This window comes from Hermetia illucens, chromosome 4 (assembly GCF_905115235.1).
Source record: "Hermetia illucens chromosome 4, iHerIll2.2.curated.20191125, whole genome shotgun sequence".
Lineage (NCBI taxonomy): Eukaryota > Metazoa > Arthropoda > Insecta > Diptera > Stratiomyidae > Hermetia > Hermetia illucens.
The window spans coordinates 109272492-109532548 of record NC_051852.1 but is presented as its reverse complement, the minus strand read 5'-3'; the positions used below and the strand labels follow the sequence as shown (position 1 = coordinate 109532548).

The 260057-nt window shown below is 41.6% G+C and overlaps 4 protein-coding genes across 4 annotated transcripts; 2 read left to right on the top strand and 2 right to left on the bottom strand.

Moving 5' to 3' along the window:
• Nucleotides 1-53318: 53318 nt before the first annotated feature.
• On the bottom strand, nt 53319-179538 carry LOC119654687 (cytochrome b5 reductase 4). The gene is given in 9 exon segments (XM_038060197.1): nt 53319-53795; nt 69145-69234; nt 84698-84983; nt 96425-97162; nt 112734-112740; nt 112742-112812; nt 112815-112949; nt 168550-168714; nt 179385-179538. Coding segments are annotated over 8 exon segments (1710 nt in total). The 5' UTR covers nt 168713-168714; nt 179385-179538; the 3' UTR covers nt 53319-53575.
• LOC119654688 (fatty-acid amide hydrolase 2-like) lies at nt 177589-220885 on the top strand. The gene is made up of 6 exons (XM_038060198.1): nt 177589-177829; nt 204721-205068; nt 210616-210835; nt 210951-211083; nt 211150-211246; nt 219783-220885. Exons 2-6 carry the CDS (start codon nt 204769-204771, stop codon nt 220731-220733), a joined length of 1701 nt encoding a protein of 566 aa, XP_037916126.1. The 5' UTR covers nt 177589-177829; nt 204721-204768; the 3' UTR covers nt 220734-220885.
• A 7309-nt stretch (nt 220886-228194) lies between these two features.
• LOC119654028 lies at nt 228195-228744 on the bottom strand. The gene is made up of 2 exons (XM_038059190.1): nt 228617-228744; nt 228195-228568 (listed from the first exon to the last, which is right to left on the bottom strand). The coding sequence occupies exons 1-2, from the start codon at nt 228645-228647 to the stop codon at nt 228195-228197; spliced, it is 405 nt and encodes a 134-aa protein (XP_037915118.1). The 5' UTR covers nt 228648-228744.
• A 246-nt stretch (nt 228745-228990) lies between these two features.
• Nucleotides 228991-248595, top strand: LOC119654689 (fatty-acid amide hydrolase 2-like). The gene is made up of 7 exons (XM_038060199.1): nt 228991-229329; nt 229407-229509; nt 241662-241937; nt 246819-247038; nt 247097-247229; nt 247290-247386; nt 247545-248595. Exons 3-7 carry the CDS (start codon nt 241701-241703, stop codon nt 248493-248495), a joined length of 1638 nt encoding a protein of 545 aa, XP_037916127.1. The 5' UTR covers nt 228991-229329; nt 229407-229509; nt 241662-241700; the 3' UTR covers nt 248496-248595.
• Nucleotides 248596-260057: the final 11462 nt, after the last annotated feature.

The window sequence follows — 260057 nt, the reverse complement described above, 5'->3', positions numbered from 1 at the left end:
ATTATAGTGGAGGCCACTTAAATGCAACACGCATAAACGCAAATTCTGTTTAAATGCACGAATTCTCTATGCCACATGTCTTTCGCTTCAACTTTGTTTTAGAATCTAGTTGTTACCTGCAACACGTATAAATCCAAAATGCTTATAAGTCAGAAATAAATTTTAGGAAAATTAGGGACACGTCATGGGTTTGTGGACGCTTAAATGCAAACCAGTTACTTGGTTTTGTTCAAGATTCTACGTATTTGTTAGTGAATGTCCCCATGCTGCACACACGTGCGTACATTTCTGCAATTATTTACTGAAGAGCACAGTCACTTATAAAAATCTATGCATAATTTGTTGTTGAAAGTTGTGTAATATGTACATATCGTTGCCATCCATCGACTATGTCGAGGATAACAAAGAAAAAAAACATGACCATTAGTTCTAAGTCGAGAATGGCAGGTTTCAAAGGGTCTATGGGAGGGGACGCAAGATCAAGTGGACAAACCCCTGAGTAAGTGGTTCCACCGAATGAATGCCAATAATGCTATCATTACCGCCATTTCTGGGTAGCTTCATAGATGGAAAGTCCAGGACAATGTTTCCATCCACAAAACGAGCTGTGAAATAGCTGATGCTGATCGTCTGGTAGTATTTCGTTGTTTGGCCCTTCTTAAACTTAGAATATGAAAGTAGCTGCATCTAAACTGCGGATGAATCAGCCCCTTCCTCGAGATACAATGGTATATGCGAACGACAATATCCCTGGTATAAAAATCTGGAAGTAAAAACTGTGCTAGGCCGGTAGATCTGATAAGCGTGTTTTTATAATCGGAAATTCAAAACAACCTTATTCCTTCAGAGGTAAGGCAGTTCCAATATCAATTTCCATCCCAGAAGCTACAAAACTTAAGGGGTCATCCCGTGTGAAGGCCGTTTTTTTGGCTTTTTTGGAAATTGTTTGTGAAGAACTGGAGAAAGATACAAATACGAATTTTACACCGTAGATTTATTAATATCTTGAGCGTACATGGTAATTCCCGCCCGATCATATAGTTCGTTATTGAAATACAGAGCAATTTATATACCCATCTCCAAAAAAAGTGTTTTTTCTGCTGCCACGCTAGAGGGCGCTGCGATCATCTTAAAGAAAAAAAGTAAATGGCATTTTAACGTACAGACTTGGCTACTGTCCGCAAACTAGAATTATTAAAATACATTAAAAACTAAATTTTGGGTGCCTGTGTTAAACTTTCTTTTTTGAATTTTGTTGTGTTTTACGGCTTCTTCGATGAATAAAAAAAACACTACTGAATGAATCGCTATTATCCTAGTTTGCGGACCGTAGAAATATGTTCTGAATAAGTCGTGAAAATTTCAAAGAATTTCGTTTGATAGATTTTGGGCTCTGGTGGCAGCCGATTTTCAACATGCAGATTCGAGAAAAACGCAATTAACAAGTAGAGTAGTTAAATTGATCGTAGCGACCTCTAGCGTGACAGCAGAAAAACAGCTTTGTTTGGAGATGGATGTATAAATTGCTCTGTATTTCAATAATGTACTTCGCTACCGGGCTGGAAAATTATTACGCATGCTCCAGATATTAATAAATATATGGTGAAAAATTCGTATTTGTATCTTTATCCAGTTCTTCACACAAAATTTCCAAAAAAACGGCCTTCACACGGGATGACCCCCTTAATAATCCTGTTCTTATGTTTTTTAGTCTGTAGAAGTTTAGTCCTGTCATCCGTATTTCTGTCGCTGTCAATAAACTTGCGTGAACTATTCCATTCCTCACTAACGCTACATTATATAAAATTTGGTTAATTCTCTCTTTCAACAATTCTAACTTAGTTAACTGATCCAACTTTAATTGCTTCGATATTAATTGTTTTTCAGTATCACTCATTTGTTGATAAGTCTTTAAAATGTTATTCCTATCTTCTTCTATAACGTTTTTAAGGTTAACTATTGAGTCATTTAAATGTGTGTTGATTTCTATTTGTTTATTCAGACTATTTATTTCCTGTTCCTGATTTTCGTCTATTATTTCCAAATGATTGAGAATTTCCTCCCTGTCATCATTATTCATTGTGCCAAATAAAAACTTTTGAGCTGTTCCTACTAAATTTATCAGTCCTCGTTCCTTCCTTGGATTTGGTTCCAAAATCAAAATTTTAGCCTTAATACTTTCGAGTTCCTGCTGAATAATTTCGTCTTTTTCAATTCCTAACTTTCTAATATTGTTCTCAATGCCGTCTACAGTTATCTTAATCTCCTTCGTATTAATCATGTGTAGTAATGCCTTTGTGTTAGTTATGACTTCTGCTTTTCCCATGTTAATAATTGTATACCCATTATTTGTTAATGTCGGTATTACTGTCAACGTTGTTATTACAGGTTGTATCCATAATGCTGCACAAAGTATTATCCTCAGTACCTATTGAAAAAAAATCCTTACCTTAATAACTCTGTCTGAATAATTTCTAGCATAATTTTTTGTCTGAGTTTTTTTATATTTCTTTGAATGAATGTTATTTCCCTATATGTACTAAGGTTTTCTGCAAATGTACATGCAAAAACACCGCAATCATTTCCGTTGTTTTGCTGTGGTATTCCTTCCACAATTTCTTTTCTAAATGCGCTTAAATCCAACGGTGTCTTTCGTTTGTGCTGAAGCTTCTTGTTTCAGATATTCTTCCAATGTATTTAAAATTTCCGACTCCTTTTGACCCAATGAATCATAATACTGAATCATTTCCACTACTGTTAAACTTCAGTGGTTGTCATTAACGTGTATTGGTATAATTAACATATCATATGAAAATACATCTTCCTTCCCCGTCCATCTTTTCACTGACTCAAAGCCTGACTAGTTTGAAACGAATAAAGAAAAATGTGTCCATGGCAAAAACTTTTGGAATGGATTCAGCCTTCCTTCTCTCACTTCTCTCCATTATCATCTTGAAATAAAAATTTATGACATTGTCGTTCACCAATTTTCACCCACCAATGATTTAAGATCTGCTCTTGTTATATTTATTCCAAATTTTGATACGATTACCTCTTCCTCCGAACCTCGGTTTATTATATTTTCAATACTTAGTTTCTTTTCTTGACCCAGAACTTGTCTCTCGTCATCTTCTATATGCCTATCTGGTTTTTCTTGTTTCCTTCCTTCTTCCTCAAATCTAAACTTTCTTTTTATATTTATCGGGTGAACCTGTTGAAGTTTGCTTTTCGTGTACTTCAGTAAATGCTTCAATCTAGCCGCTCTGTAATTCTTAACGAATCCGCTTGTTCTTGTTTCCTCATATTGTTCCCTATCCTTATTTATTTTAAAAAGGTGTTTCTCTTTTGTCTCTTCAATATTTTTCTTAATCTTTTCTAAATTTACCTTACGTGTTCGAACCTCTTTTGGTGTACATTTTATAGTCGAATGATATCTTTCGTTATAATTGCGAATTCATCATCATCATCAACGGCGCAACAACCGGTATCTGCTCTAGGCCTGCCTTAATAAGGAACTCCAGACATCCCGTCGCTGTCTGGCGTCCTGAACTACGCCATTGCTCCATCTTAGGCAGGGTCTGCCTCGTCTTCTTTTTCTATCATAGATAAACCGAAAAATCTTTGAAATACCTTCCATGTTGATATCTGTACAAATAAAGTTAATAATAGTATACTACTATAATTTTTAGTAATTGGCTGCAAAACCCCCCTTGAATTCATGCTAGCACCATATAGGATATAGCATAGAGCATAATCTTACTAAGTTCGGAGGAAATCGCACTATTACTAACAAAGTTATAATACGTCAAAATTGTCGCTTCTTTGCAAATTCAAGACTATGAATGTCAATATCATCCAAAAGTGGATATTCTCACATAATATAGTATATGCATATATTACGTGCTACATACTAAGAAATACACAAAACCTTTTGTACCTGAAGCGTCCAGCTTCCGGTTTCCCGAATTGTTTTATGTATCTCTTAAGAATGTCTGTTAAGTTTTTAAAATCTCGTTGTGCTATATATATTTTACTTTTACCGTGAAGAATCGTCAAAATCTGTAGTTTTGTTGTTTGTTAGGATAATTTGAGTCATAAATTTATTAACAATTTCCTCCTTTATAGGAATATAGTCCTGTAATTCTTCTGAGGCCGAATGAATGGTTGCTAACGTTGAATTTCCATCATTTTCTGTATTCAAGAGAACTCCTCAATCTGAATACCCGGGGGGGTGGTTATCTGAGCTTGTTTCCGAATTTTCTGCAATATTCTACTAAGAAAGTCAACGACTTTATTTTCTTCGCCCTTTAAATATTCAATAGTGTACTCATATTCCCCTAATTTGAGAAGCCACCTCTGATGGCGTGGGGAAAGATCTTTTCCTCTTATATTTTGCTAGGAGGTATTTCATTGGCTGATGATTTGTAAATATAGTAAACTTATTACCATACAGATATGGCCGATATGATTGCCAGAAATTCTTTATCAACAGCTGCGTAATTTTGTTCATGTTTTTTTTTAGGGTTCTCGACGCGAAGCATACAGGATGTCCGTGTTGTGACAAAACAGCACCTATAGCATAATTCGACGCATCCGTCGTTAATTGAAACTGTTTTTTAAAATCAGAAAAACGCAGAATGGGATGAGAAATTATCATTGATTTTAATTTCTCAAACGCGTCAATGAATTTTGGATCATTTGATATTTATCTTCACATTCTTTTTGAAATATTTTGTTATTGGCTGGGCTACTTTCGCGTAGTCCTTTATGAACTTGCGAAAATAGCCAGTCAATCCTAAAAGGTTTTCGGAAGGCATACATTTTTGATTGTTTCAATTTTATCTGGGTTTGTTTCCAATCCCTCTTTTGTGACAATATGCCCTAAGAATTTCTTTTCGATGCAACTAACATTAATATATTTTGTCAGTATGTGGTTAATTAGCCTTTGAAAGGTACGGGGAGCATTCTTTAATCCGAATGGCATCCTCACAAATTCGTATAAGCATTGCGGTGCTATGAAGGCTGTCTTGTGACGATCTTCCTCTTTCACCAGGATTTCATAATAGCTTTCGGCTAAATCCAAAGTAGATAAGTACTGCGCCCTTCCTAACTTGTCAAAACAAGATTCGATATTTGGCAATGGAAACTGATCGTCTTCTGTAATGGCATTCAGCGGTCTGTAATCAACCACTAACCTATTTTTTGTTTTACCGAGTTATCCCGTTTTTTTGGAATTACAATGAGGGGACTTCCATATCTCGATTTACTTCTTTGTATAATTCCTTGTTCCTCCATTTCTTTCAATTGTCGCCTTACCTCTTCTTCGTGTTTTGGGGTATATCTGTACAATCGCGAATTTACTGCTTGATCCGTTTTTGCCTTTATTTCATGTTGGATGCTAGATGTGCTGGTCACTTTGCCTCCCTCTTTGAAAAATATGTCTTCGAACTCCTTTATAACCCCGAATATTGCCTTTTTCTCCTTTTGGTGCAGATGGTCAAGTTTCAATCTATTGACATAGTTTTCGTCTGTCTTCTCTAAATAACAAATTTCATCTATCGGATACGGGTTACTAACAAATATATTCTTCTGACCATTAATAATTACTGTTCTCCCTTCCAAATCTATAAAAGCTTCCAATTTGTTCAATAAATGTATCCCTATTATGAACTGATAGTTTCTTTTGCTCAGATCCCTCACTTTCCATCTAACCCTTGCTCCTTTTCCCACTTTAAATTCTTTTGGCGCTTATGTGTCAACTTTGAAACTAAAATAATCTTTTCTAGTGATTGTTCTAAACTGTAAACGCTCAATTTTTAAGGTTTTGTGTGAAACAAAACCTTATTACAGTCTTATTAGTCTGTATGTCTGTCTGTCTGTCTGTCACACCCGATTTATTCGGAAACGGCTAAACCGATTGTCACGAAAATTGGTGAGAGTATGTATTGTATTTGGTGAAACATAGGGGAGTGAGGGCTCAAAATATGACCCCCAAAAAGTGTAACAGGTCTCGTTCTCAGAACCTATCCAACCGAAAAATCTGAAAAAAATCACAATGGTGCATCTCTACGAAATCTAGGCCTCAAAATATATCCGGTACCGATATCTACACAAATAATAGTACATTAGCATATTAGCATATTATTCAGTTAATAATAGTATATTTACACATTTTAGAAATTTACCCGGAACCCCCTCCTTATGTTCATCCCAGAAGTAAAAAATTTGGCATGCGTATAACGAAGAATATAATACACAATTTGGTTTGAAGGAAATCCAACTATTATTAACAAAGTCATAGGGGGTGAAACTTTACAATCTTTTGTGAATTTCGTGCACTCTACAACCTGCATGACGTCATCATCACATATCAATTCGTCAATACCACAACGTATTTTGTTTTAGTTTTTTAGTTATTTGTCAACCAGACATGTGTGTATGTATTATAGGTATATAATATATGCGTGTTAATGAACTTTGCGGGTGGTGCCTACTTCAAATAGATATAAGAAGTAAATCGGAAATATGGGTACGATCAATTTATATATGTGCATATATGTGTACAGTATTCGGAAATAGGCAGTTTGTTTGTTTAGGGTGCGCGTAATATCTATGGCTGTAATATGTACATATATCTCGTAGTTTGGAAAAATACGAAGGAATATGTTAGATTTGTAGCTATATACGGATAGAAAAATGTGCGTTGAAATTTCTTACATAAGATGAACACAAAACCTTTATACCCGAAGCGCGAGCTTCCGGTATTCCGACTTGTTACTTTTTCAAATTCCTTTAGTGACTCATCTATCAGACTGAAAAATGACCCGGTATCAATCAGTGCCGTATAGTTTCTTTCGTTTATCGTAATTTCTATCAAGGGAAGTTCTTCCGAGGCTAATTTAGAAAAAAACTTCACTTTCGTTTGAATTTATCTCTTCGTCAGAATTTTTATTTCTAGATTCTCCATTGTCTTGTCTACAACAATTATTATTCTCTTGTTGTTTATTTTTTTGAATATTTTCTACTTCCATTGGAATTGGAGATTTCTGCCTATATCTGTTTGAGTTTCGCCTATCTTGCCTTGATTCTCCTGTAAACTGCCTAAGATTCTGCCCTGATTGTTCGGAAGTGTGACGCACCTGATTTGAATTTGGATTGACCTGAATTTTGCCTATGATGGTTAAAATTTTGAGAATTTTGCTTTCTCTGGTTTACTCTGGGTTGGTCTGCATTTTGTTCATTCGAATTTTTGTGGAAATGATCTGGATCGGTTCGGTTTTCTGTTATCAAAATTTGTCTGTCTCGTTTCTTGTCTTTTGTCATTGTAACTTGTTTTATCATAATAATTTCTTTTAAACTCTTTTCTAATACACAGATCTTTGTACCTCCTTTTTTGCATCACTTCAATTACACTATCAATTGTCAATTATTAAATCTATGATTTTGTCAAGTAACACACCCTGGGTAATTTCTTTGACTTGATTTGCTAATACCGATTCAAAACATTTAAGATTTATATAATGCTTCTCTCCATGATACGCGATTAATTCTTCACTTTGTTCCTTAATTCTAACAATTACATTAATTAATTCACTTCATCATCAACGGCGCAACAACCAGTATCCGGTCTAGGCCTGCCTTAAGAAGGAACTCCAGACATCTCGGTTTTGCGCCGAGGTCCACCAATTCGATATCCCTAAGAGCTGTCTGGTGTCCTGACCTACGCCATCGCTCCATCTTAGGCAGGGTCTGCCTCGCCTTCTTCTTCTACCATAGATATTGCCCTTAAAGACTTTCCGGGTGGGATCATCCTCATCCATACGGATTAAGTGACATGCCCACCGTAACCTATTGAGCCGGATTTTATCCAGACGGTCATGGTATCGCTCATAGATTTCGTCATTGTGTAGGCTACGTAATCGTCCATCCTCATGTAGGGGGCCAAAAATTCTTCGGAGGATTCTTCTCTCGAACGCGGCCAATTCGCAATTTTTCTTGCTAAGAACCCAAGTTTCCGAGGAATACATGAGGACTGGCAAGATCATGGTCTTGTACAGTAAAAGCTTTGACTCTATGGTGAGACGTTTCGAGCGGAACAGTCTTTGTAAGCTGAAATAGGCTCTGTTGGCTGCCAGCAACCGTGCGCGGATTTCATCATCGTAGTTGTTATCGGTTGTGATTTTCGACCCTAGATAGGAGAAATTGTCAACGGTCTCAAAGTTGTATTCTCCTATCCTTATTCTTCTTCGTGTTTGACCAGTGCGGTTTGATGTTGTTGATTGATTCGTCTTCGGTGCTGACGTTGCCATCATATATTTTGTCTTGCCTTCATTGATGTGCAGCCCAAGATCTCGCGCCGCCTGCTCGATCTGGATGAAGGCAGTTTGTACGTCTCGGGTGGTTCTTCCTATGCTGACGATATCGAGCCAGTAGTTGGGTGGACTTGAACAGGATCGTACCTCTTGCATTTACCTCAGCATCACGGATCACTTTCTCGAGGGCTAGGTTAAAGAGGACGCATGATAGGGCATCCCCTTGTCGTAGACCGTTGTTGATGTCGAATGGTCTTGAGAGTGATCCTGCTGCTTTTATCTGGCTTCGCACATTGGTCAGGGTCAGCCTAGTCAGTCTTATTAATTTCGTCGGGATACCGAATTCTCTCATGGCCGTGTACAGTTTTACCATGGCTATGCTATCATAGGCGGCTTTAAAGTCGATGAATAGATGGCGCAACTGTTGTCCATATTCCTACAGTTTTTCCATCGCTTGCCGCACAGAGAAAATCTGATCTGTTGCTGATTTGCCTGGAGTGAAGCCTCTTTGGAATGGGCCAATGATGTTCTGGGCGTATGGGGCTATCCGGCCTAGCAAGATAGTGGAGAATATCTTATAGATGGTACTCAGCAACGTGATACCTCTATAATTGCTGCACTGTGTGATATCTCCCTTTTTATGTACGAGACAGATAACGCCTCGTTGCCAATCGTCAGGCATTGATTCGCTGTCCCATACCTTGAGCACAAGTTGATGAACCACTTGATGTAACTGGTCGCCTCCATATTTAACCAATTCGGCTGTAATTCCATCGGCTCCTGGCGACTTATGATTTTTTAGCCGATGAATTGCTCGGACTGTTTCTCCTAAGCTTGGTGGCGGCAGTATTTGTCCGTCGTCTTCAGCTGGCGGTACCTTCAACTCGCCGATGTTCTGGTTGTTCAGTAGCTCATCAAAGCACTCAACTCATAGCTCCAATATGCCCATTCGGTCGGAAATCAGATTTCCCTTTTTGTCTCGGCAGGATGAGCATCGAGGTGTATAAGGCTTCATCCTGCTGACTTGTTGGTAAAACTTGCGCCCCTGGTGCGGTTGCTCCCTGCACTTTTCCAGTTTACAGACTTGTTGGTTCTCCCAGGCTTCCTTTTTCCGTCTGTGAAATCGCTTCTCCGCTCGACGGAGTTCGTGATGAGTCTTTGCGCGTGCCCGCGTTCTTTGAGAATGCAACATTACTCGGTATGCGGCATTCTTCCGTTCCGTTGCTAGCTTACATTCATCGTCAAACCAGCCGTTCCGACTCCTTTTGCGGCTGAGGCCAAGTATGTTTGTGGCCGTATCCATGATAACGTTCTTCAGGTGGTTGTGAAGATCATTTGTTGATGCTTCATCTTCAGGTTCTCTGTTGACTGCAGTTATTGCGGCTTCCATTTCCCTCTTATAGGTGTCGCGGAGGGTTGTGTTGTGGATGGCTTCAGTGTTCACTCTCACCTGATTGTCAGAGGGGAGGAGAGGAGGTATTGTTATTCGAGCTCGGAGCACCATGCCAACGAGATAGTGAGCCGAGTTTATATTGGCCCCCCTATATGTTCTGACATTCATCAAGGCTGAGAGGTGGCGGCGTTCGATCAACACGTGGTCAATTTGGTTGAAAGTGGTCCCGTCTGGGGAGGCCCACGTATGTTTGTGGACCGCTTTCCGCGCAAACCAGGTACTTCCAACAACCATTTCGTGTGACCCTGCTAATTGAATAATCCGCAGTCCGTTATCATTTGTTTTTTCGTGTAAGCTATGGGAGCCAACGTATCGCCTGAATACGGGCTCCTTTCCTACTTGGCTGTTAAAATCTCCAAGTATTATTTTGATATCATATCTGGGACATGCTTCGAGGGTTCGTTCTACTGCCTCGTAGAAGGTATCCTTCCCCGACTCTGCAGTCTCCTCTGTAGAGGCGTGAACGTTAATGAGGCTTATATTTCTAAACTTGCCTCGCAAGCGCATAGTGCATAGCCGTTCGCTTATGTTATTCAAAGCCGATAACAGCAGGTTTCATTTTTTGGCTGACCTACTCCGAGCACATGGTTTACTGGATGACCGCTATAATATATGGTGTAGCCGCTCTTCTCCAGGAAACCGGTCCCTGTCCATCGTATCTCTTGTAACGCTGTTATATCAGCCCTATATTGGGACAGGGTATCGGCTAGCTGCTCATCAGCTTTATCTCTATACAGGGAGCGCACTTTCCATGAGAAAATGCGCAAATCGTTAGTCCGTTGTCGTTGCCGGTTTCGTCGTTGTAAAGTCCATCCTGTCCGAGGCTCCTTTCGTGGCTCCGTAACATCGGTTTTCCGTGTAGGGTTGTCAGCCCTACCCAACCCCCAACCTGGAGGACCAGTTGGTACAGTTTGTTCCGTTTTTAGGCGCGGGAGACTCGCCTTCATCTTTCTCCGTCTGCAGATTTTCGTTACGAAAGAGCTCCCAGCGGTCACCACGTGGAGGTGGAGATAGGGTTTGGTAGTAGAGCTGTTGGTGTTGGTTCAGCAGACATTTCCCAGGTTTTATGCTCCATCGTGGGTACCAATCCACGTTTCGCCCTGGGACATATACTACCCTTTGACCACCCAATTAATTCACTTACCGAATTAATTCGTATATTCACGATTTGATTGAAAATATCAATGCTCTCGATCGCTGATTTGAACTTTAGTTTTAATTTTTCCTTAATAAGCTGCCAATTCTCCACATCCTCGATATTCTGTATCGCCTGCTTCGGCACTCCCTGTATTTTTCAAAATAAATGAATCGTACTGCCGCTTTGTGGGTTGCATAATCGCCGATTCCACTGATGTAATGTTCCGTGTTTGCGATAAATTCGTTAATGGTAACTCCTTGCCCCGTGAAACTCGTCATATGCTTTAATTCTTTCAACACTTTTTCCCATGTTGTTGATGTTGGCTGCTGTTCCCCCAGCACCTGAATTGCTCTCGCCATTTGCTCCATTTGCTCCTCCCGTTCCTGTAATCGTTCCTATAATGCAGCTATTTGCTCCATCTTGTCGTCCTGCAAGTCTCGCCGTCTGTTGAACGCCTCCGATCTGCTATTTTTCATTCACTTCACTGCAATTATCTTCTTCCAGTACTCGTTCAACTGCCAATGGCAGAATCTTTCCTACTTCAGAAGATTTCATTGGCCGTCTCGATTTACGTCTCGGACGGAGGTCGAATTCTCTGAAAATTCTGATCTTAGGCCTTGCAATACCCAATTTATTATAGGATTGTATTTGGAATTAATTGTTAATTTGTTACGCGACCGAACCTTCGCGGTTATATTGTCGTAACACTTAACGAATAGTCGCACTTTCTTTGTCGAAAATTGTCGCGGCGGTTTACCGACTGCGCCAGTTAAATTTGTGTGCCGAGCGGACAGGAAAAAAAACATAATAATACTAAAATGAAACACTTGTGTATCTTAATGATGAAACTTTATTAGCTTTGCGGTTACAGAACGATTTACCTGCCGGGATGAAGTAAAACTGAGCGAGGTGCTATGGATATTCCACCATTTTTACGGTTTTGTGTAAACACAAAGCCCTATTAACATCGGTTTACTGTCTGTCTGTCTATCTTTTTTTTTTTTGAGGAGGTGGAAATCTTCAAAAGACTCCGGCCTGGGCACGCCAGAGTGTGGGATTTTTACCCACTAAAACCACCCCGACTCCCTCCTTACCCCGTGGAACCACCTTTAGGTATTACATCACGGGGCGGAGTTAGCTAACTTTAGCTAGGTCTCCTTCCGTCTACCCGCGGGGTTCGTAACCGCGTCTTCCTCACTTCTTCTGTTTTTCGCAGTTTTTCCTGGATTACAGCGATCATGGAATTGATCGCATCCCAGTCTTCCTGACAGGCTACCATTCTTCGGACAACATTTTCCGGTGATAGCACTTCACCTAGAGTTTCCTCCAGGTTCCTCCTTTCTTCTACGAACCTAGGACACTGGAAGAAAACGTGCGCCGGGTCTTCTGGGACCCCGCAGTTTGGACAATTAGGCGAGATGTCCAATTTAAACCTGTACAGGTATTGACAGTATCCTCCATGGCCGGTGAGGAACTGGGTGAGATTATAATTGATCTCCCCATGCTTTCTCTCCAGCCACTCCCCGATGGAAGGGATCAACCTGTAAGTCCAACGACCCTTTTCTGACTGGTCCCATCGCTGTTGCCACCTGCTTATGGATCTCTCCCTTTCGGCTTTTTTCACCTGAGATAAGGGAGAGATGGACCTGGTGTTATAAATGTTCATCATTTCGGTTGCCAGGATGTCAATCGGCATTATTCCCGAGATGACGAACGCTGCATCGTCTGAGACGGTCCTGAAGGCAGAACACAGCCTTAGGGATGTTCTTCTGTAGACCGCACTCAGTTTATGTGTATTGCCTAAAACCTGCAGTGCTTTTCCCCAAACTGGGACTGCATACAGCATGATAGAGCTCACCACCCTGGCTATGAGCAGCCTGCAAGTATGCCGCGGGCCTCCTACGTTCGGCATCATCCTAGCCAGAGAAATACTCGTGGTGGATGCTCGTTTACAAGTATGCTCTATGTGTTGCTTAAAATTAAGTCCTCCGTCTATCATCACTCCCAAGTATTTGAGGGCCGGCTTGGAAGTGATGATACGATTCCCGATTCTAATGCAGGCGTAATTTCTTTTGCGGTGCTTAGTGATGAGGACCGCTTCCTCCTTTTCCTCCGCGAGTGCCAGTCCAGCACTTTCTAATCAAGCCTTAATAACACTGATTGTTTCGCTTGAGTACAACTCAGCATCCTCGAGATGCTTTGCAACCACAACCAGTGCTATATCATCGGCGTAACCCACCATCGTAGCCTCCTCCGGAACCGGAAGGTTGAGCACATCATTATACATGATGTTCCACAGTAGTGGGCCCAGTACAGAGCCCTGGGGGACACCCGCGGAGACAACGTACTCTTTGGATCCGTCATCGGTATCATACCAGAGTGTCCGCTCTTTCTAGTAGCTATCGATAATAGCGGCGAGGTAGGTGGGAACACCAATCGTCGCCAGAGACTTTCCAATTGGCCGAGTTAAATGCATTCCTCACATCCAGGGTCACCACCACGCAATATTTGCTGGTACAGCCTCCGTGAATTGCATTTTCGGCCAAGCCAGTAACCATTTTGATGGCATCAATGGTTGATCTGGCTTTACGGAACCCATACTACCTATCTGAAAGGCCCCCTTGGCTCTCGACGACTGGAAGTAATCTATTATAAATGGCCCGCTCCAACATTTTCCCCATGGTGTCTAGAAGACATATGGGTCTATAAGAGGACGGTTCACCGGAGGTTTGCCAGCCTTAGGCAACAGTACCAGCTTCTGCCGCTTCCATGGTGCAGGAAAAATACCCTCCGACATGCACGTTTCAAACAGCTCCGCGAACATATCCGGTCTAGTTTTGACGGCAAGTTTGAGAGCCTTATTCGGTATGCCGTCAAGACCCGGGGCTTTACTGTCGCCTATTCGACTGCAGATCTCTAGCAGCTCGTCCCTGGTGACTGGTGGAATCGGCGTCACATTCAGGGGGCGCTGGAAGGTGTCAGCACCCCCCTCTTGCTGGGGAAATAACCCCTGGATTATTTTCAACAAGAGCATAGGGCACGTGATCTGCGGAGACGATCGGCCTCTGAATCGTCCTGTCATGATTTTATAGGCGCTACCCCACGGATTTATGTCTGCTTCCAAACAGAGCCCCTTAAAACATTCCCTCTTACTCCGCTGGATGGCGAGCTTGAGGTTCTTGCGAGCTTCCCTATAGGCATGCTCCTTTTGCCCCTGATCGATCCTACCTATTACCCTCTGAGCCGTTCGTCTGGCTCTGTGGCAAATCGATCGAAGATTGGCAAGTTCACTATTCCACCAATAATTGGGTCTTCTAGTGGGGAATGAACATCTCCTAGGCATCGACGCGTCACATGCTTTAGAGATGCTCTGTGTGACATGTGACATGCAAGTCTAGCCACACCTCCATGAATGTCTGCTCATCCATCGCTTTGGCAGACCATCCTGGTGTTCCTCTGGATTTCAGCTTCCGGGGTGCGGGTCTCCTGCCTTGTGGCTCCATCCTTAGTTCAAAGGTGATTGCCTGGTGGTCGCTGTACGTGAAGTCCTCACTAACTTGCCAGGACATGTCACGTGCTAACGCAGGGCTGATAAAAGTCAGATCTACAATTGACCCAGTTCCCCCTTTCCGATAAGTGTTTATATCGCCTTCGTTGGTCAGAATCACATCCAACTGGGCGAATGCTTCTAATAAGCACCGCCCCCTTGCGTTAGTCTCTTTGCTGCCCCACTCGATAGCCCACGCATTAAAGTCACCGGCTATCACCTTTGGACTATGTCCCTTTGCATCGTGAACAAGATCGTCTAACAGTTCTTCAAACTCGGGCAGTGTGAGGCTCGGTGGGGCGTAACAGCTATATATGAATATACCGCTTATTTTTGCCCACACAAAGCCTCTAGCCGCCTGACCCATGCTATATTGTATGGCTTGACGACCGCACGCCCATATCGCCGCTCCACCAGTCGAATCTGTGACCCATACAGCACCGTCAAGATTTCTGTATGGTTCACTAATGATAGCAATCTCCATTGCGCATTCGTAAGTGGTCTGCGCAAGCAAATCTTGTGCGACCCTGCAATGATTAAGGTTTATTTGTATTAACCTCATTTTTTCACTGCAGTTAACGCCTTCCTAAATTCTGGGCATTTCTCACTTCCGGCAATATGCCGGTTATCCCTTCCCTCCTTTTCTTCGCACAAAATGCATTTAGGGTCTCTATTGCACTTCTTGGCAATATGTCCTTTTTCCCCACATCTTCGACATCGATCGGACCGATCGATGCCGCTAGTGCATGCCTTCGCGAGGTGTCCAAACATTAGGCATTTGAAGCACCTTTTTAAGGAGATCTGTTCCCTTAGTCGGCAAACAACCCATCCAATCCGAACGTTCCCCACGGCCAATAACTTCTGCGCTGACTCCACTGGCAGTCGCATTGTGGCCGTTTGAGTACCGCCATAAGCCTTTCTTATGCTCACGATGGATTCTTCCTTGAAATCCTCCAACTTGAATTGTTCCTTCAAGGCAGTGCAGATCTCTTCTCTGGATGTTACCTCATCGAGATCCTTGCACTGAATATAGATCTCATGTTTTTGGGAACGAACCGCGACGTTCTCCCCAAGTGAGTTTAAAACTTGGTTACGAAATTCGTCAGTTTTACCCACGCTGGATTTTTTCAGCTCAAACATGGGATCACCTTTCTGGGTCCTCCGGATTTTGCTAACATTTCCGCCTAGGTTTTTTAGGTCGGGGTCAGATTTCACCTTCTTCAGTATCTCCGCATATGTTAGATGTCCTCTGCTGGAGATTACAATTGCCTCCGGGCGAATTCGCACCTTTGGTTTCTTATTTCTTTTTTTATTCACGACCTTAGTCCAACCATCGTTCTTATTTTCTTTCAGTTTCGGTTCGCTAGCCGACTTTCCTACTTTTGGTACTTTGGACCTTTCTGAACTTTTAGTTCCCTTTGTTGGACTGGTCAAGACCCCTTTTTTCCTTTTTGGGGCCTGTTGATTCCCCAAAGCTTCCCCCTCCTTGTCTCTCACTCTTTTACTTGAGCGAAGGTCGGCGACTTTGTGCTTGGGTGTCACTTGGGTCGCCTGTGACACTGTTGAGGCTGGGATGTCCGGCTTTTCCTTAGGCTTTTTTATTTCTTCCTGTAACCTATTATAAAGCACCCTGATGGCTCTCACCATGTTCTTAATGGCTTGGTGCACGTTGTGCTTGTCTTTGATGAATTCGGACAGCTCAACTATTTTAGTCCCAAGCTGCATAAAAGGTAGTTCTTCTGGGTCAGGGCTCTGTTCTCGGTGAGTCATGGCCAGACTACTCCTTTTACTGATTCCTTCACCCTTTTCAGTTGCTGAGCTCCCATGAGCTTTCTCTTTTGCCGGCTTTGATATTGGAGGAGATCGTAAAATTGATGAGCTTCTCCTGAATGGATCTATTTGCTGCTGCTGGAGTACCTCTTGATCAGATCCGATGGGTGTCGAAATCGCCTTTTTTGGCCAGCTATCTCCTTTTAGCCCATCATTCTCTGCCTTCGCAGTTGGTGTTCTTGGCAGAGTTGTGCTTCGTTTGAACTCTCCAAATCTAAACTAAACTATAATCTAAAACACTTGTAGTATTGGATGCAACGGTGGCCAAGTTGTCCACCACCGAAGCACTGCGGTCGAGGGATATCGACGGCCGGGAGCCCGCTTGCTCACACCCAAAAGCCGCCGGTACTGGGGTTCCGAGCCCCTGCACCGTAACTTTACTCCTTCTCAATTCGTCCAAGTTGGTTTTATTTTCTGGGTGTCCTTCCCATAGCCATTTTGGTCCACGCACCAGAGATGAGCAAACACTAGCCCATGCACAGTCAGAAAAGGAAAGTGCATGAACACATATTTGCACATCAATAGGTATGCCCCAATCCGCCAGCTGGGGTCACGCCTGATGGGAGATCTGGCCACTCCTCACAGGTCCGTCTGTCTGTCTGTCCGTCTGTCTGTCTGTCTGTCCGTCACACGCATTTTTCTCCGAGACGGTTATAGCGATTGACACCAAATTTGGTAGAAAGGTGGGAACTGTGAACGCTCACGCATACAGTGAATTACATCCTTTTACGTTGAATTTATTTTTAATTTTTTTTCATCAAATATAGTCATGTGGGGTATCAAATTAAAGGTCTCGATTAGTACTTTTCAAAGCCGACCTTAGCTTTTAGTGGGGAGCGCGGGGGGTTGAAAGTGATCACTTCTTTAAGGGGGCCATTCTCAGAAACTACCAAACCAAAAAATTTGAAAAAAATCAGGAAGCTGCCACTATATGGTGCCTGGGCTCCGAAATACCTTCCATGCCGATATCTGTTTAAATAAAGTTAATAATAGTATATTACTACAATTTTTTGTAATTGGTTAGAAACCCCCCTTAAGTTCATCCTAGTACCATGAAATTTTGCAGTGATATAATATAGAGCATGATCTTACCAAGTTTGGTGGAAATCGCACTATTACTAACAAAGTTATAATACCTCAAATTTGTTGTTTCTTTGAAAATTGAAGACTATGAATGTCAATATCACCCGAAAGTAGATACTCTCACATAATATATGGATATATTACGTGCTACGTACTAAGAAATACACAAAACCTTTCGTACCTGAAGCGTCCAGCTTCCGGTTTCCCGACTTGTTATTATTTGAAAATGCTGACACTATGTCTAGCATTCACTCGTGGGAATGGACTTTTCCTGCACTTCTTCCGAAGTGAGTGTAGAATTTCGTCAAAGTGACTTAACTAGTCAACGTGACTTGTTTGCATCTTTTGTATCTGTATTATTGGAATATCCATGACTAGCTTCCCATATTTTTTTAAAGCATCATTCCCTCAGTGATTCTATTAAGATCCATTACCATTAATCCGAAATGAACTTGCCTTTGGGTTCCTGGTGGGATGTGGCAAGCCATACTATAAACAGCTGTGCAATGTCTATTATTATGATAGTTACTGCCACGTGCAGCAACTCGCAGGCAGTTGCTCGTAACCACGTGGGCACACACCAATGCATTGCATTACATACACGGCACTAACACCAGCCCTTATGTGCGGAATTTGATTCGCGCAACTGCCGTCGCGATTGAATGTGTGCAAGACTTTTTCGTCTCCATATAATTTAAAAAAATGCGCTGGGAGTTGTATCTCCTGAACTCCTGAACAAAACAAATACAACCCGTTTGACCCCCTTCTGAACACTTATATCTTTCGTACGATGGTGTCCTGATTTCAATTTTACTCATTGTATGTAGAAGATTTCATTAGTTGCTCTCTTGCATGCGTCTATAATAAAGTGCCAGCTGGTAGTTGGCATTTGTTTCACTTGTAAAAAGCTTACTGAAAACTTTATGTCCTTGGGCTTCAAGCTTATACTGAATGCAACTGCAACACCGAGGGCCAATGGCCAAACAAAAAGCTATAATGGAAACGTGAAAAGAAATGGGACTGAGGAAAGATCAAATGGAAATTACACATAATAAAACGACGGGAAGATCCTCATATCACTGTCCCCCGCAGTCTTTATTTATTTATTTAATTCAAAGTGTACAATAAACAGAAAAATTCTATGTAGAATATTGTACGAGCATATATAATAGAAAGAACATTACTGAGAATAAAAAAAAAAAAACAAACGACAAAAATTAAAAAATAAAAATTATCACAGTACGGATGCTACTTTCTCCTTAAATAAATTAAATGATGAGGACAAAGGATCAAACTGAAACCGGCACAGCGGAGTAATATGCTTCTATTACAGCCCTGCGAAAGGCACTTCAAAAACGTTAGTATTGCGGATGCTCTGTGGAGAGCCTTGGAACTGAATTTCAGAAATTAAACAGTTGACCAGGATATAGTTTATAAAGGGGCACATGCATCAGCCGAAGATCTGCGTCGTTGCAGAAACATGTTATGAAATGCAAGATGATTAAGATAATACGAATAAAGAAGGTTTCTTTGAAAGCAGAGAGTGAGCAAATTTGCTCTAAACTGACTTTATAACTGTCACAATAATGGTAAGGGTACCATACTACTGAAGCATACTCTAGAATATTGTGGACGAAGGAGTTGTACAGAATGACTGAAGAATGAACATCCTTAAACAGATAAGAGAAGAGCAGAATGAAACCAGACATTCTGTAAGCTCAGCTAAGAATGCCAACATGATGACAATTAAGTCGAAGCTTGTTGTGGAATGTTACGCCAAACGAGGAAATAACTGAAAGTGGTTGGCCATCCAAGTAATAAACAGGTGTAGGGACTGGAACTTTCAAGGAAAAAACTAACGTGAAACATTTACTAACATTAAGTTCCAGCTTATTTTAGGCACACCAATGGGACAGAGTGTTGAGATTTAATTCCAGGTGATTGAGTTCTGCAGGCGAGTCAACAGTAAAAAATAGTTTCAAATCGTCGGCATGCAGGAGATAAGAACAAGTAAATAACGAAGGGAAATCATTAGTGAAAAAGCAGAAAAGAAACGTCCGCCCTGCGGGCCTCCAGATGAGTGAAAAAAAGAGTTGAGAAGCAACTGTTCAAGGAGACTCTACTCTCTCTACTAGATAAGTAGGACCTTAAACAGAAGAGCACAGATGGCGGAAAGCCATATGAACCGAGCTTCTTAAGAAGCAGGATATGATCAACGGGGTCGAATACTTTGGAAAAATCAGTATAAATTGCATGCACGTCTTTCCTTTCATTGAGGGATTTAGCAACAAAGTAGGTAAACTCCAATAAAATAATTTCGTTCGAGCGCCCCCTTTGAAAGTCATGCTCCTCCTTCGGAATGAGATGTCCAAAGCAAGACGAAAGGTAGTTTTTGACATATTTTTCTAGAATTTTGGACGCAGAGCAAAGAAGTGATACGAGTCGGGAGTTTTCAGCTAAAGTGGCATCGCCTTTTTAAGGTTTTTGTAAACATAAAATCTTATTAAAATCGGTTTATTGTCTGTCTGTCCGTCTGCCTGTCTGTCCGTCCGTCACACGCATTTTTCTCGGAGACGGTTGTAGCGATTGGCACCAAATTTAGTTGAAAGGTGGGAACTGTGATCGCTGACGCATATAGTGAGTTATATCCTTTTACGTCGAATATAAAGGGGGTCCCCATACATGCAAAAGGGGGGGTGTAAATTTTTTTTTCATCAAATATAGTGATATCGGGTATCAAATTAAAGGTCTTTGTTTTGACATTTGTTGAAAAGGTGGGGAGTGCGGGGGGTTAAAATGATCATTTTTTAACGAACCCATTCTCAGAAACTACCCAACCGACAAATCTGAAAAAAATCAGGGGGCTGCCACTATATGGTGCCTAGGCTCCGCAATACCCTCCATACCGATACCTTCTCAAATAAAGTTAATAATAGCACATTACTATAATTTTGAGTAATTGACAGGAAAACCCCCTTTAAGTTCACCCTAGAATCACACAACAATGTAGGCTACAGCATAGAGCATGATCCTGCCAAATATGGTGAAAATCGCACTATTACTAACAAAGTTATACTAGGTCAAATCTGTCACTTCAAGACTATGAATGTCAATGTCAAACATATGCATATTTTACGTGCTACATGCTAACGGGACAAATGCACACTCAAATCTCTTTTTAAAAGAAATACACAAAACCTGAAGCGTCTAGCTACCGGTTTCCTGACTTGTTTGATTAGGGGGATGATACGTGCCTGGTCTGGAAAGACACCTTCAGATAAACTTTTGTTAAAAGTTAATGAATGACGATATTTAAGCCGAGACTGGTGTTTCGCACGTAAGGCATCATGAATTTCTAATGTAAACCAAACCGAGTAACTACGGAGCTTATGACCCGAGATAGGAGCAAGGCACGGAATTAGTTTATTCAAGGTGTCATAAAACGCTGAGACAGCCTGGCTGCAATATAAATTATGATGGACAACGGTCCAATCAACCGAGCTGAGAAATTTATTTAGGGCCACGGAGTCGGCTTGTGGATGTTGAACTTTGGAATCTTATGTATTGGATCGATTAATGCGAAAGTCAACTTCGAGAGTGGGATGGTGAGCGTCAATTTTAAGATAAACGGAGCTACCGTGAGATACAAGAAATGAAAGTGTGGAATGTTGGAAAAAATTAGATCGACGAGACGGTTATTATGATTGGGATGCACGAGCCAGAAATGAAGGAGTGATATGTTTGGGAACAACGGGCAACACGTTCTTATTACGATAGTGCAAGCAGAAAGCTATTACCGCAATATAGTGGACCATATATGGTCAAGAAAGTTTTGGACCTTAATCGGTATGTCACTAAAACTGTATTTACTTGTTGAAAGTATGTCTCCTTGAAAGTATAATGGAATTTCGGCCGATGATCGGATGAATCCCTACGAAGTAGCATTCCATACTGATGATTCCACAGAGGAATAACTATTTTTTGAATATAATTGCATTAGGTGGCCGACCTGTACTGCAATGTACTTAGCATCTGTTAAGCAACTGTTTCAACAAATATGTGTATTATTTTGATAATTACTGTTGTCTTGCTCAATCTGAAATGATTGGTTTTTCATACCAGGATTCCGATAAAAAAAGAATGGATCCAAATCAACAGATATGTTCGGGACAAGAATCAGTTGATGGAACGCAACCAACGTGGTCACATTACTGTTTAAAGCGTATTAAATATTGAGATGTGAAAAGAAATACATATGAATACATTTTTTTCTCTTTTAAATTCCGCTTTTGTTGATTATACTATACAACCCAAACGCCAAGAAATATGATAGTGTCCTTTCAGACTGAAGCCATCAATTTAATTTCCTTCTCAGCTCGAAAACAGGTAAGTCGGTGATGGGGACATGAATGAATATTGAAATTACTTTCACGATTTCAACGTAATTAATTTAATCACTCAACTAATCCAGTAGCAGTTAAGATACATTGTGTTATTGCCAATTTATTTTTATTGTACAATAGATAGATAGATTAAAAATCCATGCTTTCGCAATAAACTAATTTGTTCGCATCACCGTGACTTTCTGTTCTGGGGGGTTGGATGATTAAACAGTATGAATTGCAGAATTACTAATCTTCCGGTAATTCGACACTCGATGATGCCAGTAGATCATAGGAAATCTGACCAATTCCATGAATTTCTATTGACATACCCTTGAGTTCTCCGTGTACTTCATGACGCAAGATTTCACACTTTTGCTGCTTGGACTGGACTTTAACCACGACTTATTGACGTAGCCAATTACGACTTCAAAGGAGTCCGACAAAGCATACTACTAGAGTGATATAGTATTTATAGATTAAAATAAAATAGAAATAGATATCCAACGTTCAAGTCTTATCATGACTTTTCGGAATGATGGAGTGATAATTGTGGCTTGTCACTCAATAAATTCTAATCTCATCGTCATATTATGCCAGAGCTGACTTTGAGTCATTCGTGGGTTTTAGTATATTTAACGGACCTGGCGCTGCGAAAGGGAGCTGAGTGCTTACGCGGTCTGAGCTAAGGCAGACTACAACAGCTTTTAAATTTATTATGTACACAAAACCAAGATGTGCTAAAAAGATACCCGGTAATGGAAGAAGATCTTCCAGGAATACTACTGGTTATAATTTATGTGGTATCCGCTTTGGTCTTTATCTTGTTAGCTTCTGTTACGTTATATGAGTTTTAATTATAAACCAGGCTATAGGTACGTAGAGAAAGCAGAGAAGACAGTAGTCGCGCTGGACAACTTTCCAGGAATTCGTATTATTTCCTGAGATGAGAAAAGTCATAATTTTGAAAGTGCGAATGACCTTGAATCCGTACAGGATTCTTATTACCCTGTATCTGTATGATTTGTATCTGCGCTCCTATATATGATAAATCTTTGACATCTTAATATGCGCTTTCTGGAAGGTTATTTTTGCGTCGTATAGAATACAAATTGTAAACAAAAAAGTGGTGCTTTTTGGTTGATATAGAGTCTTAAAAATTTCGAATTTTAATGACGTCTTCCGGACTAATCACCTTTCCTGTTGATATCTTATCATAGTAGCAATGCGTGCCTCTCGGCACTAGCGCCTGATGAATGAAGAGCGCGCAAAAGGGGGCGTATTTCTGGACATGCTTTGCATTCTTTCGGATAAACTACAGTTCATGTGACATATTCTGATAAGACCTGCGGCAAAGCTACTCCAAAATTGATAAAAAGTTTGTTTCACCTGAGTTCTGGTATGAGAAGATGATGCACAATCAGAAATAGCAAATGCGGAGTTTCTCACGAAACTTTTAGCCCAGAAGATATAAAAGCTGATTTGTAAGTTTTCAGATTATTTTCGTTTAGCGCCTTACTTCGATAACGTGTTTTAGGATGGGTGAGTGTGTTCTTGGTGGTCAGTGCAGAGAAATGGTTAATAGAAATAGCAATTCGTATTACAGGCTCCAGGGTATTGTTGATGTTCCTGATCTTTTGTTGTTTTGTGAGCGTATATGCAGGGCTACGTATTTTGGATAAACCTAAAGATGATCATTATCAAGATATGGAACCAGAAAAACCGAACGATTCTATGATTACAGTGGATAGTATCTGGTATCGTTTCATAGCAATGCGAGGATGAGATGGTGGAGAAGTGCTAGTGTTAAGGTGTCCTGTCGACATCAGCCATTCTTGTGGTTTTTACATTGAATTATAGACATATCATGAGCAACCATAGGAAACATTACTTATTTATCAATTGAATAATAATGAGACTGAGTGAATTATTTATATTTAGTACGAGTATATTGTTAAGACAATCCGACATGTTGATGTGATAAAATTTATACTTTTGTACCGTATTTATTATTAATTCCAAGAACTTAATTTATTAATAAATGCATGTAAATTCGAAATTAAAGGAAGTTTTAATTGATTTGGATTCGTATTCAGTGTACTCGTATTTGGTTAGAAACCTATTCAAGCGACCAGTTTGCTGTGCGAATGCATCCCCTAATCACGAATCCCGCCCCCTGCTGAACATTCGCTTTCAAAATGCGAGTGCGAGTGCTGAATAAATAAATTTTCTATACTTGAAATCATCGTGATTTTTGCGATTGCTGCTTCACGGAACTGAATTGCGAAATACTGTGCAAACATTCAGAGGTTTAGTCTGTTTGTATTCCCATAAAGAGGGAAAATTTCCATTTCGAGCTTGTTCGACTTTTCTGTAAGTAACATGACTGGTGCCGAAGTGGGGATGATACGAAAAAATGCGTTAGAGCAGTGGTGTCATGAGATAATAGATCAATTTGAGAAACCAAGTTATAGCATTGTCTACGCCAAGGTTTGGTGAGTCTATCTATTCGGCGTTTAAATATTATAGCTAAACCCAAAAGTTTGTTTTTAAAAACAGATACAATTAGTCTTCTTAAGATTGACTTACCGTCTATTTGTCAGTTCATTCGCCTGGCTGTGGTTTTGCCTGGAGGTGAACATCTGCTGGAAAAGTGACATGCAAGTCATCGCCTTGATCACTTTGATATACCGTGGTTGACAATAAAATGTTCGTACTAAAAGTGGGAAGAAAAATCTGAGTTCCAAAAATTTTTTTTCGTATTTATTATGACGGAACTTCATATGATTATGTACTAATTTCTAATTATTTAGATTATTTTCATTGAATATTAAAATGACAATAAAATTCCGCCGTACCTGGTCCCGAGTCTGCTTGTGGAAGGAGGAGGGATGGACACCTTCAGTCCGAATGCCTGTCTAGGCCAGTGAAGCGTCTAATGGAGTAGATGAGAAAATCGCAAGAATTTTATCACCTTGCAGATGATGCAATTACTGAGGTTCTTCCCCCTCAAGGTCCCTTGAAGGTCCGGTACGAATAACCTGTTGGAGTGGTTTGACGTGGTGACTGGGTCGGGCTTCTGTCTATAGAAAGTTGATTCGACTCCTTAGGCGCCACGATGATCAGGAGTATGGTTCCCCCTGCTGTAACTGTTTTGACGTAATCCATGGCTGCATTACAGCAGGTTTAACCATTTAATATAGACGTCGGGCTAGAAGGTTAATCCGAATAGAACAGTATTACTTCCGGAATTCGTAGTGAATAAATCCTAGCAAATCTTCAATAAGGACAAGAAAGCTGTTAAACATGGGCTTAAACTTCGCTGTGTAACAACCGCGCCCACTGAAGGAACAGATCGTCATTGATATTGAGGTAGGCATTTAATTTCAAAACAACGAATTGAAAGAAGCAATCCGTAATAATGTGGTTAATATCCGCTCCTCGTATAATGAATACAACGTCAAATCATAAAGGAACTAAAAGAAAGTTGAAAACGGATTACAAAGCAGCAATGCTGGAAAAACTACGAACGGGAGGATACTTTGAATTGAGAAAAGACCTTTTGCAGCATTCTATCAAACGGGTGGAAAAAAATTAGAGGAATGCCACTTCATAATCGAAAATCCATCCAAACTTAGGATGCCCAACCCCGTTCTGTCAAGAATAAAGAGTCTACCTAAGATCCACAAACCTGACAACGAATTCCGGGAAATTACAATATAATAGGCACAAACTCGCCACACCAAATATAGTCAAATGGCTGTTGAGTAGGGTTTAAGAACTAGGGCGCTACCCGCTGGAAAAACCATGAGGAATAGAGAGAACCCTTTCGGGAACTAAAGGAGGTGGAATTCACGACACCGGATGATTAATGCCATTCGACGTGAGGGCTTGTTTCCAAGCATGCTGGTGAAGGAGGCGCTTCTTCATCTGGAGGAGAAACAGGGATGGTCATGAAATTTGCAGGGATAGGCATGACAGAGAGCTACCTAACATTTAGAGGGAATTTGTACAAAGGAACCAGATGGGTGGCAATGGGGAACCCCCTTGCCCCCTCTTTGAGTGACATATTCAGTGATAAGATTGAGTGTGATTTACATTCCAATGGCCTACTCCTTAAAATCTGGACAAGACAAAGTGGAGGAAATTAAGGAAATCGTGAATAAGGTGCATCGGAACTTAAGATTTACAATGGAGATAGAAGGCAATGTAGAATTCCCATTTCATGATTTAAAAATCATTAGAGGGGAGAGAGGAGCCTGTTCTGATGTTTATAGGAAGCCTACATTCACACAGTGAACGATTATAGAAAATTCGAACCAATGATGATGCAATGATCCACAGTATTGTAAGATTTATGAAAGAAAAGAAATCATCGATAACGAAGTAAAGAATGGCTTCCAACCATCTCATGAGCAAAAAGGCGAAACTGCAAGAAATAATGGCACTGACACCGCTCGTTAACAACTTGGAAGGAAAAGAAGAATAGGGGTCACACACTCTGCGGCTCCGTTGAAGCTAAAAAAACAATGAAAGGACTGAACATCGACATTTTGCTGTCGAGTTGGTGCAACTGAATAGTAGGTTAGGGTGCCCAAGGATCACAAATTAAAGCATGAATCAAGCGGAATATGTAAGGTGATGTGTCCAGATTGCGAGAAGATCTACATAGGACAAACGAAAAGACTAGTTTCGATACCCTGGGAAGAACACAAGAGAGAGGCGGAAACAGCCAAGAAGAAGAAAAAGAAGGCAACCCTGAAATCCATACTAGCACAGTACATCATAGAGAAAGGATTGGTCCCCGGCAAGCGGATGAACGATTCCGTAGCCTACATCACGATGAATGCTATCAGCGATTCCATGACCGTCTGTTGCACCAATAATGAAGCAGTGAAAGCTGCAGAAAGCTGTGTAAAGCCCTTGTCGCCCCAAGACCATGCTTTCCCATCATATATTCGGACAAGGTTATCAGAGCCTACCTTGGAATTCAGATCTCCCATTACGATCGTAATGACCCATTTAGGAAGCCTCTCCTGAACTGCATTGAGCTACTCATAGAAAGCCTGCTTCTGTTTTGATTCGTAAATCTCCCTTGGTGTGTAACACTACACTATTGACAGGGTCTCATCCTGGACCGGAATCTGCCAGTTAGTTTTCTGTCCGATACCGATGCCAGCGCAAAAGGGTGGGTCTAGCGGGTGCAGTAAACATTAATCCGACGCCGGGTTCACGCTACTTCCGGCAGGTAAACCAGAATAAAACAGCACAATACCGCAGGAGAAAAAGGTGTTGTTCCTAGAGTCCTAGCGTCGTACCTGGCTTAACCCCAGAATGCTCAACTTGTATCTTTGAAATTCTCGCTGAGGCTGGAGCTCCGATACTGTTGCCGAAGAGCGCATTCCAAATTTCAATCATAGCTAAAAATTCAGTCCGATTTTGTATAATAAATTTCGAGATTTGCTGATTGATAGCCCATAAATCTCTATTTTTTAGCCCATTTTACAATAAGACTATCAGCACTGTGAAATAAACAGGAGCTGGGCCGATATACATTCAGAAGATGTACCTAGAACGTATAAACCAGTATTTCAAAAGGATTGTTCTTCAGTGTTCTCCTATGGATATTAATGAATAAAGGCGTGACCGTAGTTGGTTTTGCAGATGATATCTAACTGAGAGTACTACGCATTGAAAAGATTTTGGTTATTGCAAATGAGGCAATGAAAAACGCTAGAAAACGCTGGCCTACACTTGCGGAACATAAATGAAAAATGGAACCTTCATAAAAGTCAGTATAGGCGAACATCTAAGAGCCCCAACCGACTAACTAAGCTTCAGCCCATATCTTGAGAGACCAGTGACGAAACGATCTAGCAACAGTATACTACTTTTGAGAATGCTGTCAAATATAGGTGGAAAAAAACAAATATGTCGCCTCCTTATATTGAGTTCCTTTAGCTCGGTCTTACTACAGCCCCGGTCTAAATCGTGGTCCTAAATTATACTGACAGATATTGGATTCCACCCACTCTCCGATATAGGACATTGTTGTGGAGGATGTGTGTTGTTGATGTTGTTTCTGAAACCTTTAGATTTGCCTCGTAAGGACGGAGCTTCAGATTATCGCTAAGGTGTGAGTATTGTGGATCATATACTGACCGCCATAAATTTTTAGGAGAGGAGGAGTCAACCACAGCTGCCTGCCATTGTAGTTGATTGCCTGCCGATGCGCTTCAAGTTTCCCTGAGATTTTTCGAGGAATTTTCACTTTTCCTCCGCCATTCTGCGCCAGGTAGCTTAAGGGTGACTCCCTCACTGACAATTCTGAAACAATGGGCCTTATTGCATAGCATAATTCACAGAGAAGTTATTGTCCTTTCTCAATCTGACCTATTCACTGCCACTATATGCTGGTTTCGGAATTAAGGACAGAGAAATTTAAAGGGAATGCAACAAACAGCTCGATAGTCTCGCGGATTAAGCGATGGCGAAGGCTTAGTGAGTAAAAGTCTCAACTAGTCGTATAGCCGGAGTATGCATGATATTGAGGAAAACTTGCCGGACGAATCATCTATTTCTGACTAATTGACGCTATACTGGTTCATTGTATTTGGTCTATTCATTTGAGTTGCCTTTGTTTCGGTTGATAACGTTTTGAAACACTAGAAGCATTGTCATGGATATATTGCTTCCTATACTTTCATTATATTTATGAGATGATTAGTGTGGACGGCAGTTATCTACGAGAGCATTTTGTCAAATTAAGCGACCGACATTATTGCTTTTGTTTCGCAAAATTAATGGCAGTTGCGACGAGACAATAGGTTCTCCCGATTGCTCCAAAAATATTTAGGATTACGTGAGCCTCGAATGATGGATATCCAGCACGTTCCATACTTGCTGCAAAACATTTTTCCCACGACATGTTTTTGATGTTGACCTTGTCTACAGGAATTCGTCCGTACGTAAGGAAAAAGGAGGATACCAAAGTACTTTCTTCGTCAAAAAACACTAATATTGATTGGAATCTAACGTAGCGTTAAGAAGTAGCCACCGAGCTCACAGTAATCTCATTTGTTGTTTTCCTCAAAATGAATCAAGTCAGGCGTAGCAAGAGAGGATTTTGGGTGGTTTTTATTGATCCCTCTAGTGAGTGAGCTTAGCATGATTTGTAAATATTTTCTCCTGCGAATGCACAGGACTCGATTGATCAACATAATTCGCAATGATGCTTTCAAAATGAAACCTATTTTGTACGTAATTAGGTTCGGGTATTTCAATGTGAGCTTTACTGGGAGTTTCCTCAATAAATCAATATCCAATCAAAAGAATTTCCTGAAATAGATTAGATTCATTGATTCCTTGAGAGGATTATTTTCTATTCGGAATGGGAGGACTCGCATTTGTGAAACAAGTACGAATGGCTTTCAATTTGAATTTTCTCTGGCATTGATTCGTTTTTTTTCAATTTGATGAATTAGGGGAAATTTCTTTTTGTATTCCACAGAGGGAGGGTACGGTCTGGGTGAGAATTTCTATGTTAGACTTGGGGCATAGTCATTTGGTTTTCCTTTCTTCTGGGAATGCTTTGTATTCATCTGATTGCTTCTATCGTTTCCCACTTTGTGGCTCCCATGGATAATTTAAAATGTTCCTCACCTGTTATTACTTTTATTTTCTTTTGTATGAACGTTAAACACTTCCAACAGCTGCTCGACCCAAGGCATTGCTCAACGAGTGAAATTTGTTTCATCAGAGGATAATATATTGATGGACAGCTGTGGCATATTGGTATGAATTATTTTCTGGGTTGAAGAAAAGTTGAGAAAGCTTGCGATAGACATGGACAATTTAATCGCTATCATATTCAATTTGGGAGAAAAATCTCGGGTTATAAGATATTCTTTTGGGACAGATTAAGGGTAAATGGCAATAGGTGTTAAATCAGGGAAGGTAAGAATCTCTTGAATGAGATAATTTGGAGCTGAGTTGTCATCTAGATCTCAGTCACTAACAGGGACGAATGGGAGCAGTGGGAAAAATATACACATATGACAATCACGCTAGTAGCTGCACTGCAGTGTGACGTAACTTGCTTTACCAGTTGAGTGTGAATCGTTTCACTGGTCATATCAATTTCAAAGGTGGATTCCGTTGTGTAAGTTAATTTTGTCGAACATTTAGGGGAAAAATCCAATACCCATTTAATTCTTCTGTAGTTACAAAGTAAGGTGGAGTGAAGTAGAGCACCTTAAAAAGTAAAAATAAGATGTTACCACGCGGCCCTATACATGCTGTATAGGCTTCCATAATATCAGACTGTTCACTTTATTGTGGCACTGATGGGATACATATAGAATACACTCGTACCCTACGTGTGAAGCCTTCGAGGGCAGTAATTTCACACACACACAAGTTATGATCGCCTTCAAACTTTCAAATATTATGCCCTGTACGGTATACTAAACTTCGTGCTAGAATGAATTTAATTTGGGTCTTTTTGATAAACTTGTGAAACATAGTGTGATAGTATACCATTATTAACTTTATTTGAGCAGATATCGGAATGGAATTTATTTTGGAGTTTAGTTGTTATATAGATGCATTTCTGCTGTTTCAGTTAGATAAATTCTGAGAACAAAGCCTATTACACTTTATTTACCTACATTCGAGTTGATAACTCCTTTACCTGCCATTTGATATATGGTAGTTCTGAAAAGCACTAATTGAGCCTTTTCATTTGATACCTCACAAGATCATATTTTGATGTCACCCCCTTTCACAAATATGGGAAGCTGTCCGTAAATTTAATACAAAATTGTGACACTCATTGCATTTTTGTTTTATCAGTGTTCAGAACGGGGGTAAAAAGAATTGTATGTATTTTACTGTACTGTGTAGAATGCACAAAATTTGCAAAAAATGGCAAAGTTTCACTGCCTATAACTTCGTTAATAATAGTTGGATTTCCTCCAAGCTTGACCAAATTGTGTATTATATTATCTCTTCCACCTATGCTACCTATTTTGTACTTCTGGGATGAACATAAGGGGGCTGCCGGGTAAATTTCTAAAGTTTGGAAATATACTATAATTAACTTTATTTCGGAACCGAATGTATTGTGAGGTCTAGATTTCGTAGAGATGCACTATTGTGATTTTTTCAGATTTTTCGGTAGGGTAGGTCTTGAGAACGAGACCTGTTACACTTTTTAATGGTCATATTTTGAGCCTTCATTCCCCTATGTTTCAGTCGATATCAAATATGGAACCAGTTTGGAAAAGTACTAATTGAACCCATTCATTTGATACCCACATGACCACATTTTATGAAAAAAAATTTTGCATCCTCCAATCACATATATGGGGAGCCCCCCTACACAAAATGGCGCCACTTGCTGTATGTAAAGGGAACAACAGATCACACGCTCTTACCAATTTTCGTGACAATCGGTCTAGCGGTTTCCGAATAAATCGAGTGTGACAGACAGACATACAGATAGACAGACATCGACTCGATTCTAATAAGGTTTTATGTTTACACAAAACCTTAAAAATGGCTAGCTAATACTCCGTATGGAGACTTTTAGTATCGTATACAGTCTTCACTCTTCGTGGCATGGATTCGATCAAACGCTTGGCATATTTGGCTGGAATCTTTTTCCTTTATTCGATGAGACGCCCATCGAGTATTTTTTATTCGAAATGTGACTTTCACGAAGCCTAACGTGGAAATAATACTGCAAGTTCTGAATAATATTGCAGTCCAGAGATTTATGGAGGTTTCGAGTTTTTTTTTTTTTTTTTTTTTTTTGGGAGTAGGGTAGGTGAATGCGTTTACGCACAGAGTGTTGGACTCCCGCAACAGCACGCTGGCGGACTACCAACTAAACACCTCCCTGTCATCAGAGAACTAGCCTGGAACCGTTTGACACATTACTTCGGGCTAGCTGTCCCGCTTTCCCGGCTTTGGGAGCCTTCAAGTCAGGGAATTCCCTTCACCAACGGAAGGGGAGGGGAGGAAGGGAGTTGTTAGTTCAGGGAACCCCTTACCGTCCGATCCCTCTGCCGCTCGAGTTCAATCTTCTTCGTAGTAAGAAGAGCCCGAACATAATGCGCAATACGATTCCAGCTGCCAGCGCTCTTCAGCATCTCTCGCACAATGTTATCTGGAGAGAGCTCCCCTGTGTCTGCATAAAGCTGCTGGCGGAGGCCGTCCCACCTCTCGCAAGAGAAAAAGGTGTGTTCAGCGTCATCCGCCACTCTATTGCAGAACACACAATCAGGAGATCGCGCCTTCCCAACCCTGTGCAGGTAAGACTGAAAACCTCCATGCCCACTTAGAAGTTGGGTAAGGAAGTAATCAATCTCACCGTGCTTTCTGTTCAACCACGGATCTAATTTGTCGATGAACCGCGCAGTCCACCTGCCCCTTGGCTCATTTTGCCAAGAAAGTTGCCACTCGTTAAGGGTGCGTTGACGTTCTTCACGGGCAACCACTTCTCTTAAGTTTTCGCTCTTACGGTGGTAGAGGTTTCGAGGTTTCGAGTAGCATCGGCAAATTGAACCCTACCACATGCCTGCTTTTCACGCTTTATGGTGTGATTGTTTTGGCTTATCTTGAATGTTTGATGAATACCCAAATTCTCTGTTTTTTTCAAAATTTCGATGTGCATATTCGGACTCTTTTCCCCACATCGAATACCACATTATCCACGTAGTTACGATCAATAACAACTCTACAATATAACACTTTCGTCTAGATGCAGCAGATGTTTCGGTTGGATAAGTTCTGAAAACGAGACCTGTTTCACTATTTGCGACCTACATTTGAAGCCGCCCTCCCCATGTTTCACCTAATATCAAAAATAGGGCCCGTTGTGTAAAGTACCAATTGAGCCTATATTTTATGAGAAATAATGTTACACCCCTTTTTCGCAAGCGTGGAGAGCCCCCACCGCCCGAATAATGAAAGTAATAACCGTTGCGCGACAATCCAATTGGATCACTGCTTTGAAGTCTGTTAGAGCACTTCATTCAGGGCCATAACAGAATACTGTAGGAGGCAATGGGGTCACAAGGCCGCTCACCATCAACCAATCCTTAACGCCTTCTTCTCTGGGCCGAAAAACGTATACTCCCGTCTGATTTTGTGGTTTCCAGAGGCTGTCCAGGCATTTGAAACCACCAAGCAACAGCTGGTGGATGCTACACTTGTGGCATTCCAGCAAGATGCACCTCTATTCGTATTTTTGTCAGCGAAAATTGTTTTTCAATGTCAGTTCAAAACGAGACGAGGCCGAGGAGAGGAGGGACTTTTCAGGGATAGTTTTATAATTATTAATTATTAATTTAATAATAAGATAAGATATTAATAAAATTTGATATATGAAAAATAAAGTGTTTATGACACGTGTGTGGCGCTGTAGGGTTAACAACATTCGAAATTTATTTCCAATGTAGTTAATACGACTGACAGATACCACCTTATCCAGACTGAAGCCCGTTTGCGCTCCAAATCAACGTCGCGTTCGCTTCGCCGAATGATGGAGGATGCAGTTCCGGGTTTAGTCGTTGAAAACCCTAGGTTTTGTCTGGGGGCGAAGTGATGTGGCGCAGCAGGGTTAACAACATTCGAAATTTATTTCGAATCAATGAAAACGATGGCCAAATTGTGAATTGCTTCCGCATCCACTGTGTTCTCTAGATCAGGGCCTCAGCGACTTTTTCCTGTTCTCAGACCTTAAGAAAATGCTGATGAAGAGATAATCGCCGAAGCTGAAGCCTAAGGCTAAAGACAAATCGTACTATAAAAATTGTATCGAAAAATTGTTTGACCGCTATAACCGTTGTATCACCCTCAAAGGCAACTATATTGAATAATAAAATCAAATTTTATCAAAGAAATTGTTTTTTTCGATGTTAGCCTACGAACTTTTCAGCCCAACTGTTGCATATGTACATATATACAAAAGTATACAAGTTGAATTCCGCTGGTACTAACGTAGATAGAATCCATCCGAAGGGCACGCGAAAAAATATTGTGGCTGCTCGATTTCGATTGCTTGGTGGACGCGATTTCATCAGATGCTGTTTCGTGACGGCAATGCCACTTGTAGCATTTTGTCCGATTTTTGTTTAATTCAAAAGCCGACAAGGATACAAATTATTGTTTGAAAGTGCCAGGATTTCACGTAGACTGATTTCAGCTAATCAAATTGAGCCCGCAATTTTCCGAAGAGCGGAGCGAGCTGCTACGCAAATCAGTGCGCCCCGCCAGTAGATTTTAAGTGATATGAACTCACTTTGTATGATGATGAGGTCACATATGGCTTGGAGTACAATGAATTCACGTGGAATGCAGAACTTTCACCCTCTATAACTGCTGCTACTGTTAGTAATAATTGGATTGCATTCAAAATCTGTGTTATAGTATCACTTATCCTGATGCCAACTAACGTACTTCTAGAAAGAACTTAAGAGGAGTTTCAGGTAAATATCTAAGATATAATAATGTGCTATTAACTTTATTTGAGCAAATATCGTAATGGGATGTACTTTGAAGCCTAGATTTTGTATAGATGCATCACTGTGATGTGAACGAGACCTGTTTTACCTTTTGAGGAACACATTTTGAGTCCTCACTTCCCTACGTTTCATCCAATATCAGAAATGAAATCCTTTTTGAGAAAGACTAATTTAGCCCTTTCGTTTGACACCCCGCAGGACGATATTCTGTGAAAAAATTTTGCTCCGCCTTTTCGCATATATGATGCAATGTGTTGCACGTGATATTCTCACAAAATTCCGTGACGATAACTACAGCTGTTTCGAAGTTAAACTGGTGTGCCAGACGGCCAGACAGATAGGCACAAACTGAATCGATTCTAATAAGGTTTTGTTTCACACAAAGCCTTAAAAAGGGGATATCACTTCAACATCATTAACGGCGCCACAACTGTCGGTTTTGCGCCGAGGTCTATCAAGACGATATCCCTAAAAGCTCTCTGGCGTCCTGGCCTACGGTCTCCTTCTATGTGAGACAGGGTCTGCCACGTCTTCTTTTTCTACCATAAATACTGTCTTTGTAGAGTATATGTATTAAGTGAATTGTCTACGGCAAAGTTTTAGCCGCATTTGAGAGAAAATTCCTTCGAAGAATTTTTGGTCACCTTCTAGTGAATGGATGATTCTATCAAATCAAGAAATTTATGAGCCATATCATGACCGTCTGGTTGTGGATCGGACCAATTATCCATATGGGTATTCAAACTCAAGCCCTGAAGAAGGCGACAAGTAGTCGCCGAAATAAGTATGTATGTACATTTGCGGTAAATAAAATTTAGTGAAGTGAAATATTGAAAATATGTAATAAATCAAGAACAATTCTAAATGAAAAGACCTCATTATCCACACAGTCTCCCCCAAGTACTTACGAAGAATTGCTAATAATCCAAACCAGCTTCCTTTTATTCACTTGACAGGAAGCGTATCAGAATTCAGCAACAAATTGATTCGAGCGTCTTCTCGGATAACTTTGCTCTTGGTCCTGTAATTAATTTTCTTGCCGCATGCACTGAAATTAATGAGTAGATTCTTCAAGTTTTCCAATCAAAAAGTTGATGGAGGCCGATTAACGTTGCGATTTGTTCTGTTTTCTGTCGTCTGGGAAATGAAGCGAAGATTATTAAATCGTCCTTGAAAGTATCCTGAATTTTCTTGAAATGAAGGAGCGGAGCAATGCTAAAATTGTATTTATATGTGCATACCTAAGTGTGTACTTTCAGCTTAGGAAAGGTCTTAAGGAGCTCTACTGGCGACGAAGGTTTTATTATGGAAATTCACTCTGCTGTAGTGGATCATTTGCATTAATGTGTTAGTTGAGGAGGTTTGAGGGTGCAGAGAACCCGATAAAATCCCTTCAAGTAAAGTTCACCAATGGATTGAAAGGCTTGTTGTCGCTCAAAGCAAAATACTGCTTTCCGCTCTTTTATTGTCTAGCTATGCAGTTTATGGCTTCAGTCATCATTTCTAATTAGTTTGAAATGCTTGAAAGACTATCAAATTTTGCCCCATCCTACAGTTGCAATTGTTGTTGTAATTAAACATTATGTGTACATGTATAAATGTGTAGACAACAGATTAAGATGCGTAACTTTGTGTCTTGGAATCTATTTCATGTTATTTTAGCCTTTGGTCATGAATATTTCGCACAGGTTATAGAACGTCTGGAATAAATCAAGGAACAGGAATGAAGCAAGATTATCATTAATGTCTTGATTTATTTGATTTCGAAATCACGTTCTCCAGACTCTACCAATTCATCTTATCATACTTCCGGCAGTAATTATATTTTCGGATCCTATTAAAAATGTGTCTCGTTATTTGTAACCATCAGTGGCGTAAGTATACCATTGAGACCCGTGACTTCAATGTGAAGAAGCTCAACCAATATTTCAGTTTTTCTTAAGGGGGGAAACCACATTAGGAGGTTTTCAGAATCGACTTTTCTTTATTACATAAGACTGTTAGCCTAGCTATCCCAAAATACGCTACAGATTTTTCAGAGCGAAATTCGGTTGCTTCTTTAGATTCTATAGGGGTAGAAGCGAGCGATTATCGGGTACAGGGTTAGGGTCCTCCGTCCAGGAAGTAGTCTCTTTCTGTCCTTACGAAATCTGGTAGCGTTATTTAAATAGCAGATTTGTAAATACTTAGCGTAAGTCGAGTACGAGTTCATTTGTGTTTGTTGTGACTGTATTTTGTTCGTAATTAAGAGTGATAAATGTCTTCACATCCCAAAGGGGATTTTTCAAACAATTCTTTTCCAGAAATCTAGCATTATGAAATTTGGAGGTATGATTCTTTATAAAATTACTCCAGAGACCTCCATTTAGGGCCTTCACACTGCTTTATGCAGATGATGTTTTCCCAGCATCACATAGCAACTTGTTCGAAAATGGAATGATCACCTCATGCAATACGGTCTCAGATTGAATTTAAACAAAACTGAATTTTTGACGACGATCCCCATGAAACAGGCGCAATCACTGTCAGCGGCAATGATTTGCCCAGAACTGAGCGATTTAAATACCTCGGGTCAACGCTATCAACCAATGGAGAACTGCGTTATGAAATTGCTTTACGCATTAACGCAACCTGGATGAAGTAGCGTTCCACAACTTGTTTTCTTTGTGACTGACGTATTAACGATCGTCTCAAATCTAAAATTTACCTCAATGTCGTCCGTCCTGTCGCTCTCTATGGTTCTGAGTGTTGGCCGACTATAAAAGACAATGAACAGCGTCTTGTGTAAATAGAGACGAAGATGTTGCATTGGACTAGTGGCGTGACACGGTGTGATCACATCCGAAATGAGGATATCCGCGATTGTTATGGGGTTGCATCGATCGTGGAAAAATTACAAGAGAGGCCTCTTCGATGGTATGGTCATGTAATTCGTGCTAACGAGAATTCACTTGCCAAGATTGGTCTGAACATCGGAGTCGATGGTAAACTACCAAAAGGCTGGTCGAAACAACGGTGGCTTGATACGCTGGATGTGGATTTAAAAGCCTCAAGATTGCACCCAGCTCAGGCATTCGATAGAGCTAAATGGCGAAACCGATCACGACGAGCCGACCCCGCTTGTGAACGGGACAAAGGCTGAAGAAAAAGAACAAGAAGAGAATATTGTCGCCTAACTATTTTATTTTTAGCGTAAACTTTTAAAAAAAATTCTCCAGAGTTGTTCGAAGTATGGCTAATATAATGTCCAAATTTGATTGAATTTCGAATAATTCTGCCCATCAAAAAAATCCCAAAAAATTAAGTGAAAAACGGCCTTCTAATGAGGCTTCCCCCTTTATAAATTATCATGTGAAATACGTATACGTAAACAACACTATTATAATTAATGTGTGCGTTTTTGGTTGATTTCCCAAAAACCTTTAAATTACAGACCGTATTGGATTTCCACCGCAGCATCTCAGGGGTAGGTGAGGAAGGTGCAGGAACTTTGCAGGAGGAGATATCACCACGCCTAGCAGTTTGGTATTAAATGCAAATCCATGGAATGAGAAGAAGGAAAGATTTGAGGTCCGTTGCGGATAACCCGCCGGAATCGTCTGACTGTGACTGGGTTGGGCTCCCATAATTGACAGCATGCCGTCGAAACTGGTAATTGCGGGGAGGTTCGACGTCTAGGTGCCACGATGAGCAGGAGAATGACTCCGCCTGCTGCAGCTGTTTCGCCACAATCTGTGGCGACCACTTCAGTAGGTTTGCGTAGTCAGCGTATGAAGTGGACTGTGGATATGAACCTCTTTATCATCCGCTCCTCCTCCAGCGGGGGCAGGCACAACATCATATCGCCCCTTGTTGCACCAGAGATTCGTCGAACATTACTCCTAATACGCACACGTGGCTGTGCAGCGGGTCGCAGACCAGTACAGCTTTATTTCTAGCGGCGACACAACCCCGGCCATCATCAAGGAGCGTGTTCGGCTTGAGATCATCGCGGGAACTGGTGGCCAAGGGTCGATCGGGACAGAGGTCGCCACCTCAGCAACGCGACGTCGCACTGCGGGCAACAGCTTTAGGATTCGCCGAAGCACTCTTCTTTAACGCTGAGATTCGAGATGAATTTCAAAGGGGGTGTATAGAATTCTCGGGAATAGATCTTTTGCATAGATCGCATTGCTATCTCAAATCAATGATCAGATTGCATTTCGATCGTGTGTGTATATATTGTTGCTGAAACTACAATTACTTGTGTATTGTCATGTAGTTGCGGCTTTCAGATTGCACGGTCAAAAGATTAGCTTTCGCGTTATTAGTTTGAGTGACCAAAGAAATACACCATGGAAAATTTGTCTGCAGCATTGGTGGAGAATAAAATCCAGAGGGTTTATCGAGGCTATGTCATTTGCAGTGAAACACTCGTAGTTGGAATTTCTGACACACTAAAGCAGAAAATTTCTGTCGTATGCAGTCAGTTACGACGGTATAGCGGAGGTCGCTCCAAAGATGTTCAGAATGCAACGCACGCGAGGAATCGACGGAGGTTTTCAGATAACTCAACGAATCCTAGCAAAGCGTACAGATAGTGCAGTTTTCGGTGATGGAAGCGGAAGAATATTGGGGTGGAATTTGGGGGTTGCCCGCCCAACATGCTGAAGATGCTGCATGAGTGACCGCCGAACATACCTGCCATGGCACTATGGCAGTCATGTGTGTTGTAGATATCACCTTAGAGAAGCGTCGAAGAGCCGCAAGCAGCTCGAAGAACTGGAGGGGTCCTGGTTTGAATCGGATGTAGGATTTCTGGTATAAAAAGTTCACCATTATTGGCCGGTTGGCAAATGGCATAAACCAGATCATTTGTCGGCTTGAGGAATTTGAACCCTTTTTAACTGCGGGGAAAACTGCGCGTGCAACAGATACAAGACCAATTATTTGCTTACCAAACCTCTACAAGTTCTTAACGTTATCCGTTATTAGTGGAAGGATCAACGCATACTTTAAGACCAAAAACATTTTGTTCAGACAACAGAATGGCCGCCGAGTTGGATTAAGGGGTTGTAAAGAACAACTCATTATCGACTTAGTAGTTGCAGGACAGACAACTAGACGCCGAAGAAATCTCTTTAGTTGCTATATCGATTACGCCAAGGTTTTTGACAGTGTACCGCAAACCTGGCTAGTCGAAGTCCTACATCTACGGTCATGGAAGTGTGGCGTAGGATACTAGCATCTCAGAGACCATTCATATACGGTGGTGCATCTTCCAGGGAGATTCACTGAGTGCTATTTGGTCCTGTATGCGCACCCTCCTTTCATGGCTACTGAATGATGATAGAGCGCATGATTTCGCAATAAAATATGCCCTATTTGTTAAATTTGGATTAGACAGATGGTAACCTCCACATCTAAGCTATGATCACAATAGGTTTCTACAAGTACCTAGGAATTCCGTAAGGAACCCATGTTCAAGTTGGTGATCAGAAGGTTGCTCCCGAATTCCTGCGAGGTGTGAAACTGTTGCTGAAGTCGCATCTCTGGGAATAGAATGAGGTAAGCGCACTGAATATGTTCAGTATCCTTTTACTGGCTTATCTATTCGAAATATTGCTGTGGACGAAGACCGATCTGGAAAAGGTCCAGCGGCGGACACGAACGACCAAAATCCAAACTTTGCCGTGGAACGGATAAGCCCGCATCGTGACATCGGAGGCAGGGGCGTGGTTGACGTTGCGGAACAACATCACCACCAAGTTGAGGAGCAAAGATCAGGGGAATACCTTGTACGCGGCTGTTTGTAAGGCAGATTGTGGGCTAAGTGCAATAAACTTGTACGATCGATCTTTCAATCCTCTTGGTGGTGTAAAGTCTGACCAAGAGCGGGTCGATAAATGGAAATTGAAGATATTGCATACCGGAATTGCCTCTGACTGCCATTTGTCGATTTGTATTTGTCGAACTCTTTGCTGAAACGGAGGGATTCATGTATGCCATTCAGGATGGCGAGAAGCTCATAATGAAAGAGTGGGTGAAAAACAATCCATGCAGATTGTGTGGCTCGGCGTGGACCTCCTCATTTCTGGCTTCATAGTTATGGCGCCGGTGCAACACATAGGCAGGTATGATACCGTATGTAAGGTGATTCATTAAAACCTTGCATACAAGCATGGGCTGATAACTGGGATATGTTTAGTTGATCGATATGAGCTGGAAGCACTACTCCGTAGTTCTGCTTACAGCATGTATTGGGACCGGCAAGTTGCAACTGATCGCCATATACCATCCAATAAGCCTGGTGTGCTGCTAGTTAACAAGACGCGTCGGAGACGCGTGTATTATTGATGTTGCTGTTCCCCATAAGAGTAATACTGAACGGAAATATGTGGAGAAGGAGGTGAACTATGAGCCAGTGGCTCGGAAAATCAAAGAAATTAGCCGAATTGAGAGAGTGGTTGTAGTTCCCATAATAGTGTCAGCTACAGGTATTGCCACCGCAACCAGATGTTATATTTTAAGTAGGTAGAATTGTCCGAGCCTAAATGCTTGGCACTTAGTACTAATATTAGGTAAAATTGTGACATCTCGGAGAAAAAAATCCTTTTTAAGGTTTTTTTAGCAAACGTTTTTTCTGTGATGACTACCATATACAGAAATATTTAAACAGGCTTTTGCCCGGTACTGGATGTCAAAAATACAGTCAATTTCACCAACTGGAGTCGAGTTCTTGGATATTTGTTCGAGCATTACTCCTCAGGGAGAATTCTCTGATACGGGGCGGATGAAGGGCTCCCAACAGTACATCGTCACAGCGCAGGAACCACAGAGCTTCTACTTGAATCTTTGCTGCGGAATGTCTTATATCATGAAGTGTTTATGCTTCTTGTCAGTTGTTAGCTTTGCTGATGACCTGGTTATAGTTATTACCGGGTTTAAAAGAATCTGGATACCTATGCGACAGAGACAGTCATAGCAGTAAAACCTAGGCTTAAAAAGACCGGGCTAACCCTGGTGGCTGAGGAAAATGAAGCGACCTTAATAATGAACGAGAAAGAGAAGAGGACTGTCAGCTGGCAATAAAATCGCATAATAGAGTCGCATAATCTTCGGCAACGCAGATAGGACGAGCCTCTGGTCGGTGGATGTACAGGCTCATTCCTAAATTTAGGGGGTGGCTTGACGGTGGAACTAATTATCATATTATCTACATAGTTGCCGAGACGATGGTTGCTACAAACAGTATCTGCATCGCTTTGGGCTGGATAAATCGCGGAATTGTGGTAAACTGTGATATTTAATTGGGAATCTTGGTTTCTAGTAAGCGGACTCTGAATACCTTGAGTCTCTTCAGTTTTAAGTAAGACCGTTACCCTGATGAACGGGGTAGCCAGGTTAAATATTTTCACGAAGTGCAAAGCTTACCGCCTTCTAGCACAATCGATCTCGAGGTGATATCAGACAGCAAAACAAGAGGAGCAGAGTGCGCAAGGGCAGGGACGCCATGCGACCTCTGCAAACAGTGAAACAACAACGGACGGTCGATCTGTAAAAAGTGACGTGGTCAAGAGTAGTATGGTGTTGGCGGATGATAATTGCGCTAGCCGTCACTTGCATCTAGTTCCTGAAAATCCGCATAGATGAGGCCAAGCTGATTCAGTCCTTGTATTGTCAAAACCCGAGGTTCTCTATGGACCATCAAGGAGAAGGAACCCCCGGTGAGCCAACCTTTTAGTTTGGCATAATTGGAGAGAGCCTGGAGGTTTTGCAGAGGACTGAATATAAAGTGCGGTTCGGAAGTAGGAATGCAAAGAAGAAAGCGCTCCACTCTGCAGAGCCAGACGACGACGTGTATTCATTTGGACTTGAACAAATGAAACCCCTACTCGAAGTACGCTTCAGCTAATCCTTTCTCTTAGAAGAAGACATGGACTATACAAGGACCCTGGATAATAGGAGGCTGAAACATGAAATGGATTCAAAGCAGATGTTATCATTTATTCTACAGCACAAAAAACACTGCTCGGAGCAGACCATGTGCATATATGCTCGACAGGAAGAGCCTACAGAAGATCATAGGAGGATAGACGGCTGGATTCAAAGTTCTGAGTTCTGAAAAAGCATTCGAAACCGTCTTTAAAGTCTCACGCCCTGCTAAATTCAGTTACAAGGGAATGACACTTTGGTGGAATGAAGATCTCTCCAACCTCAGGAAGCTGACTAGGGAGGTCTGTGATACAAATACTGCTTGAATAGGTAAGTCCGCTATCAATTCAGTGAGATTTTCGCCAAGGAACATATGGGCCAACCCTTTCTTCAAAAGTCGCAAGACTTTTCGGCGCGATCTTCTGATGAGGTCCCGGAACTGTTAGTTGAAACCCACTTCACCGTCACCCAGGAGAACTCTGATTTAAAGCCTTGCTTGGAGGGTATGAAGCCCCAGATGTGTAAAATGATCAAATCGATAATCGCTGAGGATCAAATTGGTTAGGCCACAAACAGCTTTTCCACATATAAATCTGCTGCAGAAACAACAAGAAAGTATTGTGCTGTGGCTTGTTGAGATTTACTGGAACTGCATTTCTTTCAGATACGTTTCACTCCTTTGGGGACGCGCGCGTTGTATTCGTACCGATAGCGGGCAGGGACGGCCATGGGTCCGCGAAGGACTTTCCCCCCAATCAGCATTACGTCTTTCGTACTGGGGTCCCCAGAGCGCTTCCTAAACATCCACTTAAGGACAATTATGGAGAGGATGCGCTTCTCCAAGTCTCAGCACGCCTACTTCAAAGATAAATCAACAAAAATCGCTTTCCACGAGGTAATTAGCACGGTTCAGCTACACTGCAAGTAATATACCAAAGTTGCCTTTCTGGTTATAGAGGAAGTCTTCAACAAGGTTAGTACCAAAACCATTAAGAAAGTTCTAACCACATTGGAGGAGTGTCTCACGCACGCACGCAACCAGGATAATCCAGTCTGATTTATGAGAGGAGCCCCATGGTGGCACCGTCTCTACGGTGTTTTGGTTCACAGTGATAGAAGAAATTCTATGCATTTTGGACAGGAGCGGATAAAGGTGGTGACGTATGATTATGGGTGAAATCATGGAGGGAACGTAGGGAAAGGTTTGTCTGTGGTTTGCAAAATGGGGATCCAACTAAAAACGGAGCTGGTGCTAGCTACCATTAAGGCAAGGGCACCTGACTTCTATCTTTCGCGCTAAATAAACAAAGATGGGCGGTTTCCGCCAATGTAAAGTATCTGAGTCTGAATCTCAAATTAAATATGAAACTGAACATAGAACTGTAAGTTAAGACGTATAGTAAGATGGAGTCTTCGGCCGAAGATCTAAATAGCCACGGCTCGTCCCATCCTAACGTATGGGTTTATTGTGTTGTGGCAGGCATTGGGGAAGGAGTACAATAGAACCCAACGTAATAGGATTTAAAGAATCGCAAGTGCAGGCGTCTCTGAGGCTCTGCAGTTCTGCGCGGTATATACCATCAATATACTTCCTTGCGTTTTATAGGATTCCACCATTTTATAATAAGACCCGATCGCAAGGGCTCTTATGTCAGACTACTGCGGTCTGCACGGGATTTTGGCATTTAGGGGATTATGGCGCCAGACACGGACTACGCTACAATTTGCACTGACGAAGCTGCGGGGAGGCGCGAGAAAGCCTCAGGCACTTCCAAGTTGCGGTTTGACACTGGGTAAATCATTTAGTTCTTTAGTTGGAGGGCGGGAGAGCTGCTACTCCTCGTGAATGCTACGGGCTGCAAATCTGGAACAGCCGGATACCCCCATGTTATTACCACAGCAGTCATGTATTTAGAAGCTTGTGACATCAAAGTGGTGCATTGCAATGCAAGAAAATAAACCTGAACTAAACGCGGGAAAGGAGCGTGAGCCTAGAGAGTGTGTCTGCGGAGATGCTGAGGTAGAAGGAGAACTGGCTTAGGCGTTTCTCCGCAAATGTAAAATTACCGAATGAGCTGCTAAAAAATGATGCTGGAGGAAAGGCGAAGGGACAAGAAGCGCGATTGCCTAAGGGTAAGTCCACTCTTCGAAGTGATACCTAAATGGGGTTCCCGAGGGAGCAGGGTTGGAGAGACCGGACGTGATTTTTAGGGGGAGGATGTACATTTCTAAAATGTTGGCACCACCGTATACAAACAAGAAACCGTATCTATGAAAATTTTACATATATGTATGTACGTATGCGTACAGAGGAAACCACGGTACTCAATTCAAATCCGTATATATGCACGCATGTTCTAAGCGGCTATGTCGAATGCTTGTTTGTTAAGAATGGTAGCAAGATTGGACCTTTATATCTTGTTATTTGCAAATACACAAAGAAATATTTTAAATTTTTAGCTACCGAACCATGTATTATATTTCAAATACCTCGAATACCTAAAGCGACCAGTGTCTTGCTTCCTGACTTGTTTTCGCTTGTGCCTTTCAATTTATTGCTCTTAAAGCCACGAGGCTTACAAGCGAGAATTTTTGAATTCCGGTTCCATTAAAAGCCAAATAAATCTACCGTGTGAAAGTGCTCAATTCTTTCATTGCAAAAGTCTGATGTGAGTTCATTTCCCCTTTTTATTTTACATCGGGTGGAATGAACATTCTGCCTGTTAAATAAAAAAATATGAATCGCAAACCTTACAGGGATATGCTTGTATCTATCTGCATTATAATACACATTTATACAGGAGGACGTGTAGGTGTAAGCGAACGTGCTGATTGCGCTTTTTGAAATTTTCATCCGCTTACAGTCCACGATGAACTATGAGACTTTATTGTTCAGGGATTTCGCTCGTAGGCAATAAAACATGGGAAATCAAATAAAATGCTTCAATAACCCAAAGTGATTGAAGTAGAAAGCAAATTAGCTTAATGAGAGAGTTCCCCGATGATATAGCTTGCACTGAAGAGGCGCAGCTTACGTATACATATAATTAATTCAAACGGGGGAGGGGGTGATTTAATTAATATTAAACTGGATATCGATCCTAGGTAAGTTTCCATTAATAACATGGCGTATTATGTGTCCCTTACTCACTGCCATTAGGAAAACATGGCCGTCAAATGGCTACTTATATGTTTCGTAGATACAAAGAATACGAAGATACAAAAAATTTGAATCATTCGTTTGCAGTTGATGTAATACTTTTAGATTCTCTTTAGATGAGAAGCACTTTAAACCCTCGAAAGACAATCCAAGTGTTTTTGGAACATCGAATAAGAGGGCCCTCAAGCATAGTAGGACCCCTTTCAAAAGTCATGCATCATTTGAGAACAATTTGGTTCCCCTCCACTTGCTTTTCAGTGATTCCGAGAAAGGGAAGACAACCGGAGAAACTAATAGCTATCAGAAGAGGGCATTCTCTCACCATAATTATTTCTTTGTATTTTTGGTGGCATTCTTCACTTTGCTTGTGCTGGTGGACATAGAGGGTTCGAATGGGCAAGGAGATCTTTCATCAAACACTTCGATAGAGCCAATGACATCTGCTTGCTCTTATCCTGATTTTGGGGAAGAAGGAAAGGAAAAACCAAGGTTATCCGTTTGACGAGACATAGTTCTCTTTTTATCTGTATCAATGAACATGAAGGTTCCGTGGGTTTAACGTGAACACCTACCGTGTAGGGTGGGACACGGATTGATTTAGGCGCCGCAATCAGACCCCCGTCATCACTAGCACTGTGTCTGGTTTAAACAAAGGTCAAGTCATTCATATCATTGGATGCGAGGCCTATCTAATACCTTTGCCGCATCTATGGATTACGATCACGCTTGGGCCCTCAAGGAGTTCTGGCCAACAACAACCATCATGAAACTCCCGCAAGAAGGTCAACGTCAAATAATAGGGCGTAGAACATATCTTCCAGGAATTCTCCTGGAGCATATGCTCTGAGAAGGCCATCTCGGTTTCCATGGTAGCTCTGGTGAGGCTTTGTGATAAAATACACTTCAAATGAGTACTTTGCAGGCTCCGGTCTCTCGAGTATATGGCTACCGCACTCACTATCGGCTTGATTGGAATCAACGATGATTCCGTTGCTGGGTAGAATCTCAGAGAACCCCCTCCTTCTTCTTTTAATGGAAGACTCCAAGTTTTCATTAATTCTTGTTTCAGACGCGTTAACGAGGTGCTCTGATCTGAGGCAAAATAGAATGAAAAGCTAAATGGGCGCATATGCGTGGACAAGTTTATTAGGAAGTGAAAGTGGCAGTGGATAGGCTGGACGTCGAGAAAAGGCGACAATATCATCGCTAGTGGATCTAGTGGACTCCACTATCTTAGAATGGCCAAGGAGTGTGTGTCCTAGAATTATGCTGCGCCAAATAAAGGAAAAAATACGTTGCCTTAAGATAATTGATTGATTAATCAAGGGCAATTTTGAAGTGGACGGATTTATTTCCAATTACAATTGATTTGGTGTACAAAGTACTACTAACAGTATGTTAATTAACAAGTCGGGAAACCGGAAGCTGGACGCTTCAGGTACGAAAGGTTTTGTGTATTTCTTAGTACGTAGCACGTAATATATCCATATATTATGTGAGAGAATCCAATTTCGGATGATATTGACATTCATAGTCTTCAATTTTCAAAGAAGCAACAAATTTGAGGTATCATAACTTTGTTAGTAATAGTGCGATTTCCACCAAACTTAGTATGATCATGCTCTATACTATAGCCTATATCACTGCAAAATTTCATGGTACTAGGATGAACTTAAGGGGGGTTTCTAACCAATTACAAAAAATTGTAGTAATATACTATTATTAACTTTATTTAAACAGATATCGGCATGGAAGGTATTTCGGAGCCCAGGCACCATATAGTGGCAGCCTCCTGATTTTTTTCAGATTTTTCAGTTTGGTAGTTTCTGAGAATGGCCCCCTTAAAGAAGTGATCACTTTCAACCCCCCGCGTTCCTCACCCTTCCAACGAATGTCAAAAGTACTAAAGTACTAATCGAGACCTTTAATTTGATACCCCATATGACTATATTTGATGAAAAAAAATTTTACACCCCCCTTTTGCATGTATGGGGAACCCCCCTTAAATTCGACGTAAAAGGAGTTAATTCACTGTATGCGTGAGCGTTCACAGTTCCCACCTTTCTATCAAATTTGGTCTCAATCGCTATAACCGTCTCCGAGAAAAATGCGTGTGACGGACAGACAGACAGACAGACAGACAGACAGACAGACGGACAGACAGACAGACGGACAGACAGACAGACAGACAGATAGACAGGCAGACAGACAGTAAACCGATTTTAATAAGGTTTTACACAAAACCTTAAAAAATGGCCTAAAGGAGCCAACTAAATTATTATCGAAGAATGCTATGTGCATGACGTAGTAGATATATATAACAAGGAATGCATATTAACAACAAGTGTGAACTTTACACTAGGGGGTGTTGAAGCACATTGCCAGAAACTGTCATGCGTGGGTGGGGTAGATGATCCCGTCAGCAACCAAATATCGCCTCCTTCCCCTAGCTCCTAGCAGGACTAGAAAAGGCATTCTCAATTAGTATAAGGTAAAAGATGCCAGATAAGAAATAAGTGTGAGGCGGCGCCTTATAAATAGTATCCACTGAAACCAGCCCTTAACTTCTATACTATATTTCTGTACTGTCCGCAGAATTATCGTAAAATACTACGTCGCGCGGTGCAACTAAGCTCTAGCTACTTCTCACTCCGCCCGCCGATTGTATTCACGACAACGCTTTCCATATGCATAAAAAACCACGAGAGAAACTTTATGTAATAAGCTGAGTGTCAAGGAAGTGTAGAAGGAGAAAGTGGTGTTCATCCGATCAGCGAAGTTGACATTGCTAGAAATGGGGGTTTGAGAAGATTTTATTGCTTCTATTAGCTACTTGAGAAACAGATTAAATTTCTACGGAATAGATGATTTCAAGAAGAATCCCGAATCGTCAATATAACCGAAGAGGTCATTCGCATCAGAGAACTGGTTACGATAGTAGAGAGAAACGTCTGTTCGCCGAGGATCAGTTCGAGTTCTTGTCTACGAGCACGGTTGAAGGTTTGTGTTAAACATCGTTATAAATTCTTGGAATTGTTCGGCGATTTTACGTGGGCTCTCGAATGGTTAGCAAAGAGAATAACGCAAAAGTTCGCACTCTTTTAGAGGCTTTTGTCTAGCTAGGCATGGTTCTGCCTAACGACGATAATGTAAGTATTTTTCGGAAGGAGGATATGGCTAAGTTGTGGATCTGACCTTTGTCAACCCAGCACTGGAGGGTGGTATATCCTGGCACATTGGCGAGGACTATAACCGGACTCTACTCTTCGAACTGTAGACAGAGCCACAGGGATCCTGCCTGAGGACGAGCGATGGCATAAGCCAGGACGCCAAACAGCTTTTAAAGATATCGAATTGGTGGACCTGGGTGCAAAACCGGGCTGTCTGGAGTTCGTTATTAAGGCAAACTTAGACCGGATACGGGTTGTTGCGCCATTGATGATGATGATGAGTGAGCTGACCAGATTTCGGCTATCCTGTCATTGAGTTAGGTGAACAGCTTGGAGAGCAGTACGAAGGATCGATCAAGGGTAAAAAGAACACGTCGATAAAGAAGCCCAGCGACGGTATGGCGAAAGTGCTGGAGCTAGATTACTTCCGGTTGCTAAGAGCTGAAGAAGCCTTTCAGAACGGAAGTATGGTTTCCGTATAGCCAGATCAACCATCGATACCATCAAATTGGGTTACTACTTTGCTGAAGATGCAATGCACGGAAAGGGTAGCTCTAGCAAATATTGCGTGGTGGCGACCCTGGACGCGAGAAATGCATTCGATTCGGCCAATTACAACCCGGTACGAAAATTGTTGGCGCAGATTGGTAATCCCGCCTATTTCGTTGCTATTGCTGGTAGGTGTTTACAATAACGGGTGCTCTGGTATGACACTGAAGACCGACCACAGGAGTACGTTGTCATTGTGAGTGATCCATAAAGTTCCGTACTGGGCCCACCGCTGTGAGACATTATGTGCAATGGCGTTCTTGAACTTACGGCTCTGGATGGAGCCACGGTGGTGTATTACGCCGCTACATAGCACTGGATGTAAAGCAATCAATGGTGTTAAGGCTTGGTTATACCAACTGGATGCCACCATAATCCCAAAACTATCCAGCGAAATTTTTTGAAATTTTCACAACTTGCTCAAAATATATTTCTACGACTCCAAACCAAACCAAACATCCGGAAGAAGGGTGCAATTTTTTTTCACAGAATGTGGCGATGTGGGGTATCAAATGAAAGGGCTCAATTAGTATTTTTTGAAACTGATCCCATATTTGATAACGCGTGAAATGTAGGGGAGTTAGAGCTCAAAATATGACCATCAAAATGTGCAGCAGCTCTCGTTCTCAGAACCCATTCAACTAAAAAATCTGAAAAAAAATCACAGTGGTGCATCTCTACGCGAGCTTCCGGTATTCCGGCTTGTTTATACATTAAAGAAGCTGTGAAAAACACTAAAATTTACGAAAAAAGTTTAACAGGACCTCAAAAGCTTAGATTTCAATATTTTTTAAAAATCCTAGTTTGTGAACCGTGGTATAGTCCACACATTAAAATGCCGTTTATTTTTTTCTTTAAGATGAGCACACCGCCCTCTAGCGTGACACCCGAAAAATACCTTTTTTGGAGATATGTCTCTAAGTTGCTGTGTACATCAATAATGAACTATGATATCGGGCTGGAAAAATTATCACGCATGCTCAAGATTTTAATAAATATATGGTAAAATTTGTAGCTTTATTCAGGTCTACACGAAAGATTTCCAAAAAATACGAAAAAGCGGCCTTCACACGGAATGACCGCTTTAAAGACTTTTTCGAGCGCTTAGGTTCATATCCCCCCATGAGCACTCTCACTTTGGACACAGTTTGGAATTTACCTAGTAGGACTAAAATGCGTTAATAGCCACTTGGTTGTCGGTTAGAATAACAATGTTCTACCCGTTATAGCTCCTTTCGTGGTTGAAGGAGGCACATCTGTCTATGGCGTATATTTCCGCCTGAAATATGCTGGTACGTTTTTCTTGACCCAATGATACCGATTCCTGCTCCCTCTGCCGGAAGGAATCCGTCAGTGCACCAGGTAGTCAGTTGTTAGTTTTTTCCCAGTTTGCACTGTTGCTCCAACATATTTAAAATCTCTTAGCAAAGTGAAACCTTGTTGTCTTGTTATCTTTTGGTATCAGTAATTCATGATGCGACGCCTAGAAAGAATATCAATTTCCTTCGATTTAAGTAGCTCCCCGCCTGCATCTACATTTGCAGAAGGAGAGGACTGAATCTCAGAATCTCAGTGCCCCACTGATACACACCCAAGTCTCCCTGGTTGTTGTGCTGAGTTTACTTTTTGTCTGCGAAGATTACCGCCTTATAGGTAATCATTGGCCTTACTATTGCAGTATCCAGTATCCAGTGCAGCATTTTCGAAGTGCATCCCCATTTTTCCCTATAATGGACCAGCAAGTCATCACAGCGCTTGTGGCTTTACGATATATATTTTGAACATGTATCTTCTAGTGCAACTTTTGGTCAAGTGTGATTCGCAAATATTTGACCTTTATTACTCGATTGGCCTCCATGCCATGTAATCTAATGGCTCTCAGGTGATCAAGTTTGCACTTCCTAGTGAATGGTACTATATTGGGTTTCGCTGGATTTATGCGCAGCCCGCGCCTTCCCGAACCAGTTTCCAGTGATTTGTAGTCTGGCTTGGATTATATCACATGGGGTATCCTTAAATTTGCCCCTACAGATTAAAATAATATCTTCGGTATAGCCCTGTATATGTATTCCATTGCTTATTAGCTCTCCTAGGAGTTCATCAACTACTCGGCTCCACATTAACGGTGATAATACCCCATCTTGTGGACAATCTTGAGTAGTGTTTAATAGAATTTGCCTATTATACAGCATTCTGCCCATCCAAAAAGCCAGGATGATTTTCACTCTCTTGCGGATTAGGGATCTCGTATCTTTGTGTGAAATGTATTATCGAACGTTCCTTCGAAGTCTAAAAACGCACGCAGTGCTATTTCCTTTGTTTCTACGGCATCACGTACTACATCGATTAGCTAATATAGGGCAGTTTCGGTTGACCGTTCTGGACAGTAAGCGTGCTGACATGAATTTAGGGGACTACGCATTAGGAGATAGTTGTCTAAGACCTTCTCCTCCTTTTTAAGTAGGTTAGAGAGAATCCCGCTTTCCGAATAATGACCACTCTTACCCGTCTCCATCCCAGATAAAAGATATTGCCTTGTCTTTGGCTGTAGCTTAATTTAGCCTAGATTCTGCGGTTTGTTCCCCTTGTATCCCTTCACAGAATTCTCTGAAGCCGTTTCGTTCTATTTCTCTGTTCGTGTTGCTATACGTCGTTAGTGCTCTTTTGTACCTGTGGCAGTCCCCGGTTTGTTTTGTCCGAATGAAGAATTTTCGCACATATCATTCTGGCTGGGTTCCTATTCCACCAGGGCACGACAGCTGGCCTCATGTGCGTCAATGACGACTCTTATGAGGCCCTCCACCAATGTGTCTAGCTTTATTTCGCTCCTGATGTCACTGTTCTTTTGTAGATGAGCCATGTTGTTATTCAGGTGTCTTGTGTAGGAGTTTTAGTCTGTTCTCCTGGGATTCCTTATTATTCTATATATGATACTTTCGAGATGCCCTTTATGTCGAATTTGATTACTCTGTGATCCGACAAAGAGGGCTCATCCGACTCCCACCAATTCTTGACCAAACCGCTCATCAGAGTTACCCTTAGAGTTATATCTAGTACTTCTTGCCTAATGCTAGTCACGAATGTTGTCATGTCATGAAGAATTGAATGCCGGATTGTCTCACTGCTTCCACAGACCTCTTGGTGGTATCGCAGAATTTCTCTAATCTAACTACTAATTCCGGTGGGAGCCTGGTGTCGACCCTTGGGAACATTTAGATAGACATTGAAGTTTTCATTCATTGATTCATGCATTTCAATAAGGTTTTGGTTTATATAAAAATCGAAAAAAAAAAGTTAACGCTACAATGACCCCATTATCACACACGCTTTTCAAGGCCAGTAAAAAGCAGTAGCAGCTATTTCGTCTTGTTAGCTCAACACATCCTAGCCTGTATTGTGAAAACTGCCTGATATATAATATTTCCGCTAGCACCTCTTTATCTTTACTCACCTGATATGATTCAAATTATCGCCTAAGTCCGTAAACTTTAGAAATTAGCTGCAATCCCCTTACTCCTTATAGAGTTCAAGTCATGCTAGACAACCCTTCTCATGAGAAAGCATTTCAGATAAAAACAATAAAACTAATAGAAGTAATGAATACCGATATTTGATGAAGGGAACAAGTGGTTCCCGAAATATCGGTATTTGCAAGAATAAAATACCTACACCAACGGAAACGAAACAACAAGTTTTCATTACTTCTATTAATTAATCGTTGGAAACACCGCATAATTTCACTCTGAATAAAACTAATGCTTCGCAATTGGGGAAATGGCTAAAGTTATCCTTGATTTGATAAATAAACATCGATCTGAATAAAGATTGTAGCACTTGCAGAAATGAATCCATGTATAATAAATCAGTCGATTTAAAGCAATCTTTCTTTCAAAAAAGAGTGCTTAAAAGGAATAAACTCCGACGGTTACTTACCAGTTGGTCACCATTCGAAAAAAAAACTTTGAGAAAAGAATGAAAATCTTAAGTTGTAAATGAAAAATGATCCCCACACTGCGGAATGGGAGGTAATTCCCCTGTGCTGTTTGTGAAGCTTGCAGTGTTTATGGTACAATAAACTTGAGAGGCAGTAAAAATTGAATTTCAACTTAGTTTACTAACCTGATAAAAACATCTTTATGACGCAGGCTTGTTATTGGAAGCAACAATTTATTGAGATTTATTGAAGAGGGTCTGATGGACGACGTGATGTCCTGCAAGTATGGATTGCTGACGTAGGAAAACCACTTTTCTACAAATATAAGCGTACATTTATTTCTCTCTCTTCATACGTAAAAAATACAGTTCCAACTGGTAAAATTACACAATACGCTATACATTGCACCATATTTAAGTTTGTATATATGTACCAAGCTAAGTAAGCCTACGAATGCATGTGTGTATGTATAATAAAGTGGAGATAGGACTCTTCCTCGCGATACGCTCGGAATATTGAAGGTGATATAAGAAAAGAAAAGAAATAATAAATCTTATAAGTAGCACCCACATTTCATCCTTGGAAGAAATGTAAACGTTCCGCTGGGAATCCACTACCTTTCAGCAATTTTTCACTTAGGTCGTTAAACGGATTTGGTCCACAGATACAACAGAAGGTGACGTACGATTGTGATTTGGGGTCTGCTAATGGCGCAATAAGTTCCTGTGTAACACGGCCCACCTCTCCTTGCCAATCACCTTGTGGTTCAGATAGGATATGTCGAATTGTTAGTCTGCAATTATTAAATTAGAACGATTCAGAGGAAATTCGGATTTGTCTTGTTTATGGGAGAGAAAAAATTAAATTACATTGCATTATGCTGTTCTGTGAAAAGGAAATTCCGTATTTAATGTGAGTCTGAATGTATTCTGCAATTATTGTTTTATGTTTATTTTAACTCAAAATATTCCTAACTCACAATCTGCCTTCAAGTAACTCATATTACCAGTTCCAACATCATTAAACAATTAACTTAAGCTGGGTATGTGGTCAGCTACCATCCTCATTAATTACTAGTCTCCACACATGTTAACAAATGTGGAGAACTCTATCTCAAAGATTGTTGATTAACCTACCATTGTCTGATGAGTTCCCTAAAAATTAACTCATCAAAATGTGTGAGGTAGACCCAAATGGCAACAAAACCACAAAGAATGATTATCGAATGATATTAATTTTTAATTAGCGCCCTGGAAATATTGGAGTTCTTCCAATTATCCCTAAGTCTTTAAAACGGCTGTGATGATAAAGGACATCAAAAGAGTATATCCCTATTTATAATAAGAAGACTCTGAAACCATTTGAGTGACGAATAACGTTAGAGAAATTTAAAAAAAAATGCCAGAAATGTCTATTCTTATTTTTGCCTAACGCTGAACTAGGATAGAAATTAAATACGATTGAAACCTTGGAAATTCTGCGTTCAAAAATTTGATCAATTTATTAAAACAACCCCCATTCACCGATAGATAATAATGAAATATATGTATAAGCTTAAGTGGGAGTCGAAAAAATGGAGATGGGTTACATAAGATGGTAGAGGTATGCAAATTATAATATTAGAGGTATTAAGATTCTTCCATAAAATACCATTTTTGGGCGCGGGAATGCGTAGATCTCCTGGAACTAGGCACCTCTTAGCTTCAGTCAGCTTCGGCCAAAGCACGGCAGAATCAGCTTACTTCCCTTGGATAATATTCAGACCTTGCCAGCTAATCATGAATTTTTAACAAAGATAAGAGGACTCATATGTTCAATCGGAGGACAATTCTGGCAACAGAAGGCCTACGAAAACCAAGATAAAAATAAGCAGAGAATGCAAAATTACCTCGGAGGTTTAACCTTGGCAGCTGACATCGCCTATTTTCTTCAGAAAGTTCGTAGAAATGAGAAAAGACCGAAATAACGTTTACCGCCTTTGCGTCTAGGAAATGATCACTGGGCCCGAAATGATGCTGCACCGGCGTCTCATTTAAAAACTGTTTTTACACTCAAATCAGTGAAAAACAAAGTTAAATTCCCTCATCTGCCAAAACGAACCTCCGCTTCAGTGTTAAAAATGCCGCTCGCATCATCAGAGAACTCGATCCTAAAGAGCATGCATCTACGACAAAATTACAGGTAATGCTATCAAGCACCTGAATAAGGCCTTCAACGCGATGTCACATATTGGTTACTTCCCGAACATGTGGAGAACTTTTGTTATAATTACGGTCGCAAAACCGAGATGACATCAGACGCAAGTACTATCACACCAACCGATAAGCCTGCTTCCTACCTGATCAAAAATATTTGAAAAACTGGTAGCATTAAAGATTCTGTCGTAATATTATCTCCGCCCATCGATTCGGCTTCCGAAAATTATGGCACAACAGAACAGGTTAGCTGTATCGCTTCGCCAATAAGACAGGCTTTCAACCACAAAAAGTATTGTTCCGCCTATTTTTTTTAAGAATTGCGGGGTCCTAAGACCAAAGCTTCGGTCACGCTGCTCTCAGGGCAGAGGTGAGGCAGCATCTGACGATTTACCTCTGCCCTGGTATGAAACCGTAAAACCATCATTGTCTAACATTGTTCCGCCACTTTTTTTGATAATACTCAGACTTTCGACAGAGTGTGGCATAAAGGGTTAGACATTTTTGGGCTAGTAACCTGCAAATTTTGAAACGGTATTACTACTGAAACGTCAATAACGTCTGGAATAGAGACTGACTTCACGGCTATCGATAACGGACTTGGTAGCGAGGATCCTCAGAATGCTGGCTTTCTTCAACTTGAGCGGGAATTCGGGATATAAGCTGAACATTTTGGGTGTAAGAGAAGTAAGATGGTGGGACCCTGGAGAGTATTCCTCTCCCTCTTGCGATGATGTGCTCTTGTATTCTGGAAAGTCAAGTGATAGCAGACGCGAGACCGGTGTCGGGTAAGTATTGACGGCTACCGTGAGGCGTGCTCTCTTGACCTGGGAGCCGGTTTCAGACAAACTTCTAATTGCAAGATTCTGGTCCAGGTTAAGGAACATCACAATTATACAATGATACGTAACAACGGAGACTTTCGATACATAGAGTGGAGAAGTTTGCTTTCTATGAGCAATTAAACGCAGTTCAGGGGAGGCTTCCTAAAGGTGACATTGAGATCGTGATGGGTCATCTGAATGCTAAGGTGGGATCTGACAACACCTTGATCGGATGTGTGATGGGGACACACGGTCTTGGCAATCGCAACAGTAATAGTGGAACGTTCGTGAATTTCTGCAACTTCCACCTCCTCGTTCTTGGTGGCACATCGTTCGACCACAGAGCTCTTGCCATAAAGTCAGTTGGGTTTCAGCTGACCGAAGCCGTACGAGCACTCAAATTGACCACTTCGCAATCATCAGTAGATTTAAGAGTTGTCTCCTGGATGTGCGTGACATGAGAGGCGCTGACATCGGCATCGAAAGCACCACCATCTAATGGTCGCTTACGTGCTGGGTTCGCCAATTCTCGCAGGGTTGGAGAGCGACTGATGCTTGACTGTGAGAGAGCCAACTTGCTGACCGAGCGGCAGATATACTGAGTAAACTGCCTAAAAATATCGATTAGTATTGGGTCCGCGTCAAAAGTGCTCTCTTTCGGGTGCCCCACAAGCCATCGCCGCGTCCTTAATCACGTCATAAGATATGGCTGACTGCGAAGCGGATCGAAGAACGGACTGGGTTGAAGGCTCTACTGACCGCTGCGAGTGATGGCGGGCGTGACGCGCTCGAACTCCGATACCGAGCGAAATCCCGAGAGAGTAAATTACGCTGGTCAGGGAAGGGGAAGATGCCGCAGATTGCAATGATTTCTGGAATGTATACCGCATCATAAAAGCGCTTGCATGTGGTTGGAAATATTTCGATGGTCCTATGAAGGATCTCAACGGTCGACTTCTCATCCACGATGATGCACAACTGAAGAGGTGGAAAAAATACTTCAATCACCATAACACTGGCTAACGGACTGTCCCTCCAAGCAAATGGAGTAAATTTACTGGGCTTGACCGTATCCCAGCAGAGTTATTTATCGCTGCACCTGCAGTTACTGAAGACATGCTGCACCCACTCGTACGAAAATCTTGGGAATCTGAAACCTTTTCCAGAGAGTGGAAGAAGGGGATGATCGTCAAGATCCCAAGGAAGAGGACCCGTTTTGGGTGTGACAATTGGAGGGGTGTCTGCATGTTCCCTGACGTCGCAAAGATAATAGCCAAAATAATCCTGGAACGTGTCAAGGAACATCTTGAAAACTTGATCGACAGAGCGCAGGCAGGTTTCCGCTCGAGATCCTCCTGCATTGACCACATCATCAGCGATACATGATGGTACAAAATGTCACGTGCTGCACCGAAGTAAAATCTTGGAAGATTTTGAGGACCAACGCGGAGTCTGCCCGGGTTTCATACTGAAACCGATATTATTTCTTCTTGTTATCGGTGACAATCTCCATGCTGCCTTGTCCGGAGGATGTGGAGGAGTTCATTGGACATGACACCTTTCCTCAAACACCACGACTACGATGATAACATCTGTGTGCTTTCTCACCGGCGCATGGACCTTGGCCAAATGGCTCTGGATCTAGAAAGAGAGGCAAGTAGAGTTTGGACGAAGATAAGGAACAACAAAACAATGATTCTCAGTCTGACGAGTCATTGCGCTCCCCTATCTGCATTAACGGGCAGACTATCGAAGGCGTCGATCAATTTGTATATCTAGGAAGCGTAGTAACTCCCGACGGTGGCACCGAACATGATGTTGCCCAATGCATTAACAGCACTGGATCCGTTTATCTCAACATCAACATCAAGTTGAGGCTGTTCTGTGCTCGTGTTGCTGTATTAGAGTAGCACATGGAAAGTGAACTCTACTGTTACCCAAAAGTTCCATGCTTTCATCAATGCCGTATTATAGGAGTGCGCCGGCCTGACACTATTTCAAAAGAACAACTTGGTCGGCGCACAGACCTGCCACTCATATGCACTGTAATCGGAAGACGCAAGTGGCAGTGGGTATGTTACATTCTAAAGAAGAGTGGCAATTTCATTGCGGGCTACGCCATGCAGTGGAATCCGCTCTGTAAAGATTGCCGATGAGTGGGCATAAGGGGCACTTGGCGCAGAACAGTAGAGGATGAGTGCGAGTGTCTCGGGAAGTCATGGGGAGTGTTGAAGGGGATTTCAGGTAACCGTGAACGATGGCGCGTAGGTGTGGCTGACACACTATACCCCACCAAGGGGTGAATGGCAACCACATATACATATATATAATATTTATGCATTTAGTTTATTACACAACTCGCTTTAATGTGATTCTTATTTTCAAAGTTTGACCTATTATAATTTTGTTAGGAATAGTGCAGTTTGCACCAAATTTGGTAGTTTTATAGTCTATAGTATAACCTAAACAACTGCTGAACTTAAGGAGGGTTTCTTGTCACTCCTTCCCTCTGCAACCATCGGCCTCGCGAAGTACTAATCTAGACCTTCTATATGACTATATTCGTGAAAAAAAATGTGATTCGGATTTAGTAGAAAATCACTGGCCCTGACACTACGGAATCACAATTTTTTTCCAGATAAAAATGCTGCTTTTGGGGCGGCCATGAAAGTCCGCTTCATGGATTGTTGCCGCAGAGAATGACTTTCCGAAAAAAGATATCAAACACATCAAGGTCATAACTAACACGCCAGGGAGACAGCAAGGAATAAATTACACAATGGCTATCTTGCAACTCATTGCAATGAACTTAATGGGGATGTTTACAACGGTGTTGGCTCTGGCCAATCATGAGGGCAGAGCTATCCTAAATAACTTAAGTAGACGGAGGAATTTGAATTCACGGTCGCACTGAACCAGATGTCGCGCAACACATTAACAGACCTAGATCCACCTTCGATTTTTTGTCTAAACTCTAGAAATTCAGTTATCTCAACACTAAGATCAAGTTGATACTGTTCTGTACTAATTTTATTTCTGGGTTACTATACGGGAGTAACACATGTACATATTGCTATATCGGAGTAACTCTGTTCTTCGTCAATACTTATCTGCGATATGTCTTCAGGATACGCTAATATTATTTCGAACAACGAACTTAGCCTTGTATGTCACACATTAAAGACAATTTTATTGTTGGCTACGCCACAATGGCGCCCTCTACTCTCACTCTCCGAAAATGGCCTACAACTCCTCCCTTTCTGTACAAAATAGTGGCATGTGGTGAAAACTGGAATTTGTATGAGAGTCGTTTCATATCAACACAATGGCAAGACGTCAATGAAATTTCAAAACACAGGCCAATATCGAGCTTTCACAAGAAGAGGGTAATGGTCGCTGGTGGTCTGCAGCTGAGTGAGGACAAGGCTCGCACGGAGCTCCTGAAGTCTTTGTGGTTTCTGCGAAGTGCACGCGCGCGTCACATGATCACAGAAGTATCTCGGGAACAAATGACAACCCTCACGGGCAAAATGGCCGTGCTAACAGTGGGCGTGAAAGCTATGCATTCCACCTCATGAAATGGTTGGTCAGGTAGCCGCGTGTTGCGGTCCGCATCGAACGCCGGCGTGTGCTGGTACCACTACAGATCTACAGACAGTCATGAAATGTAAAAGTCCGTGTACGTTTAGTGCAATACAACAAAGAAACTAAGTTCGCTAGGGGATGCCCCGATGTCTAACCGAAGCGCAACAACACGATGTAGAACCCCATTAGTAGGCGCAATTTTTTACCGAACACGGACGAGGAAGTCTCGGTCCTACCCGTCACTGGGCCTAACAAATTATTTCCTCATCAGCTAAAATTAGCGGCAGCAAACTCTACTCCCATAAACACGTATGGCTACATTCATGTAGAAGTGAGTCTTGGCTTGCGTAGGACCTTCTTGTGCGGCTTCACTGTAATCGACGTCAGTATCCCCATATTAAGCGTAGACTTGCCGTGTCACTTTGAATTGTTGTTGGATATGCTGTATTGGTTCCTAATAGATCCCAAAACGTCTCTTCAGTCTTGAGAGACAATTCCAAACTGTTGAGCGATTACAGTCTTATTTCCATAACCCCTTAAGCAGGATATATATAGATCTTCCGACCGCTGCTTGTCAGCACTACTCCACTTGCCCTCCTGAATGCTCAGACGATTTCGGACCGGTACCTTATTCCACTCATCCAAAACTTTGTGCATTACTTAGCAAATTTGTCGTCTTTTCTTCAACTTGCATATCGACAAGGTACACAACCAAATTTGTAACTCAAGAAGATATACTGAAGTCATCAATTTGCATACCTTTCGGACTCTTCTAGTTCACACGGATGACCTTTGGCCTGTGCAGTTCGGTGCAAACCTTTCAAAGATTCATCCACTCTGTGCTATGAAATTTAAATTTCCGTTTCGTCTATTTGGATGACTTGACGTATCTCTAGTGCATTTTTAAATGCTTCATTGGCCATGGAAATTCCTAGGCCACTTTATCACCCCTGATGACGTACCACCCGATCCAGACAAGATGCAAGCTATCTTTAGTTTTCTTTCTCCAAAAACGGTGAACGACGTCAGCGGGTTTTTGAGTATGATAAATTACTACTATAATTTTCTGCCCAAAGTCGCTCACCAATAGTCCCTCCTTAACTCTTTCCCGTCTGGGCCTGAAACTAACGAACCGTGGAGGTTGTGTGGTCTCCAAAAGCTATCCAGGCGGTTGAGATCACCAAACGGCAGCTGTTAGACACTAAACTTTGCGCATTTCCTCAATAGGATGCAACCCCAGCCGTGTTTGCCGATACCTCAGACATCGTAGTAAGTGCTGCTCCTCATCAAATGGTGAATCAAAGCTGGCAATCGTTAAGTTTCTTCTCGAAGCTGAATCCTGCTCAACGGAACTCCAGCACCTACAATCGTGAACTATAGCCGCATATCCGAATATCAAATACTTCCGTTTTTCCCTTGAAGGCCGTTCACCATATTCACGGACTCTAAGTCTGCCTTACCGCAACAGCCCGACAAAGCGTCCCCTCGCCAACTTCAGCACCTAACCTGTATTAGCCAGTTTACTTCGGACACTTAACACGTGCCCGTTAAAAGCAACTAAGTCACTCACGTTTTGTTTCGGATCACAGAGATCAATATCCCAGCAGCAGTTGTAATCGCTGCGGCCCAAAAAGGTGCCGTCGTTTTTTAAGCCTGTAGTCAAACTCCGAATAAGATAAAAAAATCTTGTTCACTCTGGCATTCGGACAACGAACCGGCTAATTGCCAACAAATATTTGTGGCCATTCGTGAGCGAGGACGTTAATTTTTGGGCCATGGGATCGCACGGTTGAAGTGTAAAGTTACTAGGCATGTTAAAAGAAAGTATGTGTGTTCCCTATATCAACAAAGTGGTTCCACACTATACGCGTCAACATTTTTCACCAATAATGATCACAAACCAGGGAATGCAGTTCGAATCTGCTCGCTTATTGGTTTCAAACGCCATCGGACAGCTGCATATCATCCGTAGTCCAATGGGATGCTGGAACGTTGGCATCGGACGTTGAAAGTCGCTATTATGGCATGCGACCATCTGCCCTAGTTGCAGATCTTGCCTTTTGTTTTGCTTGGCCTCTGTACAGCCGACCACGAAGAGTTTGCCAGCTTAGCTGATCTGGTGTATGGGGAGAACTACCGACTATTCGATGACCTGGTCCTCTACATGAATTGTTGTACCTGTTACGGGAAGCGGTTGCCAAATTGAAACCGCCTCCGCGATTTCGTCACGTGCAGCCCGTGGTTAACATTCCTAGGGGACTCGAAGTCTGCACCCACGTCCTGGTGAGGACGGGAGGACGCTGAAATCACCGTACAAGGCCCGTATAATGTCCTTGACGGTGGAAAGTACCCGTTCAGGCTGGTCATTGAAGGCAAGCCCAAGATGGTCTTCTTAGGCAGCCTAGAGCAACACATGTTGCCGATGTTCGGAATGTTTAAATGGGAGGTGCTGCTTTTTCTGCTCTATTCGCTAGACATAATATGTTTCAATTAATGTCACATGGCCTGTCTAGAAAAACTGGTCGATTCTTGACTAGCCTCAAAAGCCGTATGGGTTGCAGGATTGAAATTGTATGTCAGAAAGCCATTAAGGTGGAAAAAAGCAGTGGGTGCGGCAAAAATACGGTGATGCTAGCTTTCCTGCAACTTTTCTTAAAATAAACAATTTATGTTCACAATAAAGTAGGGAGAATTATTTAAGGTTCTTCATGTTTGTAACCTGTCTGCATCCCTTTCTGTTCAGATATTCAAATTGTGCCAGACTTATGAAAAGTATTTTTCTCTGGATATTTTTAGAAGTTATTACGGATCAGGGTTTAATTGAATTTGATTTGAATTGAACATATTACAAAAGGAAAGTGAATTTAGTGAACAATGCCTGTTGGAGATATTTATTGATTTTATTTTCGTACCAGGATAAAAAATAATTGTTTATGCAGGCGTAAAGCTGAAGTGTAAGTTACAATCAAAGCAACAACTTTCCAAGGCACATGGCAAACATGGCTTATTGTCAGAGTTCGATTTTCATCTCTCCTGATGATCAACGTGAGAATTCAAGGGATGTACTACACAGTGCAGAATGTTTCCTATAAGAACGGGTACCACTACTGAAGCAGCCAAATCTTTATACTGCCGGGCATCTTTCGAAGGAATACATAATACTGTGTATTGTAGCTACTACAATGCCGGGGTTAGATATGTGCGTCCAAATATTATTTCTAAATAAAACTCGAGGAGGAAGCAGGATTTCATCCCTGCATGGAACTTTCCATGAACATAGTCCACCTATTTTGGACTATTGGGCAACTTTTCGAGGGAAATATGGTAATATAAATATTATCCGCAGGGGATTATTTATCCTTGCCTTTTATTGAAATGTCCAGTACATTACGTAGTGAATGTATTAAAGATTTGCATATGATTGAACTAATGTCAGAGGGTATGGCGTTGAAAAAAAAAGTATTTGCAGGTGTTGGGATCCAGATCTAACATCAGCGGGAATATCAGCAGTACAGACCGGACATACTAAGGTTAAGCAAGGGTAAGATGTTGGATTTCTGGGGAGCAGTCCTCTTCTATTTGCGGCGCTGTACAGTTATCCTCTGGAACGCTTGCCGGAAGTAAGCGTGAATCAATAATCATCAATCGTCTAATCACCGGTAACCGATCTAGGCTCGCCTTAGTAAGGAACTTTAGACATGAGGGATTTGCGTCGAGGTCCACCACTTCGGTATCCCTAAAAGTGTCTCACGTCCTGACCTACGCTATCGCTTCATCTCAGGCCAGGTCTGCCATGCTTTCTTCTTCTCTTTCTACGCCATCGCTTCATCTCAGGCCAGGTCTGCCACGCTTTCTTCTTCTCTTTCTGCCATAGATATTTTATTTTTATTTAATTCTCATAGATTTCCAGGCTGGATGATTCTCACCCATACGGATTAAGTGACCTGCCACCGCAACCTATTGAGCCCGATTTTATCCACAATCTGACGGTCATGTTATCGCTCATACATTCCGTTGTTATGTATGTATGTTCAAATATTATTTCGAAATAAAACTTGAGGAGAAAGGAGTTGCTATGTAGGCTACGGAATCGTCCATCCATGTGTAGAGGATTAAATATTCTTCGGAGGTTTTTTCTCTCGAATGCAGCCAAGAGTTTGCAATTTTTCTTGCTAGGAACCCAAGTGTCCGAGGATTACATGGGGGAAGATTGTTGCCTTGAACAATAAGAGCTTTGAACCTTTGGTGAGGCGTTTCAAGCGTAACATGACAACCGTGCGTGGATTTCGTCGGCCCTAGATAGAAGAAATTATTAACGATCTCAAAGTCGTAGTCTGACATTGCCCGGTATGCAGCGTTTTTCCGTTCCGTTACTAGCTTACATTTATCGCCGAATCAGTCGTTGCGACTTTTTATCCGACTGGGGCCAAACATGTTTGGCCACAAATGATTAATGATAACGTTTATAGGTGGTTGTGAAGACTATTTGTCGGTGCTTCACCTCCAGAACCTCTATTAACAGCGGTTATTGTGATACCCATTTCGTCCTTATAGGCGTTACAAAGTTCTTGTGCATGGCTTCAGTGTTCACTATCACCCGACTGTCAAAGAAGATTCTAGGCGGTGTCGTAATTCCAGCGGGAACCAATATGCCAATATTTTCTGACATTCATCAAGGCTGAAAGGTGTTGGGGTTCAATCAAAACGTGGTCAATTTGGCTGAATGTGGTCCCGTCTGGATAGAACCTACTCCGAGCAAAGAATTCGGTGGTATCCACCAGGCGCGCCTCCATGTCCAGGGAATCGGTATCGGACAGAATATTAACTCCGAGATTCTGATCCAGATTAAGAATAGTAAAATGCGACACACCAACGGAGACTTCCGAAGACGGATGGCTCAAGTGGTTAGAGCGCTGGGCTGTCGTAGCGGAAGGTCGCGGTTCAAATTTCGCTGGGGGCAGAGGAATTTGTTATCGTGATTGGATGTCGGACACCAGTCGACTCAGCTGTGAATGAGTACCTGAGTCAAATCAGGGTAATAATCTCGAGCGAGCGCAATGCTGACCACATTACCTCCCACAGTGTACTGTGGTGTACCGTTACGGTCTTGAATGAAGTGCTCTAACACACTTCAAGGCCCTGATCCAATATGGATTGTTGTGCCAACGATTATTATTATTATTATTAATTGAATGCAGTTCTGGAGAGGCTTCCTAAAGCCGACACGAGGATGATATGAATGCGAAGGTGACGCTGACAAGACAATGGAGTAATGTTTGCGGTTTTCTGTAGCTTTCGCTGCTGTTTCAGCACATAGTATGCCATAAGGTCAATTGGCTTTCAATTAACAGGAAACATACATCTTATTAGATCGAATGCATCACGATCATCGGTAGATTAGGAGTTGCATTCTGGATGTTTGAAAGAAGAAAGGTGCTGACATCCGTCTGGACCAAATCATTATTTAACGGTCGTTTGGGTATTGATTGATCCCCAAAGCTTAATACGGTCCACTTTTGAAACCCAGCTTTCATTGGGCAGTGGGAAAACTATCTTGGTGACCGGAAGGCAGACATCATAAACAGCTCGCAGGAGAATATAATTGGGTTTTCGAGCGCCATCAAACGGGTTTTTTTTCTGGTTCTGGCTGACTGTTAGAACTTGGAAGCGGGAGAAACTGAAAGTTCTTATTACCGTTGGGGGACGAGTGGGGGGAGAACGTGATTTGTTTTAGTTCCGGTACAGAAGGTAAGGCTTAGTGTACGCCGCGACAAAGGGAAATTCATTATGATAGTGATTTTTTACCAAATGGCTTTACATTTAGCGAAGGGGGAGGTAAAGTCGGAATGACGGCAATACCAACTAGAACATCAAAGGTGTCAATCAATGTGTTCGTCCCGGTAGCGTTATTTATGTAGTGTCGCTGAACTCGATGTTACTTGACGTATTAACAATGCCCGATTCGCCTTCGTCATTTACAATAGACAGTAAAATCAGTAAATGGAACACTAACATGAAATTGAAATTGTTCCCTCCGTGTTCTTATATGGAAGCAGCAAATGAAAAGTGATCGCTGCTGTTATACGAAAGATCTAAGTCTTTGTTAACACATGTGTCCGCCGTGTGATCGGCGTGTTCTAGCCCAGCACCAATTCGAAAGAAGCACTGAAGCATTTTAGGAAGACAACCATGCAGTGGAACCTGCTATCCCATTATGGACAACGAGTTGGTAATCTTAGAAACAAGCGGCACAGACGAATCGAGGAGGAAAACCTGTAAAGAGCTGAAGCACATTTCGGCGAACTCACGTTCTGAAAAAATATATGTATAATATATGTCATTGGTAGCAGAAGTCTGAAGTACGGTCCGACAGTCAAACAGTGTTAACAGAACTAAATGGGAGCATAATGACGAACGAGTTGATCAGGGGCTGCCACTGGGCGCTGACTGAAATCGGGTGATTGAAAGGAGCGATTGTGATAAGGCGAATAAAAAATCGAAAACCGACTATAATTGATTCCGGGAATGCATGGAAGCTCCTCAACAATGGTATCGATGGTTTCCAAAATGCTCACTTTTTCCAACTTAAGCGAGAATTTCAACGATGTAAGCTGGATATTCTTGTCTATTCCCAAGCGAAATAAGATGGTGGTCTTTGGCGAATATTTCTCCGTGGAAATGTGCTTTTATAAAGGAAAGTCGAATGGTAGCAGACGCGAATTCGGTGTCGGATTGTTTCTGACGGCTAACGCAAAGTCGGCTCTCTTGACCTTGCAGATAGTTTTTGACAAGCTTCTGATCTAAGTTAAGGAGCACCTAATTTTACAGTGCTATGCTCCAACGGAGACTTCCGATGTAATGCAGAAGGATGCTTTCTGCGAGCAATTACACGCAGTGTAGGAGAGGCTTCCTAAAGGTGACATTCTGATCTTGATTAGTGATCTGAATACCAAGGTGAACTCTGACAACACCTTGCTAGGATATGTGATAGGTAAACACGGTCTTGACGGGCGTCATGATAATAGTGGTAAGTTTTTGATTTTCGGTAGTTTCCACTGCCTCGTTATTACTGGTACATTTTTCCAGCACAGAGCTTGCCATAAATTCTGTCGGGTTTCAACTGACCGACGCTGTACGAGCAATCAGATTGACCACTTTTGCGATCAGTAATCGATTTAGGAAATGTCTTCTAGATGTGCGTGACATCCGCCTCACAAGAGATTGCGTCTTACGTCCGCCACTTTCCACAGGCTTGGAGAGTTGCTAACCTTAAGTTCAACACCGACTGCTTACATGATCCAGCTGCGAGAGTGTGAGAATTATCTTGCCGATCGGTTGGTACATTCACTGAGTAAACCGCCTGAATATCAATGATTGGGCCTCCATCAGAAATTCAATCCGTCGACAAGGTCCCCTAGGGACATCATAAGATTATTCTGATTGCGGAGCAATAGAAGGGGAGCGATAAATGAAAGGCACTGAAGGCCCTATTGACCGTTACTAGTTATGGTGCGCGTGACGCGCTCGAACTCCGATACTGTGCGATATCCCGGGAAGTTCAACGTAGTGTGCGCCGTGAGACCGAGGAATTTGTTATTGGTCAGGGAATCGGAAGATGCTACATAACGTAATGATTTCAGAAGTGTATACTGCATGAGAAAGAATCTACAAATGGTCGCAAACGCTTCCGTTAGTCCTGGAAAAGACGCCAACGGTGGACTCCTCATCCACGATGACGAGCAAAGGAAGGAAGGAATAGTGCACCATGGTTCTTAACCGTATCACATCCGGTGAAGTTCCGCCTCTGTGGATGAAATAGCTAGTCACTTCACACACAACAGAAGGGAAATCATCTCGGCCATTAATATACTCAAACAGAGTAAAGCCGCTGGGCTCGGCGGTCTCTCTGTAGAGCTATTTATCACCGCACCTACAATTTATGAAAATCTGCTGGAAATTCGAGAGCTTCCTCGGAGAGTGGAAGAAGGGTATGAATTCAAAAGCAGGGCACCCGTTTAAAGTGTGACAATTGCAGGGGTATTTGCGTGCTCCTTGTCGTCACAAACGTAATGGCCGAAAAATGTTATGCAACCCATCAAAGAGCATTTCGAAAGCTTGATCGACAGAGAGCAGGCTAGTTTCCGTTCTAGATCTGTCTGAAATCATCATATCAAGACCCTGCGGATTTTTTTTGGAGCAGTAATTGGAGTTTAGATTTTCGTTTCACCTACTTTTCATCGATTTTGAGAAGACTTTCGACAGCGTGAAAAGGGCGTGTAACTGGCGTGCTCTACGCAGAACGGGTATTCGAGAGAAAAGTCACGTCGCGCTGAGGTAAAATCTCAAAGGATTTTGAGGTCCAAAGCAAAATCCACCAGAGTTGCATCTTGTCCGTGATATTATGTTTTCATGGTGCAGTTCGTCTTTCTTGAAACATGCTGACTTCGCTGATGACATATGCTCCCACTACTATCGCATTATAAGGCTGTCACACTTACGCGATCTGATCGAAACGGAAAAGTGACGGTGGATAGGTCACATATTTAGGATGGCTACATTATTTCAGCGACCCGTTAAGAACAGATACCTTAACACGTTTTGGTCAGAAAGCGGAAGTGGCAGTTGACGTCCATTTCTAGCGACGTCATGTAGTAAAATCCACTATCACAAGAGAGCCCGAACAAAAGGAACAGGAACATTTGATGTTGAACAATGGAGGAATAGGACAAGCATATTGGGAAGTCCTAGGGAGAACTGAAACATATTTTGGCGAACTGTAAACGATGGCGCATAGGTGTGCTTTACGTCCTATGCCCCATTTAGGGGTAAATGGCAACCTATTTTGGTGTTTGTAACTATAGCGATTGAGATGCACTTGTGATGGGTTGCCTATGGGTGGATAGTGATTCATTATAGAAAACTTTAATGAATCGATGACCAGATCATCTAGTTATCAACCCAGCAGAAGTGCGTTACTTCGCTGTTATTTAATTTGGGTGTTCTGTTCATGTACATATAATAAACTAATTCTTTCGAGACATTTCTTCGAGATCATTGCCGCAAGTGTAGGGAATTCGGCAATGATAATCTCCCTTTTTTGAGGTGGTCTTAAATAAAAAACTCCCTTCCTTCCCTATAAAACCAATATTATCATTTTCCTAGCATTTGCTTTTTTGGAGTCGCTTCTCCATTATTTTTCCTATAACTCACACTGACTCGTATAGCAATTTTTCTTTGACAATTCCACGCAATTTTGCTTTGGGAAACTTGCATCCTATCTCAAAACTTCCAATCTACGCATTTTTCATTTTCCTTCAAAGCCAGAATGACAGATTTGCCATTCATAGTTAAAAACGGTTGGAGCACCAGTCGCCAAGAATGCCAACTGAATTATTCATCGAACCATCCTCATAATAAAAATTCTTGACCAAATTCTTCGACTCGCAGGGAACATTAAAACTATTCCCTTCATTTCATGTTTCGAACACCCACATGCTATCTGAAAATCGATTATTACATAATAAATGGAACTATTTACCTGGCATCCTTCTCTGCGGTTTTCTCCAGTATTTTCCGGCACCATATGTCCTGTTCTGTTTTGTTGAATAATAGTAGCTGGACCTTCTCCCTGAAACCAGAAAGTTGGAACCATTATTATATACGAATGTTGTGGGAATGTGCAACAGTTAGGCAAGGAGAGATGTCCGATACAAGTAATTCTGGTCCCATTAATTATTCATGAAGCTGTTATCATTTGCAGGGTATACCTTAAGGTGATTTGACAAGTTTGAAATGAAAGTGTATGTATATAAACAAGTATATGGGGGAGAATAATTCAAGATTCTATTGCCGCAATGTCCGGAACCTTTTGCGGAAGCAAAGCGATGTCCTTATGGATAGCGGTCGAAATGTTCTGTTGTTATTCGACTCGGTTGAATCGTTCAATGAGGGAGAGATATTTATGGTCTCTTATTTGCACGATAAATATCACGTTGGGACAAAACCCAAATATGTACATAGCTTGAGAAGGGACAAAAACTAGTGTCTGGTTATAAAATTTTACATATGTTAAACACGGTGAACGACGTTTACGAAGATCCCATATTTCCTTTACGATTTTCATATATAACTTACTTCTCGATAATACTGCGATGGAAATCATAATAATGACAATTAGCCAAGTCACAAAAGTGTGTAACAGTAGGACGAATATTTAGTTAGAATAGAATACATGATAACATATGACTTGAGTGTCGGTAAGAGAATTCCGCATCAAAGTAGTTTTCTAGCTAAGTATTAGCGTACCTTTCGGGAATATTCAGCAAGCTATAAAAGGGCCTAGGGTTTATCCCCGAAATCCAGTCGAGCAAACGTTGACGCAACTGCCAAAAAGCTTCACAATCCCTGTCGTATCATCTCCAGAGCTGCCAGAACACTCTACTAAGAGTGGTGGCCTGCTCCCAACTCTCCACCAAACGTATTCTGCGAATTGGTTCAAATCCTCGCGCCGACCTACACCAATGAACATCTTCAATTCGCTGCTATCAAATTTGTAGTGAATGCATGGAGTTAAATATTCTAACCTTTAACTCTGCGTTCCTGATATCACACGCCCAACGTGGCACTGCGCAAGGGTTGATAGAAATCTACTGCGTTTCGGAAACTTTAATCAAATATTATCTGGAAAGAAAATAATACTGGCGCTGCCATTTTAATCAGAAACTCCGCCATGCTATTAACATAGTATGCTGGTCCCAAGCCCAGGTAAAGGAGGAGGGTTTGAGGCAACGTACTCTGTACTATCCTCAGTAAAATAAAATAAAATGCTGAGATCAGCGAAAGAGATAAATAGAGTATAGTTGGAGTTATTCTACTATGCCAAATCCTACCTGATCTCTCTTGGTGACAGGCCCCGCGACAGGTCGACCAAGAAAATGCATAGAATGTCGTTACAAACATGATGATCGGATTGAGTCTCAAGCCTCGGAGAAATGCTAGGGCGTCCACCTCAGTCGACGCGGCAGGACGGGCCGCGGTCCTGTCGAGAAATGGGCAAGGGTTCTTGACGCATGGACGGCGTCAGGACGTAAGCAAGTTAGTCCGCACACAACGAACAAAACAAATACGTGTCTGCACGCTAAATGTTGGTACCCTAACGCATTGACATCTGCGCTCTGCAAGAAACCCGATGGTCTGGTGCCAAAAGCTGCGACATTGAACGCGAACGCGGTAAAAATGGCTACAAACTTCTCTATTTTGGTAACCCACACACTCAATATGGTGTTGGCATTGCCATCTCAGAGGGTTTTCCGTGATGCCATTAAAGAAGTCGAACGATTTGATGATCGGCTAATGAAGCTCACCATTATATCAGCTGATCGCACTATTCACTTCTTCACAGCGTATGCACCACAGACAGGTCGACCTGATGCCGAGAAAGATGCCTTCTGGCAACTTATCGATGAAAAGACTTGTCACGTGCCTGCTGACGATTACATAATCATTGCCGGGGACCTTAATGGTCATGTGGGTGAAAAGGCAGACGGTAACAGGTGCCATGGGGGAAAGGGGTTCGGAGCGCGCAATGAAGGTGACGAGCGTATAATCGATTTTGCGGACACCCATGACCTTGTACTTATGAATACATGGTTCATCAAACGATTGTCTCATCTTCCCACATTTTATAGTGGGAACAATAAAACGCAAATCGACTATATTCTCATAAGACGCCAACATTTTACCACTGCCACTGATTGCAAAGTCGTTCCCTATGAGACCATCGCACCTCAACATCGGCGGTTGATTGCCGTCCTGCGAATTAAGCCACCGATAAAACAGCGTGAGGAACGCACTGGCCCGCCGCGCATTAAATACTGGCGATTTGGTGAGAAGAAAGAAGAAACGGTCTCACTCATACGATTGCCAACCATTACGAATGTGGAAGAATCATGGAACCAAATGAAAGACACGATCCACAAAGCGGCCTCTGCAACCCTCGGGGTCACCAAGCCGGGTAAGCGGTACATCAACCGAGATACTTGGCTTTGGAATGATGATGTTGAAATGAAGGTCCGTGAAAAGAAACGCCTCTACCACAAATTTCTCGACGATAAAACACCTGCTAATTGGCAAATTTATAAGAATGCCAACCGGGAAGCAAAGAAAGCGATCGCTGTCACCCGAGCAAACCATTTCAAAAATCTTTACGATAAACTTGACACTTGGGATGGCGAGAGAGATCTTTATCGACTTGCTAAAAGCCGTGATGAACGCACACAGGATATCGAACATTTCTGTTGTGTTAATGACAAAAACGGTACTTTGCTTACCAACCGTCGAGCCGCAACGGATAGATAGCGAGAATACTTCGAGCAGATTTCAACTGAAGAATTTGCTCATCCTCCACTTCCACAATCATTGCCGACATTTGGAGCAGTTCCACCAGTCAGCGCAACTGAAGTCGAGGAGGCAATAAAACAAATGAAATCGGGGAAAGCAACAGGACCTGATGACATCGCATCTGAGCTCTGGAAAGCGAAGAGCTGGGACCCAACACTGTGGCTCAGTGAATTCTTTAACCGGGTTATTCAGGAAGGAAGAACACCATCTGACTGGCAAGAAAGTACCACTGTTCCAATATGGAAAAAGAAAGGTAGCCCAGCAGAATGTTCAAATTACCGTCCGATCCGGTTACTTTCCCATACCATGAAGATTTTTGAACGCATTCTTGACAACCGTATTCGCGAAATCGTTGAAATAACCGTGAATCAAGCCGGATTTGTCAAGAACTGCGGAACTACTGACGCAATACACGCTGCGCGGTTACTCATGGAGAAACACCGTGAGAAGCATCACCCTCTTTACATTGCCTTTCTGGATCTAGAGAAAGCGTTTGACCGTGTACGACACGAACTCATCTGGTATGCTTTACGACAACACTTCGTGCCAGAAGAACTCGTGCGCTGGGTTCAATTGCTCTACCACGATCCGAAAAGTAAAGTTCGAAGTATGGCGGGTGTATCAAAACCGCTTCGTGTCTCTGTTGGTGTTCATCAAGGAAGTGCCCTCTCACCACTCCTCTTTGTCCTTCTTATGAACACCGTAACACGGGATATCCAACGTCCAGCGCCCTACACACTGCTTTATGCAGATGATGTTTTCCTAGCATCTGATAGCAAAAATGATCTCGAACAACTTGTTCAAAAATGGAATGATCGCCTCATGCAACACGATGAACAGATTGAATTTAAACAAAACTGAATTTTTGACGACCGATCCCCATGAAACAGGCACAAACACTGTCAGCGGCAGTGATCTGCCCAGAACTGAGCGATTTAAATACCTCGGGTCAACGCTATCAGCCAATGGAGAACTGCGTTATGAAATTGCTTCACGCATTAACGCAACCTGGATGAAGTGGCGTTCCACAACTGGTGTCCTTTGTGATCGACGTATCAACGAACGTCTCAAATCTAAAATTTGCCGCAATGTCGTCCGTCCAGTCGCTCTCTATGGTTCTGAGTGTTGGCCGACCATAAAATGGAGACGAAGATGCTACGTTGGACTAGTGACGTCACACGTTTAGATCACATCCGAAGTGAGGATATCCGCGATCGTTATGGGATTGCACCGATCGTGGAAAAGTTTCGAGAGAGCGTCTTCGATGGTATGGTCACGCAGTTCGTGCAAACGAGAATTCACTTGCCAAGATTGGTCTGAACATCGAAGTCGATGATAAACGACCAAAAGGCGGACTTAAGCAACGGTGGCTTGACACGCTGGATGGGGATTTGAAAGCCTCGAGATTGCACCCAGATCAGGCATTCGATAGAGCCAAATGGCGAAGCCGATCCACGACGAGCCGACCCCACTTGTGAACGGGACAAAGGCTGAAGAAAAGGAAGCTGCCATTTTAATCAGAAAAGGGAGCAAGGCTTAAAGGTCTTGGGGAATTTTCAGCTAAAATACAAGTATCTCATCTCCGGTGGCGACTTCAACCTCAGGCACACCTCCTGTGCCGACGCGGTAGTAAATTAAGATGGGGAATCCCTACTCAAATGGATCCAACACCCTTACTCGCCAGTCTATGTCGACATGGCTTCACCGACAAGACCCAGTAATCAATCCATCATTGACTACTTCTGAAATTTTAAGTGATACCTTGTAACAGCAGTCATGTATCGCAGTTCAACTTAAGCTTTCCTCTCCCGTCCAAGTGATGAGCACCATAAGATCTTTCGTCCACTTCAACTGAGGCAAATTCAAAAACTCACAATTAATCGTCATTTATCAGACAAAGAAATCGATGAAATTGTTATCTTCGCTACAGATACTGTTAATACTACCACACGCACAAACATAAAGCTTACGAAAGTTGATGAGTTCCAGTATAACTCTCTCATGATATCATTCTACACGTGAAGGAAATTTGGTTTAGGAAACTCAAATGGATTTTCCACAAATACGAAAATTTCCGCTACAAAGAATTTACATGGAAGCTAGCAGTTATTAGACTCGGGCCAAATATGTTTCAACATATTAACAAACTAATGGGTAAACATAAATCTTGCAACTTCGTCCACAGCAAAAACTGGGACAGTGCGAGCCCTTGAAGACTCTTTTGAGACTAAGCTCAATCCGGCTATATCGCCAACTGCCGAGTAACCAATTTCTGAGCACTCTAATAAGCTTGTAAACTTCTCTGCAACGAACCCTTCACCCAAACCAACTCAACGGCTTAACCAAAAACCTGAACGGTAACAGATCAACTGGGCCTAACGAAATACCAAATTTTGTGGCCCCAGAGTTCCCTTGAAATTGCTTCTAGCAGTTATCAATAACTGCTTTAATAATGGCTACTTTCTATCTACGTAGAAAATAGCGAAAATTATTGCAACCCGACAAATGGTATCTTCAATGAACCAAGTAATTTTAGGCCCTTTTATCCAATTTTGGTAAACTGTTCGAGAAAGCATGAACAATAAGACTGGCGCAGCATTGCAATCTCAACAACATTATTTCAGATAATCACTTCGGGCTCCGTTTCAAATGCGTGCTGCGCTACCTCCACGACACAGTTGTCTCAAGACATAACGTCGACAACAAACTGGCTGTAGCAGGTGCTTTAGATTCAGAAAAGGCCACTGATACCGTGTGGGCAAAGGGACTTCCATATACACTTATCAACAACGATTTCCCACTTTCGATAATTATAATTGCGATAAGCCTCTTCGAAGAGAAGCACTTCTTTCTCAGAGTGGGGAATGAATTCTGCGATCTTTAACCGGTAACATCAGCAGTACCACAAGGATCCACTTCAGGGCAAACTTTTTATATTGTTATATCTTCACGGCTGACATTTCGACCCTAGATAATGGCGCACACCTGACTCAATTCGACGATGACACGTATTTTTTCGCATCCCCCACAACAGGGTCGCAAGAATGGTTGAGAAGTTGGAGAGTTAAGATAAATAGTGTAAGTCTTAGCACCAAAGCCAAACTGGTCCTATGCAAGGCTCTAATAAACCGAATCTGCTATGGAGCATAGATTTAGAACACGTGATCAAACAATTTCATGGCCAAATTCGAGATATTCGAACGCCGAAATCTAAGACATTGCACGGACCTGTCTCAGAATTGGAAAACCAAAAAGCTTAGCAAAAACACCGGAGTATCTAGGCGACCCAACTTTAAGCCACTTCGAGAATACGTTCTTAGCTGCCTAGAAAAGTTTTTCGAAAGAACGGAGGACCATTCTCATGCACTAATTCGGCAACTCACCAACAGGATAAAACAATATTATTGTCCGATTGGCTCGAGTGGTTAGAGCGTTGGGCTGGCGTCGTGGAAGGTCGCGGTGCAAATCTCACTAGTGGCAAAGGGATTTGTTATCGTGACAAGATGTCGGATACCAGTCAACTCAGCTATTAATGAATACCTGAGCCAAATCAGGGTAATAATCTCGGACGAGCGCAATGCTGACCACATTGCCTCCTACAGTGTACTGTAGTGTACCGCTACTACTATTATTGGTCACATTCCTAAGGACCTGCAAATTGTGACATTAAAACCCAAAATCCTCACCCTTTTTCACATTCTTAGCCAGGTAGGGGTATATAGGGATTAAGCACAGGCTATCATAATTGTCCGCTGAAACCACATTTGCTATATACATATATAAAAATTGATCGACGTCTTCGATGCTGTGCTAATTAATGCAGATAGAGAGAGTGCGCTGACGCGTCAGACTGAGAACCTTGGTTTTGTTGGTATTTATATGCAGTACAACTCCACTTGTTTTCCTCTCCAAATCCAAGGTCCATATCCGGTGAAATAGCAGACAGATGTCATCCGCGTAGTCGAAGTGTTTGAGGAAAGATGTCATCGTCCATTCAATTCCTCCACGTCCTCCGAACAAGTCATCACCGATAACAAGAACAATAATATCGGTAACAAGATGCAGCCCTGCATAAATCATCTGAAATTTTACCTCCGTGCAGCCCATGTCATTTTGTGGTATCATATGTAGTATAGGTCCCAGGGCGAAACGTGGATTGATACCCACAATGGAGTATAAATCTGGGAAACGCCTGCTGAACCAACACCAACAGCTCTACTACCAAACCCTATCTCCACCTCCACGTGGTGGTCGCTTTCTTTATGAGAAACTGGAGACGGAGAAGGATGAAGGCGAGTCTCCTGCGCCTAAAAACGGGACAAAATGTATCAACTGCTCCTCCAGGTTGGTGGTTGGGTAGGACTGACAACCCTACACGGAAAACTGATGTTACGAAGCCACCCAACGAGCCTCTAACAGGATGGATTTCAAAACGAAGAACCCGGCATCAACAACGGATAAACAATTTGCGCATTTTCTCATGGAACGTGGGCTTTCTGTACAGACCGAATGCTGATGAGCAGCTAGCCGGTCCCAATATAAAGCTGATGTAGCAGCGTTGCAAGAGATGCGATGGCCAGGGACCGGCTTCCTGGAGAAGAGCCGCTACACTATATATTATAGCGGCCATCTAGTAAACAATGTGCTCGGAGTAGGTTTCTTAGTCAGCCAAAAAATGAAACCTAAAGAGGGATACCTTCTACGAGGCAGTTGAGTGGACCCTCGAAGCCTGTCCCTAATATGATATCAAAATCATACTTGGAGATTTCAACAGTCAAGTACGGACGGAGTCCGTATTTAGGCGATACGCCGGCTCCCGTAGTTTACATGGGGATACTAATGATAACGGATTGCGAATTATTTAGTTAGCAGTATCGCACGAAATGTTTGTTGGAAGTACCTGGTTTGCGCCGAAAGCGGTCCACAACATACGTGGGTTTCTCCGGACAGGACCGCTTTCAACCAATTGACCACGAGCTGATTGAACGCCGCCACCTCTCAGCTTTGATGAATTTCAGAACATATAGGGGGGCCAATATAGACTCGGACCACTATCTCGTTTGCATCGTGCTCCGAGTTCGAATTACGACACCACCTACAATCCCCTCTGACAATCAGGTAATAGTGAATACTGAAGCCATTCATAACACGACCCTCCGCAACACCTATAAGGACGATGGATGCCTCAATAACCGCAGTCAACAGAGATCCTGGAGATGAAGCATCAACAAATGATCTTCACAACCACCTGAAGAATGTTATCATTGATACAACCACAAGATACTTGGTCCCAGCCGCAAAAAAGTCGGAATGGCTGGTTTGACGATGAATGTAAGCTAGCTACGGAACGCAAGAATCCGCATATCGAGTAATGTTGCATTCTCAAAGATCGGGGGGCACACGCAGAGACTTATCACGAACTCCGTCGAGCGGAGAAGCGACTTCACAGACGGAAAAAGGAAGCTTGGCAAAACCAACAGGTCTGTGAACTCGAAATTACAGGAGCAACCACACCAGGTGCGGAAGTTTTACCAACAAGTCAGCAGGATGAAGCCTTATACACCTCGATATTCATCCTGCCGAGACAAAGAGGGAAATTTGATTCCCGACAGAATGGGCATATTAGAGCGATGGGTTGAGTACTTTGATGAGCTACTGAACAACCAGAACATCGGTGAGTTGGAGGTCCCGTCGATTGAAGACGACGGACAAATACTGCCACCACCAAGTATAGGAGAAACAATCCGTGCAATCATCGGCCAAAAAATCATAAGTAGCCAGGAGCCGATGGGATTACAGCAGAATTGGTTAAATATGAAGGCAACCAATTACACCAAGTGGTTCATCAACTTGTGTTCAAAGTGTGGGACAGCGAATCAATGTGTGGCGCGGCAGGATTCGCGGCGTTCGAAATTTATTTCCAATGTTGCGAATACCAGCGGACAGATAACGTCACCGGCGCTTTCCACTCAGTTAGACCTCGCTACAGGAGTGAAGAGCAGAGTGCCATGTAGGTGACGAAAAATGTCCTATTTGAAGTAAAAAAAAGTGAAGTCTAAAGAATGTCTAGTTGGGACTGGGAGTCCTAAGGAATAATTAATTAAAAAGCTGTATTCGTTCTTAATTACAATTATATTGCAAATAAATATAGTGTTCTTAATTACAACAATAAATGTTTGACGATTGGCAAAGAGGCATTATCTGTCTCACACATAAAAAAAAGGGAGATATCACATAGTGCAGCAATTATAGAGATATCACGTTGCTAAATACCATCTATAAGATATTTTTCGCTATCTTGCTAGGCCGGGCAGCCCCATACGCCCAGAACATCATTGAGCCATACCAAAGAGGCTTCACTCCAAGCAATCACCAATGGATCAGATTTAAAATCCGGCTAAATAGTTTACGGTGGGCGGGTCACTTAATCCGTACGATGAGGATGGTCTAGCCCGGAAAGTCTATAAGGCCAATATCTATGGTAGAAAAGAAAACGAGGCACACCCTGCTGAGAGGGAGTGATGGTGACAGCTTTTAGTTATAAGTTGTAAGGGCAATATCTATGGTAGAAAAAGAAGACGATCCAGATCCTGCTTGAGATGGAGCGATGGTCTAGGTCAGGACGCCGAACAGCTGTTAGGGATATCGAACTGGTGGACCTCGGCGCAAAACCGGGATGTCTGGAGTTCCTGATTAAGGCAGGCCTAGACCGGTGGTCAAAGGGTCAAGGGTAGTATAGGTCCCGGGGCGAAACGTGGATTGGTACCCACGATGGAGCATAAACCTGGGAAATGCCTGCTGAACCAACACCAACAGCTCTACTACCAAACCCTATCTCCACCTCCACGTGGGTGACCGCTGGGAGCTCTTTCTTAACGAAAAGCTGCAGACGGAGAAGGATGAAGGCGAGTCTCCCGCGCCTAAAAACGGGACAAATTGTACCAACTGGTCCTCCAGGTTGGGGGTTGGGTAGGGCTGACAACCCTACACGGAAAACAACCTGTTACGAAGCCACAACAGGAGCCTCGGATAGGACGGATGTTAAAACGACGGACCCGGCAACGACAAAGGAACAACGATTTGCGCATTTTCTCATGGAACGTGCGCTCCCTGTACAGAGATGAAGCTGATAAGCAGCTAGCCGATACCCTGTCCCAATATAGGGCTGATGTAACAGCGTTGCAAGAGATGCGATGGATAGGGACCGGTTTCCTGGAGAAGAGCCACTACACCATATATTATAGCGGCCATCCAGTAAACCATGTGCTCGGAGTAGGTTTCTTAGTCAGCCAAAAATGAAACCTGCTGTTATCGGCTTTGAAAGTATAAGCGAACGGCTATGCACTCTGCGCTTGCGAGGCAAGTTTAGAAATATAAGCCTCATAAACGTTCACGCCCCTACAGAGGAGACTGCAGAGTCGGAGAAGGATACCTTCTACGAGGCAGTAGAAAGAGCCCTCGAAGCCTGTCCCAGATATGATATCAAAATCATAATTGGGGATTTTTAACAGCCAAGTAGGGAAGGAGCCCGTATTCAGGCGATACGTTGGCTCCCATAGCTTACACGAAAAAACAAATGATAACGGACTGCGGACTATTCAATTAGCAGGGTCACCGAAATGGTTGTTGGAAGTACCTGGTTTGCGCGGAAAGCGGTCCACAAACATACGTGGGCCTCTCCAGACAGGACCACTTTCAACCAAATTGACCACGTGTTGATCGAACGCCGCCACCTCTCAGCCTTGATGAATGTCAGAACATATAGGGGGGCCAATATAGACTCGGATCACTACCTCGTTGGCATGGTGCTCCGAGCTCGAATAACAATACCACCTAGAATCCCCTCTGACAATCAGGTGAGAGTGAACACTGAAGCCATCCACAACACAACCCTCCCGCGACACCTATAAGAGGTAAATGGGATGCCGCAATAACCGCCAGTCAACAGAGGACCTGGAGATGAAGCATCAACTAATGATCTTCACAACCACCTGAAGAACGTTATCATGGATACGGCCACAAATATACTTGGCCCCAGCCGCCAAAAGGAGTCGGAACGGCTGGTTTGACGATGAATGTAAGCTAGCAACGGAAACGGAAGAATGCCGCATACCGAGTAATGTTGCATTCTCAAAGAACGCGGGCACGCGCAGAGACTTATCACGAACTCCGTCGAGCGGAGAAGCGACCTTCACAGACGGAAAAAGGAAGCCTGGGAGAACCAACAAGTCTGTGAACTAGAAAAGTACAGGGAGCAACCGCACCAGGCGCGGAAGTTTTACCAACAAGTCAGCAGGATGAAGTCTTATACACCTCGATGCTCATCCTGCCGAGACAAAGAGGGAATCTGATTTCCGACAGAATGGGCATATTAGAGCGATGGGTTGAGTACTTTGATGAGCTACTGAACAACCAGAACATCGGCGAGTTGGAGGTCCCGCCAACTGAAGACGACGGACAAATACTGCCACCACCAAGTTTTAGGAGAAACAGTCCGTGCAATTCATCGGCTAAAAAATCATAAGTCGCAGGAGCCGATGGAATTACAGCCGAATTGGTTAAATATGGAGGCGACCAGTTACACCAAGTGGTTCATCAACTTGTGCTCAAGGTATGGGACAGCGAATCAATGCCTGACGATTGGCAGCGAGGCATAATCTGTCTCATACATAAAAGGGAGATATCACACAGTGCAGCAATTATAGAGGTATCACGTTGCTGAGTACCATCTATAAGATATTCTCCACTATCTTGCTAGGCCGGATAGCCCCATACGCCCAGAACATCATTGGCCCATACCAAAGAGGCTTCACTCCAGGCAAATCAGCAACAGATCAGATTTTCTCTCTGCGGCAGGCGATGGAAAAACTGTTGGAATATGGACAACAGTTGCACCATCTGTTCATCGACTTTTAAAGCCGCCTATGATAGCATAGCCAGGGTAAAACTGTACACGGCCATGAGAGAATTCGGTATCCCGACGAAATTAATAAGACTGACTAGGCTGACCCTGACCAATGTGCGAGGCCAGATAAAAGCAGCAGGATCACTCTCAAGACCATTCGACATCAACAACGGTCTACGACAAGGGGATGCGCTATCATGCGTCCTCTTTAACCTGGCCCTCGAGAAGGTGATCCGTGATGCTGAGGTGAATGCAAGAGGTACGATCCTCTTCAAGTCCACCCAACTACTGGCCTATGCTGACGATATCGACATCATGGGAAGAACCACCCGAGACGTTCAAACTGCCTTCATCCAGATCGAGCAGGCGGCGCGAGATCTTGGGCTGCACACATCAATGAAGGCAAGACAAAATACATGGTGGCAACGTCAGCACCAAAGACGAATCAACCAACAACAAGGATAGGGGAATACAACTTTGAGACCGTTGACAATTTTCTCCTATCTAGGGTCGAAAATCACAACCGATAACAACTACGATGATGAAATCCGCGCACGGTTGTTGTCAGCCAACAGAGCCTACTTCAGCTTACAAAGACTGTTCCGCTCGAAACGTCTCACCATAGGGTCAAAGCTCTTACTGTACAAGACTATGATCTTGCCAGTCCTCATGTATTCCTCGGAAACTTGGGTTCTTAGCAAGAAAAATTGCGAACTCTTGGCCGCGTTCGAGAGAAGAATCCTCCGAAGAATTTTTGGCCCCCTACATGAGGATGGACGATTCCGTAGCCTACACAATGACGAAATCTATGAGCGATACCATGACCCGTCCGGTTGTGGATAAAATCCGGCTCAATAGGTTACGGTGGGCGGGTCACTTAATCCGTATGGATGAAGATGATCCCACCGGAAAGTCTATAAGGGCAATATCTATGGTAGGAAAAGAAGACGAGGCAGACCCTGCCTAAGATGGAGCGATGGCGTGGGCCAGGACGCCAGACAGCTTTTAGGGATATCGAATTGGTGGACCTCGGCGCAAAACCGGGATGTCTGGAGTTCCTTATTAAGGCAGGCCTAGACCGGATACCGGTTGTTGCGCCGTTGATGATGATGATGATGATGATGATGATAATAGCTATTTGTATCTCCGGAAAACCCTTCCTGCGCAGAGTGCGCCGATTGCGCTCCCAGTTCACATTATCGAAAGTTTTGTTGAAACCGATGAAGGGAAGATCTAAACTCCGAGCACTGTTCAAAAGTTATTCATAGGGTGTTGATCTAGTCAATGCAAGAGGACTCGGAACGGAACGGTCAAACTTTCGAGATGTGCTTTGATGCGTTCCAGGATTATTTTTAACTATTATTATTATATATATTATTTGCGCGACGGCAGGGAGTATCCTCTAATTGTCACACGGTCTCGGTCTCGGGTTCCCAAGATTTCTGTACAAGTGAAAGTGAAGCAGATCTGCAGTAACTATAACTCTGCGGGGAGACCGTAAAAGCGAGCGGCTTTAATTTGTTGGAGACCGTTGGCTGAAATGATTTTCTTTTATTTGTAAGAAAAATCAGATAGTACAGTGATTAGTCATTTTATCCAGAAGAAGAGGAACCCCACCGGGTGTTTTACGGTTAAGAACCATGGTAAAGTGTTCTTTCCATCTTTTTCGTTGTTCGTCATCGTGGATCAGAAGTCGACCGTTAACGTCCTTCATAGGGCTACTTCTTTAGATTTCCAACTCTTTTACTGTCGATTTTAATAGAGTTTTGTTTTACACAATACTTTCAAAATCTTACACTTAGTTTAGGTAGACAATGCTAGCAAAGAAGGCTTATCCCACAATTACTTTACTTTGACATCTTCGATTTTAAGACTGTTTTGCAGTGACAATATTAATTAAGGGGTTATATCTGTTTGGAGCTTCCATAGCTCAATATTTTTAATTAAATTACGTTGGAATCGTCGCCAAAACCAGTCTCATCCTGGCCTACCAACGATGTTGTAATAGTCCATTGATTGGCACTCACAAACTGTCGCCCAACTCAATACGCTTTTTCAATGCCTGATTTACGATGCGCATAATTCGATTTCAGTTAAGGTATTGCACTTAATAGCCGACGTTAAGAGTTAAGGGGGTCATCCCGTGTGAAGGCCGTTTTTTTTCGCTTTTTTTGTAACTTTTTTGTAAAGAACTGGAATAAGGTAAAAATACGATTTTTTTACCAAATATTTATTGATATCTTGATCATACGTTGTGATTTTTACAGCTCGATAACAAAATTCGTTATTGAAATACAGAGCAACTTATACAACCATCTAGAAGAAAGATGTTTTTCTGCTGCCACGCTAGAGGGCGCTGTGCGAATCTTAAAGAAAAAATGTAAACGGCATTCTAACGTACAGACTTAACCACAGTCCGCAAACTAGCATTATTAAAAAATATTGAAAGGTAAATTTTTGGTGCTTTTATAAACTTATTTTTTTGTAAATTTTGCTATTTTGGCTTCTTTAATGAATAAAAAAAACTAACGAATGAATCGCAATTATCCTAGTTTGCGGACCGTAGAAATATGTTCTGAATAAGCTGTGAAAATCTTAAAGAATTGCGTTGGATAGATTTTGGGCTATGGTGGCAGCAGATTTTCAACATGCACATTTTACATGTTTAAGACTGTAATTTCCGAACGACTCCGAACTCCAAATATCCGTAAAGGATAATTGAAACGGAATATTTCTATTCCCGTACCGTTTCATCATCCTCTTTGCCGGGTCTCCATAAACACAGACAAGTTTAGTAGATAGGCAATTTCGATGTCATTTCCCATCTCTATTTTAACTACCTTTCATGAATTATGATTTGAATCAAAGAATCACTGTCACTTTATGTTCTTACGCCAATCGCAAATGGTATACTTAAAATAGTATGTGACATTGTCTTACGCTAAGTGTCTTCCGGTAAGTGGCACTTTATTATGCGTATCGTAAATGTGGCATAAGAAGGCCCTCTTCTTAGTGAAATTTTGACAACATAATTACCTCTTTAAACATTTGATGCATAGACACCAAGCTCTGCATACTGTGCTAGATCGGATATGTGAAAATCCGAGCCAAACATACTCACTGTTAATTAAAAGCGCGAGCTTCTACAATAAGACAACGTCTAAGCAAATAGGAAAAAGTCCAGTAACTCATCACATTGAGCTGACAGCCTTACTCTGGTCCATCTGATTACTACTTTTCCCTATCAATCGCGCTTATTTGCGTACACATCATTCCAACAATTTAAACTATCATATAATAGCTTGAAACATCGACACATTTTATATTTAGCTCTATAACAAAAGTCGGTAATAATAAATTTTATTATTGAAATAGATTATTTTTCTCTGGTCTCATTTTCCTTCAAGCAGTTCAGGATCGATAAAATTAAAAAAATAATTAATGAGTCAGCGCACTTACTCGCTTTAACGAATTCCACACTCATACCAGGATATCGCCACTCAATTCTCTCATCACTATTCCGATTTGGAATTAATTAAATTAGAGTGCAAGTCGGAATTAATGAAATTAGAAAGTAATGTAAATTGAATGAAATACCTTAAATGAAACCACTCTAAATAATTAAGAGTTCACTAGTCTTAATAAATGGTTCCTGTTCCCTTTTATCTCGACACGTGAATTATGCAAAGGAAACGGAACTTCGTCCCCTTGATTTCCAATGAACCTCTTGACCCAACCATTGTCGAAAGGAAAATGAAAATCTGGTAAAATATGAAAATTCACTTACACTTTATTGCTCGTCCTCTCCAGCAGATACTGTAACACAGACAGAATTGGCGTAATTCCGCTTCCGGCGGCTAAAAGCCCAATATTTGTATGCTCCTTTAGACTCGTCAGCATGAAACTGCCTTTGGATTGTGATATCCTTACCGGAGAACAATCGGCGCTTGTTATGTGCTTCGACAGAATTCCTAGTTCATAGGACTTTATTAACAGGGGCAAAGTCGGTGCTGTGACGTCTACAGGACAATATTGTATAGGAACAGGAGTGTAGCTTCGGGTGACATCCACACCTGCAAGATAAATATTTCAATTAACAACAACAACAGAATTAATTTACTGCTAAATAGCATTATTGTCCAATATTTGTTCATTTATTCAAGCAATATAATTTCTACACTAGTTTTATTGCTACTGCTATTGGCTTTTCTGAATTGTAGGAATTTCAAATAGACGAAAATTTAGGGATGCAATATTAAATACTCGATGAAAGCAACCACCTTGGGAGGGCATGATGACGCCCAGATGAAAGTAAATTCAGTTTGGTGGAAAATACCAAAATAAAGGCCCTGAAAAATAAATCAATAAATAATTGGGAAGAGATTACCACCAAGAAGTAGTCAAGTGTGACCTGAATTTTGGCAATTACGAGAGCAGAGCTTCAACTGTGGACATGAGATTGAATGCTATTTCCAGAAGACGGACGGGGATCATGATACGGCTGCCGCTGTAGATCAGTTTATGAAAAATTCACATATCTTAGATCAGCAATATAAGGGACTCTGCAGCACCTTAGACACATTCGATTCCCTAGATGGTGATGTCAACAGAAGGAGGGGGCACTAAACAAAGTAGAATCAGATTTCCTTCATCATCATCATCATCAGCGGCGCAACAACCGGTATTCGGTCTAGGCCTGCCTTAATAAGGAACTCCAGACATCCCGGTTTTGCACCGAGGTCCACCAATTCCATATCCCTAAAAGCTGTCTGGCGTCCTGACCTACACCATCGCTCCATCTTAGGCAGGGTCTGCTTTGTCTTCTTTTTCTACCATAGATGTTGCCCTTATAGACTTTCCGGGTGGGATCATCCTCATCCATACGGATTAAGTGACCCGCCCACCGTACCCTATTGAGCCGGTCATGGTATCGCTCATAGATTTCGTCATTGTGTAGGCTACGGAATTGTCCATCCTCATGTAGGGGGCCAGATTTCCTTACTTTTTGCTAATCGAGGAGGGTGCTCTAAGTGATAAATAAGAACAGGAGAGACTAAAAAGGTAAGCCTTATAGAAGCGATGCCTTGGATGCTTAGAATTTGTTCATATAGAGGCCGGATACAAGAGTGGATATCATAGATTGGAGATTGCATGGCTTTCCTAGGCAAGCAGGATATCACTAACGGATTATCGCGTAAAGAGCTGTATTTAGGAACTTCCTGAATATAATTAACAAATTAGGCGGTGCGAGCTCTAGGAGCGGATGATGATGTTTGCATAGATTGTACTAAGCTTTTCTATTACTAGCCATAGGGGAGATTTATTTTTTAATTCATTTAATTGGAGGAGGGTGGGGTACAATAAAACAACCACCGAACCGAAAAGTCTAGTGCAATGGGATCCTGACAGATTGCCCCAAAACAAAGCTAATAGTAGCGCCCTTTCCACTAGTTGCATGACAGGCTACATGAGGTAAAGTCCAGTTTTGAATGGTGCAATTGAAATTTTTATTCAAACGGATGCTATATTTAAAAGGAAAAAGTAATTATTTTCTTTAACCGGTTCTTATAACATTCCATTGTACATGCATCTGTTACGATTTTGCCCGACTTTGGCTTTTCTACCTCTTTACATTCATTGTAGGGAGTGAAAGAAATAAAAATGGCTCGTATGGAGTTCCTTGGGGTTAGGCAGTGCACTGCAGGATAGACTGACGGGCGCAATGTAGCTACCTGGGGCCAGCCTATCTCTCTCTGAGAGTGAGTTGTCTCTTTTCTAAAGTGATGTGTGGCTTTCCAGGGGCCAAGCCTCTCATCTACCAACACCGTTAGTGATTGGTGATGCACCCTGCACGAGGTGACCCTACTATTACCAAAACGCTACTGGTCTAGACTGGAGAATGGAAAAGCACCTCTACCAATCCAGAATGTTATGCGAACCGTGCCCATAGGATAGTTTGCAGTCGGGGATAACTGACTGTATTCGAACGTAGTCTCCCTAATACCTGGTCGCCTCAGTGAGTAAGTTTGACCCTATCGTGTTATGGCGGGTGGCGGACCTCTAGCCCCCATACTTGTGGCAATCAAATGTGTACAGATATTAAAACAAGGAAAAGTGCAACCAAACAAGCGGCAACCCGTACCGTACACAAACTGGCCAACCAGGCAGAGGAACATCTCCGAAATATTGACAGCCAGGTCACAGACAAAAAAGAAGAAGTTGGGACGTCAGGCAGTGAATCCAAGGTCAACATTGGTACACTACGAGGACAACAACCAAAAAAAAATCACTGCTCAAAAAGCAGGGATAAGAAAAAGTACGTCTGTGATCAGTATATCAGACGTCAAGAAGGAGACAGGCCTCAGTGGTGCAGGTGCTAAATGGTACTTGCGTTATTTGAAAACAAGTCGGAAAACCGGATGCTCCGCGCTTCAGGTATGAAAGGTTTTGCTTGCTTCTTCTGTGAGTATATTTGAGTGCAGAACTATCCCATTTGTACGTAGCCCGTTATGTATATGCATTTAGCATGTCAGACTACTATAGTGTGATATTGATATTTAGTTGCAGTAAATTTACACGGATAGCTGAGTGGTTAGAGCAAATCTCGTTGGCGGCAGTGGGATTTTAATCGTGATTTGACGTCGGATACCAGTCGACCCAGCTGTGAATAAGTACCTGAGTCAAATCAGGGTAATAATATCGTGCGAGCGCAATGCTGACCACATTGCTTCCTACACTGTACTACTGTAGTGTACCGTTACGGTCTTAAATGAAGTACTCTAACACATTTCAAGGCCCTGATCCAATATGGATTGTTGCGCCAACGACTATTACTAAATTTACACGACAAAGTCAACTTTGAGCTACTGTAACTCTGCTAGTAATAGTATGATTTTGATAAAACTTGGGGATAATATGCTTCATATTATATTTTATACTACTACCAACTTTTACAACTCTGGGAAAAGCCTAAGGCGGGTTTTTACTCAATTTCCCCAAAAATATGGTAATATACTATTATCAACTTAATTTGAGCATATATCAACATGAAGAGTATTTTGAGCCCTGGACAGTATATAGAGGCAGCTTGATGAATTTTTTCAGATTTTTCGGTTGGGTAGTTTCTGGGAATGGGTCCGTTAAAGAAAGCACTTTCTACCTCTCCCACTACCCGCCTTTCTAACAAATCTCAAAACTAAGACCGGCTTCGAAAAGTACTAATCGAGACCTTTCATTTGATACCTAACATGATGGTGATCGGTGAAAAATATTTTTACATCCTCCTTTTACATACAGTTCCCATCTTCTCACCAAATTTCGTAGTCGTTTCTGAGAAAAGCGAGTGTGACAGACACACAGACAGACAGTCAGACAGATGGACCGACAGACAGACACTGAACCGATTTTAATAAGGTTTTATTTTGCAAACAAAACCTTAAAAAACTTGATATCAGAAGAGGCCCTTGAGAAGGCTTAGGCCATACTTATACCTTTATCGGAGCCAAGAAAGTGGGGAGTAGCAGAGATTAGCCCGCATGAGGGAAATGCTCCCAAAAAACACAACCCTGAACCCAAAAGGGAAGAGGCCTTAATGCCACAAACGTCTCCTGACCAAATATTCACTCATGAGGAGCAGAAAACTATCGAAAACCTTGTCCTCAGGCAGATTTGCAAGGGGTGGACTGCGTAGCTTGTGTTCACCGGAATGCGCTTTCGACCAGGTCACATACTGGTGGACTGTGCGACGGAGGACACTGCAAAGTCGCTTAGGACTGTAGTTCCTAAATTGCCAGGCTGGAAAGAAGTAGAATAGTGTTTCTTCCGAAAGGCGCAACAAAGAAGATCAGAAGCTGGAAGACCTAGGGGTCAGGGTGGACAGCGATACGTAGGAAAGCGCCATGCCGGAGGATGAGGATGATACTCTGGCAGTGGAGAAGAGCTCCAAACAATAACGACGCCAATGGCCAGCACTAAGACAGCCCAGATAAACCGCATCTGTGGTGATTACAAGCGCAAGTTCCAGTGGTGGAAAACCTCAATAAAGCCGCCATTAACGCCAGCTGTCCGGATAAAACAGTTAAGTCATCAAGGATGTACCTTGGTCGAAAAGGAAACCTAGCCAGAATGAGAACAGAAGTATGAAAGTTCTTCAACCAGGCAAAACATCCGGAGTAGATGGCACCTTCCTAGCACTAATCCAGAGAGGCCTAGATATCATCTTGAAATCTCTTCTAAGGGTGGTAACGGTCAGCATGGTCGTGGGATATATACCAAGGGCATGGAGGTGGGCAAAAGTGGTCTTTATTCCGAACGCGGGTAAAAAGGATCCTTTTCACCTTAGATCTTTGGACCAATTTGCCTACCATCGTTCGTACTCTAAACGGTGGAGAAAATCATAGGCAGCTATATTAGAACTAACGTTCTGTTGCGTAATCCCTTAACTGTACTGTACCAACTGACGAATTTATTACGAGATGCCATAGAAACAAAAGACAGTGTTCAATAGTGTTCAATAACACATCGTACACAAAGATACAAGATGCCCTGATCGACAAGGGAGTGGGAAACACCCTGCCTTCCTTGATGGGCAAAATGTTAGAGAGTAGGCAAATAGAAGTACTAATGGGTAAAAATTCTATTGTCAAGAATACAATGGTTGAGCATGCTAACATATTCCAATAGCAATAGACAGATGTGGCTCCGTTAATCACCAAAGGAACTACGCTCGGGTCGCACAATAAGGTCTGCATACTTTGAGTTCCAGGCCATATTGAGTTGGAAAGCAAGAAGAACCTCGGAATCATAGTGGAAATTCTCACTGGCCACTGTCGACTAAATTAGGGATATCTACGGACACCATCTCCGGGTTCTATGCGGAGTGTGTGGAAACCTCTGGGACAGTGACCGGCACTTGTGCAAAGTGAGTCGAGGCACCTGGGAGAATGCTTAATACAAGATGCAAAGTTGGAAGGCTTGGAAGTAGGGAATATACTAAAATACCTAACGGCTATAGGCTTGCTTGACTTACTATAGTTAATAGCTACACTTACAGCAGTTCTTTTTTTTCGATTTTAATAAGGTTTTGTGTAAAACAGCAACAGGCTGCGAAATCAACGGAGGAACCGATAAGCGACTCTTTGATTGAAGATGACATGAAGGCAGCAATGGAAATGGTCTTGGGCGAGTGCAGTGCGAGAAGTTCTGCTGTTATAAACAATGTGTTACGTTATCAAGACATGTGAAGAAAATGAAAGAAGGTAGTCAGGAAAATGTGAGACATGCGCCCAATTGCTCAGTTTCAACAGCAGAGCAATAGCAGAAACTGAAAAACTTCTTAATTTTGTGGTCTAAAATGAACTATGGCCTACCAATAGAAGATTGTTGATGAGTTGCATATGAAATGATAGTGACGAACGAAATAACATGTCCTGCATCATGGGGATTTTTTGGAAAGACACCCAAACACCACCCCAAACACCCATGCTGCTTGTCTCGCGCTATTTCTTTCGCCAAAGAGATTCTAGATCTGTACTTCAATAATTGGAAATGGGATGGGACAAGGGTGTTCAATTTAGATAAAACGGCATTATCAACTTTACTAAATCCCCAACAAATAGTGGCTAAAAAAGGCGTCAAGCAAGTGTGCAAAGTCACAAGTGGAGAAAAAAGCACTAACGTGACCACAATATCCATAATTGCTGTATCTGGCAGCACTATTTCTCCAGTCAAGATACTTCCACAGTCCATTTTAGGGGGCACATGACTCAAGGAACATTTCCACACTCACTCACCCATGCCGATTGGATAACATCAGAACTTTTTGTCGAATTTATTAAGCATTTTATTCGCCAGATCTGCAGTTCTGGAGATAACCTTAATCTATTAATTTTTGACAGCATAGAAAGCCATTTGTCCCTGGAAGGTCTCATGCTATGTAAGGTAAATGGTGTTTTAGTCTTGACATTACCTCCCCATTCATCTAATAAAATTGAACCAGCGCATGTTGCAATTTTTGGGCCTAAGACTTATTATGACAAAGCTCTTGACTCTTGGATAATGCAAAACCCTGAGAAAACAGCATCAATTTATTATACAGCATCCTTCGTGAACACAGCTCATCAAAAAATCATGACTCCTTCCAATATAATTTCAGAATTCATAAAAAGTTGGTTACATTCATGTTTTCACCGAAGCAAACTTCTTATGTAATTATGTGACTGATCGACTCCCTGCTGGCACTGTGGATGATCAACCACCCAAGGAACATGGTTATACTGAACTAAATGAGTTGCCCAATGGTTTCCTCCTACAAGTAGAAGAAGCAGCAGTGTCAAATCCTACAGAAATCAGTGCCTTTTATCGAGGATCTGGTCCAAGTCAATCTTTCCTCTCTCCTGAAGATTTTCGTGGTTAAGCAGGAGAACGAAAAACTGAGAAGTCGAGGAAGAGTATCATAGCTACGAGCACTCCAGAAATAAAAGCCATTGCAGGAAAGAAGAAGCCGGTTCAACTTTCCAGGAAGAAGGTAGCCGAAAGGAAGTTGTTTGGGCTAAAGAACAAAAATCAAAAACAAGGGCGTTTATTTATCAGAGGATGACGATGAAGACGACGATATGGATATGCATGAGAATTTGTTTGCTGTTGAGCCTGATCACTTTGCAGAAAGATTCCGTCTTTCCGTTTTAGAAATTTTACATTGGTCGAATCACCAAAATGAAAGAAGAACGGATTCGAAAAGGATTCAATGTATGTAAACCAAAAATAATCGCAAAACGGAGCTCATATCACGGAACGATAGCCAAGGAAGTTCGAAACAAAGCAATCGAAGGAAAGAAGGAATTTGGTATTTGGCAATGTGTTTTATCTCCCTTTAAAGCTTCCCGAGAAGTCAATATTTTGCTCCTAGTGTTAGGCGCTATTTCTGATACGGCTGCGGCTGATATGATGAAGAGAAGGTTTGGTACTTTTGTGTAACACTGGCGGGCACCTTTCATTTGTGGCTCTCATATTGCTTATACATATATATAAGGTGGGAGAGAAGCAAAGCCTCCGAGCACTCAAAGTCTAGGGTTGATGCGTAGCTCATCATGTCGCTCCTTGACTGATGACGGAATCTCACATTAAAAAAAAACTGATCTGAAACCGGTTCCCAGACGATGGGGGCGCTGCTTATGGATGCTGTTAACATTAGTCCAACACGAGATTCACTTTTTTTCTGTACTATAGCAGAAGGTCGTAACGAATAAGTTCGTCATATCCTAAACTTTAGAGCATTCAGTCGATTTCGAAACTTTTTGGTTAGTTGGTTAGTTTCTAGTCCAAAAATCTTAATCTCTTTCAATTGCCCTTTAATACAAATAAAAATAAGAATAGGCTCAGTGAATTTTTAATCCCAGCTCATTCCAATCATTACATCAATGGGGCATGAGACGCATCAAATTACTATTGGCTACTGTTACCAAGTCATGAATTTGTCCCCACTTACCTTCTAACACGTTTAGAGGTTTCGACGTTTCAGGCTTTAATGATCCACCACTTCTTTTTTCGGGCGGGTTTGGGATCATCTTTAATGGTGTTAAGCAAGGATAGATAGATTCAGAGGCGAAGGCCAGAAATGGATCAAGCATCGTAATTATTTTCATAGAAAAGCAGATTGAAATGCTGAACCGGTTAATATGATATAAAGGCAACTACGTAGGATATGTTGATGGTAATGTTATTGGACGACCTTGTCAAGAGACTGGGGCATCCGGAACTTGTGACTTCGACAGGTCCAAAAATATGAATGGTTCTCGTGTTATTGATGATGATAATGAAGCAAAATCTCATACAGCGCATGAAGGCAACATACAGCGAAGCCATGTCGAGGCTAGCAGCTGAGAGGTGTGAGTCGACCTAGTTAGGCAATAAACAAGGATCGATGCACATCCAAGAACTTTGCCCTGCCTATCCGAACTCATTTAACCGAATTATGTAATAAACACTGCCACCATCAAGTTTAGGAGAAACAGTCCGCGCAATTCATCGGCTAAAAAATCATAAGTCGTCAGGAGCCGATGGAATTACAGCCGAATTGGTTAAATATGGAGGCGACCAGTTACACCAAGTGGTTCATCAACTTGTGCTCAAGGTATGGGACAGCGAATCAATGCCTGACGATTGGCAACGAGGCATTATCTGTCTCATAGATAAAAAGGGAGATATCACACAGTGCAGCAATTATAGAGGTATCACGTTGCTGAGTACCATCTATAAGATATTTTCCACTATCTTGCTAGGCCCCATACGCCCAGAACATCACTGGCCCATACCAAAGAGGCTTCACTCCAGGCAAATCAGCAACAGATCAGATTTTCTCTCTGCGGCAAGCGATGGAAAAACTGTTGGAATATGGACAACAGTTGCACCATCTGTTCATCGACTTTAAAGCCGCCTATGATAGCATAGCCAGGGTAAAACTGTACACGGCCATGGGAGAATTCGGTATCCCGACAAAATTAATAAGACTCACTAGGCTGACCCTGACCAATGTGCGAGGCCAGATAAAAGCAGCAGGATCACTCTCAAGACCATTCGACATCAACAACGGTCTACGACAAGGGGATGCCCTATCATGCGTCCTCTTTAACCTGGCCCTCGAGAAGGTGATCCGTGATGCTGAGGTAAATGCAAGAGGTACGATCCTCTTCAAATCCACCCAACTACTGGCTTATGCTGACGATATCAACATCATGGGAAGAACCACCCGAGACGTACAAACTGCCTTCATCCAGATCGAGCAGGCGGCGATTCGAGCGAGATCTTGAATGAATCAATGAAGGCAAGACAAAATATATGGTGGCAACCTCAGCACCGAAGACCAATCAACCAACAACATCAAACCGCACTGATCAAACACGAAGAAGAATAAGGATAGGAGAATACAATTTTGAGACCGTTGACAATTTCTCCTATCTAGGGTCGAAAATCACAACCGATAACAGCTACGATGATGAAATCCGCGCACGGTTGTTGTCAGCCAACAGAGCCTATTTCAGCTTACATAGACTGTTCCGCTCGAAACGTCTCACCATAGGGTCAAAGCGCTTACTGTACAAGACTATGATCTTGCCAGTCCTCATGTATTCCTCGGAAACTTGGGTTCTTAGCAAGAAAAATTGCGAACTCTTGGCCGCGTTCGAGAGAAGAATCCTTCGAAGAATTTTTGGCCCCCTACATGAGGATGGACGATTCCGTAGCCTACACAATGATGAAATCTATGAGCGATACCATGGCCGTCCGATTGTGGATAAAATCCTGCTCAATAGGTTACGGTGGGCGGGTCACTTAATCCGTATGGATGAGGATGATCCCACCCGGAAAGTCTATAAGGGCAATATCTATGGTAGAAAAAGAAGACGAGGCAGACCCTGCCTAAGATGGAGCGATGGCGTGGGTCAGGACGCCAGACAGCTTTTAGGGATATCGAATTGGTGGACCTCGGCGCAAAACCGGGATATCTGGAGTTCCTTATTAAGGCAGGCCTAGACCGGATACCGGTTGTTGCGCCGTTGATGATGATGATGTAATACACAAAGAAATTCAGCCCCCAAAACTGTAGTAACATCCTCCCAGCTATCTCCCTGATATCGCTGGCAAAGTTCCGGGCATCAAACTTATCAGCATAACAAATGTGATGATGGACTTGATTTGAAAGATGACTGTTTTAACGAATGCTATACTACAATATAAATCAGCCAGTAGAGAATAAGTGAAGATTCTATTGGCAAAAGCCGCCGAATTGATCGAGTTCTGGGTCTTCATTAGAAAATTTCACACAGTGGGGTCTTGGCAGAGAATACCAAAAACATCCACTTTTGGTCCTTTAATTACTTCCTTACTACGCTGTCAACGCGAAACACGGTGGATGGATCCGCCTTTCTTGACCACAACCTTTCGAATTTGAAGTAGTTTGAGAAGGTTTCCACAGCGTCAACAGGGAGCACTCCGGTAATCTAATAGCTATTATGAGAACGATATATGATGGCGAAAAATGTCACATGCTGGATCGAGGGGAAACAGTGGAATTTGAAATTCAATGTGGAACTCGTATCATCACTCCTCAATATACTAATGGCTTCGCTTGCTCTCTCACCGAGTCATGGACCTTGGCTAAATGTCTTTGGAGTTGGAGTATGAGGCAAGCCGAGTCGGACTGAAGATAAGTAAGAACAAAGCCAATGTGGCTGGTTATCCTCTCCGGCCTATTTCCAATAATAGGTGGGACATTGAAATCGTCCAACAAATTGTATATTTAGATAGCTATATTTAGTGTCAGATATACGTATACAAATACCATTGTCTATTACCTACATCAAGTTGAGACTGTTCCGCGCAAAGGATCTTTCTATGGTGATAAATGGGAATCAATTCATATTTATGTGATGTTATCGGGATATTCTGGCTCAAGGCAACTAAACTAACTAAAGAATAACCTCGTCGGACCAGATATCGGTGGATTTGTTAATAGAGTAGGTAGGCCAAGTATTGAGAAAAAGGAACGACTCTATTGAGAGTTATGATATGAAATGGAACCTACTCCCCTAGGATAGTCAGCGATTGAGTCGCCCTAGAGCTACGTGGTTCAAAACAGTGGAGCGATAGTTCAAACTTCTCGGAAAATCATTAGGGGGAGTTGGAGCTATCAGCCAGGAACCGATAGAAATAGGTGTTTATGGCAGCCATATATAAGATTTCTATGCTTGGCTGTTCTCTAACTATTTTTCCTGCATTGAGTCCATGTTTTGGGTGTTTTTTTTATTGAACATTTTATGATTGTGCCGATAATCCATTTGCATTCAAAAGAAGTAGACTTTACTGCTGTTTGAAGAGTAACTATTGGAAATTGTATATTCATTTATGTTAGATAGGAGGCCTTTTGTGGCATCACTTCTTATCCAATAGTTGCCATCCAGTTTTATCAGAGGTGCACATTCACATTATTCATACAATTAATGTCTTCAGAATCACGTGAACCAAATGTGTCCGTACAATGACACATTTGGTTCACGTGATTCTGAAGATTCTTGTTAAGCAGAAGATATTTCAAATTCTAGATGGTTGGCTCAAATATCACGCTTTTATCTCAATTAAACCAAATAATTAATAAATTGGTATTAGAGTGAGCTCTTTTGATGTTCGCAGACAAACAAATTGCTTCTAACAGTAATGTGGTAAAATCTGGAAGTTAGAATGAAATGGGCAGCAAAATAAATGAATTCATATTTTTTTGGGGTTACGGACTCGGTTCATTCTGGATGAATAACTCTCAATGACTTCGTCCAAAATCTCAAAATGCAGAGCCACACAGGATGTAAAGAAGCTAAGTCACTTTGAATGGCTAGCGCTTGATATACTTAGATATATTGAAAACCACGATTTATGAAGTGCCTGTACTTATCCCTAAAAAATATATGAATTTTCATACTCGAATTCATGCATATGCAAATGCACTAACATAAAGGACTCCTCTTACCATTCACGTTCGAAGTAACGCTTATATGGAATCCTATCGGGTTGAATAGCAGCACCTTTTTCACTGGCTGCAAAATTACCGCATAAGAGTCATGTGTTATCGTTTCTCGCTTCAAAATCTCGTATTCCAATTGCAAACCCTCAAACTCCGTCAATTTCTGCTTCTCCAGTACCCCATAATTGGTCCAAAGTTGAGGTTGAGTTTTCACGAACCGCAATTCGATTTTCCCTGTCTCGTACGAAACTTTCATCGCACATGGATAATTCACATCATGACTGAGCTCCACACTGTAAACATGTGTAGTCCTTTCGATTTGAATTCGCACTTCTAACTGATTGCTGCTTTTATGGGTGATAACCAGGCCAGGATTGCACAGGGGCCTCGTATAGAATATTAGCGTTAAATCCGAGGTTTTCTGTATCCAATCGAAACGAGGCACGACCTCTGCATTTTCACCAGTTTTAACGTTATACTCTTTGGAAGTGTTAGCACTTTTCGTGGGGGATGTTTTGGCTGAGGATGTTTGAAGAAACGGAAGCACGGGTAGCCGAAAGGAGCCACTGTTGTCGGATGAAGTTTTGGTAAGTGGTTTCAGTGGTTCCAGGTCAATAATGGCAGAATTCCGTAAAGGCCCCACATAGCATTTTCCGAGTAATTGCTCGTAATTGACCCAAGCGTGCACGTCCTCGAAAAGTTTTGTGGCGTCCTTTCCAATCCCTTTCATTAGTTCATCCGGACCTGGAAGGAAGCAAACAAATGAAAGTGAAATATCAATATAACGCAGGAAATGATATTGAATCGAAATATGCAAAGTACTTTTTACAATCAAAAAATTCCAAAAAACGTTCGCTTGTTCAAATGGTGTAGGGATTTCATGGATAATGAAGTTGTTGAATTATAGCACTGGGTTTAGAACTCTATCGAGCGTCATTAATCTATTCAAAAACTTGCCCAAAAATGTTATCTGGACATAACACCGCTTTGAAATGGAAACAAGTTCTCAAACCAGAGGAGAAAGGATTAGGATTAGGAAAAGGTTAGGACCGTAGATAAATAATCCGGATCGAGGGGAAAATTATGCAAAAAACCGTCCCCGAGATGAAAATTATGACCCGCACCCTCAATTCTTTTTAAACTTTTGGCAAAAATAAAACCTTATTAAAATCGGTCTGTCCGCCTGTATTTTTTTTTTTTTGTTGATTGGAGGAGGCGCATGCGGATATTTGCCGACTAAAAGTTCCCATAGTATCACCACACTTTCCCCGCGGGACCACCGTTCTGGTACTGTTTCGTGGGGCTGTCCAGTTATTAACTTTTCATGGAATAGCTGCTACTGCTTTGCATTAGCTTCGCTTCTATTCTATTCTTCTGGTGCATCCGTTTCACCGTTGGAACTACTGCACTTCACACCGTATCCGATATCGCCACATAGCTAACTAGATTTTTCACTTAATAACATCGTTGGAAGAGTAGATTTCGGATGTTGGGTTAACAATGTCGAAACGATCTCCTATAGCAAACTGGGACATATAATGTCTAATCTTGGGGTTATGCTCTTTGGCGTCTTCGCTAATCTGCCTAGCATATTGCAGTACTCTGATATTGTCATACTTGGTGCGGCATAACAGCTGTAAATATAGAGGTCGACGATCAATTTTCGTAGGCCCTCCTCGCAGCCTTTCCCTTTGCATCCGGTTTTCAAAATGCCTTGGTGGAGATACCAATCATCATCATCAACGGCGCAACAACCGGTATCCGGTCTAGCTCTGCCTTAATAAGGAACTCCAGACATCCCGGTTTTGCGCCGAGGTCCACCAATTCGATATCCATAAAAGCTGTCTGGCGTCCTGGCCTACGCCATCGCTCCATCTTAGGCAGGGTCTGCCTCGTCTTCTTTTTCTACCATACATATTGCCCTTATATGATACCAACATCAATTGCAAGATCTATGAGGCCAAGAGCCTGTGTTCTGATATCACATTTGTTAGCAGCAACTATGCTGAGACAATTCTGTACTCAGGACCTAGCTGCGGTGATCCTACAAGACCAGGTTAATGAAATAGCGAAATGACATATGTAGTTGCCTCTATGTACCAATCATACTATATGATTCTCTGTACCGACGCAAGAACTAATGGATCTAGTAAAGTATGCGAAGTCAAGTGATATCGACCCGGCATGATACGGATACCAGAGTAACATCTTTTGCAAACGGCTCTCAGGCTAATGTTACAGCTACTTCCGTCCTGATAATAAACTAGGCCGAGCTGTAAGTACGCTCAAAGCTATAATAGCATTAAATTGGCAGTGCAGGCTCAGTTGAGACAAACTCCTGGTCCCCGCTCTGAATAAAAACTCACATAAGGGTTTATGTTAATTCATGCGTGACCTCTTTTCATAGACTATCACGGGGATGATTTAAGGCGACTACACTTCTAGCGGATTTAACGATTTGTAGCTGGGAGCTATGATACAATGGCAACAATTACCGGCAACAGTTGACATTTTTAGAAGAGGCAGTAATGCACTACTTTTACCGCTTCTTGCAACTAAAATGGAAATTCTACTATAAATCATTTTGCAAGAAGCGCAAACCGACCGCAGACCGAGTAGCATCATAGAAGGTAACAGCTTCAGCGGCCAAAAAGGAGAGACACCATCGGGCTTGAACTCGGAAAGTCCCTTGTCGGGAAAAAAATTGACAAACTCCCCAATCAGGCAGAAACGCCATTTGCAATGACAAAACTGAAAAAATAAAAAAAAAATAACAGATTCCTGTACCGCGAACGCATCTTCAATCGCTGTTTTTCCTATCTCAGATGTATCGTGAGGCGCGGCCTTCGAGGTTCCCACCCAGCATTGCCATATTTAGGACATCATATTGAGGATATTCCTTATTTAGTTGAGTTTTGCAGGGTTCGAGAGGCGAAGGGGAAACGGAAGTCCTCAAATCAGAAGGAATTTAGATGACTGCATTCGAAAGACAACGGCAGAACAAGAAAAACTACCCAAGAAGTGTGGGGTCGTTTTGCGGAAAATAAGGCTGCTACTCTGGGCCTTATCACACAATTTCCAGAAGCTCTCAGCCTACCAGAGATGGAATAAATAATTGATAAAAGGAGATGAGGGGAAAACATCGTAGTTTGTTGCCAATGATACAACAAGAAAAATTCCCCGAAGTGGTAATCAAATGGGCCAAGTAGCTACGAAACAATAACGTAAGCTGGATATAGACGACAGTGACTCCACTGATCAGATGTCCTTCTCATAAAGTCGGACGAAGGGAGATCTTTTACGAAAGTTCTTTGAGAAACAAAAACAACGCCAAACCAGAAGACGCTGAAGTCGACGTCAAATTTATCCCATGGACTCGAACTGGCAGCATACCTATCGAACTTGGGCCCAGGACTGATAAGAAAAATACGTTCTGCGAGAAAGTTCAGATCATTCAAGGTAGAGAAGCAATGGTTTCCATAAATCCATGTACACCCTCGAAACAAGGGTCTATATTATCTCGCGAACAAAACGGAGGTGGAGGTATTACCCAGACGTAAGCAACTTCAAAAGGGGAGTTAGATCTGTCAGCAAGAGAGGACAAAAATTGGTTATTGTCATCGCCCCTAAGAAGACAAGGAGCCAATTTCTTTATTGCAGGAAAATAAAGCTGTGGTGTAGGATAAGGCGAAGGGCAGTTTCCACTCACCGATTTAAGTGCTAAGCCTACGGGCACATAGTTTCAGTTTTCAAGGGGCGGGAAAGGGGCGCTTTGTGGTACAAGTGCACCGAACCCGGGCACCAAGCAAAGGCTGGTGTGTTGGAAAAATGGGGTGTTCTTTCCAAGAATCACGGTCTGCAGTCTTAAGTTCTCGGGTGGCTTTCAAATTTTCAAAGAAGAGTTCTGAAAAGTACAAAGTCAATCACCATCATCCATATCTTACAAATGAATATGAATAGGAGTGCGATTGACGACGGGGCAGATGGTGCAAGAGAGAGCTGACTTATTGCTTTTCTTCGAGCGATATCGAGATAGGAATTCACCATCGTGGTATGCCGCTATACCTGGCAATGCTACTATCTGGGTGAGAGATTCTATCGAATTGCGAGTGCGGGGCCAAGGTAACTTCGCTCGTATTCCTTGTGACTTTTTTAGCGTTTACCTCACACCGAACGAATCTACATCCGCTTTTTGGAATAGATTCGCCGCCTTGGAGGATGAAGTAGGAAACCCGGAAGGCAGAGTTTTAATTGAGGAAGACTTTAATACCAAAGCCCTCAAACGGAGCACGGCGCAACCAGTTTCTCGAGAAACATAAATTTTGAAGATGACAGCCAAGACTTTTTGTGCTAAATATCGATAGCACTCTGACACTCAGAAGTTCTGATTGTTAGGGCACTATCCGTGACGTGACCTTTGCTACGGAGTCATTAGTTTAGGCGGTGCAAAGATGAAGGGCCCTGAAAATTTCATGGTCAGTTATCACCAGCACATTTCCTTCAAAGTGACATACGGCTCCTTCCAATGTTCTGACGCCTGCAAATATCTACCAGGTGGAACATCGGGAGAGTCCACGTTAGAAAATTTGCTAAAGCTTTCTTTTGAGGAGCAAACGCCCCACAAGCCCCAGATGCCGATACAAGAACTGCGATTGAATGGTTAGTAAACTCAACAATTAGCCTTATCAACGCAGCTTGCAATGCATCGGAACCTAAAACTGCACCCCATCTGTGTGCTGGTGGGCGGTTGAAGTCTAAAAAGAACAGCCTGAGACTTCGGCGCATTGCGTAGCACATAAGAGGTCAAGGTAACCCATTCATCATCAGAATACAAAAGCGCGAAACGGCGTATTGTCCTCTCAGCACGTTGGACACAGCAGGGGAACTGCTGGGGTTCTCACCAGCAAGCCAAGGCCGCCTGTAGAATAAGTGCTGCAGGAGATTGTTCACTAAATCAAAATGGTGCTAGAGAGAGGCGACCCGCAATTGATGTGACTGAGGATTGATGTTAGCGGTAAAATCGGCTGAAGCACAAAGCCACTGTCCACGAGTGTGGCGCTAGAAGTAAAAACCCCTTCAGTTCTGCGAGATGATACGACATGCTCAAGGTGCTGGAAAATTGTTTCTATCATCCAGGCTTCGTTGAGGGCCTTTTTAAAGGAATGAACCAGGCTCTACGAGATTCGAGAAAGACAGCGAGGAGTGAGGGTTACATCAGAGGCGGCTCAGGACGGTTGATCCAAACCTTTGCATCATACTGCTACGACTCGTGATGCCTGATGAATCTGGTCTGATACGCGAATGATATTGCAGCACAGGTCGCCCCACGCACGGGAAATGTTGATGTTGCAAGTCAACAGATGTCGGATATCCCTTATCGTTTGCTGATGAGTGCGTTTTAGTCCGTCCTTCTTTACGGTTCCCAAATAAGGACATGCACAGTAGAGCGCCTAGAACAAGTACAACGGCGAGGAATTTTGCGAATTGACTGCCTATCAACTCAGAGTCAGTAGTAGTAGAGATAGCAGGAGTTATTCCAATGGCTCTTCATGGGAGAATGTTGATATTTTAAACTGCAATGACTCGGATTACAACTCTATAGGTAATCACTGCTTTACTATTCCAGCACATATCCAACATAGTATTTTCAGGATGTCTGCCCTCTTCAGGATCTGGAAATCAAGATCTGGACCCAAGATATAAGGAACCCGTCAAAATTTCGAAATGAAACTCTTTTAGAACACTTTGTAAGGAATGTAAAGACTGTCTTAGACAGCACATCATCCAGGAAAAGGGAGGATGACACCAGATGGGGGAGAATTAGCAGCTTCTTCAAAACTTTTCGACGCGAAAGTGTTGCAAGAGGAACTGGAACTTTGCAAAGGCAACGATTCTTGTGCTATACTGCCCTTTGATTCTTCCAAAGCACCTGGCATGGTTTATAACGATCTACCAGGAAATAATTTTGTGCTTTCTCTTTCCTTCTACTATTTACTATACTTTTGCTGAAGGTTGAGTGATATTACAAATGATTCAAGTTGAAATAATTTTATTAATTAATTATGTTACTGATTTATTATGTTTCATCTTTTAATTGCGACAAAGTTGGTCGTGAAAAACCAGATGTGTTGGCTGTGGGGCTTGTAAACAAAACTCGATTCAATGTCCACACAATATGAAGCCATTGAGGCTTCTAAAGGCTACCCATATTAAATAGAAACCGCAAATCAATTTTGATTTTAGATAAGGCTAGACACACATGCTAGTAAATCATCTGTGATGGAAAAATCCAATCTTTTAGCGAACAGAATTCATGAGAGATAAAAGCTACAAAAGGTAAACTGCTGCCAGTATACTAGGCCAATTTAAAACTTCATTTGAACTGAGAGGATAGAATGTGCACCGAGGATTCATTTACCTTTATGTTCTTAGAATCGAATTCAATTCTTTCCCTCTTGAGATTAGAGTTCAAAATGCCTTGTGTTATCTCTCAGAGAAAAAATGTCCTTGAATTTCAGATTCCAACAAGGATGGAAGTCTGAATGTTGCACGATTTAATTACATGTCAGAACGCCTGAGTGACTTTAATTATTGGGCGCCCGCTATAAGATAGAGTGAAATATTTCGCTTAAGGTAGAGGCATGGCTATTTAATATTACACAAGCAGAGAAATGAGGGTCTAGTCAACTTAATAGAATATTTACGCTTGTCATTATTTGAAACAATTGTTTCAAATAGTTCTACGCCCGATGGGCTATGTACACTGGAAAGAGTAACAAAATATCTGAACGGTGGAAATGTCAGTCGTATTCTGGCTCGCTTCGAAGCAGAATGTTCTAATATGAATGCCACTTCCGCGAGCAATCATTTCGGGATATGACAGCGATATCATGGAAAAAACAGATAGTACACTTCAAAACATCAACAGATGATGCAAACTCATACCTTTAATCCTGTCGGTAGTGCACGTCGAGCAGAATATCTAAAGATGAAACAACGAATATAACGAATATAAGTACAGGAAAGTCGAATCAGCGACAATCAAACAATCAAGAGCAGCAACATCGTCGAGAAACTGACGTGAGGGCAGGACAAAGTTAACTTTCGAGCGCTAGGATACACAGAGCACCGGTAAAATCATGCACAGATTGGAGTAAGACAAAATCTTAAGCCACCTGTTCAGTAGAGATGGGTAGGTGATGTATGTAATCATTACAAAAGTAATACCTTAAAGTGTAATATCACATTAACATCACGGAACACGATCCAAAAATTACCAAGCATTGCAACATCACTCAACATCTCCGCATTGTTTAACATCACAACATTACAAAAGTTATGGTGGTATTACTTCCGTGATAGGTAATGTTTTGTAAAGTGATATCGCATTACGAAACATCACCGCTTTTCGTAGTGTAAGTGGTGGTGGGAGTTGTCGGGTGCCGAATCAATGCCGATATCGAGTATCATTGACTAATCTATTGTTATTATGATTGTTTGTTCTTTTGACTGGGTTTTGATTAGTTTCGGTCTGCCTTTGGACTGGCGTCGGTCTGTATTTGGCCTAGATAATAATTTCAGGCGCACGTGAATATGGGAATGCAGATTTTTGGTTTCGAGCAATTGATATTTGGCACTGCCGTACAATTTACTTTGCAAATGCAATAAATGCAGGGCAAATAATTCTAGTGATAAGTAATATTTGATAATATCAGCTGCCAAATATTAATATTTGACGTTGACGATAGAACATCAAATGTATGGTTGAATTAATGAATTGCTCCGGAAAGGCAAAAAGGCAAAGGAAGACTCTATAAGGAGAAAAGGGAATCAAATTAAACATAAAAGCTACTTCACTACCCACAGAGAAACTCAGAACTAGGTGGAAAGGGGGGAGCTGAAATTATGGGCTATTCTGCCCTGTCAGTAAAGCCAAGGTAGCCAAAGTAAAAAAGACGGCTTTCTGAAGACCGAGCCCATGTATCTTAGATACAGACGGTTCAACAAAACTCCTCGTTGGGATGAAGACTCTGAATTTGGTTCTAAAAAGCAAAAAATGAAACATGATTGATTCCAAACGGAATGGAGACAGTATAACAACTGTGCTAAGAACTTGAAGGCACTGAAAGACAGGAGCTGGTAATGGTGGCTTGGCTTATTACAACTAACGTTCAAAAATATATGTGAACTGCCGATAAAGGTTGGAAATAATTCAAATAAACAAATTTTTAGAATTGTAAAGTTGTAATGGCGACAATTGACCGGCTAATCAAAGTTGAGGGTCTGAACATAGTGCTAATCCAGGAAACTTGGGCCAATGAACGCGAACATAGCTAGGCTCTGAAACGTAGGATGTAAGTGGATATACTACATATCCTCTGGCTATTTTAAAACATGCTTATCAAATTCGAATTCAAACACTAACACGATGATTTTGACTGAGGCGATGACCAAGTTGGTTAGGTGTCAGCCTCTCGAGCTCGTTACTACTGGTCCAAATCCCCGTTCGTTTTGGATATTTGTATTAACTTTACGCTGCTCCGCTATCGTAGGCTTATCACTTGCACAGCTATTGAGTGCGATGATAATGAAACTCATGTACAGTCCTTATTGAAAATCAGATAGTAAAAAAATAACAACGTGAGCAAAAGACTGTCTTGAAACTCCACACTCCACAATCGATTGAACAGGCGACATAAATGATTTTATTTCCAGTGACTTAGTGACAACATGGAACCAGTAGTCCTACTATTGGTGATTGGGGGCTTGATCTTGGAAGTTCGCTTTTTGGCAGTTGTCTGCTGGCTTTGGATGACCTCCAAAATCTAAAACAATGAGAAACGTGTGCGAGATTTGTTGGACATGAACAAGCGTCTAAGTGTTCGTGTGATCGCAGATACCCGAGGAATCGATAAAATAGTTGTACACAAAATCATCGCCGAAGGTCTTGGAATAAAGAAAGATTTGCCGGAAAGTCGTCCTGAAAACGTTCATGGATGAAGAGAAACAAACCCGTGAGGCAATTTCAAACATTTTTTGAGAAGAATTTAAGGGGATCCTGAGTTTTTAGACAACGTCATTGACGGGGATGAAACTTGGATTTCGAGTACAACCCAAAGCAAAACGGCAAAGCAGCGAGTGGCACAATCCACAATCGCCGCATTAAAAGAAGGTTTCAAAATCCGGAATCAAAGCAATGTTGCTTGTTCTCTTTGACAAAAAGTTGGTTGTCTGTTCGGAATTCGTGCTTGAAGGACGGACAGTTAACACTACCCCGACTGAGCACGACTGTAGATTCACAGAGAAATAGCGGCGCCCAAGGTTATCTGATTTAATCAAAAACTGACAGACCCCTACAGTAAAAGGCACGACAACCATTCAAAACGTAAGGAGGACAGCGGGGCTGAATGAAACATAACCTAACACATATCTATTATGGCAAAGAGATCCGGGAAGAAAAGACTTAAGGATATTTTGTGACGAAAAGGGAACACTTCCAGATGGAATATACCGGTAAAGAACTCTAGCTAAAGGTTCATCTAATCCTGTTGGGGCACTGCAAAGAATCGAAGGAGCGCATACAAAAACTGGAAAGGAAATCCTAAAAATCCATCAGGGAACCCATTTTTCTGGTTCACTAAATAAGAATGATGAGATCCAGTTGGATCAAACAGTTGTGAACAATAAATCGACTAGAGGCAACTGAAAACTTATGAGCGCGATTTTGATATTGAACAAAATGAAATAGGAGAAAAACTCAGTTGACTAGTATAAATCACCAGTTCCAGATGGGGGTACCCCTTTTTCTGCAGAACGCGATTCAATTGTGCCCAGCCAGTAACTATAATACTTAGATTCTATAAGACCACTGTTGGACAGGGCTATTTACACTAGGTTTGTAGGCTGGCTAAATTACTTTTCTAAGGAAGCTAGGCTGAGATCAAACCTAGCGTCAACAAGTCCTGGTTCCTTTCTTGTAAAATCATGAAAACACCGGTTGAGAGACATGAGAAAGAAGGCGATCTCTTCTCCTCTGCTCCTAACCCACCGTTTTTATGCTAATCAATTGGAAAAATTTTATGAGACCGTACTACATTAGCTACTATCAAAAGTTGAGATCGCAACAAACAACAAAACAGAAAATGGGGATGGAGCTGGGATGAATATGAGTGAATCTGAGGCACGACATGTCGCAACTCCTATGGCAACTTACCCCAGTTTTCCAGGTGAAGGCATATGTGATGCGCCTATATGTGGGGGGAATGTACGCAGGATAACATTAGACATTAAAAAGCTTTCGCATTATTCCAAACTAGATGTAAACTGTTAAGGGAGTACCACCAAAAATTCAAAACCATGACTTCTAAAAATAATATTACGTTGAGAAATGGATACTATGCCAATGAAAGCTTTACTGATTCCTATTGTGCTATAAGAACCATACGCAATTGGGAGCTCAAGCAGTTAGCCCTTCGATAAGAAACATCAACGGGCTGTAGACATAACAACTTTGTATTACAGGACGGACGGCGGGTGGAAAAACCGAAACTGGGAAACAGTAATAACCCACTGATGAAGGTAGCAAGTTGCTACTGAAATGTACATTTGGGACAATAAATTACTGATGGACTTCAAAAGGAATAACTTTGATTTTTCTAAAAAACATTCAGTCCAAATAAGCCACTTAATAGCGAAACTAAGTACACTGAGAGTGAGTGAACTCGTAGGCCAAATAACCGGTATCTGTCCTCCACGAAAAATATCTGCACCCAGACAACAGCACAGGCTAATGACATGGTATATTCTGTACATAATACCAAAGGAACATTCCTCTACTTCGAGTCAACAGTAAAAGAAGTCGGACTGAGCTCGATGAAGTCAAAATAAATTGCACACTCAGGAGGATTATTCGGTCCCCTCGATGGTAAAATCGATTGAAGCACATAGGAAAATGATTTCCGCTTATAGAAATGGCCCAGAAAAACTCCGAATGAACTATCACTGTGTACATGCTACTGCGCTTATTAAGAACGATAAAGGAAAGCGTAGGCTGGCGTTGCAGCAATAAGTTGTACAAAATATACGGCGGAAGCCACAATGGGCCGAGCAGGTAATGTAATGAACTGCGGAAGAAAGTACGTTCATATTAAAACTAAGGGTTCAATTTTGACTATCGTGCTATTTGTGAAGATGGTTAAGCAACTATAGGATTTTATTCTAGCAAGGACGTCGCAAGATCAGAAGGTGATAGTTCGAACTTCTCCTGTTCCTAATGTTATATCTAGCAAACCTTAAGGGTATCTCCTCCACCGTACTATGCACAATCACAAGAGACTTGTGGAAATTGATTTGATGATCCATTAGGCTGTCTTCAGGGTGTCCCATGTGTTAATCAAACCTACTGAATTATAAAAACAAGGAATGGAATTCCTTAATAAGGAGCTCCAGACATCCCGGTTTTGTGCCGAGGTTTACCAATTCGATATCCCTAAAAGTTGTATGGCGTCCTGGCCTACGCCATCGCTCCATCTCAGGCAGGGTCTGCCTCGTCTTCTTTTTCTACCATAGATATTGTCCTTATAGACTTTCCGAGTGGGAATCATCCTCATCCATACGGATTAAGTGACCCGCCCACCGTAACCTATTGAGCCGGATTTTATCCACAACCGGACGGTTGTGGTATCGCTCATAGATTTCGTCGTTATGTAGGCTACGGAATCGTCCATCCTCATGTACGGGGCCAAAAGTTCTTCGGAGGATTCTTGTCTCGAACGCGGCCAAGAGTTCGCAATTCTTCTTGCTAAGAGCTCAAGTCTTCGAGGAATACATGAGGACTGGCAAGATCATTGTCTTGTACAGTAAGTGCTTTGACCCTATGGTGAGACGTTTCGAGCGGAACAGTTCTTTTAAACTGAAATAGTCTCTGTTGGCTGATAACAACCGTGCGCGAATTTCATCATGATAGCTGTTATCGGTTGTGATTTCGACCCTAGATAGGAGGAATTATCAACGGTCCTCAAAGTTGTAGTCTCCTATCTTCATTCGTTTGATCAGTGCGGTTTGATGCTGTTAGTTGGTTGGTTTTCGGTGCTGAGGTTGCCACCATATATTTTGTCTTGCCTTCATTGATGTGCAGCCCAAGATCTCGCGCCGCCTGCTCGATCTGGATGGAGGCAGTTTGTACGTCTCCGGTCGTTCCTCTCATAATGTTGACATCGTACCTCTTGCATTTACTTCAGCATCATGGATTACTTTCTCGAGGGCCAGGTTAAAGAGGACGCACAATAGGGCATCGCCTTGTCGTAGACCATTGTTGATTTCGAATGGGATTGAGAGCGATCTTACCGCTTTTATCTGGCCTCACACATTGGTCAGGGTCAGCCTAGTCAGTCTTATCAATTTCGTCCGGATACCGAATTCTCTCATGGCCGTGTATATTTTTACCCTGGCTATGCAATCATAGGCGGCTTTAAAGTTGATTAATAGATGGTACAACTGTTGTCCATATTCCAACAGTTTTTCCATAGCTTGCCGCAGAGAGAAAATCTGATCTGTTGCTGATTTGCTTGGAGTGAAGCCTCTTTGGCATGGGCCAATGATGTTCTGGGCGTATGGGGCTATCCGGCCTAGCAAGATAGAGGAGAATATCTTATAGATGGTACTCAGCAACGTGATACCTCTATAATTGCTGAACTGCGTGATATCTCCCTTTTTATGTATGAGACAGATAATGCCTCTTTGCCAATCGTCAGGCATTGATTCGCTGTCCCATACCTTGAGCACAAGTTGATGAACCACTTGGTGTAACTAGTCGCCTCCATATTTAACCAATTCGGCTGTAATTCCGTTGGCTCCTTGCGACTTATGATTTTTAAGCCGATGAATTGCGCGGACTGTTTCTCATATACTTGGTGGTGACAGTATTTGTCAATCGTCTTCAGTCGGCGGGGCCTCCAACTCGCCGATGTTCTAATTGTTCAGTAGCTCATCAAAGTACTCAACCGATCGCTCCAATATGCCCACTCTGTCGGAAATCAAATTTCCCTCTTTGTCTCGGCAGGATGAGCATCGAGGTGTATAAGGCTTCATCCTGCCTGAAGTAGAACTTCCGTGCCAGGCTTCCTTTTTCGTCTGTGAAGTCGCTTCTCCGCAAGATGGAGTTCGTGATAAGTCTTTGCGCGTGCCCGCGTTCTTTGAGAATGCAACATTACTTGGTATACAGCATTCTTCCGTTCCATAGCTAGCTTACATTCATCGTCAAATTAACGGTTCCGACTCCTTTTGAGGCTGTTGTCAAGTATGTTTGTGCCCGTATCAATGACAACGTTCTTCACGTGGTTGTGAAGATCATTTGTTGATGCTTCATCTCTAGGATCTCTGTTGACTGCGGTTATTGCGGCATCCATTTCCTCCTTATAGGTGTCGCGTAGGGCTATGTTGTGGATGGCTTCAGTGTTCACTCTCACCTGATTGTCAGAGGGGATTCTGGATGTTGTTGTTATTCGAGCGCGGAGCACTATGCCAACAAGATAGTGATCCGAGTCTATATTGGGCCGCCTATATGTTCTGACATTCGTCAAAGCTGAGAGGTGGCGGCGTTTAATCAACACGTGGTGAATTTGGTTGAAGGTGGTCCCGTCCTGAAGTGGCCCATGTAAGTTTATGGACCGCTTTCTGCGCAAACCAGGTACTTCCAACAACCATTTCGTGTGATGTTGCTAACTTGATAATGCGCAGTCTGTTATCATTGGTATTTTGGTGTAAGCTATGTGAGCCAATGTATCGCCTGAATACGTGCTTCTTCCCAACTTGGCTGTTAAAATCCCCAAGTATGGTAAGGTTCGTTCTACTGCCTCATAGAAGGTATCCTTCTTTGACTTTGTACTCTCCTCTGTAGAGGCGTGAAAGTTAATGAGGCTTATATTTCTAAAATTGCCTCGCAAGCGCAGAGTGCATAACCGTTCGCTTATGTTTTCAAAGCCGATAACAGCAGGTTTCATTTTTTGGCTGACTAAGAAACCTACTCCGAGCACATGGTTTACTGGATGGCCACTATAATATATGGTGTGGTGACTCTTCTTCAGGAAACCGGTCCCTGTCCAACGCATCTCCTGTAACGCTGTTACATCAGCCCTATATTGGGACAGGGTATCGGCTAGCTGCTCAGTAGCTTCATCTCTGTACAGGGAGCGGACGTTCCATGAGAAAATGCGCAAATCGTTATTCCGTTGTCGTTGCCGGGTTCGTCGTTGTGTAATCTGTCCAGTCCGAGGCTCCTGTTGTGGCTTCGTAAAAAGTTGTTTTTCGTGTAGGGTTGTCAGCCCTACCCACCGCCATCCTGGAGGACCAGTTGATACAATTTGTCCCTTTTTTAGGCGCGGGAGACTCGCCTTCATCCTTCTCCGTCTACAGCTTTTCGTTAAGAAAGAGCTCCCAGCGGTCACCACGTGTAGGTGGAGACAGGGTTTGGCAGTAGAGTTGTTGGTTGGTTCAGCAGACGTTTCCCAGGTTTTATACTTCATTGTGGGTACCAATCCACATTTCAAGGTTCTAGAATTTAAATGTGGGTTGGCGCCCACGATGGTGTACAAAATCCAAAACCAAAGTCAGCAGCTCTACCACTAAATCCTCCATCTCCTCAATTTGATGAAATCTATTAGGTTCTTTCTTAACAGAAAACTGCACTGCAACTGATCCTCCAGGTTGGGGGTTGGTGCAGGGCTAAAAACAATACCCGAAAAGACTACCTGTCACGAAGTCATGAAGAAGCCTCGACCAGACTGAAATATAACGGCGGATTTAAACACGAAATAGGATAAATTACTTGTGGTTTTCATAAATCGTGTAGTCCCCTATACAGAATGGAAACCGCTCAGCACCTAATTGACAGGAAATAGCTGACATGAACATGACAAAAATATACAAAGAAGGGCACCTTCTACGAGGTAGCCGAACCAACTCTAGAAGCCTGGCCTAGAGGGGCATATTTTACATGTAATATACACTCGCATTACCATCTGTTTTTCAGAGATCCTGACCGGGGACCTTGTGTTAGGTATGTGTAACATAGCGAACACTGCAACATTCGTGATCAGCAATGGACAACAGGTACCAGAAATAATTTTAGGGAATACTTTGATGGACGAGCTGGTCGGGAATTGGAGAGTGTCGGATGAGCTCTCTATGTTTGATCACAGTACACACAATAATAAGATCCAGACAGTCAAGTGGCAATCAAGGCACTTGGGTCCAACCAGGTGAACTCCAAAATGATACGACCGGCGATGGGTCGCACAATAAGGTCTGGATAATCTGGTTTGGTTGGTTTCACACAAGACTTTCAGAATGAAGAGGAATAACTGAAGAACTGTACGGGGCGAGCCTATCAAGAATAAAGCAGGTGCTCGTTAGGGGATACGAGTCGGGACAAGGCGGTTTTATCATTAATTCAGCAGAATGAAGCCAAATACAGTCGAGTAATTTAAGAAATTACTGACCAACCGAAAACAACGAGCAAATAAGAGGCGACCAACTGTACCAAGCAGTTTATGTTCAAAGCTTGGAACAGTAAACCAATCAATGCCTGATGGTTAGCAACGTGGCATTTGTCCCATACATAAAAGGTGATATATCCCCTAGTGCGACAATTACAGAAGCATTAATTTGCTGAGTACCATTAGTATATTCTTTCCTATTCTGCTAGGCTGTGGAATCCCCAACAAAGAACTATATTAGTGATATTCCGACCGTTTAGTTTTGGATAAGACTCGGCTTAATCGGCTGCTATTGGCACCTAATTCGTAATAGTGAAAATGATCTAGCTCGCAATATCTATGGTAGAAAAAAATACCCTGGCTGACGCTGCATAAAATGGAGGAATGGTATTGACCAAGACGTTAAGCAGCTTCAGATAATCGAACTGATGAATCTCGGCACAAAACCGGGATGTCTGGAGCTCCTTACTAATCCAGGCCTAGACCGGGTACGACTTAGACGATAATGATAACATGAAAGATCCAAAGATTTAAGGATACAGAACTTTCCAAGGATTTATAACTAAATAATTTCTTCATGAAGATTTGTTATCGAAGCGGGAATACAATGCTTCCCTGGAGAAGCAATAAGTAAATAAATATCAATAATCCTATACTCGTACATAGAGCAAACACACCATTTTCGAACATGACTAAAATAGAACTAAATATTAATCCATCATCTCACCCAAACCATCAAACTTGGGAACGCGACTTAATTCAACTCCTTGCTATTTTGGATTTTGTGTGTGTTATATTGATTCAACAGATTCATAACTTACCGCCAGGAATGAAATTCCATATAGTGTGTAACATTGTAGACTTTCCCCCGAATAGCTAACCAAGCATCATCTTGTTGCAATGTTTCGCTAGCTCCGCATTACTGACGGGAGTAATCACACCTTTTGTACCTGACAAATCTAATCCTGATGAGCCGAGACGTATCCAATCCATCAACGAATGGCCGGGCTTCAGGGCACATTTGTTACGAGGATTTCCTGTAATGACAAACAATACAAATCCACATGTAATAAAGTTCTATGTTTATCTAAATTGTATGCTTTCTTGTAACATGCCGAATATGATTTAATGAACAAAAAGTTGAGAAAGTAGGTCCAACTATCTTTTTCCATGTACAGGACTTGAAAAACGGCAAACTGGAAGATTGAACATTCTCAAGAAATTGCAACGTCATCCCTTCCAAATTGCTTTCTTTCGATCTCAAACTTTTTAAGGGAAAGTAAACGTGATGACTTTGAAAAAAATAACAAACTTACCCACATGAAGTATGGATCATTAATAGTCTGAGACCACTTTCGAGATGATAATGAAAATCCACAACAGAAGATTCCAGACTCCTCGTCGCCAATTTAGCGAAACATATATGGTGGTCCTATCGCCGCGATGGAGTGTACAAAATTACCGAAACATGTCGATTCCATCTTAGGAATTTTTTGGATACGGAAAGTTGAAACTAATAGATAATCTGTTTCGGGTTAATGGTGCAAAACGTTGGGCTAATGAAACGTCCCGGTCATGGATACAAACGCCACGTCTAATGAAGAGGAGTTTCCAGTAAACTTGTAAATTAACAATACTCGAGCAGATATCGAGATAGGGGGAATTTGTATATTTAGATACTGTAGTATCTGATGGTTTCAAGGCATATAAATCATCGTTGCTTTTTTAACCTTATTAAAATCGGTTTACTGTCTGTCTGTTCGTAGCACGCATTTTTCTCGGAGACGGTTATAACGATTGACACCAAATGTGATAGAAAGGTGGGAACTGTGAACGTGCACACATACAGTGAGTTACATCCTTCTACATTGAATTGAAGGAGGGTGTAAAATTTTTTTCATCAAATATAGTCATGTGGGGTATCAAATTAAAGGCCTCGTTTAGTACTTTTTGAAACCGGTCTCAATTTTGACATTTGTTGGAAAGGTGGGGAGTGCGGGGGGTTGAAAGTGATAATTTCTTTAAGAGGGCCATTCTCAGAAACTATTATACCAAACCGAAAAATCTGAAAAAATCAGGAGGCTGCCACTATATGGTGCCAGGGCTCCTAAATACCCTCCAAACCGATATCTGTTCAAATAAAGTTAATAATAGTATATTATTATAATTTTTTGTAATTGGCTGGAAACCCGCCCCTTAAATTCATCCACTAGCACCACAAATTTTGCAGTGATGTAGGCTACAATGTAGAGCATGATCTTACCAAGTTTGGTGGAAATCGCACCAATACTAACAAAGTTATAATACTTCAAAGTTGTTGCTTCTTTGAAAATTTAGGACTATGAATGACAACATCACCACTCTCACATAATATAGTATCTGAATATATTACGTGCTACGTACTAAGAAATACACAAAACCGTTCGTACCTGAAGCGTCCAGCTTCCGGTTTCACGACTTGTTATTTTTGTGTGTTGAGCTGGTGGAATAGTTCATTCAATTGCATACTTATTATCCCCTACTGCATAATATTGACTACCTACCATCCCAACTCTATGGTTTTAGAAATTAACGTCTCTAGATTATTCAATTCAAATGATCGAATTAACTTTGTTACGAAAATTTTAGCCGAGTCTTCTGAATAATTATATACATACATTTTAAAGGTGTTATTTGAAATAAAACCTCATTCTAACATCGCAATGCCAAAAGTAGGTACATGCCCTTGCAAGCGTACAATTAAATGCGTTGTGCCTAATGGATCGGTAAAAGGAATAGGAAAATATGTATTTAGCATGCGCTTTTTTATTGTTGTGGGCACAAGTCAAACATTTTCGCACTATTGTTGGAGGAAAGGAGCGGGACCTTTTGCCTTTAGGTCTTGGACGACCATGGGATCCCCAGGCCGGAGATTCCACATTCAGAACTTCATCAAATTCGTATTTTTTAATTTTGATGTGATTTTGATAGATTGAAAAATTCTAGCAAGATATACTATGCTATAACTGAAACAGGTCAATCGAAGTGAAGTCGAAGCGAAGTGTAAAACAATTTGGGGGAAAAGTCTTGGGCTCGAAGGAAGGCTGACATGGAAAGTAATTTTTGTTAGTGGGGAAAATTAGATAAATTAATCTTTGAAAAAATTGACTGCTGTTCCGTCAAAACTAGAATTAAAATCGCATTGATGAGTATAGCGGCTTGGATAGTTTTAACTTTTCGAATTCGAAAAGGAAATGTGTAGAGAAGCTGTGGAATTTCGGTTGTGATGATTTTCTGAAATTGGGTCGATATGATTTTCTTTGCAATTAGCTTGATCTGAAATGGAAAATATGCGTTTTTACCCTATTTTTTTTGGAAGTGATGAAGCTGTGCCTTTTATTTGTCGGAGTTTCGAGTTTTCTTATAGGCTGTGTACATTTTTGGATACCGAGTACTAACTTTCATTATGGAATGCTGTATAAGGTGCTGTACCCACGTCGCTGTTGGACTGAGGTGTGAAATTCGGTGCGAAAACTCAAATATCCGCGCCTCTTAATAATATCAAGGAAACATTTGAGAATTTTTTTCCGACTCTTCATTATCACTGACGCTTCAACAGACGTAGATCCCAAAATACCCCTAAATTATTGAGATTGTTGGTCGTATTGGACTTGTGGGAAAGAATTGCCCTCGTTGCGGATATTTCTGTGCCATTCGCTCTTTCCCATCGGAATCATGTTCTAGGTGGCACTGGCAACGTTTGTTGCTCTTGTACACCCGATTATTGATTTGCAGGAAGAATTTATCCTTTATATGCAGAACTCATGGGGAATACCTGGTGCCTGCGTATGAAATCGCTGTTTATAAATGGCTGCAGCTGCGCATACAGGATTACTAATAATTTGTACGGTTACGAGCCTGACAACATCGATAATCACGTTTCTGTTTTCCACTAAAGAAAAGTGCAGAGGAATGGCATCAACTACTTTGCGAGGTTTACTGCGATTTTGCTCTATCCGGATCGAAATACAAAGTTTGATTTTGTAAATTAATTTTTTTTGAGAATTTTGGTGTCCAAAGTCCGCATCAACTTGATGCCGGAGCGGAACAGACGAGGTGCAACTTACTCCCTCTCTTTTTGGTCCACGGACCCCTCGTTTACGGCTTAACACCCAAGCTTTAAAAAAAGGAAGGCAATGACGGCTTTACGCTTTCTCTTATGGTACCGTAAAACCGTTATCGCCTTACATTTTTTGATTTTGGGGTTTTGAAAGTGGCGATTTTGACATCTGCATTGAAAGGCGTGGCAGACCGCCAAAAAAAATTGAAGTCTCAGAACTGCAGGCAGTTTTGAACGCAGATGCTGTTTCGAACCAACATGAAGAACAAATCAGAAATTCTGCTTCTGCGGAGCAACAGAAAGACTTTCTTCCATCGAATAGTGACGTGATCCGCTTCGGTCACCCTGTTTCCAACGCAAATGTGGGGCAGCGTCTGATCAGTTGTCTCTACCCTGGACGAAACTGTTAACCGCCTTCGCCTTTTACAGTACTGACGAACTTATGCTAATGGAGGATATCCACTAATTTCCGGGAAAACAATTTCAATCAAGTTTCGCAATCAAGAGACTTAGCAGAATCAGCGCGGTTAGAAGTAAATAGGCTTAGTCATTTACTGAATCGAAAATCAGGCCTTCCTAAAGCGCTGTTTTAAATGTCTTCAATGGCGCAATATATTGACATCGACACCGGCAACTGCTGTAGGTAAAAAATGTACAGAAAATGTAAAGAAACAGCCACAAATTTGAAGAATGCAAAATTTGGTCGGAATGTATGCCTTGAAAGGGGGAGGCATACTGCAGGTAGCTGAAGATTCTCAGTATTTAGGAGAGTCCTAAACACAATGAAGAATTGAAACAGATCACACCAACCTTTGGGTTGAGCAGGACCCACTCTTAGAGACCGTCTATCAGAAGGAAATTGAAGATCAAGAACTAATGGATTTCCCGGAAATTAGATTCATCAAGGTGAAAATGGCTGACATTTACTTTTAGGGCAGGTGTACATCAACACGAAGGTGGCACAATACGAGGAAATGAAAGTTATGTTGATTTCGGATGTGAGAAGTGGAAACCACAAAGTCATAATCGGTGATTTGAATGCGTGCGCCGTAGAATAGGGTAGCCAAGGTATCCTGCGGTTATTGTGAACACAAACACCGGTAATGCACCTGAGGGCCGCACTCGGGGTTAACACTCGATCGGATGAATGTGAGCACCCCATTCGTGAGGAGAATAGCTAGATTTGTTAGTGACTACTATACTCACCACGGCCACCAGGAAAATTTGCCCCAGATTGAAAATAAGTCCTGCTATAAAAATCCGCCAAAGACAATCGGGGGAATACTGTTGTTCTGAGTGGTTAGAGCACAAGGCTATCGTACGGAAGGCCGCGGTTCAAATCTCACTGGTGGCAGTGGAATTTGTATCGTGAATTGACGTCGGATGCGAGTCGACTCAGCTGTGAATGAGTACCTGAGTCAAATCAGGGTAATAATCTCGGGCGAGTGCAATGCTGACCACATTGTCTCTTACAGGGCACTGTAATCCTGGAATGTACCGTTACGGTCTTGAATGAAGTGTTCTAACATACTTCAATGCCCTGATGCAATTGGATCGTTGCGCCAAGGATTATTATTATATTTCCGATTTGTCACAATTTCGGCAGATGCCGGATTTTACCAAATACTATCACTAAATGATTTAGGCTCGGACGATTTTAGCTACTTAAAAACTAAAGAGGCGCTCGTGGTGGTGGCCGGTGGTAGATTAGTGGGAGAATCCGTCGAGAACTCCCAGCAACATCGAGCACGTAAGCAGAATGGTGTAGTTCCGCATGGTTTGAAGTAGACTGTGTGAGAGCCCTAGGACATAAAGGGAAGCCGTGAGGGATTTAGGTACAGCACCTGTAGCTGGCAATATTATGAAAACTACAACCACAGCCCGAGACGCCAAATTTCTTTGATTTCTCGCGCCAGGGTAAAATCGAACTTTGGTTAAAACTTAAGCGAGTCAGAAGTACGAGCTAGCGAAAATGTTTAAAGTAGGTGTGCGAAGAGACAAATCTAAATTCATGGGAAACGCCGAACAGAGTTATTATGAACAAACTAAGGGAGCAAACATCACAGGTAAACTGGTTTTCGTCAAGCTATTCTACGATAGACACCATAAACGTAGTATTGACGCTAGCTCTCGTAGTGATGATACGGATCAGGGATCTACGGAATACATCGTCACAACAGGAATACCACCGGACTCAGTGCCATGACTTCGCCTGGTGAACTTGATCAACAATGGGGCTTCTCGTCCTCCCCGTGCCGTTGGAGATGGAAATAAACGATTTTGCGAATAATTTGACGGTGATGATCACGAAATAACCTGAATATTTTGATGTATAGACTAAGACAATCAGTGTCATGAAAGCATGGCAGGAGACGGCTGACCTGGCGAACCAAAAGTCGGAGCCCGTTTTGTCGAGAAACCGTAGGAAAAGGAATACGATTAGTATTCAGATTGGTCGTCATAGTATCATTTTAAAGTTCGCTATCAAGTATCTTGTGGTAATGAATGGCGTGAGGACCAATTTCAAGAACACCTGAACTATGCCTTCGAGAAAGTATTCTGAGAAAAGTAGACGTTACCTACCGCTTAGTGATGGTAATGGTGTCCAACGCCTTCAAGATAACCTCAGAATGAGGAGGGTAAACCTTACTTACCCCTTAGTGCCGGTAATGGTTTGCAATGCCTTCAATACAACCTCAGGGTGATATCAACGATGGGATGATTCCCAAAAGGATCACCAAATCCACATATTAATTGCCCGCATTGAGAAGTGGATTCAGCGATAGCACAGCAAAGTTTACTACCACTATGGTGATTACAGGAAATATCTGTACCGATTCGGGTTGAAGATTTCTTCTTTTGTCCTGAATATGGTTATATAACTGAAGATCCAGAGTCATGTTCTACTGTCCCCGATTTCACTTTGCTTGTCCGCGATTGAGAGGTCAAAGTCCGCAAAACACAATCGAGGGAATACTGAGGTGAACTTTGATTTCCGCAATAATGACTATTCAAGCAGAGTTTGACAAAACGGAGTGCGAAGAACTGTAGAGGGCCCGCAAATATCGAAGCTTCATCATTCTTACCATGATCGGAAATGTGGGGTCCTTCGAACATTTTGACAGAACTTTAGGCAACTTCGCCAACTTCCGTTTTTTAGGTTTTGAGATAGCCCTCCCTCACTTGGTCGTTTCCGGTCACTCGGGATGGTGGTTAGGCGATTGTCAATCCCGTTATGTCATTAACAGTAGTTTTCTCAACCAGAATCAAGCCCTGCAAGTTCGAGTTCAAGAACATACTGAAAGTATTCCATGCATATTATAAAAAGTGACTAAAAGGGATAGACATTTGTGGGCTAGCAATCTACAAATTTCGGACTTTATTGCTGCCGGAATGTCAACTATGCCTCGAATACAGACTGACCTCAAGGCTGCGACCTTTGGCTGTTGAAACGAGTTTGACTGATTTCTGGAATGGTAGACTTTGCAGTCAACAGTAAATTTAAGAGTTAACTTCTCGATGCGCGTGGATACTATGGGTAATCCACCATCAAACGTGCTCTTTTCGGGTGCTGCGCAGTTCATCAGCCACGTTCCGAAGGGACGTCATACAGTCTGGCTGACTGCGGAACCGTGGAAAAAAAATCTATGAATGGAAGGGATTAAAGGCTCAATTCACTGCTGCGAATCATTATAGCGAGGCGGCCTCGAACTCCGATATCGTGCCAAATCTCGGCAAATTCAACGTAGTGTACCTCGTGACAAAAGAAAATTTTTTAATGCGCTGGTACCGAAAGAACGCAAGTGTTTACCGCATTACGAATGAACTTGAATGTGTTTGCAAATCTTCCGATGGTCCTGTAAAGGACGTTAACGAACTGTTCCTCCAAGCAGAAGAGAATTTGAGCTTGTGGGTCCTTTTCCATTCGTACGGAAATCCTGGAAAACACAGACAGTTCGCAAAAAGTGGAAGAAGGGATGATAGTTTAGATTCCAAAGTGATGCACCCGTCCTGAGTGTTGAAAAAAGGAAGCATAACTGTGTGCTTCCTGTCATTGCAAAGATAATGGCTAAAATAATCCTGGAACGCATCAAGAAACATCTCGTACACTTGATTAACAGCAGGCTGGTTTCCGCTCTCGATCGGCTTGCCTTGACCACATCAACACCCTCCAGATCATTTTGGAACATTGCTCAGGGTTAAAATTGTCGCCTTATTTGTTCTTCATTGATTTCGAGAGTTGCCAGAGTTGCATCTTGTCACCGATGTTATTTCTTCCTATTATCGATGACGTTCTTCATCCTGCATTGTCTGGAGCCGTGGATAACCTCAAGTACGCTGATGGCAACTGTTTGTTCTCCCACCGAGTGACGGACTTTGGCGAAATAGTTTTGGATTTGGAAAAATACGCATGTAGAGTTGGACTAAAAGTAAACACCAACAAAACCAAGGTTCTCCGTCTCATGAGCCATCAATTTATATATCTAGGAAGTGCTGTCTGGCCACTTAGGTGTCAACAGCTCTAGATCCGCCTTCACTGCTTTGTGTAAAATCTGGAAATACAATTATCTCAATACCAAGATTAAGTTGAGACTGTTCTCTGCTAATGTTCTTTCTGTGTTGTTATATGGAGAGTAGCACCCAAGAAGAGACCACCACTGTCACCCGAAAGCTCCAACTCTTCGTAAATGCAGGTGACCCACTCCCCCAAGATGGCTGACGAATGAGCGCTTGGCGTAGAAGAGTAGAGTCAAGGAGTGCAGCCATCTCAGAAAGTCCTAGGAAGATATGATGCGCATTTCAGTGCATCGGGAACAATGGCACGTATGTGTGGTTGACGCGTGAGGTATAGAAATATATTGTGGGTTTACATTACATTATGAATCCGAACCAACAGGAAGCATTAAAGAAAACCCCTCGCCCTGAACTTCCTTAATAATGGAAGAATTTCACAAGTTTAGTGGGCTTACGACAGCGAAGAGCATTATAGGCAACGTCTACCCACTTTACCGCCTCGCCCAATTTATCCCGATAAAAATTCTAGCTTACTTCCAGAGGTTAATATACCTTAGAAAGTTATGAAATCGAAGAAATTTGTGCCTTGCTGCCTTGACATAAATAGTCAGATGGGATATAAAATCAAAATTATCCTACCACAGCTGCAGCTAGTCAAATATTTTGTCCATGGTAGCTGTCCATGAATCATCAACATGGTATCGATATCAAACCACCGCCAGGAAATTGCACTCAGTTCTATCTTCTCCAATTTCACATCCAACTCTCCAGTACGTTACAAACGACTTAACAATTTTACGTATCTGTCAAAGAGCAAAAGGTAAAATCACGACAATTGTGCAATTTCATTGAGATATATCTAATACCAACTCGCTGAATACCATTTAACTGTCAACAATACAGAGGAAGCTACTTTCAAGTTCTATTTAACTTTTGATTTCACCGAATGTGTAGCCTTGCACACCTGATGAGATTTGAAACCTAAAGCCCCGGCATTATCATGACAAAATCAAATAAGCAAAATAATCTCTTCATTCTCGGCTAGAGAATGGGCGATGTGGAGATGGAAATTCAGGACACTTCGTCTAGATTGTTGATACTATCGAGGTGTGGAAGGGCTTCGGGTGGATAATACCTACCCAAATATGGCCAAATATACGAACAGATGAATGCCGTCTGAAATTTGCTAGAAACTAGTTTCACAACTTCCATCTCGGGAAAGTTCATACTCGAAATGGCTTTTTAGTATGACTTCTAGAAAGTATCTGGCAACTGACACGACTCTGATGAAGGAAACCCACTATAGTGCTGGAACAGAACTATCAAAGAGTTTCTGGTAAATAACATATAATAACATAGTTTGTAGTAAAGGACTTCTTCTAAAATGTTACCCTGATTTAATCACGAGTGGGGGTGTTTATACAAAACTCCCTCTGTCTGTTTGTTCGGGCCTTACCAAATGGATTACTTATTCTCTCTGGTGAAACACTCTGTCTGCATCATGTTTGCTCAAAAGGAAGCCGAGTAAGGGGAGTATCGCAGAAGTATCTTATGTTGAAAGCTTTTCACAACAGCCATTGGGTAAATATTTGCTCACTTTCAATGATTAATGGAATCGTAAACTCAAATAGATCTGCATAGGCATGAACATATGCTTGTATATTACATACTCACATATATGTGTAACGGTAAGGAGAAAATAAAGAAAGAAAAATTCTAAGACATGTCGTTTTTTGATTCAATATATGCATAACAATGTTTACGTTTGCGTAACCATGTCCTGGAAATCGCCCTGGATAGAATGAAAGTTAAATCACCGCAGTCACACTTAAAGACTTTAAAACCAAACCAGTCGAGCATGTTCTTTTGATAACACGACGAAAATATTGTGTTGAGAAGGAGTCTAATAAATTCTTCATTTTTCTTTGACCGAAGTTGGAGACTTAGATTCGATTGAAAAATCACCGCAAAGCCTGTCATACTATGGGATTATAAGCTAAGCTAAACTGGGAAGAACATCAATTATTGGGTCTATTGTACTTTCCTTTAAAATAGCCAAATTAACAGTCTCCTGCCAGCTTTGGTCGCAGGCTCTCCCTTCGCCGCCTCTCCTCTTTCTGGCATTTATTTCAACGTAGTAGTTCAAGGAGCATTTTCCCGTTAAAAGTTTTTAGGTCCCCTTCTTGAGAGTACAATAAAATTGCCGCTCTAAAAGCCTGAACCTCTTTAACAAGCATTTCGCCTATCGGCTGGAATTCAATTATCTTCAGTCGGCTGCCTGATTCTTTCTAACCTCACCTTTCAGAAAAGACTTGACAAAGGATGGCCTAAAGGAAAATACTGGTTCAGATCTTCCCATCACTAACAACCAACGCATTTTCTCCAAAGGATTGATAGCAGGAGGTGCACCAGATAAAGATAAAGGAGAGGGAAGGTCAATTAATATCACGGGTAAAGGACTATTTAAAAGTAGCAATCAGGTTATCCGGAGGAATAACCCTTCACATAGCTTGGTGTAAAAATAGTTAAGCTATGTGAGTTGCTCAAGGACAAGCACTACGTGCATCAAGGGATAAAAATATGGTAAGAGCTATTAGAACGCTCTATAACATCACAAAGAACAAAATTGCAAGGCCAAGCCGCTGCCCCAGCAGTGCTACAGGCGACCGAAGTGGCACCTACTTCTCGTCAATCTGCCAGCAAAGAAGAGAGTGCCGGAAAAAAACGTGGATCCTCTATGAAATCAAAAGGCGGCTAAGAGGAAAAAAGGCATACTAGCATTTCCGAAAAACGGAACTAAATGTGCGGAAGGGATAAAGCATGTCCCCAGGCGCGAGCTATGGCAATCGAATAGTAGATGGGTCAAGGTCGTTAACAACAAGACAAAGAAGGAAACAAAGGAAAAACGTCAAAATTAACTCGGGCCTAAAAAATGGAAATGCAGCAAAATTCGAAGGACCCAAAAGGGTAATCTCAGGTTTGAGCTGAAAAAAAACCCAGCTTGGGCAAAACTGGTGCCTTTCGGACCCAAATTAAGAACTCACTTGAGAAGAATGTCACAGTACGGACGCAAAAGCATGAGGTTTATATACAGTGCAAGGATCTCGATGAAGTGACATCTAAAGGAGAAATTTGCGCAGCCTTGAAGGAACATTTTAAGTAGAAGGAACTTGCCGAGGAGTCTATTGTGAGTTTGCGAAAACCTATGGCAATACTCAAAGGGCCACATTGTGACTATCAGTAGAGGCAGCACAGAAATTATTGGCGGCCGAGAAAGTTCGAATCGGATGGGTTGTCTGTCGTCTGAGAAAGCAATTTTCATTAAAGAGGTGCTTCAAGTGCCTCATATTTGGTCATTTTGCGAGGACATGTACCAGCTATATTGATCGATCCGATCAATGTAAAAGCTGTGGGGAGTAACATTATATTGCCGAAAAGTGCAATAAGGACCGCAAATACCTATTGTGCGAAGGAGGGACGAGATAACGGGCATATTACTAGAAGTGGTAAATGCCCGAAATTTAGGAAGGCGTCGACTGCAATAGGAAAATGAGGTTTATTCAAATAAACCGTAATCATGCAGGGTCGTTGAGGATTTACTTGCGCAAACCATGCAGAAGTGTCATCATAAGCGAACCCTACAAAAACCGTCACGGCGACTTATGGGTTACAGATTCGACTGGCGGAGCAATGATATGAGGTCAACAAGTCATACAATGTGTTGCCATGTGTGTGTGGGGGAAAATCAATGGGGTATATGTGGACACTTGCTACGTTTTACCAAGTCTGACACCGTCTGAATTCGCGGAAATGCTTGATAATCTGGTTCGCGATACAAGGGGACGTAGCTCAAAGGTGATTGCCGGTGACTTCAATGGGTGGGGTAGCAGAGGAGCAAATGGAAGGGATGCAGTCTATTAGTTACCCTTGCGCAGTTTGATATAGTTCTGATCAATGAAGTTGATGTAAACAAAATAACCGTAGAACTGGCTTTTATAAAACTTGTACTCACGCCGGCATGTCCTGGAGCGTTAGCGCGGGCTAAACCCACAGCGGTCACCACGCAATCTTCTTTGAGTTATGGCCCGATCCACAGGGCAAAACGTCAGCATACCCAAAACGGAGAAAGCAGGCTAGGAGGTGCTTATCCCCCAGTAGAAGACAAAACTACTGGTGGAGCCTTCCATCAGCCTCCCATCGAACCTGGAGAGCATCCCAAAGGGCGGTAGGTAGAATCGATCAGGGGCAAAAACAGCGCAAAACCCTCAAGCTTGCCATACAACGAAGCAAGAGGGAATTCCCTATGGAGTTCTGCTCGGAAGCGGATGTAATCATTGGCGAGCGCCTATAGAATCGTGGTGGAACGACTCAGAAGCCGTTCATGTCTGCAAATTGCGTACGCCACCCTCTTGTTGAAAATCCTTCAGTGACTATTTTCCCAGCAAGAGGAGGACGCTGACAGCTTCCAGCGGCCTCTGATTGGGGCGCCGATTTCGCCAGTCAGCAGACGACCAGACAACCTACTGGAGATCTGCGATAGAATATGAGACAACAAAACCCCGGGTACAGATGGCCTACCGAATATGGGGAGAACGTTGTCCCCGCGGGTGTTCGACAGGCTTCTGTACTGGGCCCGCTGCGATGAAACATCATAAAAAATGATGTTCTCAAGAGATAAGATTTTCGTCTTCTGCTTGTAGTCTAGCATCAAATTAATAGACAAGGAGTAGCTTTCTCTAAACTACAATTTTCTTTTAACGTAAAGATATGTATTTTGGGAGCAACTTCAGTACAAAGCTACCAAATGATATTCTTAATCTTCCGATCCAGAAGGGAGCCACGGTGGTGGGGTACGCTGGCTTAGCATACGGAAGTTAATGCAGTCCATTAGCTACTCTTGCGCAGTTGGATATAATTCTGACCAACGAAGGTTCTGTACTGGGCCCACTGCGATGGAACATCATGTACAACGATGTTCTCAATCTCCCGATCCTGATGATTTACCGCACGTTGTGGTCCCAATGCATCTCAAGGGTTCTGAGTCATGCTCATACGAAGCAATCAATGCTACTAAGGATTGAATAGAGGGTTCTGGTCTGACGCTTGCAGAGGAAAAAACTGAAGCAGTCCTCATCAGCAAGCGCCGTAAAAGAAATGATGACCATATTCAAATTGAAAATCATATCATCATTTCCAAGTCGGCCACAAAATACTTGGAAGTGATGATAGATGCGTAGCTCAGTTAGAGACAACACATGCAGTATGCTCCTGACAAAGCATCTATGGCAAGTACAGTTCTGACAAGGTTCAGGCCGGACGTGGGAGGGTCACGGTATAGGTTGCCTATAGCTAGGATGGGGAACAGTCCTAAGGGTCAACTCTGCCTTCAGAACTCTGTCACATAATGCTGCTGTTGTCTCGGGAATGATGCCAATTGATATCTTAACAGATGAAATGACGAACATAAATAATATCAGCTTCAGATTTCATTTTTCGCTAACGAAGAACGCCGAAACGGAGGGATCTGTGAACGAATAGCAATCTTAGGAAGGTGTTGCTGGACACACATACTCATCCTTGCCATTAAAGAGTGGTTGAAGAGAGTGCACGATGAGATCAATTATAATCTTAACAAGTTTTTCACGAGATATGGCGAGCATTGCCAGTACCTGTACTGGTTTAGGTTGAACATCCACCCCTCTCCCCCACCATTGTCCACACTGCCAAGGAATCCCAGAGGACGTGCAACACGTATTCTTCCATTATCTAAGTTTCCTGGAAGAAAGGAGGAATCTAGAGGGAACTCAAGGGGTGTTGCTAGTACCAGAAAATCTGATATCTGTCAGCATGTCAGGAGGATTTGGGATGCGACCAACTTCATGGTCGGATCTATCCAGAGCAAACAGCGAAAGGCAGCGGAGACTAGGAAAGCACGATTACGTACGTCGCGTATAGAAGAAAGAAGAATGGAGCATCTTCGGGGGAGTCGAGGTTCTTTTTATTCGGTAAAAAGCAGTGTCTTTAAAAGATATTATCATGCGTATTATCTAGAATCCCAAAAGGCCGTGGGGTTCTACCCCATGGCGGAAGGCAACAGCATTAAACCTAACAACAGACAGAAGGGGAGATAAAGACGACCGGAAGCGACAAAAACAGGGGTATGTTCCGAAGATAGTATAAAATGGGAATCGAAGTATATTACATTTTCCCAGAACTACTCCAGAGAGGTCTAGAAATTATCCCAGGATTTTTTCTAAAGGTAATTAGAGCAGTATAACCTCCGGATACGTAATAAAAGCATAGAAGCGGACAAAAGTGGTCTCCGTCCCGTAAGCGGATAAAGAGGATCATTTCTACTCTAAATTCTTTCAGAACATTTTGCCAAACATCGCTCGTCCTCAAAACGATGAAGAAGGCCACAGACAGCTATAGTAGAACTAACGTTCTAATTCTAATTCTAATCCCCTACATCAATGCCAATACTCTTACTCGGCAGGACTGTCAACTGAAACTGCCCTATATTAGTTGACAGGACGACACAGAAACAAAAGAAATAGCACTGAGTGCAGTTTTGGACATCGAAGGAGCCTGAGAGAGAAAAAGAGAGCGAGAGATACAGGATGCCCTTTGCCTACTGGATGAACAGAACGCTAGAGAGTAGGTAAATGGAAATACCGATAAGTACAAATTCGATTGTCATGAACACTACTCACTGAAATACAAATTCCTGGCATTGTTTTAATCTGTGGGAGCAAATATGAGGATAGAATCGAAACTGTAAGAATGTAGTAAGAATCAATAGCATCTCGTGCAGGAAGACGAAGCTGCACATCAATCCAGCCAAAGCCACCACAGTACCATTCATTAAGAAGCATAAGCTTGATCATCTGAAAGTCATTAGATGACATGGCAGGAGGTCAAACGAGAAGCAGAGGTCAAATATTTGAGAATTACAATGGACCAAAAATTATTCTGGACGATACGTGGGAATGCACACAAAAGATACTACATTGGATATAAACTGCAATAATAAGGTCAATAATTACCTATGGGGCGATAATCTGGGCAGATAGAATTGAACTCAGCACAACAGGCATTGAGCTCCACAAACTTCAAAGACTAGCCTGCGTGTGTATAAGTAGGGCAATGAGGATCTACCTAACGGCAACGGTAATTCTGAGATTAATTCCTCTCCATCTTCACATACAGGCATGGAGGGCGATCTTCATAATGTTCGGGAGTATCAATGATTGATAGACCAGTAGCTTACTCCAAATTACAATTTTATTTTATCAGTGAGTCAACGAACTGCCTAAGTCGAAAGAAGATCAATATTGATTGATAACCTGGCCACATGAACATAAGAAACGAATGAGAAATGAATTCCTAATGTAAACGGACTGTACTCAAACATCAGTTTTTCCATGGAAAAAGAACAAAATAAAAAGCTACCCTTTTTACAAGAAAACAGACAACACACTAAGACATAATGTATACAGGAAACCGATGCACATCAATAGATATCTACATGCAACGTCACATCACCATCCGTCGCAAAAACAATCGGTCGACAACTCTCTCATCCACAGTGCTATAAACATTGCAGACAAGGAGCAGCTATAACAGAAGTTGAAAATGGTGAGGAAAGTGCTCATCCCTAACAAATATACATCGAGGCAAATAAGTCGGGTTATTAAAAAACAGAGGAGTCCCAAAGAGAACAAGAATTCAAAAGAGCGAAGTAGAACCAAAAGCAATCGCGGCATTATCTTACATAAAAGGCACGACGGAGCAAATCAGGAAAATTCTCAGGAAACACAAAATCCGCACGATCTTCAAGCCCACAAAGTCAACCAAAATTTGGCAAACGTTAAAAACTCCGAATGACAAAAAGTCGCCATTCCACACATCAGGGGTATATAAAATTCCTTGCTGCCGCGGAGAAGTCTAGGACCGCTAGGACGGACTAAAGAGCACGAAAGCAATGTGAAACACAATTGCTTCACAGAGTTAACCCTAACAAAGCAGAAATTGGTATTGGGGCATCAATTCTCTTCCGACAGAACCTAGGTATTGTCAAAAACTGCCTCACATTACCCCCGAAATCGTCATGAGGTCAGCGACAAGGGTTATCCCATCGAATATAGGCTTAGAGAGACAGACAGACGCTAAGCATCAGTCTTAAGTCTACCCTGAGGAAGTGAGCCAGACTGTCACATTGGAAATAGGTGGCCGGAAATCCGGAAAATACCCAAAACAATGACAAATCACCGAATCACAATGATAAACGACACGAATTACTAATAACAATGGATAGTATGAAAACGAGGTTTCATTTCGCCCGACAATTTAAAGCACACTAGAGCGGATTAAACCAACAACTATGTAGTACACTGACAGATACGTCAAAGGGCGCCGGGGTCATTAGTCCAAGGGAAACGTACTTTGAACCAATGGGCATGCGCACTAGTATATTCCAGGCAGAAATATACGACCTAAAGAGATGTGCCTCTTTCAGCCCCTAAAGGAACTATAGGAGGCAGAATATTGTTATTCTGACCGACAGCCAAGCGGCCATCAAGGCATTCAGGTCCAACCAGGTGAATACTAAATTAGTATGGGAATGTTTTAAGAGACTGAACACGCTTGGCTCACACAATAAGGTGGGTTCAAGACCATGTTGTGTTAGAAGGCAATGAGACAATGGACGAGCTGGCTAGGAAAGGAAGAGGGACGAAAAGCATTCTGTGGAGTCGGAAATGGATGGAACCCATTGAAACGGAACTTACACCACACGATATTTGAACCGACCCAGTAGAGAAACCTGCGGAGGGGGAAGGGCGGATCATGTCAGCATAGGCAGATTAAAGTCACTACAAACAGTGAAGGGGAAAAGTAGTAAATTACAGTTAGAATTTCCAATAATCTATTAAAGAATTCTCTGTACCGATTGGAGGTACTAACACAGAGAAAATATACAAAGAAAGTAACAAATGGAATCACTGTTGAATAATACAGTCATAAGATGAAAAGGAAAAGATAAAAATATATTCAATTCAGAAGGGAGACTTAACAACGATCAGAATGCCTCGATCAGTTGCCTTACGTACGATCTCTGTGGAGGGGGAAGACAGAGCAGCTGGTACTTAGTTCTTATAACTTTCAGATTTTGGTAAACACGTCTTAAAATAATAAACGATTGGTGTATGTATGTTGATCAGGGCACGAAAACTCCTTGGAGTTCGTTCTTTTAATAAAGTCTGATCATAACTCCTTGAAAGAGAAGCCTCGTTATTATGTTAAAAGTGTTATGAGTAATGTCTTTTATTAAATTTAGTAGCGCCTCCATTCCAATTTACTTTGCAAAAAACGAGCCAATAGTAGCATCCTCGCGATTCATTCAAGGGTAACACTAAACTTGTGCTGGGAATGGTGAATTTTCGTTCTAGTGCTAGATATGGTATTCTATGTTGGCAAACCATTACAAAGGAAAATACTGAATGTTTCTTTTTTTCTTTCTAGAAAATGTATTCTTACTATTATTTCAATTTCGAAACCTGCAATTTGTTAGATTCAAAGATAACTACCCAACATTTCATCTGCTTAAAGATACCAAAATTTCCCTTTATGGGAAATACGATACCACTTAGAGGCATACAGTGACAAAACAAAATGACGCACATTTTGCTATTTGCTACACAACCGGATGCTTTTTAAGCATGTTTACATTGTATCCTGACCCCACAGAAAATCAAATTTTTCAGAGAAAACTCCTAGGCTATTGTTTTTCTCCTAGACGTCACTTAGCTTCGTCTCCAGGCAGGACTAAAAAGTTACAGATAGTCTCCTATTTGTAGCAGTTGTGGACCACCCGATGGGATTTTAAATTAAAACCCCTTCCAATGAAATTCTACTTAATTACCTTCGCAAATGTTTCTCAACATTGTTATATCTAATTTTATACAATTTTCAAGGACTGTCCATGGAAAAAGGAATTCCACTTCTCTTCGTCTCCGTCATTCGGTTTTGTTCCCGCTGACTTACTTTTACATGAGCAATCATTATTTTCGGAACCACGTGAATAAGTTCTTAGAACTAGCTGGGAGAACTGTTCCATCCAAATGTCAGGAAGAGAGTATGTGTCACCTATCCCACTAACTCCGTTTATCTACCTCCCTCAAGCTTGACATAACACTTTGAAACTTCTGTGGAAACTTTTACCCACTTTGAGCAAAAGTGAGCCCCTTATACAATAATAAACTTTTCCAGGATGAATTCCATTCGAATGATGAAATGGTGCTAACACACCAGCGTGATTCCTTATGTTTTGAAAATGCTTCTGACAGGGACTCCCGTGAAAGAAAAAATTTATGAAACAGATATACTTTTGTACTTTAGTTTTACTGACAATTCCCTTGGGACTAAATTATTTTTTCCCTACACCGTTACCAGCGAATATTCAAGGGATGAATATGTTTGTTATACGATGTCACGGGAGGATTACAGGAATGGAAAACGTGCACGTGTAAATGCTACCAAGCAAGCTCTAATGTCCTTTGGAGAAATTAAATCATTGAGATTTTGGTAACGTGACGGCTAACCAAAAAGAATTTTATGTTATAAAATGCTGTATTACCCTTGGGAAAATATGTTTTTTGGTCAAATCTCCAAAACCACTCTATTTTTTTTTATTCTTTACGTGCTACTATGTTTTAATGCACAAAATCGCCTCTACCGCTGAGTAGATGTTGAATATAAGAAATGTCCAAAAATCACCAATTATTTTCAGGGATTTAATTAGTGAGCATTCATATGTAGGTATGTAAAGGAAGTAAAGAAAGCAGAACATTGCGATTCTGACTGACAACCAGGCGGCTATCAAGGAACTTAAGTCTAACCATGTAAACTAAACTGATCTAGAAATGCCTTAATTAATCAAACTCCCGTGACCAGCACAATAATATCTGAATACTTTGGGTTACAAGGCAATGAGAAGGCAATGACGCAGCGGATGACCTGGCCACGGAAGGACCAGCAACGCCACTATAAGGACCAGAGACCTTTCTGGAATCGGGAAGAGGAAGGAAGGAATGAAAAGCAACGGTTGAGAGAACCACACTGGGCGAAATTACCAAAAATGGAACAGTCCAGGATGCTCATGAAAGGATACAAACCCAAACGGTGGCAGAATTTTTTAATTTATTTAATTCAAAATGTACAATAAACAGCGAAATTCTAAGAATGTGTTGTACGCTTTATATATGTGCGAGAAAGCACGTGGGAAGAAGAAAAAAATTAAAAATTATTACCGAATTAGAATACTAGCACAGACCAGTCTCAACTTGATCTTGATGTTGGGATAACTGCATTTCCAGATTTTAGGCAGGGCAGCGGAAGCGGATCTAGCGCTGCTTATTGCGTCGGGCAACATCCAGCTCGGTGCCATCGTCGGTAAAAACCATGCTACCAGGATATACAAATTTATCGACGCCTTCGATGTTCTGTTCATTAATGTCGATAGGGAGAGTGCGATCACCCGCCAGACTGACAACTTTAGTGTTGTTGGTGTTCATCTGCAATCCAACTTTACTTCCCTCCCTTTCCAAGTCCAGAGCCATTTGGCCAAGGTCCGTGATCCAGTGAAAGAACAAACAAGTGCCATCAGCGTAGCCGAGGTGTTTGAGAAAAGATCTCATCGTCCATTGTATTCCTCCACGTCCTGCGAACAACGAAACGTGAAGAACGTCACTGATAACGAGAAAAAATAATATCGGTGACAGGATGCAACCTTGGCGGGAGAAAACAAGTCGAAAACCGGAAGCTTGGCCCTTCAGGTATGAAAGGTTTTGTTAATTTTTTATGTAAGAATTTTTATTTATATTTGTATACCCGATTTTCAACTGGATGTTAACTGATATTTTGTCAGTAGTAGTAATTTGACGCGAAAGAGACAACTTTGACCTATTATATAGCTCTGTTAATAATACTAGGATGTCCACCAAACTCTCCAGAATGATGCGCCGTATAAAAACGGATCAGATCATTTTTATTTTTCAAAATACAAATATATATTATTATTAACTTTATTTGAGCATATATCATAACGTAGGGTATTTTGAGGCCTAGATACATGTCCATGAACCACCAGATTTTTCAGTTGGGTAGATTCTGTGAGCGGGTCATTGAGGTAGCTGACCTATTTGGGATGATCTCGAGACTCTTCTCCTTTCCAATCGATGTCAAAACTAATATGAACTTCGAAAAGTACTAAACGAAACCTTTCATTTAATACCCCACATGGCTGCATTCGCTGAAAAAAATGTTGCACCCATCTATTAGGTGTATGGTGGCCCCTTCCCTTTAAGTTCAATGTGCACCAATGCAATTCGCTGTATGCATGGAAGTTCACTGTTCCAATCTTTCTACCGAATTTCGTGTCAATACGTGTAACCATATCATCTGAGAGACAGACTGACAGACAGTCAACAGATTTCAATAAAGTGTTGTTGTCAACAAACCTTAAAAAGAAGTGGAAACCCAACTGTTAGAGGAGACCTCACCTAATCTACCACTTAAGTAAGTAGCCAGGAGAGCACAGATGGTAGAAAGCCTTGTGAACCGATCTTCTTGAGGAGCAGGATATGATCAATGGAGTCAAAAGGTTTGGAGTCAATATAAATTGTGCGTACGTCTTTTCTTTCATTGAAGGATTTCGAAACAAAGTTAGTAAACTTCAATAAATTAGTTACGATCAGGCGCCTCTTTGAAACTCATGTTGGTCCTTCGGAATGAGATGTCCGAAGGATTTTAAGATAAGCGAAGTTACTGGGAGATATTAAGAAACGAAAGTGAAGAATGTGGAAAAAACTATTATAGATGGACGGGACGGTCATTATGATTGTCATAAACGTTAAATTGTAAGAAGGAGCAGGAATTCATGAACACTATGAGAACTAGAAACGAGGGAGCGATATGGTTGGGGAGGACGGGTGGACCAGCAGAATTCAATTGAGGGAAAATTGAAGTTCACCCAGAGGATCAATGGTTGGTCCGGATATTTAATTGACGGAACATGCGTCAGCGTACCAAAAAATTTTTTTACTAACGAAGCGGAACAAGGACATGGAAAATAAACAGCAAATAATGAACGGACGTTGTTCGAAGGTAAAATGCAAGCAGTAGGATTATGATCAGAACTTGTACAAAGTAAATTAATGTAGCTGAGAGAACATTTAACAACAAATGCCATGCGGAAACATCCAGAAGTAAGGAACATCTCAATTTTTTTATCGGTCATAAGCTTGATTGACATACTACAGTTAATAGGTACCCCATAAAAAAGTTTTTTTTTTTTTAAAAGTCGGTAACAGCAGGTTTTATTCTTTGGTTGTTTGGCTGAGTTACTAGCATGGCGCTATATTATATATGTAATAGTCGCTTTTCTATAGGAATCCCTCTTCAGCGCGTCTCTACAAAAGCAACCTTATATTAAAAAAGAGTTCAGCTAGCTACTTAGGAGCCCTTGGTCTTTACGGCAAACGTACATTCCATTGCAAAATAGTAAATCGTTTGCCCTGTTTCTCTGCCGGATCTATCGTTGTGTGTACCATCTAGCCCGAAGTTCCTTTCGTCGCTTTATGATAGATTCTTTGTCTGAGTAAGGTTATTGCCCCACAACGACCTGCCCAGAGGACCATTGCCACAGTTTACCCTGCTTTCAGGCGCCTTCCCTGTTTGTAGCTTTTCTTAAAGAAAAAACTCCCAGCGCATACCACGTAGACGATTGGTGTTGCGTCACCAGACGTTTCTTAAGTTTTGTGTCGTATCGTTGGTAACAATCTGAACTTTCGTCCTGGGACTTATAATAATAACCGTTGGAGCAACGATCCTTATTAGATCAGAGCCTTGAAGTATGTTAAGCACGTCATTCAAGATGGCAACCGTACACTTCAGTACACTGTAGAAGGCAATGTGGTCAGCATTGGACTCGTCCGAGATAATTACCCTGAGTTCACTCAGGTGCTCATTCAAGCTGAGTCGAATGGTATCCGACATCCAGTCATATTTGAACCGCAACCTCCCGCTACGGCAGCCCAGCGCTCTAACCACTTGAGCCCCCGTCTTGGGATCTATGGTATCCTTTAAACGAATTAAATCTTTACTTTAATTTACGATGAAGTTTCATTTTAAACCATACTAAATGGAAAGAAAGTACTTAAAGGAACAATTTGAACTACTACTAGGGTAGGAAATAGTGTATACTCAGGAAGGAAGTAGAATACAGAGGAATTTTGAGAGTAGTTGTAGGATCTCACCTAACCTTTCAAATCTCTACAAAAATAAGAAAATGGCAAAACATAGGGTTGATAACTTTTCCCAGAATATATCTGTCTGAGTCGTTCAACATTTCTACATGATCATCATCAGCCTTAGTAAGGAACTCCAGGCATCTCGATTTTGCGCCGAGATCCACCAATTCGATATCCCTAAAAGCTGTACGGCGTCTTGACTTACACCATAGCTCCATCTCAGGCAGGGTCTGCCTCGGGTTCTTTTCCTATCATAGATATTGCCCTTACAGACTTTCCGGGCTCCTCATCGATACGGATAAGGTGACCCGCCCACCGCAACCTGTTGGGCCGGATTTTATCTACAACCGGACGGTCATGGTGTCGCTCATAGATTTTGTCATTATGTAGGCTACGGAATCCTCATATAGGGATGAGGATTCTTCTCTCGAACATGGCCAAGAGTTCGTGCTAAGAACCCAAGTCTCCGAGGAATACATAAGGACTGGCAAGATCATAGGGTATAGGGTAAAGATGGGAACATTTTTCTCGAGTAGGAAGTGCATCTCGACCATTCAAAGCTTCATAAACGTGGAATTTGAATTACTGTCTTGTAATCAGTAGTTTTCTTCAAATTTGAGGGATTGGATTATAAACGACCAGCAAAAATCGACATCAGTTTCATCCAAAGCAGAGGTAATTTCGTCTTGCGAGCAGGATGAAAATAAGTTGTGGCCAGATGCAGGCTACTCTCATTTTATGCAAAATTAGATCAAATCTGAAACCATTTGATTCGAACTTAAGCTGGCTTGTTCTATATGAAAAATTTTTAACAAATTAAGTTGACAATCGCTTCTGCGCTTCTCCACACTGATGTTGAGAATAATATGTAAAAATGTTAGCACGGTCGGTTCAACGAAATGTTAGTTGTGCTTCCCACCAGTTGGATAATGTAGTTGCGAGAAAAAGACATTTAAAATTATCGTTTGGTATGCACGTCAATAAAGCGCGTGTTCTTCTATTTGCTAAAATTTGGTAAAGGTTTTGAATTTCGGCGTGAAATTTCTGCAGCATACTCCCCGCATATTCGACTTTCAAAACCTATATAAAATAGGAAATCGTTTCCGTCACCTAGGAAGACCCCCTTAAAGGCATTGAACTATTAAATTATAAACAATTTAATAAATATAAGCCACCTTTATTAATTAAATTTTAAATATGAATTACATATCTACATAAAAATTTTAACCGTAGTGGCTTTCATTGTTCTTATCAAAAAAACCTGCTTCCTTAAAAAAGGAAATCGCCAGAATATCTCATGTAACCGCAGAATGCCTGCATTTTTTCCTAAAAGGGCAACAATCGAATAATTGTATCACCTACATATATACCCACCGCATTCTCTTATTCTCGAAAAAAAATCCCGAAATAAACAAGTTGGAGACTTGATTGACAAAGTGAAGTAGTGTAGTAACTTTGGCATTAGAGAAAAAAACTAATATAATATACTCCAGGACAAAGGATGAAGGTTGACCCATTTTCGTTAAAGATTGAACACTATGTAAGGATACGCCTTACGCCCTGCCGTTTGAAACTTTTCAATTTCGCAATGTGAGCTTTCTCCTTTCCCGCTCCATGATCGAAAAATCTTTAGGCAATACCCACCAAATTTTCTTGCTCCATGAATATATTTACAATGTAATCATAGTTTTGAAGTCTCCCACAAGCGTACCTACATCCATATGTAGACACATTTCCTTAAACAGGAATATATTATACGAACCCTGAATCTATTTGCAATAAATGCGATTTTCATGCCACCCTGATTGAAAATACATGAAAAAGGTTCTGGTTGAACGTCCTCAAGCGAAACAGAGAATCTTGTATGTACACACGTATTATACATGCACATTGTGCCAGTTTGCATTTATAAAGCCTTCAAATTTTATTTTCAGAAGTTTTCAAATTTCATCGAATCGAATTCAGAAGAATATAATCCAAAGGATACATCTGCCATAACAAATTTGCATTTTCGGAAACTTTTTCGTTGGCGAAGTCGAAATTCCAAACGAACACCAAAGGATGTTCGACATTTGAAATAAATGTTTTACAACATTTTTGTGGAAATATCTGAGAAAGTATCTTTTGGGTTGTAAATTGGATAAATTGAATGGAAACTGCGTAGGATGTTTAAAATAGGATAAAATGGGTATTTTCTAGCGAAAAACAAGTAAACTTTTCAATAAGTTTCTGGATTAGAACTATCCTTCCGATATAAAATGAGTTAAGGAAGTATCTGGGTGTACAGGACGGAGTTACTTAATTTAGGTCGTGAGCAATTTTATTTGCTTTCGAATTAAAATGTTATCTAAAGACAAATACAGCTAATAATTTGAGTATGCAACGGGAAAACAATAGGACGACCAACCCAGTTGGAAGTGCGGGCCCTAATTTTGTAGAGAAATTAAAAAGGATTTCTGACGCATGGATGGTGCCAGGACGTAAGCAACCTAGTCCGAACCAACTTCAAGCTAAATATTAATGTCCTCGATAGTAAGACGAAAGAATTTACAAGAGCTATTTGGAAGAGGTGCATTATATTGGCAATCTCTCTCGGTAGTGATGAGAGAGCTACTGCACATAACGTGAAAATGTCGGCATCACCATGTCTAAGAGTTTCCGTAATGCCGTTAAAGAAGTCGAATGGTTTAATAATCGGTGAATGAAATCCACTATTATCTTACATTCATTTTTTTGCTGCTTTCACCCCACGCCTTGTTGCAACTACTCGACACAGAAACTAGTAATTAGACGGTGCGAAAGATCTGTATCCCGTATGCCGACACCACTGCATACAATATGCCGAATACTTCTGTTATGTTAATGACAAGAACAGCATGTTACCTATGTTACGATGTTTTCCTAGCATCTCATAATAAAGATGATTTCAATCTACTTTTCCAAAAGTGGAATATTTGCCTGAAACGGCACGATCACCGACTGAATTTGAATAGAACAAGGTTTTTGACGACCGACCTTAATGACACAGGGGCTTTCATTGCCAGTGGCAGCAACCTGCTAACGATTTAAACATCTGAGATCAATATATAATGGTTGCCATTTACCCGTTGGTGGGGTATAGAGCGTCAACCAAGCCTAAGCGCGATTCGCTGAAATGAGCTTCAGCTGCTCCACAATTTCCCGAGACGCCCGCACTCCTCCTCTACTGTTCTGCGCCAAATACTCTTGGGGCGACCCACTCGTCGGCATTTTCCATGTGCTACACCCATATAGCAATACAGAAAGAACTCTTGCAAGAAGCAGTTTCAACTTGATTATGTTGTTGAGAAAAATGCATTTGTAGATTTTAGCCAGGAGCCTGGAGTTATTAATGCGCCGGGAAACATCCAGTTCGGTGTCACCGTTGGCAGAAACCACACTTCCTAGGTACACAAATTGATCGACAATCTACCCATTAATGCAGACGGGGAGAATGTGATCCCCGGTCAAACTGAGAACATTAGTTTTGTTGGTGTCAACCTTCAGTCCAACTCTATTTGCTTCTCTTTGTAAATTCAAGGTCCATGACCCAGTGAGAGAACAAACAGATGCGAACGAACGTCTCAAATACAAAATCTACCGAAACATCGTTCGCCCTGTTCCTCTTTGTGTTTCCGAGTGTTGACCGGCTTCGCGATAATGTACCCAAAAATATTGCGCTGGATCTGGCCAACAAGCAACTACATCCGAAATGAAGTCAGCTATAATCGATATGGTGTCGCATCCATCGTGAAATAATTTCGAGGGAAGTGTTCTCGATGGTAAAACCAAGCAATCTGCACTGACGAAAACTCACTAACTAAATTCCAAAGGCCAACCAAAGCAATGATGGTTTAATACGCTAAATGGCGGTTTGACGACCAGGCTTGCGACCGAACAAAGTGCTCAACACAATCCAGATTAGCTGATCTCTACTGAACAGGATAAAGACTAAACAAGAAGAAGAATATTAAGTAAGTAAAATGGAGAGGAATGACGAAGGCAAAGGCCGAAATTAGGGATGGTAGAGCGAGCTATGAATCATTTTGCGTGGGTGGTGGAACGTATTGGACATGGGAGTGGCGACCGGTGTAGAAAAATACTTTGCCTTTACTGACGGTTACCATTCTTGCTCATCTAGGAAACTAAGGATTAGCTTGCGGACAGGCATCGTTGTTTTTTAACTTTTAATTCTGAGGAAAACATGGGTTTTCTGAATAAGGAAGGCATGTTTAACTGAATGAGTTTTTTGGTTGGCGGGCTGGAAGTGCTTTTAATATTGCAGCGCTGTTTCAGCATTCTCTAATGGTCGTTCATTCTTTTTAGGGACGGGAATGATCTGAGAACATGTCAAACTTGTTTAAAAATGAACTTACGGTACGCAGGGATTGATCAATAAATAAAAGAATAAATTTATGGATTCCGGGCAGCAATTATGCATGTACAGGGTGCGGCAGCATAACTTCCTTTTTTCAAAACTCAATAAAAACTATTGTATGCATCGGAAAATATTTATTTATTTTTTATAATGTAGGTACATGTCTAAAGTTTTTATTTACATTGTTTTGAAGATCAAATCTGTTAGGTGACGTCCCCCATTCTCCATACATTGCGTAAACCGATTTCTGGCGTTTGTCATGACTCTTGTTAGCATAGCAGGTGTTATGTTGGCAATTTCTTCTTGGATGTTGGTCTTCAAATCTTGTAGGGTTCTTGGACGGTTCACATAAACACGGGATTTTAAAAAACCCCATAGAAAAAAATCACAAGGGGACAGATCGGGAGAGCGTGCCGGCCATTCCAAATCGCCTCTAATTGAGATAAGGCGCTCTGGAAAGTCTTCCCTCAAAACAGCCATCGATGCTCTTGAAGTGTGTGCTGTTGCACCGTCTTGTTGGAACCAAGTGTATACCAAATCCAAATTTTCTAGCCGTGGGAAAAAAAAAATTCTGTAGCATGTTTACATAACGGTCCGAATTCACTGTCACTGTAATCTCATTTTCCTCAAAAAACCAGGGACTAATAATTCCAGCTGAGGAAATTGCACACCACACTGTGACTTTGGGTGAATGCAAAGGCTTTTGATGCAATTCTCGAGGGTTGGTGTCAGCCAGTAGCGCATGTTTTGTTTGTTAACCGACCCACACAAATGAAAATGGGCTTCATCGCTAAAAAAAACAATAGCACCCTCGGGAACGACATCAAGAAAAAGCTCACACGCGTTCATCCGAGAATTGAAGTCACGTTCTGAAAGTTCCTGCACTATCGCCATCTTATAGGGATGAAAATGAAGATCATCACGAAGAATTCTTCTCACAGAACGATCGGATAGTTCAAGGGCAGATGCGTGTTTGCGCGCAGAACGCTGTAGCGATCGCAACATTGACGCTCTCACTGCTTCAATGTTCTTAGGTGATCTAACGGGCCGAGGGACTCCAGTTCTTCCTTTTGTCGCACTTGCAGTTTGTCTGAATGTAGTAACAATTGGTTTGCGGTCTGGGACGGGAGCCAACGGGCTAAATTAAAGCGATTCCGAAATGCACGCTGTGTTGCAATAACCGAACATCCGCTTGAAAAGTAAACCTCAACGGCAAAGGCACGCTCCTCCCTATTCCAACGCATGATGGCGACTGAACCGTGTCGGGACAAAACTTTACAGTATCCTCTCTTGAGCGAGACCACTAGCGCTCCGCTATGACATCAACTAAATGAGTGGCGCGCATTTTAAAAAAGGAAGTTATGCTGCCGCACCCTGTATATAAATTACGAAGGCTGTGATCACTTTATAATTCCCTCACTCCCCTATTTTTCAGTTAATGCCAAAATTGATGTGGAAGAAGGATTTGATACCCCACAGCCTTATATTTGGAGAGAAAAGTGTTGCACTTCTTTGAAAAAAAAATTCGCGGGTTATTATAATTATAATAATTTCTATCCCTTTTAGTGGCGTTTTGCGTAAAGCAGGGAAGTCTTTGAGTGTTATATTCATGACTATCGAATTGATATCGGTTGGTATCTCCAATAGTGTGCTGATAACAGCAAAGGCGATGAAATCCGTACACGGTTGTTAGCTGCCAATAGAGCCTAAAAAGAGGCGTAGAATTGTTGGCCCCCTACATGAGGATGGATGATTCCGTAGCCTACATAACGGTGAAATCTATGAGCGATACCACGACCATCCGGTTGTGGATAAAATCCCGCTCAACAAGCTGCGGTGGGCGGCTCACGTATTGTAATTATAATCGTTAGCACAACAATCCAATTGGATCAGGACCTTGAAGTGTGTTAAAGCACTTCATTCAAGATCATAACGGTACGTAACAGTACAATGTTGGAGGCAATGTGGTCAGCATTGCGCTCGCTCAACATTATTACACTGATTGACTTAGGTACTCATTCATAGCTGAGTCGACTGGTATCCGACGTCAAATCACGATACAAATTCCACTGCCACCAGTGAGATTTGAACCACGACCTTCCATACGACAGCCTCAGTGAGTTTTTGTCTGAACTGCTTATGGTCCAATTTGTCCTTAAATACCTAAATGCAGGCCTTAATTGCTAGTCAATTTAATTACCTAATTAACCCCAAAAGCCAACTGCTGACGTTTCCTAATCACTCAATTCATTTTCCACCCGTGCCATGCATGAAATTCTCTAATGCGTCCAATTTGCGGAAGTAAGTAATGACTTCAGAAAAGTCGCCCCACTTGTAGGTTTCGCTAACCATACATTATTATTAGAGTTTATGTAGGGTTCGATTATAACAACCACTGGCATCTCCGATTCATATGGGGATAGATGACCGGAATATTTCGAGCAGATTTCAACTGAAAAATTCCACTTGTCAGCGCAACTAAAGTCGAGGATGCAATAAAACGAATGAAATCGGGGAAAGCAACAGGATCTGACAACATTGCATCTGAGCTCTAAAAAGCGAAGAGCTGGGACCCAACAATGTGGTTCAGTGAATTCTTTAATCGGTTTATTCAGGGAGGTAAATAGAACACCATCTGACTGGCATTAAAGTACCACTGTTCCAATATGGAAAAAGAAATGTCTTCCAGCAGAATGTTCAAATTACCGTTCCATCCGGTTACAATCCCACACCATGAAAATTTTTGAACGCATTCTTGACAACCGTATTCACGAAACCGTTGAAATAACCGTGAATCAAGCCGGATTTGTCAATAACTGTGAAACTACTGACGCAATACACGCTGCGGGCTTACTCATGGAGAAATATTGTAAGAGACATCGCCCTCTTTCCATTGCATTTCTGGCTCTAAAGAAAGCGTTTGACAGTGTGCCACACGAACTCAACTGGTATGCTTTACGGCAACACTTAGTGCCAGAAGAACTCGTGCGCTGAATTCAATTGCTCTACTACGATCCGAAAAGTAAAGTTGAAAGTGTGACGGGTGTTTCAAAACTGCTTCGTATCTCTGTTGGTGTTCATCAAGGAAGCGCCCTCGCACCACTCCTCTTTGTTTTTGTTATGGACACCGTCACATGGGACATCCAACTTCCAGCGCCCTATACCCTGGTCTATGCAGATAACGTTTTCCTAGCAAATAATAGCAAAAATGATCTCGAGAAACTTGTCCAAATATGGAATAGCTGGTCATTCCATTTTTGGACAAGTTGCAACGGGGTCTCCGATTGAATCTGAATAAAACTAAATTTTTGACGACCGATCCCCATGACCTGCCCAGAATTGAGCGATTTAAATACCTCGGGTCAACGGTATCAGCAAATGGAGAACTGCGTTTTGAAATTGCTTCACTTGCTTCAATTTACCGCAATGTCGTCCGTCCTGTTGCTCTCCATGGTTCTGAGTATTGGCCGACTATAAAAGACAGTGAACGGGGTCTTCCGGTAATGGAGACGAAGATGTTACATTGGACTAGTGGCGTGACACGTTTTGATCTCATACGAAATGAGGATATCCACAATCGGTATGGAGTTGTACCGATCGTGGAAAAACTGCGAGATAGGCGTCTTCGATGGTATGGTCACCTAATTTGCGCTAACGAGAATTCACTTGCCAAGGTTGGCCAGAACATCGAAGTCGATGGTAAACGAGCAAAAGGCCGGCCGAAACAACGGGGGCTTGATACGCTGGATGGCGATTTAAAAGCCTCGGACTGCATCCAGATCAGGCATTTTATAGGGCCAAATGGCGAAACCGATCACGACGAGCCGACCCCGCTTGTGAGCGGGACGACGGCTGAAGAAAAAGAAGAAGACTAATATAGACTGTAGAGTATAGAACATGATATAGTTTGATAAGAATCGCACTATTAATGACAAAGTTACAGGATCTCAAAGTTGTCTTTTGCGTTTAAATTTAGTGTAACGTAATACACTGAATATCAGTACCATACCAAAGCGAATAGCCTGACCTTCTAAATGCATATTTCATACATTACGAGCTACGTACAAATAGAACAGTTCTACGCTCAAATACACTTACAAAGGAAATACACAAAACCTTTCATACCTGAAGCATCAAGCTTTCGGTTTTCGACTTGTTCAAAAGTTCATCACTCTACGGGGTTCTGCCACATATGGCCTCGCTTTAGATCTGATTTCAATTTGCGAGAAGATGCAGACAACTCTTTCCCCGAAAGGGGAAGGGGCTATATTTCTCTTTTGTAGCCAATCTCTAACCAAACTCCGCTTACATACATATATCGAAGATTGTAGACGTAATTTCTTCATTCCACCCAACACTGTCTCACTGTAACGACGCATTCTATTACGGAAAGGGTCCACATTCGCTTCTACAACGGCAACAGGCAGGTATAGCAGTATGGGCAAGTTATCTAAACTACACTAGATGCAAACACTCATTTCATTCCCAAAATAGGTTCAACTCAATTACTTGTTATTCCAAGACTTCCAAAGTAGATGATCCGACGAAACCTGACAACGAATAGACAGATAGAGAACAAATAGACAGACAACATCATCGTCCTGCAACGGAGTGTGATACAAAGGGTGAGTTCACACTCAAGGCGACTTCAACTTCGCAGACGAAAATTTGAAGATTTCGTTCTGCCTAAGTCCATTTAAATCAAAGTTTAGACGACGATTACCTAAATCCAACCACTTGGAAAAGTCCAAATTTGTCCTTCATAAATTATAGCCACAAATTTAAAATATTCAACTCCTTTACTATCATTGAAAGTTTACTTTCTCTCTGTACCAATAAACTGTATTTTAGGGTAGTGAGTTCATCTAAAGATTGTATAAATCAACGAAAAAGAGTGAACAGTGTTGATAATTGAACGAAGAAGATCCGCTTTTGTGACAAGAGCGGAACAATCAATCCCATCAGAAAAGCAAACAAGATTCCGCCTTCCGGATCGCACTTAAATTCTAGCACTTCAAGCACATTTAGTAAATCTTCCGCTTTCTTTCTACGACTCCCTAAGGCGTTTAGTTGAAATTGATGTTTATTCTGCGTGTCAGTTGTAAATCCGACAAGAAATATTCAGCTCTTCATTTCCAGCGTTCTGTCACTTCCTATACCCGACACCCTTCACGGAAGCATCATATAAGTGTTTCACAACTTCATTTATTATTAAATTCGTTTCACTGGCAGGAGAGCCCGCCAGCACAGGGAGAGAAAAAAGATAAACTGGAAACTAGGATAATACAGCATCCCGTGTTTCACTGGTATCCGGTATTGATTTCTATTTAAACACGACCCTCTATCCCGAGAACAAGGTCAGTTGATGTCATCTGACTATCATGTTGCTCAAGCAAGACGGAACATTACCTTCCTTCAATTTGAGCAATTAATTACGACTGAAAGCATTCGGGAACCCATTTAACCTGTCTAAATATCGAACTAAAAATAGGACATGATTCAATTAGAGCAAAGAAGTCAAGGCATCTTCACCTTAGTGGTACGATGAACAGCTAATTCAAGGATCTCACATTAAACAATTCCTACACCACTCCTTGTGGTTGGTAAAGGTACTCGTACTTTGATGTAAACTTCAGGACATGTAGGAAGTAAAAATTCGTTCAAAGCTGACAAAGTAGTTACTTACTTACTTTTATTCCGAGAAAGTTATGAATTTTAGAATTTTCATTTTCAGGACAACAGTGGTGGTGGATCAGTACTATCCTTGTGCCGCAATGGTTGCAGTATGTAGAATTCCGAACTTGTAAAAAACAAAACAGAAACTTTTCCACAAGCAATCGAAGAGCTAGATTGGAGTCGGCAACAGTGAGTAGTTTGATGAAAACCAGGTCAGGGGCCAGGAGCCAGCGGGACAAAGGCGAAGTAGTCACCCATTAAATCAGACAGCATTCGAGTTGAAGGCGAATATTCCAATCAATCGGATGAAATCTTAAAAGGAAAGTATTCCTCCTAGAAGTTCCGACGTAACAACAGCAATAAGGTAAAGTACTTTATGATACATTTCTAACCACCCACATAAGACAATAAAGACGGTGGTTTCAAAAAGATACGATGACGCACCTAGGTAGTACTAATCCAAGAGTCGAAAAAGAGCTTTAAGAATTGGAAAACTACGTTCATGTTGCATAATTACTCTTATGTATGATATGGTATGGATACCCATGACCCATTAAGAATACACTCAAACTTTTCCCTGTGTTTTGTAAAAGTCTACTAAGAGGGGATAGAAATTCAAGTTTCCAGTCTTTCTTGACATCGAAACATCAACCACACCACGGGAAGGGATGGCTATCCCAAAGCGTAACCTCATGATCTAAAAGCCGGTTTCGGAATAAATCTTAAATGTAAGATTGCAGTCCAGCTGGAAGAGTTGCGAAATAGTGAAGAAGGATGTTTTCCATGCAGGCAGCTCAGGACAGGCTTCCTAAAGGTAACATTGTCATTATGATGGAGGATTTGCATACCAAGGTGGGCTGTAATCACAGCTTCCCCGGGCATGTGATGGAGAGCATTAGTTTTGGTGTCTGTAATAACCACTGTGAAAGGTTCGAAGATTTCTAGAAATGTCACTGCCTCGTTATCAGAAACACAATGTTTGGGCACAGAATCAACTACAAGGTGGGTTTCAATTGACTGGCAACGAACAGTTATTCAAATCGTAGCTTTAGGAGTTGCCGTCTGAATGTACGTAATAAAAGGGGGTTCTAATATCGGCCACAAAAAGGTAGATTTTTTACATCAGATAATTGTTTGCAATGACCTAAAGACGCCTGAAGGCATCTTCATCTGGAGCGTAGATGAGTAGATAGTCACCACACTAATCAGTGGCCGGATCAAAATCTGCAAGACATTTATACAATATATCTCATAAAAGTACCATGGGCTCTTGGTGGGGAAATCATGGGCTTAGGGTTCCGACATTCTAACCTTTTGTATACCTGGTGGTTTCAAAACACCTCCAGGCTATCTTGGTTAAGAACCTATGCAATCGCGACACCACAAGGTTCAAATCAACCATAAACAGTCAACTGGGAGATGCTCTGATTATTTTCTCTATGTGGCATGCCCTGACAGTGGTTCTTGGCAGAGGTGGAATGTATTGAACGATATCATGCTCTCAGGTCATAGTTGCGTTGATTTCGATATGAACATGGATTCACCTCCAGCCACTCCATTTCGGAATCCGCGGAAATCAGATTGAGCGACGTACAAAACAAAACTGAGTGCACCACAATCAAATCCATTGCTGGAATTGAGAAACTAATCCAGATGATCATAACTAGTATGAGAGAAGCTTTCAATAAACCAAAGAAACTCGAATTTGGCAAAACAGAGGAGAACGACAAGTCAAGGGATTCAGCTGTTGGAATGAATCGATGCAAAGAGGCTCAGACAGCCCTTAAGAATAGCATAAGGTTGGTTAAACGGACGCTTCATGCAACTTCGATGGGGTAACCTACGCTTACAGAGCGGAAAGTATAATATAAAGCGATGACAAACCATTTGCTCAAAGTGCATTTTCCAGGCCACATCCAAATTGTCAGCTCAGGGCCGATAGCCGCATACAGCTCTTAATCGAAAGACTGGGCTTTGGCATGCAAAACAGTATCACTTCAAAGAGTGAAATGGATATTTAGCTTGTTCGTTGTGGGAGGTATACATATTCGGAATATATACCGCGCATGTGTATCATACGCTTATATTCCATTTAGCTGGCGTGATGTGAATTCATTTCCAATCCAAGGAATCCCACCTACACGGACGCAAAACATAACTGGAAAGAGAACTAGATCGGTTCATAAAGGATACATACATTCCTAGGTGGTCACTTCATTGTAAACAGCACTCCTTCTAGAAAGGCAAATTCACGGAGAGAGCGCTCTTTGAGCTCATAGCTAAATTTCAAGAGACGATATTCGAAAAGGAATACTTTTTAGGTGCATTCATGGATATCGAAGGTGCCTTGAGTTATGCCTAATTCGCGGCGCGCAAGGCAACACAGAATCGATCCGCTGTTAATCAGTTGACTTTTTCACACGCTGGAGTGGAGGAAGGCCCACATATTGGTCGGACGGTAGTCTATTGAGGCAGGATGTCTTCGAGGCAGTCCATAGGGAGGAGTTCTCTCCCATCTGCTAGGGCTCGTGGAAGAGCAAAGGACTTTGTACAAACATTTGCCGTAATAATTATTGGCAAGTTTTCTGAAACAATATGTGACCGAAACTCGGCAGATGAATGATAGGAAGACTGGGCTATCGCTAACCACCTCAGCGATGGTGGAAATGCAGTTGGTTAACAGTCAAGTATTGAGGAGTACATTTTAACCCCAAGCTAACATGAAAGCATCATATCCAGGAACAATATCAGAAATTCCGCTGATTGCTCTGGAGCTTTAGGGCTACGAAAGGGAAGACCTGGAAATTTTCACCACAATGGATTCATTGGATGTACACATCCACAATAAAACCCATTTTCATGTATGCATGCATCGTCTGGTGAGAAAATGAACTGGGGTGCAGATTCAAAGGCTCGGTTGCCTAAGTATTACTGGAGCAAGCCAACTACGCCAACCAATGATACCTCAGTCAAATCAGGGTAATAATCTCGGGCGAGCGCAATGGTGACCACATTGTCTCCTACAGTCTACTGTAGTGTACCGTTACGGTCTTGAATGAAGTGCTCTAACACACTTCAAGGCCCTGATCCAATATGGATTGTTGTGCCAACGATTATTATTATAAATGGCAAAAATCCTTTTAAAAGAGCCCGGCCCGGATGAGAATCCTGGTAGGGCTATTAGCCGAGCAAATTCTGCTTAAGCCTGCGAACATCGCGGATAAGGGGCCCAAATTGATGTCGCAAGACCTCGCCGACTGTGGAGAATCGTTGAACATAATGGACTGAGAGCTTCATAAATCGCTACGATTAGGGGTGAGCCTGATGCGACGGTAGCGTACGCAGTAACAAAAGAAATTACTCCACTGCGTTGCTGAGAGAAGCAATTGATAACGTCAGCGGAGTCCACATCAGGGTATACATGGTTGCAGGTGGTTGTAGGTCTTTCGATAATCTCTCGAGGGACGGTAATGGTAATCTTCTCATCCACGAGGGCGAGATGGAAGAAGCACTTCACAAGTCTAAACAACATTCGACAAATTTCCACTTCTTATCAGTGATATGGCAAGCCACTGTAACACGAAATTATATTTGCCATCAACGCACTCAAATGGAATAAGGCCGTCGATCTTGATGGTCTGTCTATGGAACTTTTCCGTCTAGCTCTGCAGAGTTTCACTCAATCGTAAATGTTGAGAATATGAGATCTTCCTCAACGATTTAAGAAAAGGATGATCGTTAGGGTTAAGAAGGTGATAATTATAGGGGTATTTGCTCGCCTCCTTCTGTGGTAGAAATAATAGCAAAAATAAACGCAGGGAGTTTATCTGAAATATTCTACGCAAGAAATGTATTCCGAAAAAATTGAGAGCTGTTATCAGACCGATATATGGCGACGCCAAATGCCAAGTACTGCAACGAAGTGCAATTTCAGAAGAATTTAAAGTCGAAAGCGGAGTCCACTGGGGTTTTTTTTCAGGCTACTTTGGCTACAGGACGTGTAGGGGTACAATGGACCGCCGATACCAAGACTACCCTAACGACATTTGTTTCATCTCTCAGTTATAGAAATTGATTAAATGGTTCAGGATTTCGGGGAGGAAGCAAGCATGGTCGGTCTGAAAATAAATCTCAACAAAACTAAGATTTCCAATTTGACATGTCACCATACCACTCCTATCCGCAGAGGTGTTGGTCGATTTATCTATTAAGGTAGCGTTGTTTCTTCCGACGTCGGTACCGAACTTGATGTGAGGGTTAGATCCTCTTTTGCCATTTTATCTAAAATTTAGTAATGCAACTACCTCAATACCACCATTAGATTGAGACGGTTGCTTCCCAAAGTGGAAGTGGAAAGTGGCAGAAAATGACGGCCACTGTTACCCGGAACATCCAAGCTTTTATTGACTTATGCGTGTCATCAGAGTATTTTGGCCTGAGACAGAAACAAATGATGAAGTTTTCCAACGACCGAGCTAGATTTCCTTGGGTTTTTGGACCATGAAATATAGTCCACTGTCATAGGATAACCAACTGGTACCGCTCTCTTATTTCACCACAAAAAGGGCGAAATGTAAATGACTTCTAGTATATGCGTATAAACGTGCGTATAAACGTGCGTATAAACTCAAAGAAACGACAACACATGAGTTCAGTTTATCATTTAATAGCTTAGAGTGTGCAGCATTTTTCGAACAACATCAAATGAGGCAATGCTGGTGGTAGTCGGCGTAATAAGTTAGTTATATAATAATCGTCTGGTCGCAGTTAAAATCCGGCTCAATATACCGCAGTGGGCGGATCATCTAATTCGCATGGGTGAGGATAATCCAGTCCGGAAAGCCTATAAAGGCAATATCCAGAAAAAGAAGTCTGGGGTTACTTACTAAGGCAGGCCTAGAACGAACACCGGCCGATTATGGTGAAAGTAAGTTTGCTATACCAGACAAGAAATGTAGAGTGTTCGCATAGCGCAGAAATACGACGGAGTAGCATGATCGCTAGCAATGCATATAAAACGAGTCCTCAAAAGGGCGGTGGATGCAAAAGCACACTCCTAACAATAGGCAACGACTCGTTGAGAGGAATTGCTGAAAATCAACATGACCCTGAATTGCATAATTGCTTAAAGGCCCAATTCCCAGTTTCAATTGCGCAAGATAAGGATAGAATACCCCCCGAATTTGACAGTGGGGGCTCCGGGATTTGACTGGAGATACTCCAGAGCGAGAGCAATTGATATTAAGCGGGATGAAAAAGAGAAATCTTGGTACTGGTGGCTGCGGGATGCCGGTTAGCGGTGGCCGTGCTCAGTTCTGCCATTTGTTTCTTGGTGGGGCTTTGTAAATATGTACATATTGAACGGGTGCTGATTTTGTCTCCAGCTGTAACTTATAAATACATACGTTATTATTCTTTGTTTTTTTTGTATGGATGTTATTGTAAAAAAAAAGAAAAAATGTATAATATAAAATATATAATTACGATAGTTTTAAGAACAATAATTTAAGTTAAAAGTATTTTTTGAAACGATCAAATATTTCTTATTACTTTTATATTTCTTTATTTGCCACTAAGGCCAAGTGAATTCTGTCGGGTTTTTGACCATTTCCCGACAACTTATTGTAAAATTAGATTTTTATTTCTTACTGTTCTCTCTGTCTGTAAATTGTTATTCGAAAACTTTGAGAGCCCACAGTGGCCATTAGATTTAAGTTATTTTTGTTATTTTAAAGGATTGTTTTCTTATTGTTCATTTTTCCAATCTATATACTATTGTTACCTATTTTTTAAAAATAAAAATGATTTAAAAAAAAAAAAAAAAAAAAAAATTGCGCAAGATGCGCGGAAAAAACAAATTTGCTTATAAGACTTTCATGAGGACTCAACCCTTATATTGAGTACGCAGAGCGGTAGTTAACTGATGAAAAGGTGTCGCCGCGGTTCTCCACATTGGGATTCCAATCAAGCCGTTTTCCACGTGTTAAACAAGGCAATCGAATTCGAATCTGCAATGGGGCTTATCTGAAGTGGCTCTTTCCACAAAGCCTCACCGGAGGTTATTTGGTACCATGAGAACTGCGATTGCCATCTAAGAGCATATGTTCCAGAATTCCTGGGGGACATTTTATCGCCCCGGTTATTTGTTTGTGCCTATGGTGCGTGCAAAACTCTTTTAATCTACCCGAACAAGGTTAGAATTTTGTCTCAAAATATAATTCTTTACTAGGATAGCCTAACCTCATGTTGACCATTCATTTTACAACTAAATATATTTCCCTTATACAATTATCTTCCAATTAAGCTTCAAATCGATCGTGCCTAATTGAAGTCAACCATATGGATTATGCGAAGGCAGTGTAGTCAACGAAAGAAAAGTGAAGCACCGTCAAAATTATGCTAATCTAACTTTTTATCATAAAATCATTTGCATAATTCTATTACCTTTATTAAATAATTACAAAAGAGTCTCAAATAAATTCTCTTCAAAACTTGGGTTAATGCATAATCTAATGTCAGTCCAAGAATTTTTACTACTTTCTGCCACCTAAATGACACCAAAATGAAAATTGAGAAAAAACTGATTATCAAAGTGACCCTAAGTCAACTAGAATAATTGAATTTTCAGCATTGCGCTTATCTACCGTACATTTAATTCATTTTCTCTACCTCTAATCCTGACACATTCTCTATTAAAGACTCAATGGTGGGGTGTTGTCGCAACAAAGTCATGGAATTTCTCAGTTTTTTTTGTTTTTAATGGAAGCAGCAGGCGCAACTCTCTCTCCCTCTCTTCAATAAATTCTACAACTTTCACATAAACGTAATTAAAATTTCAAAATTGCGTGAAAACGCTTAAATTGTAATTGTTGAGACAAAGTACCGCAAATTTCTGAAACAATAATTAAAACCCTAAACTCCTGGCGATACGCTAGAGAAATTTTCAAGAAGTTAATTGATGCCATTTCAACGTTAGTTGGAAAGTTTCGAAAAAGGACTGAGTTTTCGTAGCCAGCAAAATGGAAACATACTTCTGAGCCTCAATGCGGGCACGCTTCCTTCATATACAAAACGGGTCCACAAGTTGATTCACTGCTGCGAGCTCCACATATCAGTCAGTAAGGACGCATGAAACACAATTTCCGTAAACATACTATGAAACTAATTAGTGAGAGCTGACTGCACACCCTCTGTTCGCTCTATTAAAGTGTAACCCACGCTTGATTCTAATCTCATTACAAACTGCATCCTTGAAACTTCTACAAAGCACCACTCACCCTCGTCGACTTCGTCTTGGTTCTCGGCCTCAATAGTCCATTCGCCGTCATCCCAACTGCTCGCGTCCTCAGTCGCAACTTGCGCCAATGACGGGGACTCCCCTTTCAAGTGATTTCCACTATTGAACCCACTGACGGCAACAGACGCGGATGCGGACGTCACTTGCAACGTTCGAGGCGCGCTTTCAGTAGTGGCGGAGCAGCTTGCATCTGCCGCCTTCGCTTGCTTTACCTTTTGCTTACCTTTCGAGAATATTTTCCACCCGCACAAAGTCATCGTAAGTACTTTCCCGACAAAACTATCTCAAAATTGTTTGAATGCTTCGCGCGAATAGGACCAGAACGGGGACAGAATGGGAGGAATTCAGCACCTCACAGCACACAATTCACCAGCTTCACTAACCGAGATGTTTGCGAGATAAGTGGGCCTCGAAAATGAGTCGTTCTACCGCCCATTAGCACCGCTTGGAATAAAAGTCACGATTATTTTAATTGCACATCGATTAGGCTACCTGCAGGCCTTTTAGGAGGGATGTCGTCACATCTCGTTCACTTTTAGTCACTTCTCATTAATATTCACTCCATGACCCACTGTGGGTAGCCCGGCAAGTGCCCAGAGCCCAAATTCCGAGTGTTAGTATTCACACAGCGAAATCAGCAATCAAATGGAAAATTTAGCAATGATGGGTTGAGTTGTTTTCGACCTTTCTGCATTCACGTGAGCCAAAACAACAGCAAAGCACGCGAGCCACAAGCCAAACATGCGAGATTCACCTGAAAGAACGCACCCCCAACGAACACCAGCTGCTGTAGCGAAAGCTCCACGACAACTGAACCAAAGCTTGCGAACATCCACTGGTTTAACCATGAAAATCTGATGTGGAAGCGCCCCGCATGCCCACAGTCGCCACCACCCACTGCCTTCACCACAAAAAGGATCCTATTAGAGTGGCATAGGTCAAAGTGCTCGATTTAACGGGTCTCGGCGAGCAGGACATTCTTGCAATAGCGAGAGTCATTCGAGTGGGTGTCGATATTGGGTGCAGATTCCGAGCCCTTGTTTATTCGCTATCGGCTTTCAGCGTGTCCTGGAAATCAGGTTACAGTTCTGGTATTTGCTGCTTTCTGGGACAGGACTGAATTTATGAGTGCAATCATACAACCAAGCCCCAAGCAATTAACGCACCAAATTGTTGATCTTTGAATAGGTTTGCATACTTAAAAAGGACCGTGTTTGTAGCAAATTGAGTTGTTAAAATTTTCCATAAAAATTTAAAATGTTTAGTTGACAACGAGTGGAGTTGCTAATAACTTGGGTCATTTTCCAAGGTGAGAGCCATAAAGTTGAATCATAAACGGAAATATAAGTGGACAGCAGGTCGAGAACGACGGGAAGAGCTACAAAAAATGGCATTAACGAATTGATTGCTCTGGGAGGAAATTTAACGCATTTTCAGGTGTTGTGTAAGAATCTTCGGTCCAATAATAAAACTCCCCAATAGGCCGTTCCAAACGAAGGAGGAGAAAGATAAAAGATGCGTAGCTTTAATCGGAAGTACTTAACAACCCAATGACATCTTATTGGCTAGGTGAGGGAAGTAAGAATTAAAAGGCGTCGCAGATAATTTGCTGAATAAACTACATCTCATTATACCACTTAAGTCAGAGGATCGAACTTCACCTGCCTCGCCGACCTTGAATGATTTTTATAACATGACACCTTTTTATGCAAGGGGTGTAAGGACCAAGCTGTCGAGTTTCAAGTTATCTTAGCCTTAGCATTCCAACATCATGTCATCTGAATCACTGAAACCTGGCTGAATGATAGGATTTTAGATTGCGAAAGGTTACTCTACCTTCCGTTGTGACAGAGACTGCGCTGGCGCTGCTTGGCAAGTCAACAGTGGAGGTGCCCAAATAGCTGTTATGTCCTCTTCTGCGAAACCATCTTTTCCTTCTCCCATTCCACCTAAGGTTCAATCACTGTACGAATCATTCCGCCAAACGTGTGCCCCTTTATCATATCCTTCGTGTATTTTCCCTGCCTCAGTCCCCTTTTCTTTACAAAGATTATTATTATTATCTAACCGTTTTGCTCACCTCTCTTCCTTTCATCCTCGTGGCGACCTTAACCTTCTTGTGCTCTCTACTGTTACTACTATACTATACTACTATTCCACAGTCTATGAACGTTCCCCTCACTCTTCTCCTCTCCCACTTGGGGATGCAGCTTTCCCCGTATCTCCTACCATCCCCCTCCCTTACTCCTTTCCTTGCCGAATACCTCATTGGCAGTCTTCTTAACCTGTTTTTGCTTAAAAGTGGTCAGTCCATTTCCCTTCCTCCCGCCATTATTTTCAACAAGAGCCTCGAAGAAAACCATCTTCCTAGTCTGCGGAAAGAGGCGCTTAAGGTCGCCATTCGCAAAAGTGACGATCGCATTCTTGCTAAAAATTATCGTCCGATTTCGCTTCTATCCTCTTATTTCAAAATCTTAGAAAGGTATGCCAGCGACCCACTTATGCCACCTCAGAGGGAAAGAGCAACACGGCTTTATTAAGCGGAGATTCACTACCTCCAACTTGCTCAACTTCACCAATTTCGTGGCAAAACGTCTAAATTCACAGGATACTTCTGTCCAAACTCAACTCTCTCAGTGTTCCTGTATCACTTGTATAATCACTTGCCTCTTAACTTCCCAACCGTTCCCGCCGCGTCCATTTTGATGGCCGCACAACCCATTCCTCTTCCTCTGGCATCCCACAGGGATAATCACTTTCCGCCCTCCTTACTTCTCCCAATGTGCCGACTGTGTCTCCCTATTAACAAACCCAGACACTCTGGTTTGCTGGTGCTCTGCCAATGGTCAACGTCAGAAAATGTAACTCTATGTGATACTCACACAAATCCTCACTGACTTCCTTAAGGGATATTCTTCGTTAATTCAAAGCTACACTCAAGACCTCGAAGTTACTTTCGACAATAAGCTCCGCTCCACTGACATACACTACCTTGAAGTCAACTAGAAATTTTCAGGCTTTATACTTCGCTCCTCCTCTGATTTTGACTCCATCCAACCCACTTTCACTGTCTTCAATTCCTTCCTGGGAAAAATCCTCGAGTATTGCTCTTCTGCAACTGAAACCTCTTCTACAAAAGAAACCTTCCTCGTGTATACTTCCCCCTCCGCTTTCTGAACATCTCTTCCTGCTCTGTCCCTACTTAGCTATTAAAATCTCCAAATATGACATCATATCTGGGGCAGGCTTCGAGGTTCATTCTGTTGCTGTTCTTCGACTATGCAGTTTCCTCTAACGTTCATGAGGCTTATATTTCGAAATTCGCCTCGCAAAAGCAGAGCTCATAACCTTTCGCTTATATTTTCAAAGCCAATAACAGCAGATTTCATTTTTTGGCTGACTAGGAAACCTACTCCGAGCACATGGTTTACCTGATGGCCACTATAATATATGGTGTAAAGGCATTTCTCCAGGAAACCATTCCTTGACCACCGTGTCTCTTATAACGTTGTTACATCAGCTTCATATTGGGATCGGGTATCGGCTAGCAGAAAAGCTCCTTTTCTGTAAAGGGTGTATACGCTCCATGGAAAAATGCGCAAATCGTAAGTCTGTTTTCCTTGCGCTCCTTTCGATTGGTTTTCTGTGTAGGGTTGTTAGCTCTTTAGATATTCTTCTTCGCTCCGCAACTAGTTTTGGGGCCAGGCTCGTTCAGCTTGAACGTTATTATGCAAAAGGAATATCACCATTTAGTATTCGTTCGCTGGCCGTTCGGCAGCTCATACAAAAATCAAATTTCAAGATGCTTTGTGTCACCTCACTGTAACAATTCCACTTTCGCATCGAGCGCAGCTGGTAATTTCACCACTTTGGTCGTAGTTTCCAAAATATCTTTCATTAACCTTTACGGTTAATGGTAGACAGAACAAAGTTTCACGTTGTCTGCTTAGCTATAGTTGTCTGCTTAGCTATAGTTGTTATTCAATTTAAATTTAGTTCTACGTCTGTTTTTCCTCGGTTTAAATAAAACGGTACACCGAATTTAGCTAGTTACGAATTTTAATTGAACTTGATTTTATAAAACCACTACACATTAAAAGAATACTTCAATTTGGATAATCGATGAATTTTATTCAAAAAGAAAACGTACTGTGTGCACTTGCCGGTGGTCAAGACAGGAGAGAGCGGCTCATCTCCATGCGGTCTTTTCCTGTCCCAACCAACGGCACCTTCTCACCGCTAGTAATCCACACCCGTGGCGAGTTCTAAATAGTGGAGAGTTCGGCGCGCCATCTATCTGCTCGCATTCGCAACATTCGAAATAAATTGCGAATGCCGCGAATCCTGCTGCGCCACAGCTCTGCCCAACCCCCAATTTGGAGGATCGGTTGATGTAATTATCCTTTCTTTAATATGAAGGCAAAAATAGAAGCACTAAGAAAAGTTAGCGATCTAATACCCTTGTGCAAATGGTGCCAAGGATTCAACCATACACAAAGATATTGTAATCGAAATCTAAGCTGTGTGAAATGTGCTGATGGCATTGAATCATCTAAAGTACAGGGTGCGGCAGCATAACTTCCTTTTTTCAAAACTCAATAAAAACTATTGTATGCATCGGAAAATATTTATTTATTTTTTATAATGTAGGTACATGTCTAAAGTTTTTATTTACATTGTTTTGAAGATCAAATCTGTTAGGTGACGTCCCCCATTCTGCATACATTGCGTAAACCGATTTCTGGCGTTTGTCATGACTCTTGTTAGCATAGCAGGTGTTATGTTGGCAATTTCTTCTTGGATGTTGGTCTTCAAATCTTGTAGGGTTCTTGGACGGTTCACATAAATACGGGATTTCAAAAAACCCCATAGAAAAAAAATCACAAGGGGACAGATCGGGAGAGCGTGGCGGCCATTCCAAATCGCCTCTAATTGAGATAAGGCGCTCTGGAAAGTGTTCCCTCAAAACAGCCATCGATGCTCTTGAAGTGTGTGCTGTTGCACCGTCTTGTTGGAACCAAGTGTCCCCCAAGTCCAAATTTTCTAGCCGTGGGAAAAAAAATTCTGTAGGATGTTTACATACCAGTCCGAATTCACTGTCACTGTCAAAAAACCAGGGACCAATAATTCCAGCTGAGGAAATTGCACACCACAATGTGACTTTGGGTGAATGCAAAGGCTTTTGATGCAATTCTCGAGGGTTGGTGTCAGCCCAGTAGCGCATGTTTTGTTTGTTAACCGACCCACACAAATGAAAAAAAACAATAGCACCCTTGGGAACGACATCAAGAAGAAGCTCACACGCGTTCATCCGAGAATTGAAGTCACGTTCTGAAAGTTCCTGCACTATCGCCATCTTATAGGGACGCAAATGAAGATCATCACGAAGAACTCTTCCCACAGAACGATCGGATAGTCCAAGGGCAGATGCGTGTTTGCGCGCAGAACGCCGTGGCGATCGCAACATTGCCGCTCTCACTGCTTTAATGTTCTCAGGTGATCTAACGGGCCGAGGGACTCCAGTTCTTCCTTTTGTCGCACTTGCAGTTTGTCTGAATGTAGTGACCCATGTAACAATTGATTTGCGGTCTGGGACGGGAGCCAACGGGGCTAAATCAAAGCGATTCCGCAATGCACGCTGTGTTGCAATAACCGAACATCCGCTTGAAAAGTAAACCTCAACGGCAAAGGCACGCTCCTCACTATTCCAACGCATGATGGCGACTGAACCGTGTCGGGACAAAACTTTACAGTAACCCCTCTTGAACGAGACCACTAGCGCTCCGCTATGACATCAACTAAATGAGTGGCGCACATTTTAAAAAAGGAAGTTATGCTGCCGCACCCTGTATATAAATTGCGAAGGCTGTGATCACTTTATAATTCCCTCACTCCCCTATTTTTCAGTTAATGCCGAAACTGATGTGGAAGAAGGATTTGATACCCCACAGCCTTATATTTGGAGAGAAAAGTGTTGCACTCCTTTGAAAAAAAATTCGCGGGTTATTATAATTATAATAATTTCTATCCCTTTTAGTGGCGTTTTGCGTAAAGCAGGGAAGTCTTTGAGTGTATTCTTAAGCCCCAACTCACAGGGCAACCTTAGGTTATAATCATGACTATCGAATTGATATCGGTTGGTATCTCCAATAGTTTGTTTTAGAGCATTTTGCCCATCCAGAAAGATAGGGAGCTCTTACATCTCTGGCAAATAGTGACAATCTGAAATTCCGCATGCGTCGTGTCATTGAAGGCACCATAAACGTCGCGTGATACGTACATTAACTGATGCAGGCCTGTCTACTTATACTATTGTTATTCAGAAATACTGTTTCCAATGAAAAGGATGTCAAACAAACAAGCATTCATGGCAACAATAGTCATCATCATCAACGGCGCAAAAACCGGTATCCGGTCTAGGCCTGCCTTAATAAGGAACTTCAGACACCCCGGTTTTGTGCCGAGGTCCACCAATTCGATATTCCTAAAAGCTGTCTGACATCCTGATCTACGCCATCGCTCCATCTCAGGCACGGGAGACTTTGTACGTAAGTTAATGCGACGAACCTCAAACCTAAGAGAAAGAGACTTCAGGTGAAAACAAAATCCAAGAAAATAACGCAGGTCTCTAAAAGTGCATGAAAAATTTAGAGTTTCTGGAATCATATTTAATTTTTGAAGTGGAAGGAAAAATTTCAACAAATTCCTCTAGAGCCGAATTGGGCAGTTTTTCAATTTTCCCAATGGCAACCTCTTTCCTCGATCGACCAATTTTGTCCTGTGTCGAAAAGAAGAAACGAAGGTATACTATAAATATTCTGTATAAGCCTTGCCTATGATTAGTAAGCACGAAAAACTGGACACCTTTTCAAAATTTTTCGAATCATCGCAATTTTCAACACAAACTCCTAGAAAGGCACGGAAAATGTTTTCCATGTCAATCCCCTTTTCTCGGAAACGCTATAAAAAAACAGAATGATAAACAAATTTCAAGCATTTTCATTTAAATCACAAAAACTTATTACATAAATATTCGAATTCTTCCGCTTGTCACCCCCGACATGAATTTCATTTTATTAAAAGCATCTCCCATAAATTAGTTGATTTCCAATAAAAGTTTCAAATTGAGGATATTCCACGTGCGTTTCCCATGCAGCATCATGGAGAAAACAAGTTCAATGGATAAATGATTTTTTTTTTGGGAAAATCTCTTGGATAGATACAGGAGAACATAAAACCGCAATTTAGTTTATAGCCGGGTTCGATGAAGCTAATTTACTTTCCATTTGTGATGGAGGCAATTTTAACACTTCATTGCGTAAGCGATTTTTTTGGGTCCAGAAAGTATGGCAGCGAAAAAATTCTGTACATAATAATGTGCGTGTACATGTGCACATCACTTGGATTAGATACATGAAAAGGTACAGATACTTTTTCCGGATGAGAGAGAGTGGACGTTGACTTTTTCATGAATGGACTTACGGAATGCGTGATTTTCTCGAAGCGAGAATTTTCCGAACAACCGAAAATTTTGGAGCGAAATTCGTGTGTCCTCATTCGTGGAGAAAAAGATGAAAGGGCCTAACGATGGCAGAATATTTGCTAAGAGCTATTGACATTGAATAAATTTAAAAAAGGTAGCGAGTGTTTGCAGAGGTAGTAACTCAGGAATATAGTCAATGATGAAGATATAGAAGGACGAATTCACGAAATAGTAGTACTTTCTTGATTGGTTGCTTTTTTAAATATTCCACTTTGGCTCGTTAGGATTTGAACTTCAATTTAACTCCACCTGCTACCAAAATTCCTGATTCGGTGATAGCAATCATATGTCGTCCATGAAAGCAAGGTTTTCAAGGAAAGATGCCACTGCTCATGTTCATGCTCCGCATTTTTCCGACAAGGTAAAATAAATATCCTTTGACCTTCTCAGCACAAAGTTATATGCTGGTCCATAGTACATAGCTATAAGCTCCTCCAAAATGTGTACCAGCAAACCACTTCAGATGCGTCTTCTGTTTCAAGTCTTCTCAAAATCACTGAGAAGTGGGTGAAATGATAATCTCAATTCCATGAATTGTTCCACTGCAGCTCGCAATCTATTCGTGCAGCCCGTCCAGGAGGTGCTGAAATAAAATTTTACCCATTCTTCTTTGGTTAAGGCTCGGAATGCTTTTCAATGTGTAAATATTCCTTTAATTGTTACATCCTCCTCCCCTTATTCTTAGCAGTCATTGACCTATTCCACTTCATCCAACACACTTGAGTGTTCTGGAACTTCACAATGAGTGGGGGCAGATAATTAATAGTAATTGCATGATGTTCATTACAAACAAAACTTCCGGGTGTTTTAGACAAACCAGCAAGGTAGGAAGTCAAACTTCTCATTATTTTACTCATTCATTCGTAGGAGAAGTAGGAGAAGTTTACTTCGCAAGGACCTAGGATGATTTATTATCCTAATGATGTGATCCTTGGATTACTTGGGTTGCTTATTGTGAACAACCAGTTAATTGTTATCATCCTTGCTTCATCACTAAAAGACTTATCACAGGCGAGCTGCTTTATGAAATTCTAATCCTTTCAACCATTTCCTACTCTCTAACGAACAGATTTTACTTGTTTTGTTGTCAAATAATGCCTTCACCTACCTATCTGGGAGTAGTTAATAACAAGGGGAGTGAGAGGGTTGATTCCTACCGAGCCTGAAATTTTCCGGAGTGCCCGGAATAAAGAGAGAAATTAGACGGATATTTGGTAACATAATAATCTATTCACTCTTGTACCTAATTTTCTCTCTACGATCCCTGATCAGCTCATTCGATGCAGAAGAATTGAGGATAAAAGGCACATTGCCAAGGAAAAGCGGTATTTTCCGAAAGAGAAACATTATGAGAAGCATAGTCCTATTTACATTGTGTTTCTGGATCTAGCGACAGTGTTTAACTCTGTGCCACACAAACACATCTGGTATGCTCTGAGACAACACCTAGTGCCAGAAGAGCTCATGTCCTGGGTTAAATTGTTCTACTACGATCCAAAAAGCAAAGTTGGAAATGTGACGGGCGTATCAAACCCGCTTCATGTCTCTATAGGCGCTCTCTCACTACTCCTCTTTATTATTGTTATGGACACTGTCATATGGCCCACCAAATGTCCGGCGCTCTATGCCCTGCTTTGTGCATATCATATTTTCCTGACGTCTCATAGTAAAGCTGATGTTGAGCCACTTGTTCACAAATGGAAAGATCGCCTCGTTCAATATGATCTCATACTGAATCTGAACGAAATAGAATTTTTGATGACCGATCCAATTTTAATGAAACAAGCACCGTCACCGCCAGTGGCAGTGACCTGCTCAGAACTGAGGGATTCTGAATATCTTGGATCGATGCTATCAGCCAATGGTGAACTGCTTTATGAAATTTCTTCATTCGTCAGTCCGACTTGGATGATGTGTCATTCCGTAAAAAGGTCCACATTCAAGTAGAGATCATGATCTTATGATTTTTGCGTTAATGGCCACCAATTATCAGTAGTTAGTGGGTGCTGCGGTCCCTATATTTGTGGGCAAGTTTTTTAATTAGTCTCGATGCGCAGTTCCCCTCATCTGTGTTCATCAATTTTGTCGCATCCTTTCGCAATATTTCAAAGCTGTCCCAAGCGTCCAAGGGGTGCGGCTTATTCACTTGTCGTACCAGCTCCAGATTTGGCCTCGTCACAGAATGGCCCTCCTCGATGACGTGCATAGTTACCGATGATCGCACCGTGTTAGTTCCTCCTGTTTCCCCTTTGTCTACTTCCTTTTGTGCTCTTGGAACCTCGTCGTGATGAAGCGTTTTGTTTGGCCAATGTAGAACATCTCGCAATCATTGCAGTTGATTTTGTATATTCCACTTTTTTCTTCTTCTGGGTCTTTTTTGCTTCCTAATAGTCTTTTAAGTGTTGTGCCACTGTGGATCCGACCACTTTTATATTATATTTTCCTAGAAAAGATTTAATTCTATAAAAGTATTTGGACGATGGTATGCTAATCCATTTTGTTTCAACTAGAGTGCTTGCTTGTTCGAAGAATGTTGAGTGGTTCTTCCATATCTGGTTTTGCTTTATTACTATTTAAGCATTACTTCGCGTGGTAGATTTGCCTTTAGGCAACAACTACTTGTGTATTTTTAAGATTTTGTAAGAAATCGTAAGCCAGTTCTCCTTTGATTTCAGCATTTCCACAAAAATATTCTCGGGGTCTCGCTTCTTAACAGCACTTGGTTCAGATTGTTTCTCTCCATAGTGTTGATGCAGAGATTGCCCTTTGCAACTAGCTCATAAGGAACTGAGTAAGTTCGTCCAATTTGCGTTGCCAAACATCACACGACTGTGATCTTGACGCATCCCTGCCTTATGTGTGGCCCTCCATACATCTTGCATGGTACAGCACACACCTTTCTTTCGCCATAATATTAGCTGGCATCATGTCCACCACAAATAGTACTGCCTCATCTGATGTGGTTCTAAAAGCATTACAAATTCTCAGAGCCAGCAACCGTTAATTCGAATGCACATGATCGGTCTATGAAAGTTTGCAAGCGTCTCCGCCCACACAGGTGACGCGTAAAGCAGAATGAACCACGCCTCTCTGGCTAGAAGCAACGGACAGTGTTTCGGTGTGTGCCTTAAAGCTCAATTTGGTATCAATCATCACCTATAACTACAGCCAGTTCATCTGCAAAACCGAAAATCGTAGCCTCTTATAGGACCTGAAGGACAAGTACCCCATTATAAATGAAATTCCACTGCAAGGAGACCTATGGCAGCCCCGCGGTGACGGCGTACTCTTTGAGGCCCTTATCCGTCCCTGCCTGAGAGGTAATTCTCGACCATACTCGCCAAATACCCTGGAACATCTGTGTACGCCAACGCCTCCAATTGCCGTAGTTAACTGCATTTTAGATATCTAATCCTAACATGGCGCGGTAGCCGTCATAACTCACCGCGTCTTTTGCCAGATTTACCACCATGCTTATTGCATCCAGCGGTGAGTGGGCGCAACGACTAACCATTACCGTCTGCTGTCGATGACTCTCTCCATCATCTTCTTCATTGTATCTAACAGACAGGTTGAGCGATATAATACTGGATTTCCAAGTGTCATATTGGGCTTGGGAAGCAACATCAACTTTTGCTTTTTCCACTTAGAATGGAATATTCTTTCTTTAAGCATACCTCGGAGATGTTAGCGAAAAGACCGGGCCGAATCTTTATTGTCAGCTTCAAAACTTCCGGCATTTTCGAGTACTCCGATTAGCTCCGCGGATGCTTCAAGCAGAACAAATCCTCTCACATTCGTCGTTGCCCCACTCATGAGCCCATGCGTTAAAATCCCCTGATGTGATTTTCACTCAACGCCCTCTCGTGTCGAGAACCAGACTGCTCAATAGCTGCTCGAACTCGACAAGTGTAGCGCTGGGTGGCGTGTAGCAGCTATATGTGTGAATTCGTTTCACTTTTGCTCTGATTAGTCCATCCTCTAGATGCTTCATTATTTCCTAGTAGGCTTGCCAAATGCCTTACCCAAAAGTTAAAGCTAAGCTAAGCTTTTAAACTCGATAAAGATAGTATTATGGGTATTATGGGATTGCCAAAGGTTGTGTTGTTACCCAAAGCTGGTAAATCTCTACCCAAGCTGTCCTTTTTATCTCCCATAGATTATTCAAGTTCTATGGAGAAAGTCCTAGATCGGGTATTGTAGGAGAGTGTAGTGTAGGAGAAATTAAACCTTCATTAGCATTGAGTATCACTTTGTTGAGGCCTGCGAAGAGGAGGAGAGAAGGGAGAAATTTCCCGCAGTCGCCGAATTTTCTCCAAAGTCAAAAACATATAACGGAATAGATAAACGATACATAGAGGAGGGGCCGCAGAATTTTCTCTACGGGCACGGATTTTCTCTCTACGACCCTGAGTATCCTACATATTAATTTTCCTTTGACATCGGAATCTTCGTACGAGTATATAAATTTTTTAAAGTCCAGAACTTTAGAAGTCACAGGACTTGGCGGAGAAGTACAGAATGACTGGTTGGATCAGAAGAAGTTAAGCTATTGCAACGTGTCGATGAACTTTCACTCGTGAGGAGGGTACTCCAGCAATTCTTCTTCTATTCTCAGGTGAAGGAAGGAGTAGTCGAAGAAGTACCAACGATATCTTGAACAAAAGGTGGTGAGCTTGCTTCAGGCATAAACTATTCTAAGTTTGTGGCAGAGTGGATGGTCCCATTATGATAATAATAATAATAATCGTTGGCGCAACAATCCATATTGGATCAGGGCCTTGAAGTGTGTTAGAGCACTTCATTCAAGACCGTAACGGTACACTAGGAGGCAATGTGGTCAGCATTGCGCTCGCCCGAGATTATTACCCTGATTTGACTCAGGTACTCATTCACAGCTGAGTCGACTGGTATCCGACGTCAAATCACGATGCAAATTCCACTGCCACCAGTGAGATTTGAACCGCGACCTTCCGTATAACAGCCTAGTGCTCTAACCACTGAGCTATCCGGACACTATGATGGAAGCTCAAAAGCAGCAAATTGATCTGCGTTTCTGTATAAGGCGTAAAGTGATCGAAGTGTCCACTTCAGTGGAGCTGCCTTTAGAATCTTGTGAGAGTGTGTAGTAAATTTTCGCTAATTTTTTTTTTTTTAGATTTTTCGTCAGACCTGTAACGAATCAGTTACTTCTCAAAATTAACGCAGTCTGCCATCAAGTTGGTAGGGTCTCAAGACCAACTCATATCCTCAAACAAAATATCTTTTGAACAGACTAGTAAAACAGAATTGACCGGACCATTGCAAGACATCACAACACAACACACGAGACCTTCCATTGGAAGAAGCAGGAAAACAAAGGAAGAAAACCAAAGCAGTAGTACTGACCTCAACTCAACTCTTACTAAGAAGGAAAACCCCCAAAAAAAGTTCAAAAAACGTAGACCAAGGTTGCTCAAAAGAGAAAGCGACAAAAAAATTGGAAATACATCCGCTATCTCCAAAAAAGGATAAAGCATAAGCCAAAATTCTCCTCAAAGACAATCCGATCCTTGAAGAAAACATAAATTAAATTAATCGTTTCCAAATTTCCCCTGTAAAGTGAAGAGATCCTTGGAACGCCAAGCTGAAGTGAAGACTAAATAGCAGACAAAGGCCATAAAATGCAAGAACATTAACAAAGTTATTACTGAGCAGAACAGAATTTCAGGAAGGCATATAAAGGCGAGCAAACTGCAACCACCACTTTACTGTCAGAAACGGCGCTCAAACTGTGGTAAGGAAAAATGAAAAAAAGATGTGACTATTATCTGCGAACCTAATGATAAGTTCAGTATCAGTGGCAAGTACTCGCCACTTGGACATACTCCAGGCCGAAGTGGCGAATACTTACCGATAGGTAATGGGAGACTGAGTTTTAAACGAGGAAATATATACGTAAGTTCCGCAGTAGACTCAAACAGCCTATAAGAACCAACAGCTTTAAATTCCAGGGAGACACACGGTTTTTATTCAAGAAATTGAAAGGTCAGAGCACCACAGCAGACCTGTCTAAATTTTTCCAAGATAGTTACAGTGTGTAGAAAAACAGCACTAGGTGCCTTCATTTTTGCTACAGTAAAGAATTATATGGTTAGGCATAGCGCGCGAAAAGTCGCTTCATCTTACTCCAGGACTTGCCGAGAATCCTGCACTCTCCCACCACCATTTTGCGTTATGTGTTTCTTGGACGACTCACTCGTCGACCATATTGAGATTGTTGGCTTTACTGCATGGCATATCCACCAATGCCGTTGTCGCAATTCCTCAATGTGCGAACTATCCACTACTTTTTATTAACGCGTGCACAGGTAACTGGCCTGTGCATCAACGAAGTTCCCCGTTCGAAATTTCATCAAGCAGAAGTAGCTAATGACACACCGCAGACAAGTGTTGCGGTTGAGATAACTGCATTTCCAAATTGCAAAGGCGGATCTAGCGCGTTTAATATGTACAGCGTCATCAAGTTCGGTGCCGCCCTCAGCAGAAACGCCGCCTCCCCTAGCGGAAGAGTCGTTTGGTATTTCAGTTGGCACCATTACTTACAGTAAGCACTTTACCTCAAAAACCAATAAAGAATCTGTAAGTAGATTAGAGGTTAGTCGAAGCATAAAGGAGTTTGCACTGCGGAGCGTTTGGAGAAGACACGTTTTCCGAAGTAGGTTCACAGTAATGAACCCAACTACTGCTGGAATAGCGATAGATGACTCTACCAACAACTCAGAAAGAGACTCGATAGTGTCTAATGGTAGAACACATATAGACACAAGAAATTGTTACAAACACCTGTGGAAGGTGTCCAACATAGAAACCTGGAGTATCGCTTACAGAGTCGTAACGAAAAAGGTCGGAAAGTAAAGATCAATATGTAACCCTAGCTATATCTATCTATTTTCCTCATTAAAAAATTCCGCACAGGAAACAGTGAAACAATGTAACGAATGGGCAATATCTTCTGTCATCGAGAAAATACGTGTATATGTAACAAGATCGATGACAAGAAGGCTCAAGGTTTGGATAACATTCTTAACAAGACTTTGAACTGGCTACACCTATCCCCAAAAACGACGCGTACCTGAAGGAAGGATATTCCCTACCCAGTAGGAAAAGAGACATTATTAATGTTATCCAAACTCAATAAATCACTAGGATCATATCGCTCTATCTGCTGGACAAAATGGGAAAGATATTGGAACTTTGACTTAGGGCAGACGGTGATACTACGCCGTCTAAAGTCAGCGGCTATCATGTAGTATGAATAAATTCCAACCTTCACAGTTGCCACCGGGACACCACTACGCCGACAAAGAATTAAAAGAATTAGCTAGTTACTCGATGACCTTGGAGAGGACTGATGTGAGACTGACGATAGGCTCAGAAAGCCCTCGTCACAGCGATGTTACCACAAGGCTCGGCACTACTTCTGTGGAATGTGGTATATAGGTTTTACAAGTCTGATTCAGAATTTTGCGAACCAATTCAGGAATTTCCGAACTAATTTCAGAACTTTCCAAACTAACTTCAGATTTTCCCAGATCCACATCAGAATTTTCCATTTCAAATTCAGAATTTTCCATTTCAGAATTTATTCGAAGTTCTACTAAAAAGTTTTATACAACTTTTTGTCACTAGGCAAGGATGGAGCTAGGGTTTTCCGAAAAAAATCTGAGCGACTTATCAATTTTTTATCATTATTTATTTTAAGGTAGGATATAACCATCGGGGAGATTCTAATCGACTGGCATAAGACAATAAGTGAAGGATACCATGAACTACCAAGTTGTCCTCATTTTATATAAAACCTTGCTTTTAAAGTTCGACTTATAGAAACTATGGCATTTTCAGGCTAATATCGAGTGTAGATGCACACTGCTTTATGCAGATGATGTTTTCCTAGCGTCTGATAGCAAAAATGATCTCGAGCAACTTGTCCAAAAATGGAATGATTGCCTCATGCAACACGATCTCAGATTGAATCTAAACGAAACTGAATTTTTGACGACCGATCCCCATGAAACAGCAGCAGAGGCACAATCACTGTCAGCGGCAGTGATCTGTCCAGAACTGAGCGATTTAATTACCTCGGGACAATGCTATTAGCCAATGGAGAACTGCGTTATGAAATTTACCGCAATGTTGTCCGTCCCTGTTGCTCTCTATGGTTCTGAGTGTTGGCCAACTATAAAAGACAATGAACACCGTCTTGCGGTAATGGAAACGAAGATGTTACGTTGGACTAGTGGAGTGACACGTTTTGATCACATCCGAAATGAGGATATCCGCGATAGTTACGGGGTTGCACCAATCGTGGAGAGAGAGAGGCATCTTCGATGGTATGGTCACCCAATTCGTGCTAACGAGAATTCACTTGCCAAGATTGGTCTGCACATCGAAGCCGATGGTAAACGACCAAAAGGCAACGGTGGCTTGATACGCTGGATGGGAATTTAAAAGCCTCGAGATTACACCCAGATCAGGCATTCGATAGAGCCAAATGGCGAAAACCGATCACGACGAGCCGACCCCACTTGTGAACGGGACAAAGACTGAAGAAAAAGAAGAAGATCGAGTGTAGATGCGTTCGCCAACATGGCAACCATTTATTCCGATCAAAGTGCTCATCTCCGGTAGAAAATGCAATGAATGTTAAGACTTGTTAGTGTTAGTGGACACATAGTGGAAACAATTTAGTACCACAGATTTCTTCTTAACAAATACCATATCTTAGCCTATTGTCCGAAAAGTATCTAAACAATTACTTACCAGTTGCTGATGTTGTTGTCACTTTCTTATTAGAAACGTCGAGACTGTTAGAAACGCTAAGACTGTTTGGGTTTGTGACCCCTAGACTAGGTGGTTTTTTCCCGATTGTCTGCGGTGGATCATTTGTGCCAGTTAAATTCAATTTCGGATTGCTTTTATCCATATCTGAAAAAAAGAATGCAGCATTAAATGCACGCAGTTACTGTAAAATGTTTAATATTCATCAAGAGATGCAAAAAATAAACGTTTTGGTGTCAAGTGGAAAAGTCCATTGACAAGATAACTGAATATTTTTACGCTGGTTATTAATCTCGCGCCTAAAAACGGGACAACTTGTGCTACCTGGTCCTCCAGATTGGAGGTTGGTTAGAGCTACCTACAAGGAAAACAGAAAATATGGAGCCAAGAAAAGATCCTCGGACTGGACGTTTATGCACTTTGCGTTTGCCAGGCAAATTTCGAAATACATGGCTGCCATTTACCCCTTGGTGGGGTATAGCGCATCAACACTTATGTGTCATCATTCGCGGTTACCCGAAATGCACTTCAGCTCGTTCATGATTTCCTGAGACACCTGTTCTCCTTCTCTCTTGTTCTGTACCAACTGCTCTTGGGGCGACCTACTCGTCGGCCATCATGGGAAAGGGGATTTCATTGCATGGCGTAACTATTAATACAATTGTCACGCTTCCTTAATGTGTGACCAATCCACTACCATTTCCACCTTCCGATTACATTGCATACGGACGCCAAGCTTGAGTGCTGACCAAGTTCTTCATTTGTAATAGTATCAGGCCAGTGTACTTGATGATACAACGCAGACAGATGTTGACGAAAGCTTGGAACCTTCGTGGTGAAGTGTTCCTTCCACCTTTTCAATGGTAATCGTGGATGAAGAGTCGACCATTAGCGCCCTTATGATCTTATGACGTCATTTCGGTACGTACATACATGCGGTCAATGTTGAACTTGAGGGGTTGCAGCTCTCCAACCTTGCGAGAAGTGGTAAATGCAAGAGGTAAGCGAAAGTAAGCGATCATTAGATGATCATCCATTTCGAGGCCGATGTCAATGCCTCTTTTGTTGCGTACATCCAGGAGACAACTAATGAACATACGTCCTACTTAAATATGGCCAGTCGCCCACAACACTTCTAGAAGTCTTGCGGTTTTTGAAAAGATAAAGTTCGGGGTATATCTATTTGGTTCTGATAGGAAAAGTTTGGTGTATCAGCGGTATTTAGGCTCTGACATACGCCCTTATGAGACATCAGTTCTCAGTTCTTGATCGCATAATTAATCGATGTTACTACCACTCCAATTGCCTAGTTCAAACATTATAGTGTTACCTAACATCACCGTATTATCAAAGTGATACTTGTCGTAAGAAGCGATTAAAAGGGGTGGAAATCGGCTAGTAAGCAACCTGCAAAATTTCGAAATTTTACTATTACCGAAACGTCAACAAAGCCTCGGATAGGGGTTGACTTCACTCCGAAGAGCTTTGGCTACCGAAAATGGACTACGATTGGTTTATGAAATATGCGCATGCTCCTCGATAACTGTATCAAAAATCCCCACAATGCTCGCTTTCTCCGACTCGAGCGAGAATTCTAACAATATAAGCCGGACATTCTGGATTTAAGCGAACCTAAACGGTGAGACTCTGCAGCAAACTCCTCTCTTTCTTGCCATACAAATAACAATGTGTAGTAGCACCCGCAAATCCGGTGTCAGACTGTTTCTGACGGCTACCGCAAGGCGCGCTTCTTTCAGCTGGGAGCCGGTTGCTAACAGAATTCTGACTGCAGGATTCCGGTCTATATTAAAGAGCGTCACAAATATACAGTGCTACGCCAACGGAGACTTCCGATATTGCAAAGAAGGATTCTTTCTAAGAGCAATTACACGCAGTTCAAGAGGGATTTTCTAAGGGTGACATCCTGATGGAGTCCGGTGATCTGAATGCCAAGGTGGGTTCTGTCAACATGCTCGGACATGCGATTGGAAAGTACGGTCTTGGCGACCGTAGCGATAATTATGGGAGGTTTGCTTGCAACTTGTAAGGTGGAAGTGACAATGGATTGTTCACACATTAAGAAGGGGCGACAATTGTATCGCTGGCTGCACTTTGCAACGAAATCCACTGCTACCACCAGTGAAATTTGAACTTTGTTTACAATGTAGATAGCATATTTAAAATGACTTGGCGTCAGTCCCTCCTACGGGTGCAATTGTATTTGTTGTAACTGTGTTCTGTTTGTAATTAAAAGTGAGAAACAACTTTATGTCCGAAAAGGGACTTTTCAAACATTTTTTTTTTTTCAAATGCGTTTTCCTAAAAATGACGTTCTTCACAATTGCGGGAATTCGAACTCAAAAGCACCCATCATTATAAAACTTGGAGGTATGATTCCTCGCAAAATTGTAAAGAATATGAACCAACATTTGGAATGATATCTTATTTTTAAGGATCCTTTTTCTTGTATAATTTGTGAAAAAATGGTGAAAATTGCAATATTTTTTTCAATACCTGTAAAATATTTAATTTTGACTATTTTCACCTGCATTGAAATTCCTATTTATAGAAAATAAGTTAATAATATAAAATTGGAGTTATTATCAATTTTGCAATTGGAGAACTCTAGTTACGACCTTTAGTGGATTAATGCCGCGTAAATTTGTTATTTTTGATTTAGCTTCTTCAAAAAAATCTCATCTGTAAAAGAAAGAGAACAGGATTGGTCTATACAAGCCAGAGATGAAGGATCGTATGTATAAAAGGAGTAATTCCGTGGAGGTTCATAAAGAACAGAGCCCTAATCCGAAGAAATTACCCTTCACCCAGCTCGGGGCAAAAATAGTTGAGCTTTCCGAATTTATCAAGCCAAAGCACAACGTGCACCAAGCCATCAAGAGTGTAGTAGGGGCTATCAGTGTCCTCTATAACACATTGCTGGAGGACGAAAGAAATTCCAAGGAGAAGCTGAAGCCTACTGCGCCAACAATGTCACAGGTCACTCAAGTGACGCCTAACCATAATGCTATGGAATTACGGCAAAATAAGAGAATACGAAAAAAGGATGGAAGGGGGGTGCAACAGTCCCTTAAGCGAATAAAAGGAACACAGGCAATTCTGAAAAGGGGAACCAAAAGTTAAGAAAGGAGAAAACACATGGCTAATGTGCAAGTGTCGGCTAGTGTAGGAAAACCCAAGTGGAACGATTAGAATTAGGGTTACCAACAAAAAGGAGGAATAATAATCGTTGGCACATATTGGATCAGCGCCTTGAAGTATGTTAGAGCCCTTCATTCAAGGCCGTCACGGTACACTGCAGCACACTATAAGAGGCAATGTGGTCAGCATTACGCTCGCCCGAGATTATTACCCTCATTTGACTCAGGTACTCATTCACAGCTAAGTCGACTGGTATCCGACGTCAAAACTTGATACAAATCCCAGTGCTACCAGTGAGATTTAAACCACGACCTTCCGTACGATAGCCTTGTCCTCTAATCACTCAGCTATTCGGAAAAGGAAAAAAGGAAAGCAAAAGTTCGAATTCACCAAGAGGCTATAATTATCTCTGGTAAGGGCAATCTATCCTATGCGAAGATACTTAAAAAGGGCAAAGCTGATCCCGACCTAAAGGATCTGAGCAGAAATGTCAACAGAATCCCCAGAACTCAGAAAGGGAATCTCATATTCGAGCTGGAAAAATCCAGCGTGAGCAAAACTGACAGCTTTGCCACTCAGGTTAAAAACCTACCTTGCCTTGAAGGAACAATTCAAGTAGGAAAAACTTGCGGAGGAGTCTATTGTCAGTTTGAGAAGGGCCAACAGCAATACTCAAACGGTCAAAATATGATTAAAAGTGGAGACAGCGCAGAAGTTAGTGGCCGCCGGAAAGGTTCGGATTGAATGAGTTGTCTGCCGTTTGAAAGAATAGAGACGTTTCAAATGCCTCATGTTTGGATGCACCAACGCCATTGATCGATCCGATCAATGCAGAAGGGAGTGCAATGGGGGCCCTAAATGCCTATTGTGCGAAGAAAAGGAGGGTCGAGATAGCCAACACATTGCCTTAAGTGGTAAATGCCTGGAATTCAGGAAAGCGTTCACTGCGATGAGAAAATTAGGTTTATTCAAATAAATTTCAATCATTGCAGGGTCGTTCAGGATTTGCTTGAACAGACCACCTATAAGTCGGAGACCGAAATTGTGTTAATAACTGAACTTTATAGAAACCGTCACTGTGGCGAATGGACTACAGATTTGACTAGTGGAGTTGCGAGATTGGCGTACGGTCGACAAGCCTATGGATCAAGGAACTAGTGGCTTTGTGTGGGCGAAAATAGGTGATGTATAGCCTGGCACTGTCTGAATTCGAGGAAAAGCTTGACAATCTTTTTGATTTTTGGTTGTCTCCTGGGACCCAACAAGTTAACAGTCCAAAATAGGGACCTGATACCACCCATGAAGTGCGCCAACAGGACTAATGGCAGGTACTTACCCTATGTTGCCAGAAACACACTATCGTTCTTGGCAAAAAAAGGTTAAATACGTATATATTAAGTTCGATTCTTTATTACCAAGACGACACACTTACAAACACTTTAGTGTCAGAGCCTAACCGAACAGGCTGGACACGTGTTGCAAGCACGACAAATGTTGGTCATTAATGTTTTAGGTTATGGACATTTAGTCCTTATTGAGTTGGTAATAATTACTTGAGTTTGATAATATTTAATTTAGGAGCTGATATAGGTAAGTGCTTCAAGTCATTATCGTGGTTTGATAATGATGAACAGGATACGTTTAGGTTCCAGCATACGAAGTGCTGAGATCCGAAAAACCGGATGCATTGTAGAATGTCGGGTATACTAGGGTGGAGATCCAGAACACCTGGCTGAGGTCTCCGTTCAAACAGCTGAACCGGCTGGGTGTGGCTTTCATCCAAACGGATTCACACCCATTCACACCCACTAAAAACCACCCCCGGTCTCTCCAGCCCCAGCCCCGCGGGACCACTATTGAGGTATTACTTCGCGGGGTAGGTTTGCTCTTAGGCACTCATCCTTCTCCTATTTGCAGCTTTCCTCCTTCTTTGTTCCTTCAGCAACTCCTCCTGCATTTGGATGATTGCGGAGCCAACCGCAAGCCACTTCTCCTCGGACTCCAGCATCTCAGTAACCAAGCTCTCCGGGGTCCCGCTCCTGCCCAGCACCTGGTTTAAGCTCCGTCTCTCCATCGCAAATCGTGGGCAGTGAAACATCACATGCTCTGGATCCTCCGGTATGCCATCGCATCTGGGACAGTTCGGAAAATCATCCAACGCAAAGCGGTGCAGATACTGCCTGTAGCAACCACCGTGTCCCGTGAGGAACTGGGTAATGTGGTAGTTGGTCTCCCCATGTTTTCGCTCAAGCCACACCCTAATGTTGGGAATGAGCCTGTGCGTCCACCGACCTTTCACAGACTCGTCCCATCTGCGTTGCCAGAAATCAAGCGACTCTGACCTTGCCGCATTTCTACGCTGTGCATGCCCCTCCATATGTCTTGCATTGTACAGGACACTCATTTCTTTGGCCAGAATGTCAACCGGGATCATGCCTGCCACCACCAATACTGCCTCATCTGATGTGGTTCTAAAAGCACTGCAAACCCTCAAAGCCATCCGCCGGTAAACCGAGTTCACCTGCTTCCGTCTCTGAGAGTTTGCAAGCGCCTCTGCCCACACAGGCGACGAGTAGAGCAGGATGGAGCGCACCACTCCGGTTAGCACCAACCTCCGGCAATGTTTCGGCCCACCAATATTTGGCAACATTTTTGCAAGTGCCGTGGTGGCACTGGCTGCCTTTTGGCATGCATACTCTAGGTGCTCCCTAAAACTCAATTTGGTGTCAATTATTACCCCCAGGTATTTGATAGCCGGCTTTGATACGACCGTATGTCCACCGACCTCCACTTTTACAGTGTTATTTTTTCTGCGTTTCATTATTAAGACCGCTTCCGTTTTCGCGTCCGCCAAGGTCAGCCCGGCGTTTTCTAGCCAGGACTTTACCGCTCTCACTGTTTCTATTGCGTAAACCTCCACATCTTCTGGGTGTTTTGCTGCAACAACCACAGCTAGGTCATCAGCAAAGCCGACAATCGTAGTCCCCTCTGGGACGGGAAGAGCAAGCACCCCATTATACATGATATTCCACAACAGGGGACCAAGTACCGATCCCTGTGGTACGCCGGCTGTGACAATGTACTCTTTGGGGCGGATGAGGTCCCGTACCAGAGAGTCCTCTCTGAGAGGTAGTTTTCCACCAAATTCGCTAAGTATCCGGGGACACCTATGTCAGCCAACGCCCCTTTAATTCTATTCCAGTTGGCCGAGTTGAATGCGTTTTTGACATCCAACGCCACCACAGCACAGCAGCCGCCAGAAATCAGTGCACCTTTTGCCAGGTTTACCACCATGCCAATTGCGTCCACCGTAGAGTGGGCGCGTCGGAAACCAAACTGGCGTTCCGACAAACCATTGCTGGCTTCGACGATGGGCAGGAGTCTGTTGTAGATGATTCTCTCCATCATCTTCCCCATTGTATCCAACAGGCAGATAGGACGATACGACGCTGGGTTTCCAGGTTGCTTGCCAGGCTTCGGAAGCAACACCAACTTTTGCTTTTTCCACTGGGCAGGGAATATTCCTTCTTTTAGGCACGCCTCAAAGGTATTGGCGAAAAAGTCGGGCCTAGTTTTCACTGCCAGTTTCAAAGCTCGGTTGGGGATGCCATCCAAACCTGGGGCCTTGTTGTCACCGAACCTACCATATACTTCCCGCAGCTCCTCCACAGTTACAGGCGGTATTATGCCGTCATTTGGCTATTTTCGTGGTGAGGGAACAGAGTGGTAACAATCTGTTTCTATATATATATATATAAAAGGTCATAAATCATGCAGGGATCTCTGCTCAAGAAGATTTGTTTAAGGTTAAAAAACTTTTTATACCATCTTTATTTAACCCGAAACCGGGCATAATCCTTACACCAAAAAATTATGTGTTCGTAGGTTTCCCTAACCTTGCAAGTGTTACATTTAACCGATTCTATGTCGCTTTACCTCTTGAGAAAGACTTTATTATATGTGTGATTGGTCTGAAGACATGAATGTTTGAGAAAAATTGTCCTTTGACCCATGATTTTGCCAGAAAGGCATCCTCACATTTTCTATAGCTGTGTTTCTGAGTTGCTTTAAGAACATCCCCAGGGGAGGGTTCGACCAATCTCGTAGGACCAGATCCCAGAGCCTTACAAGCCTCAACATGAGCAAGTTAGTTTAATAGGTACCCCGAATGAGCCGGGCACCATCGAACTTACAAAAGAGGTCAGAAGCAAAGGCATATATTTTACCCACTAGGCGATGCAATAGCGCAGTTTGTTTGAGTAATTTATAGGTCTGTAATGATAGCAACTTTCTTCGCACCCATTCTGAAGGCCACATTGATGGCCTGAAGAACGGCAAAAAGTTCAGCAGCCAAGACTGAACTCACTTTCAAAGAAAAACGTGAGACGTGCGTCCCCTGGGGACCAATTCTATGTTTGACAATCTTATTCTCGACGCAAGAGGATAAAGTCCAAAGGTGACTTCAATGCTTGGGCGCTGCGCTTGAGTGGGGTAGCAAAGAAGCAAATACGAGAGGGCGCAGTCTATTAGAGGCTTTTGGCTTCCGAAGTGAGGAACTGTCTCAATCGTCAACCTGCCCTTCGTCAGCACTGCACTGGTACGTGGTATGTCGAGGAGAATGAAGCAAAGACCATGAAGCAATCCTCTTTGAACTATGGGGGGAGCTGCAAGATAGAAAACCATCATGCCTAAAACCGAGAAAGTTGTCAGGCTGGTCTGCAAAAGCTTTGGATGTGCAGATCTTCATAAAGGGAGGTTACACCAACCTAATAAAGGAGGAGCCTCTACAGAAAAAGTTCTTCATCTGGCACAATGCAACGCCAAAGCATGTAACACTTCCATACCTATGTGATGTAAGAAGTCTTTAGACTGTCACGGTATGTGATATTGCCAGTCCACTGATAGTTCCTCTGATCCCAGCCTCTTTACCTTACCTTCTCTCTAACGAGTTTTATGGAAAGTCGGAGCAGCTAAAGTGCCAAACTCCAGGCTAACCGACTTTGGGAGTAGCAATTGCTTAAACTCCACAAGAAATACATAGTGTGATTTTGGGAGCAGTAATTGCTTAAACTCCACAAGAAACACGTAGTGTGATCCTGGGAGCAGCAATTGCTGAACTCCACAAGAATTAAACACGTCGTGATTACCTTTGATAGTTCTGACGAACTATATATTTCTCAATTCATGTTTCCTATTTTATACAAAATTTACATATACTTAGTAGGCCTGTACTTTTAGATGCATATGAATGTACAGTATATGGGAGAAAATATTACGTAGTAAGCAATGATTATGTGGATAAGTTTTACAGTATTTTACACCTAGGAGATGCACATTCCCCGGTAGAAAACCCAACTATTGGTGGATTGATGAATTGGCCAGCATTTGATCAGTCTGTCACCGAGCCAGACGAATGGCTCAGAGGGCAGTAGGCAGGATCGATCAGAGGCGAAAAGAACACGCATATAAAAAGGTCAAAACCCTCTCGCTGGCCATTCAGCGGAGCAAGAGGAAATGTTTTAAAGAGCTTTGCTCAAAAGCGGACGTAAACCCGTCCGGTAGCGCCTATAGAAGGAAAGGAAGAACCTAGAAGCGCCGATTTTCATCAACTTTAAAGAAGGGGCACCACCCTCCCCTTTTCACCTTCCACTTTGAAAAGTCAACCCTCACCATAATTTATAAATGTACTCATAGAAACATCTGGGAAATGTTTGGAGCTACAAAGAAATGTCACCACTTAAATAAATTCTATCGCGGCTATTCAAGGCATCCACTCAATAATGAACATAAATGAAATACGTTTCCAATTTTTGTCATGAAATATCGTCTGTTATACAAATGTGCTATTCACATTGGCAACGCCACCACATACTGGAGAATTCTGTTATACTGGATTTGTTTCTCAGCTCACTATCAAACGTCAACGTCAAAATTCCGATAAGTGTCAAAGGCGTCAAAGAGAGTTCTTTCGCCATTCGCTTCAGTTGGTTGTTTTAAGTTTTGCGGCTTCGCGTGTGTTTTCGGTGTTTTTAATTAGCGCTTTTCAGTCTCGAAAAGAGGTGAATTCCTCATTAGTCCGGAACAGATAAGGAAACAAAGAAGAGTGAGTCAATTTTAAGGTTTATGCGTTGTCGGTTTGCGGTGCACAAAGAACCCTTTGTGCGGCCGATAAGGTGAAAAGAACATTCTGAGCGGTCTCAAGGCCGTCAAGCTGCACGGAAAAAAACAATGAATGCCAGTGAAGTAGTCGTAGTCTTGCTCGCCTTTTCGGAATCTATAAATAAACTGATGTTTACCGAGCACGGTTCCTGTAAGATGTTTGGAAATGTTTTTCAAGTCATTTCAATTCAGGCTCGCCGGTAGTGATCTTGGGGTGTTTGAACTGCTTGGCGCGGCTGGTTACTCCATTGCTCTACTTACCGCCGTCGAAATGTGTAATTACAAGTTCCAGCTGAGTGGCTTCCCTCCAACGCCCACGCAGGCTGATGAAGTGTAGTCTCCGACGGCGCCGACCGTAGAAAGTTCAAAATCTTATTCTTCAAATGGAGGCAGAATGACTAAATCCGGTCGCCGGCCTGTCGATGTACTGCTGACGTTATTGAAAATTTCGCGCAAATGCTTGGAAATATGACTTCACTGAGAGCAACCCAATCTTCCACATATCAGCGCGTGCGGCTCGCAACAAAGCAATGCCATCGTTGGGTCCCTGGCTTAGGGTGTGAGCTCATCGCTTTTATATTCGCACCCAATGCGTCCGCTCGTTGAGAATTGGCGAGGTGCTGTTTGCATACACAATTCACGTTCACTCTACGTCACTTTTGGCCAACATGTTGTCTGCTGGCTGATATTGACCTCTAACAGTCACCCAAGAGCCAACTTCGAGCATTACCAGGTGCGCTCTTATCAGCGCGCGAGTGGCGGTAGCCCAATAGTATCAGGAAAACGCGCCTCTGTCGATTTTCCCTGCAGGTAGCAACTATGCGTGTGTATTTTCCTTGCATTACAATGACGAAATTTACATCAGGAATGGGTTGCGCTTATTGGATTTCCCGTTTGAAGCGAAGAATTTAGAAAATTCCCTGGTGGAAATGTAGGGAATGGATTAACGTTTGTTAAAGCACTTTCTAGGGCTGGAATAGTGTGAGGTAAAATGTGGCTCCCTGGAAAAAGTTGTTGCTTAACAGAGTTTTCAAAATAGCAAAGACTAGACAAGATTTAAGAGTGTCTTGCCGTATAGTTGAAATAAATTTCAGATCAACTTGAAAAGGTAGGAAGCTGTTACTATTTGCGGAGCTTCAATGAGCAGAGATAAAGAAGCGGCTTCATTGGTTCTCCACTGAGTGTCCCAGACAATTCTGGCATGCGTTTGCGTGGCCCTAAAACATTTTCCGGCCGGTTACCTCGAACAGTACTTCGAACGAATTTATACGTGTACAACGGAAGAGTAACCAAGCGTTGCGGTGTGCAGGATTTTGTGGAGTTTCTTTGCTTCGTCAGTGTATAAAAATTTGAGAAAAAAAAGTAAATTGTAGATATCACGCGAATTTAAACTTTTCTACACAAAGAGAATGGTTATCAGCAAAAATGTGAGACGTGTAGCTCGATGTGCTTTACTGAGTCGCAATTACTATGGTTACACAAAGTATCGATGATCTTACTGATATGCAGACTTTTGAAGGGATGTGTAGATTAACCAGATTAGCGGTGAGAGAGAGCGGTACTAGAGCCAATTCGGCTCAAACCCCGTAAACTAAACCAGCTACAGCACTTCACAAGCACAGAAATACACTGAACTTATTTGTGAAATACTTATCAATGGCACCAGTGCACACTCGCATTTAAGTGAAGATACTTTGTTGGTTAGCTTTCCACTTAGATGGTGAAATACTTTGTTGATGTGGAATCGCTTCCTTCCGCAGTTGAATGTCCCAATCTGAATCAATTGTCCTTACGGAGTAAAAGCATCGAATATATTCGGTATTCATGTCTGAAAATTGTCGGTCATTTATGAGGTGTCATCTCTAATAAAACCAAGGACAAAAACCTGGACCAAACGGAACATTATGCTTGATTTTGCACTGCAATGCATTACATCGTCTTCATTGCAGAACCCTGTTGATTCTGGTGCAGTTTCTAGATGATTTTGATAATTTTGCATCTGAAAAAGTCAATCGAAGAAGAACATAAGGTCCCCCCAAAGGCCATCATGGAAAGGTTTTTGCGAAGAAACTAACTCGAGTTAGGCGGCGCGATGGTCGAGATGGTTGAGGCGTCAGTTTCACGATCTCGACATCGTGCTCCGGGTTCGAATCCCAGCTAAAACCATGAATGTTTGTCACTCGCCCTCGTCTTTTAAAGAAAACTCACTCCAGGCGGCGTTGAAGTTCACAGAAAGCGATGAGGGAACAGCAAACATTTGCTTAGTGTAAGTCCTAGGCATTATTGAAAATGACAGCTCAGATCCAGCAGTCATATGCAACTCAAAGATTGAGATTTGGCATGCAAACTATAGTCACTTGAGCGAATTAGATGGGCATTTTAGCTCGTTCCATAGATACAAATCTGCGGGTCCAAGCGACATATTTTCTGCCTTATTAGTAAAGGGAATGGATGCCCTAGGTCTACATACCCGGGATATACATATATATAATTGGCATTCACTCCGTGGTGGCGAATAGCCCGTTGATCACGCCTACGCATTATCATTCACGGTTCGCTGAAATACGCTTCAACTCCTTCCAGGACTTACCGAAACGCCCGCACTCGTCATCTACTGCTTTACTTCATGTGCTTTTTGGTGAAGTGCTCTGCTGCACTGCATGTCGTAACCAACGATGTGATTGTCGCTCCTCCTTAATGGGTGATCTATCCACTGCTACTTCCGCTTTCCAGTCACATCAATCATGCGTAATTGGCCGGTGCGTCAACCACGTTCTTTGTTTGAACTAGTGTCAGCCCAGCGTACCTCGATGACATGTCGCAGACAAGTGTTCACGAAGGTTTTTAGCTTTTGAGTAACAGTGGGGATCACTTTCCATGTGCTACTCTCACATAGCAACACAGGAGGAATTTGGAAATTGCCCTTTCAGATTTTACACAAGGCAGCGAAGACGGACTAATGCTGTTAATGCAACGGACGACAACACGTTCCATGCTATCGTATGCAGAAACCAGGCTTCCTAGATATACATATTGATCAACGCCTCCAATGCTTTACATATTAATACAGATAAGAGTCCGATAACCCGTAAGGCTGAGAACCCTGGTTTTGTTGGTATTTATCTTTTTAAGGTTTTGTGTGAACACAAAACCTTATTAAAATCGGTTTACTGTCTGTCCGTCTGTCTGTCTGTCCGTCACATGCATTTTTCTCGGAGACGGTTATAGCGATTGGCACCAAATTTGGTAGAAAGGTGGGAACTATGAACGCTCACGCATATAGTGAGTTACATCCTTTTACGATGAATTTAAGGGGGGGTCCCCATACATGCAAAAGAGGGGTGTACATTTTTTTTTTATCAAATATAATCATGTGGGGTATCAAATTAAAGGTCTCGGTTAGTACTTTTCGAAGCCGGTCTTAGTTTTGACTTTTGTTAAAAAGGTGGGGAGTGCGGGGGGTCGAAAGTGGTCATTTTTTTAACGAACCCATTCTCAGGAACTACCAAACCGAAAAATCTGGAAAAAATCAGGGGGCTGCCACTATATGGTGCCTAGGCTCTGAAATACCCTCCATATCGATAATTGTTCAAATAAAGTTAATAATAGTATATTACTATAATTTTTAGTAATTGACAGGAAAACCCCCCTTAAGTTCACCCTAGAATCACAAAGTTTTGCAACAATATAGGCTACAGTATAGAGCATGATTCTGTCAAATTTGATGAAAATCGTACTATTAATAACAAATTTATATTAGGTCAAATCTATCGCTCCTCTGCAAGTTCAAGACTATGAATGTCAATATCACTTGAAAGTGGCTATTTCACATAATATATGCATATTTTATGTGCCACGTGCTAATGGGACAAATGCACACCCAAGTCTCTTTATAAAAGAAATACACAAAACCTTTCATACCTGAAGCGTCTAGCTTCCGGTTTCCCGACTTGTTTTTTTTTGCGTTAGAGAGCACGCAGCTACCACTCCTATCTTCCCACTCAAAACGGATTCCCTTCCTTGGGGTCTTGACGATCATCCCCTTTTTCCACTCACTGGGAAAAGTCGGCGATTCCTAAGATTTCTGAACGAATGATAGTAACAGATCTACAGTTGCGACGATAAATAACTCTGCGGGGAAACCGTCGAGCGCAGTTTCTTTATTCCGTTTGAGTGCATTGAAGTAACCCGGTATCCGCATGTAAGGGTGACCAGCCACAACTGACCAAATGTGATACGGCTAAGAATCGTGGTGAAGTTCACATCCTTTACAGGAGCATCGAAAGGCTTGCAACCATACGCAAGTTCTTTTTCAAGGTTTTGTGTGAAACAAAACCTTATTAGAATCGATTCGATCGCTGTCTGTCTGTCTCACCGGAATTCGGAAACTGCTGGACCGATTGTCATGAAAATTGGTGAGAGCGTATGGTCGCCAAGTGGCGCCATTTTGTGTTGAGTTTAAGGGGGGCTTCTCATACATGTGTATGGAGAGTGCAACATTTTTTTACAGAATGTGGCCATGTGGGGTATCAAATGAAAGGGCCTCAATTAGTACTTTTCGAAACTGGCCCCATATTTGGGTGAAGCATAGGGTGTGATGGCTATAAATATGACCCCCAAAAAATGTAACAGGTCTCGTTCTCAGAACCTATCCAACCGAAAAGCCTGAAAAAAATCACAGTGATGTATCTTTACGAAAACTAAGCCTCGAAATGCATCCGGTTCCGATATCTGCACAAATAAGTTAATATTAGTATATTTCCACATTTTAGAAATTTACCCGACAAGCCCCCTTATGCCCACCTCAGAATTACAAAATTTGGCATGGGTGTAAGGTATAACATAGTGCCTAATTTGGTCAAGTTTGATAATCCAACTATTATTAACAAAGTTATAGGGGATGAAACTGCCACATTTTGTGAATTCCATGCATTGTACAGCGTGTATGAGGTCATCAGCACATCAGTTCGTCAATACCACAACGAAGTAAAGTCATATGAATGGGGGCGCAAAGAATTATTTTGGTTTAGTTTTTTAGCATTTATGTATGAATATCAATTACTCCAAACAGATATATGTGTATGTGGGTATATAGTATATGCGTGATAATGAGGTTTGCGGGTAGTGTCTAATTCAGATAGATATTTGTACATTAAATCAGTCGTATTTATTGTACGTACTATATATGTATATATGTATGCTTTTGTGCACGAGTTAAACCGAAAATATGGGTACGATCAATTTATACATGTGCATGTGTACAGTATTCGGAAATAGTTTTTTTGTTTAGGCTGAGAATAATATCTATGGCTGTAATATGTACATATGCTTTGTAGTCTGGAAAAATATGAAGAAATTTGTTGGATTTGTAGCTATATACGGATAGAAAAATGTGGGTTGAAGTTTCTTACATAAGACGAACACAAAACCTTTATACCCGAAGCGCGAGCTTCCGATATTCCGACTTGTCTCAGTCATCATTGCGATGTGCGGCATCTTTCGCTTGCTTGACTAGCGCACTGTACAATCATGATGGAACCTGGACCGGAATTTCGCGGTCAAAATCCATTTGATAGTCAATAGTGTAGCCGTTAGGTCACTCCCTATCCGAGTCGTTATTGATGTTTCGGTAACAGGGAAGCTTTGGAATTAGCTGGTCGCTTTCTACCATTTTCAGTCGACTTTTATGTCAAGCAGAGAAGACTTTGAGTGTCTTCTTAAGTACCAATTCAAAAAGCTAGTATGCCTAGCAGAAAGGCAAATCCACGGAAGCGGCACTCGACGAACTTACGGCATGAATTGAAAAGGCGATATCCGAGAAGGAATACGTTTTGAGTGCATGCACAAGCATCGAAGATACCTCCAAGTACGCCTCTTTCGCAGCGATTTGTAAGACGGCAAGAGAACATGGAATCGATGTGTTGTTAATCGGTTGACCTCTTTTCATGCTGCAGTAAATGGAAATCAAAATTATGGGCGGACAGAATCTATTCGAGCGATATGTCTTAGGCGCTTCTCACAGGGAGGGTTTCTAGATCCGTTATTACGGATCAGTATGTGACCGTATGTGAGGATAACTCTGTAGATAAATTATAGTTAGTTACTCCAGACCAAACCCACAATGAATGCTAGAAAAATTGGACTACATTTGATAAGAACGTTCTTAGCAAGGAGTCACTTCACGTCGTTGCTCTTATGGAGAATTTTCCTCTAAAAAAAGGGACATTGTCTGCTTGACGGCTCGAGCAATTGTTTGAGCGCATTAACAACTAGTAGTAGAACATATTGAATGAAGGAAAAGTTTAAGTTTTCACTAATATTTGACAAAAAACTAACTTTTTATCGAGGTGGCGGTAAGTTTTCTGTAGATTTTTGTATTTGGATTTGTAGTTTAGGGTCACCTCATTTTCTTCCTCACATTCGCTGCAAATTCCAAGTCCACGTTCCTGATTTTTTCCAGGCTATTGAGCCCTACTGCGGTTTTCATGTCAGCTTTCTCAACGGATAATGAGAATGTAGCTTTGGCTTTTTTTTCAAGGAATTTCAAATCGATTCATGGGTGTACGGTTGGTCACCTTTCCAAACAACAATGATACACCTCAAATTTTGCTGTCAACTCATGTAGTGCTGTCTTTGTATCGTCGCCGTTCTGGCATTCTGCTAAGGGAGGAATGATATCATTGGAACCCACATATCTTCATGTAGGGAATACATTCATTTTCATTTAACCCATTTAAATGGCATAATTTCGACAGGTTCTTTGCACACACCAGAAATTTCAGCGATATTTATGTATGCCTGAAAATCATAAACAATTTCCACATAGCCAACTTGAAATAGATATCACGAGGAACTATCCTGGAAGATTATGTGGAGTCCAAGACTCTCTGTCAATGGTGTAGTCATGACCCCCTCAATTTCTTGAACAAAATCGATCCTGGAAAAGCCAATGAGAAGACATTCAAACGAGCCAATACACCAACCCCATAATAGTATTGGGACTCTCGGTGATTAGAATGATGATGGGGATGACAATCGTCACTTGGTGGAAAAAGTCAAAAATTTTCTCCTCTTCTCGTTACTTTAAATAAACTTGTAAGATGGAAAAATCTATTCAACCTTTCGACATCAAGAAAAACTATACTCAAGACAAAAATAAGATAAAAATTTGTAGTAATCTCTTCATTATCTAAAAGTTGTGGTCCGATCTGTTGTGAACATTGAACGTTGATAAGAAATGTTTGGGCAGAAACTAAGGGTAATTTTAGAATTTCTTGGAGGCAATCTTATAATTCCTCATATATGAAAGCAAATGTGCACTGTTACTCTCGAAACAGTCAACTTGTCATGAGCTGCTGCTTCAGTGAGGGATCTGGGAGTGATCGCTATGAAAATAATTTACATTCCTGCAAACTGAACTTCTCGATTCGGAGAAATTGTTAGTTCGTTCAGAACTCCTTATCACTTTTGGTTGACGGAACGAATGGCCCTAGTATTCGATACAAAGTTCAAAAATTGTCACTCAGTGCTCGAGTTTACATTATAATCATTCACATAGCAAGTATTCATGTGACGATTGTAATGACGGCCTTCTGGGCAATAATATTCTAGTCATGAATAAAAAAATCACAATTACACTCGAAAACACGCAGGGTTGGAGATCATTTCAAAATGCCTAGAAAAAATGTATTTAATTGTGCTGTTCCCAATCACTTTTCTGTATTCCAACAGCAAACAGATCTATATTTGCGCGATCACCACCGGCTTGTCACCATCACTACCTGAATTTTAAAGTATTCAACAAACCAAGCACGTGCCGTCTACAATTTATAAATATCCAAAATGAATAGTGGATGTTACGTGACCACGGAAGGTTTTTTATTTGCAAATTGAGGTGTTCTAAGCCTGATATTTATTTCATGCTAGGTCGCACTGGTCGAAAGCAAGGGACGTTTTCATCGAGCAACATCAGGAAATCCTCAGGTTCTCGGTCATAAATGCTATGAGCATAGTTTTCGTTGAATTTTTAAGGCGCTTTGACTTATTTTTCTAAGAAAAGGGCAGAGTGATTTGGCCAACTTTATCTTCGCGTTTTCGGAGCGAGAATTATGCTTTTAGATTCAACTGAAATTGGTGAGGCAGCACCTGAATGTTTATTTGGGTTCACTTACAACCACTCGTAGAACGCATCGCTGACCGTCCTCTTATATTTCTGCTTTATTTTTTTCCAGTTTTGCCAGTAAACAAACAACATACAGATTATCTCACTTACTCACTGTGATTCCATCCTCCAAAATTCATACCCACAGATATGTTGGAGTCCGTTATGTGTTGAATTTCATTTGATATGGGTGCATATATTTTGGTATGTGTTGTGGGGATTATCAGGTGTGGTAGGTGAGTGTGAAAATTGAGAGTAGATTCACTTTTCTACTGAGTGACCGCTCTCCTCTCACGCTAGAAAGTTTTACCAAAAAGCCACAAGCCATATACATTTCGATGCTTATCCTCATCCGCTTGGGCATATTGGAGCGATAGATTCAGCAAGTGGGATGTTCCGAAATGACACGACGATGAAAAAGGCTGGTACTACCACTGTCAGAGTAAGTTGCTCTCCATTTGGTCCGGTCCGACATAAAGTGAATGTGAGGACTCCTCAATGCATAAACAAACATTTATGCTCAAGGTTTGGGACAGCCAAACAATGCCTGATGACCGATAACGGAACATTATCTGTCCATTCATAAAAAATGTAAATCACTCAGTACAGAAATTACCGAGATATTACTTTGGAATGCTCAGACCATTCCCGACCGCTCTCCCATATATCCACGACTTTGCGCACAACCTTGCTAACCGCCGTGTTTTCACGACCTTGGACTTAGCCAAAGCGCACAATCAAATCCTTGCAGCTTCAGAAAATATTCCGAACACGGCAATATACACACCCTTCGGAATTTTCGAGTTCACAGGATTGCTTTTTAATCTGTGCAATGCGCAAACTTTTGAGAGGTTCGTCCGTCTGTCCTGCGAAACGTTAAATTTTGTTTCGTGTATTTCGATGATGTTTTGGTCGCCTCTTCTTCAGAGTCCGAGCATTTGGAACTTGCACTTAACTTTGAGAAATGCACATTTCTTCTACGACAAGTGAAGTTTGAGGCTACACGATTTCCGCTGAGGGAATTCACCCAGATCCTGAAAAAATTCAGGCCATCACAGGCTTCCCATGACTTAAAACAGTCGAGGATCTGCGAAGGTTTTTGGACATGTTAAACTTCTATCGTCGTTTCTTGCCCACAGCCGAACAACATCAAGCGATCCTCAACGCCTACTTGTCTTGATCCAAGACCAAAGACTCACGCGTGATTGCGTGGTCCACAGAGACCGTCCAGCCATTTGAGCTAGCCAAATGGCAACTTTCGGAGGCTACACTCCTGGCTCAAACATCGCAGTAGGTGCTGCCCTTCACCAATCTGGCAGCCGGTGAACTTCTTTTTTATGAAATTGAATACAGCTCAACAGAACTACAGCACCTATGATCGTGAGCTATTAGCCGCGTACATAGCAATCAAATACTTCCAATATTGCCTAGAAGGCGTTCACAGTGTTCACGGACCATAAACTTCTTACCTTCGTTTTTAAGCAGAAGCCCGGCAAAGCGTCTCCTCGTCAACTTCGGCACCTAAACTTCATAAGCCAGTTTACTTCGGACATCCAGCATCCACGTGTCCGGCAAGGACAAGGTAATTGCAGGCACTTTGTTACACGTTTCAGAAGTTAAAATCCCTGCCACGATCGATTTTTCGGGAATCACCGAGGCACAGAGGGAGACGCAGTGCTTCAGAGCCTCGGGGACAACTCTAAATACAAATTTCGGGAATTTCCCTTTCAGGGTGCTCTATAATCCATTACAGTTGTTCAATCTTTCGGAAGTGCGTCAAGGGTCGAATGGGGAAGCTGCTTTGCTTGTTCCAGAACCTTTTTAGGAACTTTAGCAACTGATTCACAGACCCCATAGGTGTGAAAATTTAACATATCGAAGAACACCCAAACGTCAGTTTGTTGCAGATATGCCTGATGAAGGATATGTTGTCTCCTTTGAAACCAGATATCCTAAGAAACTCACCCCTTGCTAACTAAAAAAGCTCTCAACCGGTATAAGAAAGCTTTTATGTGGTTGGAGTGCCCTACAAGTGGTCATGTAGAGATTAATGTCATCAATGTAGACGTCGCAGAAGTCAAAAGCTCCCAAAATCTCGTCGATACATCGCCAAACTGAGGGTAGTTTTCGTTAAACCCCATATGCAATGTTCTAACTATTTGATAAATGTTTTAATCCTAACCGGATCATGGTATTAAATTCTTTTTTCCTGATGTTCAGCTTTCTGGGATTTAATCGTTTGAGTTATAATGCAACTAAAGAGCAATTACTATATAGGACGGGAACACGCCATACTTCCAGCTCCGTTAGGGCGAGTTATTTCCAAATTTCGGAAAGATAGAGGATTTCTTTAGTAATTTGCTTAATAGTCGGCACATTCTGCCCTCTCCCATTGGTAATTAAGCTGAGTTGTTGAATCTCATAGACAACTGTGGTGAAGATCTATAATAAATTCCGTCGAAAGCCAAGGTTGAACGTGGGATTGACGATTCCATATGTGGTAATCGTTCCCTTTGTTTATCGTGAGCTCGAATCATATCTTCTAGTACGGTCCTTGGAGAAACGCATCTATCAGCACCTGTGTCTATAAAGAAGCGTGTCTTAGTTTTTTTTGTCGAACATAAATGGGCACCTCGAAGAGGATAAAATGGGGTCGTTCTCCGCTTTTGATGACTGTTGATAGCGTTTCCCGAAGTCGAATTATACGCATTTGGTGACTTCGGAATAAAACCCCCAGTGATATCAATATATAAATTGGGTTGGGGAACAAGAAATGTCATATTTTGTCAATAGATGGCCATACTAAAATATATCTTGTATTGTACTTATCGCATCGGGTCATACTATACGGCGATTTGAAGACGACAATCTGCGCTACAAGTGTCTCTTTGACAGTGTTGTGATCGTACGTTTCAGTCTCAAGTTATAGTGCGTCAAAGATGGAGTCCACCAAGCAAGAAATTCGTCATATTTTACGTTTTTACTACCTGAGGTAAAAATGCAACGAAGGCGGCCGAAAAAATTTGTGAAGTTTATGGGCCCGATACTGTAACGATTCGCACAGCAGAGCGTTGGTTCGATCGATTTCGTTCTGGTGTAGTGGATGTCGAAGATACACCGTATTGGTAGGCCAATCGTCGTAGAAACCGATAAAATCGTCGAAATCATCCAAGTAGACCGGCATGTGAGCACTCGCTCGATTGGCCAGGAACTGGGTATAGATCATAAAACCATTTGGAACCATTTGCAGAAGATTGGATTCCAATGGGTGGGTGGGGTGGGGTGCCACACGAGTTGATGCAAAAAAAATCTTTTGGACCGAATCAACGCCTGCGATGCATTGCTGAAACGGAACAAATTCGAATCATTTTCGAAGCGGATGGTGACTGGTGACGAAAAGTGAATCACATACGACAACCTCAAGCGAAAAAGTTCGTGGTCGAAGCGCGGCGAGCCGGCCCAAACTCCATCGCCAAGCCCGGATTGAGGGCCAGGAAGGTTTTGCTATGTGTTTTGTGAGATTGGAAGGGAATCATCCACTATGAGCTGCTCAACTATGGCCAGACTCTCAATTCGGTCCTCTACTGTGAGCAACTCGACTATTTGAAGCAGGCGATTGACCAGAAGTGGCCAGAATTAGTCAATGGGAATGGTGTTGTGTTCCACCAGGACAACGCTCGGCCTCACACATTTTTGATGACCCGCCAGAAGCTACGGGAGCTCAGATGGGATGTCCTATCGCACCCACCGTATAGTCCGGACCTGGTACCAAGTGATTATCATTTCTTCCGGTCCATGCAAAACGCCCTTGGTGCTACTAAGTTCGCCTCAAAAGAGGCTTGCGAAAACTGGCTGTCTGGGTTTGTTTTGCAAATAAGGAGGGGGGTTTTTATAAGGGGGGATAATGAAGTTGCCTTCTAAATACCAACAAGTTTGCGAATAAAACGATGCATATTTGACTTAAATCGGATAATTCTAAGTATGTTAAATAAAGCGTCAAATTTCGATCACAAATATGACATTTCTTTTTCCCCAACCCATATCTATGCCACCTTAGTGGCAAACATTTTCGAATCTGGGTTGTTAATGTGATGGAAACCGAGAGGTCTGAAATCTTTGCTTTCGGAAGAATTCACGTAGTCAGCCTGCTGATCGAATACAGCTCCGTTCGCAGCTGTTCAAGTTGGTTTAACAATTATTGAACTGTGTTAAGGCTGTTTCTGACACTAAAGGCAGGGAAATATTGTTGAGGTTGCTTCCGCGATGCTTAGTGTCATCTAATGTTACTATAATCGGCTGAAGAGCAGGTGTCTCACCCACAGACTTTTCATAAGCAACTCTGGAACAGCGATGCATTTGAGACACATCCAGTGGAGAAATTGGGAGGATTTCTCCTTTGTGGATCATCAGAAATTCGGTCAAATCCGTTAGAATAAATTAAATGTGTGTTTAGCATGTTTAGATGAGAATTCGGAGCTAACTCCCTTCTCCAATCAGTGCGTAGAACCGGCAAGAAATTACTTCGGTAGAAGAAAGAGGTAATTAAAGTAGTTAAGGTGTTTCCCAACTTCCTGTGCAGGTTAGAAGTGTACAGTAGTGGGATAAACAAAAATACAAATATCCATGATCGCAACCAGGATTCTAATCCATAGCATGAAAATCGGAGGGCCGATCCTCAACCATCTCCGCCATTGCAACGTCCATTTGTGCTTTGAGGAGTATCAGCTAACATTGATAGCTTATCGTTAGTTATTTCTCCAGTTCTATTATGAGCGAGCGAGCTATACACTAAAGCCAAAACTTCTAACATATTCAACAATCCCTGCAGTCAGAACCTTACCCCTTATCATAAATTGCCATATGGGTACCGCATCAACTCTCAAATTTGAACCTCCCAATAAAACAGTATCACGCCGTTTCAGGAAATATTTGTAATCCCGGATGTAGTTAGTTTAGAAATTTGTTAAACTCCTAAACGAATTAAATTATCTAAATTGCCGCTCCGAGAATTTAAATGAGCAGATAACCATAATTTGAGAAAAAAGTTTTCTTATCATAATTCGGGTCGTTTATAAAAACGGAAAAGCTGGAATACGTACTTCTAGTAGTAGCTAATCTCTATTTGAAGCGCATATCTTATTATTCTTCGTCCAAGGCTCAAATTCTACGTCCGAATGTAGACATTATTTATAATTCGAATCATCGTTATCTTCTCATAGCCAGACTTTTTGTCTGTATTCCAATCGTTCCGTTTCATGCTATCATAACAAATTTCTAGCCATTAATTTTCATTTTAAAGCGAACATTTTCTTCGTTGGATGTTTGATTAGCCACCTGGACGAGTAGTTTAATCGATTCCGTTTACCTGGAAATAAAAAAGAATATTTGTAAGTACAAATTATCTGTGGCCGTTCTGGAAAAAAGGAGAGTTGAATTTAGTTTTCAATGAGGGGTTGCAACCAAGGTCCCGTGATGCTTAAGCAAAGAGAGTGTGCAGTAGAGCGTAACAAAGGTCTTTTGGTGACCTATTTAATGACCAATTTCGCTGGCTGATATTGTGGTTTTCTTTTTTCAAGCCGGTTATTACCGTTCAAACATTTCCGCCCACATGGTCCTTCAGTTATGATTAAAGAGTGTATTTTTGTTCAAGTTTAAGTGTATTGTCATAGGAACAGGAAGTACTACGAAAGCCACAAAGGAAATAGGAAGCAGTGATAGAATCATGATACGTAGGAAAGAAGAATGAAACCTACAATATTCTGCACATATGTATGGTGAAAGGATAAACCTTGGAATAATTCTTGAATGAAAGCCCAGAAAGAATATTCATGCAATTAAGTCATCAAAATAGCATGCGTTTTTTTTTCTTAGAATATAAAAATACACCAGTAACCTTAGGTCAAAAGTAGCAGAAATATTGTTAGCAAAAGGGCAGGCACGTAAGGTATTTATTTATTTATTGGAGTATATAACACATAAGAGAAAATGTAGATTTGTTAATTTAGAAGCGGATACTAAGTTGATTATGGGGAAGCCTGTTAGCGCTCATTTACAAGTACTCGTTTGGTACGTTTTGTGTTTTTCTTATATAAGAAATTTTCAATGTGCATCTATTGGTACATAGCGGAGAATTAGAAATATTCCTTTATTTTTTCAAAACTCCAAGATGTACATATATAAAAACATAATCAATATGCCCATCCTAAGTAAAAAATATTGTTCATTAGTGCTTATTAATGCATATATATATCAAATTAATCGCACTCGTCTGAACGATTAACCTGACATCTTAAAACCTTAAAATCCTCATTTGACACAAAGAAGAGCTGAACTGAAATGTTATAATCGTGTACTATTTCTCTCACCCGCATCTACTAAATGAAAACCAACATGCTTACCAACGTGGAAAGTCCTGTGAGTCTCCTCTTCACTCTTTAGCTTCAAAGATAGAGGACGCAACTTTGAAAGGCAAGTTCCTGGACATTGAAGGGGTGTTTGACTGTGTGCCCTTCCAAAATCTCTGTAATGCCGCCAGAGAACATGTGTTGATAAAACTTTAATAAAGTGAATCTGTGCTATGCTAACGCAGAGGTAGATGTGTGCTGAAGTAGGTGTTGATCGCTACCTAACAACGGAAGCGACGAAAGGCTGCCCCCAAGGAGGTGTGCATCGCCACTTCTGTGGAATATGCTGATCGACTCACTACTATGTGAACTGCAAAATCTGGCAATACACGTTCAAGCTTATGCGGATGACGTGGCTGTGCTGATTGTTGGTCAAGATCTCGGAATGGTGTGTAGAAATACACAACGCGCCGTTGATTTGATTGACAGTTAGTGCCTCAGGCATGGACTTTCAGTAAATCCAAATAAAACCACAATGGTATTATTTACAACAAGTCGGGAAACCGGAAGCTGGTCGCTTCAGGTACGAAAGGTTTTGTGTATTTCTTAGTACGTAGCACGTAATATATCCATATATTATGTGAGAGTATCCACTTTCGGGTGATATTGACATTCATAGTCTTCAATTTTCAAAGAAGCAACAAATTTGAGGTATTATAACTTTGTTAGTAATAGCGCGATTTCCACCAAGGTAACTTGGTAAGATCATGCTCTATTATAGCCTATATCACTGCAAAATTTCATGGTACTAGGATGAACTTAAGGGGGGTTTCTAACCAATTACAAAAAATTGTAGTAATACACTATTATTAACTTTATTTAAACAGATATCGGCATGGAAGGTACTTCGGAGCCCAGGCACCATATAGTGGCAGCCTCCTGATTTTTTTCAGATTTTTCGGTTTGGTAGTTTCTGAGAATGGCCCCCTTAAAGAAGTGATCACTTTCAACTTCCCGCGCTCCCCACCCTTCCAACGAATGTCAAAACTAAGATCGGCTTTGATAAGTACTAATCGAGACCTTTAATTTGATACCCCACATGACTAAATTTGATGAAAAAAAAATTTACACCCCCCTTTCGCATGTATGGGGACCCCCCTTAAATTCGACGTAAAAGGATGTAATTCACTGTATGCGTGAGCGTTCACAGTTCCCACCTTTCTACCAAATTTGGTGTCAATCGCTATAACCGTCTCCGAGAAAAATGCGTGTGACGGACAGACAGTAAACCGATTTTAATAAGGTTTTGTGTTTACACAAAACCTTAAAAAAGGGCGTGGGAGAAGTGAGTTCTTCAATGTCAATTATTCTCGTTAATTATGACGTCAGCGTCTTATTTGCATGGCATAAGATGCAGTAAATTCGTATGAAATCGATAAGTTTGGGCTGCTTAATTTTGATACAAATAGTCGGATTTTCATGAAACTTGGAACGGGTATGTGCGACACTATCCTCTATGTCGATGCAGCACTCCTAGGATGAATTTAAGGGGGGTTTTCAGTCTAATTTCTAATAGTTGATAATATAATATTAATAAGTTCATTTGCGCAGATGGAACTTATTTTGAGGCCTGGATTTCATATAAGCGATTTTTTCAGATTTTTAGATTGGGTAGTTTCCGAAAACGAGTCCTATCTCACTTTAAATGCCTACATTTTGACTCCTTACTCGCTCACTTTATATACTTTATCCAGTGATCCCAGTGAGTAGTTTCTGAGAATGGGTCCGTTAAGGAAATCATCACTTTCCACTCCTCCCACTCCCCGCCTTTCTAACAAATCTAAGCCCGGCTTCGAAAAGTACTAATCGGGACCTTTCATTTAATACCCCACATGACTATATTTGGTTGAAAAAAAATTTGACACCCTACTTTTACATGTAAGGGGACCCCCTAAATCTTAACGAAGAAGGGTATCACTCACTGCATGTCTGGGCGTTCACAGTTCCCACCTTCTCACCAAATTTCGTATCAATCGGTATAGCCGTTTTTGAGAAAAGTTCGTGTAAGAGACAGACAGACATCGAACCGATTTTGATAAGGTTTTGTTTTGCAAAGAAAACCTTAAAAAAATTAGCTTTACATCGTAGTTATGAGGGGAACCAATTTTGAAAACATGAGTTGTGGGAAAAACGCTTTGAAATTTGAAACATTTGGAATAAAACGCGGTATCTTTCTTAGTTTTGCTTCGATTCTCCTAAACACACAATAATGTTGGAAGGTTCTCCATCCAGAAAATCAAATACACAAAATACACAAAAGTGCAAAAAAAAGTTGAAAAACGCTACCCTTCTTTTAAGGAGTTAAGAGCTCTGTTGATGGCGGAGTACTGGGGTGGTGCGCTCACTGAAGCTGCCTTGCCGTAAAAAAGTACCGGACGCGCAGCGTAGTGTGCGCCGTGACAAAATGAATACAATCATTGCATTAGTGGATTATGAAAGAGCTTTCAGGCGGTCGCAACCCTTTCGATGATCATGTGAGGGTCGACGGTAGGCTTCTTATCCACGATGATAAGCAGGTGATTCCCAATTCTATAACATCCGATGAAGTTTCACCTCTTGTGAATGATGTAGCAAATGAACGTAACATGGAGACTCAAATCGAGTAAACCCGCCTTGGCGGTCTTCCTGCAGAACTTTTCCGTGCAGCTCCAGCAATCTTTTTTAAAGTTGGTACTTTACTACAAGCTTTCATCAATTTATATGTGCGTCGTGTAATGAGGATATTCTGGCCTAAGATAATAACTAATGACAAATTTAACGTATGGGCTAGATACCCGTGGATGTGATGATCAAAAATCGAAAGTGGCAATGGATACGTCACACATTAAGAAAGAACAACAAGTGCATTACGAGTTATTCCATCCAACGGAAAGATAATGTCGGTAACTGTGTGGTTGTCGCACGATGCCTCACATGGGGCTTATAGCAACTACCAAATGCTCGAACTGTTCAGTATTTTTCCATCCGACTTGTTCGCTGGACGTCACCCCGTTTGTATCAGTTGTCTTACGAAAATGTTTGATTTGACTCTTATTGAAAGAGTATTTAACTAGCTATGGTCACTAGTTAAAATCGTATATATTGTGTATTCTCTAGGATAGACTAAACGTCTATTCCATTTACACAACTAAGGATACATGGACTGATTTGATTGACAAATGTACCATACAAATAGAGAGGAGGTATGAAAAAAATTGTAGAGGACTGACTGAAGTCAACTTGAATTTCAAACTGACTACTTCATAATGACGAACGTTTTCTTAGATAAAATGTGAGTCACTCAGATAAAAGAAATCTAAGATATTAATATCAGATCTAAAATACCCAATTCATCCAGGATTTGATAGCATTTTAATGGCCCTCTTCGAATCAATTGTAAATGTATCGACTTCGTTCGATAAGGCATAGACATACAAATGTTATCTCGCATGTACTGTACAGTGGGACGTAGTTATCAGTAATCAACTGGAAATAGGTACAAATTAAAATGGGTAAATGACTATTAGCAATGGAAACTACACATTTGCGACTGAATGCAGTCTAAGAAAATGTGTAGTGAGGACGAAGGAATTCCGCATTCAAACATCATAGGTATTATTAGAATCGATGTATGAAACGTTTGCTCAGTATTTGCATGTGTAATGTTATGAGCAATATAATATTTTGTTACTACTTTCAGAACATCTGCCTGTGAACAACGCTTCCTTCTTTCAATGTTGATTCCACTTCAACTAAAATTCTTTGACCACGAAGCAGTTTTCTGCCCTACATTTCAAATTTCAATTCAAATAACAAATAAAACTTCTCCTGAGTCAGCTTCATGTTGTGATTATTGAAATGCCGGCATAATTGAAATTGTAATGCCAACAAATACAGAGCAATTGTGTACATACATACTTGCATGGCGTACAGGAACACATCTATAAATATCTATTAGTAATACAGCATGGAGGGTGAATTTGCATAAATTCCACTTGGCAAACAATGATGGAATGTTCAACGCAATCAACCGAGTGTACTGTATTTTATACTTATTTATCAGCAGCTAATGAATTCTCCTGAAAACACAAAGCCACTGGCGAGCATAATTTATTAGTGTCAAAATCGATTAAATGGAATAAAGTTGTATTCGATGAAAATTACGACGATAATAGTTAGCTAGCCGTAGCGAAACAATTTAGCGTATATATTCATTTATTTTCCACGGCTGAAAATTTAAATTGAATGAAGGGCACTTGATTTACTTCAGCAAAATAGTTCGTGCAACTTTTAATCTGAACTCGTGGATATAGTATAGAACAACAATAAAAGATCAGGAGGGAAATCGACATTATTCCTCTATAGAAAAAAATTTTATACTCACACACCGGTATATGATATTGATCCCTATCTAGTATCCATCAATCCAAAGTAATTCATTCATTCATTATTTTACACCCGCTGTGTAGCCGCTACAGTTTAAGCATGCATTTGTCGGTTATATCAATTTACTTTTTCCCATCCAATTATTTTTTGAAACAAAAGAAGCAGATCTACGCAGCTCATTGGATATTCAGGCTTTTATCTTTTGACAATAAGGTTTTAAAATTCAAGTTAATCCTTCAGCTGAATAGAAATAGAATTTGAAAACAATGTCGAATACTTGATCCATTTAATGGTTGCACTCGTTAAATAAATTTTTCCGATTGGTAGAATAACAAGCATCGGGATTAATGGCATCCACAGTCGCGGAACGGACCGTTCATTGATTTTTTGTATATATTAGACTGTTCAACTTCAAGGATTCGTCTGTTGAATGTCGCGTGTTACTGGATAACAAATCGGCATGGAGAGAGAGCTTTAAAATACCTAGTGATGAAAAACGTGCTGGAATTTCTAAATAAGTCAAACCTGTATTAGTTTTAGGATAAAATTATTTGGTCGTCACTAAAAGAGGAACCAGCCTGAACAACACACATGAATTAATGATTAACGTAATGAGTGGTATCATTTTGAGTTTGGGGACTCCTCATATGTATATGCCGAGAGCGGGGAGCAAATTTATTTTTCATAGAATATGGTCATGTGGGATATCAAATGAAAGGGCTTTTCGAAAATGATCTTATTTCTGATATTAAGTGAAACACAGAGGAATGAAGACTAAAAATGTGTGCCCTAAAAAGTGAAACAGGTCTTGTTTCCAGAACCTATCCAATCGAAAAATCTGTAATGTATCAATACAAAATCTAGGCCTCAAAATACATCCCATTGTGATATGTGTTCAAATAAAATTAATAATAAGATATTATCATATTCTAGAAATTTACCTAAAACCCTCCTTAAATGCATTCTAGAAATACAGTTTGAAATCAGGATACGGGATAATATTAGACATACTTCCGGAAAGTTTGAATGCAATCTAACTTTTATTAACAAAGTTATAGACGGTCAAATTTCTGTATTTCTCGTGAAAATATTGCATTCTAAGACGTGTATGACGGCTTTATCATATAAAATCAACTTATATGAACGGCGGAATTGGAACTTGGGGACACATCAAATTTCTAGCTGTGTACGAGTGGAAAAACGCCCATAGAAAGATGCTCACACAAGATGAAGACAAAATCACAAAGTGTCCTACTTCCGATATTCCGACTTGTTTTTACTTTGGAAAAAGCAAAAGACTTGAATCTTATATCGATGTTAAACCTACGGAAATGATAGCTGATATTAAATCACAGGGTTTGGCGTGATAAGAACAACATGTACTGAAAAAAAAAAAAAATAACCGGATGACAAAAAATGCAAAAACCTCAATGGAAACCACACCGAAAATTATTGCGGGTGCTCTGTTTTCATTAGCATACACAATAAATCAAATCATTCCGAGGATAAATCATGTGGACATCGAACAGAAATGAAATTTCAAACTTTGGCTTAGATAAAAATATTGACCCGGCAGATATTACAGCTTTCACAATAAAAGAAGCTTCCTCAGACTTTACCCACAATAATAACAATTAGTATCGTCCCCATATGTTGCGAAATTTGACATTTAGGATTTGCCGATAACAAGTCCTAAGCGTCAAATTTCGCAACCACTTCAACCAGGCATTTTCTCGTAACATTGAACCAAAGTCAATGCGATAGTTGATACAGTTGGAGAAACAACTAAAACTATTCAGTAAAGAACTTTGGTGTGTTTCAACTACCAACTGATTGATGAAGATCTCCAAACTCTAAAGAAGCCTTACTTAAGCTGTTAAATAAGTTCTGTATTAAACAAAAAATCAAGCTGTGCCTTGACCACTGTACCGACTCCTATTATTCCATCTGGAAGAGGTTCTGAAAAGTATATAATGCCGATAAAAGGGAAGGGAAAGCGGAAAGATTTGACCGGTACTTAGTGGAAATATTTAGCCCGGACAATATACTGGGGTCGTGGTCAAAATTATGGAGCCACCCTGGGTTGTAATTACTGTCATTGTCGCTTAGGGGCTTAGGTATAATATACAAATTAGACTCCCAAGGAAATTCCAGAATATGTCAACCAGCTAACCAAATAACTTTTCATCAGAGTAAAATATAAGGATAAGGAGTGATAATCAAGGTGGCTGAGCATCAACCTCTCAATCTCGTTACTCTGTGTTCGAATCCCGATAGATATTGATGTTTGTGTTTGTATTTCTTCATCTCGCTGCATAGCAAAGTGTGGTCATAATGAAACTGGAACACAGTCTCATCGAGAACTGAAACGGTGTGGGCGCCCTATACTCTACAAAAGGAGGGAACAGAAGATATGCAAGCGGAAACTAGTAAGCAAAGGTACCAATTATACAAAAAAGATTGGGCACTTAACTAACGCATTGGAAGTATCAATGCTTAAAGAGAACTGGCCATTTCAGCACAAGCAACTTCATCCACTCTTACCTAAGGGATAGGATAGGGAAAGCCCTATTGAAAGAGAAAGTTAAAATAGGGGTAGTTAATTTCTAGTCTCAGTATTGAATGAACTGCGAAGTCTTCAACAAAAAAGTGGATGAAATTCATTGAAGTCATTATTTACTATATGTATACGATCTTGAGCAACGGCGAATGCTGGTCAGATGTGTATGCAATTTACAGCGACAATGATCTAACAGAATGAGTGTATTAACAGTGATTCCGACATTTTTGTAATGGAGAAATACGGATCGAAGATCAACCGCAGTCCAGAACACCAAACAAACTTGAAAGCGACGAATTGTTAGTGGCATTGGCGGAGAAGAATGAATTAACTGTTGCTGGACTATCAGAGGGGGTCAACATGCACCATAGAAGGAAGAATTCGATCACCGGGATATGTTGTGAAATTTGATTTCTGAGCACCCCATGAGTTATCCCTTAGGAACGAGAAAGAGCACTGGAACAATTGCCCTTCACACCTGAATAGGCAAAAATTGTCATTGAGGATGAGAAGTGTTTTTTTTTTTATAAAAATATTGAACATCGAAGAATTGTCTGCAAGGAGAACAAAACACGGCCATCGACATTAAGAGTGCAATGCTGACCACATTGCCTCCTACAGTGTTCTGTAGTGTACCGTTACGGTCTTGAATGAAGTGCTCTAACACACTTCAAGACCCTGATCCAATATGGATTGTTGCGCCAACGATTATTATTATTATCGACATTAAGAGCAGGATTTCACGCCCGAAAAGTCTTATTGTGTGTTTGGTGGGATATTCGAGGAATTAATCACTGGGAATTGTTATCATGCGATGAACCCAACTTAGGCAGAGCAATTCAACAACAACTCAGAAAAACGTCCATCACTGGTGAATTGAAGCAACACCATATTTCACCTTGGCAACACTAAACCTCACACTGCTGCACTCATAGAAAAGCTGTGAAATTAGGTTGGCATCAGTTGGTCCAACCACTCACCATGGATACTCATTTAAAAGGAACTGAATTTTTTAGCAAAGACCTTCTAAAAACTGAACTTACTAATATCTTCCTATCCATGTCATTAGAATTTTGCAAAAAGGAGACTTAAAAGCTATCGCCTCCTTAATGCCCAATTTTTAATTTTTAACTCTCTTCCGCATACAGCTGATCCTACTTCCCTTCCTTGCTCCTTCTCTGTGCCAACTAATTATAAAAAAAATCTACTCCACCTCTTTTTCGAGCCATTGCCAAATTAGGCAGGATCCACGGGAACAAATCTAACTAATGACGAAGGATGGCTTAATTTCACATGATGATGTTGTAATACTAGTTCCTGGACATTGTGGAAATTCTTACAACGAAATGGCGGATGATGATAAACAGGCACGAACGGCCGGCACTCTGCCTGTCCTGCTTTTTCTGATATCTGTTAACTAACACGTAACACCATTCGTTCTGAATGGAGTAAAGCTTTCAAACTCACTTCCTTAGATAAAAGTGCATCATTCTCTCTTGTCTCTTGTGATAGTTGCGGTGTGAACGAAACGGATGATCACATTATCTTTCAATGAAAAAAGTTCTCTCGGCATAACAACAACCTCGGTTGGATTAAGCGTTACAACTCGCTACTTAATCTTCTCACGGCGGATGATAGATCGCTCTGGATAGACCTGTTCAATTTTATAAAAGAGGCTGGAATCCCTTCATTTTCGATATCTTACCTAACTGCTCCGTTTTTCTTGTTTTGCTTTTCGTGCTATTCCAATTATTACTCATATAACAACACACCAGTCACACACCTCCTCCCTTTATTGTATCTTTCATTCTTTTGCTTTTTGCTTTTCCTTTCCTGTAAACTAAGGAGATCAAAACAATCTCCATTCTTCCCTGTTCTGTATTTTCTAAGATACACATTTCTACGAAGTACACCATAAATTTATCGAACACGTTGGCATCATAGGCAAAAGCCTGCCATTCTGTTCCTGTCGGGAGTCGTCGTAAGCCGAATCGGCACGACCCTGCATTGCATCGTTAGCTTGCCGAGACCATGTGGAACAAACAAAATCAACAACAGCAAGATTTCTATTTTCAAGTATATATGTATTTTGGGAGTTACTCCTTTCTTTAGTGTTTTAGTTCCTTCAGCAAGTAAGAAACTAATAACAAAACGTTGTTCAACTAAAATGAAATTTTCAAGTGGACCCACTGTCGATGAACATAATTATGAGGTTGTAATCACAGCAATTGTGGTCGCATCAGCTAATCAGCACTCATCCCAATGATTCCAACTTAAAAACGTAAACTTACTAAACTTGTCCTGCAAACCACTTCTTCTCCAAACCAATTTGTCTCTTCAACTATTGGATGACCCCGCACAATTATAAGAACAAGATAGTTTGTAAGTTGAGAATGTAAAAAAATCAAAAAGCAGAATTTGTTAAGCAATGCTGCCGCCGCTTTCTTCACGTTCAAATCAATGAATTCACTAAACCCAGCAAGTTTTTGCTTCTCTCGAAGTTCAGAATCGTTTTGGTAGATGAAATAAGCTATAATTCTTCCATATTTCGAACTTTTTGGGTTCATATCTTGGGCATCAGTTTTTCCCTTTTTATTCCCCAAACTATTTTCAAGAGCTTAACTTTTTTGCCAAATTCGGTTTATTGACGGAGATATTGGGTAAAGGTTCGACTCAATTTTCCAATAAATCGCGATTCTTTTGGACGTTTTCAATCCCCAAATATTAAACTCCCGGAAACCTTCTAGATGACACCTTATTCATTAACCAGTTAACAGTTTTCCGGGAAACGTTTGTTCCCCTTAGCAAATTCAAATCATACTTTTTGTTTTAATTCCTAAAACTTTCGTTTCCTAATTAATTGGAATACGATAACAAACGGCTCCAGCAAATGTTGGATAAAGAAGCTCCATTGCATTGCAGAAGAGCTTCCTATTCGTATCTGCAAACTTCTCCGACCAGCTTCAAGACATTTGCACGAAGTTGTTGTCTTGCATTCATTTTCATAGTGTACACTGTATCCAATTTTGGATGGATCGACATTGAATTGTGCTAAGATTTGATGTCGCCAGATGCTACACAGATTCGCACAAATTTCTTGTCGTTTTTATTATGAATGCCCAGACAGTGTCTCATATCTACATTTCAAATTTGCAGTAAGAGACGAACTGATTCATCTTTAATTAACCATTCTTCTGAAGTAACGTCGTTCGACGAGTCTCGTCATTGTTATCAATAGGAGCTTATGCATCGCTTTAACTTATCTCTACATATCTGGTGTTCGCATTGTTTAATGCCGTCTCGTCTAGTTCCATTTGATGTACATATATAATACGAGGTTTCCATAAGCAATTACGTTGCCGGCACACTTAATGATTCCTAACCCTCCCTCCTGTTACAATTTGATTTGGTTCTGTGGTGATATATTAATATTTTTGTGTGATAGGTGCGTGTCTGATCGAACTCTTTCCCTTTCCCGCAATATATACGCATGTACATTTGAAACTGCTAGAATAGTAATAGTTCTGTATTATCGTGCCGCATAATATGATGATTAGACTGTCTTTCTCTAGTAAGAGTCGTGTCTAAGCTCATCCGATTAAAATGCTCATCATAATACATAGTTTGCTTTGTCGTGTTGTTCAATATAATTCGTCCTTGACATTCTAGTTTCCTGGTGTAAATTTATTAGGCAGGTTTTCACGACACTCGAAACAACAAATTTGCTGAAGATATCGAAGTTTTTTTCCAAATGGTTCAGTGGTAAGAGCATTGAGATTTCGAAACGGAAAGTTATGTTTCAAATTTCAATATTGGCAAAGGGTTTCCTTCCTACTTGGGTAGTAGTAAAATGGGGGAAAATCGAATTGATAGTAAGTTAAATAAAATGTCATCACGCGTTTCGACTTATATAATATGTACCAATTTTCCACCCTTCTTTCTCCCGAAATCCCAGGTGCTCAGAGGTGGCGGCGAGGAAGACGGGGCGGCAACCCTGTCGGCTGAACCAAAACCAAGTAGCTGAGGAGAACCTCCATAGTGGTGGCACCGGGAGACGCTATATCGCATTGGCTTGCCGGCCGTGATGCAGTAGGCGAATGCTCCAAAGGCCTAATCAGGGCAATCAGACCCAACTCATCTGAAGTGTCAATTAGTTACGAAACCTTACCAGGGGTATACTGGTACCATGGGAACGGGGATAGCCCCTGGACTCACATACTCCAGGAGAATTCCTGTTGTATGTGCATTCAGCTCGGTTGTTTGCGGTTGCCCCCCTAGTGGTATAGACTGGTACCGTTGTTGCTTGTTAAAGCGGGGCTCTGATTGTGGTCACAAAATCAATCCGTGTCTTAAGAAGACCGTGGGATTAAGTCTCCATGACAAGTACTCACGTAAAACCCCCTAGGACTCACTCCCGAAATCCCAATGTTCCCACCATTCCGTAGGCTCGCTTATTTTCGCCAAGTCTGGCTTATATATGCATATATACAAATTTTATTAAACATTTCTGACTCCAACACTTTATATCAATTTTTCGAAAGTCCTCAACACTCCAAGAAACAATCGCTCTCCTTCAGCTGCATTGTGTCATGCATTTGAAGCAACGGACTCGCCAAATTTGAATTCACTTGCACAATGATATGAGTAGCACCTTTCTTCATTAACTTCCACCACTTACCACTTTCGCCTTCTGCTTAAGACTTGTAACTTGTAACTTTGAAAAAAAAAAAATAATGGCGACTTTTAGTATAATTATCTGAGAAAACATCTTTAAAATTTCAAGTCGATCCAAATAAAATTTAATGAGATATGATCGTTGAAAAGGAAGAAATCGCCAGTTCGCCACAATTTTGGTCACCACAAAATATAAACATAATTGTTTGGCGGCCACAACTATTCTTAATAAAAAAGTCATTTTAAATGATATAATGATCGTTTAAAAAAGTATCGTAGTTTTCTTTAAAAAAAAATACATGAAAATGAACTATTTTTTGCGCTGCTAGGAATGTTAACTTCTCGCGACAATTTACTTATTGGGTACTTCTCCGAGAGAGCAGATGAGAAAGTCAACCTAGGATTGCATGATACAGACCCGGGAAGTTCCGAGAAAAATTGAAGTTCAATTAGACATCAGCCTTCCAATCTCGTCTTTGGTTGGAATACAGATTAAGATTAATGATATTTGTGTTGCAGTTTTATTTGTTCCGCTGCTGTAGACTTATCATTTACCCCCCCTTTAAATAAATATATAATTATAAAAAAAAATACAAACACTGCGAATCTTTATATCATACCTTATCTTTATGCTCAAACTAAATCTATATATTCATTTTTCTATTCCACAGGAGTTCCTGAATATGAGATTACCTCAGTAATTACTTTTAAATTGCCCAATGAGCTACTTAAAGCGTAAATTCAAGAAGATACTTAAAACATTCCACAACAAAATGAATGGAATGTCGAATACCGAATCAAATAATATATCTGAGAATCAAGACATGATCTCCAGACCTAGGAAGCCACCCTCGCTGATAAAGACTGTTATTAATATAATCCACCGATTTCTAATTGTAGTATTAAGAGCTATACTAGATTTCTGGTACAAGGGCAAAGAAAAATCAATGCCACCAATTGAAGATCTACTGCTATTGGAATCGGCAACATCTTTGGCGCACAAAATTCGAGTACAAAAGGTAAGTAAAATTTTAATGTTTGTAAGTTGATAATACTAAGGGACTTCAAGTTGAAGTCGGGAAATCGGGTATTTCGAAGCCTAGGCACCATATAGTGGCAACGTCTTGATTTTTTTCAGATTTTTTGGTTTGGTAGAAATAATCACTTTCCACACCGCGCACTCCCTACCTTTCTGACAAATGTCAAAACTAAGACCGCCTTCGGAAAGTATTAACTGATAACTTTCATTTGATATCCCACATGATTATATTTGGTGAAAAAAAATGTACACCTCCCTTTTTCATGAATGCTTGCATCAGAATGGTCATAAAAAATCATTCACCAATATAGCCGAAACTAACACTTAGACCAAATATCAATATCATAGAGAGAACCTATAGCTAACCCGGAGACATGAGATTCCAAGTCAGGAAGGGAACCCCATCGACCACGCCTTAATAATATCTGAGGCAGAAGAAGGTATTAAGTAAAGATGTAATCCATCTTAAGTTTTCCCTCCCTTGATCGTGCCATTCACGTGCGCGGACAAACCGTTGATTTTTTTTTCATTTCTTGATGGGGACACTGTAATAATACTCAATCCTGCCCCAATGGTACCATCATCTGAGTATTACTTCATGTGGTGATGCTAAACCCTCATAATTTTAGTTGTTTCCATTTTCCTTTTTGTCCTCTCATAAGCCGGTATAACTGTTAGTTACGCCTGAACAGTCTGCAGTCCATCCGGTCGTCTATTGAATTAAAAGCCTCATGCACAAGCAAGCCGGACCACACCATCAATTCAACTTTGGCCGTGTATGGTGCTGAAACGTAAAGATTATATATTTGTATAACCGCCTCACATACTGATTTGTTTTACCTCCTTTCAGGGCAGCTGAATTTTCGAATCGTTTTTGACAACCGAAACTGACAGATAAACCGGATCCCACACACATTCCGGCCGCCGGTTAATTGCGGACTGTTCAGGCGTAATTCACAGGCCAGTTCGAGTGTGTTTGGCAGGCATTACAATTTTACAATTGTGGGGATATTTTTCAATCAATTCTCCTCTGGCTCCAACATTTTGTCAACTTTATTTTGTGAACTCACGTTTATCTTCAGAACCTCGAATCTCGGATAGTGAAACAGCATAAGTTTCGTTTCGCCCGGTATGCTGCCACGTCTACGCTCAGGCTTTCCGGAAAGCCGTCCACTCCAATACAGTAAAAATACAGTCCAGCCATCATGTCCTGTGAGGATATGTTGGAAGTGTTAATGTATCTACCTCCTGATATAAAGAATCAATTTGTAAGTCCAACGACTTTTCAGGGTTTCATCCCAAATTTGTTGCCAGTGACTGTCATTTCATTTTTGTCGTGATGCGATGTTATACGTTCATTAGATGCTTCTTGCTTTCTTACGTACAACAGACGCATTTCCATTTCAAATAGATCGATCAGGGGAATTTACGCAATCACAACCATTTCCTCATACGAATCGCCTTAAAAGCATTATAAACCCTCAGCGAGATTAAGCGGTAAATCCAATTTAGTCTTTTGGTTCTGCCAATTTGTTATACATCAAATTAATCACATCAGCAAGCTCAAGTTGACTTTCCACCACCGATTTTGACCAACTAATGTTGCAATTATTATACAGCATATTCCACAGATAAGAACTTATTACTGACTTATGACTATGCTATGACAATGTACCCACTGTTTTCATCCATTATATAGCAGAATGATATCAATGTTAAAAATTTTCCTCCGGCCTCACTAAGTAACCAGAAACTTATATTTTCAATCGGCGTGTTGACAAAGTTGAACGAATTTTTTATATCCATTGTGAATATCGTGTAGAATTCACCAGATTTCTACTGTCATGTCCATGTCATCCACAGTACAATGAGCTTGCTAAAATTGAAAATTCCGCATCGATTATTCATTGTTGCCCCTTGATGGAAAGGTGCTTGTTATAAATACCTTTCTCCATTCCTTCCTCCTTATATTCAGTTAGCAAATAGAGCGATACAATGCTAGTTTTCATAATAGTCTTTTGAGTTTAGATAGCAGTATCAATATCTACCTTTTCCAGTGGGTAAGGATATACAACCCCCGATCCCAGGCTTGAACTTTTAATGGGGGCAACAAAAATAAACAACAGTGGCGGATCGGCTCCTTCGTCTACGTAGATCGGTTCTGTGCACCTTCATGTGTACAATGGCGTTCAACCACGTATGTAGTTGCATGTACAACTTGGCAAGGCGTTACAGATGTGGCCAATGAGATAGTGTAAACTTTTTGATATAAGTATTCGATAAATTTTATCTCCGCTCGCCAGTACATTTCTGTGCTGCAGCAGCAATTTTTTATCTTCCAAGCTAATAAAGTGACATAAGACGATAATAAAATGCTTCATATTTCCCAAAGCTTTCGTAGAGAAAGTGATCCACGTAGAGGAAATGGGCCTTATACGGGCCCAGTTAGCTTAGTTGTGATGCATAGACCCACTTTTTGCGAAAAGTAGAGTGGATGCTACTAATTGCATCGCGTGCTTTGCTGATAGTGCACATAATGTATGGGTTAAGTCGCATTAATTACTGAAATGTTATTCCTAAGTATTTTTGTTTGGGATATAAGAGAACCTAAGTACACATCAAATTGGTGTTGGAACCAAATGAAGAACAATTTACTTTCTGTTTTTTTGGTGCACGAACCCCTTGTTTTGGTCATATCACCCAAGTATTCAAAAAGACGTATTACCGGTTTTGTCCAGGGCAAAGGCAACACATCAGACTCTGCCTCACTTCTGCCCTGAGAGCAGCGTTTGCCCGCACAAAAAAATTAGCTTTAGTCTAGTTTGAGCTTAAAGTATGGCCGATTTCAAGTTGGATATAATTCGAACCCACGTCGTGGTTATGATTGTATAAAAAGGATCGACTTCGATGTGGTGTTACTTTCGATCACGCTGCTCCCATGGCAGAGGTGACACAGCGTCTGATGAATTGCCTCTGCCCTGGATAAAACTTATTAATCGCGAACCACTCATCCAGATTGTTTCCAAAAAGTATGAACTAGTGTTTTCGCGATTTATACTGCAACTGTGCCAAGAACTACAAAGTAGTTGTCGATCCCTTTAGTTGCTCTCCGGGATCGTGTGTGTGATAATAATGTAAAAAGTTGGTCCTAGAATGAATAGTTGCGGCACTGCGAAGTAACGAGCGAGAGAACGAAGTATTCATTAACCACGCGGACATGGAAATGCCTAGCTTCAAAGAAGTTTAGAGCAAGTCAGGTAGGTTCGTTATTAACGTTAAGTCTACTACTCATGGTATCCTGAAGATGGTTCATGCGTATTATGTTCCTTGTTTATACCGAAGCACAACTAGTGATAAGAAATACTAATTTTTAGATCACAACGTGTTTCTCGAAAATCTTACTACAGTTATTAGGTGCGCAATTGAGTTCTCGCTGCCTTTTAGATGAAAATGCAACTTTATTGTTCAAGAATGAATCATTCAAGGTATTCCTCCTCGCTAATTACAAGTTTTTCGCATCCTTCTGGCAGAGCTCGAATGTTGTTATGGTAAAAATGTTCATCGTTTGAGGCTAACCACGAATCAAGTTATTTTTTCATGTCTTCATCTGAGCGGAACTGTTGATTAGGCAGACATTGTACCATCGAACGAATCAAATAATGATCGGACGGTGAAGTATCTGAGGAATATTGTGGGTGGAGTAGAACTTCCCATTTGAACGTGTACAGGTAGAATTTTATGGTTTCGGCAACGTGAGACCAAGCGTTGTAATGCTGGAGAATCGTTTTTTGGTGCCTCTGCTGGTATTATGGCCATTTCTTGTGCAGTGCTCGGCTCAATCGCATCAATTAAAGTCGGTACCACCAGTGATGATTTCGTTCAGATTCAACAGCTCATAATAAACAACACTCACCTGGTGCTATCGAATTCCAGCACAACCTTCGCAGCGTGAACGTGAACCAGCACTTTGAGTTACAACCAGCTATTTACAAACAGCTGGAACTTAGTTGCGCATCTAATAGATAATATAGAGATGGCTCTGAAGGTTGTTTCATGGTTAGTTCAGACATGATATATGGGGGTCTATTGACAGCGTTAAGCGGAAAATTTGATATGTTCTTCAACTGACTTAGCTGAGATTGATCTGACTGTGGTCGGTTGCACCCGACACCTGGTCATATAGTTTGCTGTTTTTAACCTCGACCCCAAGGATTTGACGACTTTCGTCAACATAGCAAATTGTCCTCGCTAAGATTCAGACTCGACATGAAGCACCTCATTTTCTCTGAGTGTAATTATGCGGTGTTTCCAGCGATTAATTATGAATTGATTATTTGAAATAATAAAAAAATTGTTTTTTATTTTTCGCTGGTGTTGATATATTTATTTTTGCAAATACCAATATTTCGGGAACCACTTCATCAGTGCTAACAAATTTGTTACTACTGATGAAGGGAACAAGTGGTTCCCGAAATATCGGTGCTTGCAAAAATAAATATATCAACACCAGCGAAAAAGAAAAAAACAAGTTTTTTTATTATTTCAACCTTATTTTCTTCCTGAAGTCCATGATCTCCTGAACGTCGGAGTCCTCACTGCTTGTCTACTCGGATGGCATATCTAACTCTTCCAACATGCCTCAGGGACGGGATGCAGAATTTTTAACTCGTTGAAATCACCGCATGTCTTGCTACTAAGCAAACCAAGTGTCAAGTCAGATGCACAGATGTACACCCCACAGTGCACTTAACTTCCGATTTAAGATATTTTCTGCCCTCCTTGAGCCTCGAGTTGATTGCCTGTGTATAGCGTTCTTGAAGCGTGCATGCTTACTCGTATATAGCGTATGCAAGAAATTCCAGGACAATTAGAATAGATAGTCAGTTGCGAAAATCAACCCATTATAATTTCTAAAGAAAATTCATTGGATGCTGTCTTGAGAGCATCGTAATCGTTATCGCTAGCTTTTGTCGGTTTTTTCATGTAATGACTACTAATTACTCAAGATGATAAGATGAATATACAATATTATATTTTTCTCATTATTTTGGTGAATGCCTTGCTGCTGAGTATAGCAAAACCTAATAGAAGCTGATCAGTCAAGAAATAATTGAATTGTGCATTAAAAAGAATGATTAGGCAGATATGATGGTAATAATGGGTCACTGGGTGAATCATGACTATTTAAAAAGAAGCATTCCTGCATCACATTGGAATAAATTTAACTAATTATATCAGTGATGCAGCGTACCCTCATTAATTTATATATTCTGTTATAATGAAAGTTTATTGAATCAAACAACGTTCTTTGATATAACGTTTGCTCTGAGAACGTAAAAGGTCATCTGGTCGTTACTTTACATAAATCTACAGCCAAATATAGAATCCAATTTAGCTTTCGACATTAATTATAATAAAATGCAAACAAGCTCCACAATATTTTTAATGATAATTGACAGCAATACAATATACTAATTAAACTTTTCAATTTGTTAATGGAAATACAACTATTGATTTTGATTTCCAGATAACCAGCGTGCAAGTACTCAACTCATTCATAGAGCGAATTAAAAAAGTGAATCCATTACTTAATTGTGTAGTAGATGAAAGATTCGATGAAGCACTCGTGCAAGCAGCCGAGGCGGATAGCCTTATACAATCTGGCGTGCATACTGAAAAAGAATTAGAAGAGATTTTCCCATTTTTGGGGGTACCTTTTACAACTAAAGATTGTATAATGGTTAAAGGTAGGTGCTGGTAATTGATTAGTTTAGATTGTCCTCAAAAAACAGTTTCATATGACAAGCTTTGTTTTAATTGTGACTATTCAACTAAAATGCAATTTCTTCTTCCCCAATGAAGGAATGTTGAATACAGCTGGTTTGTATAAACGAAAAGATTTCCGCGGGGATGACGATGCAGATGCTATCAAGTTAATTCGAAAAGCTGGTGCTATACCAATTGCATTGACAAATGTATCAGAATGTTGTATGTGGTATGTCTTAAAAAAAGTGAAAAATCGAATGAGGAAAAAATTGATAAACATTTAACATTTCTACAGGTGGGAAAGCTCAAATACTGTTCATGGTAGAACAAATAATCCGTATAATACCACGAGAATTGTCGGAGGATCAAGTGGTGGAGAAGGATGTTTACAGGTAAGATTATTTTAAGATGAATTTTTGCTCAACGACATAATTCCATAATGGTATAATATATATATAGTGAAATCAGTGTACATTTAATACAGAGGTAGAGGTGTGCGTTTGTATAAAAAGCTCTTGATACCAATGGTTCAGACTCTCTTGGTTACTTTGGTGTGATTAATAGTACAGGGAAATTTTGATTGAAATCGGCGGCAATTAACCTATCATATATCATAGTCCACAGCTCCATTCTTCCATAGCCTGCAGGCCCAATAAGCCTTTAGTCCGCAACTACTTCTCCCTGCCCTATTCATTTGCCACATAAATGTATGAGTCTACGAACAAACCACTATAATAGAGTCAAATTTTTCGAGTGTATAATCAAAGATAATTGACCCGAATAAGAAGATTATCTGAGTGAAAAGAAGATTATATCTATAGTGACTTATGAAAAACAGACTATACCAGAAATTTTCATATCAAAGAAAATAAATTCAATAAGACTTGCCCAGAAATCTCGAAATTGTCAAAAATGGCGAAGATATAGAATAATTAAATGATCAACAGTTGCTAAAACGGGTGTGATGTTCTTCTCCTATAAGACGATCCATGGGTATCACATGGTTGTATTATAACCACAAAATATTCATTGTATGACTGTACTATATGTAACCTAAGCAAGATCTTTCAACTGGATCGCTATTGCCTGATGTCTATCACATTAGAATAACTATATAAATATGCTATTCGAGATATGAAGGCAAAATGCTACAGAAGGAAATACAATAAGGCGGTGACTTCTCATATTAAACAGAATTTCCGGACCACGAATCTAGGGAAACCTACTATATTTCACGGAAACCGAAGGAATGTTTTGAAACAAAAGACATTTCTTCAATCCACTGCCACTTTATAAAAAAAAATAAGACACCCTTTCAAAACTTTCTAGATAGGGGCCAAGTTGATTATATGTCACTTCCAGCACAAGAGATAATAAGCGTATCGAAAATACGTTTTCTTCTAGGAAGCTAATTTCGAGGGTCAGTCAAATATAAAGCATTGTTGGAGAGTCGGAAGGTTTTAAATTTTTCCTGCGAATTCCGTCTGGGCCTCTCTACTCCACTTTCGCATCATCTACCAATATTATTTCTATTCAGTCTATACTAGAGCAATAAATGAGTAAGTGGTTCCTACTTCGGATTATTATAACGTTTTTGATGCGATAAGAAGTGGAACCTTCAGAAAATTTAACATGTTTGCCGGCGCAATTCGGGATTCTCTAAAACGCGCGTGTTCGAGTGTCACGAGTCTAAAGGACGCGAAATAGTGGAAAACCAGAGTCGCCGTCATTGAAATTTTTTCTTGTGTTTAAGGTGGGGAAGTGGAAAAGCCTCTAAGCACTCAGATCCTAGTGGTCCATTGTACTCGATTCCCCCTTTACTTCTTAAGTAGGTCTAGGTAACGGGAAGATACATTCCATCATCAGAGCGAAAGGTCTCAGCACGGTGGGTACCTCGGCTTCTTTCTCCGGATCAAATAAATCCCCGTTTGGAAATTTGCCAGAAGTTATTTGTTCGTTGTGCTGGAGGAGGAGAAGATTTTCTCAGTCGTATAGTCACTTGTGATGAGAAATGGGTTCACCGCTATACGCCTGATTCATAACAAGCGGGCAAAGAGTGGTAACTAAAACATAAGGCTGCACCAAAAAAGGCGAAGACACGATTGAACTTAAACTCTTTGTGGTTAACGACTCAGCCTTCAACTTTTTATGACGACGGAATCAGGGGGCTTCTAAATCGCTGGGAAAATGTGTTTCAATACAAGGAAACTATCTAGAAAAATAAAAAAAAAGAAATTATTTCGCACACAGAAAAATCATTAAAAAAAAAGTTTATATTTGACTGACCCTCTTACAATGCGGCAAAATGAAAACCATAAAAGGTCGAACGTAGGCCTGCATTGTCAATAGCATTTGAAGATGTTAAATTAAGGGTCCTTTTTAATCTTTAGCATTTTTCCCCCTCAGTAGCGAGGTCCATCGTTACTACAGAGGGCCCTTTGGTTATTTCCCATTGACCTCAATGCTCAAGCCAATTTTAATAAGTGAGCCATCGAAGGGATCATTCTCGCAATTTTCACACAATCGATACAACCCTTTATCTCTATTAAAATGATTCAGCGTTCACTGCCTTTGACAGCTAGCTAGCGCTCAGCACTATAGACAGTAAGAGGGCGGACGGCACTGCGATTAGATAGAACACCTGGTATGGAACGCCACTTCATTCAGTGTGAAGCAATTTCATTAGCCCAGCATTGGCTATTAGGAGAGTATTGATCCGAAATGATTAAACCGCTCAGTTTCAGGCAGGTTGCTGTAACTGACAGTGATAGTTTCTTTTTCATTAGGGCCAGTCATCTCAAAAATTTTATTTTTTAAATTCAGCCGAGGATGTTACTGCATGAAGCGATCATTCGACTTTTGGGTAAGTTGATCGAGATCAGCTTTGTTGGGAAACGATATGAAAACATCATCCGGAGTGTTAGATATCCCGTGTGACAGTGTCTATAACAAGAAAAAGAAGAGTTGCGAGGAAGCGGCTCCTTGCCAAACACTGATAGAAACGCAAAATCGTTTCGGACCGTGGTAGAACAATTTAAGTCAGCGCACAGATTTCTCTGACATTAGGTGTTGCTTCAACGTATACCATGCCATGTGGTCAAACGCTTTCTCTCGATCCAGGAATGCAGAGATTTTTCTCCATGGTTAATCATGCAATGTATTGTGTCGATAGTTCCAAAATTCTTGACAAACCCGGCCTAGTTCACGGTTATTTGAACAATGACGGCAATGCGAATGCCAAGACTACATTGACAAATATTTATGGTATGGGAGAACAACCGGATTGGAACGTAATTTGACGGTTTTTTATAGTTTTTGGCAACATTCTGTTGGACTACCTTTCTTTTTCCATAGGTCCTAACTTGTGTTTTCCTGACAGTTAGATGAGACCCTCCTCAATATAGAAGAAACCACTAAGCCAGAGTGTTGAGTCCCAACTCTTCGCTCTACTGCGATGTCTTCAGGTCCTTTTGCTTTCCCCGGTATACATCGTTTGGTTGTTTCTTCAATTTTTGTGGCGCTGACAACACAACGATCGCTTTCCGCTTTCTTATAAATTATTAAATATCCGGCTTTTATGGTCGAGAAACTTATGATAGAATTGCTTCTCCTCACGGACCTTCATTTAGACGTCGTCATGCCAAGTTTAATGACCCTTGGGAGCTTATTAATTGTATTATTAATTTAATCCGCGAACCAGTGCGTACTTCATATTATTTTTATGGTGACTTTATTTGCAGGACAGCAATCATCAGCCGATGTTGCGATGCAATACCTTTGCAGTCAATTACGCGCAAAAATGCCAAGAATATAGTTGATTTGCGTGTTGTTATTATTACTATAGAATGCGGGAAGATGAAACAGCCGTTTAATAAATCATGTATTGACAAGTACAAGGTCGCAAGTGTGGGTTAAATTGACAATACGCCTTGCATATTCCAAACACCGCCCCCCCCCCTTACCCTTAAACTTACGATGATCGGTCAAGGTAAATAAGTGAAGTAAAACCAAGCTAATGCACTCGGCTACCGTGAAATTGCAAAGCGATTAAATATAAACGTTTTATCACATCAATCAGTGGAGTAAATAGAACAATCATAATTTCTATGGTATCAATTCATGCAAGCAATCGTAGGCCTCCCGGCGTTCAGCATGATAATGTAAATAATAGACTTGTAAGTTTCTCGTTCAAGACAATAAAGAGCTGGAAAGCTATAGTGCAATTGTAAATTTCGCATCATCTGAATAAGCTTCAATAGTCATAAATAAAGTTGCTAGTTGAAGCAATGCCCGAGGCGAACCGCGTCTCTAGTTAAACGGACAACATTTGCTTACTTTCTTATCGATTCTTTCTTTTCCTTTTTGGTGCCGAAGTACTTGGTCCCGTCTTGTGGGTCTGTGGATATGCACCTCATATACCAGTAAAATATTCACTGAAAAGTTCTAGTGACCTTTTATTGCAATGCATCGCATGAAAATTTTTTGATGATATGGTCATGGAATGGGTCGCTTTATAACCACATAAGGGGAACAATTGACGAAGTGGGTAAACTTTTCAGAAAGTTGTGACAAGAAATGACCAGATACCATACACGTGTTGATCAAAAAGCGGAACTCCATTGCTAGTTATGAGAATTGTAAAGATAAGGACACATTCTGAGAAACTATTCAACTAAAAAATAAATAGTCTTAATTTACATACACTACGAACTATGTATAAATGGAATCCGTGTGTATCCAAATATTCTCACGTAACAATTTCACACAACCGTTCGCACTTGAAATGTAACGCTTCCAAATTGGGGCTTATTCAGTATCACCATTTCTGATGGATAAGTTTTTACAGGCACCGTCAGGGTTTTTGAATATTCGTATCAAATCGCGGCTATGTCTTTCAAGAAGAACATGGAATCTAATCTTTTACCTCATCTTTTTCAACTTAAGAAACAAATAGCAGCCATGATTGCCAAGCCCGTATTATAAAGGGGGTGCGCGATGATGTTTTATTCAAATTTCTCCAAGAAAGCGACCGTTTAACAGAAAACTACTAAATAAATAATACTCCCAAAAAATCAACTCCATAATCGTGAGTGTTTTACAATAATGGAATGCCCTTGCAATGCCAACCAAAATTAATTTCGTAATTAAAGCTTTCCCCTAGAACAAATACCGTCGTGATATTTTGAAACACGCTAATACGGAATCATTAAGTATGTCACAACAGGTGAATTTTCCTAGCGAAAGGAGAACAAAGGGATTGAAACAGACAATGTAGAACTAGTCATACCTGGCTTATTTCTTTATCAAAGCATTCAGAACTGAGGTAATAGGAGAGTTCCTCGAAACCCTGGGGCATGAAGCTTGCCTACCTTCTGAAAGAATTGGAAAATCTAATAAAATTCACTACATTCAATATTGCGTTACTGTGTCGATAAGACTAGTGTGCCAATTGATTTTGACCCACAAAAATAAGAGGATTATTGACAGATACACTTTTGTTTGGGGATAGAGTGGTGCTGAGCTGAATAACTTGAGAAGAAAATTACTTCTTCGGGGCATGCACAGACCATTCTTTTTCTTGGGTGATTACAAAATACTTTTTAAAATGTTTTGGCTAATCGGTTTCGATCGCAGAGCAGAGGCGATCTCCGAGACAGTAAACAAAATTCGTAGCCCTTTGCGGGCACGCTGCTCTGCATAGCAAAGGCACGAGGCAGCATCTGATGAGATCGACAAACAAAAGTGTGTATGTTTTACCTAAAACAAACAAAGTCCGGAGCTACTTTCGATCACGCTGCTCCATAAGGCAGAGATGCGAGACATCTTCTGATGAGATCGCTTTTGCGCCGTGACCATCTGACAGCATATATTCTCGGTTTAGTTATTTGGGATTCACCCTCTTATGGTGCGTGGAATTACATTATACAACACGGGTGTATCCCTTAGTTGCGGTAGATGTGTTAGAGAGACCTCGAATCCACTGGCATGACTACTAAACCTGCATTCAGTATAAACCAATACCACTGTACCAGTTACATCGAGGCTCTGATTCTGGTCTGCAATTCAATCAGTGCCCGAAAAGGAAAGAATTCCTACTAGAAGAACAAACGCCGGCTTGGTATTAACATTAAAGGAGTTGGATCCTCCTCATACAACAGTCCCACGCTAGTGCAAAAAGTTAGGTATAATCCTCAATCCTCCGTTACACCGCGAAAATAACAAAACACTCCGATCACCACATTAGATTCTCCTGAGTAATTTACAGAGTTTTCCGTTGTAATGCAGCGAATAATTAAAAAAAGTTGAAAAAGATTAAGACACTACCGAAAAAAAATTCTCTGGCTATTCAGGAAAATTTGTCCTGCAAAAAAGACGTAAAGTATTTATACAATTGTTTTGCAATATTTGAAAGCACTTTCTAACTAATTTTGTGCAGCGAATTCATGATAATAGGTAGAGCAGACTACTAAGGAATTGAACATTAAAAAAATAAACGTGGCGAAAAAAAAACCATAACGGAAATTGCCCTGATTGTGTTAGTAGTGTAGTCTGTTATTTTACTCAGGACCCTGTAAATTATGGTCAAAAGGACGGATAACAATAATTTACTTATGCACCGTTCGGATCGAGAACTTGTCCGAACGGAAAATTATTCGATTAGCATCTAACTGTGTTTCCCGATGGCTCAGCAGTTAGAGCCCTGGGCTGTCGTAGCGGAAGATCGCAATTCAAATTTCACTGGTTACATTGTCACCTACAGTATACTGTAGTCTACCGTTACGGTCTTGAATGAAGTGATCTAGCACACTCCAAGGCTCTGATGCAATTATTATTATCTAACTGTACACTAACCGCACGACAAATAGCAGACGAGGTGGGCACCATTATTAAGTTTAGAAATGCCATGCCATCAACTGCAATGAACACCGTTTCTTACAGAAGAGCATAAAGTCGCCAGGATGGTCTTGAAAATAAATAGCTCCCAATATGTAACAATGCCGCTTGAAGAGTTTAACGATAATTTGGCAAAAAAAGCAATTGCAGATTCGTTATTTACTTTTAAGTAAGACAATGCTGGAATTCACATTATAAAGTTTGTCAGGCAATACTTTCAGCAGAAACAGATTAAAGTTCTCGACTTCGTAGTAAAGTTTCGAAAACCAAACATTATTGGGACCATCTAGCCCGAATCGCTTACGCCAAATCCAAACAATTTCAATCCGCAAAGGGATTAGAAATAACTGCTACCTCCGCACCGGGCTAGATACTGAGAAAATTAAATAAAAGTTTACCGACAAATATTATGCTCAAGCATGAGATCTTCTGCGTCGATGATAGCATTGGACATAATGTGGAAAGGACAACTTTGACAGAGGGTCAGGAGTATCTCATCTCTGATCGGTTCGTGTAGAAAAACAAACATCCACAACCAAAATATAGAAGGAGTGAAAACAAAAGTTCTGACGGTGAAAAAAAAAGGTTAAGGGCTGGCAAACAAAGAATCCCTTTTGACCGCCGTTACCTACGGGGTTAACACAAGCGATGAGGAGATCCTATGGATTATCACACATACTTTCTAAAAGAATGATCTGCTATACGGGCCTTTAGCATAAAGAAGAATCAAACCTTTATTTGAAAATGTCGGAAACTTTTAGTGGGCAAAGTTTCCGCTAATAAAGTAGGTGTCCAATGAACCTGAGATATTGATGGGAGTACGGAAGGTCGCGGTTCAAATCTCGTTGGTGGCAGTGGGATTTGTATCGTGATTTGACGTCGGATACCAGTCAACTCAGCTGTGAATGAGTACCTGAGTCAAATCAGGGTAATAACCTCGGGCGAGCGTAATGCTGACCACATTGCCTCCTACAGTGTTCTGTAGTGTACCGTTACGGTCTTGAATGAAGTGCTCTAACACACTTCAAGGCCCTGATCCAATTTGGATTGTTGTGCCAACGATTATTATTATTATTATTTCTCCGATTGACTAGAATGACTCGTCGACGGCACAAATCAGATTCAACAACAATCTGCTAAACACATTCAAAACAAAAAACAGACTAAACAGGATGATTAACTGGCTCCACTTTTAGTCATTCTGACAACAGAGCACGGCATACACTTTCAGTAGATTTCAAAGCTACGCTGTGCTACAAGCCCAATCAAATAGTGGCCTACAAGGACGACATTATCAACATCATGGAAAGATCCTTCATAATATCTTTCCCAAGAGTACGAAACTTCGTGACAACAAATCAATTATGTTACGCTTTGGATGTGAAACATGGAACCCCACGCAAACATCTGAGAAAATGCTAAATATATTTGAAAAGAGAGTTCCGACAAGAATTATCGGCTCGAATTTATGGAAGCCGATACCGAATCAGGTACAACTGTAAGCTATGCGAAAAACATATAATTTTCTTCCAAGTAAATGGTCAACAATTATATTTAATAAAAAATAGATAATCCGTGTTGGTGTAAGCAATCCTGTCCGGAAGGCCTATAGTAGCAAAGTCTATGGTGGAAAAAGAAAACCCGGCAGACCTTGCCTCAGTTGGAGTGATGGCATAGACCAAGATGACTCGACACGAATTGGGGTGTTTGTGGCTTCTTACTAAGGCAGTTTTAGATAAGACACCGGTTTTTTTGTTCGTTGATGATGATTTTAAATGACTGGATCAGGTTTACAGAGAAATATTTTCATTTCAATAACTAGCTCAAAGTATTCTGCTAGTCACCTTGTCCCAGTTAATCTAATTAATGTATCGTTGGATCCTGAATGGTTAAGAAATTCTCTATCAGTTTCGAAGGGTAATAATAAATTGGGATGGATGTAATTTTTTGTTCTATCGCCCGAATTATTCTATACCATTAAACTATTTTCAAATGGAATCCCACTCTAATAAATATTATCTCTATTATTTCCAGGCTGCAGCTGGGTCTCCACTTGGCATAGGTTCCGACATTGGAGGCTCCATACGAATGCCAGCATTCTTCAATGGAATATTTGGTCACAAGCCATCACGAAATATTGTTTCAAACAAAGGCCAATACCCAATACCGAACTGTGAAGAACAGAATTCATTCCTAGGAATCGGACCAATGTGTCGCTTTGCCGTCGATCTTAAGCCAACATTAAAAATCATAGCCGGAGAGAATGCTAAACTGTTGAATCTCGACGCTCCCGTTAATTTGGAAAATGTGAAGTTTTTCTATCAAGAAAGCGACGGTGGTGGATTTATGATATCACCAGTTGACGCTGACCAACTTGCAGCACTACAAAAGGTTGTGAAACACTTCGAAAGGGCGTTCAAAGTCAAACCTAAGAAAGTACAATTTGAACAATTCAAACAAGCAGCAACCATTTGGCTTGGAAATATGGCGGATAATAGTGGAATAGACTTTGCAACGCAACTGGGGAATCTAAAGGAACGTATAAGCCCCGGCTGGGAGATGTTGAAATGGTTTTTCGGTTGCTCCAAACATACTTTTGTTGGTCTTTTAACTTGTTTCGCTGAGGACAATGGCGTTAAATTTGGAAGTGAGAAACATAAGTATCTTGTGAAAAAACGTGATGATCTACGAGTGGAAATGCAAAAGATGTTAGGCGACAACGGAGTATTTTTGTATCCGACACATCCAACCGTAGCACCGTACCACAATGAGCCTATTGCACGGACATTTAATTTCACATACACAGCTATAATAAATGTATTGGGTTTTCCGGCGACGACGATACCGCTTGGATTGGGAAAGGAAGGATTACCATTGGGTATCCAGGTTGTGGCTAATTTTAACCAGGATCGACTATGTTTGGCGGTGGCAGCGGAATTGGAGCGTGTGTTTGGTGGTTGGGTTGCACCTGAGATTCTTGCATAAATTAACAAAACTAAATGTGAATGTGTTTATGTTGATTCTATTGTTGAAAATAAAATTGAATTTAAAGATAATTTTGATATATATATAATATATATTTTATAATAAAATTTGTAAAGAATATTCGATAAGTGGAATAAACAAAATTGCTCACATATGGTTGATTATTTCTTGTTAGCCAAGTTATTTATAATCCCATTGAAATTTCATCCATTTCTCATATAAAATACGTAATGTGGCTTACTCTTAACCTTACTAGGCAATTATGCCAATAAACAATAATTTGAAGACACTCACTCAATATAGAGTGCCACATGCCAAGAGCCCTAATACTAACGTCTAAAAAGATGGTAAAATAAAGACCTTTTTTCTCACCCTTCCTTATCGAGGTCAAAATTCAAAATATGTTTCTTGTGCACTTGACATTAATGGAAAAGAGTTATCTGCCATCCCTATTGATTTTGCGTAATCAACACCCACTTTGGTTAGAGAAGTTCTCCTTTAATATTAACTTCCATGCATTCTGCCCACAAGAACCAAGAACTCAAATAGTCAAGCTGGAAGCGAACAATGTGAAGGTGAAGTGTTCTTTTTTCAGGAAATTCCAATGAGTAGTCAAGCAAATCACCAGAGAGTGTCCTATAAATGTCGACATGGTGGATGAAGGGTATTTTAGTGTGCTATTGATCATTAAGCTCTCATTAGCATCAAGCGAATTAAGAGCAATGGAGTTGGTGTCCTTGTTTTCTTTTGTCCTAAGAAAGATATGCAATGCATTCAAAAAACTGACAAATGATATTATCATTTAATATTTATCATGAAGTTTCGTTTATGGGTTGCACTTATTTTGTAGCCAGTTCTTAAGAGAAAGCAATCGGAGTAATTATAAAATTTCTGAATGGAAATAAATGATATCCAAAATATTTTAAATGATAAATGAATCGAGCCAATGAGTGATTTTTCCGTTCTAGGAGAGTTTTATGAGATATTGGAGGATGATTGAAGGGAAAACCGACTGCCAACAAATATATTTGAGGGAAATGTTGAATGTTTGTATCTATTCCTCATTATCCAGTGCTCAGTATGTATAAGTGGATGACTAAACATGTCGAAGATGATGTGTCGCGAATGAAAAAGATGTGTGGTGTGTTAAAAATTGCGGAACTAATTTTGCACACCCGCAATTTTTAACACACCAGCAGAAGAAGCTGTGAGGGGAACTTGATCTGTCAACTGCTAAAAAGCTCAATTGAGAGATCACGAAAGTGGAGGACCTGTGAGGGTGTAGTGTGAAATCAAAACTATCCTTCTACTTTGGGTTCCTGGACATGAAAAGATAGAAGAAAATGGATGAAATACTACTCTGAGGGGATTTCGCACTTCATGATGTTAATAATTCTTCGATTTTTTAGGAGTGTGCTAATGTGAGGCGCAAGCCGGACGAAAAGGGAAAGAGGTGATTCCCCAGGGCCTGGAATAGAAACCTTATCAAAATTAGATATATATTCTGGTAATATATTAGTGTTTCCTGTTCACTCTTTGGTGGAGTATAGGGGCACCCACACAGACTGTGCTTTAGTCTCATTATCATCACACTTGATGCTATGCAAGTAATAATGGGGGATTCGAACCCAGAGCAACGAGATTGAGAGACTGACGCTTTACCGTCTCAACTATCGCGCTGTTGCTGCTAATATAAAAGGAGCCTTATTTACCTTTAGCTCGAATTTTTTCGTTACGATCCTGCTCATATATGAGTATTTCGCGGGATCATTCACAAAGATGTTTATTAGTCGGTTCAATCCAGAATTTGTGGGCAAAATATAAAGGACCTCGCCAATAACTTGAATTCATCTTCTAAAAAAGAAAGGATATTTATATAACAGTCACGTTGTTGCTAGGACAAAATACGCAGAATTGAGATAGATGTTAATTGAAGCAGAAAAACAAAGTTACTTTGACCTCGATTTGAAGAGACTCCCAGGGTTTGCATTTGCAAAACACTTCCGACATAAACCCTATAGACATTTTTGCAATAATGTGTGAATCACAAAGTGGTGGAGTTGCAACATGAGCGATCGACGGCTAAACTGTAGGAGATTGCAAGGAGTAGCTGTAGAAAACCCAAGAAAACGCATCTCATTGTTAGGTTTTATAACGATTAACAAAAGAGATATGAATATGTACCGAAAAGGTGGTCCTCGTACCGTTGTTGGACTGCCATTCTTTGCTTCAATAATGCATAACATGTGTTATGTTAAATTTATCTCCATAGCGACCACAAGGTAATTTAAACTGTAAATAGGGAGAGAGCACGCAAATGAACAACGTTAAAAAATGGCACTGTCAAGCTTACTAGCGAAAACGATGGTCCGGCAAACTTTTATAGAAGTATGGATAAATCCGACTTTAAAGCCGCCTATGGTCGCATAGCAAACTGTACATGGCCATGAGAGAATTCGGTATCCCGACGAAATTGATAAGACTGACTAGGTTGACCCTGACCAATGTGCGAGGCCAGATAAAAGCAACCGGATCACTTTCAAGACCATTCGACATAAACAACGGTCTACGACAAGGGGGGTGCCCTATCATGCGTCCTCTTTAACCTGGATCTCGAGAAAGTGATCCGTGATGCTGAGGTCAATGCAAGGGATACGATCCTCTTTAAGTCCACCCAACTACTGACCTATGCTTACGATATCGACATCATGGGAAGAACGACTCGAGACGTACAAACTGCCTTCATCCAGATCGAGCAGGCGGCAATCGAGGCGAGATCTTGGGCTGCACATTAATGAAGGCAAGACAAAATATATGGTGGCAACGTCAGCACCGAAAACCAACCGACCAACAAAATCAAACCGCACTGTTCAAACGGGAAGAATAAAGTTAGGAGACTACAACTTTGAGACCGTTGATAATTTCTCCTATCTAGGGTCGAAAATCAGAACCGATAATAGCTACGATGATGAAATCCGCGCACGGTTGTTGGCAGCCAACAGAGCCTATTTCAGCTTACAAAAGCTGTTCCGCTCGAAATGTCTCACCACAGGATCAAAGCTCTTACTGTACAAGGCAATGATCTTGCCAGTCCTCATGTATTCCTCGAAGACTTGGGTTCTTAGCAAGACAAATAGCGAACTCTTGGCGGCGTTCGAGAGAGAAATCCTCTGAAGAATTTTTGGCCCCCTACATGAGGATGGACGATTCCGTAGCCTACATAACGATGAAATCTATGAGCGACACCATGACCGTCAAGTTGTCGATAAAATCCGGCTCAATAGGTTACGGTGGGCGGGTCATTTAATCCGTATGGATGAGGATGATCCAGCCCGGAAAGTTTATAAGGGCATATCTATGGTAGAAAAAGAAGAGGAGGCAGACCCTGCCTGAGATGAAACGATGGCGTAGGTCAGGACGCCAAATAGCTTTTAGGGATATCGAATTGTTGGACCTCGGCGCAAAACCGGAATGTCTGGAGTTCCTTATTAAGGCAGGCCTAGACCCGATACCGGTTGCCGTTGATGATGATGGATAAGTCTGCTACAGAAATAGGCAAATGGATCTTTCCATAGAAAAACAAATACTACGCAATATTGAAGAGATACATGTTCCCCAGCAGAAAACCTTATTATTGATGGAATAGTGTGCTGGCTAATGTTTGTTAGTCCCGAACAATTAAACACAGAGCGGTAGTTGGCAAAAGAAAACATTTACACGAAAAAACCTCAAATTCGATTTATAGCCGACAAGTTTATATAAGGATTTACTTTCCTTTAATTTTGTTATGCTAAGCGAACATATTGAACTTACGACTCTCCCGGGCCGACTGAAGCCCAAGGCAGGGTAATCCAAGGCCCCGAGACCCACCGGACCCAGCTAAGGGTTCGCGGGTTCCTGCGGCATTTTCGCTCGGATAAAGGAATAAGTGCAATTTTTTTTAATCCCTAAATTAACACGCGATTTCCAACAATGACCACTCGGGCTCCACCGCTCGACTATCGCACTTTTGAGACACAAGACAAGGCTCAGAAGAAACATGCAACTACGATCTAATTGCAGAAAAAAATCTACATCAATCAACACCATTTATACGGACTACAATATATTATAGTACTTGAAATTTAAAGGTGATGTTCATATTTTGTTTAATATTTGAGTTTTTGTACACATTTGAATCCCAAACGTCACTTAGGATTTATGATTTTTTACGTTGTGGTGGCGCAAGCACGATTCGCGGAAAAATAAGATATTTCCTTGTAAATCAACCTTTCCCCTCCTCCCTTCTAACACGCGAAACTCACATTCACACTAAAAAGGGCATTCCCCAATATACTAGCCTGAGGATGCCAAGGCAGGGTGGGAACCCCAAAAGCCGCGCCTCGTGCACATCTGATACAGGAGAAGCATCGATTGAGGATGCGATACGTCGTGAATCTTCCCTATCGACCGCGGGACTCAGCTCCAAAGTTTTACGGTTCCACACGCACGATGGAGCCGTTATTTTTTTGTTTCAATTTCCAGCATTAGCTTGCGAGTTTACTTCCGTTAGCTACGCCTGGTATCCCGACGTTTGTTGTTCATTTTTCAGGACCACCTACATTCCCGCGACTGGCTACTAAAGAAACAAGCCAGCGCGTGGCGACGGAGCACTTCGGTGGAACTTCAGTATTTGCGAGCGGACCTTCACGATCAATTTCATCTAATTTTTAGGTCTTTGAGATAGCTCTCCCCTCTTGATCGCCTTCAGCATTCCACGGTGGTCTATCGCCATTGACCAATCTAACATTAACTCACTACAAACTGGTAAATCCTAATGAACCAACCTCTTATTCTCCCATATATTTTTGAAAGACAATGGGAAATGTGCTGGAGCAGGTAGTAGTGCTCTGGGTTGTTGATGGCCTGGAAGCTATTTATGTAGGCAGTAAGACCTCTGTTTGGTGATCTTATTAATGAAACCATCAGATTTGGCACCAACTTGACTGAAAATGTGTGGATATGAGCATTTCATCTAATTCGATCACCTTGAGTCAAATTGGTAGGCCGTTAGCCATTTTCCTAGCATCAGGTTGTTTTTGTAAGCAGCTAGCCGGAAAATCTACAGATCAGATACGATATGATAATATAATATAATATAATTTTCGTTAACATTCAGCACTACATCGGCCACTTTTAGTGTGGAGTGGAGTGTAGGGCAGTACAGTGGAGTGGAGTATAGGGCATCCACACAATCAGACTGTGCTTCAGTTTCACTGTCTTAACGCGGTCACTTTTAGTTTGCCAGTAATTGAGAATGATGACAACTGAGGTGTTCAATCTGAAGCAGATCCTCTGTAGGGTCCAGGTCAAGATCATGGTGAACGGAGGAAGTATATGGTATACTCTAAGGTTGCTCACACCTGGGGAAAGGAGGGGTTGATTATTCTTAATTTTCTCAAAGCTGCGGACTGGCAACACACATCGAAATAGCTGGAGATGAAAAGATAATAGAAGGTCCCGCTTAATTTTCATCTCCAGCCCAGAATTCTTTCTACAGCCCTGATATTTCCCTATGGCCTGAATAAGCTACAACGGCTGCGGGATAAACATCCTCATCTGGATGTTGTCAACCAAAAGAATGGAGGTAAAATTCATTTCAGACATTTAGCAGAGTGTAACCGTTCGGATCCCCCTGAACCAATATGCACAGCCTTAGCAAACTACCTATTGGTATGTACTTACTCGCCTCTGCTAGCTAGCTCAAGATGATGGGCCAAGTCCTTGGCACGTCGATACCTCACACATTATTATATTAAACCCAGTGTTCCAGGTCTACGGTACTTGAACCAGAATAAGCCTTCAAAGCTTCAATATCAACAGAAATTATTATATAACAATACGGCTCGGAATGAAATAGTAGAAAGTGAGAAGTATGACGAATTGCATTGATTTGCGACGGCGACGGCCCCAAGTCCGTTTGAAAGGGGAGGAGGAAAGAATCACTAGGCTTTGAAAATCCGAGCCGGCTAGACTCTCACAAGCAGCAGCCTCATTTCTGACAGCTGCCATGGGTGTTTCCTTTAAAGATGACAAAATATCAGAGAGGCTATTAATCATCCTGAAGTAATGTCTGCCGAAAAAATACTGGGATATCGCCCGAAACCAAGGTTTAATAATCAAAGTTTTGGGGATAGGCTCCTTCATTTGGAGCGCATCAATGAGGCTGCCTTAAAGTGGCACCTCAGATAATGCGAAATTTTGGTACTGGCGTTCGGCCTAAGTCCACCATTGTGAAAACGGAGCTGTGCAAGATAGAGTATGTTGGATACCCAGCCTCCGAAACAAGACAGGGGGATCATTTGCACGATTGTTGAATAGAACTTGATTATTGGCCTCGGACACTGGAGAATAAAGTTCTTTAAAGCCAGAAAGCATAAATTCACAAACGTGCACCATCCCAAAGCCTTTTTTTCTCTGCCAGCAGAACTATACTTATATCCTTCCGGTCTAAAAGCCATGAGTTCGATTTAATAAAAACTGCGATGAAAGATCCAAAGCCCGAGAGCCTATGTTTTAATGTCAAAATTGTTAGAAACAACCATGCCGAGACAGTTTTGTTTTCAGGGCCTAGTTGCGGCCGTCTTGTAATACTAGTTTATCATAAAAGGAAAACGCAATATTTGCCTCTGAGTACTTAACCTATAATTCTTTGTGTCCACCGGCAACGCACGAACTGAAGGATCTGGTATTTGTTAGGGCGGGTAGCAAATGCAAAGGAAACAAGCTATTTGATTTCATCGCTTCATCTGGTCTCACAACAGCGAACGTAGGATGATAATCGTGTTGCCTAGAAGCAGTAACATAATTAATCTAATAATCTGTATTTCAAAGATATGAAGAATTGATTATTGACCCGAGACAAACACAGTAAAGCGGCTCCCTGAAGCCGAAGCATGAAGACTGGTTAAAAATCAGCAATTTTCAGCGTGAATGTAAAAGACTCGTATAAAGTTCGAAGCGAAACTTCTTCAGAACTTCCATCTGAAAGCTGTACAGAATCCTTAAAAGAGATGAGTTGACCAAGCTCACATTTCAACATCATTCCCAGAGAGTGGAAAAAGAGAATAATCGTTAATATTCCGGAAAAGGAAGGAATATTTGCATGCTTCATGCTGTCACGAAAATAATAGCTAAAATAATCCTGAAATGCACCCAGCAATTTCTTCAAGGCTTGATTTACACAAAGCAGGCTGGCCGTTCTGGTTCCTTCTGCACTGACCCCTTGAACACCCCACGGATCATTTTGGAACAGTACACGCCGTTCAGATTCCCGCTTCACTTGCTTTTCATCGATTTCGAGAAGGCTTTTGATAGCGTAAACACGGAATGTATCTGGACTGCTCTGGGTAGGAGGAATATTCCAGAGAAACTAATACCTATTATCAGAGCATCCTATAATGGTGCAAAATGTCACGTCCTCTAAAATCTCAGAGGCGTAAACACATGTGGACATGTTATTGAGAAAGCGGGTGGGGCGGTGGGATACACCTCTTTGCAAAATGGGCGACAAATGAAGAAAAACGATGCAGGAAGCGCGCAAGTTTCTCGGAAAATTGTGAAGAGAGCTGAAGGACCTAGCCAGAAACTAACAGCGTGGTTGACACGGTATGCCCCATATAGACGTCTACGGCAACAATAGACATAGACATGATGATTTAATGGCAAAGTTGATACTTGTAGACTCAATGCTCCATACTTTCGTTGTTCAGATGCTGTTTGAAGAAAACTTAGCGACAATTTAAAATCCTCGGGAAAAAACAATGTAATCAATTCCACCATTGCAGAAAGATCATCTGAAAAAATACATTAATACTCATGAGGTAAAACACTAATTAACTCACAATTGAGCAAGCCTGTTCTGAGTGATGTCATGGGTCCAAAAGTTCAATTATATCGTGATCCCGGGTACGTGCGTGTGCTTCAGTTCCGAGTATTTCATCAGAGCAGAAACACTGCAGACGAAACTTACTAGCAGCACTGACGTAATTCACTTAATTTTTCACTTCCATATCCTATTAGACTCCATTGGACCATAACACGTTGACTCCGAAATCCAATCATAAGAGTCACCACCGTGATAAGAGCAGAAACGACACGACATGAGGTTACTAGAACGCATAAAACCTGTGGATGGATATACGAGTATTTCCCCCATAATCGCAACTAAGCCGCCGAGAGATAACTAAAGAATAATTTCGCATAACCATCGACAATGGCTTTCGGCAAATGTTCTTCAACTTTATCGCGTTGTCGTACGAGGCTTGCATTCTATTTTCTACATTTTGCTCAGCATTTCTCAGCCGTGCACTTGGCGTTACAAAGTCCAGCTTTTGTTAACGTGTTTACATTCGAATAAACTTTATCATAACAATATTGCTCGCAATAAATCATTTCGCATTTCAGCGTTTCAAATGTAGGCTTCCATGAATCAGTCACATTCGCCCCTCATGGATTCCGGGCGTGAGTGAATTCCTTAATCTATGTTTTACCTGAAAACTGATTAAATATTTCTCCGTGCAGTTGTTAACACTAATTTGTGATTTGGCTACCAAAGGTTGAATTTTTTTCCAATAAAAGATTTCGGCGTTATCTCGACTCTTGATTCTGTGATAGCATTTCTTTATATTGCAGTGGTTTAACCGAAGCTGAATGTGTTGTGCTTCAAATTTCGTTGTGAAAGATACCCATTTTTACTCCTATAATATTCTCTACGGCGTACGGGTGTCGCTTGAAAGTAAGAATCAACTATATTTTAAGAGATTAGTCCTTTTGGTCTATGAGGACGAATTTTGATTTTTGCGTGACTAAATGTGATTCCCTGTGTGAAAATGTTAGAGACATAAAACAGTGCAAAAGAATATGTGGAAACTAGTGGAAATGTGGCGAACTCAGTATTGTGTGAATGACTCTTTTAAGGTGCCCTGCACAAACAGAAGATAAATGGAGCCCTAACTAATACCCTGGATAGAAAGGATAATTTATATTTATTTTTAATTTTCTCACACATTTATTCACCTATATCCAGTTTTGCTGACAATTTAGAAACTATCTTGCTCTCAAAAGATAATTGTAGTCTAGCCTAGATAACCCTCCCCATGGTTCACATACTAAGATCATCCTTACAAAAGATTCAGCTACGCACTAGTATTTCATCTCGAATCATCTGTATTGAACTTACACCATCCAAGTTTTATAACACCCCGTCTGAGATTAGCCGATGTTAGCATGAATTCTAGGATATCAGGAAACTACAACTGGTTTGGTGAATCATCATCAACGGCACAACAACCGGCATCTGATCTAGGCTGCCTTAGTAAGGAACTCCAGACATCCCGGTTTTGCGCCGAGTTCCACCAATTCGATATCCCTAAAAGCTGTCTGGCGTGTAAACCGCTCTAGCTCAAGCAGCTTCTACCACATCCTTCCTCCATAGATATTGCCCTTATAAATTTTCCGCGCTACATGATCCCCACCCATACGGATTAAGTGACCCATAACACCGTAACCTATTCAGCCGGATTTTCTCCACAACCAAACGTGTAGGAGCCAAAAATTCTTCTCTCGGACGTGGCCAAGACTTCGCAATTTTTCTTCTTGAGTCTCCGAAAAATATATGAGGACTGGCAAGATCATTGTCCTTTACAGTAAGAGCTTTGACCCTATGGTGAGACGTTTCGATAAAAACAGTTTTTGTAAACTGAAATACAACAACAGTTCGCGGATTTCATCGTCGTAGCTGTTATCGGTTGTGATTTTCGACCCTAAATAGGTGCAATTATAAGCGGCCTCAAATGTGTAGGTCCTATCTTTATTGTTCTCCTTCCTTAATGTATAGCCAAAGATTTCGCACCACCTGCTCGACCTGTATGAAGGTAGATCTCGGGTTGTTCTTCCCATAATGCTATCGGTAGCATTGCCCAGTCGCTGGATGGACTTGAAGAGGATCACACCTATAGAACTTACATCAACATCGCGGATCACGTTTTCAGAGCCAGGGTAAAAAGGATCCATGATAGGGCATAGGCCATCGAGGGTAATCCTACCGCTTTTATTTAGTCTCGCAAAATTGGTCAGGGCCAGCCTAGTCAGTCTTATCAATCCGGTCCTAATACCGAATTCTCTCATGGCTGTGTACATAGACGGTCTTGAAATCGATGGTTATATCCCAATAGTTTTTCTACCGCTTGCCGCAGAGAATAAATCTGACTGGTGCCGACTTACCTGGAGTGAAGCCTCTTTCGTATGGGCCAATGATGTTCTGGGCGTATGGGGCTATCCAACCTAGCAAGATGGCGGAGAATATCAGCAACTTGATTCTTCTATAATTGCTGCACCATAATATCACCCTTTTTACGTATGGGACAGATAATGCCTCATCGGCAATCGTCAAACATTGATTCGCTGTCCCACACCTTAAGCATCAGTTGATGAACCGCTTGATGTAGTTGAACGTCTCCATATTTAACCAGTTCGGCTGAAATTCCATCAACTCCTGGTGATTTATAATTTGTAAGCCGATGGATTGGATGGGCTTTTTCTTCAATGGTTGGTGGTGGCAGCCTTTGCCCGTCACCTTTAGTTAGCGGGAACCTCATGTTCGTCTATATTTTGGTTGTTCATTCATCAAAGGACTCAACCATCGCTCCAATATGCCCATATGGTCGAAAATCAGATTTCCCTCTTTGTCTCGATAGGAAGAGCACCGAGGTGTATAAGGCTTCATACTGTGAGTAAAAATCCTACACCTAATGCGTTTGCTCCCTCTACTTTTTGAGTTCATAGACCTGTAGATTCTCCCAGGTTTCCTTTTCCTGGCTGCGAAATCGCTTCTCCACTCGACGAAGTTCGTAACAGGCCTCTGCGCGTGCCCGCGTTCTTTGAAAGTGCAGCATTGCTCGGTATGCAACACTCTCCCGTTCCGTTGCTAGCTTACATTCATCGTCGAACAAATCATTCCTTCTTTTTTTTTGTGATTAAGGCCAAATATATTTGTGGATTTATCAGTGATAATATTCTTCAGGTGGTTATCAAGATCATTTGTTGGTGCTTCATCTCCAGGACCTCTGTTAACTGCGGATATTTCAGCAACCATTTCACCCTTGTAGGTGTTGCGGAGAACTCTCTTATGGATGGTTTTAGTGTGCACTCTGATTGTCAGATGGACTTTGAGGTGGTATTGTTATTTGAGCTGGAAGTATCATGCCAATGAGAATGTGTTCCAAGTCTATATTGATATGATATGATGAGAGAAACAAGTCGGGAAACCGGAAGCTTGGCGCTTCAAATATAAAAGGGTTTGTGTTTCCCTATGTAAGGCGCGATGAGTGCATGATAGTTCCGTGTGCACATAGTTAAAAATTCAATTGCCCTCTATTTTTAAGAAGCGGCTTAAATAAATCATTTAATGGAAAGCACTGTATTGATCATAGTCAGACTCATATGCTTCACACTCGGAGTTTAATATTATTAGTAAATGTGAACTTAACCTACAACAGATACAAAAAAGTCGGGAAACCGTAAGCTCGACGCTTCAGGTATGAAAGGTGTTGGTTGCTTCTTCTGTGCGTATGTTTGAGTGCAGAACTATCCAATTTGTACGTAGTCCGTTATGTACGTGCATTTAATATATCAAACTACTCACTTTAGTTCGATATTGATATTTAGTTGCAGTAAATTTACATGGTTGTCAATTTTGAACTACTGTAACTTTGTTAGTAATAGTATCATTTTGATCAAACTTGGGGATAACATACTTCATTTTATATTCTATACTACTACCAACTTTTATAACTCTGGGATAAACCTAAGGGGGGTTTTACTCAATTTCCCCAAAAATGGGGTAATATACTATTATTAACTTAATTTGAACAGACATCGATATGGAGAGTATTTTGAGGCCTGGGAACCATATAGAGGCAGCTTCATGAATTTTTTCTGATTTTTCGGTTGAGTAATTTTTGAGAATGGGTCCGTTAAAGAAATCATCACTTTCCGCCCCTCTCACTCCCCGCCTTTCTAATAAATCTCAAAACTAAGACCGGCTTCGAAAAGTACTAATCGAGACCTTTCATTTGACACCCCACATGACTATAATCGGGGGAAAAAAATGTTACACCCCCTTTTACATGTATGGGGACCCCCCCCCCCCTAAATCTCAACGTAGAAGGATATCACTCACTGCATGTTTGGGGGGCCACAGTTCCCACCTTCTCACCAAATCACCAAAATCGGTACAGCCGTTTCTGAGAAAAGTGCTGTGACAGACAGACAGGCAGACAGACAACCGATTTTAATAAGAGCTGGGGAGATGTAAATCCTTCATGAATGAAATTGTAACATTTCACTCGAATGTCAATTATTCTCATTAATTATGACGTCAGCATCTTATTTGCATGGCCTTAGAAGCAGTAAATTCGCGCGAAATTTCCAGAGATATTGTCTCCCTACTTATTATGAAATAACTGACATAATCTATTCCATCGTTGCTTCTTTGGAAAAGGATGACAGGATAATTGTGTTCGGAGACTTTAATCATGCGAACAACAGATTTATAATCGATGAAAATGACAACATCCTCCTACCAGTCAACTGTCTTGACCCCATTGACTTCAACCTACTCAGTGCATTTTATGACAATGATTTAAGGCAAGTTAATCCAACACCAAATCAAAACCTATCTGGATTTCAATTCAAGAATAACCTTACTAGGCACCTCCTATCCTCATCATCATATCTCCCACTCCAATTTACTTCACTTATGATACCTGATGTATAGTTGTTAGTTGTTAAGTTTCTTATCGATTCAACCTTTCTGTTTCTACTAAATCTAATTCTATGTATCACTTGTGGCTTGTAACGTGACTTATTTTATATATTGTATACCCTGTTTGGTAAATAAATAAATAAACAATTTCATTGTGTACTTATAAGAACTGGCTAAGCAAAGTCTACCGCAGTCCATACCTTCAAAGTACAGTTCTCTCGCGTCATAACATAGACCATTTTGAATCCTACTTTTGAAATGTTTGATAGAAAGAAGTGGAGATGAAAACCTGACAACTTAAAATCCTAACTCTACTTCACCCTTCTCTTTCACGTCCTTCATCAATAAATCACAATAGTGGCGTGAATAAGCCACTCGTTTGGGTGGATGATTTTTATCAAAATCACCTGCTGCCTAGAAACAATGCAACAAATTTGATTAAAGGGTTATCATTGATGGATAAGTATATTATCAACGCGATGCTTTGAAAAGATTGTCCATTCATAATGAGTTAAGCAAAGGCATAACCGTTGCATGTACTCACAACTTCCATGAATCCAACTTTTCTATCCCGGTCCTGTGGAGCATTGAAAGATAGTTTTCCGTAGGATAGATGCTACTAGGAGGAAATGACAGTCTGCTGGATCCAATGTCTAGGTAAATAACCAACCTTTCATCACTGGCTAATTTCAAACTTTCCAAACTTTCATAGACATCTAGCTTCTTGGTGCCCTTGACTTCCGTCAGCACCGCCTGGAGATATGGGGGACTTCAACTAGGATGCGCTTTGACACTGTCGATTTCGATTTCAAGTTATCCACAGACACAGAAATTTTTAAAAATCTTCTTTAGATGTTATCTATCCTTCTCTGGGAGTCATTTTGATATCTACGCTTATGATTGGAATACACAACAAGTTTCTGTCTTAACACCACGAGGATTTCGGCGATTGACACTTCGTTAGAGAGATTGTAGTTTTGTGTGACATCAGCATCATATCGATGCACCATTGGTGGTGAATTGAGAAGGTCCGCTCGCTTGACGTAACCAATCTCCTTCATTTAATTTTCTAATTTTCATTGAGTTCAAATCTCCAGAACAGTAAAATCCCTCTGTTCATATCCCTACTATTCATTCCAGGATGTTGACTGTGGAGATGTATAGTATACATGGTATATAGGTTATGACCCTACCGACTTTGACGAATCAAACTTTAGTTTTTGATTTTTTGGCCTAATCTATGGGAGCATCTCACCAAATACTGTGAATGCAATATTTAATGCGGTTCAAATCTCATAAATTGGATCAGTATTAAAGTTGTTAAGTTTCTCCTGAATTCATGAAGCTTATTTGGGATGCTTCCTTCCAGTTAATGGAAAATCCATTGCTTAGTTAGAAGAGCAGCTCAGTTAGTTTTCACTATCGCTCGATATTGTTCGACAATGTTCTAACTGGTGAATGCGTCATATAGTCAATATGTTTACCCCGCGGAGTTCTGATCTAAATCTGTCACCCACTAATAGGCGCAATGACTAAATTTTCTGGCCCTGGTGGTTATCAGCATCATTGCCAAAACATTCCAGAACAAGGTGTCCCTCTGATATAATTAATATGTGTTCAAGGTTTTATCCTGCGGAAAAAGTAAAAAAATCAATTTAGAGACGCAGTTTCCATCGCTAGTAAATTTTTAGCTAATGCTTACACCAGTATTTATACCACATACAAAAAGCATGGGTTGTTGGTGGGGAAGTCAGAGGTTAAACTTCCGATATGCTGACCTGTTGTAAGCCAACAGAAGCAATAAACTCCGCTACTCCCCCCTCCCCTGGTGGTTTCAAAGGACCTCCCAGCCAATTTGGTTAACGACCTATATGATGGTGACACCACACCGATGAAACTAACCATAAAAAGTCAACGGGGTGATAAGGTACTCTACTTTTTTTCCTTATGACGTAGATGAAGTTTTCAGTGGAATATTCATCAGAGCTACCCAATATGCCAACTGTAAGGCACGACGGTAATAGCAGAATGTCATCTCAACACCCACCATGTATGCTGGAGATGTTCCAACATCAACGCGAGAGGATCGAAACTATAGCGTATCTGGTATCCGCAAATCCTCAATTTGGGTAATAGACCTACTTTCTTCAACGTGATCAGGCGAGAGGTTATCGACATTGCGGTAGAATGCCCTGACATTGCGGCTCTTGTCGGAGAGTGACGAATATCAAACGATATCACGTTCTCGGATCACAAGTGCATTCACCTTCAACCACTCCATTTCAGAATCGTCGGAAGACAGACTGGGTGACGTATATAATATAACTGTGCGCGCGAGTTATGATCCATGGAAGACGCATCAAATCCATCACTGGGATTGAGGAAACAACCCAAATGATCACAACTAGTATGAGCCAAAGAGGGTAAAATACCATGGTGGAACTGGAATATGGCAAAACAGAGGAAAACGACAAGGGTGCCTCAAGGGAGATTCTGATTCTGCTGCTGGTTGGAATGGGTGCAAAGAGGTTCAGAAAGCTCTGAAGAAGAGTAGATCGGGTAAATAATCATCATTGAGACATTTTTAAGCAGAAACTAACTCTCTTGAAGTCACCTCAAAGCTGAAGTGGATCCCTGCTTACATTTACAGAGCGGAAGGTACAAAGAAAGTAATGAAGAAACGACAAACCATTTGCTTGAAATGCACTTCCCCCACCTTTCCCAAGCCTCCAACCGAGACACTAGACTCTGGCATACAAAATAATATCACTGGAGCGAGTAAAATGGGTTTTTAACTAGTTCCATAGATACAGATCTGCTGGTCCGGATGGCGTGGCGCGGCAGGATTCGCGGCATTCGAAATTTATTTCGAATGTCGCGAATACCAGCGGACAGATGACGCCACCGGCGCTCCACTCAGTTCAGACCTCGCTACAAGAGTGAGGAACAAAGTAGGTGGCGAGAAACGTGAGATTAAAAAATAATAATAAGAAAAAAGAGTGAAGAAGATAGTTGGCAGTCATTGTGAAAAGAACGAGTTTTGTGCAGAAAGAAAATAGTTACGGACGGAAATCAGTATAATTTCTAATATCCCTGAATTATAATAGGAGTACTTTTTTGAAATTGTGTATTGAACGTTGTTAAATACAAGCTCCTAAATTGGTGACCCCGGAGCGAACATCGCAGCAAGGAGCCAGCGTGTCCAACCCCGCTCCGCAGTCTATAACGCAAATCGTCAACGTGAACCAATTAAGCGAGCAGATCATCGCACAAAACGTGAACGTTGCCTCCTCCGCGACTATCGTTCCACTGGCTATTCCGTCGCAAACTCCAAATGTGATTACCGGCACAATCAAGGTAGCGGCAGCGGCCATCACTGTGCCGCCCGTAATAGCGGCAATGGACACCCTTGATATACATAGTCAGAACATACACCGTGCACGCCTAGTACCCCCTTCTAATTAACTGACGCGATATGAAGATGATATTTATTCCCCAACAAGGAACTTATCTACACGGATGCAAAAAGCTTCCGACCAACCAATCTAATTTCCTTTCTATTAAAATGGCTGGGAGGACTAGTAGAATGGTTCGTAAAAGATACATATATACGAATCCACGGAAATATTCACTTCATAAGTTTACGCCAAAAATTGAGAAGGCGATGTGTCCGAAAAGGAATACGCCAAGGGCACATTCATGGACGTTCAAGGTTGTCTCATTCGCTGCGATTTGAAACGCAAAAAAAAACAGCATGGAATCAATCCGTTGTTAATCAGTTAGATCCTTCAAATTCTGGAGTAAAAAAAGAACCACATACTGGTCTTAGGGACTGTCCACAAGGAACGGTTCTCCCTCCTCTGTTATGGCTCCTGGTAATAGACATCTTGCCTTGGCTCCTAGAGGACGCAAAAATTTTCGCACAAGCATATAACCGATTTATAAGGCGAAATAATTGGCTTTGAATGACCATGCTCAAATATAGGTCCATAAAAATAGAAATATCAAACACTTCTGTGACCGACGCTTGGATAAATTGCTCTACCTCGGTTCGAAAAGTAAAGTTCGAAGTGTGGCAGGTATAATGAATCGGCTTCGTTTCTCCGTCGGTGCTCAACAAAAAAGCGCCCTCCAAGCACTCCTCTTTGTTGTTATTATGGACATCAAACGTTCAACGCCATATACAGGACATCATCTTGCAGATGATGTTTTCCTAGTATATCATAGCAAAAGTTTATCACGAGAAACTTGTTCAAAATGGAATCATCGTCTCACGCAGGACGCTCTGAGACAGAATAGAACAGAATTCTCGGCAACCAACCCTATTAGCCAATGGTGAACTGCATGATGAAAATGCTCCACAGATCAGTGTAACTTGGATGAAATAGCGTTACACAATTATGGTTTCGTACGGAAGGTCGCGGTTCAAATCTCGCTGGTGGCAAAGGGATTTGTATCGTGATTTGACGTCGGATACCAATCGACTCAGCTGTGAATGAGTATCTGAGTCAAATCGCGGTAATAATCTCGGGCGAGCGTCATGCTGACCACATTGCCTCCTACAGTGTTCTGTAGTGTACCGTTACGGTCTTTAATGAAGTGTTTTAACACACTTCAAGGCCCTGATCCAATATGGATTGTTGTGCCAACGATTATTTTTATTATTATTATTAATTATGGTTTCAAATTTCTTCGGTTATTTGTGTCGTTTTATCGGCTTGTTTTATAATGGGAAAAAAAAACACAAATTTTATTCCTCATATACCGGTATTTCGAAGAACAGTTGTCCTCTTCCTCAGTGATTTTTTGTCTGGTTTCAAATCCAAACCGCAGTGTGGTTCGCTCGCTCTCTATGGTTCTGGGTGCTGACCGAATACAAAAAAAAGAAAAGCATTCCCTGTTTGCGTTGTCAAAAACTGCCCACACTGAACATCTCTTCCTTCCACTGATTGAAATGCCCAGGATTTACGAATGAGTGGAAATAACAACTCTCCAGAGATTGCACAAGGAGACCGTCAAGGTAGTCGATGACAAATGTAGTTTTGCTTCTGTTGGGAGAAGTAGTACATACTCGCATATCACGGTGTTTTGTCATATCATCCACAAAAAGTGGTACTTTCTCGGATGCTATACCGTTGAGAATGGTAGTGGAAATGCTCCTTGTACCTCTTCAGGATAGCTTTTCCATGATAAGGTAAATGATAAAAAACAACTATGTTTGCGGCAGCAGCGTTCATCAGTATTCGGGAGGGTTGCTTAGAGTTTGCGTCGTTTGTCCAGCAAGCAAGTTTTTTCACTGCTGGAGGACGATAGGGTCGCAGGAACCTGTTTCCCTACGAGCATTATCAGGTGATGGTCACTTTCAAGACCGATGTCAGCAATTCTTTCTTTACGCGCATCTGGTCGACTTGATTAGATGTTCGTTGCCGGTCAGTCGAAACCCAACTAACCTTATGATAGGCCCTGTTCAACGAACAGTATATCTTCTATCAGTTTTCTTTCAATGAACTGCTTGTGTCTAGGGCATAAGTTGAATTGTTATATAGGATGATCGATGTTCCTGCTTATTTACTCCAGTCAATCTCGTTTGTACCCTTTGATCATTTGCTATCCAGGTACATAATTATATCCTTCAATTATGGCATTTTGTCTAACAGGCATGGTTTTTCCTTTTACGTTCCGTCTTTTGTATTTATTTATGCCAAGTCCAAATTCTTTGCGGCCATGTCGAGGTGGAGGTGATATATTCAATAAAATGGTGTGAAAATTTCGTAAAACCCTAGTCCCGCTGCAATGCATTGCATTTCGTATCATAATATTCTTCATTGCCACGTAATATGTATATGTTATACAAAAGCACCGATAATTTAAGATTATGAATTGAATTATTTGTAATTAGCTGATAAAATCTATTTTGATAAATTGCAGAATTTAATCTTTCGTATCGATAATTACTAATAACTCGTCATTCGAAATTATGTACATTCACACGTTTGTGGAAAGCGGTTAGTGCTTCTGAGTAACTAAAAATTGTATGAGCTAAATTTAGTGAAATATTCAGAATTTGGTGATAACCGGTGGGTCACTGAGAATTGATATTTGCTGGTGTTACAACTTTGACCTCAGGCTCTGCATCACCTCTGACTTTATGTACAACATTTGATAACAAACCAAATTCACAGCTGCAATTAACCTTCCATTCTTTAGAATATTTGTACTTTGCCCAAATATATTTAAGGCGTATTTTAATGTGGTGATCCTCAGGTTAATTGGCTGTTTTAATATTACAAACAAGTTGGCAACCGGAATCTTGTCGCTTTAGGTTTGAGAGGTATTGCATGTTTCTTATCTAAAAATGTTTCGGTGTCCGGCAGTGTCATTTGTACGCTTATAGGGTATATGCATTTAGTATGTCAGACATTATCATGTATTATTTTTTAAAGGCTTCTGTATAATTTTTCCAGTGCATTTTTGCAAAATTTCACCAGAACTTTTGACAATTCCAGTCTTTAGCTGATCCACTATTGGGTATAGCTTTCGCCTTCCTGGCGATATGCACAAAAACATTGTCTTGTTGAAAAATCGGCGGGGCATCTGCGATAATCATAAGGGGGTCAGATATTTTTATTCCTGTACATTTATCAGCGTTCATATTTCCACTGGTGAACCCCAATCTTAGCAGCACACCACTTAAAGTCCCCCGCATTTGCGTTCCGGTCGACAGGTGGAATTATCCTTTCTATAACAAGACCCGATCGCGAGAGCTGTTAAGCCAGACGCGTGCAAATCCGTCCAATTTTTTTCCAATGCAAGTTCCCCAGTTACTATTAAACCCCTTCACAATTGCATCTGGACCACTTAGGTTATTGTTGTTAGTAGCCAATTATGAAAGGGACTCTTCCCCTAACCATTTTTAAAGTTTTGTGTGAAACAAAACCTTATTAGAATCGATTCGATGTCTGTCTGTCCGTCTGTCTGTCTGTCTGTCACAGCCGATTTATTCGGAAACGGCTGGACCGATTGTAACGAAAATTAGTAAGTGTGTGATCTGTTGTTCCCTTTACATGCAGCATGTGGCGCCCTTTTGTGTTAAGTTTAAGGGGGGGGGCTCCCATACATGTAAATGGAGGGTGCAAAATTTTTTTCATAAAATGTGGGCATGTGGGGTATCAAATTAAAGGGCTTAATTACTACTTTTCGAAACTGTTGTCATATTTGATATTAGGTGAAACATAGGGGAGTGAGGGTTCAAAATGTGACCCCCAAAAAGTGAAACAGGTCTCGTTCTCAGAACCTACCCAACCAAAAAATCTGAAAAAAATCACAGTGGTGCACCTCTACGAAGTCTAGGCCTCAAAATATATCCGGTTCCGATATCTGTACAAATAAAGTTAATAATAGTATATTTCCACATTTTAGAAAATTTCCTGCCAACCCCCCTTATGTTCATCCCAGAATTATTGGCATGGGTATAATGAAGACCATAATGCATAAGTTGGTCAAGTTTGAAGAAAATTAAGCTATTATTAACAAAGTTGTAGGGTGTGAAACTTTGCTATTTTTTGTGAATTTCGTGCACTCTACAACCTGTATGACGTCATCATTACATATCAATTCATCTTATGAATGGGGTCGCAAAGAATTATTTTGTTTTAGTTTTTTAGTCACAATTATTTCAAACAGAGATGTATGTATGTAGGTATATAGTATATGCGTGCTAATGAAGTTTACTAATTCAGATATTTGTACATTAAACCAGCGGTATTTAATATACGTACTATATATGTACATATGAACGCTTTTGTGTACAAAGTAAATCGGAAATATGGGTAAGATCAATTTATATACGTGCATATATGTGTACAGTATTCGGAAATAGGCAGTTTGTTTGTTTAGGGTGAGCGTAATATCTATGGCTGTAATATGTACGTATGTCTCGTAGTTTGGAAAAATATGAAGGATTATGTTGGATTTGTAGCTATATACGGATAGAAAAATGTGCGTTGAAATTTCTTACATAAGATGAACACAAAACCTTTATACCCGAAGCGCGAGCTTCCGGTATTCCGACTTGTTTAAAATTGTGGAAGCATGGCTTCTAAATTAATTCTTTTTTATTTCAGATATAAACGTTTGAGCTACAATACAATTCTACTCCAAACATGGGGAAGCATACAAGCCACAAAAAGCAACGCGACGAAATAATTCCGCCCAAAAAGAATAAATTTGTCCTATTTATTAAAGCCGTTTATCGCAGATTTTATAACTTCGCTATTATCGTCATAAGAGCATTGCTAGATTTCTTCTTAAGTCATAAAGCAAAATCGATGCCACCTATATCAGATCCAATACTCTTAGAATCGGCAACATCACTAGCGCAAAAAATTAGGACACAAAAGGTGAGTTGACATGTTTTTTAAGTTCCCTATTATGACAGGTTATAGTAAAATTTTATGGTTCTAAGACAAAGTTAAAGAGAGGGGGGGGGGGAACTTTTCAGTAAATTTCGCGAAATTTGGTAATACACTGTTATTTACTTATAATATTTGAACAGATATTGGATGGAGAGCGTTTTGATTTCTAGATTCATATAAGGGCAACGCTACGATTTTTTTCAAATTTTCCGAATTTGTAGTCTCTGAGAACGGCCCCTTGAAATAAATGACCATTTCCCTCTCATCCCCTCTGATTTCTAGAATGTGCGTACGCTCCTTGAGAGCGGCATCCAGGGTCCCCAGAACGCTCGCTTTCTCCATTCGAGCGAGAATTCCAAGGATATATGCTGAACTTTCTGGACCTAAGCGAAGTAAGATGATGGGACTCTGAAGAGAACTCCTCTCCCTCTTGCCACACTAATGGCAATGTGATTTTATATAATACTTTGGAAAGCAATGTGGTAGTAGATGCGAATCAGGTGTGGAGTTGTTTCTGACTGCTACCACAAAACACGCTCTCTTAACTTGGTAGTCATTTTCTGACAGGATTCTGACTCCAAGATTCCGGTCCAGGTTAAAAAGCATCATAATTATACAGTGCTATATACCAAAGGAGATTTCCGATATATGTAGTAGAGAGAGATGCTTTCTACGAGCAATAACACGCAGTTCACATTGTGATTGCTCGGAGATGTCATGGTGAAACATGATCTTCTGCAGCTTTCACCGTCTCGCCATTGGTGGCATATTGTTCCGAACTGTTGCTCGATAGCTATCCTGCTGAACGGCCGATAGATACACTGATACGCCTGAGAACATCGACATTGCAAAGAGACGTCCTAAGATCTGGCTGACTGCGGAGTTGTAGAAGCGTAACGATGAACGAAATTGTATGACAGCTTTATTAATCGCTGCAAGTGATGGCGGGCGTAACGCGCTCAAACCGCGATTCTGGATGATGAGATCCTTCCTCACACATGTCGACTATGCTGATGACATCTGTTTACTCTCTCACCGAGTCAGGTGCTCAGAGGTGGCGGCGGGGAAGATGGGGCGGCAACCCTATCGGCCAAACCAAAACCAAGTGGCCGAGGAGAACCTCCATAGTGGTGGCACCGGGAGACGCTGTAATCACTTTGGTTTGCCGGCCGTGATTCAGTAGGCGAATGCTCCAAAGGCCTAATCAGGGCGATCAGACCCGAGTCTGCACGGGGACTCATCTGAAGTGGCAAATTGGTCACGAAACCTTACCAGGGGTATACTGGTACCATGGGAACCGGGAAAGCCCCTGGACTCACATACTTCGGGTGAACTCCTGTTGTATGTGAGGACAGCTCGGTTATTTGCGGTTGGCCCCCCTAGTGGGAGTTTCATGGTGGTTGTGGTTATGCTCAAGCGAGAAGAGACCTTCGGGCCTCGACGTGGTGTTGCGTATCAACACGGGTGCCGTACTCCATAGTTCGGTAGAGATTTAGGTAATTCTTGCATCCACCAGTATGAATGCTAAGCCATGCACTTGGTATAGACTGGTACCGTTGTTGCTTGTCTCAGCGGGGCTCTGATTGTGGTCACAAAATCAATCCGTGTCTGAAGAGGACCGTAGGATTAAGTCTTACGACAGGTGCCTACGTAAAACACCATGGGCTTCACTCTCACCGGGTCATGGACCCTGGCCAAATCGCTCTGAATTTATAAAGAGATGCAAATGCACCGTCATTCGAAAGCTACAATCTGCTACAGTCTGCGTCATATTATCGGAATACGTTGGCATGATACTATTTCAAACGAAGATCTTGGGTGGCGCACAGGTCTGTCACACGTACGCAATGTGATCGGAATTCCAAAGTGAAAGTGGATAGGTCACACATTAAGGTGGGGCGACAATTTCATTGCTGACTACGCAATGCAGTGAAGACTACTCGTCCAAGATGACCGACAAGCGGGTTCCCCTCAAAAGCACTTGGTGCATAATAGTAGAGGAGAAGTACGAGAATCTCAAGAAGTCCTGAGGAGCAAGAAAACATATTTCGGCAAACTGCGAGCGATAACATGTAGGTGTAGTTGACGCGCGACACCCCACCAAAAGGTAAATGGCACATATACAATATATTGTGCAGGCATTATTCCCCGTTCGGGTCAACACCGTCGAAATCATCGATCATTGCCCACTTTTCACTATGAAATCAGATCAGATTTCATCGTCTCGCCCCCGGTGTCCCATCATCGGCTGGACCTACTGCTCGGCTCATTTGACGCGAGCCTGGAGGGGTGATTTCTCCTTGCCGCTGGAATATGACGAGCCTCGCACAAATCAACAAAGGCAAAGGATACCCAGAGCTGCCATCTACATACCAACAACTCAGTCAATCAGCTCAAAAAACTCATCAAGAGTAGACTCGCTGACGCAATACCTGCAGGCAGGGACTTATCCCCAAGGCAGTTTGGGTTTAGAGCAGTTAGATTCAGACGCGCAAATATGCTAAACACACTGGAAATTCCATTCCATGTGTTGAGCTGCTTCTTGCTGATATTAAGGGACTGACTGAGAAACCGCTCCCTGCTCTATGAAAGGCTGGAAGATTTTAGAGCTAGAATGACAAGGATTTCTGGAGCGCTTCCTACAGTAGTCTGCTAAGACCTAATGCGGTCATATTGATACGATGGGTAAGCGGATGGAGCGAGAAGGTCATACAGTCAAAGCCGACGGCCTTAAGTCGATTCATAATAATAATCGTTGGCGCGACAATCCAATTGGATCTGGATATTGAAGCATGTTAGAGCACTTCACACACCGGAGACATTTGAACCGCCACCTTCCGCCACGACAGCCTAGTGCTCTAACCACTGAGTCACAATCGGCTAATGACAATGGTTTTTAGTCTTACCTTAACAGGAGATGGCAAGGCAACATACACTGAATGAATGACAACTTTCTTGGAAACACGAGGCCCAACTCAGATGGAGTGTACGACTCATCGACAACTTAGTTTCGTCGCTAAACCGAAAAAATGATTGATTATTCCTTACTTAGTTCTAAGCGGGCATGAATATGTTCAGTCCTACGTGCACAAGATTGGAAAGGGACGATCCCCTGACTATTTTTTTGCAATCGAGTGGAGGGCGTCGTCGACCACATTTTTTTTCATTTTGTGGAAAGTGGGATGCCTGCTCGAGATATGATATCAAAAATACAATTGGAGGCTTTAACAGCCGAGTAGGAGCGACGCCCAGATTCAAGTGATAAAATGATCAATGATAACAGACTGCAGATTACTCAATTAACAGTGTCGCACGTAAAGTTTGAACTACCTGGTTTGCACAGTAAGAGGTCCACAAACACCATTTTCATCCAAATGGACCACGTGTTAATAGAACGCCGCCACCTCTTGATGAATAGCTATAGACTCGGATCACTATCTCATTGACCTGGTGCTTCGGGCTTGAATAACAACACCATCTCGAATGCCTCCTGGGTGGAGCAGCAATTGTAGATGTATCAAATTGGTGAGTACCATCTATAAGATATGCTCCGCTATCTTTTAAAGTCAGATAGCCAAATCAGTAAGAGATCAGATTTTGTCTTCGCCGCGAGCAATTGGAAAACTATTGAAATATGGTCATCAAATTCACCATCCCTTCCTCGATTCAATACTGCCTATGATAGTATAGCCAGGATAAAACTGTATACGGTCATAAGATAATTCGATATAGCGAATAAATTGATCAAAATCACGTGCGAGGCCAGATAGAGCCAGCAGGACCACTCTCGAGACCTTTCACCATCAACAATGTTCCCAGACAAGAAGATACCCTATGCGTGTCTGATGTAAATGCAAGGACCAGCATCTTCAAGTCCACCGAGCTGCTGCTACTGTTGCACATTAATAAAGGCAAACCGCAACGCAAAATACCACTGGAAAGAATAAATATAGGAGACTATAACTTAATCCGTATGGGAGAGGATGATCTAGCCCGAAAAGTCTATAAGAACAATATCTATGTTAGAAAAGGAAGATTTGGCAGACCGTAGCTGAGATAAAGCGATGCCGAAGACCAGGACGCAGACAGCTTTTGGAGATATCGAATTGGTGGACTTCGATTCAAAACGAAGATGTCTAAAGTTTTATGCTTAGGCGGGGCTACATATATCGGTTGTTGCGTCGTTGATGATGATAATAATGAAAATGGGATGGGATTCGTTAACAACTTTACGCAGGCACAGGCAAGCCCTCTCCCGAAAACATAATCAAAAAGAGATGCTGAAAAGTGCTATCAGGTGAAGTCCTGTTGCGCATTACATTTGACCTCTTCTTTCTGCAAAGGAGAATGAGCTCCAGCGGTGGAGGGATTAAATGGCAAGGTTTTCTTTGGACTAACGCATACCTTTTCTCCTCTCCTTTTCCATTGGAATATCCTGACTTGAAGGCTCTCTAAAGTGGATCTAGCCCAAAGTAATATGTCTACTTCTCTGATGAGGGAGGGGCGTTTACTTGCTAGTCCATAGGCTTACTACTGCGAGAGTTCAACATTCAGTGTGTAAACATATTCACCCACCGTACTCAAAAGAAATTTAGACCTAGCTACAGAGCTTCACCGCGCTTTACAGTTCATGATTTCAGGACTAATATTGGATTTCCAAAGAATCACTATACCCAAAATCGGCCAACATAATGAAGGAGTAGACCCCTCCGTAACTAGAAAAAAAAAACTTTCACTTCACTCAAAAAGTTCAGGGATATTCGACCAGAGTTCATTTCCTTAACACAAAAAAATGAAGACCGTTTCCATTAACTTAACAGAGGACAACAAAATCAATAATTCATAACATTTCTGCATTTATTTCAGCTCACAAGCGTGCAGGTCATTAATTCATTCATCCGGCGGATTAAGGAAGTTAACCCTTTATTGAATTGCGTTGTCGACGAGCGTTTCAAGGATGCACTGGAAGACGGAGCGCAAGCAGATATGCTTATCAAATCAGGAAGATATACTGAAAAAGAATTGGAGGAAAAGTTTCCCTTCCTGGGAGTTCCATTCACGACAAAAGACCAACTTGCTGTGAAAGGTAATTCAAGCTATTTGATTTCTTGTATTCCGTCTTTAATTCCAATTTTTATATCCAGGAATGATACAAACAGCTGGAATTTACAGGCGAAGGAATAATAGAGCAACAGAAGATTCCGATGTAGTTGCATTAATGCGAAAATCAGGTGCTATACCTCTGGCTTTAACTAATGTGTCTGAAGTTTGTATGTGGTACGTACCTGGTCTAGGAATGTTGTAATTCAGATGAAATAATTTAATATCTCTGTATAGGTGGGAAAGCGTGAATACGGTCCATGGAAGAACAAGTAATCCATACAACACCAACCGAATCGTCGGGGGATCAAGTGGTGGAGAAGGTTGCCTCCAGGTAAAAATAATATTTTGACAACTAATCTCCTCCTGCTGAACAACAGAGGGATCATTCTAGAATAGCTCGTTTTTCCTATCTTAAAAATAAACTATGAAAATAAATCTTTAAGATCCGTTTATGTTCCACTATAGCCTAAATCTCTTTTATCTTCTTAGGGTTGTGCTGGTTCAGCGTTCGGTATAGGGTCTGACATCGGCGGATCAATTAGAATGCCAGCATTTTTCAATGGAATCTTTGGACACAAGCCATCTTCATACATTGTTTCCATCAAGGGCCAATATCCAGATCCAAATTCTGAAGAACAACGTTCCTTCATAGGAATTGGGCCAATGGTTCGCCACGCCGTCGATCTTAAACCCATGTTGAAAATCTTAGCCGGAGATAATGCGAAATTCCTCAACCTCGATAGTCCTGTTGATTTGAAGAAAATCAACGTCTTTTATCAAGAACACGATGGTGGTGGTTTCATGGTCTCGCCTGTCGATCGAGATCAAGTAATGGTTCTCCGAAAATCAGTTCATCATTTAGAAACAGCATTGAATATTAAGCCGAAGCAAGTGCATATCGACAAATTCAGACAATCTGGACCCATCTGGATTGCAAACATGGCAGACAATAGTGGCGTTGACTTTGCATTGCAACTAGGCAACAAGGAAGTACGCATCAACCCCTACAAAGAACTCTTGAAATGGACTGTCGGTAAATCAAAGCACACTCTGATCGGTCTACTCACGTGCATTGCCGAGGATAACTCGGTACAGCATGGATCTGAACAGCATCAATACCTTGTGAAGAAACGTGATGACCTTAAAGCGGAAATGCAGAAAATGCTAGGGGACAATGGAGTTTTCCTTTATCCCACTCATCCTACACCTGCTCCCTATCATAATGAACCCATCGTGAGGACTTTCAACTTCACTTACACTGCCATTATCAACGTGCTTGGTTTCCCGGCTACTACAGTTCCATTGGGTATCGGAAGAGAAGGATTGCCACTAGGACTACAAGTGATTGCCAATGTTAATCAAGATCGACTATGCCTTGCCGTTGCAGAGGAGTTAGAGAGAGGACTCGGGGGCTGGGTCCCACCAGAAATTCTGTGTTAATAAATTATTGACTTTTAAACTTTATATGAAATATGTATGTACATATTTGTGTATTATTTATGAATCATATCTGTTGAATAAAACCGGAAAATCAACCTTACAACGTCTTTGATAATCTACAGTACTGAGCGGGGTTCGCCTCCAGTTGCAGCAAATAAATATCTACAAACAGTTCGAATTTGATGTGGAAGCAGTCGTGACTCATGAAGGGGCAGTGGGAGAATATAACCGAACACTTACCCAGCACAACAAAGGGTTCTGGACACTGAAGAAAACCAACAGAACATACAGGAAACTCTACAAATATGAAATAAAATTAGGTATAAATGGCAAGATCCCCTTAAATGAAATAATTCTGAAAAATAGTGTGAATAGAGACGACTAAAAATTCATGAACTCGGTCGTAAAATTGAATGTCTTCTGTTACCGCTTTGTCCTTATGGCATTCACACAATCTCTTCGTTATTGTTATTTTTGACCACACTTTATTTTCAATGAAATCGTGCTTCGATTTCATTATCATCAAAATGCTCTGTAAGTTTACAGCAACACTCAAAGCCCAACACAAACACCCATGACGACCAGGATTCGAAAACTATGCAGAGAAATCGGGAGGCTGACGTTCAGCCAACTCAACCACAGCGCCACCATGCCATTAGATAAGGTGATATGGGCACCAGACTCATTTTACCAATATAAATCACCTAACCCGGTTGTAGTTTCTTGCAACAGGGGATTTCATTTTTAGAGCGATATCTAGTAAAAACCTATACCGCCAGGAGGTCATGGTTGCCTTTTTGCGAAAGCCAGGGCAAGTTCAAACCAGACTAAAGCCTATATACCAATGAGTTATACGTATATCCTCCCGCCTGCATTGGAACCAAAATGTCTACCAATCGATAAAATCTTACAAGATGGCACGAAGATTGAAACCGCAACAAACAACAAAGACACATCGTAGCCCTGAGATCCTTCGAAAGCACCTTCTATAATCGTTGCTGAAAGTCAGGACAATTCAAGCATATTTATGTGGTGAGATTATGTACGCTGGCATATGCAGCGGCCGTCTAATCAAATCTACTGTGGGACCTTGTAATGACGAGTTGCTGGTTTTACTAAAGGGTGCAGGATATCATGCTCAAGGGTTTATTTACCACATCAGCATACCTATCATGGGAAAATACCCAACCAAGAGATGGATTGTGACTTTACGTCACTCAAATACAACTTCGAAGGCACGGTAATTAAAGAGGGCTGAATCATTGGAGTGACAACATCTGACAACCACTTGGTGAAAATACCGTTTTTTTTTCAGTAAGAAGTCTCTGAGTTGGCACAAGCCGTGGTTTGCTTTCAACGAGTAGGACTAGATCCGCCTCCCAAAATGAGCGATCGGTTAGTAGATCGTCGGGACAAGTACTGGGGCATGCTGGTACCATCGTAGGTTTTCTGAAAAGACTAAAAAATCCACCAGCCGCTACAAGTTCTCAGCAAACAAATCAGACGGCGCGGGAATTCTAGCAACTGCTACCCGAAATGCAGCACCACATCGCCTCACAATCTAGGACCTCTTGAGCCGGCGTAACTACCTCTTCGATACAGCCGCTGAAGTTTCGGATCTTCCCGTATCCCGGCATAACAATTTAATACCGCAATCGTTAAAGCTCGCGGCAGCAAAGTCAGTAGTTTTCAATGTAGATATATATTTCTTACCCCCTTCATCAGTACAAAGCTAGCTAGGTAGCTTTGTACTGATGCTGCTCCCGAAATATATATAGTATTTACATTGAAAACTAAAAATTGTAGTTTGGAGGAAGTGAACGTTCTCTTGGGGCTTCATCATTGCGGACATCAGTATTCCCATCTTAGACCCGGATTTCCTGTGCTACTATGGTTTGCTAGTGGATATTCATAGTAGGTCCCTCATTGACCCCGCAACTTCTCTTAGGTCATCAGGAAAAATCTCATTCTCCTCACCCAGCTCTCTTTCCATTGTTGCCGGCGCATGTATTCGCACACTTTATCAAAAATACCGCAACATCACTACCGAGTGTGGTTTCTCTGAGCCCGTTAAGCATGATGTTCAGCATCACATCATCACTACTGGCTCCACATTTTTCTCTAAGGTGCATCCATTATCACCACAGAAGTTCGAAAAGAATTCGAAGAAATTCTTAAATAGGGTATTTACAGACCTTCGGAAAGTTGTTCGTCTTCACCACTTCACATGGTCCCTAAATCCCATGGCGAATGGAAACCTTATGGCGACTACAGACGTCTAAATATTCAGACGATTCCCGACCGTTACCCTACTAATCCACGATTTCGCGCACTCTATCGCAAACAGCCGTATTTTCTCGACCTCGGATTTAGTCAAGACATACCAGCAAACCTCTGTAGCTCCCCAAGACATTCCGAAAACAGCATTATGCACACCTTTCGGACTCTTTGAGTTCACTAAGATGAATTTTGAACTAAGCAACGCCGCGTAAACCTTTCAGAGATTAATCCACTCTGTGCTGCAACATCAACTTCTGTTTCGAATATTTAAATGATGTTCGAGTCGCGTCTTGCTCTGAGTCCGAACATTTAGAGCATCTCGAGTACATTTTTCAACGTCCCCTTGAAGCTGGTCTTGCTCTGAGTCCGAACATTTAGAGCATCTCGAGTACATTTTTCAACGTCCCCTTGAAGCTGGTCTAGTACTCAACGTTGAAAAGTACAAATTTCTACCATCGCAGGTGAGATTCCTAGGCCACCTGATTACCCCTGAAGGCATCCATCCGGACCCAGTCACGGTGCAAGCGATTTCGAACTTCCCACTTCCGAAAACTGTTAAGGATCTAAGAAGGTTCTTGGGCATGTTAACCTTCTATCGTAGTTTTTTTGCCCACAGCCGTCCACCATCAATCGATCCAATCGAACATCTTCTTGCCTGGGCCGAAAACCAAAGACTCCTGTCTGATTGTGTGGTTCCCAGAGGCTGCCCACACGTTTGAGACCACCAAGCAACAGCTGGTGGATGCTACATTTTTGGCATTCCCTAGCCGTATTCGTCGATGCCTCAGACAATGCCGTAGGTGCTGCTCTTCACCAAAAAGTGAATCAAATCTGGCAGCCATTGAGCTTCTTCTCCAAACAGCTCAATTCCGCTCAACGGAACTATAGCACCTATGATCGTGAGTTGCTCGTTCACATTATTCACGGACCATAAATCACTCACTTTTGCTTTGACACAAAAGCTGACAAAGTGTCCCCTCACCAACTTCGGCACTTGAGCTTTATTAGCCAGTTCACTTCCCACATTCAAAACGTGTCTAAAAAGGATGCAGAAGTCAAGATCCCGCCACCGTTGATTTTCCGGTAATCGCCAAGACGCAGAAGGACGACGCAGTTCTTCAGAGCTTGAGGGCCAACTCCAAATACACATTTAGGAAGTTTCCTATCTTCGGTTTAACATATATATTTCGAGACCTCAGACAAGGGACCAAGGTCATATATTCTGGCCGACTTCCGAAAGGTAGTATTTCACGCCGTTCACGATTTGGCGCACCTAGGCATTCGGACAACGAATCGGCTAGTCACCGCAACGTATTTTTGGCCATCCATGAACAAGGACATTAATTCTTGGGCCAGACATGGCAGAAACGTAAAACAACAAAGCATGTAAGGAAAGAGGTAGGCGTGCTTCCTCAGTCCCCCAAGCGTTTCAACACAATCCACTTCGACATCAATGGTTTCAGGTATTTGAGGCGATACCTTTAAAAGACATTACTGCATAATCATGTGTAGATGCCCTCCGTCGATAATGGATTTCACGCTTTGATGTGCCAGCAATTATAATCGCCGACCAGGAAATGTAGTTTCAATCCTCCCTTTGCTCAGAGTTGGGCAAACTCCTTGGCTTTAAACGGCACCGGACAACCGCTTACCACCCACAGTTTGGATGTTCGAAAGGTGGCTGCAACTAACGCGGAGCTGGTATACGGGGCGAATCTGAGCCTTCCTAGCGACCCTTTTCTCGACATCAAGTCAGGACTCAACACAACCGATCTGTTGCGTCTGCTCAAGGACGCAATACCAAAACTAAAGGCGCCACCACGTACCAACCATGCAAAAACCGTGGCTGACGTGTCCAGGAATCTCGAATTTTATAAGCACGTCCTAATTAGGACGGACGCTCCTTGGTAGCCAGTGCAACCACCTTATGAAGGCTCCTTGTAGTCGCCGAGCGAGGCAGACATTATTATAGCCTCAACGTCTGAGGCACGGTCAAACAGGTCTCCTTGGCTCGACTAAAACCCTTCGTCCAGAAAGAAAACGCGACCAGGGCGAAACGCGCACGAAGCGTCCGTATTGACTTGCGGCAGTCGAGTTGAGGAGGCCGTACCTCTGGTTCCTCACTAAAACCACCCTTTGGTTTTAGCTGGTGGTGGAGTGTTGTGGCGGAACGAGCAACTTGCGTGTCGCATGCACGCAAGTGCGAATCGCGTTAGTCATGGCATCGAAAAACAATTTTTGAGAACGAAAATTGTATTTGGATGTCAGTTGGAATTCGAGCGAAGACAGGTCAAGAAGGAGATAAGAGGTCACTCCTCTCTATTCAATGTAATAAAATAATTAAGTTAAATAAATTCAAATAATTAATAAAATAATATTAAAATTAAATAAAATAAATTACATGGTCACGTAATTCCCGATAACGAGAGTTCACTTTTCAAGATTATTCTGGGCATCAAAGTCAACCTTAAGCGATGAAAAGGCGGGGCAAAACAACGGTGACCTGACACACGGGATGGGGATTTGAAAGCTTTGTGATTGCAACCAGATCAAATCTTCAACAGAACGAAGTTGCTCAACTGATCACGGCGAGCCGACCCCGCTTGTTAACTACAAGCAAGGCTAAAAAAAGAAGTATTGGCACAACAAAGTCAGTGAGCCGCGGAAAAAACCCATCCACCTATCCAACAAGAAACAAAGGTCCTCCCCTTTTTTTCGCAGGGAGACTGATTTCATTAGCAAGCCTTAAGCGAAACTGCTTAGCTTGTTGTCGTTGTGTTTTTCATTGGCCCATGATATCCCGATAAGCTACTACGTCAGAGAAACCTAAGTTCCCTGGTCCAGCTTACGACCATACGTGATGGCTAGGCCAGCTGTCACTCGGTCGTAGACGCAATTTGCCTTTTATAGCTGAGACTCCTTGTACAGTTAGTAGTTTTGTGTTTGTCGAAAGTGGTGTTATCCTTGTGATGTGTGTAGTTTCCGCTTACTTGTTTCGAGGATTTTGTTATGCAGGACAATTCATTATGCTTCGTTTGGATGTAAGTAGGGTGAAAATCAATACAATTAGATGGGTATTTGTATGGTCAGAGGGGATGGATGTGCAGTATGGATTATGCTGCTGAACCCTAGTGATGTGTGTAATGTGCATATATGATAAAGGATGGTGTATAGTAATGGAAACGTTAAAGCAGTGAGAATGTAACCGTTTTTTACAGTTTGGCTCCTGATTTCTTAATAAAGTCTATTAAATCTTCAATGTGGTTCTTGCTTCCATTTCTAAGCAACATGTTTACAGAGTTGAAAGCTCTACTCCAACTATAATTTTTCCTAAAAGCGACAAAGATCTGACATGAAAGGAATATGCGACCAACTGTCTCAGGAGGTCCGCAGGTGTGACATGTGGTTGCCTAACTTACCAATTCTAAAGAGAAAAGGCTTGAGTATACATGACCCGAATAGAGTCTGTAGAGGGTCTTGATTGTGGGAGCGGTTTGCAAATCCATGGATTCTGTTAGTTCCACAAGTAGTGTGGGGAGGAAGCTAGCAATAACCCTGCCTTTAATCTGGAGATTTCTTGGTACTATAACTGCCAGTCCTCGTTGATCCTGTTTTGAACGCGCCATATTATACCATTTATGGCAAGTGTGGTTGTTAGTAGGGACCCAATATAGATGGCCCCTTTAGCTGCATGGTGCTGGATTCCACTATTTGCCGGAGCCCATTTCCTTATTTTTAAGCGATTCATTGAATATCTTAGAAAATATTAAAAGTAAAGAAGACCATGGGGTCAAGCAGTGCACTGCAGGATAGACTGACGCGGAACATAGCTCCCTGAGGCCAACTTATCTCTCTCTGAGGATGAGCTGTGTCTCCTCTGGGACGGTGCGTGCCTTTTCAGGGGCCAAGCCTCTCGTCTACCAAGACCGTTAGTGAGTGGTGATAGCCACACCCTGTATGAGGTGACCCTACTATTAACAAAACGCTACGGATCTAGACTGGGGAGCCGAAAAACACCTCCTCCAATCTAGGGTATCATGCAAACCGTGCCCATTGGATAGTTTTGCAATCGGCGATAACTGACTGTATTCGAACGGAGCCTCACTGATACCTGGTCGCTTCAGTGAGTAAGTTAGACCTTACCGTACTACGGGGGGCTATGGAACGGCGGACCTCTTAACCCCCATACTCGTGGGAATCAAATGAGTACAAACAAAGAAAAGAAAACGAAAACCAAACAAGCGCGGCCCTGTACCACAAAAACTGGTTAATCAGGTGGAGGCACGTCTCCGAATTACTGAGAGCCAGGTGATTACACCCAAAAAGGGAGAAGTTGGGACGTCAAGCAGTGGATCCAAGGTTAACATTGGTATACTGCGTGGACAACCGCCAACGAACACCACTGCTCAAAGAGCAGAGACCAGCAAAAGCACGTCTGAGATAAATATAACAGACGTCAGGAAGGAGGCAGGTCTCAGTGGCGCCGATGTTAAATGGTACCTGCGCTATCTGAAGGAAGGCCTGAAACCAGAAGACGCCCTGAAGAATGCTCAGGACAGACCTAAGCCATCTCTACCGGAACCGAGAAAGCGGGGAGCAGCAGAGATCAGCCCGGATGAAGGGAATGCTCCCAAAAAAATCCAAACCTGAACCCAAGGGGGGAGAAAACCCGGGCAGGTCAGGAGTGAAGGCAGGACCCAGGAAGCCCGCCATTAGCTATGCTAGTGCGGTCAAGGACATTCGACTGGCCATACTGCCAAAAGGTTTCCCGAGCAAATACTCACTCGTGAGGAGCAGGAAATCATTGAGGACCTTGTCGTCAAGCAGATGATCAAAGGTTGGACGTCGAAACTGGTGTTCACCGGGATACGCTTTCGACCAGGCCTTATAATGGTGGACTGCGCGACGGAAGACACCGCAGAATGGGTTAGAACCATAGTTCCTAGATTGCCAGGCTGGGAAGGGGTGGAACTGTCAACATGTGCTGGGGATGATATACCAGGAGCCCACATGGTGACAGTTTTTCTGCCAAAAGCCGCGGCAATAGAAACGGAAAATCTTATGAGCCTCCTAACTGCTCAGAATGAAGGTCTCCATACCCGACTATGGAGAGTCTTCAGAAGCAAGGTGGAGGGCAAGGGTAAACTCCTCACGATCCGGGTAGATGACCGATCCCTGGAGGCAATTAAACGTCAGAGTTGTCATATCAACTACCGATTTGGCAACATACCCGTGCATGTGCACAGGGAAAAGCTGAGGAAAGATACCTCGGAGGAGGCATCGAGTGGAAAACATACCCAGGTCCCTGAAGAAGTCTCGAAAACCATAGAGGCGGAAAGGACTGGATCAACCAGGGAAATAGACCTGCTGCCCAGTCAACAGCAGAAGCTGGACGACCTAGACCTAGGACTCCTAGGGCTCAGGGTGGACAGCGATGCGCAGGAAACCGCCATGTTGGAGGAGGAGGGTGACACTCCGACAGTGGAGAAGAGCTCCAAACAACAACGGAGCCAATGGCCAGCACTAAGATAGCCCAGATAAACCTCCACCATGCGAGAGCTGCATCTGCAGTGATTGCAAGGGCAAGTTCCAAGGAGAACATTAGAATATTGCTGGCTCAGGAGCCCTGGGTGTACCGGGGGGCAGATTCGTGGTCTGCAAGGAGGAAGCATGCAGATAATTTGGGACTCCTCTTGTGAAAAGCCAAGAGCTTGCATAATTCTTAAACGTAATTTAAAATACATATCTCTTTCAAAGTTCTTAACTGAGGACCTTGTGGCTATCCAAGTCTCATTGGAAGCCGGGAGGAGCACTCGAGAGACAGTTGTGGCATCGGGATACTTCCCAGGAGACGAAATCCGGGCTCCACCGGAACAAGTCGCAAAACTGACGAAGTATTGCGAGGAGAGGGCGTTACCACTTCTTTTCGGCTGCGATGCCAACGCCCACCACGAAGTCTGGGGAAGTAGCGACACTAATCGTAGATGTGAGTACCTTCTTGAATTATTCTTAGCATTAAGTTATAAATATACAACGTAGGGAACACTGCAACATTTGTGACCAGCACCAGAGAGGAGGTACTAGATATAACTCTAGGAAATACCCTAATGAACGGAATGATCAGGAATTGGAGGGTGTCGGATGAACCCTCAATGTCTGATCACAGGATAATCAGATTCGACATTGAGGGTAACTCCGAAATAGAAAGAATAATAAGGAATCCCAGGAGAACTGATCGGGAATCCTAGGCAACGCACTTGAGCAACAACATTGCCCACCTTCAAGGGGGCGATGACATTAGGAGCGAACTGGAATTAGAAACGGTGATGGAAAACCTCAACACAATCGTCATTGACGCATATAAGGCCAGATGTCCAGCTAAGACAGTCAAGTCATCAAGGGATGTACCATGGTGGACCAAGAACCTAGCCAGAATGAAAACAGAGGCACGAAAACTCTTTAACCGGGCAAAACAAACCGGGGACTGACAAAGGTATAAAAATGCACTGACTGCGTATAGCAAAGTAATCAGGGAAGCGAAACGGAACAGCTTCGGGGAATTCTGTGAAGGGATCGAACAGATCACAGAAACAACCAGGCTGTACAAGGCTGTAGCCAAAGACGGGGGAATATCCTCTGTCTGCTTGAAAAAGGAAGATGGGACATTTACCGAGAATGAGGAGGACAGGGTACACTTGCTTCTCAGAACTCATTTCCCGGGGTGCTAACCCACGGTGGCAGGCGACAACAGTTTGCCTGACACCCCAACAACGAATAAAAGGGGAAAGAAGGAGAGCTGGTAACTAGCAAAAGAGGTATGCTCAGAAGCTAGGCTAAGATGGGCAGTGGGAACTTTTAAACCACTGAAATCTCCCGGAGTAGAGAGGCCTAGGAATTATCTTAGAGTCTCCTCTGAGGGTGGTAAGGGGGAGCATAGCACTGGGATACATACCAATGGCATGGAGTCGGGCAAAAGTGGTCTTTATTCCGAAAGCGCATAAAAAGGATCATTTTCACCCTACATTTTTCAGACCAATTTGCCTAACATCGTTCGTACTCAAAACGGTGGAGAAGGTCATAGACAACTATATTAGAACTAACGTTTTAAAGCGTAATCCCCTACATAACTCTCAGCACGCTTACCGGGCAGGACAGTCAACTGAAACTGCTCTGTATCAGCTGACAGAGGTACGGGATGCCATAGAAACAAAAGAATGTGCGCGTTTTTGGATTTGGAGCATTCGACAACACATCGCACACAGAGATACAAGATGCTCTGAGCCGCAAAGGAGTGGGAAACACCCTGGCACTCTGGATGGGCAAAATGCTAGAAAGCAGGCAAATAGAGGTACCGCCAGGTACAAATTCTATTATCATGAACACCACTCAAGACTGTTCACAGGGTGGGGTACTATCGCCGCTGATGTGGAGTATGGTAGTGGATGAACTCCTGGATGTGTTAACAAATACTGGAATATAAGTCCAGGGTTACGCGGACGACATTGTTTTAATCTGTAGGGGCAAATATGAAGATACCCTATGTGATAGAATCCAAACTGGACTAAAGGTTACTAGTGCCTAGTGCAGGAAGGTGGGACTTCGGATTAACCCAGCCAAAACCACCATAGTACCATTCACTAGGAGGCGTAAGCGTGATCACCTGAGAGCCTTAACATTACATGATATGGAGGTGAAACGAGAAACAGAGGTCAAATATTTGGGAATTACACTACACCGCAAATTACTCTGGAAGACCCAAACACTTGTCGGAAAGCCACGAGGGCTCTAATGACTTGCAGATCCATAGCAGGAAAAAAATGGGGTTGCAGCCCGAAGATACTACTTTGGATATATACTGCAATAGTAAGGCCAATGATTACCTATGGAGCGGTAATCTGGGCAGAAAGAACCCAACTCAGCACACAAGCCAGGGAATTACATAAGCTCCAAAGGCTGGCTTGCGTGTGTATCAGTGGGGCAATGAGGACATTCCTTCTGGTCCTTCTGGGATTAACTCCTCTCCATCTGCACATACAGATGCAGGCAAGGAGATCAATATTCAGGATGGCCGGTAGTATGAGAGAGGCGGGGAGCTGCCTAAATCGAAGGAAGATTGATATTTTTCTAGGCGGTATCCCGAATTACTGATACCAAGGGATAACATGACAACAAGGTTTCACTTCGATAAGAAGTTTGAAACATGTTGAAGTAACAAGGCAAACTGGGAGAGCGTGGCTGCGACATACGGCTTAAACCAGCAACTGATTACTTGGTACACTGACGGATCGGATCCCTCACAGCAGAGGGAGCGGATGCCGGTGGCATTGGTCCAAGGAAAATGTACTTTGAGCCAATGGGCAGGTACACTAGCATATTCCAGGCGGAAATATACGCCATAGACGAATGTGCCTCCTCTAATCTGCAAAGGAACTACAGTGGGCAGAACGTAGCTATTCTCACCGATGGCCAAGCAGCGATCAAGGCACTTAGGTCCAACCAGGTGAACTCTAAACTGGTATGGGAATGCCTTGAGAGACTGAATACACTCGGCTCGTCCAACAAGGTCTGTATACTTTGGGTTCCAGGCCATGCTGGGTTGGAAGGCAACGACCAGCCAAGAAGGGAGCAGGGACACCTTTACACGGGCCAGAACCCTTCTGTGGAATTGGAAACGGTTTCATGGCTATGAATCTAAGAAATGAAGAGGAACGGTTGAGGGAACTATACTGGGATGGAGCAGTCCAGTGTGCTTATTGGGGGATACGAACCTGTGGCGCGGCAGGATTCGCAGCATTCGAAATCTATTTCGAACGTTGCGAATGCAAACAAAGTCTCCACTTTTTTAGAACTCGCCACGGGAGTGGAGGACTAGCGGTGAGAAAGTGCCGTTGGTTGGGACAGAAAAATACCGCATGGAAATAAGCCGGTCTCTCCTGTCTTGACCACCGGCAAGTAAACTCGGCACGTTTTCAAATAAAACAAAAAAATCATCGTTGATCGGAATTTAGGCGTTCTTGTATTGTGTAGTAGTTTTGTAAAATTAAGTTCAATTAATATTAATACTTAACTTAATTTTACATATCGTTTTATTTAAACAAGAAAACAGCGTAGAACTGTGTACGTGTGGAACAGATAACATGTTTGTAAGGCATACGGAAAAAAGAAGTGAAATTTCACAACAAACCCATACGCACAAAGGATCACCAAAAAGAACCTCCGAATCATAGTGGGAATTCTCACTGGTCATTGGGAAGCTAGGGATATCTACGGACACTGCCTGCA

Excerpts from the sequence above, each read along its gene's own strand:
- LOC119654688 (XM_038060198.1), top strand. The coding sequence starts at position 204,769 with ATGAGCTACTTAAAGCGTAAATTCAAGAAGATACTTAAAACATTCCAC. Across the intron at positions 205,069-210,615 it reads ACAAAATTCGAGTACAAAAG|ATAACCAGCGTGCAAGTACT; the intron begins GTAAGTAAAATT and ends TTTGATTTCCAG. Across the intron at positions 210,836-210,950 it reads AGATTGTATAATGGTTAAAG|GAATGTTGAATACAGCTGGT; the intron begins GTAGGTGCTGGT and ends TCCCCAATGAAG.
- LOC119654028 (XM_038059190.1), bottom strand. The coding sequence starts at position 228,647 with ATGACATCACTCAGAACAGGCTTGCTCAATT. Across the intron at positions 228,569-228,616 it reads CAGAACAGGCTTGCTCAATT|ATGATCTTTCTGCAATGGTG; the intron begins GTGAGTTAATTA and ends GTATTTTTTCAG.
- LOC119654689 (XM_038060199.1), top strand. The coding sequence starts at position 241,701 with ATGGGGAAGCATACAAGCCACAAAAAGCAACGCGACGAAATAATTCCG. Across the intron at positions 241,938-246,818 it reads AAAAAATTAGGACACAAAAG|CTCACAAGCGTGCAGGTCAT; the intron begins GTGAGTTGACAT and ends CATTTATTTCAG. Across the intron at positions 247,039-247,096 it reads AGACCAACTTGCTGTGAAAG|GAATGATACAAACAGCTGGA; the intron begins GTAATTCAAGCT and ends TTTTATATCCAG.